The sequence below is a fragment of the Aquila chrysaetos genome, chromosome 3, assembly GCF_900496995.4.
Source record: "Aquila chrysaetos chrysaetos chromosome 3, bAquChr1.4, whole genome shotgun sequence".
NCBI lineage: Eukaryota > Metazoa > Chordata > Aves > Accipitriformes > Accipitridae > Aquila > Aquila chrysaetos.
This window is the reverse complement of record NC_044006.1, coordinates 75,278,167-75,557,599: the sequence shown is the minus strand read 5'-3', so window position 1 is coordinate 75,557,599 and position 279,433 is coordinate 75,278,167. Positions and strand designations below refer to the sequence as shown.

At 42.5% G+C, this 279,433-nt stretch overlaps 1 protein-coding gene across 1 annotated transcript; it reads right to left on the bottom strand.

Annotated features, from left to right (window-relative positions):
- Positions 1 to 37,994: 37,994 nt before the first annotated feature.
- LOC115339543 (vasoactive intestinal polypeptide receptor) lies at positions 37,995 to 160,183 on the bottom strand. The gene is made up of 13 exons (XM_030009683.1): positions 160,051 to 160,183; positions 120,181 to 120,277; positions 100,736 to 100,843; positions 85,104 to 85,207; positions 80,539 to 80,639; positions 78,479 to 78,611; positions 60,599 to 60,752; positions 58,458 to 58,518; positions 55,981 to 56,050; positions 52,872 to 52,963; positions 47,824 to 47,953; positions 46,384 to 46,425; positions 37,995 to 44,858 (listed from the first exon to the last, which is right to left on the bottom strand). Exons 1-13 carry the CDS (start codon positions 160,105 to 160,107, stop codon positions 44,667 to 44,669), a joined length of 1,341 nt encoding a protein of 446 aa, XP_029865543.1. The 5' UTR covers positions 160,108 to 160,183; the 3' UTR covers positions 37,995 to 44,666.
- Between the last annotated feature and the right edge of the window lie 119,250 nt (positions 160,184 to 279,433).

The following is a 279,433-nucleotide window of genomic DNA, read 5'->3' as shown; positions in this document are numbered from 1 at the left end:
GTGAAGCAAGGAAAGAGGTTAAGACAACTCACACTGGCACAAGCCAAGAACACATCGATTAACTCTGGACTGATAACTTGTTCCATAACTTGTCACCCTTTAAAACATTGTATTTATATTCATGCTGATATATTGCCAGCTGCATTAAAAATAGACCAAGTGTGTAGCTTTTAGTCCTCCAGAAGGAGAGTTTTCATACATTTAAATCTTCACCATGACTAATTCCTTGCTTGGCTTTTAAGTGCCCCTAGGCAGCATGTTTTGCCAGAGGTGTCCAGTACACCCTGAAAGTATCCTCTATGAAATAAGAGAGAGATGCACTGTTCATCAAAGCCCCATGAAATGCAGACCCCCTTCAGCCAAGCGAGTCTCGGGGGGTGGAAAGTAGGTTGTTAAGATATTGGCAGCCCGATGGGGATGCTGGGGAGCTTTGGGGACAGCAAGACCACCATGGGCTGCTCCGTTGGGTCTGCGTGGGTGGCACAGGCTGGCAGGAGGCGAGTGCAAGGGATTGCACAGAGTCCTCCTCCCACTTAGCAGCTTGAGCGGTTGGACTTGATGTGGTGCCTGCTGTGGAGGGTTAGGCTGGGAAAAAGATGATTTTCAGCCTCCTTTGGATCCCATTTGTCAGGAAACTTTTGACAAAGAAGGGGAGCAGGAGGCTGCTGAAATGCACCTGCTCTGGAGAAGACTTTAGTCTTCATTAGTTTCATTAGTCTTTCTTCTGCATCCAGGCAGGAGAGGGAAGAGCTGTCTGATGGGAGAAGACTTTACTGAGCATAGATTCTAAAGTTAAGTCTGTGATGTTTCATTAAAACAAAAACAAACACAAAAAAAGTCAGTTAGAAAATCAGTAAGATACTCATACTCCTAAGCTGAGGCAGTCCAAATAGCCTGTATAACAGGACCGTCCTTTTCTCTGCCCATCCTATCTTTCCTACTGAAACAGTAGGGGGAAAATACATTTCATCTAATGTCAGATGTTTAAAAGATAGCTGCTAATTTTCAATTAGTCATCCAGGCTCTTTCTATATCAGTCAAGAGAAGCAGATACTTCCAGAGGGTAGTTCAGTCTCTGATGATGTTTTTTAGGCAGTTGGGTGTGATTCAGCCACATACCAGCAAGTTTATGACCTTCAGATAAAATTTAGAGGTTGGACCCATGGATGACACATGTTTTACAGGTCTCTGGCAAGGTACTCTACAATCCTTATCTTTTCGTTTTCTCTTTCTTTTTCTTTTTTCTTTTTTTTTTTTTTCCAAGCAGCAATAACTGCTTGCACCTCTGCTCCTGAGATTGCTGGTTCAGTTCCCTCCTTCATCAGTCAGGAGGACATTTGTCACCTGTGCCCTGCTAAAATGTGCTCTGATGTATTGCATGAGCTAATTCCCCTGATTCTGCCTCACAAATCTCTGTTTGTCTTGTTCATTAACATAATTACTTCCCTGCATTACTTGATGCCTGTAATAAAAGTCTCTGTTCCTCCTGTTGAAAGCTGTAGAGGTCGATAGCATGGTAATAAAAAAGTCAACAATATGGGTGACTTAACAAATGACTTTCCCTTCAACTATTTGGCTGGTTTAGCAGAGCTCCCTTTCCCCAGTGCCCTTGGCATCAAGGGAACTCAGGAGTCCATGTGCTAACAGTTTTGCTCAATGTAGAAGGCACTAAAAACTCCTTCAGTTTTGCTCACCTTGATTATTTGCCTCGTGATAGCTAAGAGCAGATGTGAGGTAAGGGGAAACTCTTTGCATTGTATGGACCAAGATTCATTCCTGAATGCAAGAATGACATTCAGTGCTAGGAATGATGGTGTGAGGAAATGGAAATTGGTTTTTAAGAAGACTTTATTGTACACTTGCAATTCTGAGTCCTGTGAATTACATGCATTGAATGGGAATTAATTCTCTTTAAGAACCAGTTTCCATTCAAAGATTATTTTTGCCCCACTTTGGCTATTTCCGCCACTCATGGAAATTATTTCAGAACTGGAAAATAGGTCTTACAGTAAGACCTCACAAACTCTATCATCTACCCTGCTGCAGTCAATAGGGGGATTGATTGCTGTCTTTAAAAGTACATCACTGAGACGGAAATATTGGATGCTAATGGGTTCTTTAATCTAGAGAAGAACACAGCATAGCAAGGAGAAAAATATCAATGGTGAGGGTGATTCACTTACTAGAGCAAACTGCTAAGGGAATTATTGTTTTCTTCATCTTCTGAAGTTTGTGATGAGCTCTATTCAGTTGACTAAACATATGTGTTTAGTGCCTTTTTACATGACCTGGGGTATGTGAGACATCTCTATGAGGCTGGCTGGACCTGCAAGGTACTCAAGGTCTTCTGCAGTGGCAGCTAGACATGCAGTGGGAGAGCCCTGTGGGTCCCAAATGGCACTAGAAGCCTGCTTTCAGGCAACTAAATTATATCCCTAGGCTCCGATTATGGATTTAGGGGAGAAGTTGGTACTTCTAGGGAGCAATATGTTTGACCTGTTTATACGTCCTTTTTAGGATGAGGTGAATTGCCCCCTGGACTGATGTTATATGGGGTGAGGAGCTCAGATAGAGGCATCTATGCCTACTGAGATGGATGCCACCCAGAAAGCCTAAGGGAGGATCTGGAATTGAACCCTGGCTCTCGTGTCCATCTCCATTGCCTGTCTCACAGGAGCAACCTTTATAGAATTGCATGCTCCTTTCACCGTGGTTGGGAAGTCATGGTGACCTGTGTGCCTCAGCTCTGACTTCTAGGCCATTTGATACCTTCCACACTGAGCAGGCAAATTGCCCTGCCTCTGCAATTAGAGTAATTAGGGAAAGTGACGTTTCGAGCTACTGGCAACTCTAAGAATAAAGCACTTCATTTGAATCAAAGTGCTCTGATCAAATGTTGAGCATTAAGATAACAATAGAGCAATTAAGGAAATTTTCAAAATTAAAAGCTTGTGTGGGTCGAAGTAGATTCTTTCAAAAATGTCATCAAAACATCTGAACTCTTTAAGAATGCTTTTCCTTTTGTTTTGAAATTGCTCATTTAGGAGAACAACACAGTAACATGAGTGTATCATAGGTTGGTATCATCTGTTCTCCACTTTTCTTCTCCATTCCCTAGAACAAGTGTTCCAAATCCCAGTACAATGTGGGCAGGGCTGTCTCCCAGATGTGGGACTAAGATCAAGATCTGACTGCTGAAATTTCCACCAGCCTACACACAGAAGTGCCTAGAGCACATCTAGGGACAAATGCACACAAAAAGTTGTCGAGCAAAGGTTATTCTCTTTGGCTCTCATTCCTTTCTGAAGATTAAAAAAAAAAATGTGGAAAGGCTCACAGGGGCTGAAAACTTACCTAATGGGCTCCGACAGAGTGTGAATTGTCCCAGTCTGCACTGCCGCTTTGTGAAAGAAAGAACCTGAGGGTGGAAAACAAAGGAAATCAAGCCTGGAAAATAGTACAGATTGCACCTTGCTGCAGGCAGCCAGATATTTACTGTAAGACACCCTGTCTCAGGTTGATCAAAAAGGCTCTGTCTCGCTGACAAGTGAAGTGATTTTCCTGGTACTGGGAAAAGAGATGAACTTTTAGTGAATGCCTCTGAGCATAAACGAATGCAGAGCGCAGGAGTCTCTCTGATTCTGTAATGAGTCCAGCTCGGCCTGAAATCATCTCACTGCACAGAGAGAGATTCGGACTTTCTGCTGTTGTAATTGTGCAGTAGGAAACAGCTCTTCCTTGATTTGGCGTGATTCAGCCAAGATCAGGTTCTTATGCAATTGAGATGATCTTACAAACTTGTTCCTGAGGTGAAGTAGGAAAAAACCCACCCAAGCTCTCTAGGAAACACTGGATTTCATCATACGTTCTGTGAGTGAGGGCTCTGGAGGTAACCTAAACACACATTGCCTCAGCTTGTGAAGTCCCAGTTGCTTTAGTGGAGTGATCCGCTGGGATAATCAGGTTCTGATTTGCCAGGAAGGTCATTTGTTTCTCATTAACCTTCAGTTTGTGCTTCTCTTGCTGTAGCTGAGCACCCACCCGTCCTCGGCACAGAGATGCGGGTTGCCCCAAGTACAGGGAGTGGGAAAGAGTCTGATATTCCCTTCAGAGATGAAGAAGGATGCTACGTCTCCACCCGCCCCAGTCCTGTGGTGTGGGGTCAGAGTCACATGGAAAAGGAGGGTCTGGTCCCTTCATGTGATATGGTGGGGAGGGACAGGGAGGTATCTTTTAATTTTGGGCATCTAAAAGTCAGATGACTGCATCTGAGTTCCTCACGCTGGGGTCCCCCTGTAACCAACAGCCGTGCGTGAGTAATCCCTTCCAAAGGGTCTTGTTCAGACTGACCTTAGGCTCTTTTTTATTTTAGGGCGAGGTGAATTGCCCTCTGGATGTGCCCATTTCCCTCTATTGACTATAGAAGGAGACTGGGGTGAGAAGCTCAGGCTTAAATATCTGCATTTTAGACTTCCTACGTGAGACCTCAAGCTCACAGGTGTGCCTGGGAAGCCTTCCTCCTCCCTCTTCTGCTTTATTAGGTCAAGCTTGGTGGCCAAAATGTCATCACAGTGCCTGTAGCTGTCACCTTGTGGTTTGGCAGATATGAAGTACCACCTGCTTCAGGATGGAGCTAGTGGAGGATCCCCAGCCCAGTCAACCAGACTGCAGGTGAGTTTATGCTGAGAAGATCAGCTTTCTGGCTGATCATCTGAAATACTGAAAATTACATGAATAACACTGAAGAGGATTTTATTTTGTGGTGGAAGGTTGCTTGAATTTGCAACTCCAGGCATTCAACTTGGCAAAGGAAGAGACCCCTCGACTCATCTGGGACTCACCTGACTGGACAGACCCCTCAACCATGGTGTGGTCCACCCCTTCTACACTGCAGCCATGGCAGCCATGCAGCTCAGCCTGTTCTAAAGAGGCATCCAAAATAGGTGAGAAGAACCAGTCATTAAAAGTGCCCACTTGTCTCCACTGACGGGGACCTCCAGTGCTTTGCCCAGCTGGAGATGTCCACACTAGAGATAGAGTGATAGTATCATTTAGGTTGTAAAAGACCCTTAAGAGCATCAAGTCCAACTGTAAACCTAACACTGCTGAGTCCACCAATGTTGGGTGAACTGAATCCCACCTGGTATAACCTATGGAGTGATTCCAGGAAGGCCACACCTAGGAAATAGGGCAGATGGTCTTAAATGCTGACATTGTGATGCTGGGCTTCGTACTGCTCAAATGACATCAGAGGACTGGTATCAGCTGCTGTCTCTTTCCCTCCTCTCACCTGTGAACTCTGAAATTTAGTGATCTGTGGTGCACTGGGTTTTCTTCCTGTGCCTATTTAAGCAAACGATCTCTGTAGCCCCCCTGCTGATCTGGGCCATAGCTTGCTGGTCAAGAAGGGTACATTCCCTCTAGACCCAGCAAGCATTTCTTTGAATTAATTTTGTATTTCAGCTATGTCATGACATAAGTCAATTCCTTTTAGAGCTTCCACTGGCTATTGCCAAAGGTCAATACCAGCAAAACTGCAAAAGCTTTGTTGGTATATATGAGGCATGTTGGAGCACAATTTTGGACAAAGAAGGATCTTGTTCTTAATGTGTCTGCTTAAATGTGGCACTTTGCTCAGGCTGGTTATTATCTAGGCACAGAAGGGTAACTTTTTGAACTTTCACATTTAGCTTGATAAAAGCAAGATACAGTCTTCCATGAATGATGATAAGTGGTTCCTGTGAAAGAGAGAGAGTCTGTCTTGCTCACTTACTTTTCTTCATCATTGATTGTGTACATACACAGTCAACATCCACAAAACATAAAAGTCAAGCAACGAAAACCTAATAAATGCAACAATGAAGGTTGCTTACCCATCCTGGGATGGAGGTTCAAGGTTCATATTCTTTCTGCCCTGTCCTCCTTTTTTCCTTATTTTCCCATTAGTGGAGATAAAATTGGAAAAGGAAAAAGCAAACACCAGAGAGGGGAAACTAAACATCCAAAATGCTGAATAAGCATCAACCAGTTCCCTCCTGAGACCTATAATCAGAAAAGGATTTAAATAGCCTCCATCCAGTCCTCTCCTGCCTGCTATTCAAAGTGCATTTGGCTACATGGTGGAAATTGTGTTTATACCACTGGAGGCACACCTAACAGTGATTCATATCAATCCTAAAACACCTTTCTCTGCTGGGAATACAAGATAGGCTTATCCACCTTAATCAAAATAAATCAAGAGCCTTTGTAATAAAGATTTCCAGACATAGGTCACCAAGTCACCTTGAAGCTGCAACTTGGGAAGAAAAATGTGATTGAATTTCTTGCAGTTTCTGATATGGGGGCATGTGGAAGACTGTTTAAGCCTGTGGAGTTACACATGGCCTCAATAGGTCTTGAGGCATTTTTCTATGTCCCCAGTGGAGACACAATAAAGCTGATTCAGTTACTCCCCTGTTAATTGCATTAGAATTTGGGCCTTGCTGAACCAACGTTATTAACAGTGATCAGAGACTTTTCAGCGGTGGTACCCAGGAGCTACGAAAGCATCTTGTGCTATTTCTTTGATTGCATCAGGCCGAGATGACAGGGAACTCGGGGCGAATAGGGAGCTGAAGGGATGGTAGACATCACAGCTCTGATACATTATTCAGATGTTACGAGAGTGGAGCTGAAGTTACACAGAGAAAATGAGACTTCCTTCTAGTAGGGCATCTGTTTATAGCAGCTGTTTGAGCACCACTAAGAGAAAAATAACAAGCTCCTGTAGGCCACCGTGGAAACTGAGAGCAATCAGGGGAAAGACTCGTGATGTGCTTGCTGGGAAAAAGAGTGTGAGTCTGGCTATCAGTTCTTCACCGAAGAAGCATCTGACTGATACCAATCTAGCTGATACCTAAAGACATCCAGCGATGGAGAGATACTGAAAAACTGGCTGTTCGCTGGTTCTGGGGGAGGTTGAGGAGGTTTTTGAGACTGAAGCTGAAAAGCACGAAGAACCAGGAGGTTTGGGTGTATAGTGGTGCAGATGGGGAGGGGTGAGGACAGCAGTGTTCAGCCTGAGAGGATGGAAGAAGAGGAGAAGTCCCCCCCTTTGCCGAGCATGGGCATACCTGGGAGAGGAAACCATGACAGCAGGGCCTGGTGCCATGCAGGAGTTGTTTCAAAAGCCTTTCAGAAGCTTTCGGCCCCAGTGCTGGTGACCCTGGCAGGCAGCTCCAGAGCACCCTCTGGCAAGGGGTTCCACTCTTCTTTGTGGCTGGAGAACTCTGCTTAAGGACTGTTTTAAAACTACATTTGATCAAACTCAAAAACTTGTACAACAGTCCTGGCTCAAGTCAGTTGTGCCTAGCCTTAACAGGCAGTAGTACTCTTCTTCTTCCTTCCAGCTCATCCCTGGGCAACTAGATGGGACTGAATTCTCCTCAGCATGGTCGGGGTGGAAGAGAAAACCCCCAAAACCCCCTTCTCCCTTACCATAACCTCAACTCGACTTGATAAAGGCTGTCTTGCCTGTAGATGCTCTCCCTCCCTCAAACAGCCAGAAAGGTAAATGTTTCCCCATAAACAGATGGAGCTGCCTGCTCTGCCTCCCTGGTAAGGGAAGAAGAGATAGGGTCCTGGATGGGGACGACCCCATTCAGCCTCTGTGAGGATATTATGGGATCCCACAGTGCAGGATTCACAAATTCAGACTCCTCCAGTTGCCCCAGTGTAGACGTGGCCATGGATTAGATGAGCACCTTTTCATGAACATTAGGAGGGGTCCATGCAGGGTAGTTTGGGATGGGTTCAACACATTTTATTGCTGGCTTAGCATAGTCAGATTAGCATACTTTTGTCACGGCATCCACATGGAAAGTCCTTGCTCCTCAGCAGTTACGCGGCATGGTGGGTGGGTGTCATTGGGAAGAGAACAAAGGCCCCTGAAAAGCATCCCGTCATGGAAGAAGGAGCAGTGCTGTCCTTCAGTACATCATTCCTCCCTCCTACTCATGGGTCCAGCACCATAAATAGTGGAGACAGCTGATTTTCACCCTCTTGGACGAATGTATTTGCATGTATTTTAATTCCAGGACTGATTTGCTGTTTGAATAGCTGTTTTCTGCCTCCCTCACTGTCCAGCACTCGTTTCCTTTGAATTGTGCATTTATCTCACAGAGAGGATTGAGGGTGATGTGTAGATACCAGGCTGAGAAGTGTACTGCAAATTCTGGGGACAGTTACTATGATAAATGCATAAAGCTTCCTCAGATGAAAAGTGCTGTCTGTATAGATACTGTCACGATGATGGATGAGTGCATTGGCTTATTCCCTTTCCCATTTGTTGCTGAGGGCCAGGCCCAGAAAGGATTCCCAGCACAGACAGAATACGCTTCCAATCTCAAGTCTTTGGCTTTGCTATTATTTTTCTGTATCAGCCACCTCTTTTTGTCTAGGTTAGCCACCCTGGAGTCCTTCTAAGTTTTCACACATTTCCAGTAGTCATTAAAAATGAAAACCTCAGTGATTTTGGGAGCGCCTGAAGAATGAAAGCACTCATGAAAACTGAACGTGTTAGCTGATACCAGAGAGGCAACTTGGCATCCTGTCCACCTCCCTGGAAGTTGCCTGTTCAAGAAAATAACACTGTTTAAGCTATTTTATCATTAGGTATTAGGAGAACCCCACAGCTGGAGGAGCATGGACTTTTTGCAACAGCAAGGGTAGGTCATGCTGGGCCAGAGGACAGTCACCAGCCACCTGAGGTGAAGGAGAAAACCATGGGCAGCAGAGCTGAGAGCTCACCTCCCTCTCCCGGGGCGATGTACACACAGCCATTTTGCATTGCATTGGCACATTTACATTTTTCTTCATTTCCACTTGCTTCCAACACGTTGGAGCAACGTAACTGCCTGTGTTTAGCTCAGCTGACCACGGTACTTATAGCTCTTCAGAGTCCACCATGAGATAGTCCAAGGTGGTGGCTTCTCGATTGCTCCAAACTGATCTAAGTGGCTGATTGCAGACTGCACTATAACGTGCTTGAAGAGATAGTGAAACTGCAGCTCGAGTCCAACCATTGCTGTCAAAACCACGAAGGAAGCAGCAGATGCAGCGGTGGATTTTTAAGGCTTCTGGATCTTGCTGTACGCCCCAGACTTGATACAGCAACATAGGGAGTTCAAGCAACCCCCCAGAGAAAAGTCTCTCAAACAAATAGGAAAGAAAGGAATGTTTGCTTAAAATGTTAAATATATCCTAATTAGTAAATAAAGAGTAACTGAAATAATGCACAGAATTCCTACATGGCAGTATTACGCCACTTGTGAAATTTGTATGAGTGGTAGGAGAGAAGAGAAAAACACCAAATAGATGCAAATAGATGCCAAAGGAAATAAAGCTTTAGATTAAAAATGAAGATTTAGATTCAAATCTGTCTTTGAAGATCATTTAGAATCAGCAGAGAACAAATTTTCCTGAACTTACTCAAATTCAGAGACTAAGTTTCCAAAGAGCTGGGGTCTTTGCAGGTAGGAACTTCAGCATGGACACAGGCTCCATGCCGCAGTGACAGCACATTTTATTATCACAAATATAAAATGACATTAATCTATTGAAGACAATTGGATGTTACTAATACTAAGCAATCTTCACCTCTGTAAAGTACATCCATATAACTCTTTATAGCACCAAGTTATCTTATTTTGTATAAGTCAAGCTGTTAATCATTTATTTGATTCCACTTTCTGACCTACGATCAGGGAAAGTCCATGCCTCGGTTTTCACTCCTGAATCTTTTACCCCTTGCTAACCATTTTCTGCCAACATGATTAAAGTCAAGGCGGGGTGTCTATTATCTCTTATGTTTATTCATGCTCTGCTAAGTCGCTGTGTGTGTTGCTATCTGAAGCTATGCTGTACTAATAGATATACTACTAATACTAATATATTCCATGCTGGTTATGGAGGAGAGCATAGCCTTGTGAGATGTCCCCCTCCCCAGGCAGCAGAAAGCCAACCTGTATTTCTCCAGGTAAATTTTTGACCTTCATTGCAGTGGGGAAAATTAGAATCCAGTTGGTTTGTAGAAAGAGGCCATGCTGGAAGACGTGGGGTGTTATGGCTAGAGACAGAGACTGAAGACCTCAAAGGTCTATAGACTGCTGTGGTGGGTTGACCCTGGCTGGAGGTCATGTGCCCACCAAAGCTGCTCTGTCACTCTCCTCCTTGGTTGGACAGGGGAGAGAAAATATAGTGAAAAGCTCCTGGGTTGAGATAAGGACAGGGAGAGATCACTCACCAATTAACATCACAGGCAAAACAGACTCTACTTGGAGAAATTAGTTTAATTTATTACCAAACAAACCAGAGTAGGGTAACGAGAAATAAACCCAAATCTTAAAGCACCTTTCCCCCACCCCTCCCTTCTTCCCGGGCACAGCTTCACTCCCGAATTCTCTACCTCCTCCCTATCAGCAGTGCATGGGGACAGGGAATGGGGGTTGTGGTCAGTTTATCACACGTTGTCTCTGCTGCTTCATCCTCCTCAGGGGCAGGACTCATCACACTCTTCCCCTGCTCCAGTGTGGGGTCCCTCCCACAGGAGATAGTTCTCCACAAACTTCTCCAACGTGGGCCCTTCCCATGGGCTGCAGTTCTTCACAAACTGCTCCAGCGTGGGTCCCTTCCCAGGGCTGCAGTCCTTCAGGCACAGCCTGCTCCAGTGCGGGTCCCCCATGGGGTCACAAGTCCTGCCAGAAAACCTGCTCCAGCGTGGGCTCTTCTCTCCACGGGGCCACAGGTCCTGCCAGGAGCCTGCTCCAGCGTGGGCTTCCCACGGGGTCACAGCCTCCTTCGGGCATCCCCCTGCTCCGGCGTGGGGTCCTCCCCAGGCTGCAGGTGGAGATCTGCTCCCCCGTGGACCTCCCTGGGCTGCAGGGGGACAGCCTGCCTCACCATGGTCTTCATCACCACGGGCTGCAGGGGAATCTCTGCTCCGGCGCCTGGAGCATCTCCTCCTGCTCCTTCTGCACTGACCTGGGGGTCTGCAGGGCTGGTGCTCTCACGTGTTCTCAGTCCTCTCCCCGGCTGCAGTTTCTGTTGTGAAGGTGGGTTTTTTCCCCTTCTTACGTATATTATCCCAGAGACGCTACCACCGTCACTGATGGGCTCAGCCTTGGCCAGCGGCGGGTCCGTCTTGGAGCCGGCTGGCATCGGCTCTGTGGGACATGGGAGAAGCTTCTAGCAGCTTCTCACAGAAGCCACCCCTGTAGCCCCCCCGCTACCAAAACCTTGCCACACAAACCCAATAAAACTGCTTATACCCATGGATTGCCAGATGTGGCGGGGACTTCTGAAGCTTTCTTCCACACCTATCATTTTCAACCTACATATAATAAATTGCTTTGTTCTGACATCATTCTATCAACGTGGCGTTTGTTTAGTGGCACACAACGTGAGCTAGCACAGACTTTGGAGGATATTAGAAGCTTTACAAGACAGGCAGTACACAAGTGACGAGCGCATCTCCACTTGGATTTGCGTAGCAGCTGGACAGTATAGCTGGGAAAAGCCTCCAGGTGTAATTTAGGTCACCTCTTCTTCCCAGGGGGTCACGGGTATCTCAGGTGATGCTCAAGGCTGGGTGGTGAACGCTTTGTGCAGGTGGCAGGCTCGGGTGGGAAGGGCTTGAAGGGAAGCAGAGCACTGAACAAGCAACAGGGGCTTCTAAATTAACTTCTCCCACATCATTTTCAGAGATTTTTCTCCTACTGTTTCTGACACTGAAAAAGTCTTTCCACTTTGGACTCCACATCTTATAGCTTTATTATTTATGAGTCTCTATCAGCTGAAGAGAAGCAGATCATGTTTTATTGATGTTCTTCTTTCAGATTAATCACAGGCTATATGGCATTTGGAATATTTCCATCTCTCTGCTTTGTCAGGGATTGCAAGGCTTGTAACAGCCCTCCCCATGGCAAAAAATGCTGTAGATTTCCAAAGGGGTTTAGTTGGGAGATACTATCAAGACATTTTCTTTTTAAGGAAAAAAGCAAAGACTTTTTTTTCCTCTTTTTTTCGATAGTTATCATGACCCAGAAGAAATAGATACACACACACACAACAAAAAAAAAAAAAAAAAAAAAAAAAGGGGAAGGAAAAAAAAAGGAAGAAAATAAGCGAACTCACTTTGTTACAGATCCCTTTCCTCCCCAATGTGTGTGCATGTGCTGCCGTACTGCACGTGATCTTTGATTTTATATGTCTAATGGGATACTCCCCTGCCTTTAATCAAGTGCGCAATTGGCAGGATCAGGGAAAAATGGCACTGGGAGGTGCCTGGGGCATTCTGGGATTTAAGAGTATTTTGTAAAAGCAGCCATAAACTTAGGCTTGCCTTGTACCTGGTCCTCATAAAAGTGGGGCTGCTGCCCTGGCTGTATTAGGTAATAAATGGTGAAGTGTGTAAGAAAACACAGCTCTATATTCAAAGTGCTTCAGTTTCTTAGAGACTGCTGCATGTCCAACACACAGAGTTATATGCATATTATATGCATATGTATCATGCTTATTAACATGCGGAAAGCAACAGCTTATGCTTTTTTCTCTAGAGTCGTGTTCTTAAAAAATGGCAAACTGCACTTGACTGCAGTGGGTAGCTCCAGGCACCCAACTTGTATGGGCAAGAGCAGCATGATCTGGTGGCACACGGGGTATTTCTGTGTTGCAGCCGGTGTCCTCGGGTACAGGCACTGCCTGCAAACCCACAGCCATAAGAGAGAAATAAGTCCAGCTCATTTTCCTGGGAAATTAGCAACGCCAGGAACTGCCTTTTTGATATTTCTTTGCAGACTGACAGCAGAAGTTAGGCACACAGCTAACGTGCCTGTAGCTGCCCTAGTTTTCGGCAGCATCACAAAAATCTGGACAAGAGAGGGGCAGCAGTCTGCTGTGCCTCGTCTCAACCCTGCTTTTTACCTAGGAGAGGTGGATGGGGTTGAGGGTGGGTTTGCTTACCATCCTTTGAGCTGTAGTGAGGGTCCTTGCAGTCCTTCCAGGCGTGTGGCATGGTTAAGAGGTTTCTGCTCAAGGTAACTCATGGGGGAAGGTGCCAAATTCACGGCAGGTCCTCTCAGCCTTTAACAGCTGCTGGGCTGTAGGTCAGCATTGGAAGGTGAGTGGAGAGGCGGTGGAGAGGCGGTGGTAGCTGCAAGGAGCCCTGGTGGGATGGGTACAGCCAGACATCAAACCTTCTCGCTGAGGCTCTGCCTGACCTGATAACATCAGTTTTGACCACTGCTGTTGCAAAGCAGATAAAGAAGGTCTCCATCCAAACCCTGGCCGTGAGTTCTAGGGCACTGCTGCAGCAGAAAAAAGCTGTCCTGAGAGCTGGGAACATCTTTCATGAGGGCTGGTATATCTAATCTTAGGTTGCCCCTCTTTTCTCCTGCAGGACAAAACTTTCTGGCCCCTTCTGCTCCAGCCAGCAGCGATGTCTAACAAGGCTCTCCAATGCTCACCGCTGATTTGTGCCGATCCTTGCCGGCCTGTCGCGTCTCACACGTTGAATGTGAGCTGACTCTGCACCAACCCATAACGAGGGTGGTACCTCATGGTTGCCCCTTCCCTGGTCCCTGGCCCGTGAGCCGTACGCAGCTGAGCTGCATCTGCTGCCAGAGGTGCTGGGGGGACACGGAGGGGCTCGAGAAGGCAGGACTGAAGCTGTGGCATGGTACATCCCAAATAGACCATTTGAAAGATATAGCCCATTCGAGTTGTGGTGGGGGGATCTTCGCATCTCAGGTCAGAAGCAATGTGAGGAGTCTGGAGGGTTTCAGTGCTATTCACTGCTGAGAAACTAGGTCTGCCTGAGCTGCCTCCTGGTCTGAGATTAGGAAAATAACCAACCTGAACAACTCCCAAACTATTTCTGTGGTTCTTTAGGCTCTGTGTGCCTGGAGCTGGTCCCCTTACAGAAGGACTTTGCGGTTCTGACCCAACACCTCTTTCCACTCCCCAGTTCAGGGAAGGTTGTTTCTCCTGGCTATGAGCCTGCCTTTGTACCGAGCTGTGGGTAAAAACCCGGTGGATCCTTTGCTTTGTTAAAAGGGGGACTGTGTATGAAGCGAACCCGGCTCTGGGATTTTCCCAAATACACCCAGCATCCACTCGGACTTTGATCAGCAAAGGGTAGTCATCTCAGGAGAGTGTTTATTTATTTTATTTTGGGTTAGGGCTGGAATGTCTTTGGTGGGCATCTTCAAAAGCTGCACTAGCCCCAACTGCTGTGCAGATAATGATGAGTTGCTCTTTGAAGTTGGGATCTGTGTGTCTGGTGTGTCAAGCCTTCGTAGCATTGAAGATCCTTGCTTTGGGATCAAGGGTTCCTCTGCCTCCGTTAAATTGTATGCCAGGCACGAAGCTGCATCCCTCTTAAACTGGAAACAATAAAGACTGCAACAATCCTGCTGAACAGCTTGGACAAGACAAGTGCACGAAACTAAAGAGGAAAGTGGGGCTGATTATTATGTAGGTCACACTCTTGTCTGGCCAAAAGCATTATCTTGAAGAATAAAAGGGGGAATCCCATTAATGACTTTTTGCATGAGTTGCTTTGCTGTCTCCTTGGGATGGGATAAATGGCCAAGCTTCCCAACTGAAAGATTTTAAGGTTCTTTAAGCTATTACCAGGAGCAGATACCATCTCCTTCTCTGCATTTCCTTTCAAAAGATGTCTGGTTCTCTGGAGCCCTTTTCACACACTTGTTTTTTCTACACAAATGGAGCTCAAGAAAAAGCATCTCATGGAAACCCTTTATTCAGGATTGTACAGACCATCTCCTTCTCCTTGCTGAACTCATCCAACCCATCCTGTAGTAGTATTGCAGCAGAGAAAGTCAGTGGGGTAGCACCATGTAGGATTTTTATCTGAGTTCTTATGGATCCTTTGTATCTAGAAAGAAGGAAAAGTGTCAACATCGTGTGACTAGCCATGTTTTCAAGCATGGCCAACAGAAATGTCCATCATCCCAATCTGAAAATGCTCCAGCTCTGAAAATCCAGCTCCAAACCCCTGCAGACATAAACTAGCACAACTCTACAGGCTTTGGCAGGGCAACACCAGCTGCAGGCACTGCTTTTCACTAATAAGGATATTAGCTTGCAGAGGAAATGCATCCATTTATACCAGTGAAGACCCAAGGTGACTTCTATCTAGCTACTCTGACATATTCTGCTGTGACATTGGTGTGTGCAGAGCTGTCTTATCTCAGGATCTGGCCTTTCATGCTGCTGCACCCTTCCCAGCTTGCCACGGTGTACTTAACCAGTTGCTGCCAGCAGGTGAGAGGATTCACATCCTTCAGACTGTGTAAGTGCTCACACTGCAGCCCAGCACGTTGTCGACATGAACTGCCAGCACTAGTTAGGTTTACTGTGGTTATTTTGATGGTCTCTGTGCTAAGTAGAGGCAACACTGCAAATACCTTACTGCAAAAATGTGAAGATCTTAATGATGCCACCATATGTTCACTAAAGGAGACGTTCCAATTTCAGTTTTGGAGAAGATGACGGGTGTGAAGAGTGGATGCATGTGGCAGAGGAAAGGCATGCTACCTGTATGAAGTTAATAACAAATTTGTGATCTTTCAGCCTGCTGGTTTTTCTATAAGGGCAAAATGATTTTTCTATCAGTCAGATATTGCAAGCTTTTGTAAAAATCCTCATAAATCTTTAACGCTAGTAAAGAGCTCTAGTCAAGCATCCTTAAAGCAGTCGAGCTGCAAGTAACTGTGTTGGGTCCTCCTTTACTGTGAAATTCTCCAGTCTTCCTCCAACAGAGCTGCAGGCAAAACCACAATGCTTTGGTTATTCTGAGCATCTGTGCGTTTGACCCAATTACTGTACAGTATCTGTCAGTTGAGAGCAGCATATAATACAGACATGCCTGATGCTGGAAGCTAATTAGTGTTTCTTTTGTAACTTACTTAGGAGGGGGATGAGAAGGACGTGGGAAGAGGAGGATATGTTGAAGAAGGTGTTTCAGGAGCTTCCAGTAGTTTTAATTTCAAGTGTGACTGGGGTCATTTCTGCCTGCAGTTTGATGCTGAACTTAAAACAAAATGTATCTATCTATCGATCTATCTACACACATGTGGGTGCATATAAAAAGATAGAAATATATCTGGAAAATCTGTGAAGTTTGGAGTGACAGCATATAATTAAAGAAACAATCAATCTGTAGCATAATAGACTAAGCTGCTCTTACTGTCAGTGACGAGAGCTATTTAACCTTTTCTGGACCAGAAAAGTAACAGTGGTGGAAATCTTCACTGTCTAGCCGATATGCACTAGTTAGGGAATGACTTTTAACCCCAGGCTTAAGAAACTAGTTCTGGGAAGAGTTAACATCTGGGAGTTCCCATAATTTCAGTGTCAATTCCACGCACAGCTGGTTTGGTAGCCTGGAGGGTATGGAGCACCCTTTACACCCTTGGTACTCCAACTCCTGCTGACCAAGGGTGTCTTAACCCTGATGAATCCCCAAGACCAGGGGTGCACCGCGAAGTAGCATTTGTAGATCTGCTGCGTGGGCAGCTCTGAAAACAGGAGGGGTAAGAGATTGTATATCAACCCCTTTGGCTCTATACCGCAGAACTGATTTGCACGTGCCCAGTGTTGTACAATTTGGTATACTGCTTACATAGAACTTGTTTAGCATAACTTGCTTAGCATTAGTAGCTAAATTTGCTGAAGCCTTAGGCCGCAAGCTGTCAACTTTCACCTAGATACGTTGAATTTTTACCTAGTCAAGTAAAAGAAGGTCTCAGAGCTGGTTCAAGCCAGAAGATAAGGAAGATGCATTCATTAACTGAAGCTGCAACCTTAGAGATAAGAAACGGCCCACCTGGCGACAATGAAAGGACCCAATGAAGAACGGGAAGACCTCAGACCCTAATGTTTCTACTGGTCCGAACTGTCGCATGAAGGGTCGGGAATTTAGATTGTAAAGGTATATTTGCCGAGGGATTTCTTTGTTCGAGGTCCCTCTTCGGAGGCACCCAGCTCGAGCTGTAGTGCTATTAATAAAAAGAACTTTATAGAAAGAATCTCTTTTCAGCTTATTGATTCAGCAGAACCCTAGAGTCGAACCCTGTTATGGTGGCTGGCATGCATAATTTCCGTAACACCAGCAAACACAGCATGCCCTGGAGGACCAGACTCATTCTTCAAGTCAGATGGATCATACACTGCGTGGGTAATGAATCCAACAAGTCCAGGATACACGGGACTTACCATGCATATGGTATAGACACAACATATATGTGCTAAAGGGTCATTTATCCAGGATTTCTCTCCAGCTTGGGTCCATGGGTGACCCGTGATGGAGGAGCTGGTAGGTCTGTGTTTGCAGGGGAGGTGTTAAGTAAGAGGTGGTCTCCCTGGAGTGATCAAAAAAGACCCAACACAGTGCGAGGGAGCACAGGCTAGGAGAAACGCTGCCTCTCAGACCAGGCATCAGTCCAGAGCTTTGATGTCTAATGGCCATTAAAATGAAAAAAACACTTCTCAGAAGGATAACGGCCATTTGGCTGAATTCTCACTCAGGTAATTACACTAAGGACCACTACAGTCTTGACATGGACTTCTGGCTGCTCTAACATTTGCTGCTGTTTTGAAATTCTCTCTGCTAAATATTGCAATATTGCAAACACCTTATTGTGGAAATGTCAAGATTTTAGTGATACCACTATATATTTCTTTGAAGTATATTTGTGATTCATTTCCAGTTCTGAATCATCCTGTTTGCTCAGAAAAGCTCTTCTCCTGTAGTTCTGGATGCTGTATGGTTAGCAAACGGTGTCTTCTCTGAAAATATTTCTAGTCAAGGAACAGTGTAGTGAAAAAACGGACAACATTTTATGGCTAAAACTTTTTTTCCAGGGGAGACATTCAGATTTAGAGGCACCAGAATGCTAATTGCTGGTATTGTCAATTTATTTGTGTAAAAATCAGACAAATAGCAATTTTGAAAAGCACTTAAATTTTCCCTTTTCCTGCTTTTCAGAATTAAATCTTTCAGCTTTTTGATTTGAATGGAATTTTGAATTTTTACGGTGTCATTTAAGCAAAAAGCCCTTGACTAAAGAATCCCCAAAAGAAAACACTTGAAGCTGAGACTGAAAGTGTTATTTACCTCCAAACAATGCTTTTGAACCATTGATTACCTTTAATTTTTTTAACAAAAATTTGTTTTATCTTGAAATGATTTCTTTTTCTGTCAGAATTATGCGCAAGCTGAGAAAGCAATGCTCTCGGAGCTCTATTAATAAGTGTTATGAAAAGCTGTGGCTGCAGTTGATGAAAAGCTACTGTATAAGTAAAACTTCATATTATTCTGTATACTTATGAAATATAAGTATTTTTTCCGCTCTTTGACTTGTGCATTTATATGGGAAAGTGGCATATTTTGCATTAGGTGCTAGAAACTTCTATTTGAAGATGCAACTATAAACTTGCTTTTTCCTGCTGTTGAAATTAGGAGGAAAAAAATTCTGTGGGTTTTTTTGCCTGTCCAGGCAGGTCTGCCTGGCTTGCCAGAGATATATGCAAACCTTTTCTGGGGTTTTGTATTCCCTGGAGTCTCCAGACTGAAGATACTCTAGACCTTAAACTGTAATTTTGCTGACATCACTGGCTGTATTTACAATTGGGTCTGGAATGGGTTTTTAGCCATGATGCCAACACGGACATAGCCCTTGTTCAGGCAGCTGAGTATATTCTTTTTCCAGATGGGCACAAGGGACATCTCTTAGCGAAACAGCAAATGGTCCCTGACCCATGGTGACTCCTAACTGTGCCTGGACGATGACTGGGAAAGTGTTGGCTGGCAAGTTGCCCTGGACCAAAACTGTAACAAGAGCCTTTTTAAAGGTTTAACAATATATGGGTGAGTCTGTGCTAGTGTTTGGTTGCTGGTAAAGGCATTGCCGGAGAGTTTCTCCTGTTTTTTTTTCTCAGGTCAGACTTCTCCAGTGCACCAACCCACTCTGGAGGGTTTATCTTTGTAGCTTGCGAGGAAAGAAGGATTTGCGTCTAGTAACAGCACAGAACACAATCTGGAGAGATCTGATGCTAATACCTACCTTTTTCAAGGTCAACAGTTAATGTAATTGCCAAATTACATCATTAGTCATTCCTTCTGTGAATTATATGAATACTAGTTTTGTTTTCCCATCTTCTTTAAGACCTCCAGAACAGGTATGTGGAGGCATCCAAAGCATCCGTAAGAGGATGGAAGTTATGATGCAGATGCAATGAGAGACCTGTGTCCTTCTGGAGCCATATTTGGAGCCTGGTGAGATACCCTGAAGCATCTCAAATGGCAACAGACACTTCTGTGTGGACCGCTGAACTAAGTCTGTTTCTCAAAAGCGGTGATCGTGTCCGTAACAACGCTGCCTACAGGTGGGATTCGGGTATGAATTAAGATACTTCAAGGTTTTCCAAGGCTTGGAAGGCTGGGCTGTCAAACCATCAGTGGATTAACTCAGTGGATTTTTTTTATATATATGGCTAATTCCCTGAATATAAGAAGCAAGAGATTGCTCTACACCTTTTTATCTGACAAAGAAGTCACTTGCAAAATTCAGCTTAATTCCAGCGCAGCTCAGATGATTTATGATTTCATCACAAGCTAGTCATGACAATGCATAATCATGGACTTGAGTGTATTTACAAATACACAAAAGATGACACCTTTTCCAGTGAATAATAGAGGGCACGGATACATTCAAAATTATTCTGCCTTTCTTTAGATGTGTACTTAAAAGAATCATCTTTATCCCAGCTCCTTTAGCATTCTTTTTTTTCTAGGAGAATCAGGGTTTTGCCCAGGTTGCTTGAATAAAGAGCTGTTTCTAGCATATTGATGCCTACAGCATTGCAAATTTAATGTGTGCACCTCATCTATATGAATCATTTAAGAGCATAGCTCCATAGGGGAACATAGAAAGATTAGCCTCTATATTTGATCCAAATCCTAATGAGGCCAATGGAGAGACTCACGAGGCATTCCTCCTAGACCATTTCTGCCTTATAACTGGAAAGACTACTTATAACTGGCTACTATGGTTGGACTACAGTGCAGAAGGTGCAGTTTTTATTCCTCTCTTTGACCACTGGGTAACCTTTAACTAGTTGTGCTGTTTCTTGATGACTCCAATTTCTCTATCTGATAAAGGAGAGAAATGTTAATGAGTTCCTTGGAAAATGATTTGGGGTGGGTTCCCAGCAGATCAGGTTGGGTAACTTATCCTTAAACTGTGGTCATTAAAATTAATGCTCAGCTGGTGCTAAACTCCTCATGGATATAGTCAGATGCTGTAAAAACCCAAAGCCATTCCAGGCAGAGGTGTTTTAGCTGTCTCATTCAAAATTAACTTTGTTACCTGCAGGACACAGTATTTTGCTGTTGAATCTTGATCCAAATTCCACGAAGAAAGTCTTTGTAAAAGCCCCTGTTCTTCTGCTGATGGCAACATGTACAACCTCACAAGCCAACGTAGCCCTTCTGCATTCGATAAAGTAGGTTTTCAATTATCTCCCATTCTTGCACAGCCTGATTAATTTGGCATGCTGGGAAACCATCTAGTAGCTTGGGGTTCATGTAAATATACACCCAGGAAGGAGGCTGGGCAGTGTCCCTGTGGGTAAACCCCTCACTTAAGCTGTCTGAGGCTAAAAGCTTGATCCCAGTCTAAAACCTGCAGGCAGCAATCTGAATGCCCTCGTGTGGTTTAGCTACCAGGCTTACAGCTGGATGCTTGACAGTTGGATGGAAGTTGATTCATTATTATAAATATTGGAGTAAAAAATATCAAGGGAGATTTTAGGCTTTTTTTGTTTTGAGTGAGCACTTTTGTGTGGTATCTCTTGCTGAGAGCTCACTAATCACCCAAGGAAAAAGTGAGTGCCATTAATTCAATGAATGAAACCATAAATAGAGGAGGAAATGTCAGTGCTAAATTTGGTATCTGTATTATCTTCCAAAGCATGACTTGTGCTAATTGAGCTAGATGAGAGTTCTCATTATCTGAGGACAGCAGCAGAGATAATGTTCTCTGTTGTCCATTCAAGAGGATGAGAAACATTCAGGTACAACACGAGAAGACAGGGTTCACGAAGAGGTGTTGGAATGAGGGGTGCATCCAAGCCCGTAAGCCCACAGAGGACATTGCAGCCCCATGTAGATTGACCAAGATACGCTGAATCGCACTGCTGGCCACGCAGACTAGTTCTCTGTTAATGTTTGAGAGGAGGAACTTGGACTTGGATGGGGAGCTCTACATCTCATTAAGCGAGTCACACCCGACAGATCCATCTGTCTGGTGTGATCTATCTATCCAGACAGAACCGTGGTTAATATTGTGTGACGGGGTTCCCTGTCGTGACCATGCTTGGATCAAAACAAAGCATGAGGAGTCTACTGAGAGCTTTTAAGCTTCCACTTGGCCAAAATGTTCTTTTGAGGTGCCAGTGCCAACATTGCCGAGTTCAGCCAGAGCTCCAATTAGCGCCATGCCTGCAGCTGACCCTCATGAACTGTCTGGTTTGATTAAAAATCATCAAAGATAAGCGATCTGGAAGGCTTCAGATAGCGAAATTACAGGAAAAAGATGCCTGGTATGTAACCATGTAGCCCTGTAATACAGTATTGCCATTGCTACTAAAAGGCCATAAGCTTTGCACTGAATTTGCAAGGCCTCAGGAGTGAGGCTTGTCAGGCTTGCTCTGTCTGAGCTTTTCTTGACCTGTCCGCAGCTTTGTTTTACTTGGTGTAGCTGTGACAGCAATTTCTCTAACTGATCAGGTGTCTATGGCTAATTTATTTTACTTTTGTAATCACAGTTTTATATAGACAGCAGTAGCGAGCAGAAAAACAAACCCAAGAAACATTTAAATAACACCCAATTAAAGATCCTTCTCAGGAAACCAGTGCTTCATTTCCTGAAACCTTGCTGCACAGCTCAGATGCAGGAGCCTGGGAAACAGCTCATAGAAGCATCTTTGGTTTCCTGAACTGTGTCCCACAGGGCTGAATCCTCAGTCTGGGATGCAAATCAAATGGTGCATTCCAGGACTGAATGGAGAAAGGGGAACAGGTTGATGATTTTGGGTGGGATTCATCTATATCTGTTAAATGACCTTGTTGTCTAGCCCAACCTAATTTGCTAGAGCTCTAAGCTCTTGCTAGAGACAATAGACAGAGGTAGAACCCTCTGGAGAACTGTTCAACTATCCCAGCTGAGACCTGGTAGAGTTTATTTTGAGTTGGCAGGTAGGCAGCTCTCTCCTCTGGTCCAGAGGTAGCCTATGAAAAATGTAGAATTAATGTTTTTTAGAGCTATGCATTTAGATGAGATGAATCCCACCTTTCAGGAATTCAACCTCTTGAGCTGGACTTCTTACCTCCTTTTTGCTTGTCCCTGGGGTTGTCATGGATTGAGAGCTAACCGGCGAAATGTAACAGCAAGGTAGGTCATTTCAGCAGCAAAGCAGGCTTTGCTTTGCACCGAGTCTTCTAGAAGAGGTCTGGGACGTGGCTGCACCACTTGGAGGATGGAGTCCCACCAGTGAACGAGCTCCTACGCTGGGGAGCCAGTGCCTGGGCCAGAGATGAGGGTCTAAGCAGGCTGCCACGACTCTCAGCACTTGTAGACATTTGACGCATAAATTTACTAACACAGCAGATGAAGAGAGAGTTTTAACACATTTACTGATGTAAAAGCATTTTACTGAAGCACTGAAGGGTTTTGCAAGGTCTCAGCTCCACACAGAATCAGGTCTGTGCCCAAAAAACCACCTGCTTTCCTTTGGGAAAGAGCACATTTGATTTCCCATTGTCTGTAAAAGCTGCCCTGTGGATAATCTCATTTACATTCCTGCCCTTCATGAAACCCCCATGCCTTGCAACGGATGCGACCGGCTGAAGTAGCAATAAACATTTCCGCTGCTCAAACGGAAGCAAAGAGGGTTTCCAAACTCGGCAATAAAAGCACAATTACCTCAGCTTCAGGTCCGCCCGTGAATGAGTGGTGAAGCTGCAGCTGCTTCAAAATGTTATCAGCAGTGCAGAAAAAAGTCGGCAGTGGTCTTTTTAATGTGCTCAGCACTAGCGGGGAAGAAATCAATGAACAAATCTATCTTTGTGGTAGTCCTTACCCAAAGCAAGGCAGGTATGTCAAAGCTGGGAGATCTCCTGCAGGATGGTCAGGTGGGATTTTGGGATGTTGGCGTTACTCCGTAATCCCTCTGTGTGTGCCTTGGAACTGAAGGAAGCTGCTCTATCCTAAAATAAAATTATCCGGTACAGAAGATAATCTGTTCTTTCATTGAACCCAGCTTGATCTCGTTTAGCACAAGGATAGACTGGAAAGCCAACTTGCCCATGACTTTTCCGAAGAGTAGACTTCTCAGTAGGAATCAGACCAAGAGCTATATCCCAAGTGGTGGAAATAAGCCAGGGGTCCCTAGATCTACCACCAATTTAGTATATAATCTTGGACAATTTTAACTTTTACCAAAAGTGATCCTTCCCAAATACAATGACCTGAAATCCTTCAATGATAGCTCAGATGCCAGATTTGTGAGGTAGCCATGGCAGGTGAGAAGGAGGTAAGCACTGGGTGCTTTCATTGCCCTCGTGGGCTATTTTTCAGTTGCAAACCTGGCACCTAGAGAATTTTTTGACAGGTAGAAGCAGCAAATACATTCTCTGGCTTGGTGCAGGCTGCAGCTTTCCACACTTTTTTGCAGTGCCAAGGCTGCATTTGAGCCTTTGTGCTCAGGGGGATCCACTGAGGTGATCTCCCGACAGATTGCACGGCACATCACCCTTTCTGCATAATAGAAATTAAAAGCACATTGCAAGAGGCATCTCCTCACCACAGACTGGCTCATCTAGAAGCTGTAAGACATTAATATGCAGAAGAGGCTGCTCTCTCCTTGCTGACGAGGTGCAGTGTATTGGCCGAGAGCCCAAAATGAGGAGGAGGGCCTGGCAGCTGTTAGAGGCACTTGAAAAAGAGATCAAAGCATATTAATTCATTGTCCTTCTCTCATTCTCTATTTTCACGGCATTGCAGAATGAAGAAAAAAACTTTCCGCCCTCCCCCGTGAACTATACAGCAAGCAGCTGTTCATAAATGCAGGAATTACTCTTTCACTCGGAGAAGTGAGCCACGACGGAGACACAGCATGATGAACAGGTTTGCACATGATTCAGATGACCCGGAGGGGCTCGTATCTTGCTCTTCTGCTTGTTTGTGAGATGGCCTTTTTCCATGTCTCTGCACAAGCCTCAGTTTCCCTATGTGTAAAAGAAAGGGCTGCAGTCTTGACGTCTCTCAAAGAGCACTTTGCGATTTCTGGCTTGGAAGCCCTGTGCTGCATCTCTGTATTAAACCTGATGAGCATCTTAGCATTGGCAGAGAAGCAACATAGAGTGAATCGAGGACTTTCACTGAAGCCCTGCAGCTCCTTCTCCAAAGCATGTTCTGCTATTCTGGCAAAGAGTTTCCTTTCATCCAAGTACATTTTTCTGGGCTTTTGTGTCCATTTTTCCAGACACATTTACACTGCAAAGACCACAATGGCATTGGTACATTGACCTGTGACCCTGCTACAGTAAAAATGGGTTTGCAGATAGGATTTAACCACCTCCATAGTCCTGCTAACATTTAAGGCTCTGTCTACAAAGTGCCAGGGAACATTCCTAGGCGCTGGAATTGATCATCTATATTGTGAAGGTGTTATGATACTCCTTGGTGTGCCTTGTGTCTGGGCTAAATAGCACTTTCCCAAAGAATTTCTGGGGATGTCTCTGGGGGGAGCTAGTGTGGCTCATTCCTGACGAAGAGTTTACATGAAGCCTCATATTTTGGAAATTAGGAGAGTTTAATAAAATAGCAATGGGCCATTCCAAGCCAGCTGGCCTCTAGTACCAGAAGAAGGATCCTGAACCCATTTCACTTATTGCAGTAGCTGCAGCCTTATTGTTTTTTCCAAGTGCTTTCTGGGCCCCCTTTGCACTGTCAGACCACCCAGGGCATAACGGTATGCAGTGTATTGCTTAGACAGCTGGATGGCATGAACAGCATCCCTGAGCTGTCTTTATGGTGACTGCAGTGCCACAACAAGTCTAACCTTGCATGAAGTAGGGCACCCCTTGCTCTCCGTGGGTTAAGGGTTTTTTTATTCTCTACCCAAACTTTTCAGAAATGGGCAGCAAAATTCATGTATTGTTACATGTAGGATTGATGAACTGACTCCTGGATCTCCTCCTGGTACAGCTCTGAATCTATATGATATTTATATGATTTATTTATTTTTATATTTATACATTTATATTTATACATATGTATTTATATATTTATATTTATATTTATAATCTACTTTTAGCAGTAAATAGTTCACAGACCCAGGGATCCCAGCTTTGTTCAGCCTTGCAGGCAGTGCAGTGACTCATTCCAGTCTTCTGCAATGCCTCCTTTCTTTTAGGCTCTCCTCAAGGCAGAAAAAGCATGTAAATGAATTGGTCTGGTTTGTAGTTTGTTTATTCAGTTTTCACCTCGGAGGCAGCATGAGCAGTCAGATGTGGGAGTATTTGTTCCTTCTTCTTGGGATTGTCAAACTCCCATTTTTTAACTCAGGGTTAAGTCCAGCAAAACAGGCTGGGAAAGAGATGAAATGATTATTCAGGTCCTCCAAGTAATATCCTTTAGGGTGACTCATTTAAGGCCCTTGAGTTTGGAAATACTGGCCTTAGTGCTTTCAAACTCCAGTTTCTCCTCTCCCTGCACCTGCCTGGTTCAGTGCATGGACAGACTGTGCTGCCAACATCGCTGGGCGGCTCCTCAAATATCTATCTCCTTTTCATGCATGCAGATGTGCAGCCCCTGCTCTTCTTCATTGCATATTGGCCCAACAGACAGGTATCCTTCATATTCTGGCATTGCCTAACTTTTGCAGGTTTGACTTTGCAACTTTAAAAGTGGTTTTGAAATGCAATCATTTCAGTGGGTAATAACTTAGCCTATAAAAAGAAGGAGATGGAAAAAACAGAATCGCCATCCTGCAGCATCAATCACCCTTCAGGCTCTAATCCCTCTTCTGCAGCAGGGCTAGGAATCCCTCAAAGAAACAGATTGCAAGATTAAGGAAGAAAAAGCTGCCCTCATTATTGGAACTTGCCCAACCATTCTAGAAACACGTTCTCTCTAAAAACATTAGTCTCAAGAGGAAAACTAGGATTGAAAATAATGGCTAGCCCAAATTGTGAAATTTATGAGCAAAAGAAGAAAACGAGGTGAGCATAGTGTTAAGTAGTGATATCTGTTGTATATTTATCAAAAGATTTGGGACATGTTTGTAGGCTTAAATTTAGGCAGCTTTATGGGGTAACTATGTTAAGAGAAGAGTTTCTTAGCTCCATCTGTATCCAGGAGAGAGAGAGCCATGCCCAGGGCTTCCTGGTACTGTCCCTTTCCTGCTCTCAGCCTGACTTTCATGGCCAAAATGTTTTTTGGCAGGAGGGGAGAAATGGAATAACACACCATGATGGTGAATGTGGCATACTGGGTGCCTAGGGAAAGAGACTGGGAAGGCTTATTTTCTCCTGTGCTTTAAAAACCAGTCAGGCTTGACTGTCTCTACTCCTGCTAAATACTGCTGTGCTCTGTGAATGGATCTGTTGATGAGATTTTCAGGTGGATTAGGTGCTAATCAATAATGAAGTAGCATTAAATTGGCACCATTTAGTTATTTATAATGCCAGCAAATGTTTTTTATGAAACTACATTTCTCTCACGTATATACCTTAAAGCTTGTGTTAGCACCGGAAGACCTTAATCCAGTAGTCAGAGACATAAATGGAAAGACTTGTTTTGACCTCAGGAGGAGGTGTAGAAAGCTGGATGAGGTGAAGCCCAGCACAAACAGAGACAACACTCATACCAGTGTTGCACAAAATGAGAAAGATATTGATGTTTGCTATTGTTGCTGGGGTTTGTAAGTCAGGGAATCCAAGGCTGACTTTGAGGCTAGGTGAGGATGATGGTTATCCAGCCTAGTAAGAAGCTAGAGGCACCATAAAACAAATAGGCATATAAAAAAACCAAATAGTGATCTGTGAATGGCTCTTCACAGCCCCTGTTGCTCTGTTTTTGCTTGGTAGACAAACATCTAACACTCCCAAAAGGTGCTGTGAAAAGGTGCCCTGGGATAAAGGGGAGATAACTGCAGCAAGAGCCCAAAGCAGGGTCAGGGGGCTGAGTGGAAACAGAGGGACGAAAAATGGTGAAACATGGTTGACATTTTATAACTTTGATTGCTTGCTCTGTTCTCGGAGTGTCTTTTAATTCTTTTTTCCTTTAGATTTCAAGGTTAGCACTCCTAGCAGCCACGATTGAGCCACTGCTTGCTACCACTGGGTCAAGCCTTTAACAGCAACACTCTTTGAATTTCTGCATGATCTAGAAGTTGCTCTAAGTGCCACCAGTCACTGGGAAACTGGGAAATATCTAAATCTCAAGTGTCTGACTCCCAGATGGCCTTTTTTGGGGATGTGTTTGTGGAAATGTTCCTGGAAGGCAATATGGAAAATGTAACATTTTTCCTGCAGAATCAGAAAGTTTATCTGTAAGGACACAAGCTGTCCTAGGCCATTTCTCTCAGGGGCAGGGAATGAGCCCTTGACCCTTCTATTTAGTAGCACAAGCACAAACATGCCAACGAGGGCAGCGGTGAGGTTGCACAGTCAGCTTGTCCCTCAGCAGGAACACCTTTCCCCATCTGTGCTTCCCTCCGACATCCCATAGCTTTGTGGATACCATGCGGTTACACCCTGTGATGGTTTTTTTTTTTTTTTTTGGAGTCCAGAGCTGGTTTGGAGAAGCATCATCAGCACTGACATGGGCTGCTGCGAGGAGAAGGGGCAGCAGGGAAAGGCGAAGCAGGGCCACGGTCATTTTTGCTATCTAAAGACATCTGCTGCTTAAGGTGGCTGACCCTTTTGCATACTATGTTCCTAGATGGTATGAGGAACTGAGCCAGGAGAAAAACTCCCAGCGACAAATCCTTCTTCTGTGGCATGCAGTCTTCATCTGGCTTTGGCATTTTGAGTGTGATTGACTCTACTACGCAAGGTCATCATCTCTGAGAACAGCCACTTCTCCCCCTCGCACCGTCTCGTGTGGTTATGGGCAGTGATGTAATGTGCAAGAGTGTTTACATCCTCTTAAGAGTTAACAGTCTATTGAAAATAAAGCATGGGAAAAAATGCAATTCTAGCACTGTCACTTAAGTTCTTTGATAACAATAAGCAAGGAAATAAAATTCATACGTTCGCAGGTTACTCACCAGCTGCAGATATCACAGTTCAACTTGAACTGGGGGGGATGAGAGGGGCTCTGAAAACCACGATGAAAATGCAGGTGGTAGCGGTTAACCGTTCCCTGTACCATCAGGAGCAAGCAGCACTTGTTATTAGTTACCTTTTCCAGACAGTCATTCAGAAGGAGCAGGAAAAAATGATTTGAGCCTTAGTGAAGAAGCTAAAGGCCATACCTTCGTGTCCAGGAAAATGGAGGCAGTGGAGAAGGTGGAGGAAATCAGTAGGAGTGTGAACATCCTAAAAGCCATAGATCTTGGCTAGATCTTGGCTATGGTCCTGTTTCTCCCGCAGTGCCAGCTTTATCCAGAGTTTGAGGTAAGTTTTTTCTCTTTGGGACCTTGGAAACCATAGTGTTGCCCTGGGACTGTACTGACATGGCCCTTGTTACTACCAATAAATTATGATTCAGACTAATATATTCTGCACCCTCAGAAAAAAGACTCCTTGTTATGTAGCATTTACAGTCACAATAAAGCAAGATACCCAACAGTGGGTGAATTGCCCTGGCCTAGCATTAGACACTGCCACAGCTGGCATCTCCAGTTGAGGTAGTCCCAGGAAACCCTTTGTATTCAAAGCAAGAAACAGGCACTTTGGGTGAGATTTTCAGCTGCCTAAACACAGGCTTGAAGAGTCATTGTAGATGCTGTGGGTTTTTTTCCCAGAACAGTTGTCCTTACAAAGCGACGTGTGTGTCCTGTGTTACATCTTCTGTTCCCACGTAGACGTCTACAACACTTTGGGTGTCTCATGTGGCATTAGACACAATGGAGTCCTACTGATGTGTAATTAATCTGATGTAATTTAGCTGTCTGCTTGAAATGAAATGATTATATTGCTGGTACATTGCTTATATTGACCAAATCTCCAGTGACTATAAACAGAGCTTCACTATAAAAGTGCTATCCAGGAAATCAAAACAACATTATTTCAGCTTCAATAGATTAATAGTAAAGTTGAAATTTGGGCCTGAGAAGTTTGCCAGTCTTAGCAAGTTTCACAGACCCTGAGCTACGTTGCTTCAGTTTTTGGTGCCCATGAAATTTGTACATGAAAAAGTGCCCCAATATAACTCTACATTTGAGAACAGAGAGAGTTAGCAGAGAGAAACACACATCTCTTGTCACATGTGCAGAAGAAAAAATGGAACAAGCAAAGGTCTGATTTGTTGTTCCTCCCATCTGGAGGGTAAACCTGACATTTCTGTCTGCCAATAGCAATTTATTGTGAAACAGACCCGTAGGGAAGGTTTCTTCATGCTAAATCAACCAGCAAAAGAAATGAACTTTGTGTTACAACCAAATAAGAAGCTTAATCACAGTCTACATGTCTGGGTGCATAAATAATTTAAACATATGCAGCTGCAATTTCAATACATTAAACCAAAACTTCCCAAACAGCCCCGTGAAAAACAAAAATTAATATTCCGTTAGTAAAGAAACTGAATATATTTAAGTGCAGGTTTGTTCTCATTTGATCTTTGGGGAGAGAAAGAACTGTTTATGACCTACAAGGAAAATTACTGTGTTAATGATCACCTGGTGGTTGTTCTATCCCAGCTAATATCTCTTTACCAGAGTCACGGTTAAATTCACTCTCTGCTGAACCCACGTTGACCAAAAGATTATTCTAAAGAGTACTATCAATGGGCCAAGGTCAGAAGCTTCAGGTATATTACTGGAGGTAGCAAATGTTTTCCCTACTTTTTCGAAAAACTCTGTATTTATATTTTACTGACAAATGGTAACCTTCACTAAGTGTTAATGTAGTAAGGGTAATTATGTTCTTAACAACACTAATGTCCTTTCTGGTCATAAGTATATTTTTATATTACAATACTCAAGGTTTCTGTATGCGGTGGTCACCAAAAGATTCTTATTACAAGAATTTGTATTCAATATTAGAAGCAAACAACAATTATATTTATATTTTTAAGGAAAGAATATTGTGCGCATGCAGGTGTGTGTTTCAAGCAAAACTGTAATTATTGCCACTTTCCTCCTCCAGCTTTGAACTGCAATGAGTTTGTGTAGCATCTTCCTCTTCATCATCATATCGTTTTATTGGTGTTTCCTCCCACAATACACATTTCTGTTCACAAGAGCTTGCTACTGATTTTTGTGTTCACTGATTTGACAGGAACTAGAGTAGCTGTGTCTCAGAAGTTCAAGGACAGCTTTGGTTGCTCATAATCCATCCATTCATTGAACGTCCAGGTTGCCCTTGGCAATGCCTCTGTAGTCATCAGCTCAGACCTTTGCAGAGCAGTTCACATCCATTGGGAATCTCTAAATCCCTTCTTTACAGTTTGCATGCAAAACATTCTGGGAGAAGAGGTCTTTGCATGGTGAACATTTTAGCCCTTTCAAACAGAAGAATTGGTAATTTCGATGTCTGCTCTGTCTTTCAGTTTCCAAAGTTCTAAATTAGACAATCTGGGGTTGTTTGAGTGTGTTATGTCTCTCAGTTGCCTCAATTCATCTGCTGCTCCTCGACAGATGAATTTTCCCCTAAACTGAATTAGCAACATTGACAAGAGCTCCCTAGAAAGGAGTTCAAATGAGTGGCTCTGACATTAACAACTGCATTACAGACACATAAAACTGGGTGAGAGGAATTTCACCCAGAAAGTCAGTACAACAATAACAATTGCTCTTTGCTTTCTGTTTACAAAGCTGACAAAAGTTTTTCACACTCTGGCCCACTTAACAGGGAGAAAACGGTGATGTTCTATGTGCAATGAAATGTAGTTTTTCAACTTCTTGCCTCTGGAGACAGACTGGCTTTATGGAGAGAGACATTGGGTGGAAGGTTTTTCCACATTCGGTGGCTAAATTCAACCTACAGTTGAATGGGATCTATCAGATGCATTCACCTGGCTGATGCTAGGAATTTGTACCTGCCGTGTTAAGATTATATGAAGAAAGCAAACCTATTTAGCTGAAGTGCCTACATCTGAGGGGCTCAGAACAGAGTTAAATGGGAGTTCAGGATAATGGGAATCTTCATTGTCCACCTCCCCAAGTTGCACTGTATTATTTTTAATTTGCTTTTCTTTTGGTTCACAAAAAGAAAAAAACTTTGTTAATGAGTTTTTGCAGCCAGATTCTTTAGTACAATAGCGAGGAATTTGTCATTTATCTTCATTGCCGGAGTGCTTCATACCTCTGTGTCATACTACACTTCACCAGCACTTTGCAAATCCTTTGCTTTTTCAAGTACTTGTTTTTCTTCTGGCAAGAGATATGTTCTAGCTGAGTGTGTGTGATCCACTTGGAACCTGTTTCAAATGCTCCCTAGAAATTTCTCTCTTGCCAGAGTAATTACTACTTTAATCTTTGACTTAATAACACCTAAAAAGCTTTTTCACTGTGATCAGACTGTAGCACTTCAGATAATATTGAACCTGAAGAATTTCACTCTTGTTCAAGGCTTGGGCAACTTCATGAACTGGAATATTGCTATGGATCTGAGCAGCTCTCAAAAGAATGTTCCATTAATTTATATTCTGCAATGTAATTGGATTGGCATTTGCATAATGAGAGTTGCTGAGTATGTATCTTTTGTTGACATTAGGAAAGGTGCCCATTGACTCATATCATTGCTTAGCTCCACAGATGCAACCCTTATGCTTCTAATCTGCCACAAAAATTACGTGTATTATAACTATATACAAATTAATCATCACGTACATAGAAGAAGTGAGCTGATGTAGTAGGATATTGCAGCAACCAGAATGAATTTTGATCACCATTTTGGAAACATTACCCATGTAGAAAGATTATTGTAGATAAACTAACTCTGCTAAGCTTTCCAGTAAATTTAGTTTTACTTACAAGTTGCCACCGTAGACAGTAGATGTTACCTAGATGAAACCTAGGCCATACAATATTCTGAGACGGTGGCCCAGGCTCCAGCTCTTTGGGTTGTGCTATTTTGTATAACATTATGCTTTGTTTCAATATCTTAAGTCTTTCCTAGCTTGAATAAATGTCTAATTTCAGTTGTAAATTAGACAAACCTGCCACGTCCTACACAAGGAAAGAAGACTGTGCATCTAAAAGATGTACCATTTGCAAAATCTACTGAAACAGAGCCCAACTCCCCAGGCTGGTGATTAAAACTGACCAGGCTGGGAAAGGGATTGGAGAACACTACCACGTAAGCCCCAGTTTCTTCCAGTTATAAAAAGTCATAACAATGCCACTAGAAAGAACTGAGGGATTTCCAATTCTTCTGTTGAATACCCTAGTAAATAAATTCGTCTCAATCAACTATGCTCAATGTAAAAGGACTCGTTCTTGAAGAGCCAAGTTGTTGCTCTCACTCTACCTAGTTGCTCTGGCTGTAAGGTGAGTTAGTGGAAGGGAGGAAGTGCTGTCCTGTCTTCTTTTTTTGTGAGCACGTTTGAGTTTATCTTGACTTTTTTTTTCTTCTTTTTTTTTTTTTTATAATTTCAAATAGCAGAAGTGAAATGCTCCATTTCATATCACAGTTGTTTGTTTTTTTTTTTTTCCAAATGATATTTTTATGTTTTTTTTTTCCAGGGGAAAAACCTGTAATATGTCTGTTTTAACATTTTGTCCAAAATAAACCACAGTTGTATTTTTTTTCTTTTTTCAAACAACCATAGGTATTTTTCCTTCCCTTCCCTCCTCAGCAGCCAAACAAATGCAATCAGTTATTCACACAAGTCCCTAATAATCAATCCAGTTGATGAATGCCAAAGCTTTCCTTTGAGATGGGGGAGCTGGTGAGAGCCTGGAATTGAGGCGTAGTCTATAATTTTGATTCCAAGCTTTATCCTTGTCCAGCTCTGGCCAGAATGACAGTAATCCTCTCAGAAACTGCTGGTGCCTGGCCAGTAATGGAAGCAGGAAAGGAGAAAACCGTCCAGTCTTCTTCCCCAGGTCAGATAAATGACTGTGATTATAAATAAACTTCTAATTTACAAACAGATCCTTGGAAATGTGACCGCCATGAACCAAGAAAGGGGTAAATTCAGACTCAACCAAGAGGATAAGGCCAGACAGGCTTTGGCAGCAGGAGGACCAGGCTGGGTAACTTGCATTTGTGCTTATCGCTGTCTCGGGGACACAGGAGCCCTCTGTTTAGACTCCTATCTATGAACTAAATAGGACACAAAGAGAGAGGGCTGGAGTTTTGCAGAGAACTAGATCACACAGGCACTGACTTGGTGGCAAATACGTGATGGGATGCAATGAAAAGCCGCACCCAGTCCAAACCAGAAATCACATTACAAGCATAAATTTATTACATGTAACAAATTCCTTCATCACTGCACACTGAAGCCATGTTTCTATCAGATCCCCATATTTTTTGGCTGGGAGCAGATAGGAGGTAATGAAATATTATGGCTTGTAACAGCTTTATGCCAAAGAGCTCAGAGTTAAGTGGTTGATAAGAAACAGCCATTGATTAGGCATCGCAGTGTAGTAAATCTGTAAGGGTTGGGGGAGGCAGATTCTTGGCAGCAGTGGCCAACTCAGTATTGGGGTCTTGCTGCCGGTATTCTCCTTCTTTTGTAAAATAAGATTCACATGTGGATTTAGGTAAAAAGTGACAATGAGGTGCAACCATTTGTCAGGACCTGCCAAAAGGAAGGGGAAGATAGACAAATATGTGGGTGTTGGTATGACATGGTTCTACCCTGGTTTTCTTCACATCACATATTGGCATCACTGTGCTTTAAAAGCCACTGCCCAGCTCCCACCCACCCCTCCCTGTTTCTAAGAACTTTTGTGTCACCTGCTAGAAAAGTGGAGAACTCTCCAGAGCTAATGATGTGCTTGCAGTGCTCACTCATGTGACATCTTGGCTAGAGACCCTGTTTTGAATCTCCTTTCTCGTTGACTTGGAGCTGCTATTAAGTGACAGCATTCCAGTTTGTCACCCAGGATGTCTAACTATCAAGCTATTGAAGTTTTGAGTTGAAGTAATTGTCCTCTTAATGTATGGAGAACGAAGTGTGCTTTGGAGTGTCTTGGTCTTGGTTCCCCAACAAGCACACCAACCCTCAGGTTTACAAGTCAGATGTTGTTTTCCTTTCTTTCCCTCCCTCTGTCCCAGTCAGTGTGCAATAATTATGTAGAGTTGCTCTGAAAACCAGGAGCAGGCGTGATGTTGACTGGTTTCAGCATGCCAAGTTAGTTCCTGTACTCTTAGGCTGTGTGTGATAAGGGTTCAAGGCTTTGATCTCAACTGGGCGGAGTGGAGATATTTCCAAGGGGAGAGGTTCAATCAGTAGTGTGATGGGCCAGGGATGGACTCTAGGAAAGGGTTCATCACTGAGCACCATAAGGGGGGGTCCTAATGCCACATGCACAAAACTCTTGCCTTCTCTGGTCTTTGGCTGTAAGGCCAGTTTGGTTCTGAGAATACCACTGTGTGGGAAATGGCTATTTTGAGATGACATTTCAACATACCTGGCTTTGTTCACATGATCCAACAGAACGTTAAATGCATGGGGAGTTCTACCAGTAGGAATGATTCCTCTGCGAGCATGTGTCAGCATCGGAAGAGGTTTTAAAGCTTTCAAAGTGTATGGTATTACAGCAGCGATACAGTGCCTAGGCTCATTGTGCCACACTCCCTTGTGAGCCCTGGACAATCCAGAGCCTTTCTGAACTTGTCTGAGGGCAGCTGGACTCTTTCTGCAGATTGTGTTGAGCCACAGTTCTAACTTTACATCCCCAGTGGGAGGGAGCGAATGCAACTGGTTGCATGTGGAGCGAAGATAATTTAACGGCTAAAATTGATTCACTACACGGGAAATTGCTTTAATGTCATGGAGATCACAAAAGTCCTCATCCTGGCATTTTGCCATGGAAACCACAGGGGATCAAAGGAAAAGGATGCCATTGGCCATTTTCAGTCATGGCTCTTTCTTATAGAGAATGATGTTTTTGCAGTCATGAAAAGCAACTTCACCATTGATCTTACACAAAGAAGCTCTAAAAGTCAAGCTCAAAAACTTCCAGACATATGTGATCACATGTTCTATCAAATTCAGAATAATGGTGCGCGTCTAAGAAAAGCAATGCTATGCTCATTGTAAACCTGGAAGGATGGCTCTTGCACAGAGGACACACAGCGGGGACTGAAGATGGTTGGGTTGATTTTTGCCTCAGACTTCTTAGGTGACCTTCATCAAAGCCACTTACACTAATTAATTTCTGCGCAGTGATTGGAGTTCCTCATATGGAAGACATTTTTTTGGCAGTATGTGATTATCATCACCTCTATAGACACAGACTAAATGCAATTGGCTGATCTTCCCTTTCCCCAGCCTTTGTAACCTGTTTTTCTGATTTCTGATTTAATCCACAGAAGGACCTAGTGAAAGTCAGTATGCAACAGCTTTACTTCTCAGAATGGCCCAGAGCATTAGACCCTTTGCTTTTAAATGAAAATGGTTAATCCATGCAGAAAGGAGGGACATATATAGCAAAGACTTGTCATCCATAGTTGTACATTTGGCCTTTATCAGTGGTGTGAACAGTGGGTGCAAATCAGCTTAAAAAGGGGGTGAGCTGTGGAACTGGCCCTATGGACAAGGAAAAGCTCATTGACGTCTCACTGCGATCTATTTTCACTGCCTAATATTCATGTGCATTAAATAATGTGTCTTTTATACAAATAATTACTGTTCACTTGTAGTTGCCTGCTAGGCATTTCTCCAACGCAGAGGAAGGCTCATGCTTTGTTCTGAGCAATAAAGACCTGAAAAGACAGCGCTAATGAACTGGGCACCCAGCAAGGGTGAAACACAGGCACGAGGCAGGGGCAGATGCAGCACCCTTGGGAAAGCTGGAGGAAGCCGCACAGCTAAGGTCACCATACGAGGCTCAGGAGGTATCTGGTCACCTGGCGGGGTGGGAAAACTGCCAGGGATGAGCACACAGTCCCTGCAGGCTGAGCACTTCTGCTGCTCCAGGGACCGGTGTACAAGATGCCAGTGCCTGGCGTGCACAGCGTGTCGAGGAGGCAGAGACAGACCCCAGCTTTGCAGTACCACCAGCTCCATGCAGGGGCAGTGAAAATGGAAAGGAAGAGCGTTAATTCTCATTAGCCTTACGGGGCAATTCTGTGCCTGAAAGGAGTGTTAATTTAAATGGCTTGCTGATGATTTGGAATCAACTAGCAGAGATCTGGAGGCTTGGCAAAAATCCGTGTTCAAACACCAGTCCATTTCTTTCCATGGCAAGAGCTACTTTCAGCCCAGAGAGTATGTGAAGAGATTTAAGTAGACAAATTTGTACTCGCATTGAAAAGATCCAATGAACTCTGCATTTCCAAAAAATCAAGGCATTCCTTTTGAGGTGGATAAACAACATATTCAGAGGACTAACTTAACCTATGTCCCAAAGGCAAACTAAACTAACAACCAACCAGCAGGATGCTTAACCCTAGAGCTGGCTGTTGTGCTTCCCTTTACACCTGCAAGTCGTTAATTACCCACTTGTATAATTATTGCTACGGTCAGATGTACTGTAGTTGTATATGCATAGACAGTACTGAGGTGGATGGGTCGAGGGTCTAGTTGTAAGAGCTGCAGGCAGGATGTTCTCATGATGCTCAGATTATGAATTTACACCACCAGTTGCTGTGGAATCATCTGGTTGTGACAAGCCCAAGTCAAACCACCGCCTTGAACTGCAAACTGCATTGTAAGATGCCCTTGGTCATTATGCATGCCAAACATTGCAGAGAGCACTGGATAGAAGCTCACTTGTGCATCTTATGGGTAAAGCATTTTGGCTTTTTGCAGCGGTGTGGGATTTCCGCAGGTGAAATGGACCCATATGGCAGATGCCATATCTGCTCTCGAAAAGCTGCTCGCAGGTTCTCCTATCATGTGGCCTACATGACTGGCAGTCTGAGTGTGTTCAGCCCAGAAGGGAATGAGAACAAACACGGTTTTTCACATATTTTGGGGTTTTCCTGTTCATGGAGGGTGGTTATGAACTGCTACAGTCTGTGACGTAAAAGACAGACCTTAGTTTTTTCTGTCCAGCCAGGGTACTGGGGCGGATTGTCACGGGGATGAATTTGAACGGCACAGTATAGTGAGACAGTTGGAGGATATTCCAGCATCCAACCCTACACTTGTAACAATCAATACATGTATATGTGTGTGCATGGGTGTACGTACCTACAAATACAGGAATCACTTAACATCTCTTGATCATGGCAAAAGAACCATAGTGTGTTTGTAATTGCATGATTATTACCTCCATGCACGAGTCCTACCTCCAAAAGACATTGGATCCAGCACCTAGCTCATGCAGTGGTGTTACCTTCATCGTGGTGGTTTTGGGGATCACTCATGCTGGGGCTGGTACTGATTCTTCTGCTGGCACAGATGTTCTCAAAGGAGGTCTCCCATTTGGTCTATCTGGCTAACCTTACAAGTATGAGACCATTATGCCTAACTCTAGGCAACCACCTTATCAGCTCGCTACCTCCTTCTTAGCCTTTCCTCCTCTCTCTGTGTCTTTTTCAAGACTGAGAAAAATAAAGTATCAGGTGGAACATCTTAGACGCAATGTCTTCACGATGGTTTTATTGCTTGTTTTCAGCAGTGTCAACCACAGAGAAGAACCTCCTCTGAAGCAAGGAGATGAACCAAATACAAAGGAAAAAAATAGCCAATTCATTGCATATGTACAGAGTCAGAACAAAATAAATAACATTGGGCAAAAGGCCATGAAACAAGGCGGAGACTTCACCTGTGCTGAGCAAGCCGGCCTGTTCTCACTGGCATGAAGAATACATCACAAGCACCTAGGTACATAGAAGTCCACAGAGACAGTGATTCTCTGTTCACAGCCAGTTTTCATCACTCTTTGCTGTCAAAGCCTATTTACAGAAGGGCAGAGCAGAGGTGCTTACAGTTTGAGTGAGAAGAGTCAGTTGGCACCAGCTACTGAACAACAGCTTGAGGTGTTTGCAAAATGCACTTTTGAATTCAAAAGCGCCTCTTCGAACTTAATTTATCATCATCATTGTATCAAAAGTATGTTGGTTTTTGTTTTTGTTTTTTTAAATGTGCTGTTCAGATTTATTCTATGTACAAATTTACAATATCCACAAAACTGGGGTATAAAACACTAGTGCTCTGCTGATGCCAATTTGCGTGTCCTAAAGGCCTGGCCCTCAGAACCAAATGGGCATTATTTCCCTTACAGACCTGTTACGTAGTTTCCAGTCCCAATATTTGTCTTCTTCCCTGTGATTTCACACTAGACTAGAAATAACCAGGGTTTCAAACCCAGGGCTCTTCAGTATATAGCACAACACCATGCAAGCAAACAAGGAGTTAGGACGTTCAGACAGTAGGCGGTGGAAGAGACGGTCCATGGGCCCAGGAAACTCCTAATTCCTAAAAGCCATACTTTACAACTGTACGGATCTCCAGGGGAAATAACAAGATCAGTCATTGTAATTATACCTCATCAGCCTGGTATGTAAATACGGGGTTTGGGGAAGGGGTGAAAAGTTGACTGACTGAAAGAAAATGGATTGAAATCCATGCTGTTCCAGATTTTGGGACAGCTGACTCCACGTGCCAGTCGGGGACTTAATCATTTTCCCTATTACACCAGTTTAGTTCCAGAATGATACCAGCAGAGTCATTCCAAATTGATACGGGTATAGATGAGGCCAAGAGCCTCCTGCTCTTCGAGGGTCAACTACAATCAAGAAGCATTACGGTCCTTGCCACCGTAAGCATCGGTGTGGGAAAAGTGCAAAGCTGCATGGCGAGTCAGGGAGCTCAGGACCGCAGTCCTTGTCTCCAAGAGTTTGGCACATTCACTGGTGCAGAGATGCCTTGGGGGGAAGCACCCCAGTGTCAACACGCCAGTCAAGATCATTTCTTCAGCTAAACGCCCTACCTGAAAGCAGAGAGGCTGGGACACAGCGGGGAGGGAACATGTTTTACCTGGGCTTTGGTGTTAAACCCAGATTCATCTTCCAGAGAAGAAAGATTGCTTCTCAGTCTCCTTGCTTCTGATACCACATGGATTTCCATAGGCCATTTATGAAACCAAGCTGAACTTGTGCGGACAGAATAAAATTAGCTTCACAAAGACACATATTGACATTTCCAAGTTTGAGAGGTTCCCTTTTAGTCTGAAAATATTTCATATTTCCTGCAGAAACCCTTGTTTAAAAACACTGTGGTGAAGGTGGAAGGAATGGAGACAAAATAATCCCACCAAACGCCTTTAATCCCTGCCACGGAGCCAAGCGATGTTCACTCCTAAGCTTTGGAACTTCATTTTGCTTTTTAAAAACCACTGGCAGTCTTTTGATAATCAGCAGGTGCATCTCTCTCTGAAAGTGTTTCCATCAGACTGGAGCAGAGATTTGGTTTTAATCCCTTCGCTCACACAGCCCTGTGACACGGACACCACCCCGACTCATTGCTTCTGAGCTGAACGGGAACCAAGCGGGATATTGAGAAAGAAGTAAATCTGCTGATTAGTTAATGTACAAAACATTTTTTCTCCAGTAACACCTTCCTGGAGAAAAAATATAACTGCTTCCTAGGGGAAAAAAAAAAAAAAAAAAAAAAAATCAGGTGTTTTGTCTCCTGGGCTTTTTATGATGCTGCTGCATATATATCTCTGATTTTAACAACTAAGTTCAACTTAATGCCCTGAAATTCTGCAACAGCCTAGAATTTCTTTACTGCTCATTTTTAAACCCTAAACATGGTCATATTCTCATTTATTGCTCCTTATGAGAGGGCCACAGAGCAATATAGGCCCCAGTTGAATAGAAATTATCTACAGTCTAATGTTAGCATTGAACCTTGTACCTCTAGACCTTGAGAAAATAATTTAATTTTAATTGTTCCATACTTACTAATAATTGTTTAATAGTTTAATCACTGAAATAGAGAGTGACTAATTAACAGGAGGGGTTTGATGTCTCAGTGGTATAAAAAGGGTGTAAACAGTTCCAGGCTGAAGATAAAGGAATTATTCTGAAGGCAAATTCCAGTTGTGGTGTAATTCAGGAGTCACTGAAATGAACTGATTGGTGCAAGTGGGATCAGAATTTGGCCTCATTTCTGTATAGAGTTTTGGAATCTAAATTCATGATCCTCAAACGTATCTAAAAGCCTAACACAACCAGGTATGCCTCTTAATCTTATTTTGCAGAAAATTAATGCAGTTGCCTTCACTGGAGTCATTCCTGTCTTACACCAGAGTTAAGGGGGTCAGACTGATGCTTTGCGAGCGACAGCAGCAGTCCTGAGCACTGCATCGTGTATTCTGCACGGATTCAGGACAACGCAGTTTGGGGTTGCAGTGAGGTCCTTGAAGTCTGTTTTATTGATGAGTTGGATGAAAAACAGAGTAGAGGAGGCCAAGTTATTGAGCCAAATTCCTGCACTAAGCCACTTAAATGAGGACCTGATCCGAGTGTCATCGTTCACTTGATTGCTCATATCCCCAGAGTGAAAAGCTCTGATTTCACCACTGACTCCTCTGTTCTCCTGAAATACGAGGCCAACGCAGGTGGGCTGGCAGCTCTGCACTGCCTGCATCGCTGATATTGCCATGCCTGTCACAGCAGGTATATTCAGCAGATTCATTTAATCTCTCAAACACCCTTGACAGCATAATGGCGATGTGGCTGCATGTTCGGTGATGAAATAATTGCAAGTAGGGTGCCTGGGGGCACTGTTCCCGGCATGCTAATGTAGTCAACGTTTTTTGAAGGAGCCCCTCAGTTTCAGTTACATCCTATCTTCAGGCTCCCGTGCAGAATAGTCTGGTGATGCATCTCAAGGGCTGCAGAAGGCCCTGTGGCGTCGGTAAATAATCAGTCAAATTTTTCCCTGTCATGTCTCTAAAAGGCAAGCCCATTCCTGCTGCCTTTGGCATATGGTTGATGCTGGCACAGGTTAGCACAGGGCTGAAATGGAAAAGAAGCTGTAAATGCAAAGCAGAAGGTCCCTCCTGCAGATGGAGTTACAAGCACAGGGAGAGGAAAAGGAAGGTGAAGAACAACAGCGTGAAAATGCACAAGGTTTCTCACTGCTCATGGCTCACAGATATTGACCTTCTGCCCCAGCAAGGCTGTCTAAAACAGATGGGAAAGGTTTCCCTCACACCTCCCAAAGGAGGTTGCTGGCAGTGGTGCTTCACTCGTGCTCACCAACTCTGTGCTCAAACTCCTCCTTTGCTTACCTGGGATATAAGTTCACATATTAGGCACCACAGTGGATGCATTAAGATTAGGCAGTGCTCCTCTGCAGCCCACCCATTTTGTTGGGCATAAATAGCGATGATGACAAATAAAGAGGGTGAATGACTTTGCAGCCTGATGAATCAAATCTTTCCCAGACTGATGTTGCTTCCAAACTCTGAATCAGTGAGAGGAAGCATTTCACGCCAAGGGGAACAACTTGGAAGCTGAGAGCGAGCTTTCCCTTGCTGCTTCTGGGTTTCCTTGCAGCTAGCCATTCACCTGGTGAAATGCAGAGCTAGGTCAAATCCTTGCTTTGAACCAAGCACAGGAGAAGAATTGGTGGTACTGGTGGGAATTCTCCGGCATCTTCTGTGTGAGTCCTAATCCAGGTCTGAAAGCACTCACCAGAGCAGCACCAGCACCAAACACAAAGAGAGTCCTTGCCTCCGAGAACCTCACGGAGATTTCAATGGGAACCTTGCTCCTGGGGTGTCAGGGCGTAAGGGCTTCAGTGCAAGCAACATGGGGAAATTTTAAGCACACTCTTGGTTTCTCTGGATTTGGGGAATTAGAGAGCTGCTAAGAGAGGATTTTGATATTCTTATGGCACATCGGTGTTGGATTCTAACTGCTAATGATATGGTTGCAGTGTAACACAGCCATAACAAAGATGGCTTGCACCTGGCTAGCCTGGGGTCTCATCAGCACTTTAATTCCAGGACCATGGAGCTCATTATGACTATCTTCACAATATCTACCTATCCTCTCAGGTTTTGCAGGCTGGGTAGCCATGGCTACACTGTGACAGCATCTGAGCTAGCTCACTGAAAACCCATGACTGCATGGGTCTACCCTTCACGGCAGTTGTATCAGGGTATCTCATGCCCTTTATTGACTTCAGTCCTCTACGCTTTTCTCAGTCCCCCACGTGGAGAAATACTCTGGAAGCATCGAGCTCAGATGATAACAGGTATAGCTCTGGGGAAGGTTACAGCATGGAACAACTGCCCTCTCAGAACTGAGAAAGGAACTGGATGTCCAGATCTGCAAACTCTCCTCCTGGGCTCAGTGTCATTTGTTTGCAGTGAATCACAGATGCTTAAGGCAAGCAAACAAGCAAGCAAAACAAACCCCAAACCCACCAAGTTAAAGATGCTTCCCTTTCAATGAACTACATTTCATTATGAAGAAAAAGAAGTCCAGGTGCTGTTAGATAAGGTGGATAAGTTTTGATCTCTGAACTCCAAAAGAGGAGCCCACCTTCCTTTCCACGTACATGCATTGGTGACCCAGACTCTCCTTCATGAGGACAGCGCTATGACATGTTATAGTAGGATGACAGCAGCCCAATTACTAAGTGTACACGTGAGCTGGGCAGGGATTTCCCAACCCCAGTGTAAAACTGGTGCAACCCCATTTGACGCAGTTGGGTGGGACACAAACGCGAGCATCCTCATCCTTGTGTTGGCTGTCTTCTGACTGAGTTTGGGATTGCGGGGAAGGTCTCAAACGCAGGGCCTGGGAGCGTGAGCTGCGTGTGATGCTCTGCGAGCCACCAGCCTGCCATGTCTGAGCAGGGTTTGGTTCCACACCTCTCCTTCGCCCCTCCGCCAAGAAAAGGAAAGAAAAGAAATAACTATTCCCTTGATTTTAACAGGATCTATGTGCGTTCATCAAATAGGGATTGCCCCTATATGGAAACTAATAGGCCTTCAGAAAAGAGGTAAAATACACATGCACATCTTAAAGATCTAACAATGCCTTCATCATAGGATGAAAGCTCCTCGCAAAAGCTGAAGAAGAAATCAATTTAATAGCTCCTTCACTCCTTCCTGACTCCTGGAGTGCCAGTTACGTGCTGAGACAACCTTGTTCTGATGAAAGCAATTCTGTTTGCTGCTGTGACGCTAATTTTTTCATCTGGAGAGTGGCTCCTTATGGCAGGTCTGATTCAATTAAGGATTACAGGGTTCTACATCTCCCTTTCCTGGCAGTGTGTGCTAAGCAAGTGCAAATGAATTACAGACCAATTGTTTTCCCCTGATCCCTGATGATCCTGGGTGCGTTAATGCACCAAGATCTATGGGCAAACTCAAAAAGAATGAAAAACACAGCCGTGCTCTGCTTTTGGCATCTGTACCTGGTTTTTATACATGCAAATTGAGTTTCCTGTTCATCGAAAACAACCAAACAAAACACGATGTCATGAACACAGCGCAGAGAAGGGCACTCATGCTGTTCCTTCTCAGTGACCTGCTTTTCCAGAGGGCACCCAAGGGTGCTTGGAAAGCTTTTGTTAACAAGGGGAGTGGGCAATTTAGCAGAACACCCTGCAGCACTGGGGCATCCTCTGAGGGGCCTTCCTGGTGCTGCAGCTTCATCTTCACACGTGTAAAACTCAGAGGCAGGGGCCGTGTGCTGGCCTCTCCCCTTCCCGATCCTCTTCCTCCTGTCCCTTCTCCCCGTGTCCCCAACTCTGTCTTCGGTGCCTTATCACCACCTCTTATTAACGGGACTTTTGGCACATTCATAGGTTTGGCATTTTTTTTTTTTTCCCCCCTGCTACTTGCCTCCCTCTCTCCTTTACTGGCTCATTTTTTAAAAAGTGCAATGTATCTGTTTCAGAGATGCCGGTTCTGGTAAAGCCACCAAGGACTCGGGCCTTCCCCTCCCTTACATCCTACTTCATTATTTATGACACATCAGGATCTCCCAGGCTCTCCTCAAGTGACCAGACCTTTACTCATAGTTATCAACCCCTGAGGGCTTGAAACGTAAGAGTGAAAGGTCTGAAAAGAGGGAGAAGAAAAGTATTTCTCTGCCTCTTGGCTTGTCTGATCTTGTTCTGGATGCCAGCGGCTTTTCCAGTTTTGTGTCCTCTGTTGGCTCATGAGGAGCATGTCATTTCACAAGGATTTGTCATCGTATCGCTGATTCCTGGGGATCCTTCTGTCTCTCAGTTTCTCTCTTGGATGCTCAGTGCTCGGAGAGCATCTCCCCATCACACCAGAGAGAATTCGGCCTGGAAGCCAGAGCACCGGCGTGTCTTTGGTGAGCACTTGGTCAGCATGGAGATCTGGGTGCTGAAGTTGGTGCCGTTGCTGCCTAAGGAAGGGTGGTGATACTTCATGTCCGAGCCCAGGAACCGCTCCAGATGCCACCTCCGCCACTTTCGCTTGAGCTCAGCTTGGACCTAGGAAGAGGAAAGACAAGAAAGTCAGCGGAGAGGAGAATTTTCTATTGTTCTGACTTGATTGTGTGAGCAGCCATAGGTGACCCACCTACCAAGGGGCCAAGAATTATTTTATAAAGGTCACTAAACTCAACCTGGTCAGAACTTTTAGCCACATAGAAGGGAGGTGACACTCCGGACAGTAAACTACTAGAGCAGAAATCCCCGAGCTTCACCAGAAAGGTGAGCACAGGAAATTTCTTATCTGACACTGTGAAGGTGCGAGACTACTTACTCTTAATGGCAACATATTCTATACTTTGTGATTATAATTAAGATTTTTTTTTCCCACTGCCGTGGTTTTGCCCAAATAAAAATGATTTAACTATAGCTTGTTTGTAAAGCTGTCAATACAGTTGTGCTTTTTTGACAGAAGCTACTTGTTCCTGCTCAGGGAATTTACAGACATCATCTGGTTTACACTGTCCAGACTCAAATCCTGAACAAATCTGGCCACCATCCCTGTCCCCTCCTGCAGCCTTCCAGTCCAAATTTTTAGATAACAGTATAAATTAGATAAAACAGCTGTGTCTGAGGGTCTCTGGGATCAGCAAGCACAGGAACAGTACAATACCAGGATGCAAACCCCAGGACTGGAAACGTGGGAAAGGCAAAATCGATGCCTGTAAGGTAGAAACATGTTTACCTGGCACTGGTCTGTGCCTAACAAGTCACGTCAATGCCTGTATCAGTTTTGGTTCATTAATAAGTTTGTGTGGTACTGGCCTGCTCTGTGAAAGCTTACTGGCAAAGGTCTCTGCTGGAGCTGGGCTATCTGCCCTGCATGCCACTGCGTGATGTACACATGGCATCAGCGTGGCTGAAAGCAGCATCAGAGCTGTAAGAGAGCAAATTGTGATTCTGGACACTCTTCCTCTCCCTAAGAAGCTGGAACACAAACCCAGATCACAGCTGCTTCTTTCTTGTCCGTGCTCAGTTTATTGAGCTGAAAGCGCTCCAGCTGACAGCAGCTCCAAGTTTTTAGCTGCTCACACCTACTTGGTAGCCTTCGCGATATGGGTTTAATCAGTCTCTGCTGAATTTCTTACGTGCAGATGGAGCATGGTACAAAAATAACACTGCACTAACGAGCCTCCATCTTGGCAGTGGGCCTGATTCTGCGGAGGATTCATTGAGGCGCTAAGCATGACTAGGGCTTAGAAGATGGGCTTTATCCTTCCCTGCTGAAGGTGGTCCTTTTGGATCAGGGCTTATGCAAGAGTTCTGCTGATGCTGTCTCATGAGTGAAGGACAGACTCAGCAGCAGCAACACTACAGCGTGCACAAAAGTCCTAATAAGTTTATTAATTGTGCTGGAAACTGTCAGGCAAATGGTTGACTTGCTTTTTCTGGAGTGAGTGATTTGACTTGGATGCTTCCCCCCAATATGGTAACATCAGGAATGGGACACTTCTCGATCCACTCTCCACAAGCACTCAATTTGCCTTAGCTGCAAATATTAACCAAACAATACTGTTGATCTTACCTCCCCATTGAGAAAACAGTACAGAACAGCCACCACAAATCCCTAGGGGAAAGGAGAGAACAGGCTTTTAGCACCTCTCAAACTCACTGCAGCCTTGGAGAAAGGGCACACTGCTGGGCGACTGCTAAGGTGCCCTTAGAAACCACTTGATTGAATTTTCCCTACAAAAGGAGCAGGAGAAGACTGGTTAAGGTACCTTGCCGCAGATGTATGGGTGTGAGTTCAAAGATTGCTCCAGGCTGGTGTTTAAAGCCATCAGGAGTCGGGTCAGCTCTAAGAGGGGCACTTGGTCATTCAGACTGGGGCATTAGAGGGAACTGGATGTGATACTAGACCCACCTTTCCTGCTTGGTCTTGTCAGCTGAAACTGGGGAGATCTAAACATGCTCACTGGTACATCATCAAGATCAGAATGATCTTAGACATGGTATAGTGCTAAACTGTTCCTTTCCCATCTCCCCTGCAGTGACACTTCATCTTTGAGAATCTCAGCTTTCACTGAAGAAAAACCCCCAAACTTATCCTAGCCCTTATGGTTGCAAATACTAAAGACATGGAATGACTGTAGATCCATTTATCTCTCAAAGGAGAGATGCCAGATGTGAAGTGATGGTGATGTAGACAGGGACGTTAACTCATTCACCACTGAACAAAGCATGCCACTGACATGTGTATGGTACATGGTGACAGAGAGATCCTGCTTGCAGGCTGTGAGAACACAAAGTGGCTAGAGATGTTTAGTGCATGGATGCAGTGGGATAAAATACATAAATAAATGCTTCTTTTCATGCAAGGGTAGGGCCAAGGTTAACAGCCCAACACTGGAACTGAGTGAAGTGAAGCATGTGGAGGAGTCTAAGAAGCAAACTTCATCAGGGCTTCCTAATGATTAATGCAGAGGACAGCCCCATTATCCATCCTCATGGGGAACGTGCCTCCTGTGCCAGTGAAATGGAATCTAGCTTGAGCAGGATCTACAGGCAGGATTTGGCTTATTAACAGAGGAGAAACTTCATGCAAGTCAACCGGTTGAAGATAGACTAGGCTCCTGTTAATGGCCAGAAAGACACTCCTAAACGTGATTTATCTCATCTCACACCATGTCAATAATACTTAAACTGAACCAAGGTGCTCATTTTTCTCCCTTAAGTACCAAAAAAGCATGGGGCGACTAACTTATAGAGTTACATTTTCTTTTCAGGTACCTAAAATAAGAAGAGACAATCTCTCCTTCTGGAATTCCAGGAGGCAAAACATAAAATTATCTTCCATCTTGGCCAACCTGGATTGAGTAGCTTTTTCCTCAAAGGTATAAGAGCAGTATTGGGCATGTCCAGGAAAAACCCAGCTCACATGTTTGCTTATTCCCTTGCCAAGCTTGTTACACTTCTCCCTGCCGACAGACCTGGTGACTGACCGGTGGCCCAAAGGGTGGCTTACCTGGAACGACCCAACCACGAGCTCAAAGACCAGCTTAACTTCTGCTTTGAAATTGTCGGGGAAGAAAGCAAACATGATGTAGTGAATGCCAAAGAGAGGGATCAGCAGCAAGGTAGACTTGGCCAGCCTCCTGTTGGAAAGACAAACATGAGTCATAAGGGGAGAGGGAAGAGGAGCTAAAGGGTAAGCTGATGAGAAATCCTGCAGCTGAGCCCTATGCAACCCTGAAAGTTTAATTTGCTGCAGTACATATTTGCTGATGACCTGGATCATGATGGTGTAGCCTGTATCATGCATGTTAAGTGCCTTTGTTTGCCCTTAGGAGCTGTGATATAGGCCACTTACCCTGAGGTCCTGGGAACATCCAGCCTTTCAACAGCAGCCTTGAGTGAGGCAGCATCAGGATGCTGCCATTGCCCAGAGGGAAGAAATGTCTGGGGTACAGCGAAACAGAGGGTGTTGAGATAGCTCCTCACAGCCTAACCTCCCCAGGATGCCTCTGACGACCCGGGCTGGGATGCAATGACATGTGGAGGTGGACCCTCAGCTGGGCACAGTCACTGTACGGCAGTTCAGACTAACCAAGGACCATGCTGGGAGCATTTCCACAGGCTTGCTTTCCTCCTCGTTAACAGCTCTCATATAAGTATATACATGCCTCCAGCTAAGGCAGAGTGATCAGCCCTAGATTATTTCTCCTTGGCCCGCAGATTGCAGATGGCTGGTGATTTCAGATGTGGTGACAACATAAAATGTGACATCTTTATTCCTAGTAACTTAATGGAGGTATTTCTTTCTCCCTTCTCTCTTCTTCCCCTCCCACTGGAGATCTTTTTTCATCTCTACAAGCTAAATCATCATCTAGTGCTGTCTTTGTTTGCTTGGGATTTCTGAAAATTACAGCTTCTGGGAGACAAATGGTATGTTTAGCTCAGAATAATGACAGGCTATCGCACAATGAATGTCTCCAAAGGAGGGGGATGAACAGTATTAGTGCTTAATGGCATCAGGCCGGGTAATCAGAGGTCTAATTAGGAAGAGATGAAAATTTATTAAATATAATCATTATTAAAACATAGCTGATGGAAATAAAATGAAATCAAGGGCCTAACAATGCTTATGGGGGTTGTGGCTCCCTTGGTCACCCGCATCCTCCTGTGTCCCTCTCTCCCAGAGGCTTCTGGAGGAATTGAAGCTACGGCTGGGATGTTGGAAATACTTGTTCTTCCATCTGCAAACTCTTCACCTCCAAAGTCTCATCAGGCTCAGTCCCCTCAGACCATCTTCATTTATTTGCCATCTGCATAAGCCCACTGGGAAGTCTAATGTGCCAGCTTCATGCAGCTGATGCTCATCACCGCATCCATCTCCCAGCAGACCTTTCCAGTTTTCCCTGGGCCTGGCCCAAAGACAGCTTGATATTAAGGCTGTGGTTGGAGGCTGCGGTTCCCCAGGGACTACCTACTGAAAGGCAGCTGGGTGGAACTCATTCCAGGCAAAATGAGTGCCTGTAGGAAGCCAAGGAATTATCCAGGAATTTGCCTTTCCCACCACGTGCCTCACTAGCAGATCCAAAATCTGAGTCCTCTTCAATGTCTTGCTCTGCCAGAGGACTGTCACTGTCATTGGTGATCAGCTGAGCACCATGTTCCTCGCTCTTAGAAGCAGGTCTGGCAGTGTGACCCGCACTAGTATGTCCCAGCCCTAATTCCCCCAGCTCCTGACATACAAGCAAGCAACTCATTTTTCTGAGCAGATCACAGTTCAGTAAATATCAATATTGGCTTTGCAGAGATATCTCCTCTCTCCCCAGTCTTTCAGGAACAGTCAACTAGAGGAGATCGATGCGATGCTACCTTTGTGTACCGTATTCGTAGAGACACTGCTTGCAACCTCCAATGGATTCGAAAATTTTAACTTATCATTGCAGACAACGCTGGGGCCTCAGTTATAGCATTTTCCCTGCTGTCTGGACTGTGGCAATGAAAAAGGCATAAATGCCAAACCTTAGGAGCCCCCTCCTCCAGTTTGTACAACACCCCAAACCAGTCTCTTGCTCCCAGCACTGAGCTTCTCCAGAATATTGAGTGATGTTTTAGATCTCGGTTTGGCTTCAAGGCAAAGGCCCAAAGGTCTAGCCCTGTGATATTTAAAAGACACCCCCCCACACACCCCCCAAAACACTGCAATGAGGAAAATCATCTTCCCTTGTCATAGTATAATTTTCCCCAGGTAGCTAAAGCCTGGTTGTGCAGCAGGCAGAAGTGCTTTGGAGATTGTCCAAAGCTGGTTAAAGCTACCTGCTGGAAACCATGGTTTCTCAAAAAACTCATTACTTCCACTCCCAGCACAGGGTGCACTTCTTAGACCTATCCTCTCTGACAGATATACATGGTGACAGGTAATTTAGGGAAAACACATCTCCACTAGCCTGCACTGAACCTACTCCTCTCCTTGGGAATGGATAAGAGTGAACCAACATTTTAGTCATGCTCCTTGAACACATAACGGAAAAGTTACCCAGAAAACTTTGATGATAATATTGATCTATGAACATGTACAGAATAGAAAGAGATTAATTTTGCTCAAGATTTCTGTTGCAGAAAACAACTTCTATTTGCCTGAAATATTGCTGTACCATTCCTGCACATGTCTTTGTCATTTCCAGAAAACTGTTTTGGGAGACTTGTTTTCATAGTTTCCAATACATTAAAGCCCAGTTCACTGTCTGTAGCGTTAATGAGTGAGTCAGCAGCATACCTGAACTTCCAGCCTGCAGCTAAATTGAAACCGGTTGGAATTGAACAATACTGTCAACATGTCAACATGTTACTTTTTTTATAAAATAAACAAGAGAAGGAGGGAGAAATGCAAATGAGAGACCCCTGATGTTGTTAGTTTAAAACATATTTATCTCAGATTTGGCAGGAGGAACCCACACATATCATTAACAGCAGTTTCTTCCTAAGATCTCTTGGGTCCTGCGGGCAAAACCCCTGAAGCTAGCAGCAGCATTTCAGGTAGTAAGAGAATGACATGTAAAAGGATCCAGGTACGTACAATTGCAGATCACGTGCCTAATGGCATTTTAAAAAGGGTCTGGACCCCAGATGTCTCTACAGATAGCTGTCTAAACATTAAAAACTTAGGACCACATGAGAACACCCCTTGGTGGGATCCAGCCTTCAGGTTCGGACACTTAATACTCATTTCCATAGGAAAGTGTGGTGTCTCATGTCCCACTGCAGTCAATACAGTCAATGAAGACTTCCAGATGCCCCAGAGAATCTGTCTGGTGGCCAGCCGCTGCTGTATAAGGGTACAAGTCTCCCATAGGTCCGGGGTCCTACGTGCCAGGTGCAGGCAAGTATCTCAAATGTCCTAAAGCATCTCATATGGCTTGGACGCCTATAAGTGAGCAACTGATTCATGCCCTAATGGAACGGAGATGTTTTTCCAGGTGGAGAAGGAAGGTGAGGAACCGTAGATGTGAAGATCATCTGAACTTCAGCAGTACCTCCTCTTTGGCAGGCCAGCATGGGGAAGTCCGTGTTACTTACTGTCCGGCTATGCTACATTTATTTACAAGGCAAAGAGAGCTTTCCTGGCAGCTCCCACTTCATTGGAAAATGTGAAGTAAAGAGCCCTGAACCGAAAGCTCAGCATGACCTCCGAAGTAATCTCGGCATAACCCTTCCGATGCGTGTTGGCAGCACTTATACTGAGATGAATGTGAGCCAACTGCTCCAGGCTGCTGCTTAGTACTAGAACAAATTTCAATATGCTGATTTAATCTATGTACCTGGCCGAAGCTGTTGCAATCCTGGGGGTACAAAGATACAATGCCCAATTAGAGATACATAAAGGGAGGTGACAGAAAGTACGGGGTCTGGTAATGTTGGTGTGTTGTGATGACAGAAAAAGAGGTAATTGGCTTTGGCTGCAGGGAGAAGTTAAGGTCAAATACTGGAATTTCCTTTCATAAATCTGAAAATTTCTCGAGGCAGATGAATGCATAATTTACCATCACTAGAGAGAAAGACTCAGTGTCATGGCTGGTCAGTATTTAAAGACCATATTGGTATGGTGTTCCATCTTGCAGAAAGATGAACTTAACTCAGATTCTTCAGGGTACCTAAGTGCACAGCTCCCTCTGAAGACAGAGAAGATTTATGAACAGTGACCACGTAGACAGTGGACTTTTTTCTTTTCAGTTCTTTTCTAGGACTGTTTCTAGGAAACATTTAATAAATATCCAGGATATTTGAAACGCTGAGCCAGGACAGTGGCAAGAGTCAAAAATAAGCTGGTCTGAACTTTTATTTTATTTGCACTGAAGCCAAAATAAATCCATGCAGATAGATAGACAGATTTCTTGCACTTTTAAAATACAGCAACTAACATCAGTCTTGGCCACTGAGACAGATGCTGATCTCACTTGTATGTTGTTCACGATAAAAAGCCCCATTAAGGTCAACCTTATATCCCTGGAATAAAAGCATTACGTCAAGCAAAGCTTCTGAGACAGTGCTACTTCTCAACAGTGAAGAGAAATGCATTGAATTAATCCAATCTAGTTTAGGGGTCTGCTTTAGGATAAGGAAAATTTGCCACAGATTCTACTGAATGTACTAATTTTCTAGATCTCTCCTTTGAAAAAGGGAGCTGAGGGTAACTAGTTCAGAAAAAAAGCCCATAGCCTGTGAACAGCTACTCTTTGTTCTCCATCAGGGTCCCTCTGCCTTCAGAATCCAATAAATATTGAATATACAAAGAAAAAGCTTATTTTTTTTCCATGATCATTACTGTTGCTCTCACTTCTTCATCATTAATTCCAGGAGAAGGCCTTCTCACCTGTCTGTTCAAACTGACATAAAACATGCCCAACTGTTTTAGCAAATGCCTCATTACCTGATTTCTGATTGATTGGCTTTAATCAATTAACAAATACTTGATTCTGATCAGAGCAGACAGATGCAATAACGAACTAACAGCCAAACAGGTTTCCCAAAACCCATATGATACAGTTGAAAAAGTCTAGGACTTACGAATACTGGCTGGTTTCATTGTGTCCAATGTCTGGGGAATGCAACTTCTGGACTAAGATACGGATGATGCAAATGAAGAGAATGAAGTTCACCTGTTGGGATGGGGAGAAAGGAAAGAGAGAAAGAAATTAAAAAATTAGTATTTTTCTCTGGTGAAAAGAGCCCATCACTAGAGGGGAATTCCTTTCACTGCAATACTTTTGCCATGGAGCAAGCTGTTGTTAAAAAGCCATGAGCAGAGAACCCCGCTCTGCGAGCACATAGTAAACCGACACAGGATGGCAGCCATCTTGGGCCTGACATCAGCCTGCTTGGGACTTTGTGTCATACATCCCAAGTATGATGATGTCAAACCCATAGAGCACAGCTATGCACGACGTCCTGCTGCGCGGGGGAGTGCCGACGACAGGGTGGGAAAAGAGCCGTGGGAGTTAGCGGAGCGACGGACGTCAAAGCCCTCGGGAGACGGTGACATGGGACCGGCTGCTGAGCATGTCAAAGACTGAGGCGGTGAGCCAAGGAAACCAAAACAAAACACAAAGCAGTATTCACTCAAGCAGGCCTCTACTCAATGCTATTGGGCATGTCTTCTCTGGAGAGAAGCTGGAGACCTTGTATAGCAAGGGATAGACCTCACCGACACAGTGGAAAACATTCTCTCCTAGGACATTAGACCGGAGGAGTCTAGCTAATATCTAGATTTTAGATCGTGCTTTTCACTCAAAAAATCTCAAAGTGCTCCACCAACATACTCAAGCAATGTTAACCTTATTTAATAGCAAAGGTGTAGAGCTAGGAATGGCAATTTCCTAGTGGTGTGCAGTAGATGGCATGAATTGAATGCAAATCTACTTGCTTTTGAGGTCCTATCCATTGAATCATGCTGTTATTCATGCAATGTATACAATAGAAAAGCGATGACAGATTTCTGTGGACTTAGTTTAGTTTTAGTTTGGCACACAACCTCTTTCTTGATCCTGTCATGGTTAGCGAATGCGCAAATGATTCTGATTTTTAGCGACTCAACAGCTGGAAGGGATTGTGTTAACCAGCCAATCTGATTTCCTGCAAAAACAGATTGTAAAATTTCCTCCAGCAATTCCTACATTTATCTCAACAACAGGTGAATAAAGTAGACTGAAGCACATGTCTCAATTAGACACTCACTCTTTTTTCAAAGGCTGTGAGTGATTGGAAATTAATTGTATTTCTTGGTTATGATGCATTACTTAATTCACTTTTTATCTATCCCGTGCCATTTATAATAGTTTCTGTTCATATTTATTTGCTTATAAAAGTGGTTTGCGTCTGACTTGGTGGCAAGTAAAATTTATCAGTTCAAACCAGTATTATCTAGACCAATTACTCTAATGAGCATTGATAGCACACGAGCTGCAGCACTGAAGGTAAGATCAGAGCAGTTAAATACTGACTGTGTTGGCTCATAGTGGTCAAGAGCAAACATGGACACAGGGCAGTGGTGAGTCAGGTGGAGTGTGACTTACAGGCTTAGTACAGCCTTAGCATTGCATGATAGAAGATACGGTTATCAGGCTACTGAAGAAGTTGCTTATTTTTCAACCTAGAGTATAATGAAAGGCACTTGATCTGTTCCCAGTGTTTAATACCTAATATATCTTATATATGTTATATATAAGATATATCTTATATAACTTATGTATCTTATATATATATTTCTTCCTTCTATTGAGATCTATGCTTTATTCCCATGGGTATGGAGGAAATGTTGCATTCCTCCCTGAAGAAACCTGCTGTTCACCAGATAGCGGTTATCATGCCCTTCCTTTGTGACAGATTTTTATGATATCTGCAGAAGGAAAATCAGAAATTGCTGGGTAAATTTTGTCTGGCAATGAGGAAATGATTTATTGGCCAAAAGAAAATACAGACTCATTGATCTGAGGAGAATAGGGTGTATTTCTTGACCAAAAGTTTATCTCGGGAAAGGGAAAATACTATCTATAGCTTTCTATGACGATATAAATATTTTGAGATGTGTCATCTAAGTATTGTATTTCTTTTTCAGTGAGGTGAACAGAGTAAGATGTAATTATTCAAACTGTTTCAGTCTGGAATCCCTGTATGACAAATACTACAGAAAAAAAGTCTTCTTGTAAAGGTCATAATGTACGTGGAATAAGAAGAATGTATGTCTAAGAAAAGATTTATCTTTAAAAGAGATATATTTGGTTTGATTTCTGTTGCATTCTTTTTCTTCCTTTCCCACATACTTGACTTCATTTAAGAAAACTCAAAGCTAAGTTTAACTCAAGTTCATTTGATTTTAACTTTTGGCTTGATACCTGACAGAGAAAACATGTAATATTCAACAAGGCTGGAAGGACTCAAGAGTTCCTCAGAAGCGTCATGGTTTCTGTGGTCAGAATTGATCATATCCAGAGAAGTAAGAAGTCAAGCACTTCTGTTGATTTATCTGGAAAGTAGCCAAGCTTCTCAAGAACTTACTTTAAAAACACACAGCTGGAATCCAACTTTGTGCTGGACGCTATAACAAGAGGCAAATATCTGCGGGAATTCGTCTAACCTCTTCTTACCTAGGTAGAAATTTATGGTAGGACTCATCCCATTTTAATTTATAGTGTTGACATCTACAACTGAACAAGTCATCCTGGGCTCCGCATATGGTCAGCTCAGAGAAACAAAAACATTCACGGCACAATTAATCTGATCTAATTTAGACATCCACTGATTCATTAGACAAGATGAGCCTTTCCTGGATCTCTAACCATGTTCCTCAGCCTCCACCACTGGCTACACACACCCATGGCTACGGCACCAGAGTGCCCAGGGTGACTAGCTGAGATGGAGGTGGTCAAAGTTAAATCAAAGGAGCTCCACCTTGGTTGCTTAGTCAATCAAACTCTTCCCATGGTCAATGCTTAGAGGTGAAGATGCTTATCTGGAGGGTGAACTTCCTCATCCTAAGACAGACATTCAATATACAGTGGGATTTTATCTGTCAGTGCATTTTCCATGGACATTTACAGAACACTTCTCAACACCCCCTCACCCCCACACTTAGTATTAAAGATGGCTTTGCAGCCAGCAGAATGTGCTGATACTTTACCAAAATAGACACCAAAATAGGAGTTTTAATGATCCACCAGAATGGGGATTCCACTACTTCCTCCCAGCACCTAAAAAGAAACAAAACCAGATTTAAAACATCAAGCAAAGTGAGCAAGGAGCTATGTAACCTTCCCAGGTACTTGGTTTCCCTAAGTGCTACAGATAGCTATGCTAGGTTATGTGAAGAGGGCTAAACCTGGTGTGCATGAACTGGGAAGGGCTAAAGACTTGCTTTGCAATGGCTTTGAGCACTGGTAGGCACCAGTTGTCCCAGATATAACACTGAGCTCTTTGCCCCTTGGTAATGGAATGGGCTGGAGGATGTTATGTCAGGGTGAATGCGGGGGAGGATGGTGATTGACTTAATTTCTCCTACACTGAGGTCTGCTACAAGGAAATGCTATCGAAATCACAGATTCATGAAGCCTCCAATGCTATCCACTATCACGGATGAGGGTTTTGTTAAGCACAGAGCAATTGGCACCATCAGAAACAAAACCAACCATGCCCTTCTGAAAAAGATGATAGACAGCCTATGGTGGGATTAGTCCGACTACATCTAGCTAGCTGCATCTGAGCTATGGATCTAGTCAGAAACGTCCATAGGGTCCAGGGTGTGATTTATTTCACCCTGAAGTCAGAATTGTCTGCAAACCACACCACTCACCTAGGTCATCTGGAACTATATTTTAAAGCCAACAAGGAAATGACAGAATAGGAATGATGTGGAAACGAGTAATATTGCTTGGGACACCTTTATCTGGAGACCTCACAAGAGTCAGGTGATAGAAGGTGCATTTTTAGCAGAGCATTAATGAAAACTGGTCTGCATTCATGTAGAAATAGATTAGTGGAACCTACTGTAGGCAATTTCACCTGGATTCAGCTCGTCTAATTAAAAATATTGACAGCGCAGGTAACAGAAGGTGAAGAGAGGCACATTTAGGGCACAGTTCCTGAGACCTATTTTAGGCATCAACTTTAGGATGAAAAGAATTGCACTCCGTGGACTACACTGACTAAATCTCCACTAGCTATAAAAGGAGACTAGAACAAATTGCTCACATACAGATGCTTATGCTTAGTCAGGTGCATGTTGCCCTTTCATTTAGAATTAAAGTGGCCCTAATTATGTCTAGTGTACTTCATTTTTAAAATAAATTCAGGCACTCTGAATGAAGGTCACTTTAATTTGGAGTTAGAATGTTTAAATAGAGGCTTAATGTTGTTTAACCAATCTTACATAATTAGGTTTTATTTAATCTGGATTATTTTCCTGTAATTTTTCTCTGTAGGTAATTTTAGTATGCAAAAAAAAAAAAAAAATTGTGTGTTATTAGCATATCCTGGAAATTCACACTCTGTTTTATTTGGCACAAAAATGTAGAGCTTTAAAGCCTCCAGAAAATGCAAAGAAGTCTGTATTTTTATTAAGAACTGCTGGAGCTGAGTGGGAATATATAGTAAGAAGAATTGGTATTCAGACTGGTTAAATCCTTTGGTCTCTATCTCATTGTAGAGGCTATTTATTAACAGAGTAAATAAGGTCAGTTTTATGCAGATAGAGTGAAACCATAAAAGAAGTCAGTAGCCCTCAGGAAATGTGTTAGCCTGACTATAAATCAAAAAAGCAATGAGAAATCTGAGCTGCTTCTCTTACTGAAATAAGGACAAATCAGGACACAGTTGGAGAGGGAGAATGCATAGGAGAAAATGGAGTTAACCATATGCTGCAAATGCAAGAAGCGAGGGCATGCACAGTGAGGACATAATAAGCACCTGATTCTGTAACTCTCCGGAGTGTTTTCTCATAAAAGCCTTTCCAATTACTATAGTTTGACTGCTTGAGTAAAAGCATGAAGGAGGATTGCAGGATCAGATCCTATTTACTTGCATATATCCTTGGAAAGCTCTGATATTTGCCTCATTTACTTAGCTGTATTCTATCTGCTTCCTACATAAAATATCAAAGGCTGCTGCTAGGTTAAAGAGGATGAAGAACAGATACTAAGATCTGCCTGGGGGGAAAAAAAAAAAAAAGAGTTTTTAGACTTTTTCTGTGGGAGAGCTAATGGGTGTGTTTACTAAGTATCTGCTGCACAAGCATATTTAGGGTCAATTCTGCAGGATGCAAAGCTCTGCTCTGAGCACAGGGCAGCTGCACAGCTGGGATCTTTGTTATACACAGGATCACAGGGCCAAATGCGACCATCAGGGTCTGTTCACCAATTCCCTGCAAATATCCTGACCAAGGGATTGGGAAACAAAGAGGGTGAGTGACCGGCCTACGTTGACATAAACTTTGCGTCTTCAGGGAGACCTTGGAGCATTTCCCGGTTCATGGTGGCAGGGGAAAGCCTCCGCTCTGCTCGGGGGTTAGAGCGGGATGGCTGGGTTACTAAAACTGCAGGGCTTTCTTTGGAGATAAAGGAACGAAGAATTATAAAGGAAAGATAATTGAGTCCACAGGCTTACCCAACATCGAAAAAGTAAATCCTGACAATGGTCCAAGCAGTGATAAACACGGAAGGGGCACCTGACAAGAGAAGAGATGGTGTCACTGTCAGAAATCATTATCAATGTTTTCAGGGCTGTTCTCCCCCACTCTCCATCTCTCCCGAGTGACTGAGGTGATGCCTTCCCTCAAGAGTGGGCAAATCCTTCACGTTTTCAATGCTCAGATGCCAAACAAGCAACACGTTGCCTTTCCCGGTGGCGACGTAAGATGAGTTTCCTGTAACGGCTCCCTAGCAGACTTATCTTCCTGTTGCAGTGCCTACAAAAAAACTTCTGCTGGTGAAAAGCAAGGAATAGGAATCACTTTAGACATCTACAGTGTGGACACCTGTATCTAAGCCAGTCACCACAGGCTCTCTTTAGCATCCATGGGGAGAAATACGTACTTCTAACACACAGGTCATCTGAGCTACTTTAGATGTTTGCTTCAGGACCAGAAATATGCCCTTGGACTCCCATGACTGTGTTGCCTGGGTCTCCACTGACTCTAAGGGGAGCCTGGAGGGACAAATTCACATGTAGATGTCTGTAGTTGGCCAGATGAACCTGCCTCTGCTCCTCACTCCATGATCTTCTGCCTGACTAGGGTGGTCTTGTTCCATCCTTTTGGCACCTCTTTTCTCTGTCTCTTGTCTTTGATTAGATTTACATTGGAAATACTCCACAAAGGACACGTCACTTTGTTCTGCATTAGTCACAGTATTGTGTATTGTTTATTACTAGTGATTAGCAAGTGCAATGGTAATAAAACCAGTAAGAACTGTAATGAGTGCGTCCAAATTATTAATTCCTGCATGATCCATTTCAGATCCACCCCTGATGTTTTTGCAAATGATGGATGACTGAAAGGCCAAAAGATCCTTCAAGCACCTGTCATTTTCTTGAATTGCCCTTCCTCACCCAAGCAACCTCAGAATACATTAAGAGTGCAAGAGATTTCCTTTGATTTAAAATCATTAGCTTCATATGTTTTTCTTTAAAATCTGCCAGCTCTACTGTGCTGAAAAAAGGGTATCATCTATGCACAAGGCAGGTTTAAAGAAGGTCTGACCTGATTAACTGCATCTGAAACAAGGCCTGCTAACATCATCTCTTCTTATGCTTATAGCACGCAGAATTGTCTCTCTTCTGCAGTGTGAACCCAAGCGTAACTCCTGTCACTTTCAATGGAAGTTACTCCATGGCTAACTGATCAAATCCTGAGTCCAGGCATACCCCTGTACATGACACAATTCTATTTTTTTCTTTCCTTTTCAAGATTCTTCCCCGCTCTAATTATTTCTCAGTTTCAGCTATCAAGAGTATGCAATAGAAAGCCATTTTGCTTACTTATACATAAATCTTCAGCTAAATGGCTTAGAGGGGAAAAGAGATCTCTGTTTCCTCTTTGGAGAAAGGAGAGAAGTTGATCTGGTAGGATTAATTTGCATAAGTTAGCAATTCAGCTCTGAGTTACTTTGTGAAGAGTTTAATTCTATCTCCCTTGGCATTTTTCTTATTTTATTTTATTTTATTTTATTTTATTTTATTTTATTTTATTTTATGTGTTTGAGACTAGATTCACATTAAAGCTGGAGAAATCACGAATGCAGTAAGCACAAGGTTATCAGCATTAGCACACAGATGATGGGATCTCAGGAGAGCTAGCTGGCCTGAATTCAGTAAGACAAGGAGAGAGTGACAGACTGCAGTGTCTGGTTCAGTCTAGGAGTCCTGCTTTGCTGGGATCCACCCTTACAGTTTAAGGTCAATGCATGATATCAATTTTGGGATCCCAGTCAGGATCAAAGGACTAAATGACTATAAAGGTGATGAGGAGTTTCAGGCCCACAGCCCTTAAAGACACTGAGGTGCTCAACTATCAATTAACCTAGCACAAACAAAGTTCTTAAATACCTTTGAAGATTTAGGCTAATGCTGTTAAACGCCTCTGGCTATCACTCGATCTTGCTCATGGTTGCACTAACAACTCTTGGCAGCAAGGTAACATGGATACTACATCTCTGCCCTGTCTGAGCCCCCAGGTTTGTGGATTAATTTGCTGTTAAAAATGCCTGTCGGGATCACCTGTTGGCATTCAGTTTTGAGAAGATGCGTACCCCAGCCAATCAAGATGTACCACCAGAAGTACTTCCTCTCTGAAAAGAAGGAGATGACCAACAGCGTGTGAAGATACAACCCCTCCACCAGGAGCCAGAAGAAGTTGGCCATGACGCAGTACTGGAAGAAAACCATCATGGCTTTGCAGCCTACCTGGAAGAGAAGAAACAAACAGTGGTGAACTGCAGCGTGTTTCCATAGTAAACACAATGACTTACCAGTAAACCTTGCTCTGCATGTATCTTTGGGATTGCTTTTTGCAGCACCTGAAGCCCTTACGGAATGAACTCTATGATAAAAAGCTACAAGCCCTACCAACCTTGCTTGGGGTGGACAAGCTTGACACACGTTAACCCCTGCATGGAGAGTGCAGCGTGCATCCTTGAGAAAGCCAGCTCAGGTCTGGATGCCGTTTGACTGTGTGAGCCTGGAGATGCAGCCAAGCTTGGAAACCCTGCTGAGCGGCGACAAACTGATACGCTGGACCGTGATCGCTCCCAGCGTGGTGCTGCTTTCTGTGGGTGTTGGATGTACATCTGTGGGAAGCTGGTTTAGTGGCGGAGAGGGTACCAGAAGGTCCTGCCCTGATGTGCAGTCACCAGCCTCTCCGCTCTGCCAGGCGTGGGTTCGTGGGGCTGAGCTGTGGAGCAAACTGTTGCACTGGTTCAGAAGAACCCTCCAAAAAGGTGCTACTTTGAACTGAGACCAACTCAGCGACTGGTTTCTGGTACGGCCAACGCACATTTGGTTCACCATGACGGAAGTGATCTGCACTGGAGAGTAAACAAGAATGGGTGGGAATTTCTTACGCTATTTTTGGCACTAAAGTCAGCATCCTGAGGAACGATACTCTGAGGGACTTGGGCATCATGGTTCCCCCATCATTCTCTGTGGGACTGCCTGCTAGCATTACCTGGCTCCCTAAACTCAAAGAAATGAAGCCTCTGACTTGAACAAACTGAATCCCCAGGATTAAAAAAAAAAAAAAAGAAAAAAGTCTGTTAATTAGCCCTTGAAAGCAAAGTGCAATTGTAATCACTCCATGGCCTGGTAGATACTGCAAAAACTCAAGGAGTTTGAGACAGGGGTTTGAAGAAAGCCAAGTCTATGAAGAATTGTGAATACTCAGTTAGGAGAAGGACTGGGATATATATTTTTAAAATAAAGAAAAGGATAAGAAGGAGAAGCAGGGTAAACACTAATGAGCATGGACAGATTTGATTGCATTGGAAGAGATTTGAAAAGGGAAGGAGGATTGTTTTTCTTTCGGAAATGAATAATTAAACACAGTAACTTGCTGTGTGAAGATTTCACTGCAGCACAGGTAATGGGAACAGTCACCTTACAAAAGAAAAAAAAAAAGGGAAATTTCTCTCTGACACTTAGGGACCAAGCCCACTGCAAAACACCTGAACATAGAAATCAGCTGCCCAAAGAAGTATGTCAGCTCTGGCCATTGCCCCAGCATGTGATATATCAGGTCCAGCTGCAGCTTTACAGGACATCATTGGTTGCATCATTACACACATCCACGCTGTCTAAGCATCCTTGAGATGTTGATTTGGCAACAGCCTTGCTGGTTTGGTGAGTCTGCTTGGGTAATACCCTGCACTTATTGGGGCAAGGGCATGAGACTCTGGCTGCTAGCCCTCTTTGGTTAGTGGCTCTTCCCTGGTGCTCTGCATGTGCAATATGTTGAATTTAGAGTAATAATTGATTTGCACCAGTGACAAGCTCACACTTCCCCCCCTCCCCACTCCCTTCTCCTGCTGAGAACAGTTGCTATGAAACACACTGGTTAAAAAGAGAAGTGTGGAAAGTGTTTTCTCGATGCCACATGTTTTAGAGAGGGACTTGTGCCCGCCGATCGCTCAAAATTAATTCAACCCTCCCCTAGCACCCGCCAGTATGTCACACTGGGGACCCTCATGGGCTCCTGCTAATCAATTTATATGCACATCAGCTCCCTCCTGTGAGGCAGATGGCATAAGCAGAGACTTGCTGCGGGGTGGTGATGAGGGAAGGTGGAGGCAGTTAACTCCCAGGGAGGGAAGATGACACAGAGCTGAGTTGACAAGGGCTGGGGATGCAGCAGCGTCTTCCCTATGGCATCCCTATGCTCTTTGTTTCTCCCTGCTATTGTGTGCATATGGCTGCGTGACATCGGCACACCTCATTGCTTTTGCCCAAAGCCTGAGTGCCTGCTTGGCGTGGCTGCAGCCAGCCGAGATTTGTTGGCGTGAGTGTACTCAGCCCTGTCGGGGCTACTGAATTTGTCTATGGTTTCACTCTATCAGTATTTGGCCCTAACTCAGCAGCTCACAGGTGAGACGCAAGGTGTAAGGGAGCAGTTTTGGTGCATCTCAACCACGTGCTTTGGATTTGCTTTGGGGATTGAACACTGGGGAATCCTTTCTGGATGGCCGCATTGAAGCTATGGCAGAGGCATGAGGCTGGAGCACATCACAAGGAACTGCAATACTTTACGGCACCAGGAAAGGCTGCTCACAAAAAGCTCGTGAGTTTTCTGCTTAACAGAGGCTCTCAGGCAGGGACCCTCAGCCTGACTTTGCAGAGCTACTGTCGTCACAGAAAGCGAGCCGTGCTGAACTCAGGCTGCGGCAGCAGAAGCCCCAGATCTGGGCGCCCAAATCCATCACCACTTCTCCCAGTATTGGCAACCATTGCTTTTGTGGTCGTCTCTGGCCCTACCTCCTTCCCTAATGTGGTAGTGGCTTGTTACAGACCTGAGGTGGATCATGCACATGGGCAGCAGTAGGGTTTTGGTAACTTCTTCTCTGGGGGACCTGTAGCAGATCAGTTCTTTGTTCCATGCTGAGGGATATTTGGCTATTTGAGCAGGTGCTACCACCCCAGGCATTTTTTGTTTTACCTGGAGAAAGATATTTTTATGCATCATTTTGAGCACCTGGCAATAATGTATTGCAGCCACGGATCCCCTGCGGCATGGGGATGTCCTGCACTGGAACAGATCTGGGTGCACTGTCCTGTCTTACAAATTAAATCATGGTATTTTCTTGCTACCTGGGCTTCTTGATACTGTTGCCTAAGCTGCGTAAGTTTAAAACAGACCAGATACTTCTATGAGAGATGCAGTTTCACTGTTGACTGTGGTGTTGTTCTTCCACTGAATCCTCTTTGACAGCCAACTCGGCAACACGTTTGGAAAACAGCCCTTCCTGGCTTTTGAGAGAGCTTAGTACATGGCAGCACTTGGTAATGGGTCTCTACCTTCCTGATCGATTGGATTCAGCCTCAGAATGGCTGTTATAATGCTGGGAAATAAAAACCACATTTATATAAGATGCTTTACCCTTTAGATGACAGACACTAGGCAGAGATGAGCTATTACGTCTCACAGAAGACTTTTTTCATAAAGAGCAGACCTCATGATGTGTCAGTGTTGAAAGACTAACACCGGCTATGTTTAGAAAAGACATTTTCAGCAGGAAACACAGCATTACAGCACTGCTTTTTTCTATTCTCTCCCCTTCCACTATCTCATTTACAACAGTTTATTTCCCTCTCTTTCTTCAGGGATCTTGCCCTGCTCATGTCCACATGAGGTGTTGCAGTGACATGGTCTTCCTTGGCTTTGCAGATGGCACATCTACCCAAGTAGCTCCTCTCTGCTTCCCCTCTTTGGGACTGCATTAGACATGGGCCGTTTACTTTTCCAATGAAGGTCTCCCCCCTTTCCACAAGCTCTGCCAGTGACTCACCACTGAGACGGATTCTGCCTCCAGCCAATGAAGCATAGAAACCTCTTCAACCCCAGCAAACACTTTTGTGCTTCACTTTAAATTCCTCATAATCAATAAGAAAATTTAATCTTGATTATTGTAGAAGTTCACTTGAGGATGAGACGAGGCATGTCTTAGACCTACTGTATGGGCCAACCCTTCCTTGCCTTAGTGTGCCCAACCGTCTATGCTGTACACATCCACATTTACAACTGTTTAACTGTGGACTATCTGAAAAGGAGACACTGTGCAAGAGTCAGATGCTTAAAAGTAGACTACTAGTCTCATTTTAGGCACTGCCAAGTATTGTGTTGGGCTTCCAGCTGTTGCTCCAGAAGCATAGGGATTTCCTGTGCAGACCTTTGGGATATTCGCAGAGATTTTAAGGGGTATGAGATGCCCATGTTCAGATGGCAGAAGTCTGTCCTTTATGGAGAATCCTTGCTGAAATAAGCACTCATGGAAAAAAAGTACATATTGCACTGTACTACTGCCCTGAAAGGCTGGTTTCCTCAAATGTAAACAAAGCTTTGAAATAATTCCTGTTAATTTGTATTTTAGATGGATATTCACACCTGTATGAAGTGCATGCAAAATACTGTCTTGCTGGTCATGGAGTGTTTAGCATCCCCTGAACACGTGTGAATGCCTACCTTCTGGACAGGAACCAGGCCTATGGCTCTCAAAGAAATGACTTCATTTCCAAATGAGCAGCATTTATTGCCCTCTGAGACAGAGCTGCCCTGAGCATACACCTATTTATTGCCTAACAAGGCAATAGAGAAGGGCAGAAGACACCGCATTTGCTTTGAAAGAGAAGGGTACTTCCTGCAGTCATTTTAGGGCAAATATTTAATGAGCTGTTGATACTTAGGAATGTACACTGTCCTTTCAATAAGGAGATGGATGAGTAGGAACAAAGCACGTTGTTGGTTAGAAAGCTGGTGTGGTGTTGAAATGTGCTTAGCTGAGAAGCTGGGCAAGAATTTTAGGGTGTCAATAGTGGGTCAAGTTCAGAGCTTTATGGAATGGTGGGAAAAGCAACAGAGCTACCCACAGCCACCATGCAGCACAGCATACGTGTGCTACTGCTGCTGTGAAAAACACAGCCCACTTTGTCAGATCATAGGAAGAATGCACTCAAGATGCAACCAGACTTTCTGAGAAAGAGGCAAAGAGAAGGGACATAAGGGTGGGACAAACGAGACTGAGCAATAATCCTACCAGGTTTCTTCCCTGTGCCTAGTAGCACTTTATATTTTCAAATAATGTTAGCCCAACAAAAACATCTTTCTCCTAAAACTGATGTAGTGACTAGCTGACCTGCCCAGAAAAATGCAGTTCAGGTGCTGGAGGCAGTAATTAACTCAGAGGTGAATCTGTCATTATATTAAATACACATACGTCATACTCCTCAGTGATAATAACTCGGCTCAAGGTATCCCTGCTCATTAATAACTGCTAAGGATTGTCAGTCTTGACGAGCTGCTGAATTTCTCTAGCTCAATATAAGCAGCTTAGATGGACAGGAGTTGGTCTGAGGTTTTGAGGGAGGTAGACACACATAACCAACACACGTGCATGTATCAGCCTCCTGTAAATGCAACAAAACTCTAAAAAAAATTTTAAATAACTCCACAGTAACACTGCAGTGCATCATAGAGCGTCGCTGCACTAACACAAGTCTCTCTTGCCCTCTTTATTGGGGATATGGCGAGTGTTACATGTTTAGGACTTGGGTCAAAGAAGGATTTAGATCAAAAAGTATAAAGGGGCACTTGAGTGATTGATCATATTCCCACCCGACCCACCATAGCTGGCCTGGGAATACATTGCGATGTAAACAGGCTGCCTGAGTCTCCTCGCCCCAGTCAAGGGAAACCCAATCACGAGACCCCTGACCTGTCCCTCCCCGTGTATGACTGCTCCTGTACATGGATGTGACCCCTGTGTAGATCCTGCATTCTCCCCTTGTACCCTTAAACTCTGCGGCTTCCTGTGGTGTGGAAGGTTTGCGGTAGGGCACCAAGACATAATTACGTCATCTTAAAGATATATTTAAGACATCACATGCAATCCTGGGCAATGCTGCAGCTCCTGGTATTATTGATGAAGTTGCGACAGTGCCTTCAGCCCAGTCCCCAGTGCCTTCGGCAAATGCGTGGGCTCAGATTTGCCACAATCAAGCATGAAACCTGGAGGCCTCAAAATCCCCTTTATGGTACTTAGGTCCTTTTACCTGGGCTACCACCATGGATGCAGGAAGAAGAGATTTACACAGAGATTTCTGCAGGCCTCTTCAACAGAAGAGAGATGAAAACTCAGTTTCTCAGTGACAGGTTTATCCAGCACTTTTCTTTTATGTTGCCCAGAAGACATGACCTATCTGAAGGGCTGGTGGCTGAGTGACTCATGCTGAATTTGCCCACAGAAACAGCTGCTCTTCTCCCCAGCCTGGTCAAGGAGGCTTCCTTGATCTTATTTAAAAGCTTTTGATAGATCCCACTCATAATCCTGTTGCTGGGGCACACCTGGAAGATGGGGTAGCACTGAGCAAGCACCGCCTGCTTTGGAGATGCTGAAATTAAGATCTTCAAGCACAGGGACTGGCCTAAACCTACATCTCCGTAACTACAGTGCCATTTTAGACACTCATTTCATAATTGTAACTAAATTCAGGAGTCTCGATCTTGAGCTGATTCCCACCCCACAAGCCTAAATCAGATCGAATCCCATCCCAGCTCTTCTTCTGTTGAAATGTCCACCTTAGCCAAAGCATAATATAATCTGTACTGATGACACAACAACCAAATAATTGCTCTGCTTGTAAGATTACAAGGTACAATTAATTCCCCATCTCACTATCATGGCACTGGAATTCATACAACTGACAAATTCCCAATCATTTTAAAACCTAAATAATGTACAGCACTGTTCATAGCTATGCATTGTCCATTAACTTCTGTGCATGTTGCATGGAGATGTCAGGATAGACTTAGTTTCCAAATACGTGTTTTTGTTTTTCATGGGGTATTTCTGCTTTGAACTTTACATTTATTTTATAGAATCATACAAGCATTTAGGTTGGAAAAGACCTTTAAGATCACTGAGTCCAACCGTAAACCTAAAACTGCCAAGTCCACCACTAAACCATGTCCCTAAGTGCCACATCTACATGTCTTTTAAATACCTCCAGGGATGGTGACTCAAACAATTCCCTGGGCAGCCTGTTCCAATGCTTAATAACCCTTTTGGTGAAGAATTTTTTCCTAATTTTCCAATCTAAACCTCCCCTGGCACAACTTGAGGCCATTTCCTCTTGTTGTATCACTTGGTACTTGGGAAAAGAGACCGACCCCCACCTCGCTACAACCTCCTTTCAGGCAGTTGTAGAGAGCTTTAAGGTCTCCCCTCAGCCTCCTTTTCTCCAGACTAAACAGCCCCAGCTCCCTCAGCCGCTCCTCAGAAGACTTGTGCTCCAGGCCCTTCACCAGCTTTGTTGCTCTTCATTGGACATGCTCTAGCACCTCAATGTCTTCCTTAAGACTTATTCTTATAAGGAGTAAGACTTATTTCTTATAAGGTTGGTTAATCTCTGAGAGAAAAAAATGTTGATGGGAGGAGTGGATATACTGTACTGGCCTAGGTATTACTGCCTTCGTTAAGAAAGGAAGGGTGAGGATATTCAATGAGCTTTGCCCTAGGAAGTTGTTGCCCAAGCCAGTATTGTTTACTGAGAACGAAAAGAAAAATTCTCTTGCCCACTCAAGAGGGGATCTCTGTTCCAACTAGAGGCTAGAGCAACCTTCTTTTACAAGGTGCCTTCATAGAGAGAAGAGAGGTGGTTTTTCAGTAGTGACTGCTGATACTGGCTTGGACCTCTCCTGAGGAGGTGGCCAAGATATAATGTTGTATTTTTATAGCCTCAGGCTATTTCTTGTCTCATTCCCATGCTCAAGACTATTGGCTTTTACATATATATCATCTTTTCACTACTTTAGTTGGCTTTGACAGAAGAGGGAAAAGCATGTCACATCCATGCTCCTGCAAGGGAAACTGTTGTAAAGAAGACATTTCCAGAAGTTGACTTGGCAAACTGAAAATGGGAATATCAGTTTGTTATCTCAGCTTTCTGCTACTGTGCTTAGTCTTCTGCAGAGACAATTTGGCTACACAGGGTAATGGTTTGACCCTACAGAGGCCAACAGCAAAACCCCTGCTGACTTCAACAGGGCTTCGTGCTGGAGGCCTAATTTGCAGAAATTCGTCATGATGCCAATGGAAATTGTTGACAGAAATAAAAAAGCTTCTTACTGGTTGATTCTGTTCCTCCAAAAATGAGCCCTTAGGTCAAACCAATCTGCTGAGCCACAGGAAAAAAAAAAAAAAAAAGAAAAGAAAAGGAAAAGATAAAGAAAAAAGTCTTAACTTACTCTTAGTGTTAACTTACTCTTAGCACACTCAACCTTTTGTGTAACAACAGAAAAAAACAAATTAAAAACAAACAAACAAGACTGCCTGGCAAAATGCTATCACTTTCATTTCTTCCCTCAATTTAATTGCAGTTGTAGACTAAATTCAAACAAGTTAGCAATAAAAAAGCCACACAAGATTTATGTTCTAACATAAAGGGGAATTGAGGTCTATTCAAACAAGAAATCTCCTCCTAAATCAGCTGGGTGCCTTTGACTCCTTCCTTCCTTCCCTATCATGGAGTCTGACAAGCAAGTAATTTTAAATGATAAATTGCTACACTGGTGGGTGGCTCTGCAAATTTTCCTGGAAGATGCATGGAAATATTGGGTGTTGAGGACTTAAGACTATCTGTGAATAAAGAAATTTGACTAAACAAATTCTTAAAATGCCACCTTGATAGAAACAAAGTGGCTTATGATTGAGGTACGTAGCCTTCAGTTTGTGACGGCCTAAGTTGTCAAGTTCAAAGCTTCGGTTAAAGCAATTTCTCATCTATGAATTATAACAAAGAAAAGACCTTCATGGGAATAATAATCTTATGTCTTGATGATGGACCCTTCAGCTTCTGCTGCCCTTAGTGGCTTCAACTGTAAGTCAACCCTATAAAAAGCACGGCAGATAGATCAACGTAACTGAATTCACGGTCACCATCTATCTCGGGAACAGGGATAAGAGGCCTTAAACACACATTTTCCCTGTTAACATGCTGCTCTGCATCAATGGTGACCCAGAAACATTATGCAAGAGTGCTCTTAAGCCTTGGCAATAGCAAATTAATTCAATTTATTTTAACCCCCTTTACTCCAGGTCACAATACATTACATTTTCATGCACCCATCATTGCCTAAGAGCACACACTGGAATACTTACTCCATGACAGCTGTCATTAGGCAATTTATTAAACCATTATAACCTGGATTTGTGTCTAAGCTTGTTGATTAGTTACCGCTTTCATAAAGCAGAATTGTTATTTCTAGGCTGATGAGCTGTGCTGTGCAGCCACACACATGCGCACGCACACTACTTCAGCAAGCTAAGTCTGGCCTACTCCCATCAAGGCTGTGGAAGGATGGAGACATTAGGAAGAAGCTACTGGGCTCACTCTCCATCTCTCTTTCCTGTGCCACCACTTCCACTTGCATCAAGGCTGGACCACTACCGAACCTGGATAGAGTATTATTTCTCTGGTTAGAGTATCATTTCTCTAGCAATAGCTCAGCCCATATGGACCCCAAAGTCCCATGAGATAACCTTGGCCTTTCTTTGTGCTTTCACCTCTTAATGCCAGCTGAAAGCTAGTTGAAAATGGCAAGGCATTTAAAAGTCTGTCTTTGCTAATATGGAGGTTACATGAGACAATCTTTATTTTATGTGCTTGCAACACAGCACAGCATGGCAGGGTCAGACCCTGCACTTGCAGAAACCTTGAAAACTCTTATTAAAATAAATGGAGCTGTACCAGTTTACACAAAAAAAAAAAAAAAGTGGTCTACATGACTGCACTTTACGCCTTGACCACTACCCACGCAGGCTTCCTCAAATATGCTATCTGTCAAATTCAGTAGGAAGCTCTTATGTCTGCTTTTCCTCATATAAGAAGCAAGTTTAAGCCCCATGACTGTGATCCTCAAGGCTATTTAAGCATTTCTCTTCAGGTGATTTTAACAGGGGCTATGTAACTGTCAGTCATTGAGGGACTCGGCCTTTCTATTTTGTCTCTTAGGAATACTCGTTTGATTTTTGGGGGCAGTCTTGTGAGTATTTCTAAGATGGTGATTAGCTCTAGCTGGTCCAGTCTCTGCATGAGATGACTCATAGTTGAGTTTAGACATAAAAATAGAATTATCTTGGTAAATGGGGTAAATATCCCTATTTCATGCTCATCAATCGCAGAATAATGGCACTTCTAAACACATCTTCAGTAATAAGGCAAGTCAACCACAAGGCAGCAACTAAAGAGAGAAGGTGATCAGACTTTTAATAATGCCCTTCCCCACACTTATCACATTTTCTCTCATTATTGGCAATGATGCATTGCTTTAAGGTGCCAACCGGTGACTGGGGCACCGCTGTGTCAGGAATGATAGAGTCACTTAGGCAAAGAAAGTTCCTGCTCCAGAGCTCTTCCACAGTCTAACTTTCAGCCTTCACTCCTGGGTTATTTCCAGGAGCAAAGGAGAAGGCAAGGAGATAACTCATCCAAGCAAAACTGTCTAAAAGCATGTTAGAGCTTGGTCTCCATGGTCTAGACCCTCTCAAGGGTTGCCTGATATGAGCAGTCTAAGGAGCAGGAGGGGCATAACCCAGAATCTGATACTTTCTCCTTGGAGGAATGGATCACTTCACCCATTCTCTGGGGGCCTGACCTGTGGCCAGCTGTCAGGGAGGGAGCCCGGCCAGAGCTCCCATCGAGCTCTCCCTCCGTTGCTTTCTGTTGATTCTGTTGTGGGACTAGTTGGTGAATATCCTGTTTCTCTTCTGTGTAGGGATGCCCATGTTGGCCAACTGATAGCTGAAATATGGCCCTTTCCCCCTGCTTCTCCCACCTTCTGTTACAAACCCCATCTCTGTAAAGCAGAATCCCAATCCCGTGGCACAAACTTTCCCCACTTCCTAGCCTGGCATGCTTCCAGCACCACACACCAAGTGCCTATCTTCATCCCCAGGGCCATTCATTGCCTCTCATTCTCAGAATGATGATGTTTCACCTTTAGCTTCTCTGACACTCAAGGTTTCCTTCACTCTCCATCACTGCATGTTCCTTTCTTCCCCAGCTCAGACCTGAAGCCCACGTGTCCTAGTTTCAGCTGGGATAGAGTTAATTGTCTTCCTAGTAGCTGGTACAGTGCTATGTTTTGAGTTCAGTATGCGAAGAATGTTGATAACACACTGATGTTTTCAGTTGTTGCTAAGTCGTGTTTCTACTAAGTCAAGGATTTTTCAGCTTCTCATGCCCAGCCAGCAAGAAGGCTGGAGAGGGACAAGCAGTTGGCACAGGACACAGCCAGGGCACCTGACCCAAACTGGCCAACAGGGTATTCCATACCATGGGACGTCCCATCCAGTATAGGAACTGGGAAGTGGGGGTGGGGAATCGCCGCTCAGGGACTAGCAGGGTGCCGGTCGGCGGGTGGCGAGCAATTGCACTGCGCATCATTTGTACATTCCAATCCTTTCATTAGTGCTGTTGTCATTTTATTAGTGTTATCATTATCATTATTAGTTTCTTCTTTTCTGTTCTATTAAACCGTTCTTATCTCAACCCACGAGTTTTACTTCTTTTCCCGATTTTCTCCCCCATCCCACTGGGTGGGGGGGAGTGAGTGAGCGGCTGCGTGGTGCTTAGTTGCTGGCTGGGGTTAAACCACGACACCACGTTTCCTTCTTATCCCACATCCTTTTAAGAGAGTTTCAGCTCCAAACTCCACAACTCTTCTACCCAATCCTTTTTATTCTTTACTTGCTACTGCCAGCCCCAATTGTGGTTGAGTCACTGTGCAGGATACGGTGCAGCAACCAAGGCTTCAAGCGTGGCAGCCGAAAACTGCTGTCTCACCAATACAGAAGGAAGTTACTGTTTGCCATAACCTCCGTAGCAATTACCTGTGCTCAGGCCCTCTCCCCACGGCATGTCCGGGATGACTTAGGCCTACTTCATAAATGTCAGTGAGGGCTTAGGCAGGTAGAGACCTGTCCTAGAAGAGACGATGAGATAACGTGTTCCTGGATGGGGAATCTCTGAACAATTTCAAAATCCAAACAAGAACGTTAAAACAGTCTAGGTGCCATTTCCCATGCTCGTGGCTGCTACTGGCCATGGGCAGTTAACATCCCAAATGTCTTATTTGTAGCTTCTCAGTACTTCACACACCCTTCACTCACTGAACTTGCTGCTAAATCCTTAATTTAACTCTAGCACTGATTTTTGGAAACATAGCTGAGGCAATATTTTTTTATTATTATTTTTTACTTTTGGGTAATATTTTCACTGTTAGGGCCTCCGCTAAGGAATGTAGCTGTAGCCTCTTTGTCTCTTGTTATCTCCCCATCTCCTCTCCATTTTCTGGTTCTTTCTAGAAGTGTCTCAATACCTTTGGTGAAGTGAACCTTAAAGCACTGGTGTGATATTTGAAAGAGAATTGGCAAACATACAATGCCTCCATTCCTTCCCTCTGCTTTCTTTCTGTTGTTTTTACTTCTTTGTATCATTTACAGGAGCTTTCTCTAGTTTTGGGGGGGAGGGGTTTTATTCCCCTCTGTCATTTGTTTTGCTGTAAAACTCAGATTGTAGCAGTGATTGGCAGATATGGAGATATCAGCAGATATGAGTATATCAGCAGATACGGGAATAATATTGCACAGAAGTTGTTTGGCTGGTGCAAATCCCTTTATCTAACCTTATGGTAAAAATGTAGACCAAGGAGATGGGTGTGTTAGGTTTGTGTTGTGACAGCAACATCATAGAGATCTTCGGAAGAATCCTAAGTAGAAACCAAATGCTGTCAAAAAGCTCAGAAAGAAGAACTGAAGCCAGTCCATTGCAACACCCATCTCCTGAAGCCAACAGGAACCATTTGGCCGGTTTTCACAGGAATTTATGGACAGGGTGAGGTGGTTCAGGTCAGACATGAGTGGAAGAGCACAGTGAGAAACTTATACTTCATATAAGCAGTGACTTTTCCTTTGCTACTTGTGCTGCTCCTTGGGGTGAAAACCAAATGTGGCTGCTACCTATTATGTGGGAAGAGTGAGGGTCTCCTTCACTCTACACAGCCGAGCAAAACAAGGTGAACCTCATTTCACATTGGGCTTTATTTCCACGGCAAGACAGACTGTAAAGCACTTCCTTATCTCAGGCAGCACCTTTGTGCTTGGCTGGTCCCGTTGAATTCAGTGGAAGGGGTATAATTCTGCAGGAATGGGCTGAGCTACTGAAAAAGTGTCAGCTGATGTATTTACACATTTTGGGGACTGACCCAACTCCAATTAAAGTCAAGGGAAAGATTCACATTGTCTTCAGACAGAGTTCTGCCAGGTTCTTCCCCCCAAGCCAGTCAGCCAAAGTTCAGCAGATGCTGGTCTGTGCTGCTAAGAAGAGCTCATCCCTCCTCTGTGTAGGAGTGGAGTAGATGTCTTCCCCAGAGGATGTAAACCAATGAAAGGGCTAAGTCTCTAATATTCATTTCACTTTTATACAAGTGCATAAAAAGGCTTCTACTCTTCCAGTTCTCCAACAGCCTGCATATCGGGGCACTCCCACATGAGGCAGAGAATATGGACTTTAGTAGCCTCAGAGGGGGTGCACCAGAAAAGAAAATGTGTCTGTCTTCAAATTCCATATATAAAGTTCATTTAGGGGCCTGTAGCTGTTATCAATTTGGCCTGAGGAAGTTCACGTGAAAAAACCCGATTTTTCACACTGAAAATATGAGATATGTGTATATGTTCACAATTGCTGAAAGTCCCACCCTACTTTGCAAAGAAGAATTTTTTGTTGGAATTTGATTGTCTTACTGGAAAGCAAAAGGAAAAAAGATAAATGATCTAGTCTCCCTTGGCTGAATCCTCAGCAAAGGCAAATTTGCAGAGCTCAGAAAAAGTCAGCCTGAATTCAATCTGTAGAACCTGATCTTTGTTTATATCAAACTGTCAGCTTCTTTGTCTTCAGCGAGGCTGGAAAGGTTAAGTGGTTCATCATTATGCTATCCAGATATTACAGTAATGAAACTATATCAAAACCTATCCATAAACCCACAAAAAATCAAATGAAATGACAATTGAAGTGTTCAGTTCAATCCTTCTACCAGGTTTGCTGCTTTGGCTACTGTGTTTCACAAGGTCTTCTCCAGGGAGAGAAGGAAAGGGGAAGACAAAGCGTGGGAATGCCAAGACAGAAGATCACTAGGCCTAAGAAAACTAATGTGAAAAACTAAAACTTGTAAGGAGGCCTCTTGAGTTTGGCAGTGAAAAAAAAACCCAGAAGAATGCAAGCAAAAACAGGCTGGAAAGTGGCGCAATTTTTCATGCAGTATGAGTAATCGTTGGATGCAATAAAGCCATGTGTGGCAAGTTTTCCATCAGAAATGACCTAGTACTGAGACAGAACATATTCTGAACGAATCAAAACGAATAGTTATTGAAGAAGTCGGAGTAGGTGATTTCACAGACCCCTCCTAGCCTGACCATCTCTACATCTCAGTGCTTAAAGCCCAGACTGACTAATGCACTTGAGGATATGCCTATTTTTAAGAAATTTAAGACAACAGGATGATTCAGTTACACATAATTACCGACATACTTTATGACTGAAGGCACGACAGAGAGAGAGAAAGTGGTTTTGGTCTGCTAAGGACTGTTGGTACCTTGGGCAATATGCCGTGTGTATATGTGGCCATCAGCTTCCTCTGCTGTTTCTACCCCTCTAGAAAATTCAAGATCCCTGCAGTGCTTTGCTTCCCACTGGAAAATCCCACAGCGGGCTTTTGGAGGGCCAGCTTTCTCTGAAGGTCAGTCTACATGCTTCTACATGAGCCGAGGGATCCCCATTGTGCCTAAGAACAAGCCTAATTAATTAATTTGGGCAGCTGGGGAGAGGAGAAGGTGTGAGGGACATTTGTAAAGCTACTGCTGCTGAGTTTCCTTGGTGCAGGACAAAGGGCCTGGGCCACCTTGCGCAGGTCCTGGGATCAATGAAAATTTAAGCCTGTTACATTTAGTTTTGAAAACAAGCCTCACTTGCCAACTCAGGGTTTCTGCCCCATGAAAACAGGTTGAATTTTTCACGCAAGCAGCAAGACTTTTCTTTCCCCCCAGGAGTGGGTTTATCAAGAAAGAAGGGCCAAGGAATTCAAGGAGGCTACGGGTGCCACACATCACTCTGTAAACATCACCCAGTGCATGGTGCATGTTCTGGCTCACATGATGGCTTCCTTGATGCTCATCACATGTATTTTGGCTGCATTGGCCCCAAAATGCTTACTGCTGCATTCTCAGGCTCTGTGGCCCATAGAAATGCCCAACAAATTTTTCAGGGTGGTCATGCTGAACCCAATGGTAATCCAAAACTATTTGAGTTTAAAATGGCATAGAGTTAACACCGTAAGTGAGGTTTCCCACACTAGGTAAAATGAAGTAAAAATGCTATTGCGGCAAAGCCTATAAACAAGTTTTTTTTTCGATTACATATACACCTACATGTATTGGAGTTCCTACTTGATTGGAGCACTGACACATTTGTTGGTGGAGAGCTTAAAATATTTTTGTGTGGCTGGTGCATAAAACGTAATTTTAAGTCTTCTTACTGCAACAGGTAATGCCAAATTCAGGAATTTGGTCCCTTCATCAGAAATGCTGGGAGAGGTCTCTGTTAATTTGTTTTTTATAGCCCTGAATCTGTTGTAGAAGAGGGGTGCCTTTATCCTTTTTCCCTTAAAGGAACTAAGTGCAGTACTTTCTCTTCTAATAACTGTTATTGCTTTGGTTTTGCCCTCTTTTAAGACAGAATGGTGGTAGGACCATTCAGTAAATTGAACTGTTTGTTCAAATCTCTCCTCGGACTGAATGAGCTGAAGGCCCTATCTAGCCATTATACACAAAACCCTCAGTAAATTGTGTATTAGGCCCTGGGTATATGAACTAGAACCCACGTCTCCCAAGTCAAAACTTTATCTTGCAAGTTCAAAGAACAAACAAACCAATTATTTAACCTAACTCAAGCCAACCTAACCCAACCAAACCCACATAAACACAATGGATTTTATAACTATTTCTGCAAACAGATGAATATTAGGAGGGGCATTTTGACTGCATTTCATGTACGTATTTTTTCCCTACGACCTAAAAGGTTGTCCAAAATGTTGGGTCAAGACAGGTGCAGATTTTGCGAGGGGTATGCTCAGCCTAGTGTGGTGGAGACAGATTTGTTCCACATATTTTTATAACCCTTGTGTATCATCCAGCCATTCACCCTGAGCTGGCATTTAACATGAAAATCCTCTGATGGGGAGAAACACACACAATGGTGGTAGCCATGGGTCTGCCTGAAAGCACACTGGCTTCCAGGAGCTGCGGATTCTGCAGGACAAAGTCCTGTATTTATACACAGAAGTATTTCTGGATGGACGGTTGAAGCAAACACTTCTCACACAGCTTTCTGCAGTCTTGCCTCAGTCACGACCCAGTGCAAAGCCCCACAGGGTGAGAGGTTAGTTCAAACTCCATGGCTCATTGGGTTCTTGGCTCCTCTGCCAATTAGCATGGGCAGTTATCTGTGGCAGCAGACACCGGGCAATTGTTTATTCCAGTTTATATGTCATTCTAACCATTCACGGACCTTCACAATAAAACCCCATTGCTAAAGAATACAGATCCCAGTGAACCACAGAGGAGGAAAAAAAACCCAGAGGGTCACTGCAATGGGAACATGTCGTGCTGCAGACAGTTCTCGGGGAAAAGCTGGGAGCAGGCTGCTCTTTGGTATCAACTGAGAGGTGCTCAAGCAGAAAGGTCATTATAACAGCAGGGACAGGACTCAGGGTAAGGATACAGAAAAGCCAGAAGGCAAGGAAGAAACTGGGTGAATGGAAGAGGAAAGAGAATCTTTTTCTGGTGCTGTATGACATAGAAAAACAAGTCCAGAAGGGATCTGCTGGCCTGCTGTGCCCAGTCCCCTGCTATTAGCAGCGAGCAGCTCATCTAATGTTATGAATTTATTATGAAGGGTTCCTTTTTTTTTTTTTTTTTTGGATGACTTCTGATCACATCTCTTTATTTTGGTGATTTCAATTTCCTGCCTAAATTTATTCATGACTACTGTCCTCTTACGTCAATATGGCCTTTAGATAAACAGCTCTTCTCCCTCCTTAATGTGTGCTCCAGCTGACAACACTGATTTTGAAAGTGAAAAAAATATCCCAACTCCTTTATTCTCCCCATTTATCATCCCAGTGGGGAAATCTCACGGTTGCAGACAGCTAGTGTGGCTACAGATCCAGATGAAAAATAGACAAGGATGTCTACACACACAGATTTCCTGCCTAAACTCCTGCAGAGACCTGGTCACTGCAATCAGTGGAGCTCAGAGAGCTATCCAAATGCAGATGCCTTCTTCAGAGAGAGGTGAACAGCTCTCCAGACTCCAGTAAGTATATTAATTAGAGCTCAACTGACGATGGTTGCACTTTACACACGTAGCTCATGTATAGGTACTTACCTGTAGATACCTGAAGTTAGTTATCTGAATCTGGATCTGACTCCCACCCTCACTGAAGGGAAAGGATTTATTGAATCCCTAAACACAGGACTGCAAGTCTCCTTTGACCAGGATATCCAAGAAACTAGCATGGGACTGGGAGATGGACACTGGACTGACAGGAGCCCCAAAATCTTGTAGAGACGCAGTTGGGGGTTTGACCTCAGAAGGGACCAAATGCATATAAACTTTTGACCCTCCTAATTTATTTTATGCCTTTTCCATACAAATTAACCTGCAGCAATCATGTTTTTGTTTCTTTCAAGCAAGAAAAAAAATTTGAAGTCTTCCCAAAATACTGTCTCATGCATTTTGCAAGGTAATTTTTGGTGCATTGTTTAAGGGGGCAATAGAATAAGGTGGAAACTTCAATGTGCATGACTACTTACTGAACTCACAAAGCAGTGTTCAGATTCTCCACTTTCAAATAGGATGACATCTTTTATGAAGACTGCGATAGCTCTCATTATGAAGGACATGAAGAGGTGCATATGAATATAATTTCGAGTACAGTGTAGTTTTCTGTTGGGAAGAGATGAAACAACATTTCTTAATAGCAAGGCTTCTCAAAAGCATTATTTATCTATTTACATATTTCTTCTGCTGAGACACAGACTTACAATTAAACATTAGAAACCCTCAGACAGACTATGTTCTGATGTAAATCACTGCAAATCCACTTAAGCCTTTTTAAATCCACAAAACATGTGGCAATCCATACATCTGCAGCAGTGTAGCAACAGCTTTTCCAATTCTCAGAACAAAAGGTCAAAATACAGAATGACAGACAACAGGTCCACCACACTGCTCTCCACTGGAAAAGAAATGGTTTTGACTGAGCAAACTGCGCTCATGATAAAGGTCTGTTTTCTACAGAATGTTTGTACTGCAATAATTCTTTTCAAAGTGAAATGTTCCTTCAGGAAGATAAATTCTTAGCAGCTGCTGCCAAAATTAACACATATTACAGGCTTTCTGGAGCAACATGAACTATATTTTCACTTTAAAATGGCTAGTTATTAATGATATTGAGAATAACATCAGGGTTTTTCTGTCCCTTGCCCACTAATAATTTTAAGAAGAATTCTGATCAAGTGGGTCTTTTTTTTCAAGTGAGACTTTACATCAGCTAAAGTGAAAGGCCTAATACTCTGGAAATGGGTACTTTGTACAGTCATCAGAACCACAACAGACCTCACTCAGCAACATGATCAAATTACCACCGCTCAGTGAGTCACTGTGCATTGGCAGAGTTTATGCTCTTAATCTCTGATGATGGCAAGATAATGTGACCAAGCCGAGTCCTCTGTACTTGCAGGTGAGGGCAAGTCAAATTACGCTGTTTCCCACAAATGAAGAGTGTTAATCCCGACAGTTTCACCAGCTTGGCTGGCACCTTGTGCCTTGTTGAGGTGAGATAATTTGCATGAGTGTCTGATTCACTCTTCCCTCGTAAGCGGAGTGGAGAGAGCATGTGTGCTGAGAAGTGCAAAGATCTTGAAGGGTGAGGCCAGTCTTGGTATGAGCGTGAGAATTACCCTAGAAGGTATGCTGTTTCCTACAGCTTTCTTTGGGGGTGATGTCTGGACCAGACTGTCATAAATTGGACAACCATATCACGCATTTCAGGGAAGCCATTAGAGTGGCATGAGGAGATGGAATCACATCTAGAAGGTTCTTCCATCTCACAGAGTTCTGCTTTTTGCTGTTCTCCCTATACACAAACAACATTATAATAGATTACCTTATATACAGACTTCCTTCATTGGAGGCACCCAAATTTAGATGCCTGAATCTGTTATAAACAACAGAGACCGAGGATTAATTCATTTGCTGCAATCTAGGCATCTAATGACATTTGATATGCTGTAGAGTACCTGCCCATCAATCCATATGGGCTTGGGTCTCCTGAAGGTCCTGTATTGTATCTGCTACCCTTGTACACATCTCAGAGGCTCCAGCATGTCTAAAATGGCTCTGGGTGTCTATGTCTTCCCATAGAGCTATAGCAGGAAGCGCTTCTGCAATAGACTCTGGGAGGTAGTTTTGGGGTGTGATTCACTTGTACCATTTTAAATACCTACTTTAGTAGAAATGCATCACTCCATAGTATCCGTATATACCATACCGACTAGGTCTCTGTGGACTATAACAACATTATGGAATAATGGCCTGCAATACAGAGATCCATCACGTAACAATGTACATTTAGTGAGATGAATCCCACCTAAATAATTGGATTGGGGTTATAACTCTCACACAAAGGCCACAAATCATACACCAGAAAACAGTGGTACCGAAAGATGGAGGAACTTTCCTCCCCTGTCCCCTTCTGACTTGGCCGAAGTCTTTTCCATCCACCTGTAACGCTCATAGCCTGTAACTTAAACAGCCACTATGTCCTTTGAGTCAGCCCCTTACCTATGCCTTTTTTTGCTCATGGACTTACCTGAAGAGACATAAAATGATCATAGCAGCCGTGAGAGCAATGAGCGATAAAGTATGTCCAATGGTGTAGCCAGTCTTGACTGTGCCATAGAACGCCGTTTGCTAATGTGAAGGAAAGAAACAAAACAGGTCTTTCAAAGAGCTGCCAACACGCATTCCTAAATACACTGTCACTGAGCTTTTACTGACTTTCTTGGTGAGACAAGGAAATTATCTACTCCATTCTCTTAAAAAACCTCCAGCTCCTTCACCCTTTAAAATCACATCCAGTAGAGTACATGACTCAAATACCACCGGTGTGAACAAGAAGAACATGTCTGGTTGCAGTAGAGCTTGGATCACTCCAAAACCAGGTTACAGTTACACAAGGGAAAAGTTCATGCAGGAAGGAGTCTGATTTGACACTTGCAGAGACAGCTACATGGTTATAATCTTGTGGAACAAGAATGACTAATGTTCAGTTAAACAGCACACTGACACGTCGTCTCTGAGGTGGTGAGTATGACGAGCTTCATCTTATTAAGGAAGTTTGTGCACAGAACTGGTCTGGAAATTGGTTTGCTTTTGTGGAAGCTAGACATTGTGTTTCAGCAAGTAAAAACAAAATGTTCTCACTGAAATCACAGATATGTTAATTCAGAAATATATGTTATGTTGGAAATTGGTTCAGGGCTTTTCTCTTTGACAGCACACAGAGGGAATCTCTGAGCATGAGGCACCACGGGACTTAAATCCAACAGGGAATCCTGGTCTAAATAAAATGGGGAAGTAAGGCAACAAAACTCCAGCTCTCCTAAGGCTCTGTAGAAACTCTCTAAATCAATATATTTTGATTTTCAGCTTAAAAAAAGGACAAAAGATCAGTTGGTATTTGGACATTTGTTTTATCGATGAAAAATCCAAGTTTTTATGAGAGTCTAACTCAGTTTGTGGAAAATCTTATTTTTCCAGCCCTTGATTGACCCTCCTCTGCCCTCCTTGTCACCATTTTCTATAAAAAACCCAAACAACCAAAACCACAAAGAGCAGTTTAGACAGAAAATCTAACCCCAACCTTGTCTGGGAAAACACTCTTTAATAACAGCACGGGTTGACATTTTTATATGCTATTTTCATAGTCCTTGACAAGTACTAGGTACTTTACAGAACCAGTGAGGCTGAGACAAATAGTAATCCTCTAGCATTTGCACAAGCCAACTTGGAGTTAAAACAAGACGGAGCTTTCAGGGAGTGCAAAGGTTACACTGGTCGTATCTATATTGCTTCTCAGACCACAGATCTCAGAGATGGCTAAAAGCATGGTGTCTTCACAGCCCCATTCAATGAATCCACCTCACTAAGAGCTTTGGGTCAGTAACTCTGAATACATAATTCATAGCAAGGGTTTCAGGCAAATTTATTTACCTGATCTCGCCCATATGACGCCAGGAGGCTGCTATGGTGATGGAGTCACCCAGTATGGTATGGTCATGCCTAAGCTTCGCTCATCTGCACTGCATGGAGGGACTTGTACCGCAGTAAGGAACAGCAGAGGTTCCACCTTTCTACCCCACTGTCTTGCAGATTCCACCCAAAGCTAACTAAATATAGCCTTGTTTCCAGTCTTGTTTGAGTTTGGACTCCCAAAGGCAGCTGAGACTTTCCCAATAAAAGCAGTCAACTTCCTTCATGTTGATTTCATCTTTGTCTCATCATCTAGTTTCCTTCTTGATGGCACCAGAGCAGAAGAGTTCCAACAAAGACCTGGCCAGCAGAAGGAGGGAGCTTGTGGTAGGGGACTGAGTCTGAGGAAGAGGTTGTCCCACACTATATTTAGGAGAGCAGAGAAATGGGAGAAAGGAAATTAAGAGATATCATAGAAGATGTCAGTAGTGGGGTGGTGGATGGAAACTCTCCAGTGTGAATACAGGTATAAGCCTTTCGCTTCTTAGTTATTCACAGGAGCAACTTATGCACAGAAAGTTCTTGGTATTCAACAAACAATTCCCTGCCCTTGTATTTTACAATGACCAATCTTTCTTCTGTACAGAGAGATGGCTCTGTATTCAGCTTTAATGTAGCATGTGGGGTCATCTCTGTTCTGGAAACAGCACATAATGACTTCTCACTCTTCATTTGTACTTGCTTATGACAATCGCTTCCTATTTTACAGATATCAAAGCAGAGAATTTGACCCCAGATCATAAATAGAATTGGAATTTCACTCAGAGCTCAGATTATTAAAATATTCTTATTAGGAAAAAGAGGGATTTAGAGAAGTGAAGGAAATGCATTCCAGGATGCCTGGGTTCTAGCTAGACTGATTTACAGAGTGAAATTAGGCAATTTCATCATTGTCTCTAACTTCTAAAAGCCTCTGCTTAATTTCACAGGAACATTATAAGAACAATTAGTTAAGGTAAATGCTAAACTGAGATTAACTGAAAATTAGCTTCCTCGGTTTCTGTTCAGTAACCATATATTTGTCCCTTGGTAACTGAGATTAGAATGTGAAACATTTACATTTGTAAGAGAAAAAGAACAGAAATACTGATACCAAGTCTTCCAGTAGCCCCGCATCCAAACATATTTTGGGTTCATGTCACCTAGCCTAAAGTCATCTGGGGTCCCCCCAGTGTAAATGCAAATAGGTCCCTTTGGAGAGAAATGCGGGGTGAGCTGACCTCTGGAGATGTCTATTTTCTTCACCATCTTCAGACAGAGCCTATAGGGATGCCTGGGGCGGCCCCTCTCTGACCAGATGGAGGCACACAAGGGACAAGTTGTGCATCACGTCTGACAACGGGACAGCAAAACACCCCACCCCACCCCCATTTGCTAATATGTGTTTTTTAAAGGTCAGGTTGGAGAAGGAATCATTATCACTACAAAGATCATAAGTGCACTACTTTGTTGCCTACATCATCTGCTTCTTAGGGACTGTCAGAATTCACAACTAAAATCTTACACATAGCCCTTATTTATTTTTCATATTTTTCGTGTTGTTTCTGACTTGAGACCAGCAGGCATTAAAAGTGCATGAAGTGTTTTAAGCGTGGAAGGTTATCAGTCTGTTCTGGACCTCATGTCCCATACAGCCTGCTGTTCTTTTTTTCTATTCCCTTTACTTCTTCCTCCCCAAACTGACAGCCAATTCAACAACAACAAAAATCTATTCTTCTTCACAGGCTAGTACTGCATGTTCACCCCCCTCAGCCACCTTTCACACAAATTAGACTTAAACAGCATGACAAAACCGCGGAAATCGAGAGAAAATAATTAAGAGAGAATTAAAAGAACACAATACATGTTCTCTTGGTAACGAGGCACTCTGGCAACGCTGCAATCCATTGCGTCGCCAAAGCATGTCCCAGGAATTCCCAAATCCCCTTTGCAGCTGGAACATAAACCAGAGCTCTCAATGGAGGACCTTCCCAGAGCAGACCCGTAACAATGGCTTTCGCAATGCGCAACTGGTGCCACATAGCTCAATCTGAGAAATGGGACACTTGAGGGTCTGAAGTCACGGCTGACCTAAAAGGCAGACTAAGGCTCTCTCTAGTAGAGCCCTGAAATCCTTTGTGCAACTTTCCCTTTGCTATTTTCTGTCTTCTTTCACTGTTAAGGCTGGCTCAGTTCTGTTCAGATTCTCCGTTAAGTCTCTGAGGGCCGTGGTAACGTGTGACCTTACACAAAGACCTCTCACCATATGTAGTTATTCATTATTGAGATTCCTATGTCCAACATTCACAAACACTGACATACATCATACAACAGAAAAAAAGCATGGGCATAGGTTTAACATAAAGATACGGCTGCAGTGAAATACAATTCTTTTCTAGCACAAACTTTTTCTTGTTGACTATGGGACAGCTATATGTGACTAGTTTACATGAGATGTTGAACTTTTACTTAGGTGAGGTGAATCCTGCCCCTAACAACATTTGTTACCTTCTTTAGACTTTACCCTTCATGTCTCAGCACGCAGCAAACCAATAACAAACTCCTTCCTGTGTACTGACAATACTCCATAAAGCTAATTATACCTAGGTCAGTGATTACTCATTTACACACAGGCAGTATTACACACAGAGCTTGTGGATTTCTTTACGAAATTCAGTAGCATTCTATGAAAATTTTTTGTTTTCCCTACAGTTTTCTAGATCTTTAGCTGTTGAGCAGCACTGATGGCAAGTGAGTTATAACCTTTTATGCCTTTTGATCTTTTGGTGCTTATGTTGGCCTAGAAATACTGGAATCACCGTATCTACTTAAGGATAAATATAAATGTGGAGGGCTTGTTTCAAAGTTGAACATGGAAAGCCAAGCACCTGAAGTTATCTTTGGGCATCACAAAGACACTGGTCTGATCTTCTCAGTTGCTGATTTCCTGCTAACCCCCTGGAAATCAAAGGATGATCGTCTCTTTGACCAGACATTTGATCTCTGCTTCCAGGGATCCTCAAGAGGATCCTTCCTTCTTGAGGAATCAGAGTGGGAATGGAAAAAACTGGGCACGGGAAGATCATGTGACTCTGGTATCGATCCCTGGTAAATCTTGATGTCTATCCATCCAGGTTTACAAACCTCTTCCCCTGGAGTGCTGTTGGAATCATATCCACAAGCTACGGCATACGGTGCAGGGTACACGTCCGTCCAGCCCTGGCTTGTACAATTCCTGGTCACGTTCCCTGGAAGAAAAGAGAAGAAGATGACTTAAAAAGAAACATTCAGCTTGCTGTTAAACAAATGTCTGCCTTTTGTTGATTCAAATGCCAGAGCACATTTCTCGTAACACTGAAGAGTAAAATTCTCATACTTTTTCTCTGTTACAAAGTGTTCATATTACAGAGAACAGACAAATGGGAGGGACCCATTGGGTCATGAAGTTCAGACCTCAAAAACAAGTACATTCTAATACTGAGGTGCCCACAAAACATCTCCTCTAATGGTACCATAATGCCAGTTGTACCCAGACATTTGGTTGTTGGCACTGCACCAATATTGTTTGAATGTGTTATTGTCATATTGCCTTTGTTCCTGGAAAATTTTTCATCTAAACAGAGCAGCGAAGTATTTACGTCTTTCACTTTGCTTGCGAGAAGCCAAGACAAGGATAGATGAAGTGCTCATTTCACATTATGCAGGTAAGGTCAGAGGTCCGGGAACTGAATGCAGTCCTCAAACCCCAGACCTTGCCTACAAGATGAGCCCTCATCAAATGTGATTCCTGGAAAATCTACTGCACTCTTATTTGAGAACCAAACACTTCAAAATTTGGCTATGAGGGGAGAAAAACCAGATACTGACAACCTGTGTTGCCTGTTTTAACATGTATACTAAAAGGCAGGAAGATTTCCTGGACTCTTAAGCAAGTTGAGTGTCTAGGGCCTCCAACCAGCTAAAGAGTGCCTTAATTAACATAAGAACGTTTCTCTCTTTTGGCCAAAACTGACAGAACTGTGAAGTTCGCATGCCTCTCTGGTACTCTGCGCTTCCTGGTCCATCCAGGATTGTAAGGGGGCTGTGCAGTGCAAAAGCATTTCTCATTTTGTAAGACATCTCTGGTTCCTGCCCCAGCCGGACCTCAAACCCACATTGGCTAGGGGCTGTACAGACATTAATCAAGCAAAAGAAGGAGAGACCAACAATCTGATTAGGATAGGCCTTACCCTAAAACATTCATAGTCTAAAAGGCCAAGATAGATGTTTGTCAGACAGAAATAACATAGCAGCAATACCTCCAACAGTACATTACAAATTCCCTCAGCACCCACCCTGCCCACTGGTCCCTACCCTGTCCATCTCATGAGAATCACATCACTGTGGCATTCCTTCAGCGTCATTTATCACACAAAACTGCCTGCCATCCCTGGCTGGAAAGCTGGTACAATAAACCAGAATGAACAAACAGTAGCCAAAACTTGCTTCTTAGATGAACAACTACATCAGTGAAACTCAAGAGCTTTGCAAACATTTCCAACAATGGGGTTCTTTGCACACAGGAATAATAAAACTTCTGCAAACAGGAGCAAATCAATTATGCAGCTATGAGTCATGAAAATATTCAGTCGTCACCTCCAGGAATTTCTGACAATTGAGTCAGCCGAACATCTTCCTAACCATAGACCTGTCTTGCACTGAAATCAGCAGCAGCCTATGCCCTGGCTTAACTCACTTCTTGAATCCCTGTGACAGGTGGATTTTGACACTGAAACTTGCCCCTGTAATTTGTCTTTACAATAGATCTAAACTCTGGTGCCTTTGTTCATTTTAACAGCTGCTCCAAAAGAAGTTAACTTTATCCCATTTTGGTGGGTTGCTGTTCCCCAGGCTTTTTCTGCCCGTCGTTGTTTGCATTTCTTTTTACCAGGGTTCATATTGGGATCATAAGAGATCTTGTGCAAACAAATCAAGGACATGAATGTTCAGTACTTTCTTTTTTTTTTTTTTTTTTTTTTTGAGGTGTTACGTAATTTCTGTTATTTCTTCTTCATTACAATGGATGCCATTATATGAAATTTTCTGCTTCCTATTTCCTGCTCAAAACTCCTCCTCTCTGTCTGGGGATGCCTTTAGCTTTCACTGTGGTTTTGATTCTTTGCTTCTTATTCTCAGTGAAATAAAGGGTGCTTCTTTTAGCTTAATTTTCTCAAGTTTCTCTTATTTCTTCTTTTTAAGTGCACTTCCTCACAATTGTTCAATTCTTTTGTAATTCTTCTCACTGCTCTCAAGAATGCTTTCAAAAGTTGTCTTAATGCTTCAGCAGATGTGGAAACTAAGGTAGAGGGAAGCACAATGATACAGCATTGCTGGTATTAAAAAATAATAATGTCCCTGATTTTAGGGAAACTCATTTTGCAGAGAAGTTTTTCTACCACACTTTGCTGCTCATGTCACTTTTTGATGCGCAAATTCATACACACGGTGTGATACAACAAACCTTTCTAATAACTCATGTTCCCTACTAGATGTCTGGGAGGTGCAAAAAGTACAAAGCAGATACAGATTTTACCACATGACAATTTTGGCTGAAGTGATGGATGATATCTCCGCTCAGAGCAAACAACTTTTCTAATTACTGCTACTTACCAGATTACTTTCTACACTGAAAATGAACATAAAATTTGGAAAAGCACCTCACAAGCTTAGTTCTTACTCTGAGGTTCACAGGCAGCAAACTTTAGACTGAAGTATTAAACTGAGATTTTTATGTTATAAGCTCTGCCACAAAGGTCCAGTAAAACTGCAGCCAGTTCTTGTGATCTCCCTGGGTCTCAGTTTCCCCACCAATAGAAGGACTTTGGCAATAAAGTCCGATCTTCTGCCAATGGGAAGGCAAAGTGTTCAAAGCACCAGACGTTTTATATGCTGTTTTCCAGAACTATTTCCCATTAACTTGTGTTTCTCACTGCTTTGTGTAACACACATTCTCCCTAGAATGATGGACTAAAGAATTACATTGAAGCTGCAAAACCTGAGTGGCAGTATCAGAAAAGGCAGAGCTTCTGGACTTGGAAATGGTGTCTCCACCCTTCGAATGTTCACAAGGTTTCCAAAACTTTCCCATTTCCTATCAGACTGAAGCTAAATGTTTTTAAACTGTATTCCTGGAGAATTAATGAGAAAGGAGACCAGGGCTTTATAACTCGGTAACAAGTAATTAGCAATGCACAGTGGAAGACATTCACTGGAAAGCATCCTACTGCCAGTAGGTTTGTGCTCCAGGCTCTCCTCTATGTTGTGGAAAAAGGAGGTTCAAGTCCCTGGTGTGAACAGTGTCCCCTCGATAGGGTAGTATTAGTTAACAGCCATGAAATAATCTGTCTTTTGTGGGGCTTGTATTTCATTTTGATCAGAAAAGTTACAACTGTCAAACCAGTGCATCTACTCCTAAAAGCCACATCCATTTCGATGAGATGAGGTTTTTCCATTTTAAAAATATAAACGAAAAGTTTCATTTGAAAAAGGCACAACTAACTCTTATTTACAATAACAATAACCTCATAACATGTCTTACCAGACCTTAGCTTTCTGCTTTCACTGAATCTCAGGCTGATTGAGGTTGAAAGGCACCTCTGGAGGTCATCCGATCCAAACCCCCTGCTCAAGCACGACCACCTACAGCTGGTTGCTCAGGGGCATGTCCGGATGCCTTTTGGATATCCTTGGAAACCTCCAAGGATGGAGACTGCACAGCCTCTCTGGGCAACCTGCTCCAGTGCTTGGTCACCCTCACAGTAAAAAAGTTTCCTTATGTTCAGACGGAGCCTCCTGTGTTTCAGTTTGGCCATGGTTAGAAAATGCAAAGGCGATGAGAAAGTTGAAGAGGGTCTCATTACTTCAGAAATGCATTTATGAATGGGAGCCTTGAGTGTAACAGAAGTTCTCTTCTGGGTGCCGTCAGGAGCACAGAACAAAATCCCCGGTTCCCATTTCAGGGTTGCACAATCTCTGCAGAAGCACCAGGCGTATGGTCCCATGAGGATGGGATATTGGTTATGAGATGCGGCTACTGATGCTGCAGTGACATACTGCTCTCCAGCTCATCCCCAGCAACTCTGTGTGCGGCAAGAGGAAGTAAGGCAACTAGGCTAAACTGTTTTCATTGTAGTGTAAATTAAGTGAAATCTCTCCACAGCTGCCAAAAGTGTAAATCATGCATGTTGGGAGTATCCTGGCTCGGCAGACGCACGGTAATTGCTAAGGTGCAATAACTCGATTGTGTATCTGAGTCCTGAGCAAAGCATCACCCGGAGACAATCAGAGGGATCTCAGCACCCCAGCTCTTTCACTGCTGTCTTCTCTCTTTGCAGATATCAGGACAAAGGAGTTTAAAGATGAGGTTTTAAAGGAAACAAAGTGAAGATCTTGTCATAAGGCTCCCTCCCAGCTAGGGGGGGAATGGATGTACAAAGGGAGCGAAATAACAGTGCAGAAATGAAAGAAAAAAAAAAAAGTTCGTTCTCTAGATGTGGCAAATATAATGTGCAGAGCTAATCCTTACACAAGCTAAAGAAACTATAGCTTCTGCTGGAGAACCAGGATGTGAAACTAAGCAGTCAGCTTTCCAAAAGTATGCTGTGGTATAAAAGCCACTGCTTACAGAACAGAATTACAAGTGTAAATACGAGGCTAGACCTTTGGCTCATTTATATCAGTGTTTATGACAGTCAGTGCATAAAACACTATTGAAAGGCAAAGGGTGAAGCCGCAGGCCCGAATAACCAGTTTTCGGGAAGTTTTGCTGCAACAGTGCCTTGAAGGCTCATGCGTAGCATGACGGGCCACAATTGTTTTAATCAAATCACCACATTTCTTAGTCCAGGCCAAGACATGAGCTCTGCCTCTTCTTTGCAGATGTATTGACCACAGAACTACAAACGTGTTAGTGGCTTCAGGTCAAGCCCCAGTGAGATGGGCAGGGTATCTCCCAAGCTCAACACCAGCCGGTCTACAGCACGCGAAACACTACCCAACTGCAAAGTTAAGCAGGCAGGACGGGCCATCCAAGTCAATATAAAATGCCGTATACATTAATATAAGTATGTATAATAAAATACATCTCTTCCTCGCGCGCTACCTCTGCCTGTATTCCTTGAAAATCTGCTTGCAGTGTGCCACAGTGATTAACGATCACGTACACGAAGCACGAGGAGAGATTGCACTTCCTCTGTACGCTTTTGCATCCTTCTAGTATCGTGTCTGCTGCAGGACACGACTTCGCCATCTGGCTCAGCAGCTGCTCCTGGTTTAAGCAAATGCTTCTTTAATGTTCACAAAGCCCTCTCTAATTTCCTAATCTGTATGGTTTGATGGCATGCCTATTATGGAAATGGAATTGATGGTTGTAAGCAATTATCTGAATGATCCCATCTTTCCTTCTGATTAGCTTGTGTGGTTGTACAAAATCTGGTAGATGGCTCGCACCTATCCTAAGCGGCTTTTTCTCACTTGCAGGGCGATTCAGAAGCTCTCTGCTCTGGGTAACAAAGACAGAGGGAAGGAAATTCCTCTCAATGACAACAAGCAGCACTGGCTAAATTCTGAGAGAAGTTTTGGTTAAAAATCCCCACATGTTTCTTTTTAGCATTAAAAAACCCCAGTAAAATAAAAAAAACAAACACCTGTAAACTCATGATGGAAATGTCCAAGTATTCATGGTTTTTATTCAGTTTTTGGATGTTCAGATTTTACTAATTGTTTTAATTCAATTTCTTCTGAGGAAAGAAGAATTCTCCTCCCCTTTTCCTATCCCACACCACTCTTACCTTTTTTAGTCGGATTGATAAATAACACTGAATTGACAGTACTGATACTGATCAGGAGACAAGGAGGACGTTTTTGTCTTTATCCCCTGCCTTTTTTTTTCCCCAATCAGGTGAAGAACTGTTGAACTTCCTAGGAAGCAGAGCAGGTTAAGCAGCTAAATGACTTTATGGCTTTCCATCTTGCATATCCTGGTGATGGTGGAAATATCTTCTCATCTCCCTCAAATGGAGGTTGCCTATGAGCTAGTGTTCCACACACCTAACCACTGAATTTATCTTATTTGTATACCCTGAATTTTTCTTACGTCTTTCTAATAATTCTGATAGCTCTTTATACTTTTGGCTTTCACTTGTACCTTCCAGGTCCATCAGCCCTACGATTTCTTTATATGTTGTGTGAAAACATACCTCCATATGGTTATTTTAGACCTGCTGATGGACAATTTCATTTAGTACCCCTTCTCTCATACACCACAAAAGAATTATTCCCCAGCTGCTTTCTCCACAACGTTCACGACTGTATTTACCTCTGACTTACGCCCTTTCAATCCACATGTTTCTAGATGGAAGAGCATTAATCTAGCTACTCTACTTGTACAGTGCCTGTCCATACCTTTATTCACACACTGTTCCAATGACAGTGGCCCTATTCTCCTTTGGACGTGAACCTCCCACTATCACCTGATGGACCTGCTCAGCTGCAGCTTTCATGAGGTCTTCTGGCCTTGATCTTGGTCCCTCCGCTGCCAACACAAATAGCCCACAGGGCTGACTCCAAGTCTTCTTCCTCTGCCTCCAGGATCCTCAGAGCCCTATACCTCAGACCCCCTATAGAGGGGTCTAACTCTGCTCTGCAGTGAATAATTTTCATCAGTGTTGCTTGGGAAAAATGGAGAGACGTTGTTCTACAGCAAAACACCGCACACACAATTTATTAACTGGGACAAACTTTCTGGAACAGGAGCAAACGCACGCAAAACTTCTAATTCAATTTCCTGATTTATAAATGTATTTGGGAATGATGTGGAAGAGATATGAATCAAAATGACTTTGCAGACTGGGTTATACCAACCAGTAAAGGGCCTGGTAGAGGAATGACATGATTTATTCATGACATATTGGAAGAGAAGTGAGGAGTTAGTGGAACCAAGATAAAACCAGAACATTTTCTTTATAAAAGGTGTTTGATCTGGGTAGGAGTTAAACACTGAACAGGTGAACTGAATAAATGCAGAGAGATAACTGTATGCCAAGCAATTTGTTGCCTATGTCTAGCTCTTAAGGTTTTTTTTCTTTCTTAATTTCTTTTTGCCTCTCATCTGTTTCAAATACACACTTCAGACTCAGAAACATGTCTGAAAGTTTCTGTCATAGGTGAGGTTTTAGCTCTTTGATCTTAGTGGAAGAAAACCTCTTATTGGCTTTTAATGGGAGCCTGAATTCATACAAAGAGACGTAAGGTCAGTCATTGCTAAGGGGTGTTTGCTTTTGTCTCCCTCTTGCTCCTCTTGCCCTTTTCTGTAATAGCTTCTAAAGGAGAGGGGAAGGTCTGCTCTGAGTAGCAATCTGTCCTGCTTCTCTGTCATCATATTCCATGTTCAGAAATTGATTTTTTCAAGCAGAAGCTATTAAAGCAATAGCAGTTCTTATCATTTACTCTTCTTGAGATGCTGCTGAGCCCACTGGAACACCTCTAGTTCCATTTTTATTATTGATCTGTCCTACTGTTACTGGGAAACATCTGAGACTTTCAGAGAGCTATAGCTTGCACTAAACTGGATGCTGAAGTGGTTAGATCTGGAAGAAACTTGTGGGGTAAGTCGTGACAAGATATTTTCCAAACTTGCTTTATCTGCCTCGGTCATGATATCACAAGATCATTCTTTCAGTACAATTTCTGCTTAGTGTTTCATACTATTTCATATTTTCAGTATTTCATAATTTAATGCCATAGTACAACCTGTGGCACAGTGTCAGCACGTCACACAACAGACACAGCCTTCAGTTTCTTCATTTGGTCTTTTTCACATCACTTGGCCTGCAGTTATTACTGCCGCATCTCCGGTGCTCTGAAGCTTACTGCACCCTGGATTTTGGGAAAACCTCCTTTTTCCCTTATCGTCCTTTCCCCTTCCTGTACATTACATTTCTAAGTGTGAAGATCTCAATCCTTAATAAATACAGATAATTCCTCCCTTCTTAACATCGCATGTTCCCCTTAATTAGGTACTTTCTGTAAACTGTTTGTTTTCTCACACTAAAAGCAGAACTGCCAAACTCTAGCACAAATTTCTCATTGGATATCTTGATATTGCAATCATAGTATACCAGGAAATATTTACAAGAAAAAGATGCACATTTCTGGGTGAGTAGAGCTATAGCAACCCTACAAGCCACGGACTGGTAATGGGCTTTCAACCTAAGGACCTCAACACAGCGTGCACTGGTATCACTGGACATACATGACCTGGGGTTCTCTGTAGGATGCTCGAGAGGTTCAGCTACTGCTCACAAAACCTTCTCAGCACCAATCCTTCAGAGGACTGGGGCACATGCATTGTGACACCTCAGTTGCAAATAAATCTCAAAGGTCTAAAGCAAAACCAAGCTTTAAATACGCCATATATCCGGAAAGCCACCTGCCTCTATTTACACCCACGCACATTGCTGGAGCTGGCTAACACTAAAGCTGCGCTCTTAAACGCAAATGTAAAATCAATACTGATCTGTGGAAATGGGGTCATTCAGCACTGACTTCTGCCTTGGACCTTCTGTTGTCCATGACAGATGAGAAAAATGAACATCAAACAGGGCTGGAGGCTGCCCTGATGGGCACAGTGAGCAGCAGCGTTGGCTGACTTGTCCCCTTTGCTGTGACTTCAGGGTGGGCTGTGCAAATAATTGGCACAATTCCACAAAAATGAGGAGCTTTCCTGGCAATTCTGCCTTTGTGATATGAAGGCACATTTGGACAGCAGAGCACCTGAGCAGATCGAGGGCTCTCGGTGAACAAACCTCCATAACAGTGGCTCTCAACTGTTTCTTTCCTTTTAAATGAGCATTGTAGTAAATATATAGTGGGTCTGGTTGCTTTTTGGGTTCTCGATGGTAGTGATAATGTCTTCTGCTTATCTGCTGCTATCTGCTCATCCCTTTCCTCATTTTATTCAGTTTTCATTCCAGTTTCAAAAGCAATATAGAATAAAGGAGAAAAAAAAAATTGAGGAAAAGAATGCTGGCGAGAGAGAGAGAGAGAGACTAAGTTGTTTTTGAAGTAAATGAGAATCATTTTTGGAAGGGGTGGAATAAATGCAATTCTTCATTTTTGTTTGTTTTCATCTACTCATTATAGATCTCTTTTGCATGAGCAAAAGGTTGGGATTCATTTCATCTAACTTTTGCCATGGAAATGCAGGGAATCTAGTCTAAAGTAGACTATCAGGTTCCCTGATCCAAAGGTCATCTCATCCCTTCCTAAGAAATGTCATGGGATAACCCACGTCCTGAAAGTGCTGGAGGGAGAAATTAGACAAGGAGTTTAGATTAGAAGCTTAATGTTAGGTGCCTGTGGTTCAGTGGAAGAAGTCTTATCCATATGTTTAACTAAACAAAAAGAAAAGCAGCAGAATACCAGCTCCCAGGAGTCCCTATCCATGTCTTACAAATTTCATTTGACTATCCCGGGACTTGGCTATACTCTGCTCCAAGACTCACTCTGAGCCAACAGGGACTCACATGTTTTTGGAGGGCTCTTCAAGCTTGCAGGTGGCATCAGTGGAACTACCTGCAGTAATCTATTTAACCACTTGCTTGAATGCAGGGCTCATTCTCATGTTATTTTGTGGGGAGCTCTTCCATTTGCTCCGTGCAGTTGTGTAGAGCTGCGTGTGTGTGCCAGAACTGGAAGGGGTGGGGAGCGGTGAGAGTTGGGTATTGCTTCAGCCTGAACCATTAGGACCCGGATGTTAACAGTAAATGACATACATCCAATGAATTTGACTTGATTGCCTCTGTCCTAGTGAAGTTGGATAATGCTACAAAGGATTAGGCAATGTCTTTCAAAGTGAGGGCATGGAGAGAGGGTGTCATTTCCAAATCTCTCTACAGATGAATCAGGAAAAAAAATGAGATGACAGAATTAGACTTTTGCTGTCCATCATACTAAATTTGCCAAAAGGCCATCAGTCAGAGGCCAGGAATGCTATGAACCACGTTTTGTGTGTAAGTGCTCACAACAACTGAGATGTATGTAGGATCAAACAGCAGTTAAAATAACTTTGGGCACAATATTAAAAAAGAGAATGACAAAAGACAGCAAAAAAGCTCTTGATTTATATTTGTTGAATTGAAATGTACCACAGAGAAAAAGATACCTCTTAAATTCAAATAAAAAAGCTATCTGACAGAAGAGTATGAATGTGCAAGTTTAAAATGATAACAGGGCATCAAATAAATAAATAAATAAACAAACAAACAAACAAATGTAATCTTCGTCATGGATTATGATTGAAAATATCCACAACATAATAAGATCCATGATTTCTCAGGTAAGTCTTGAGGTTCCACTTATGCAGAAAAGGGCTTGTTTAATTACTTTAGGTCAGATTCTGAATGCTAATGCTCGTATAAACTTCAGTTACTCCAGGTTTAAAAGGCTGTAAACCCAGTGAAGAATTTGTCTTCAAGTTCTTTAGATATAAGACAATATTTGCATACAACTTGCAATGTTACTAAACACATAAGTGATTTAGATACATCTGAAAATTTTATCTATATGTCTGCGGATGAGCAGATTTGGTCCACCTAGAGCTGAGATCCTGAGTGTCTGTTCTGAATTACTCCATAGACTTCCCTCCATGAACAGTGGGGAAATCACAGGATGGTTCAAACCCCGGAGAAACACCGCCAGGACATGTGTGATGTGCCTCTCTGTTTACTGCAGGAGAAACCCCATATATCTGGCTAGATTTAATGTTGAGCTTTCAGGCAGCTAACATTAGATGATACTGACCCTGATGACCTGCACCATGTAGACAGAAAGGAGCAAGGCTGAAATCAGTAGAAAACCCAACTTGATTAACATATGGTCTTGTTTAAATTAAGGAGTTTATAAATCCCTTGACCGGATTGAATCATCTTTCTCATGCAGCCTAGAACTTTTCCCAACCGCCTTGTAGAAGAAGAAAAGCTTGCTGTTTTCATGTATCAGTGCTGATCAATACCCCTGTCATTTCAAAATTCCTACTTAGGGGAAAAGATTGCAAACCTAAACACTCAGTGTTGCTCTGCACAAGTATGTATCTTAGAGGTGACACACAACACAACTGCCAATTTTTGTAGCTGGTGTTAGTCACGGGAGTCTGGTTACATGACTCCCATCCCACCCTAATTCTTGTCTGAAGAACTGCACAAAAACTTCTGAATGACCACCATGGAAATCAGGTTAACAAACTGAGTGCATGTAAAAGCTGTCAACAATAAGCACAGACAGCTTCGTGCTCCTTCTAAGACTCCAGGTTGCCAGTAAAAGCATTGCTTCCATGGATATCCAAAGCCAGATATGACTTGGAGGATTTGCTTCTCAGCATGTAGGATTTGGGACTGCTAAAAAGGACAAAGAGCAGCAGCTTGAAGCCAGGAAATACCCTGAGCCAGACGGACAGCATTCTTAGCAATGACAATCAAAGGATGGGGCATAATTTTGCTGAGACAACTCCAGATTCACCTGAGACCAATATTTAAAGTCTTGGCTTGTGTTTATAGCTCATAATGCACTAATCATATCTGAATATTCAGTGAACCGGTGCAGAACTGAGTCCCTCACCTTCCTGGCAGTCAGTGAGTGACACGGTCCGGTCTCTTTCCCTCTCTCTATCTTTGGCTCACGGCATATGAAATGCCACGGGTCCGTCAGAAGAACACGCAGAAGCAGCCCAGTAGATGTTGTGGATCCTTAATATCATCTAATCACTTTAAAAGCTCATCAAAGCTATCTCCCAAGTTAACCTTTACTTCCCACCGGAACCTTCCTCCAGTTTCTACTGTGACTCTATTCATGGCAGTTTGCACATTCTGCTTTTGTTGAATATTGGCTTAAACTACTCTTTTCCCTCCTTGATTTCACTCTTGCAATGGGGACTCTCACCTTCTCAGAGGTGGGAAGATACGGCTGAAGCTGCAGTGATATCTGATAACAGTGCTGGTATTGTTTCAATGCATTTGACCAATATTGAAGGATTTTGAGTTGAACTACGCAAACGCACGCACGTATTGGTGTGCTTAGCTCCCCACAGGGAAGCTGCCATGCCTGGGTGACTCCAGAAGCGGCACTACAGGATCCGGATAGCTCTGTTCTAGATGGCTTGAAAATAGGAATATACCAGAATTAATGATGAATTGCAGTCCTCGCAGTCAGTAGGCCCACTAAGCACGAGGAAGGGAAGTGGAGCAGGAAAGAGAAGTAAAAGGCATTTATGAGGGAGGGGAAAGGAGAGCAGAAGTAAATTTAGAGCATCAGAATAAAAAAGGAGTTTGGCAAGCCCGAAACTCAGAAGGAGCTCACCTCGTTGAGTGGGATTCCAGAGCTTGGTTATTCCCAACCCCACCCCCTTAAATCAATTAATCTCATAGTTGAAGCTTGAAAACTGTCAGTGCTAATTTTTACTGTTTAACATGTGCACAATGGACAATTTGCTTTTGGAGCAACTGTGGGAAACAAATCTCTATTACAAATGTTATCTTCCATGTATTGAAAGAAAGCTGGAACGCTCTGGTCAAGGGATAGCAAGTAATGGACTTTAATAACAAAAGGTGACAAAAATATTTTAATCTATCATCTTCTTCACATGGTACTGATGAATGTCATGAAATAATGAAAATCTTCTGGATTTGTGAATGGCATAAAAACTTAATGTCAAATGACATCAGGACTATGCTAGGCATTTTAAGGTTTCTAAATGCCACAAGATATTTTATCTTTTATTTACCATGAGACAGGATATTAGTCATTTGAAGAGCATATTCTCCATTAGGCAGGAAAATCACATTAACTCTTTTTTTCCCAGTATTTCACCCTTTTCCTGCTATAAATATAAAAAAGATTTTCTCTTGCTCACAACTTGGTATAAGCTTTCATGTTCCTGCAAAGGGATCAAAGAGTAAGACATAAACATTAACCAGATGATTGATTTCCTTGAAAGCTATTCAATGATACTCACTACTACACAGGAAGAACTGCTTCACAAACTTTAATGGCATTAATTTTGCAATAAATCCTGCAACACAAGTGGCAATCTTACCCTCCCTTTATTTAAGACCATATCTGCTTTCCACATTTGTATATGATTGTACAAAGTGCATAGCTCAGAGAAAATCAAAGCTTTTGTTTCTGCTTTGGAAACGGCATCAGTTTCTCTGTTTACAGAAGAAGATGCTAGCATGTATGCTCTGCAAAGGTGGGATTCACTCATATCGTAAGACATTCACATCTGCCAGAGCCACTCTACAATCAATTGATTATAAATGAAGAGAAATATGTGGTTTATCAATGTTATTCAATTCATCCTGAAGTTGAAATCTGAAAGTCAGCTGAATTGCACCTCTAAGGAGCCTATTTCTCATCACTTACTGTAAAACAAGCTCAGAGAGAGGTTTACATATGGAAAACTCTAAATGCCATTCCAGGTTAGAAATTATTTTCCTAAATACAGGTATCTTAGCACCGGTTGAGGAATCCTCACGGATTTCTTAGATCCCCCAGAGTATCTCAGATGGCACCAGATGCTTGTGTTTAGGAAACTGAATGAAGCCCTCATGCAAGCTTACCTGTGAGTTTAGAGCCGGCATTTCTACTACACTCAACAGAAAATTTATTAATGCAGCAAATGACATCTAAAGAGCTGTTCAGGTTCCTACGTATAGTTGTCTGTTGGCTGCACTGACTAGATTACTGTTGACATTAATGGGATCCTAGACACCTCTCTCATACAGACACACCTGCATTAGAAACAGCAAAAATAAAGAGCTCTGAATCCGCTTTCTCCAACAAAGCAAGTCACTCTGTGCTTTACTACACTAAGTGAGGAGAAATAAGTATTTTCATGGTGCTGTTCATCTGATCTCCTTAAGTGGCTAATTTATGATGAGATGAATCATACCCTAGCCATCACTGACCCAACCAGCCAGCTTTCCAGTGACTGGAATCCTTGGATGACAGTCAGATGCAAAAAACTACACTTAACTCGAGGGAACTCATCCAAATCAATGTGAAATCCCCCTAGAAGGCTGCTGACATTGCCAGCTGCAAGGCTAGATGACATTTGCTGAGCTCACTGCTCACGGAACAGCACAAATGCCAGCAGCCACGCTACAACATGGGTATGCTGGGAAGGGTCACGGGTTGGCTTGTGTTTGAGGCTCTTTCTTGGCCTGGCACGTTGAGATAAGTGCACAGAGAGCCCAAGTGATGCCGATTGCTCTCGGTGAAGTCTGGACTTCTTCCAGAATAGGAACCATTCACTCGCCTAAGCATAGTTTTTTTGAGATACCCTTAAGTACCTGAGAGATCCAATGACACATGAACTATTGGAGAACTGCACCATTCTGCAGGGGAACCTGGAGACCAGGATGCCCTAGGACACCTTGGAAAGCAGTAGTTGCCCTGAATGGGCAAGTTTATTAAGTCCCATAAGCCCATCCTACCGCACGATTAAAGGTGTCCCATTTTCATTAGCTTAAGTTCAACACAGCCACAATGACACATATATATGATCAAACATACATAATACTTTCCTCATTGCTCTGCCCTGGTGGGATGAAGTATTAGAAAAACTTCTTAAAGAGTTTTTTCTTCCTGTTTCACTAACTCTGCTGGGTCTTTAAAACCCAGTGAGCGAACGTTGTGCTCAGGAGAGGATAGGGCACAAAGCATCAACAGCAGGCAATTATTCCACATGGCTGAACCAGTGCGCAGGGGTCTTGTCCTGCAAAATGTTAAATTACAGCAGCTTCTGCCTGCTTCCCTTGGGTGTTGACACAGCAATGATGAACTACTGGGGAGTTTTGGAAACAGGGAGGTTAAAGCACTAGCATAGGACTCTGGGGATTTTGAATTTCTGCAAAGACTTTTGGTGTGGCCTGGGCCAAGTCATGTAATCAGCGTGTGCTGGTTAATCAGTGTTGTGCCCTGGCCTGTTAAACAGGGGTGGTATTGTATCCTTACTCCCATTCAAAATCTATCATCATATGTGTTTGGACTGTAAGGCTGTAAAAGTGGACACTTATCAGCTTGGTGCATAATCTCCAGTGCAAAAGAGCATAATTCTCTGTGGAGGTCTGCAGGGCTACTATAATAAAAATGGTAAATAATGACTATAAACTACCCGGAGACAGAGTCCTCTTGTTGTTGCATGGCCCTTGAGATCTGAGTTTTAAATAAAAGCTTCCCAGAACACCCTGAAGAGTGAGTTAAGCTACTTTCTCCATTAACCTTCCCTGCCCATTATTCGTCAGGTTAATTTCTTGGCCTGTGGCCAAATTTGCCATTTCAGCAGAAAAATACTTTATTATGTACAGTTTCAGCTTGTTTATTTTATGTCAGAGACTTAATTAATTATAGTGCTAAACTGTTCATTTTGTACAACAAACATGCTATTACACAAGGTGATTCATTTTTCACTGCACAACATCCATATTATTGGATTTCACCAGGAGCCATGTTTGCATCCCTATCATCCAGAGTAGTACGTGGTGCTGCAAAAAGGATAGGGAGGACGCTCTAATGGTTTGGGCATTCATGTATGGCTTGGAAACCTCCTTTATCTTGTGTAAAGAGCTTGTTTCTCCCTCTGATTATACCAAGAACCTTCCCCTGTGATACGACGTGAAACCCCACAGGCAGTGAAGCCATAAAACCCATTTCAGTGAGATGAGCCGTCTGGTTTCGCTTACCGAGAAAGGTGGTGAGGAATCTGAAGTACTTCGGGCACGGCCGTACCACAACCTCTCCCACCTCCGCTTCAGGCCAGCACGTGATGTTGTCCCACTGCCTTCTGCAACCTGGGGAAAAGAGAAAAGCAGCTGGTGGAACAAGCATGAGTGGTATCTGCTGGATGGAGCGGAGGAACCGGGGCAGAGCAGAGCAGCTGTGCAAAGGCCTGTGGAGCCTATCACCGTGGTGCAGGCACCTTTTGGGAGGAAAGGCACAGAAATATTTTCTTTAAAGAGGTCGCTTTCAGCTCTCCCAGTCCCTGAAATTGAGCACTGGTGGTGTCTGTAATTTTCCAGAAATTGGTACAGAAAGAACAGCAGATCAGTGCAAGAACCGGGCGAATCGGAGTTAATAGAGAACAGTGCCTTTTTTTAGATGAAAAAGGCAGAAATGCCTAATTAAATCTCTCTCTCTGATGCATTAAAACACCTGGTCTGAACATGTGAGACATGCTCCCCTTCCTTCTCTGCTTCCCCCAAACTTCTGTCACCAGCTTTTTCTTCCCCTTGAAATGAGATGATTGTGCAGGGGATGTGCTCAGGAGGAAGGGGATGCTGATGACAATCGAGGGATCAGGAGCCAAATCCCTTCCCCAGATGCAGTTTTTCTCTTTAAAAAGGGAGAAGGCACAAAACACTCCTGGAGGCTGAGGAGGGACAGTGCTGTCAGGAGATGCTCTCCATGGAAGGGTGGTGCAAGGTGGTACGCTCCCAGCTATCCAAGCTCGGAATGAAGGTATAACCACCAATGGAGCTAACTTCAGGGAGAAAACATAGGATTTTGTTAAAATTCAGCATTTCTGAAGATTTTCTGGATAGAATAAAAACTTTCTTGGAGAAAAATAATTGCATGTCCTTCCTACAGAGTTATAATATGTTGTTCTGATTTTGTCCTTTTATTTCTGCTTTCTCAAAAGACATTAATGATATCACAGACATGCTGCACTGTTGAGTAATGTAACGTTAGCACTGAAGCCAAAAGGAGTTGGCAGACCTGAATTAAAAAAAAAAAAAAAAACAGACGTGTGTTTGCCTCAACATCTTACATATTTTAGAGTTCTTACTAGAATTTTGAAAACACTTTTTTTCCCCTTGAAATTTCCAACAGACAGGCATTTCAGTTGCTGCCTAGTTTAGATAGATGGGTTATCAACAGATCCCACTTTTTTATAGCACCTCTGCTCTCGGTTATTTGTCATGCCCCATTGGATTGCAACACTTCCCCAAATGTCATTAGCATGTTGCTGTTAAGGTCAACAGCCTAACAAGAGAAACTAGAATATGAAGAAGAAAACTTTGAGAAAATACTTTTCACGTGCAAGCAAAGGGAACTATGAAAACCACTGTCAAGCTGCATTTCTTGGTAATTATATCCCGATCTGAAATTCCTCCTTTAATTCATCTTTTACTACTTGAGCTAAGAAAAAGGCTGGTGTCATCACCAGTCTGTTCAGACAGAGGCAGCACGCTGTCTCAGATCAATAAAGAGAGCACACAAAAATGCTTTGAAGCTGAAAAAGAACCCTCAGTTCTCTTTCAAAGTTATTTTACGGGTTTTTCCTTCCTTCTTTCATGAGCAAACAGAACTTTTCAACTGAAGTCCTGAGGTGAGTTTATTGGAGCCTGAAAAATGAATAACTGACGGTATCTTCTTCATGCATGCTCTTCTGTAGCATTCATTAAAATTCAGTTTTCAGGTTTCTAATATCAGGTGCAAAGCTCAGTTTCCACAGCGTCATACTTATCTGCCACCAGCCAGCAGCTCCAAAAGTGCTAAGATATTAGATATTCTGCCTATGGAAAACAGAGGATTTCATGAGAGGATCTTTCATGTTCTACAATCTTTTCCTTCATCATCCTCAATAAATTCTAATGCACCCATTACCTCAGGACAGGTTATAATGCAAAATAAAATACAAGGTGATAGAATCAGATGGCTTTTTAAATGTCCTGAATTACGTGCTTTGAGAATTTTTGTGATATGTATCTTTTTCTGTGTTAGCATTTTTCACCACCACCTGTGATGCATTAAAAAAGCTTTTAGGTGCTCACTTTTGCAACAAAAGTTCTTTGATTAAAATAAAGTGAAGACATACAAGACTGGCCTTGTAAGACACACAAAGCGGATCTTTAAAAATTATTGCCCCTGTAAAGACCTCTCAGATCTGCCTATTAGCTCTTCCAACACCATTCTTCCTTATTGACCGCCCCAGACGTGCTGACAATATTTGTGCAGTTGCCTGGAAAGGTCCAGGTTTTAAAGGTGGGTTTCATATACCGAAATCTATGCATCTCAATGCCAGACCTGTAAACCTAAAGAAGCCAATGGAAACCAGAGCTCTGGCTGGCAATTCATGTTGCTGTAGGATGGTTATCTAAAGTTCAGAAAATGAATCATTCTTTGGAGCTGTCCTCTTCTCTCCAATGACTAGAGGAGGATGTGCATGAGTAACTTGAGTTTAATGCATTGGAATGATACAAAGATTGATACCTCCAAGATGCTTTGCATTTGCAGTCCAACACTTGCTGCTCACCCTGTGGTCATCCCATTACAACACAAGGCAAAAGTTTATGCCTGTCCATCCAAACCAGGACACGGACAACCTTTATCAGCTAACCTTCCAAAAAATGGTTGTCTTTCTCCAAATCTGATAGACCTTACCCTGGCAAACTGCTGGGATCAGGGGGTTGCCAGGCAATATTCAGTCATTTCAGCATGACAGATCAATACCTAAGAAAACTATTTGAGGGCAGAAACAGCTGCAATGTGCCTTTGAAAAAGGAAATCCCTCTCTTCCCTGTGGCATCACTTGGTCTTCATGGATGTCATAAAGATGACAAATTGTTTTGCCTGATCAAATCATATTTGGTGATTGCTAAATGCTTCTCCATTAATTAATTATAAATGTTGTCTTCTCCCTTGCACTCAGTATCTGCAGGAAGATAGGTAAAGGTATTTATCAATCCTTACCCAAGGCAGCAGGTGCAAATGAGCCATGAATACACCTACCCTTCAAGTCCATTTCAATTAAAAGTGCTGCTCTGCTCATTTGTTTGTTATTGAATGCCAAGGAATACGCACTGCCAAGGGCTGTGCTTTGCTTTGGAAAGGATTACAAGGGAGTCTGGAGAAGCAGTGTAAAAATAAGCGTGTGACTTTTTCAAGAAAGTAGCATTTACCACATCCCTGGGTAATCAGGTACGCTATTTAAACTCTTGTCATTATAAGTGTTTGTATACATATATATATATATATATATGAAAGAGAGTCTTTTCCTTTTCAATTATTTTAACTGTGACTTCCAGACACTCAGCTTTGTCCTGCAGGTGCCTGGTAGATCGTGAAGTGCTCTCTGGAGCCAAATATCTTCTTCTGGAGGGCTGCAAGGAGAAATCCTTCACGAGTCTAAAGAAGCTGCCTTTTAACCTTCCTTCAGATAAGCAGATCAAACTGCTCATCATTGCACTATAAGCCATGCAATTAGTGTAATTACTAGCAGCCACCTCTCTCCCTCTTGAAGTGGGCTCCTAAAGTCTTGCTCAAGGAATGGGCTGGAGGCTGTCGGCCACACGCAGGAGCTCAAATCTTTACATCCAGCAGCTCAGCCTCCCTTTTGGCAAGCCAAACGCCCCAAGTGCAACCCACGGGCTGCATCAGCCTCAGCTGGACTTTGGAGAGCCCTCCTCTAAGAGGTTCCGACTCAGAAGAAGTGGCCGCAGACCACTGACACAGTCCTGGCTGCAGTGGGTTAGGAAATCCCACCACAGCTGCAGAAGGTGGTAACCTTTTCCACTGTCTCCGCTAAATGTGAATCAAAGCTCAGGCCCTCATTTCCTCTCCCTTTAAAAGGTTAATAAACAGAAAACAGGTCAATCATCATGAGGCACAGGTATACAGTGGTTTGCAGAACTGGCAGAATAGAGCGCAAAAAACATTTATTTGAGTCCTATCTACACTTAGAGCAAATACATGGTCAAAGCTTATCTAGGAAGCAGCAGAGAATAACTTTCCTTCATGAATAAACATGACTTCCAGAGCGCTGGCATGGCTGTGAGGTGTGACTAGGTTTGGCTGAGGGAAGAAGTGAATGGCAGTAGGCTGGCACCAGGCACTCCCTTAACCCAGGAGAACTCCCAATTCAGAAAAAAAACCCCTTTCAGCACATCTGTCATTCACACCAAATTCTCCCTAAGGAATGGGGTCACTCCTGGTCTCTCCTGAAGGACATTCACACACAGGACTTTTGCTCTTTGAATCCACGTTCAGATGCAAAGATACCCTTTTGATGCCTGGGGTATCTCAGGATCGCTGCATGCCTCTCACTACCCACAGGTAGGTAACAGCGAGGTGAAAGCGCAGCTTGATTAAGCCAAGCTGAAATATCACTGGGTACCATCACAGGCTGGCGTGCTTGCAATGAAAACGCATTTTCACTCCAGTTTGCTATCAGCAGGCAGTTTCCAACCTCTCTGGAGTCAGGACTGTAAATAGCTATTGGGTGACATTCATTCTCCCACTGACAAGCTCATGCAGAAGTGCAGCCTAGGTGCTCACCCCTGGTTTGCCCAGTTTGGTCTCGTTACAACCAATTATCATTGCATCAACTTTCTTGTCCCAGTTGAGCACTAAGCTTTTGCCTGACTGAAGAAAACAGAGCCCAAAAGATGGTCCCTGCAACAATCTACTAGCTCAATTCCAGACAGGCAGCTTGAATTCAGTCACAGTAGAGGCTAGGAAAACCCATCATGAGCCTTGGGTTACTACTACTGCCCCAGACTCCAATGAGCAGAGACCTCCTGAATCAGGGATAATCTTCTATTTAAATCTTAAAAGTTGCACGGAATAATAAAAAATACCTTAGATAGATCCTTTTTCTTCCATAAATCTTTTAAATTAAATGAAATTTGATTTTGCTTCTGAATTCATGGAAATTTTTAAAATTCACAACCTCCTGGGCCAAGGATTTGCACAGTTTAAGTGTCCACTGAAAGAAAAAATACATCCTTTTCTGTATTCACTTTGAAACTGCTCATTGCTGATTTCATTAGGAATTGCCTAGTTCTTTTACGAAGACAGAAATATTCCTAACCTAACCACAATATCCCTTTCCCTGGGGAGAAAAACCATAAAATCCTCTTTCATATCCCTCCTCAGGCATCTCTTTTTCAAGCTGATGTGTCCTAGCCCATTTAGTTGCTTCTAGCATGGAAGAAGTTCCCTATCATTTCTCCCCAGTATCTTTTGTGTTTTTAATTCTACCCCATCCTGCCCTGCCCTGGACTTGCAGAATAAGGTTTTACCTTATTTTCCTGTGACAGACTGGGTTTGACTGGGGCTAGCTTGGCTCCAAGCTTTCACTAAATGAATCCTTCCACCCTTCCCTGCAAAATTCAACCCTTTCCCTCCCGTATTCGCTGCTCTGCCCTCCTCCCCACCAGCTCCACTCATACACTCAAGCGTCCTGCGGGCATCTCTCCTCCCCCAGCTCCATCTCATCACCTTTTTATTTTTATCAACACTGACAGTCTGCTCTGAAGCAAAGCCGTCCCCTCAGAGCTCCCCTTTCAACTTTCCATGGCTTTGTATTTAATGTGGGTATTTTTTACCTGTCATGCTGCCTGCTATCACTCCAGCACTGTAGGCAGGCTGTGACAGAAAAACCACTTTTAGCTGAAAGAAAACTACAAGCCTGCCAGGGCATGCAAACCCTTGACACTGCAGCATTTCCTTCCCACCACTGATGTGCTCTTTGTGGCTCACTGATGCTCCTTTATTCATCCCTCAGTGAGGGATCTGAAGTCCCAATTCAGCAGAAAATGGACTTGGACAATCACAGAAAGCAAAAAAGGATCCCCAGGTTGAGGGTAAGTGAAAAGAGTTTACCTTGGACTTTGCCTCAATACCTGTGGCAAGACAGATATTGATTTCATTTCTCCCACTCTGTGTACAAGCTGGAGAGTAACAAGAACACCGCTACTTGCTATAAATTCTGGTTTGCACTTCTGCAGTGGCTTCCAGTAGAAACTGTCCAAGCATTCAACAGAAAGTGTTAAAAGATATCTTTCTTCCTAAATGTTTGCAGAAATTTGACTCAAAGATGTATGAAGGAAACCTCACCTTAAGCCCCCAGACCGAGTCATTCTAAACAATGTGAAAGAAATCACCAGAGACTATTTCTGGAGGATTATTTTTAAGCACGAAAATCCCATGAGTTTTTCCATCATCAACATCTACTAGGAAACAAGTTTAAAAAAAAAAAAAAAAAGTTTCTAATCTTTCAGCCTTTCTTTAACTGGCAAACTAAATAAACACTTGACTTTTTTCATCCCTCCAGATCACTCTTTATAAATGAAATTTGTAAGCTGAGCCCTTCTGCCTGATTCCAGAACATATAAACTGAGACAAAAGATCCAAACCAAAGATTTACAAAGGGGGTTGCCAAAACCGTAACTTATCTCCTCACCAGCATCTTCACAGGATTGAGAGGTGGGCCTGTGCAAATATCATGAAGTTCAACAAGGCCAAGTGCAAGGTCCTGCACATGGGCCGGGGCAATCCCAAGCACAAACACAGGCTGGTCAGAGAATGGACTGAGAGCAGCCCTGCAGAGAAGGACTCGGGGGTGTTGGTTGACGAGAAGGTCAATGTGAGCCGGCAATGTGCACTTGCAGCCCAGAAAGCCAACCGTATCCTGGGCTGCATCAAAAGAAGTGTGACCAGCAGGTCAAAGGAGGTGATTCTCCCCCTCTACTCCACTCTCATGAGACCCCCCCTGCAGTACTGCGTCCAGCTCTGGGGTCCCCAGCATAAGAAGGACGTGGACCTGTTGGAGCGAGTCCAGAGGATGATCAGAAGGCTGGAGCACCTCTCCTATGAAGACAGGCTGAGACAGTTGGGGTTGTTCAGCCTGGAGAAGAGAAGGCTCTGGGGGATACCTTAAAGCAGCCTGCCAGTACCTAAAGGGGGACTACAAGAAAGCCAGAGAGAGACTTTTTACAAGGGCATGTAGTGATAGGGCAAGGGGTAATGGCTTTAAACTGAAAGAGGGTAGATTTAGATCAGATGTAAGGAAGAAGTTCTTCACTGTGAGGGTGGTGAGGCACTGGAACAGGTTTCCCTGAGAGGTTGTGGTTGCCCCATCCCTGGAAGTGTTCAAGGCCAGGTTGGATGGGGCTTTGGGCAACCTGGTCTAGTGGAAGGTGTCCCTGCCCATGGCAGGGGGGTTGGAACTAGATGATCTTTAAGGTCCCTTCCAACCCAAACCATTCTATGATTCTATGGTCTAAACAAGAGAGAGATCTCTAGTTCTCTGACATGAAGCATGCTTAAAGGATTATTCCAGGGCTTCCTCATTCCTCGCTCAAATACCCCTGCTCTTCCGGAAGTTGTAGAGAACTGGATTTATAGAGAATCAGACTTTGAATTTAAGTACCTGCTCTTCCTGTGTGGCTTTTCCCATGTTGGCACCTTCAGATAGCAATTTGTAGTGAAGATGACTAGGCTCAACCTCTAGCAATGCTTTTTTGACTGTTGGGGAGGCAAGAGTGACTACGCTGATAATATAAATCTAAAATGGGACTCAGACAGGCTGTAGCTCCTCCATACCTCACTGTCTTGCCTACCAGAAGGGATGTTGCGAGGAGGAAAGCATTAGAGATTTTGTGGGTCTTCCTAATAGAACAGGCCAAGCAAGGACAGGACGTGAGTGCAGCAGCTCACAATGATGGTTCAAGTGCTGTGAGAGTCAGGAGAATTTTCCTAAACTTTCCAACAATTAGTCCGATCTGCATGAATTCCCTGACTTGCTTAAATGTATATGGCGACTTGAATGGTAGCATAAAGATGAGAGCTCTGGAGACCTGGCCGCTTCAATGAAGTGCAAACCCTCCCACTGACCAACTCAGCTTGACTTGCTCTTTGCAGGCAAACAGGCAAGTGAGAGCCCCCCTTGGCAATGTGCTTACAGTTTACCAATCCGGAATAAGCTGTGGAGAGGTCTCTCCTACAGCAATTATGGCATTATTAAGAGGAATCTTATCCTGTTGCTACTTGGAAGGATCATCCTGTACCTTCAAGACCAAATGATGTGCTTTGCAATGGAGGAGATTTTCAGCCAATGCTGTGTTGCTCTTCTTCACGGTAAATATTGGACTAAAATATGACACCCCACTGAAAAAAGGAAGGGTAAAATGGAAGTTTCCTCTACAAACTGTAAGCCACAGACTGCCTGTCCTGCTACTAGAAAAATACTGCAGTCCTTACGCAAAGCTGGAGAGAGCTTCACCATGTAAAATCTTCATGATCTGGCTCTTGCTTATTAAATGTGCTGGAGTTTGTGCTGGAAATGTGCTTCTTGTCCATAAATATAGAGGGGCATCCGCAGAAGCAGGAAAGGCTATGTGGAAGTCCTGTACCTGAGCTCTGTAGGAAGGGACAAGAGGGACCAGAAAGCTTTGGTTTCACATGGAGTCATATTTAATGGTTAGAAGGCAAGAAAAAAGAAAAGCTAAACTTGTGAGACACCGATAATTTAAAAGCTTTCCATAATAGAAACCCTACCTCAGCCTGGTGGATGTAAAGCGTGGTATCTCTGACCTTAGATTCTCATGTTCTCCACAATTTTACTTTCTTATGTTAAAAGGTCTGGATATCAAGAAATAAAGGCACCTAGATTACAGAAAGTCCAGTGCATAGTAAAATTAGCAGAAAAATCTCCACCTACTGCAGCAGGTTTTAGATCTCGGCCATATATTTTAACAGGAGTTTGACGTAACTTATGGAATAAGCAACATTTTCCAACATACTTATCATATGTGAAAAGAGTGGATACCATCATGAAAGTGCTCTGATACAGTCAGCAGGAAAAGAAAAATAAAAAAGTTGAGGAAGGAGAGAGTTCTTAACCAGAAATCTGAGGATGTGAGGGGGACAAATACAAGCCGTTGTCAGAAACAAAACCTCTGCATAGACGGGTTTCATCTGAGGAATTATCCAGAGCTTTGAAAATGCTTTGAATTTGCTTTCCATTGGTCTGCAGCAATAGCATTTTCTCCTATTTTTATAACCTTTGCGTAACTAAGGCTGTGTGCATTTATATATTATGCTAAAAAAACCCAAAACAGTAACCAAAACTCTGATGGCATTTAAAAATGTTACATATTCTCCAAACTAAAATGCCTTTTTCAGTGCAAGACTTAAGTCCGCTAAATGGCTGTTAATCTCGACAAGCCACAAGACAGCTGTTCCCAAGTCAAACAAACACTGCTGTTTGCTAGAAAGCTTGCAGACAGGACATGTCAGCAACAGGAAAAACAAAAGCAAAGCCTCCACCCCTATAGATTATTAAGGCAGAAAACAGATGTTGTAACGTCTTGTCTCACGATTGTGTCTGTAGGAAGGTGAGGTCAAGGCAAAAATCAGCTCTTAGCTCTACAGGGAAGAGTGATGAGCTGCTGTGTAGATCTGTGTTTGAATTTCATCCTGTCGCTGGTAGGTGTCTGGACTTCAGGTGATAGGGTAGGCTCAGACAGTGGCAAGCAACTGCGGAGGTACCACTATACAACTGGGAATTAGCAGTCCCCAGTGGAGACACAAAAGTCTGGGGGCTGCTCACATCTAAGGGTTGAACCTGGGTTTACCACCGTGGCACCATGTGCTTCCTTCTCGCGTTTCAGATGCCAGCTTTCCTAGCGTGATCAAGGGAAGGTTATCCTCTCAAAAATACAGGGCAGATTTCTTTCTTTTGAATTTCCAGAGAGCAGGCTCCACCTCTGTAAGAGCTGCAACATGAAGTGTTGGTGGCTGGGAAGAGTCCCAGAGCAGATGAGAAAAGCGTTAATGAAGGCAGACCATTTGGAGGTACCATGCAGTGGCCTGTCCCAAATGAGTATCATGGCCACTGTCCAATAACTGGAAGAAAAATTTCAGTTAAATAAAAGGGACCTCGACTCTGGTACTGATCCTCTAAGAGAGATAAATGAGTTTGGGTTTTAAGGTCTTGATGTCACCAGCTGAATTTTCTGCTGTTGTAGGAGAGGTCACATTGTCCAGGAATGCAGAGGACTGATGTCATATCTGGAAGTTGCCTGATGCCGCTAGTCAGAGCAAGACTGAAACCAAGAGGCCCTTTGTATCACCTACATCAGAGTAATAAAGAACAGTTAATGAAAAACTAAGGAAAGATAACATTGAAAGAAGTCCTGCAGGTCCCTTTGCCGTTAAAAGAGATCATTGAGATCAAATGTAGGTATCTATTTCAGACTGAACTAAATTGTTCTCCAGGCTTCATTGAATATATTGACTAGATTTGATTTAGCTGACCAGCAGTAGTCGTTCAATGCCATTCCTGATGTCCCAGGATACATGAGATTTTTGGAGGGGCTGGTGGATATGGCACAAGACTTACGAGAGCCCTACACAACCTGAAATGACAACTGGAGGCCACACTGGTTATGTGTGGCTAAGGGCTCACAAGAGTCAACCCCTGTCCAAGGGTCTGACTATTTTTCTTGATTTTTTTCTTTGACTGCTCTGAACCACAGGGACTAACCTGTCTGCTTCCCCTGCAAGCAAAGCCTCTCTGCAGACCTTCTCAGTCTCGGGACAGGTCTCTCCTCTGGCTGCACCAGTGCCATCTTACATTATTACCTGGAGTCCCCCTCGGACATCTGCCAAGATTTATATTTCCCCTGGAAGCTACCACCCTTCAAATCTGCAAGTCTGGTGGCTCACCTGAAATCTCCCTCTGCTACTGAGTTTAAAACAGTGTTTTTTTGTTAACGAAACCATCCATCTTCACGTATGCCAAGGTGTAAGGAGCACTTGGCAGGTCTCAGGGACCACCACCCCGATGCAGCCAGAAAACGCAGCATCTCCCCAGCCTGGGGTGAGCGGTCCATCCACCCCCTTCTCCACCCTGCCGTGTGCACTACCTCGAGTGCCTGAGCTGCCGTCAGCCACGTAGCGCCTGCTCTAGCCATGGAGCACCTGGAAAGCCGCTGATAACCGGACTGTCGTACAAATCCGACCAACACATCATCTATCCCAGGAGGTCTTATGCAACTGGAAGGTGAGAATTCACTTGAACTTTTGCAAGCAAGGAACTATTAATTATTTCTTATCTTACTGCACTATAAACAGATGGTGATGAATAAACAGACTCCTAATTTAAACTTCATTAACGTTTTTCCAGCTTGACTTTTAATTTCCATATGTTCACTGCTTCTTCTGCCATCAAACACGCCTTGACTTCTTCAAGGGAGACTGACAAAGAACCCCAAGCTCCAAATTTGGCTTTTCAAGCCAGCCTCCGCTCTAGGCCTGTGGAACAGCAAAAGCAGTATTCAGAGTTTACACATGGGCCATCTCCCACCTGGATTTCTTTGCATGTGACAACGCTGATGATAGGCTTGCAGGACTCGGCTTTATTGCCCATAACAAGTGTGAAGCATGTACAAGTTAAGCAGATGTGAACAGGCATTGGGAGGGGGATTGGCCCTATATTCTTTCATGTTTTCCACTTTTCTGACTTTTTGATTTAGTTTCAAATCTTGCTTGCAAGACAGACAGGTCTAGATTGCAAATATAAAGTGCAGTGCTGAAGTACTCAAGGTATCAGAAGCAGCTCAACTGTAGCAGCTCCTTGATGGCTATTGGCAATTTTCAGTGACACTTAGAAAATCATCTCAGCTATCTCCACATTACTGAACTGTGGGGAACGGACAGACAAAATGCTGCTCTGACTCTATGAGATGCTGACAGCCTCCAGCTGTGCAGTTTTTAGCTCGTTTCACTTGCACTTAACTTCAAGAATTTAGGATCCAAATCAAGCCGAAGGTCTTCCCTTTTGGAGAAAAAAAAAAAAGTCCTGAAAAAACATAAAGTGATGGAAGTTCAACAAAGGGAAATGCAAAGTCCTGCACTTGGGAAGCAATAAAGCCATGCACCTGTATGGGCTGGAGAGCAGGTCTGCAGAGAAGGACCTGGGGTCCTGGTGGACACCAAGTTAACAAGAGCCAGCAATGTGCCCTAGCCACAAAGAAGGTGAATGCTATCCTGGGCTGAATTAGGAGAAGTGTTGCCAGCAGGTCAAGGGAGGTGATCCTTCCCCTCTGCTCAGCACTGGTGAGACTCATCTGGGATGCTGGGTCCAGGTCTGGGCTCCCCAGTACATGAGAGACAGGGACATACTGGAGAGAGTCCAGCAAAGGGCTGCCAAGAAGATTAAGGAACTGGAGCATCTCACGTATGAGGAAAGGCTGAGAGAGCTGGGGCTGTTTGGTCTAGACAAGAGAAGGCTCGGGTGGGATCTTATCAATGTGTATAAATATCCAATGGTATTCAGGGGAAAGCAAAGAAAATAGAGTGGCAATGGGCACAAACTGAAAAACAGGAAATTCCATTTAAACATAAGATTTTTTTTCCCCTGTTAACATACTTAAACACTGGAACAGGTTGTCTAGAGAGGTTTGGAGTCTCTATACCTGGAGATATATCCAAAACCCAACTAGACATGGCCCTGAGCAACCTGATTTGGTTGACTGTGCTTTTATCAGGGGTTTGGACTAGATAACATCAAGAGGTCCCTGCCAACCTCAGTGATTTTGTGATACTAAGCCAAGGAACTATGTTAATGCAGAAAACCGCATTCCCACCTGCTCAGGTCACCAGGCTCTGCTGTCAGGAGTCTTCTGTGGTTTAAAGGTCTCCCCTCTCTGTTCTAGAACATTTTCCCTCATACTCAAACTTCCATGCCATTAAAGTAAACTCCAAAACTGGGCCAGGATTCCAGGATACCAGTGCTGCCTGGTATTCCCACCAATCTCCACGAAGGCTGTTTACCGTTCGATGCTGTGCTTCCTGCACAGTGGCATGCTCTCCAGAGCTGCTCATCCCACCCAGACACAACTCACAGTACCTTGTTCAACTGCCATCCCTAAATGACTCTCCTGCTTCTGAAAGTGTATCTGATTGCAGAGCAAATTGATTAGCAATAATGGGATAAACAGATAATGAGCCGAGCCAGCCGACCTAGACCTGATTGCTTTTCTTGGCTTTTTAACAAAAAAGAGGGGGTTGCTTTTTTTTTTTTTTTTTTTTTAAATTTTATTTGGGTGCTTCAGGTTAAGCTAAACTCTTTGTAAACTATAGCCACGGAGAGGTGAAGCTTTCTTAAAAATAAAAACAACCCCCCCTCTCTGTGCTCCAGGATCATTACGTAAAAAAAGCAAGTGGAAGTCAGCAAGAAGCAACGCAGTGATGAGACCTGCCTTGCAGCAAGCCTTTAGGAGCTCAGCCACACTTCACATAGAGAGAGATTTGCCACCATCTGTGAGTCTGGAAAGCAAAACCCCCTCCAGCCATCCTCTCCTCCTAACCCTTGGGAGAGCTTCCCTACTGCTGTTAACTGTATTATCAGCTAAGCAGTCACTGTATTGCATACAGATGTCCTGGCTGAAAATGTATCTGGAGTAAAAGCCTGGTTTTCAGTGGGGCTGGGATTGCATCCTTTACTTTTGAAGTATGTTTGTAAGCATTTTCAAAATAATGCAGAGGACTGAGGAACTCTATTTATTACAAGCTCCTAAAACTACTAAGTGCCTTGGAGAACCCTAGGCTGTGGAATTGCCTTATTTGTTTGTTTTACATTGCAGTGGTGGGAGATGCCACCAGAGAAGCAGCCCTGTACAGCCAGAGAGCTAAGAGAAAGGGAAAGAAGATTGCCCAGGCAGCTACCGGGCAGCTCGCAGCCTGCTATCAGCCTGCTGGCAGCATGGAAACCGCTTTCTGCAAAGCAATTCTTAAAAACTTCTCATCACACTTGTCCAGCGGGGTGGCAGAGAGAGTTCTCACTGAACGCATTCCAGTCCTGGGACTGACTTGGCTGAACTGATGCTGCAGTTGCCCAGGCAGGACTCCCACAGGCACTGTTGAACATTTTGATATGACCTAGGAACCCTTTGAATGATGCAGCTGAACCCCCAAACCCCACCTGCTACCAACTGCTTACACTACACTGAGCTTGCAGAAAGCAGTGCTGCAGGGCTGCTGGTGGTATAACTGCACTGACATGCTGCTGAGCTAAATGTCTGGGCTGTTCTGGATGCTGGAGCACCGTCAGAACTTTAGCTCCTGCCTCTGCATACCCGTTACAGCACTGCATTGCTTGGCACTGGCATATAGGGCAACGTGGCTTTGTATATGTTAGACACAACTTGGGCATTCCCAAGGAACTCCCTAAGCAGCTGCTGGGAAAACATCATCCACAAAAATCTGCACCCGCAGCCATTGCAGATTGATGTATGGTACTATGTACAGATTTATTTGGGAGAAGAGGTGTGGAGAAAGAGAAGAGGCAACCTAACCTGGATGACATGAATTTTCTGTTTTGGGGTGTTATTTCTCCCCAGATACATAGTAGCTTCCTGTGAATTTTAATTGTGGGTGCTGCTAAAATACTGCATTTCCTATTCCTCTGTCTACCCACAGGGTTTTTACAGGTTCCAATCACAAAATAGCTGGACACTTTTCAATCTGTCCTTACCTTACCACTGTTAGATAGGAAAATATTAATATTTCTATTTTAAAGGAGGAAAAATAAGGCCAGGAGACCTAGGCGTCAACTTAACTGCAGCAACAGTGCTACTGTAGTTGCAATCATCTGTGGATATCAAGTAAGGCAAAGACTGCAGGGAGAGCAACCGTGAGACTAGCATTGAGTGGGATTAAAACATTCTTAGGGTGGGAAATTAAGGCATCCACAGCTGATGATTCACATTTGCATGACATCATTACAAGCAGACATGATCTGTGTCATTCATGGTATTTTATCTAGTGCATCCCACCCATGCCTGCCACGAGAATGGCCTGTTTCTGGCAAGGAAAGCCAGACACCTCACACATAACAAAACTCCAAATTTCACTAGTCCAACACCCAGGTACATCTGTGTGTGATGCAGTCCAGCAGCACTTTCTCTTTAGCTGTGTGATAAAGTGAGGAATAACCAAAACTCCCTTTCCAACATGTCAAAACCCAGCAAAAAAGTCTTCTACATAACTTCATAGAAATGGTGCAGGTGATCTCACTGAGTTGAGTTTTAGGTCCTTTAGAACACAGTCTGCACTGAGATTGAGAGGAGGCATTTTGTACATCTTCAGTCCTGCATTGAGCAGGGAAGAATCCTGCCACTTGCACAGTAACAGGTGTTTCAAAAGATTTTTTTTAATAATGCCTCAAATTATATTGTGACCACTCTTTGGGGGCCAAAGGGCTAGAAAGATCATCTAACAAATACCCAAGTGAAAGTTTAGCTTCCTGAAATGCAATTCTGTATGTGAACAAACAGATTCATCACTCCTAATGATGGAACTGGGACTTCACCTCATTTGGCCAAATCCCCTCCAAGCCAGTGAACACCAGGGCAGGAATCACCTGCGATGTGTGGTTATTTCCAACACAGCTGAGCTGGTCGCTAAGAATCTCCTCACAGTAAACGAAGATCTCGTCAACAGGCAAGACAATCCGAACTTGATTCATCACATCCTAAAAGAGATGCCTATGCTTGGCCAGAATACACTAGAGCTACCTAAAATCAAGTGAAAGAAATCCCTCCCCAAAAGTCATTCCCATGCAATGGCTATTTGCCCATGTGAAACAAACCGGTCTCAGTCTACTTAGTCTTGACCTTAACGGTAAAGAATCCACTTCTGTATTGAATCACAATTGTCGCTTTACATCTTCACTAGTTATTTCAGCATGGAGGTGAAAGGATAACAGGGCAGAGGACGGCAAGGGCAGTCCTGCTCATGAAATCCATCCTGTGCGGCAATACACAACTGCATCCTACACACCCTTTCATAAACTGGGCAAGCTCTGCCATGAAGTCAATAAAACACTCCTTCCTGCAGACCTCCAGAAAGGCTTTTCAGTATCCTCTGATGGTTATAAACTTCCTTTAAAGTCCAGACTTTGATCTCACAGCCGTTTTATTCTCCTGTGTACACACTGCCAGCTTAAACTGATCTTCCCCGCTGTTTTCTCCTTAAGCTGCATCTTCTGCAGCCCTTCCCGTGCTGAAAAGCTAACCTCTTCTCATCAGAGGTGGTCATGCTTTTGTGACCCCTGTGTCTCTCCTGTGTCCCTGCTAAAGTCTCCTCAAATGTGGGTAACTTCACAGATACTAAATCACACTCCTAATAGGGAATAGGGACTCCCATCCTGCTAATAATAAACAGCAGTCCTGTGGTCCAGGACTGCTGACACCAGGAACAGCAGTTGGCACCTACTAGCAGCACTGAAAACACAGAGGTTTAATTTGAAAAGAAAGCATCGATTTCACCCATGCGCACACACCCACTATAAGGAATGGATGTTCGAAGACAAAATAGTGTTAAGACAGACATTTTTGTTTATCAGTGGAGATCTACCTGCTTACCCTGAGCCAGTGATCAATCTCAGCACTACCACCACGTGTTCTTAATAAGTGACCGATCTATCTGACAAATCAAATTACATCTGTGATTAAGCCCCTCTGATCAATACAATTGATAATGGCTTCCAAACAAAGCTTTATTTCCAGACTCTACTGAAAAGATGTGTTTCCTTATTTCCACTCATTTAATTAGAAAGGATAACAAATCGGTTGTTAAACCTCAAGCGATTTCCTTTTTGCTGAAAGGATGTTGAATGTGCAGATGGCAACACACCTACCTGGCCATAAATCAAGGTATTACATTACAGGTGGCAGGGAATCTCAATTGCTTTCCATTCCCATTCTCTGGGGGACTGAACTGTGTTAAAGTTGCATTTTTCCTGGGAGTTTTACCAGGATTTTTTCTTTCTAGCAACACTCAGGCTAAACAGTCATCACCTTCCTATGATCTCATATCATCACCTTCATAAGATTTCTTCCCAGCAAACTTCCCCCTCACCCCCAACCATCAAAGTTCAAAGTTTCATTTTGCAGCTGTACTCAGCTATGTTCATTGAGTTCTGGAGCCCCACTCCAGAAAAACATCTTTTTTGTCCCATTTGTGCTCACACGCTATGCCTTAAACACTCCAAGGGGGAACCACATCCCATTTAGGCACTTTGAAGTTACCTGTCCGCACCACTTTCAAAGCAGACTTCTCCATAAGATGATTCACCCATAGTCACCCATTTGAGAGCCAACACTTTAGAGCTGCTGGTTTCTTTCCGTTGGTTGCAAGGGCAGCCGTGAGTGTTTAGATAAGAGTCAGGTATCGAGCTCTTCAATACCTGCTGATGTTTTGGGGCAAATGGATGCCAACTGCTTTCCACACAGTTTGTTTGCATTGTAAAATTTGGTTGGATACATGCTGTGTCCCTATACACACTTGATGCACGCTGATGTCATCAATGACCATTTCTACCCAGGACATGCAGACAGACACAAATGGCATCTGACATTAACTCAGGATTAGCAGGTACTGTCTCCATGGACAAAAAACGTTTTATAGTACTCACAGCTGCAATTTCTGGATCAGTCCCATTTAGTGACCGTAGGTAGAAATGACTGGTGGAAATGCAGAATTATCCCAGTCCAATATTTCAGCATTCCATTATGAAAAACAAAGTCCAAAGGATTTTTATATACTTGCTACTGCTTGGGCATTAAGGGCTTGTGAAATGACTGAGTGTGTTTCTACATTAGAATCAGGAAAAATGTTTCCGGAAGTTTAATTCAGCGGAGAGGAAAAAAAAAACCTGGTTTGGATTAAAATTTCCAATGAGAAAAATCATTTTGAAAAAGCAGAAAAAAATATTAACACTTGAAGTATTTATTCTTCTATTTTGAACGTACTGTATTTAATTGAATTTCTTTAAATATCCATGAAAATGAAATGAAGCACTTAGTTGGCTTTCAGATGAATGTTTTTAACTACCCTGACTTTTCCCTTTACTGGATTCCAGAAGAACATTTCTTCAAACAGCTGCGTTTAACTGTACAGGGACACTTGAAATAGTTTCCGAATTAAAGAAAACTGTATCTTAGTAGATAAAAGCCGGGGCCAAAAGCCATCCTTGCATTCAGTAGAGCTCCTGCAGGGACCAGCTTGTCCCCAGGATGCTATTCTATCATTAAGTAGCGTTGTGCAGAACTGTCCTTCAGTCTGTAGCCTAACTGCAAGCAATGCCAAGGGAGAGAGGATGAGAAGACATCCTCTTCCACTTTTTCCTCTTTCAGGAGGTGGGATGCAAACATCAAGCACGATGCGCATCTTCCCACCCCTTCCCCCAGCAATGTGATACCTTGTGTTCGGAGCCTGACAGCCTACCGCCGGTCCCTACACCTCCTTTATTCCCCAAACCAGGACCTGCAATTTGAGAGAGGCACTTGGAGGGGGAGAGGTCCAACTCAATGCCTCAACTTGGGGCTTTGACACCACTGCTGTGGGATGGGATGGGACGGGGTGGGATGGGACAGCACCAACCCCAAAAGCTTTCTTTCTCTGCCACGCTGATCTCTACGATTTAAGACAGCACGGGTGGCTGTGTCAAAATTTCCCAAGCTCTCTGCAGGCTGCCCACTGGGGAATTGTGTTAGCATAGACCCTTTCAACATCACACACCCGTGTCCTGTCTCGCACGTTGGTCTGCAGCTCCTGTGCTCTCTCGCAGCCTCTCTCCTGCTCTGAAACCCCACGTGCCCAATGCGCGGTGTGCCATGCCTGCTCCTCAAGGGAGGCACAGCTCCGTGGTTGCTGCCTGAGACCGGGATGGAGAAATCTTGGGAGGCTAAAAGAGGAAAGGTGGCATCACCGACCTCTCTCTCCTCTCCTGATCGCTGAAGCAGGGAGTGTGTGAAGGGGACTGGAGAGCCTTCCAGAAGGACTGCCCAATGTGGTGTGTGCTCCATGTCATGAGAACAAGGAGATTATCTCAACTGTCTGGCCCAACTTCATAGATACCTTGCAGCCTTGGAGCACACCCTTCCTTCCTCTGCTTCGACACCAGGACAGGAGCAGCTTTGGCATGGGGATGGGAGAGCAGTTCATTGGAAGAAGGTCGCCATGACTTCCCTTGAAGCACACCAAGGCCTATGAGAACTTCAGGCTTTCAGATCCCACAGAAAAATTGGTTAAGGCACTTCCAGTTCAGAGAGATGGATGACTAACTGTGATTAAACACACTGAGACACCTAAGCTAGGCTTACCCAGCTGGGAGGCAGCGAGTGATCCCCAGCGAGCAATTCAAACTCTTGGTTGATTGAATCGTACTTTGGAAGTACCTATTCCTCTCCCTCCTAATGTAAGAGCTCAACATCAGCTGGAGTGACTGCCCTGCTCCAGCAGCAGAAGGGGTGAGAAATGGCATCGGCGAGGCAGATGTGAGGCCGGGTGATGTTGGTTTGCAGGCCAGGGAGAGAAGAAAGCGTCCCCATACCTGACGTCTGGTTATCCCCAATAAGTTCTGCCAAGCACTGGCTGCGCTCCTCTTCGATCTCCTGCATGATGCTGCACTCTGGACGTGTGCTGGATGCCTGCAGAAAGGGCAGAGAAGAAGAGAGTGAGCAAAACCCATCTGTCCTCAGAGATGCGTTCCTGGGGATTCATGGCCGTCTGAGCTCTCCTGGGCCACCGCACAATGGGGATATACATCCAGCCTTATTTTATGTTTGCTTGAGAGAAGGGAGTGTAACCCAAAGAAGGGAGTGTAACCCAGAGTTTGCTGAAAAACAGCATTTCCCTCCATGACTTCCTTAAAAAACAGCATTTCCCTCCATGCCTTCCTTAAAAAAAAAAACCTTATTTTTTTCTGATGATCAGGAGCAATTCTGCTTCTTTATGCTCCGGGAACCCTGCCTGACTAACCTAACACTAACAGCTATCTAGGGCAGGAAGATGGCAGTTTTAATATTCATGCCCAGAGCAGTGGGATCTGTGCTTACATGGTTTATTCCCTCCGTTCTCACGTGGCCTGCCTCCTGGCTCATGCTAATTCAAAGCAAAACAAAAACCAAATCAAATAAGAACGAAATCTCTGATGCAGATTAGGAGATCAAGGAGCTAAAAAGCAGGAAATTCCCAATGACAAGACTTTTTCCCCCAAGCGGTTTCTCCTCAGTCAGACCTAATTATATTGTGTTTGTAATACAACAGTGGCTATAAATGTTCAGGTAATTAATCGTGGACTCCTTACAACATGTAATTCATGAACTGCCTCAATCATAAAATGTGCTAATGACAATTTGCACGCCAAAAAAGGAACCAGGAGCTGGACGACGGGTCACGTAACACAGTGTCCCCTTGCCACCAACATGCTCTCAACTTGGATGGAACACTTTGCTTCATTGCTATGGCAATTGCAAGCAGAAATTGAGGTTCCATTACGCACGGCGCTGCACAAACCCCCATCTCTTTCAAAGAGATTGGAAATTGCATTCAGCAGGGAGAAACCTATTCAGAAACTCGGCTGCAAAGAGACGGTGAGAGGGGAGTGATGTGAAGAGAGCAGAAGTCTCGGCTTCAGTTTATACCATCACTGTTAAATGCGATGCAGAAAGAACCATGAGTCGGGTAAGCTTCAGGGACAGATTTTGAGGACAGGGGATGAGCCTTTGCCTGTAGGAAGTCTTTGATTCAGTGTTCACTCTTGCTGGATTTTGGAAAAAGCATGTATTTTCATCAGCAATAGGCAGAGAAAGGAAAAAAAAAAAGATCTTTTCATGCCTCATTTCAATATATTTGCCAGACAAGTTTGCAAGACAGAAGGCCCAGAAATCCTTTGAAGGAACAATTGTTTGATGTAAATTGCCCTTTGGATTAAAATTATAAAATAATTTAGCACATTATATTTATTCTCACCATTTCTTATTAACCCAAACCAGCTCTCTTCTCTGTTTCACCCTATGTTTTGTTCAGACTGTAATTTCCTTTAGGTTGGGAATGGGCCTTGATTAGTAGTGTATAAACAATTAATTATGTGGTTTTCTAGTCAAATTAAAAATAAAAAAAAAAACAAACATGAGAAGGAGGGGAATTATTTGGAGTTGTCTTGGTACTCAATTTTTTTTTTCCCAAAGGGAAACAGATCTTAGGAAATTTTATCTTGGCTCATCTAAAATACCATAGATTCATTTTTGTTTTGATTTACAGTGCTTCTTGCCTTTTTATTTTAACCTTAAAAAAGCATGAGGGGAAGCGTGAGAGATTTGCAGAACACTTGCTGTAAAAATAAAGACTGAAATATTTTCACAACATTCTGACTTTTTCAAAGGAAAGTTTTAACTCTCTGGACTTAAACTATTGCCAAATTCATCTCACATTTATAAATAACTCAAGTTTTCACTTTATAAATTAATTCTTACAGCTTTAACTTTGATCAGGGCTGGCAAAGCGCTCTGTACATCTGCAATGGATTTTTTAAATTTTTTTATGCAGTAAATTTTCTACCAAGCCCATTAGCAAGTACTTCACTGCTGCATCTTTCCTTCACTAAAAATGCATGCCTAAATTGGTTGGTTGCATATTTACCTCAACGGCCCGATAGCTACTTTTGAGTAAATGTTTTATCACCTTTTGAAAAAAAAAAAAAAGAGGCCAATTCATTGTTAGTATTCTGCAAAATGGGCTCATGATACATTTGGGTAAACTTGATTATGGATGTAATTTTAAAAATCTTTTTTTTTTTTCATCCAGTCCAAGAGGAAAGACATCTATGTTAGGCAAACCACTGGAAAAAGAGTGTCAACCAGCTAAAACAAACACCAGGTGATCTTGGCTTTTTCAGTGTTGGTGTTGACTTGCTGTAAGTTTTTAAGCAAGGTGGCTCCATTGACTGAGGGAGTATTTAGGTGCCCAGTCCCTACTGATTTCAAGCAGAGCCAGACACTGAGGTGGGATTTAGTCTCCCGAATCGAGGCATCTAGCCTCAGCTGAGATGTCCTAGGGTACCGCTCTTGGGGGGCATGGGCCCATGTAAATTGTATGTTGGATCTGCCAACCCCAAGACAGCTACCTCATATATATTAAGCTCTCTAAAACAGTACTAGATACTTAAAAGCAAATGAATTGTAAGTTTGCAGATGACACCAAGCTGGGCAAGAGGATTGATCTGCTCGAGGGTAGGAAGGCTCTACAGAGGGATCTGGACAGGCTGGATCGATGGGCCGAGGCCAACTGTACGAGGTTCAACAAGGCCAAGTGCCGGGTCCTGCGCTTGGGTCACAGCAACCCCATGCAGCGCTACGGGCTTGGGGAAGAGTGGCTGGAGAGCTGCCCAGTGGAAAAGGACCTGGGGGTGCTGGTTGACAGGGAGCTGAACATGACCAGCAGTGTGCCCAGGTGGCCAAGAAGGCCAATGGCATCCTGGCTTGTGTCAGAAATAGTGTGGCCAGCAGGAGCAGGGAGGTGATCGTCCCCCTGTACTCGACACTGGTGAGGCCGCACCTTGAGTCCTGTGTTCAGTTTTGGGCCCCTCGCTACAGGACAGACATGGAGGTGCTGGAGCGTGTCCAGAGAAGGGCAACGAAGCTGGTGAGGGGTCTGGAGCACAAGTCTTATGAGGAGCGGCTGAGGGAACTGGGGCTGTTTAGTCTGGAGAAAAGGAGGCTGAGGGGAGACCTTATCGCTCCCTACAACTACCTGAAAGGAGGTTGTAGCGAGGTGGGGGTCGGTCTCTTCTCCCAAGTAACAAGTGATAGGGCAAGTGAAAATGGCCTCAAGTTGCAGCAGGGGAGGTTTAGATTGGATATTAGGAAAAATTTATTTACTGAAAGGGTTGTCAAGCATTGGAACAGGCTGCCCAGGGAAGTGGTGGAGTCACCACCCCTGGAGGTATTTAAAAGACATGTAGATGTGGCACTTAGGGACGTGGTTCAGTGGTGGACTTGGCAGTGTTAGGTTGATGGTTGGACTCCATGATCTTAAACGTCCTTTCCAACCTAAATGATTCTACGATTCTATAAACAAACAAACAAAGACTGGGACGTATCTCACCTGTTCTCTCAGTGGGACACATCTTCTTTCATTTTAGCTGGGTAAAAACTGTATCTTTAGCCCAAACTGATATTTACCATTCCTTCTAGTCCACAGAGAGCTAGTGAGCATCAGCCCTGAAGGCTTTCATCCCACTTCACTGACAGTAGTTGGACCAATTCAAACTAAAATACCTACTATTCAGCTGGAGAAGGTCAGTGATGTGTGAATTTGATGTCTAAAGACCTTTAACTGAATCATCAAGGTCAACAAACAGATTCACATTGGAGGCCTTCTAGTTTATGGCTCATTTTCCACATTAACTAAACAAGTAAATAAATAACCCAAATCACAGCAACCCTCCTTCTACCTCCCTAGTGATAACACTAATAACGTGTTACACATATCACAGCCATCATTGCTATAGGCTAACAAAGGCAGCTAGAATAAAAAAAAAACCAATCCCAAACCCAAAACCCCCACAGATTTGGGCATCACAAGGAAACAGAAAACTGTGTCTTTTTTTTGTTGGTAGATCATCAGTTCACCCGGCATGATGGTGAGCAGGGCAAGAAGTTCAGCTGCCTTAATTCACCTCCCAGTTGACAAAATGCTCATGGCTGAAAAGACCCCTCAAGAGCCACGAGTCTTGCCTGTCAAGGGCGATCTTCCCTGGGATGAGAGGCTAAATAACTCTCCTTCCTTGGTGTATTCCTTCTAGAAAAGCTTGAAGTAGACTTTATAGACAGCTTGGTACAAACTCACTTTACTTCTTCCCCAGTTATGGGTTTTCTTGCTGTGTTTTTTTTGGTTGGCTTTTCCTGCGGAAAAGGCAGAGATTTGGGACTTTGGCATCCTTCACTGCAGTGGGCAATTGGCCACGCAGAAATGGGACTGAGGACTACACTAATTCACATTTCCCATCCAAAAAGTGTAGATAAAGGAAAAGCATGACCAGCTTTGGTTAGCTCACATTAACATCGGCTAGTGAACAATAATCCAGTTTCCTGGACATCTCCATTGTGGCTGAAGCCGAAACTCAGTAAACCCTCCTTCACTAAGCCCTAGTGGCATGCCCAAGATACCACGTAAAAATTGTGGTGGGTTTGTCAGGGGTCATTTTTTCCTGCGCACACACTGTGAAACCCTGAGCAGAAAGATGAAGGGAATGTTTTTCTGGATGTGATTTCCTGCAGCTCTGAATTCTGCAGCAACTCTCACGTGGAATTATCCCCAAAGTCTTTATTAATGAGAGTTTTCCTTCCCACCGGATCCCAACAATTGTTAGAGGATTACCGCACAGTCTGCTGCTGCAAAGAAAGCCATTGTGTACACTCTTTAATTAAATACAATTCAAAGGATTGTCACAGACTGAAGGAACTGCAGAAATGTTTAGTCTCATCTATGCTGTCTGCCGTTAGCAGGGCCAGGCTAACCACGGGTCAACTCCTTTGCTTACACAGCAACTCCTCAAAGGCTGGTGGGATTCAGAGCGAAGCCAGAGCTGCAGGTAAGCAGGAGTATGGGGCCACAAGAAGTGATGTAAACCTCAGTACCCCCTTTTCTCCTGATCTCAGAGTGTTCCTGGGCTCACCTGGAGGGCACCGTATGGAGACTCCAGCAGAGATGGGGACTGGGGTGACCACAGTGATAATGGGATTTGGAGTTAAACAAGGAAGGAGTAGAATTGAAAAGCCTACAGATGATGAAATCACATCCCTTGCCCATTTCTGTTCATCTCCCAGAGCCTCCACAGTAGTGACACATGGGTACGCTTCTAGTTATCTGAATGAAAATTTCTTATACCATTACTACCTTCCCATAGCTTCTGTGAAGGTAGTAACGGTATAAGACAAGAGCATCAGTTGCCTTCCTATGGTTTCTCTAAGTTGACTTCAGTCACTGGTCTAGGTGGAGATGGAGTTCCTTAACCTTTTTTCATGTGGACAGCAAAAAAAATGAAAGATTTTAGCAGGCAGGTCATATTTCAAGCCTCAGTAGCATAACCTGAAGGAACTAATTCTGGCTAGTTGCCAGAAGAGCCTACCATTAATTTCAGTCCAGGGGCTTTCATTTATACTCGTTATTTGTAGGAACATTTTTATTCCTAAAAACCCTTTGAGCGAGCCAAAAAAATTACCGTGTAGAAGTGCAAGAATGAGCAAAGAGAATGAACCAGAGGAAGACACCAACACAGGATTTTTATCTATACTGATGGGTAACAAATTTCCAACAATAACACCGTGTTTTGGGGTTGTGTGGTGGGGTTTTGGTAGCGGGGCAGGGGGCTGCAGAGGTGGCTCCTGTGAGAAGCTGCTAGAAGCTTCCCCAGCTCCAAGTTGGACCCGCCGCTGGCCAAGGCTGAGCCCATCAGTGACGGCGGTAGCACCTCTGGGAGAACAGATTTAAGAAGGGGAACCTGCAGTGAGTCGGGTTTGGAATGTGAGAGGAACAGCTCTGCGGATACCGAGGTGAGTGCAGGAGAAGGAGGAGGAGGGGATGCCCCTGCAGCCCATGGTGAGACGGCAGGCTGTCCCCCCCCCAGCCCACGGAGGTCCACGGGGGAGCAGATGCCCACCTGCAGCCCGGGGAGAGAGGAGCCCACGCCGGAGCAGGGGGATGGATGCCCCCCAAGATGGCCGGGACTCCATGGGAAAGCCTGCGCTGGAGCAGGCTGTGCCTGAAGGACTGCAGCCCGTGGAAAGGACCCACACCGTAGAAGTTCATGGAGGACTGTCTCCCGTGGGAGGGACACCATGGGGGAGCAGGGGACGAGTGAGGAGTCCTCCCCCTGAGGAGGAAGGAGCAGCAAAGACAAAATGTGCTGAACTGACCCCAACCCCATTCCCCGTCCCCCTGCACCACTCAGGGGGGAGGAGGTGGAGAAAACTGGGAGTGGAGTTGAGCTGGGAATGAGGGAGGGGTGGGAGGAAGGTGTTCTAACATATGGTTTTACTTCCCATTAACCTTGTTTTTATTTGATTGATAGTAAATTAAATGGATTTTGTTTTTTCCCCAAGTTGATTCTGGTGAGTGATCCTTCCCTGTCCTTGTCTCAACCACAAGCTTTTCTTTATATTTTCTCCTCCTCATCCCACTGGGAACAGGAGTTGGAATGAACGAGTGGCCTCGTGGTGCTTTGTTGCCAGCTGGGCTTAAACCACAACACACTGTCAAACTTTAAAAGCTGCAAAAGCTCTGGTGGTCTTGAGGAAAAAAAAAAAAAAGGAAGTATTTACGGAGTATTATAATTATTTGCTCTTCTCATGGACCTTTGTCCAACACCATGTTACAAATATGTCATGACAGCATGGGGAAACAAATGTCAGATATCAGTAATATAGACGTAAACTGAGAGATAAGACCAAGTTCAAAACATACTGAACACCCTGTGTGGCCTTTGTAGGATCAATAAAAAAGGACTTCAAAAACACTGTTTTTTAAGCAGAGGGAAGCTATATTCTGCTATGACCTCTACTCATGTTGTAAATACACTACTCTGCAACCAGCCATCAGTAAGTGACTCTCAGAGCATGGGTAGCAGCATGTGTCCCTAGGAGACTTTTCCAAATAAAAGAGGTCCAGGCAAATACCCAAGTATCCTGACTCTCACTTTGCTGTTCAAACCACTCCATTTTATACTTCTGCCAAATATAATCATGCCAATAACAGATCTATCATTTGACGAGGAAAGCAGATTTTTTTTCTGGCTCATCTAAGCAGGCCCTGTTAAACAAAGGCAACTTGGCCAAATCAATCCAGCAGCTTGGAGGCACGGAGACTTCATTTAGTCTGATTGTCCCCTTTCTGTGTGAGGGGTTGGAAGATCAAGGAAACATGTGCAGAGTGTTTTGCAAAGAGCTTGGAGAACCAGAAGGAAAGGGAAGCTGAGCAGCTGTGTTGCTTAACTCCTTAGCGACAAGCTTGTATATGCCTCTCTCGGAAAGCAGAGCTGAATTAGGGTCTTAAGGAAGAAGTGACACCCTGGCACTGGAGTAATGACACACAGCAATTACGAGAGAGGCAGCACTTGAGTAAATTCTCACAACTGAGTAGGAGAGAGCTCTGATGGCTGGGTAAGCACATTTAGCCTCTTACTTTAAATTATCGTCTGGAGTAGGTAAGTATGAATTTCCTTTCTGGGAAGCTCAGACGAAGGATTTGACTTCGCGTTATGGCAGAAATAGACGGACGCTGCTACACTGAGATTAGTTGTGTTTAGATCTACAATTCAGAATAAAGAGCAAAGTGTCATAATATCTCTCTTATGGTTGAGAAAAAATAAGCAAGGGACAATAGCGATTATCCCGAGTACACAGGGGCAGCAAAGTAAGGAAAGAAGTGGACTCCACTACCCGACTTCTGTAGAAACTGGAGGGCAGCAAAGTTACTTGCAGTTTTCCGTGACCTACTGGTCGTTGCCTGCTTTTAATTTTCTTCTATCTTCGGGTGTAAGGAGCAGCGCCTGGTTGAGGAAAATTCTGTTCCTTTTCTTTAAGATTGTTCAGAAACTTAACTACTAAACTGATCAAAGCTCCTGGAGGAAATTCACCTCCTAAGCTTCTGCTCAGCCAATTACAGGAACGGCAGAAATACAAAGGAAATGCAGATCCAGAACTGCTTGACCCCTGGACTCAGAAACATGATTTGGGGATCCATAGGCAAAAATACGTGTCTGTAATGTAAATGTCTACATCTGTCTACTTCACATTGATCATCACCTGAAGAGAGAAGCAGGCACTTTTAGGGCATGAGTCACTTCAAACTAAAGGAACTGTCTAAAATAGATTAGAGGAAACTTACCCTATACTGCTTCATCCAGGGAGCCTTAGGCAACTGGCTGAGGGGTGGATGTCTACACTGCAAATATCTGAAGTTAAATGAGAGAAAACCCAGAGACCTGGGCTCATCTCTGAACTGAATGATTCCCCTCCAGACAGCCCCATCCTTCCCCAGAGTACTCCAAGAGCAGATGGGAGATGGTACCTGGCAGGATCCCTATAAAGCAGCTGAGTGAAAGACTAGTAAGTGCTCTAATTTGTTTACAGATGGTATTGTATTCAAGATATATCAACTTTGAAATGCTGCTGTCAAAAAAGGTACTTGGCTTCAGGAGAATGTGCAGGTAACCTGTTAATACTGTCCTGAATTGCTGCTCATCAGGCACTGAGTCATCTCCTGAGTAGCCACCTCTTGACTGCTCTGCACAGAAGAAATGGTCCTTAATTCAGTTACAGGCTCAGAAGGGACTAGAAAGCCCTGAGTGGATGTCTCAGCAAAACCTGTGAGGTGCTTGTGCTCATTCCTGTCTCCTCTGTCCTGGGCCAGATCCTAACTCCTGACATCCAGCTCTGATTCTTGCCCTGGGCAACCACAGAGGGGCCCCCCCAGTCCTGATGGCTCTCCACTGCATCTCCAGTTCACTCCAACCGTGGCACCAGAGTCTCGTTTTCCTCCTGAAACCAACCTGGATGTTACCATCCACCAGGTCCACCTGCCACAACACCAAAGATTTGGACTGAACTCAGATCTGCTCACACGGCCCCAGAAAGTTGTGAGGCTTTGGGTGGGGTGTAAAGCTGAAGGGGTTCCCAAATCCAGAGCAATGGAGACCGGCAGTTTGAGCAACGTCCTGGAGAGTCCACGGGCACGTAAGTGGGCAGTTCAGCGCAGGGGCTGTGACAAAATAACATCGATCGAAATCACAGCAAAGTCCCTGTGTTTTCTTCCCTGCCCTTTGCGTTCTCAGTCATCCCCTAGACCTCTCCCACTGCCTGGGAGCTGCCTACACACACCACGTACTCATAACCTTTGGCAAACAGGACCCCACAAGCCTCCTGCGAGGCTGGCTGTTGGATATTATTTATAACCAGAGAGCTGGATAAAGAAAGCTGGATGTTCTCTAATTCTCAGAAATACTGCAGTGGTCTGGTTTGAGGAACAATAATTTTGGTTAGCAACATGGGCGGCTCCTTTTAAGTTTTAGGGGAACTGAAAGGTCTGAAAGGTCTAGAAATCCAGTGTTAATCCAGTGTTACTGCACCATCAATAAAGCAAGGGCTGGAGGGACTGACACCAGGCTTGCCCACCATTCATGCTGGAAACCCCCACAGCTGCAACAAGCAGCAACTTCGCCTGGAGCTCTGGTCTGTTTGGAGAGGACGCGTTTCCCATGCACAGCTTCTCATTTCTTTTTTTCATGCACTCAGGGAAGGACTGTGACCAGCAAAATGGCAATGGTACAGAGCAGTCTAGCAGCCACTGTCCCCAGCATGGCTTTTCCTAGGCAGGGCAGGCACTCTGAAGCTCAGTGGCAGGTAGTAATGTGGATGAAAGAGGGTGTTTGGCATTTACTGGGTGCCCTCTCCTTGCTTTAGCACAGCAGCCTTAGCATTTCCAGCTGAACAGTCAAAACTGGACACATTCAGCATTTGGAGCACTCAGTGCTTGAAACTTTCCTGAGCTCACCAAACAGTAAATGACTTTAGGACATGGATCTTCCAATCTTGTGATCCAGCAACCGTAAGAAAAAGCAAATAGGATCAGAGCACAAGCTTGTCAAGGTCAGTACCACTTCCCCAAAAGCAACCTGGAGGAGATAAAGGAACAAGAAACATAGAAAACATAAGAAAAAAGGCATGCATATAATAATCCCTCCTATGGTGTATGTCTTCCTGCAGTCACCACAGCACCCTTCTATAATACAGTTGCTGATAAGGTTTTAACCTTCTTGGCTATCAATACCTTCAACAGCTTTTATTAAACCAACATTAGGACCAATTCTAGGATTATTTTACTATTCATACATCACTTCCCATCCTGAAAAACTGCCCCTAACAGGGCTTGTTTGTGCCACTATTCAAAGCTTTCTGCTGAAATCCAGGTACACGCCTGAAACAATCTATAAATGCACCTCATTTCAAAGAGTTCACTTCAAATGACTGATTACCTACAAGGGAGAGTACAAAAATTACAAAGATGTTGGCAAAAGATGAGTTTGGTTTATTCAGAGATCAGGAAGAAATTAATCTTCCCTCTTTCAAATGAAGCAACAGTGATTCAGTCAAGAAGGCTTTGGGTGAGGATGTTACGTATGGATTTATAAAGCATCCTTTAAAAAGCATCAGAGCTCTCTATGGAAAGATTCTTCATGGACAGTCTGAAGCATCCAGGCGTGTCTTCCAGGAAGAAGAGCCTACCGGGACAAGCTCCCTACCCAGGCTGTGTTTCAGAACAAAAGATCAAGTCATTGTTCTTAATAATGAGGGAGTCAGGAGTAGCCCAGTGATTTGGAGCTGCTCCAAGCACAAGAGCTGCCATCTTTGACAAATCAGGACAGGGCCATCCTTCCCTTCTTTGGCTGAGGATGGAAGGAAGCAAAAGGGCAAGTCACTTGCTAAAACGTGGGAGGGAGAGCAAGGTTAGGACAACCACAGGGAGCCTTGCTGCCATGAAAAACAAAGATTCACAGGAATGGGGAAAACCATGCAGAGAGTAGCTGAAGAGATCCTTACGTAATAGAGTGTAGGATGGACATATGGACACAGCCTTGATTTAGAAGAACAGAACATGCTGGAGATCACTGTCTGCTTGTCCAGAGCTCTCCTAGAGGAAAGCTGCTAATTACATTTACTTTTGGGAGCTTTTGATTCAGATGTTGTTTTTGATAACCCTCACTGTGCCCAATGGCTAGTCTACACAGAGAACATAGTATACCTGAGCAATTGATAGACAAACATATTCCATCAGGACTTAGTGGACAGAGTACAGATGGAGATTCTAGAAGGGACTTACATTCCTGATGGAGACAGTAAACAAGTAAACAGTATCAACATTCACCCTGCACAGTTTTGAGTGGTCTGTGTGAAGGGCCAGTATAAAAACATGGGAAAAACATTGCAACCAGCTCTGGAGCCCTCAGCGCAGGAAAGACATGGACCTGTTGGAGCAGGTCCAGGGGAGGGCCACAGAAATGATCAGAGGGATGGAACACCTCTGCTGTGAAGACAGGCTGAGAGAGTTGGGGTTGTTCAGCCTGGAGAAGAGAAGGATCCCGGGAGACCTTATTGCAGCCTTCCAGTACTTAAAGGGGGCTTATAAGAAAGATGGGGACAAACTCTTTAGCAGGGCCTGTTGCAACAGGACAAGGGGTAATGGTTTTAAACTGAAAGAGGGTAGATTCAGACTAGACATAAGGAAGACATTTTTTGTACTGACAGTGGTAAAACCCTGGCACAGGTCACCCAGAGAGGTGGTAGATGCCCCATCCCTGGAAACATTCAAGGCCAGGTTGGACGGGGCTCTGAGCAACCTCATCTAGTTGAAGATGTCCCTGCTCATTGCAGGGAGGTTGGACTAATTGACCTTTAAAGGTCCCTTCCAACTCAAACTATTCCATGATTCTATGAATAATTCAAAACGTGGTTCCACTCTTCCTGGCTGAAAGGGACTTAAAGCTACAGGTTAAACAGGTTGTAACATGAGCCTAAGAGCCTTGGGCACGCACGAAAATTTAACAAATATGACATGACACACACTCTACACAGGCTGTCTAAACCAGGCATGCATGCAACACTTCCACCCAAAGAGAGCATTGATGTCTTCCCAGGAGCCTGAGGGTCACATCTAATTTCTCGGACAGCCCCAACCACCCGCCTCTCAACAACACTCAGAAAAGACTCAAGATCCCAGAATGCAAGGATGCCGGGACAGGGCTGCATCTCAGCTATCGTCACTTCTGCTGAGTACACAGCTGAGTGTCAAGTGAAACAGACAATTTCACTGCGAAGTCTCAGATGCTAGAAATACCTGCATTACAAATCAAAGCAACCCGCTAGCAATTTCCGTTTTGAACATGGCGAGGCTTGGCCAGGAAAGAGTTTAACAATGGCTTTAAGGAACCAAGGATCTCACCCTCTTGCTTCCTGCAGGGTCTCATCTCCCAGCTTGGCCGTTAGCTAGAGCTTTGCTTCCCATTAGTCCCCGAAGCAAAGCCGACTTGCAGCTGCCTTCCACTGTGCAACTAGATTGTGATGAACTGGCTGTTCAGGCAGATAATTAATTCTACTCTACTGCGCTGGGCATTTTCTTTTGTCATTCCTTACCTGCTAACAACACAGTTGGGGGAAAAACTTAGAGGGAAGATGTTTCTGCTTTGTCTATTTAAAAGGGAAAATATACAAGGACACAAATGACACAGAAAATGAGTGCTTAGATGGCAAAACCAAATCTTAGTGGTACAGTATCACCAGACCTCTCTCAGGTAATGCCACTGGCTGTAGATCTCAGAATGTTTTACAAAGGTAGTATCTCTAGCCTCTTTTAACAGATGGAGAAACCAAGGCAGAAAGCCCAAGATCATGCAGCAAGTTAGTAGCTAAAAAAAAAAAATCCCAACACACAAAAAACCCCAAGCCACAAAAAAAACCCACAACAAAAATGTCAGGTTGGTCTGGGTGCCTCCCCAAACTCCTTCCTTACACCAAAGATAGACAAAAGCAGTCACGAAAAAAACCCTAAATATTTCACATTCTGTGTTACCAGCATTTGCATGTCTCTAAATGACCTTTCCATATGCCAGTATATGCCAATATCCACCTCTGTCAGAGATGTCCTGCTTTATATGAAATATTTAAATGTTCTCCTCAAAATACTCTGGTCAGGCAGCAAAAAGCCAACAGAGAAAAAGAGAATTTGGATGGAAAAAAGAACGGGAAAGGAGTCAACGCTTGTTACACAGGAACAAGAGAAAGACTTCAAATCTCACTTTAGCAATATTGGATATGAGGAATATAATAGATTAGATCATTAGGAAGATAAAACCTGAGATGGACATTAGGAGTGATCAGAACACCTGGGCAAAGTGGCTGATGGCTCTAGAAAGAAAACCATGTTTAGAGCAGTACAAGGAGCAGCAAACCTCTGAGCTCTGCTAGAAGTCTAGCCTTTACTGTCAGACCAACTCAGCTAAGCAGAAAAAGTCTTTCAGCAATACAAACAAAAAGAGAACAACTGGCAAAAAAAAAGTGAGATTGCTATCCAAAATGCTGAAATTCAAGACAAAACTTAACATAGCCCCAAAATAGGAGAAGTTACATGCAGCCCCACCACCCACTTTTGTTCACTGACTTCTCCAAAGAATTGGAGGTAAAAATATAATTTTACTAATACAAAGTGGAATAATTACACACGGTGAAAATGATTTAGCTTGAATAACTGAGAACAACAACGGGGCTGACTGTGAAGGCAAACAAGGGTACGGAAACTTGTATATGAGGTGAAAGCCACTCAAAAGAGAACAACATGCTCAGATTGGATGGTGGGAGTGGTACCATCTGGCTGAAAGTCAACAAATGCAATGCTTTTTTTATATATAGGAAGGAGGGGGAAAAAAAGATCCAGATAGCTACCAGCAAGTTAATCTGAGAACAAAAATACACAAGACTTTTGAACACCACTTGAAGGAAAGAGTAATTGAAAGCACGGCAGCAAACGGAGATTTGGATAAAATACAAAATGTGGTTTATCAAAAGTAAATCATGGCAATGTAACCAATGGCTTTTTATGATAAGGTTCCTGGGGGTTTTTTTTGGAGAGAGGAAAATCAGTGGATCTGATCTTTCTGAACTTCAGTAAATAGTCTGATGGCACGCCAAAAGGAATGACTGCCTTAACAGTAGATATGGGGATTAACACAACAACTGGAAGGAAACTAAGGAAGTGGTTAGTGCGAAGACTGCAGGTTGCGATGAAGGCAGAAATACAGAGCCACAGGGAGGTCTGCAGTGGTATTAGTTAAGGATCCATTGGCTTTATTAAAGATGGAATGAAATGCATTGATAAAAAGAGAATAGGAAAGAGGGAGCGAGCAACAAAAAGGTCCATGAGAATCTGAAACCTCTGCTGGAAATGACAGAGCAGAAGGACCTGTTAGCTGATTGAACTTAACGGATGCTGGGCCACATAAACCAAAGCTGCCCGACTGAAATATTATAGGCAACTTACTCTTCTCCACATGGTCCCTGTCTCCAGCAAACACCTCTTGGGGCATTTTCTGAACATCCCCATAGAGGGCAATGCTCCTTGGTGACCTCAGCGAGCAGGGTGGTGCAGAATCCGTCACACGTGTGCACTCATGCCTGCAAATGGCCGATGCAGATCTGCCTACAACTAGAGATGGGGGCAAGGACCCTTAAAAAGGGACAGAGAGGGCTAATTTAAAGGATGATGATGGTGCCTCTGGATTAATTAGAATTAATCAGCCCTTTCCAGCCACCTCCTCCATGCCTTAGCAGCCCCTACCTGCCCAGCAACTTCACATCCAGAGCCTGATCTTTCCTGGCTCCTCTCCAGCATCCCTTGATGCCGTATGCTTGGTCACATCAAATCAAGAGACAGCAATGATACCAGACAGCTGCCTCAGAAACTGCAGTCCTGCAGGTTAGCTACAATAATGCCGGAAAGCCGGGAGGAGGAAAAAAAAAAAAAAGAAAAGGAAAGGGAAAAAAAAAAAGAGGAGGAAAAAAGATAGCAACTAAACCCAACTTCAGTTCTGAGGAAGAAAGTATGACACCAAGGCAAAAAACATTTTGCTGACTCCCCAAAATTCCTTCAAGCATGTAAACTGATTTAGTTGAGAGACAGGCAGCAGCATGCTGAGCAGCAAGAGTATCAGTGAGGAGCGCAGGGAACATCTACTTCCACAGCATTCACCTCAGGAAGGGTGAAAGCAGGGAGAAAAGGAAAACTGCTGTGAAAAAAACCAGCCCTACCTATTGCTTATTCATCTTTTGTCTTGTGTGCCTTTCAAACACTGAATATTATATGGGATAACAGAGGAGGAGGCTTTCAGGTGTCCCTTTGATTTCACTGGGATTTCAGTTCTCAAATGACCTCATGAAGCGGGGTGATTCCAGACTGACAACTCAGCTCCTCCGTGCATGCATAAAGAAACATGGCTCTGCACAAAGCCAAAAACAAGAGTGGTCATTTTTTGCTAATTGTTTTGGGGTTGTGTGGTGGGGTTTTGGTAGCGGGGGAGGGAGCTGCAGGGGTGGCTTCTGTGAGAAGCTGCTAGAAGCTTCCCTGGCTCCAAGTTGGACCCACCTCTGGCCAAGGCCGAGCCCGTCAGTGACGGTGGTAACACCTGTGGGAGAACAGATTTAAGAAGGGGAACCTGCAGCAGGGGAGGAGTCTGGAATGTGGGAAGAACAGCTGTGTGGATACCGTGGTCAGTGAGGAAGGTGAGGGAGGAGGGGATGCCCCTACAGCCCTTGGTGAGGCAGCAGGCTGTTCCCCCCCCAGCCCACGGAGGTCCATGGGGGAGCAGATCTCCACCTGCAGCCCGGGGAGAGAGAAGCCCACGCCGGAGCAGGGGGATGGATGCCCCCCAAGATGGCCGGGACTCCATGGGAAAGCCCGCGCTGGAGCAGGCTGTGCCTGAAGGACTGCAGCCCGTGGGAAGGACCCATGCCGGAGCAGTTCATGAAGAACTGTAGCCCATGAGAAGGACTCACATTGGAGAAGTTGGTGGAGGACTGTCTCCCGTGGGAGGGACCCCACAGTGGAGCAGGGGAAGAGTGAGGAGTCCTGCCCTGAGGAGGAAGGAGCGGCAGAGACAAAATGTGAGGAACTGACCCCAACCCCCATTCCCATCAGGAGTGGAGTTGAGCAGGAAAGAAGGGAGGGGTGGGGGAAGTTGTTTTAAGGTTTAGTTTTACTTTCCATTACCCTTGTTTTTATTTGATTGATAGTAAATTAAATGGATTTTGTTTTTTCCCCAAGTTGATTCTGACTTTTTGCCCATGACCATAAGTGGTGAGTGATCCCTCCCTGTCCTTGTCTTGACCCATGAGCGTTTCTTTGTATTTTCTCCTGCCCATCCCACCGGGGGTAGGAGTGAGTGAGGGGCCTCATGGTGCTTTGTTGCCAGCTGGGCTTAAACCATGACACTAATATAGCCTAGGAATCCACTGATATTCTCACAGTGGTACTGAGCAATGATTTCTGATTTTGACAAAACAAATCTGAGACAGTCAGATGCTCTGGCAAACTGAATGCAAGAGCCTGAGCCCCAGAAAAAGCTCAATCCTGGATTAGTGACACTGGTATTATGCCTCCATGTAATAATATAATCATGGCCTGATTAACTAGTTCTCTCCACTTGTAAGGTGGTGGAAGTTCATCAAACAAAACAGCAAAGTAACATAGGTGTGAAGTATCTGTGGCTGCAATTTAAGGTCCAAATTTCTAGTTCTACCCAGACTGGTTATGGAGAACAGATTTTTTTCTCCCGCTTCTCATTTGCAGTAGTTTTTTCACATACTTAAAGACAAGTTGTGATTTCTCCCTTCGGTGTTTTGTTTTCCAGAATAAACATCCCCAGTTCTTTCAATTCTCCCCCCCCCCCAGCATTTTTCAGACCTTTTATCATTCTTCTGGCCCTGCCTGGACTCCAGCTTTTTCAAGGGCTTTTACCCCAACATGGATACATCTGCCCCAGTTAAAAGTCTATCAGGGATCACTTGCCTCTTTTCCTTTAACCAAAACAAAAGTTTGGTTTCAGTTTATTGTTTTTATTACTTGCAGCCTAAAATAATCAGCAGCCAAATGTAAGAGGGGTTGTCTGTGTTTTCAGCCCCTCCTCTGAACCCTTGACGTGGAAAATAGACTAAAACAGGCAAAAAAGACAGAAATTCTGATTTTGCAGGTGGAGAAGAAAAGCTCACAAAGTTGAGGAGGACTAAACGTTTCATCAGGAGCAGAAACCAAAAGTAACTCTTCCAGATCCCTTATCTAAGTCTTAGTAACAAAATCACCTTTCAGCAAATTCCAGTAATATCAGTGCAGCAGGTGAATGACACACTCCAATGAACTTTGTGTTGCAGAGTCGCAGCTGAACAGGAAAAATAAGCTGTAAGCAATAACATCATCCCGCAGGAGAAGCAGAAAAGCTATCAGAAAAGGGCGTCCCCCTTCATGCACTCCAGCTCCCTAAGTGCCACAACAGGTTCCAGTATCCCTTGGATATATACGTTCATGTTGCAACAGGAGGGTAAAAATACAGCTTTGCCCTGCAAAATCAACAGCAATTGATAAAAAAAGGTTTCTTAAAAAAACCAGCATTTCCTCACTTTAGTTCCTCTCCGTTTATACAGCCGAGCGGCTCACATGCACACACGTGAGCCTTGCTGAGATCTCCCCAGACAGGCGGGCTTCACAGCATACCTAGGACTTTCCTTATCATAAATAAGGATTGCACTGCCTTCAAACATCAGGAAGGACGTTGAAGGAATGGAGGTAATCAGGGAAACGATTCTGCAGAGGAAGCATCTTTGTCTGCTGTGGTTTACTTTTTCCCCAGGGTTTGTACAGCTGACCAGGACCGGTCAGCCAACAGACCTTGACATCATCCTCTAAACACAGTCACCCTCGACATCTGAACCTCTCTGTCCCTGAACGCAGCATCTGTCCGAGAGGGACACTTAACGCAGTACATTACTGCTCTTGAAAATGCTGTTTTCCACTCTGACCCGCGTCTGAGATTTCAACATCCCTAAGCATCCATGTGAGCGGTGCAGGTCTCTAGGGAGCTGCGGGCAAAGCAGCGTGAGGTCTCCTTGGAGCCACCACGGTGCATCTACCACCCCAAGGCATTGCACCCCTTGTTCAAACACAGCCGCTCGCCGGGTAGGCGTTAGCTCTGGCCAACGCTCGCGCAGCTGCAACGCTCGCTCTTCCTCCCAGATCGCCGATAGCCTTTCCAAGCGTCCGACTCCAGCTGGGATGGCTGTAGCTCCTCACGCTGTGTCCCTCCTGCCCAGCTGCCTGGGACCTTTTAGTTCATTTGTGATCCATGATGTTCCTTCGCCTTTTGCCTACAACAGCTTCACAGGTTAGCGATGTCTTGCCTGGTACTTTAAAGCAACCGGTGTAAGACCTTCGCCTGCAATCCCCAGCTGACACCACTGTCTTGTTAGGGTATTAATTCAGGGTGCAACTGGAAACAAGATGTCACCTGCTAAGCCATCCATATGCACAATGGATGACTAACAATGAGTCCAGCCAAGTGTATCCATCCAAGGAGGATAAATCTCACGGCTTCAAGAAGCCCTGGCTATATGTAGAGATGAAACTGTACAAGCAGATTTAAAACCCCATTAAAAGTCCCTCTGCAATAGCTCAAGGTGCCATCAAAGTTTCTAGAACCAAAATGCCTTAGGGGAAATAACCACAAAACCCAAGCCATCCTAAAGCAATTAAGGTGGATCACTAAAAAATAAAAATAATAGCAATAAAAAAAAAAAAATATAGTCCCTCTTCCCTCCAAAGTTTTATCTTGAGCAGAGGTTTCTTGGCCATATTACGAACTCCTGGAAGTCACAGGTTTCCCACAGAAGGCATTCACCGCAGTAACGATTCAAGCATGGACACACAACAAATGTATTCCAAGAATTTTCTAAAAAACATTAACTGACAAAACCCAGCCAAGTTTTCAAGCTTGCCATCCAAGTCACATGAATGGCAATATATTCTATAAACACAGACATATCTCTAGAAGCAATGATACCAAACAGGAGATCCCCACTTGCATGTATTCTACTTACTGAAAGCTGAGTTTAATATAAGGCACGTTTCTTTTTCTTCTCTGGCATTATTAATTGTACTAACCATAAAACTGTTAATGAAACAGCACTTAAATTGCTCATAACAATGTTAAAACTATCTCCCCGTGAAATCAATGAAGTTCCCCTCTCAGATTCTCCCTGTGAACTGTGGAAAATTTCATTGCACTGATTATAATGTTTATTAAGAGGTGATTTTTGAGTAAACAACTGTAGCAAAATGATCGCTGCACTTACGTGCTCTTCTCTGTTGATCCTTCATACCTTTTCAGGGAACGTATGCCTACACTTTCAAAATGATGTCATTAAGATGATGTTATCTTTTTCCAACTTCCAACTTCTGATCTATATCTTCCAGAAAGCAATTCCAGCATGTCGTGGTACCCTATTAGGATATCCCCATTGTCCCCCAAACTATGCTTCAGTAATAAAACCTGTCTTCAGTCCTCTTGTGATCCGTGCGTCCTGCCTGCCACGTAACCTTTTCCTGCTGATGGCCGGGCACCAGCTCGATGATGGGGTACCTCCTTCATCACCTGCCCCTGGTTGTCCTATTTGCACACAGTGTTGTGAGACAGGTCATGGTTCTTCTGAAGGACGGGCCAGGCGGCCAAAGAGATAATGATCCGAGCCAAGCATGATTTCCCAATCCAAATGATTAACTTTGAGTAAAAACTAATCTCAGTTCAACTATGAATTAAAAGGGGGAATCGGAAGTGAAAATAAATAAGTAAACCAACAACCCAAACCCAGAAATATTTACTAAACAGAAGAGAACTATAGATGAAGAAGTATAAAAGAAGCTTAGAAGCATTATATGGGAACCTCAAGACATCAGGAAAAATCTGTAGCTGGTAAGAATAAGAGGTTAATGAGAAGCTATTATTTTCAAGGGTTTTTTTGTTTGGTCAGTTTGGGGTTTTGTTTGGTTGGGTTTTCTTTGGTTGGGGTTCTTTGGTGTTTTGGTTTTTTTGTTTGGTTGTTTTTAAACAAAAGCATTACAACAAACAAAATCTTACAGATGGTACAGTCCAGTAGCGGAAAGTTCAATGCGTGATCTAATAGAGGAAAGTTCAACGTGTGATTTTGATCTGTATTAGGAAAGTACCAGGGCAACGTGCATGTCTCTGATGATGATGAAGCTTTTTCCAGTCCATTAGTAACAAAGGCAAATGTTAAACAACATCTACAAGAGATAAACATTTAAAATCAGCAGGCCTGGATAGCTTGCACCTAAGAGCACTTATAATAGCTGGCTGAGAAGGTCTATTTGAATACAGCCAAATGCAAAAGCTGCACTCAAGAAGGAACAGATTCAGCACAGAACTCCAGTACAGCAGCCTGAATTCTGGAAAAGAAGTAATGTTGTGGAGGATTTGAGGATTAAAAGAGGTAAATAAATAATTCAGCGTGAACTCCCAGTACGTGCTGCTGAGAAAAGGCTAACAACTGTTTGCTGTATAAACTGAACAGCAAGGAAGAACAAGAAGGTAATAGTCCTTTTCTACACAATATTGGGAAGGCCTGTGCTGTGACACTAATTTCAGGCATTTTAAAAGGGCAATAAGGACCAAGGGAGGGTGTGGAAAGGAAGCAGAAAAGCAATTAGAGGAGCTTTGCATCCTTGTGGAGCAAGACCTGAATGCCTGCACATAAGGTTATCTCAGTAGACACTGGGCACCTATGTTTAGGCAACTCACTCAGATGTTGAATGTCTTCAGAGGTACTCCACTATAAGGCAATTCAATCTAGCAGAGAAAGGCACAATGGGATGCAAAGTGGAAACCTATGCAAATTCATAAGTCTCTCCAGGGTATCTAGATTAATAGCTAGGGCAAGAGGAAAGAGATGTGCTGAGTTGTCCATCTCAGCTCCTGAAAAGAAGAGTTCAGCAAAGTGCGAGTAATGCTTTATCAGAAACATGTTGTTGGACTCAACTTAATGGGGTAACTGGTGAAAATTAGTTGCTTTCAATAACTAGCCAAATAAAATAATTTACCCTTCCCATCAGGGATTACTCTAATCTTAATATAGCTACAACTGCCCAGACTTCCTGGGTTTCTGATGTCAGATTTTGGCCCAGGCACTGAGACGTTACATTCCACTTGGATTTTCTCAAATAGCTGCTAGCCTTTAATCACAGAAGCCCACTTGCTCTTGCTGCTCTATGTTTGGAAAAAAACACATTCAAATAATGAAGTTTCAATAACCTTCTGAACTTCAAGAGGAGGAAATGCTGCACAGAAGTCCTTATAAACTCCACTTTAGGGGCACTCCTGTTTGATTAACACCTTTTTGTTAGAAAAAGCCTGATCAAGGCCTAAATATCTACGTCATGAAGCAAGAAGAGACAAAGCAAAGTCATATTGATACTGCTGGAGCCACTGGGTGCTGTCAATCCCCAAGGTTTCATCAGGAAACTTGCAGTATTTTCCTTTTGTCCTGGCATGGTTAGTACATCCCAGCCAATGGACGAGCAGCAGCAGCAGGCTTCCAGTCATCTTGATGGCACAGAAAAGAAAGATACCAAACATCTGTAATCCAGGAGGCAAATAAATGAGAAATTCAACTTTTTCATAATTGTTTCATGATTTTTGCTGCTGGTTTTGCTTCTTTAGTTTTTAGGCTTGCCAAAAGTGACTAGCAGCTATTGGTATTTCACCAGTGCAGACTGGTGACGTTGAGCTGGTCTCTGTACACACATGAATAGACACAGACATATCACAACTCAAGGCAGAATTCATTTGTCAAGTTTGCTGCCCAGTCCCACAAGAAATCCTCAAGCAGAGTTGGGACAGCACGTGGGCTGGCTGGTACGAGAACAGGCGTACGGGAGACCTGTGCCCTCTGCACAGGCACCTGGGAGCCCTAAGCTCTCTGAAATGGCCCAAGGCCCTACCTGTGGGCAGTTAAATCAAACCTCAAAGCTCCAGCGACCATAATGAAATGACTAGAGTTAGATGCCTTGATCTGCAAATCAGTCCCACCTTGGGGACGTTTTTACAGGACAAAAGGAGGGTGTGCATCCAGTTCTTACTAACAGATGATGAATGCTGGGAGTCTAGCTGTCCTTTGCATAATGTCTTCCTCTGTTCCAGCATACGGGAGAAGGAAATCCATCTTGAACAAAGGAACTGTCCCGCTGTTCCAGGGAAGAGACACCATTCTTACTTTTCTTTGCTATCTTCTGGTCTTCAAGGCAGGGACATCCATGTCATCAGTTCTGGGTTTGCTAAACTCTACAAGTCCAGGCTTGGAATACTCAGCCAGGGACACGGCGAACTCTGGCTGCATCTGCCAGTTACGAACCATTTGGATGTACTTCACCTAAGGAAAACAACGGGATTGTGCAACTCCTGTGACTGCAGATGTGCCGTGGGACAGCGGTTCAACCCACTTGCTATCTTAGGTGCCCCATCCATATAAAAGAGGGTTGTACTGTACATAGCTTATCAGACTCATCTGGGTGTTAATCTGGGAACACAGACCCAGAACACATCTGCAGTGCCGGGATTTCACAATCCAATTGCTTTACTCTTCCTGTGAAGAGTTTAACCTTTTCCCTGAGGCTCATCTGTGGTCAGAGCTGAAAATGCATCTCAGTGGCACAAGCTCATACTGCCATGCCTAGCTGGTTGCTCCAGCTAGGGAAGATCTTCCAGACAAGGTAGTGCAGGTGATTGTCAACAGGTATCATGTCTGAGGACCGGAGTCTTTAAGAAGCTCTTCCCAACTCCACAGCCTACCAGCTAGACAAGTGAAAAATGAGGATATTCTGTTCAGCAGCCCGTGCCTGCCCACCGCAATGAAATATTGTGTTCACCATCATCTGGTTCTTGCCATTAACTTCCCTTAACTGGGTTTCCTGCCTCAAGGGGTTGCTTCCTGCCCAGAACATCCCATTCCCAGCCCTGCACACATTACCGAGGACTGCTATTTGTAGATGAGAATTTATGGCTCTTTGACATAGCACAAAGCTGGAATGCTTTTAAATCACAGTGAAACTGGCACCGGGATACGGCTCTGCCTCGTTCATTCCTCATAGGTTTATCAGGCGATAAGTATTTCTGAGAAAAAGTGGCTTCTCTAAGTGTGGAAATGCAGCTTTGTCTCTTCGTTTCACTCCTAAATTCCCACGCTCGGGATCTAGGCAATCACACAGAACACACAGCAGTGGCACAGGGTGAGGAAAGAGAAGCAGCAACAAAGCCTAAAATCAAACCTTAATACCTTATTAAGAGGCATCTATTTTAATATAAAGCCTATTATTTCAATAATCATACCTGTATTTACTGTCACTTGTAATTGATGTGCTTTACATGCTCACAAGACCGCAGGCGAGGAGGGAGCGTTCTTCCTCCACGGCTTTCCCAACCTGGGCAAGGAGCCATCCGCTGCTGCGTGCTCCCAGCACGCCTGTCCAGCTACACGTCCAAAACTGAGCCTTGCAAAGTGCTTTAGGAAAATGAAACTCAACGATCCTGCCCCATTTATTTGCAGCGAGAGTCCAGATAATAATTGTGATTATATGGACTGGAAATACTCTTGTGGATGAATAAATGAAATAATAATAATAATAATAATAATAATAATAATAATAATAATAAAAACTTAAAAAAATAAATCTGCAAGAGCTTTGAGAGGTCTGGATGGTGTTGATCACCTTGCTGCATTTTTGGTCCAGTTGCTCTTTTTGTACATCAGCCTTTGGGAAAGATATGTGTCATTCATACCCTTGGTGATCCAAGTTGCTATCAGACAGCTGTTACTAGAGTTATTTGACAGCAGCATCTCATGCCCCAGCTAAACAGCATGACCAGATAAGACTAAAGCAAAGTAAGTGAACAGAAGAACATCTTTTTTTCTTCTAAGTGCACATCCATTTTCTATAAACATTGCTAAATGTCCCTTAGATTTAGCCCAGCATCAGCTCCAGGCTTTGCTCCACAAAATTAAATGCAGCATATGAAAGGGATAGAAAATAGAGTGAAGTGCTTTCCTCAGCATCAGAGTACATCAAAACGTACAGCTCTTCTCTGAAAAGCCATTGTTTAAAAGGCGACAAAGGTCAAGGTTGGCTCCCCGAGTGCAGCAGCTCCATAGGATGGCACAATTAACTCCTTAATATCTGAAGTCAAAACAGGGATATCTTACTGATCCTTCCACTGAGGAGATGGGAGAAAAAAATCCCAACACTTTTTCCAAGGAGTAGGGAAATTACCCCTGACCTGGGATCCAAGCCACTGTGGATTAAAAATCTTTGGAATGAGAAGACCATCATATTTTTTTTTCTCTTTATATCCACAGTAATTTGCCTCTTCAATGGCATAAAAATTAAATCCAGCTGGAATGGCTTTTTAATTAAAATCATACTTTGCTTATCAGAGTGAGAACACTTAACTGATTACAAAAGAAACGTGGAAACCTCTGGCATCCTGTTCCCCATTCTCCAGCCAGCCTGTGCAGCAAACTCACTCTGCTAAACTATGTGTAACCCTTTGGAGGCTGCCCCATGTGAGCTCTCCTCACCCCACTTACGGACCAGAAAAATCTATATAGGACATACAGAGTGTCTATAAAAAGGTATATACAAAAGCTCGCTCTCTCTGGCTGAACCTCCTGGAGTTCACTCTTGTTTTAATTTGCTGACTCCCGGAAATTCCCTATGGAAGCAAAGAATCTCTGTACATTTAATACCAACTCCTTGGCTGTGCTGTTATTTATCTTCACAGACACCTGAAAGGTTTCCCACTGTCTCAAAAGTGCCCTCAGGCCAAAGGCTGAAACCATACGCCTGACCCATTCCTAGCAGATACACCCCATCATCCCACCCCACTGGTTAAGGACCTCTTTTCTCCCCAAGCGCTATCATCCAGGCTCGTTGCCAGAGTCCTCTTATTTTGCCAGAGGCCTCTCCATACGGTGATGACAAAATTCACGGGTCATGATGTGGGCAAGGATGGGTCACACAAGCTGTGCCACCCACCCACCTTGAGGTGTTCCCTGAGGAACATCTCATGTGCCACAGCCTCTGGGTCACAGGGAGGACTGCTGTTGCCTGTGCTGCGTTTGGGTTTCAGCCTTCCAGGGTTGCTCTCGTACCAATTTTCATGAGCATTAAACTCAGATCCTCAGACGGCACGGCACAGCAATGTTAACATCAGCGAAGCTAAGCTGATTTATTCTGGCTGAGGATGGTAACTGCAGGGTAGGATTTTCCCAAGCACAACTATTACTTAAATTCCTAGGGCCGAATGAGTATGTGACCGAGTGTCGGCACGCTTTTATCTTTCTGTTTTCAGTGCCAGCTCCTGCTAGGGAAAGGGACGTTGAGGCAGATGCTAGAACTGAGGTCTTGAACCCATGCTGTTTGCAACGATCCTGTGGGACTTTCCATCAGAATAGCACTGTCACAGGAACTCAGCTGCATTTTTCTTACAGACAGAAAGGAGATCAGATACTACTTCAATTAGGAAAGTTACTCTATTTTTAGCTCCAGTAAGACCATTGCAGCCACAAGGTACTGGATTCCAGAGCCTGAAATAACCATCTCCTGGACAAACCCAAGAACAGACACTTGGTTCTCCAAATGTCTCCCACATAATTAAGAAAATGCAGTTTTACCCTTGCAGTTCCTCCTACCCTCTCCCTCCTGACACTCAGATGTGCTGCTTTCAGTCCCACCATTTAAATGCCACCCTTTTGCAGGAAAACATAACTTGGGGGTACCCCGATATATTCCACAGGAGACACCAAACCCCTGCTCTCAGTGGTCAGGACTTTCTTAGATTCTTAAATACCTTTAAACTCTAGACTTAGTCCAATACTGTATTTCCAGGCCTGGAAATTTTCTTCCCCAATTAAATCTGCTGCTGTTGAAATGTTAGAGATCCCCAGACTCTAAGACTGAATATGCTTCAAACTAATAGTTGTGACCAAACTGCTTTCCAAACTGAAACTTTTCCACTATCTGATCTATGATCTAAAATACAGGTCATTATCCCTTCTCTGAGTGTGTCAGTCTTCCAACCTGCATATCAGGGAAGTGGTATTTCCCTCCTTCCCAGAAATGGCTGTGCCACCATTTAAAGGTGTGGCACATTCTGGCCATTTTCTGGCCTGAAAAAGAAAGTTTAAAAAAAATCCATAAAAAGCAAGGTTTTTTTCTTTATTCACTCTTCTGTCAAGAAAAATAACTCAGAACTTGTGAACATTTCCAGTTTCTTGATGAGAAAAAAAAAAGGGAAAAGTTACTCTATTTTTTCTCCCCCATCAATCAAGAATTAAAATCCCCAAGAATAAATATCTCCCTCACCCCACGCAACTTTACACGCAAAAACCCCAGTTCCTGAAAATATTCCTTAAGTAAAAGGTTAGGGTTTTTGTTAAGGGAAATACATTTGGAAGTCAAACCGTCAGCAAGGTCTAATGTGAAAAGATCAGTGAAGGTTCTTTCTATCTTAAGATCAATTAAATCTCATTTCACAGTAACCACGCACCCCACACTTAGACGTCAGCTGCAGCCACTAACTGGGTGAGCTGTGCAGAAGTATAACGGTTTCCCCACTGTACACCTCACTGTCGGTGTACAGTATCGATTTTAAATTTCTCTCCCTCTCGCACAATCGCTCACCCCTTGTAAGCAGCTCATGTCCCTGGGCATGTGCAGTTGGAGACGGCTGACCGCATCTTTTCTGGAGAGAAGCACCTTTTTTTAAACTTGCGGTTGTTATTTTAGTACGGCGTGAAGAATCTGGGAACTCCCTATTGCTCATATGAGAGCAATCAAAAATATTAATCCCCCTCTCCCTCCCCTCTGAAACGAAAGATTTACGAGAAACAGACCGCATCTGCTCTGTGAAACACCGTGCTGGGACTGTCAACCCAGCCCCTGGCTGAACACCGAGCACATGGCCAGGGTCATCCTGATGAAAACTTCTCCCTGTCTCTGCTCCCTAATAAAACACTTTTTTCCCTTCACGGCCATGATCTCCACGACAGCCTGAATGATGACGCTGTTGGCTGGCACAGGAAGGCCCGAGTCCGCTGTGGAGGGATCCCTTGAAACAAGGAGTAACGGTGGGAGAGAGAAGTGACCGCTGTCACACGCAAGGTCCTCCAGTTGGCTTTGAGTTTCCTGCAACGGGAACGTGTCCTGCTCTGGGCCCAAACGCACTCGCACATGCCTTCCAAAAGAAGAGACCGAGGGGAAGACTGCCAAAAGAGACATCATCCGTGGGACCTGCCCACCGGTGAACTGGCAAAGCTGCAACACTGGGGAGACTATATGAAACCCTAGAGAGACCTTGGCCATCTCTCAACAAACCAGTAGCTTTCCAAGATGATCCGTTTCCATCTGCTCCTCTCACCAGTCTCAAACTCAAACAGGGATGTGTCTCCAAGCCCGGCCAACCTCCTGTTCCTGCACCGACAGGTAGATCCATGCTGCAATAACACCTGGTTCCTTCTAAAGGTGGTTTTGCTAAGTTTTTCCTTAAGCAGGAGGGCGAGCACTGCATTGTGAACAGTATTACACCAATCGCCCTCCTTGCATAGCAGTTGAGTAACATACCCCTCATACAGGAAGGCTCCTTCTGAGGCAGTCCCTGTGACAGACAACACATCCCTTTCAGAAACAGGCCAAGCTCCATCACAAAAGAAGTTGGGTTTCTAGCTCTCAGTGCTGCTCTTGGCAGGCTGTTCTCACATCTCACTCCCCTCACTGCTACAAACCTTCCTACACCCAGCCAAATTCAATCCCGTCGAGCGTACAAACACTCCTGCACCTGCACTAGCCCCTTACTTTAGAAGATGCTTCCATTCTCTGACATTATCACAAGCGCATGTGTACGGGGTAACCACATCATCCCCGTGACATCGATTTGCAAGGCTAATCTAGCCAAACACTAATTGTGAGGTCTTTATGATGTAGGCAGACAACTGTGAAAAGAAGTAAGTAGAAGGCAAGTCAAGGAAGTAGATTTTTCTCATTTCCAGATTGGGTTGTAGGCATTCAGCTGCAAGATCACCCCTGGCAGAAGGTTCCTGTACAGAGCCTGGAACTGACCTAAGAGCTTCTCAGCTTCATCCTGTGCCTGAACCACTGTCCCTGCCCAACTGCAGCTGAATTTATTGGTTCATCTCCTTCTACTCACAGTTACCCCAGTGGACACTGTTCCTTGCCTGTACTTCTCCCCGGGCTAGTCTGCAAGGGAAAAAAGCACTTATTTTTAGGTGCGTTGTGCTCTGACTGGTTGGGGTCTCCTCCCAGGGCTGCAATATATATTTAACACTTTGTTTCCAGAGCTGACAGCGCAGGAAGCTTGAGTGATAAAGTGGCAGAGAAGAAATAATTACCAAGTAGAGGGGCACCAACCTACCAAGCATTTTAATAGCCCTTAAACAGAGACTCGACTTTTCAGCAGTCCCATAGTGGGGAAGAAAGCAAGCCTGAATCAAAGACACAGTTGCCGTTTTATTATGATGATGATTTCAATTGTGTAGTAACAAATCCCGTCAGATCTGCAGCAGAGAGGAACAGGAGGAGAAATACACTATTAGAGCAATATGCAGAGAAAAAAACGTGCTAGAAGAAGGCAGTACAGGAGAGACAACTGCACCTACCTAGGCTGCTCAGCATTCCCAACACGGGCTGTCCCTAACAGCTCTGGGATGCTTCTAGACGGCAGCGATCCCGGTGGGATCAGCCAACCCAGTGACCAAACCGCACAAGAGATTCAGCTCAGTTGTGGGATTGCTCCACAAAGGATCTACCTAAAGGCTGCGGTCCCTAACCCCTCTGCAGCTGGAGCTGATGACTGCTGCCCTCCTGTTTCTCTTGCCTGTTGGTCCCTGCTGCCCTTCCACACAGTACTCTAACCTTCTCCTCTCCCTCGATCCAGTCCTCACCATACCCCCGGGCAAATACCATGCTGGGATCAGGTCCTGGCTGGTCCCTGAGGCTTCCATCACAGCTGGCAACAGCCACTTGGACTCTTTTCCCTTCTGCATCTCTTTTTCCAAAGAGTAAATACAGTGCTGTTGAGCACATTAGGTGTCTCGCCTTTAGAAAACTGCAACCTTTACTCAGCCTTTTACTTAGCTATTCTTCCACAGCTGAATTTAGTGTTTCTGGAAGGTGTGCCTTCAATAAATCCAGGCTCTGTGTTATCTCCCTGTAACAACAATACGTAGCGAAAAAATTTGAACAGACAACCAAAGCTTCAGCTTTATAGCTAGGTTTCAAAATATTTCCAGATGCTTATTGGTCCCTTAAGACATTTCTGAAGCTCAGGTCAAGTAGACCCAAGGCAGCAAGCTCCAACTTTTAATTTCTCTTCCATCTACAAAACCATCAGGGCTTGGCTAACACAGTTTAACCACCAGAGCTGTCTGGCTCAGGGAACAGCTTCCTAGTCAAAGGAGCACAGCAAAAAAAGTGAACTTTAAGAAGTGGAAGGTAAGTAACTGTATGAATACAATAGGAGCCCTACGTTGGCAGAGATCTCAAGGAAACAGAAAGGTTGTTCCTCCCTTATATCCCCAAGCTTGTAAAATCCAAATGAAAACAACGGTCAAGGTGGAAGGCACAAATACATACGCCAACACTAGGAGTCTCTTCCTCATGGCATTTAAATTTAATTATAGGTTAACTCACGTAGTTCCAGCACAATTTCAGCCACTAAGAGACATCCAACCTAGCGTCTCCGAAAGACCTAGGGACCAAGATGAATGGATCTCTGAAAGTAACATCTCACACCGCAGTTTTATTAAGTGCTATTATAGCCATGATTGACTACTGATATATAGGACATAATACTTTTTTATTAGACTGACTACTACAGTTAGAGATAGAAAAAAAGCTTTTGAAGCTCTTTAACTCTGAAACTCAGGAAACTTCATGCTACCCATCGGTGTGAAATAGCTGTTCTGAGTTTAGTAAAGTTTGTTTATTACAGAAAAAAAGAGTAATTAGCACCTGCAGAGCAGACAAATCACTTAGCCAGGGAGGAGCTGGTAGGACCATCAGACCTTGTAGGACTGCAGGGGTAGGCAAAAGTTATCACCTCTGCAACAGCAAGAAACTAACAGGTGGCGAGACATGAAGAAAACTGTGGCATGTCATAAAAGTCAATGTCTCCGCTGAGTTTGAGGTTTTTAATGCCCAGCAGAACCATGAATGTTAATTTGTGGGCTTGGCTTTCGGAGATACGTTGTAGGTCTATAAGACAGAAGGATGGTAGCGATGGGTTTGCAATAAGCCACTATCTCCAACCAGCATGCTTTTCTTTCGTGTTGTCCCACTGATAAACATCTTCAGGCTAAACCCAGAGCAATTGCTACTCAGCTTTGTTTCTTTTTCAGACCTCAGAAAGCATTGCTCTGCCTGAAAGTATATATTTTTATTTTATATTTATAAATATATATAAAAATATATATAAAAGTAGATATATTTCAGTTGTTCCAATACAAGCTGTTATTTCTCTTGACAAACCTTGCCTCATCTGCATTATACACAAACAGCCTGAAGATAAGCCTTTGACATACTGCTTGCTGAAACGTGTATGACTTCCCAGGGGAGGGAGGAAAGAGCGAGGCAAGGAGGAACGAAGTTTAATTTTGCTGCAAATGGTGCTGCAAAAGAAAATGTGCGGAGAGGTTGAAAGAACAAGAATTCCTGCACCCAAAACCACAGCCCATGCCCCAGCTGCAAAGCAAAAAGCTTTGCACAGAGAAACTGTGCAAAAAGGAAACTGTACAACAAGAGTCAGCGAGTGGAGCAAAACAGAAGGGGTGGGAAAATTCTTTGCGAGGAATCATTGCAGCACTGGAATTAAGTGCATGGCATAGCTGAGACCTACACAGCTCTGCAGCCGTGTTTAATGTTATTCCCCAAATGCAAGCAGCTGAGCAGTCGACACTTGAGCACATCAGTAATTCTTCACGTAGCGTTTGGCCTCCTTTCGGTGCCCTGTGAAGCTGGGAACCATCTCAGCAGCAGCCTTTTTCTCTGCCTTTGAGTATGTCAAGCAAAAAGAAAACCTGGTTCTATTGTGAAAAAAGCTGGAAAAGCCTAATTATGCTTAAGAGCCAGGATGCAAATAAAAAATAATCAAATAGATGGATGCAGACACTGCAGGAAACAAGCGGTTTGTTTCAGTGTTGGGTCTTTTGCACCTGCACCTTGCTCTGAAATGACCCTAGGCCAACAGAAAAACCCTGTGACCTCCCCAGAGAAAGGGTCCCCAACCAGCCCAAGGCTGGAAGAGGGGTTCCATCACCCCTCCGTGGAGCTCCCAGCACATGGCAGGACTCAGCAAGGGCAAGAAAGCAGCCATACCTCTTGGCATTCCTTGCTGAAACGTCCCAAATTACTAGCCCCAAATTACAGGGAAAAAAAACCAGCCCAGAATTACCGGGCACAGCTCAGGATTGAGCCCAAACACTGATGGCGAAGAGGACGAAGTGGCTTTAGCAGCAGGATATATGCAACCCCATCAGCTAGCGCTGCTGCAGCTCCACGGCTGAGCAGTTTTCCTTCCAGTGAGGGCTGAACTGTCCTGGGGAGGATTTCATTCACTCCCTCCCTCTGCAAGAAAGCACATCTGCCAGCGCAGTGGGGTTTAATTTCTGCTCAGCAAACTCCTGAGAGTTCTGAAAGGTGATTTTTAAAAAAAAAAAAAAAAAAGCAAGTACATATGTTCCACATTGCCACGAATGGGATGAACTTTCTAAATGGGTTCACCCCTCCCCTGATAAATGGCTAGGGGTCTGTAATGGGAAAGAAGCTATAAAAATAATCACTACATTCACTTAAAGTAGGAGTTGAATTTGGCTACGGCAAAATAAAGGTGGAAGAGGTATAATCTCCAACAGGATTTGGATTCTGGCTGTTTCCAAGCTGAGTGCATAAAAATGCTGAGCGTCAGCATTGAAGCAGCTTTTCATTTTGTTGCAAACGTCCAGAGTTGTTACAGATTTTTTTTGGAGGGGTGGGCATCACATTCAGTATATTTAATTTTGTTTCCTTTTTGCCTTGCAAAGGGATGCGTTCCTTAAAGTTTGAACTGCAGCAGTCTGGCCACTTAGGAAAGATGAAATAAAAGCTGCTTTCCAGTAATGAATAAAGCAGGCTGCAGGGAAAAGCTCAGCATGAGCAGGTTTTCTTCTTTTTTTCATTCTTACACAACACAGGAGAAACCTGGGGAGGGATTCAGCTTGCAGCTTAAGATCTCTAAATGTAGGTGTCTACCTAAGGACTGACCTGCCACTGCAGTCAATGAGGGTTCAAAAAGGTGCACAACGGAGGGATGTGGTGCCATTTGAGATGACTTTAATTTCTGTGTTCCTAGCATCCATGTGGGGCTGGCAGATAACGCAGCACCTGCAGGGGCTACGCTCTCCAAAAAGGGATGACGTGGGACAACGGGATATTTTCCTGCATCTCCAATGGCCTGAGGTGCCTGAACGCCAGCAGCCGATCCGAACCTGACAACGCTGCTGACCACAGCGGGAGCTCAGACCTTCTGGGTCACCCGTAGACACCTACACAGAAATGCCGAAACGTAGGTGTCCTAATCTGCCAGGTGAATCCCACGCCGAGGTCACCTGCAAGGAAGCTCAGAGACCGATTAGCTGTGATAGACAATGACATTTATAAGGGCCCTGGAGACACTCGCTGCTCAGATGTTGGTTGTGATGTTACAGATCACCAGGTATTAATTGAAACATCTGTTAAACACAGAACCAAGGTTGGAGCCTCGAAGAAACATCTTTTTAAAAGACACCCAATAGATTTCAGCTTTACGAAGGAGACACAAAGTATTGATATTTTCCCCTCCAGACAAGAATTGTATTTAAATAGATTTTTTTTTTTTCCCTTCCCTCTTGATGAGATGCAATTTCACAGGGATGAAGATTAAAAAAATGCGGAGCTCATACTCAGCTTCCCAACTGTCAGGAGTAGGAACATCCCTGAGCCTGCTGCAAAAGCAAGAAGGGGATCATGGGGATGGAGGCTCAGCAAACAGAAAGTTGGGGTCTCTGTATTCAGTTCCTTTGGTCTCTTCTCGACTTTAAATCAATGCAAATCAATGAAGCCCAGGTGCAACATCCAGAAGAGTTTAACAAAACGGTATCACTGTGTCTGTTCTCTGGCCCACTAGTGAAATGCATCAAAAAAGAATGTCGATTTGGTTCTGAATCAGAAAATAACACTAACTGAGTTCTAACACTTGAATTTAAAGGCAAACGACAGAAGTGTAAGTCTCCATCTCCCAGCAGTGCAAACAGTGAAATGGATGGTTAGTGACTGCCCTGGGGGTGAGAAAGCCACCTAATGTGACTAATTGAGGAGTTTAAGGCTGTTAACATCCACTGTTTCAGTTGACTGGAAAAGCGACTTTATGTAAAGTACATCAGGGTCTCTCAAATTCAGCTTAGAAGCTAAAATAAGTCTTTAAGTCCTAGAAATAGTATATATATAAAAGTTAGCGCTGTAGATAAAATCTGGCACAATAAACCGCCAGTAAAGCAGCACTAATGTGTGTCTTCCAGCCTTAAGCAACCCACAACACGTATCCCTGCGCACAAAAACGTCCCTAAATTCACTTTATAAACCAACCATCTAAAAATTACTGAACCGAGTTCTGATGTCACCTATGCTAACTTCATACCAGGGATGCACTGACTTCAGGGCACTGCATCTGCCTTGCATCCGCACGACTGACGGATGAGTGGGGAAAAGAATATCGGAGGCAAGGACCGTAACAGCAAAGAAATATTGCACCTGCTTCCGTCTCTTAACCTTACCTGCTTGCTTCCAGCAGGTCAAGCTGTGTTCACATCGGCTATTTATATTTGTGCAGATTGGCAATTAGTAAACATAAGCGCTCTTGCTATTATAGCTCTTCCCTCATTAGGGTTTACGCATGAGGCTAAGCACTTTAAAAGCAATTTGTAGCAAAGCTACTAGGCAGTAGATGCTTCTAATAAAGCTGAAGTTTCAGGACAGAAAATCTTTGTACTTTATTAACAACATCCTTACGAGAAAGAAACTTTGCACTTTTCTTTACATTTCCAGAAGCCTTTAGGTTTTCTAAAAACCCACTGCTGAAGAAGTCTGGTATTCCCCCCCCCATTCAACAACTAAAAGGGCTATATAGTGATGCAAGAAGCATCCAGCAACTAGTGGCATTGGGGATCCCATCTTTTTCTCCAATCTCCCCCAAAGCCCTTTCTGAGTACTGAGGAATGAACTCTCCCTGCGTTACGGGTCTTGTAACGTGAAAGGTGAAGCCCGTGCCTGGAAAAACAAATCATCCCAGAGAAATCCCTGGTGGTCAGGCAGGAAGCCAAGCAAGCTGCAGGTCACTCCAAAAGGGAACAGTAACAAGAAGACCGCTCAGCTGGTGAACAGCCTTCCCCAGCCATGCACGAGACCTCCCTGCCATGGCGTTAGCTGTGTTAGCTCTGGATGGAGGCCAGTCTGATGGCTGGCATCGCTTCACTGCCCCTCTCGTACCTCGAATCAAAGGGTCTGATTTTTCTTCCACTGCAGTCCTCTTGGGATCTCATTTTCAGAGGTAAAGACATCTCCCCTCTTGGCTCGGTTCCTACCCAAACGAAGCCATGAGAGCTCGTGACTTCTGGAAAACATCTGGGAGCGTGGAAGGGAGGGAGCAGTGAAATGGCAAGCGCTCAGCGCTCATTGAGGGAAACCCTGCCCGGCTGCACAGGACAGGAGGACAAATCAGTGCCATGGCACGGGCAGGCTTGGCAAGTCTCACAGACGGAGCAGGAGCTTCTGACCTGCCTGCCTCCCTGTCTGTCTGTCCATGCTCTTCCATCCCACCTGCTTGGCCAGAACTCCAGCTCCCTCCTGCTCTGGGGTCTCCAGGCATCTCCGACCCAGTTTGTCTATGTTTTTGGCCCATGACTGAGGATTTTTCTTGGCTACATTTCCTAGATTTTGGTTCTTACGGAAGATTTTCCTCTTCTTTCCAATACAGAAGAGAGAAAGTTGATGAGGCCAGAGAATGGAGCTATATTTAATCACACCTTTCCCAGGCATTGGAAAACCACATGTCCATTTCGACTGAGCCAGCATGATGCAGCAGCGATCCCATTCGCAGCGGTGAAATGACACTGCCACACTCGTGGCTGACGTGGTCTGAGGGCAGGACGTGACCTACTGTGCTCATGAAAGCAAGCAAAATCCCGCTCCTCATCAAAATTTGGGTAATGGTTTTTATTCTGCACAGATAATTTGACTCCTTTCCTGAATTTGAGCCACAGATGCCATGCAGAGCGTGACAAATACCCTCCAAGCGCGCTCAGGTCTGACTTAAAAAAGAATCATCTCGTCTCGGGTCTCATTGATCTATGCAGTGTCTGGTGCCCTTCCTCAGACTGCCGATAAATGGGACACTTGATGCTGAATGGGGAGAGACCCTTCCTGTCCCTCTTCCTTCTCTTCTTCATCTCCAACAAACATTTGGGTCTACAAGTTAGCCCAAATACCAGGTAACTTCCCAGTCCTACCAGAGTAAGTCAGCATACAATGTGGCAAGTGGAAGATTGATTTTGACAAGACACCAGTCTTTCCAGTTCTTTCTGCTGGAGACCATCTGGTAAAGATAAAAAGCTATCCTTTCCGCCCTGAAAAATAATAGTAACTTTGTACGTTTGCCATTTCCAAGGCAGCCTTGCTGTTGGTGCCTCGGGAGAGCTGAAACACCTCTTTCACGACACGGGTCCCATCACTTACTCATGCCCCACTCGCCCATTTGCAAAATGCGCAGAGCACCTCCCTGCTTTGCATCCATCAACCACCATGACCCCTCCTTGGATATACAAGTGAAAAGAGACAAATACCACTCAGCAAAGTCACGCCACCATGAAACAGTGGAAAGAAGAACAAGATGGCACGGGAGCCTCACAAGTCAGCACCGGACGGAATTAGCACAAAACACAGCACACCCTACTTTGCATTTTTATCTGGTGCAACCCTCTGGCTGTCACACCACTGCTGACATTACAACAGGAAGGAGTTTGAACCAGAGCATTTTTAAAGTGCTAGAAAAAGGGGGAAATACGCGCACACCCCCAAAATCACAAGCCAGGCAGCTTTCTCTGTCCATGGTCCCATCTGCCTCCTGATGCTGAATATTTGGCAACTATCCCTCTCTCTAAAAAACACCCTGGTGGATTCATCTCCTTTTTCGATACATCACGATTCCCCTCCTGTCTGCTTTTCTGGAGTTTGCTTGCTGGAGACAGACCTCTTGGCTGAGGGGAGGGTGTGATAATTGTGGTGCGAACCCCCCTGCTGACATGCTGGTGGGCTGCAGCAATACGCTGTTGGAAACAGCCTTAAATATTCCACACAGGATTTTTTTTCCTCAGATACTGGTTTTTTTGCCTATTTTGCTCTTTTGCCTTGTTATGCCCTAAATAAGAGCTTCTAAAATACATGTACTGCTGAAAATATGTACTCTGAAAACTTTCAACATTATAGAGAGGCAGTGAGACTTTCCCAGCTACCCAGATACAGGGTTGGGCAACTGGTTCTCCTAGGTGGCTTTAAATAAAGTCAGTCATGCATTTATACATGTATAAATTTAATAAATTGTACACCCAGTAACACACTGAGGTTTTGTAGCAAGGCCTTTGTTAAACACAACTTGTCGTTGCTAAAGAATCTTTGTGCTGGATGCAGGAATTAGGCTACAGGATTCTAGTGAGTACCCTGCCTCTTTGTCAAAAACATTGATTATTTTGGTTTAAATGTATTTATCTAACTTCTCAGTCAATGACAGGATGAAAGAGCTGCAGATACGGCTGAAGTGGTTGTCCCGTGAGCTTAAATTTAACTGATCTTTTTACAATGATCCTGTTTCCAGCATTTACACTCAGACTGCTAAAGGATCAGATCCGAGTTTTTTATTCCTTTCCATCATGCATCTACTTCATGGCTGGAACAGAATAAAACTCTGCAGAAAAGCACAGATTACACCAGCTGGACAGATCTGGCTAATTCAACAAGCTTGCAGTCTGAAGGCATGTAGAATCCACCAACCGCTTTGAATTATTCACATCTCATTTACTAGACACACACTGGAAAAAAAAAAAAAAAAAAAAGTCCAACTTGTAGCTCTCCAGGCCAAATTATCTTAGTTACATCCCTAAAGAGGTAAACCAACCCACTAGAACCTAATAGGGATTATTCTGGATTTATACCATGCCCCCCGCCCCCCAACTTCAGCACTTTTCAAATTGTTAAAAGCTGGCCATTGCAGGAGGCAGGTCTCTAGTGAGCATGGTCTGATGAACTACAGCAAATGAGATTTGCCCAATTTCCTTTTTTCCGCATTTGTAGATCATGAGAGGCCGAGGTGAAGTTTATAACAGCAATTAGAAACCACATGGCTGCAACAGTTTTATAGCGCTGAACTTCTTGATCAGCCAATCGTTCTCGTTCAGAGTTTTTCCAAGGACATGCCAATAAAAATTATCACAATGAATTATAAGAAAAAAAAATTCTGCTGAGCCACTGTAGGTCCCAGAGCCAGGTTCTTACAATTGCAGAGTCACTTTTGCTTTAAAAATGAGCACCAAACCCCAGGTTTAAACTGAGAAACAAAACCAACAGGGATTTTCTCTAGCATTGAGGCACTTCAGTATTAGTCACCTTGCAGATGAGAGCTGATAAGGAGCACGTGAATCTCTTTAACCCACTAGTATGAACCAGATCCCAGGAACGTTAACACAATGAAAGAATGAGAAAGCAACCAACAGTTCCACTAAACCAAGGGCAAGGAAGTGAGATAAAGTACAAAACAACGAGATAATAAAAGGGTTGAAAAGGAACCAGTACAGGATTGCACCCAGGCTGTGCCCTGCCGTTGTCCCAAAGCTTTAGGGCTTTGTGCTTATTGAGAGCAACGATCAACCCAAGAGCACCAGTGTAAGGACCTGATCCTGCCACCACTTGCATGTCGAACTTCAGCAGACTACGTGACTTAACTCTCTGCAGGATCTGGCCCCAGAGGACCTCTTCATGCCAACAATGTTCAAAGAAATGGGATTTTTGCCATGGGCTGCAGTGGAAATGAGAGTTGGAGCAGCTCCAGCAGCTGATGGGAGCACTGTCCCCTTCTCGTTTCCCCAGCTCCAGTCCCGGACATGAGCTATTTTGGATCTTCCCTAAAGCAAAGTCTGTAGAATTCCAGGAACTAATTGCCTGGTCATTTTTTTAATACTTTAATCCATTTTCCCAGCCTGTTCTTCCTCAAAGAAAGTCTTTGGTGATGCAGATGCCTGGGTGGCTCACGGTGACAGCCAAAAAATTTGAAATAAGTCCATTTATCTCATTTCTTAAGGGACAAGGGGCAAGAAAGGAGAGACAAGTGATGCAGTGACAAATCTGGGTTACCTTCCACTCTCTGAGGCTCAGCTTGGTTGGTCTGACTCTGCTTGCTGGGGATCAGAGCAGCTTCGAGTGAGCCGCTGTCACCAGCCAAGCAGAGCAAACAGAAACGACTTGCAACCAGGTACCAGTGGCACAACCTAGTTCCTGTGGGCAACCCCACTCAACCCCACAGGATGCTGGCGAGACAACCTCACCTTCCAAAGAGAGAAAACAAGTGTGGGAGAAGATTAGAAGTAAGAGGGGAAACTCAGCCGCAGCCAGCACCCAATCTCTCCCTCCACCCCCCAGCCTGCCGGATAAAAACGGTCTCGCTAGAAATCAGACGCCGCAAGGAAACAAGCTGCAAGAACAAAGCTTCAGTGCAATGTGCAGAACCCCGTGCCTGCGCTGGCTGCGCAGAGAATTAGCTTTTGCATGCACGTGTGCGTGTGTGCGCGCACCCCGACACATCGCCAGGAGAAACAATCCCGTTTGCTAATTCTACGCTGTGCTACGAGCCATCTGCGGCGGGGGAGGAAACAGCACTGCCCCAATCAGGGACCTGCAAGCATGGAAATTATAAGCAGAAAGGACACAGCAGCCAGAAAACACATCCTTTGCTCCCAGCTTCTGCTATTTCCTCAAACAGTGCATCCACATGAGGTTTTAGTGTCAGAGAGCAGCACTTTGCTGAACTCCTCATGGGCAGTTCTTCTTCCACCCGAGCCCCCCTGCCCTGCTGCTGAATCCCCTCTGGGAATTTTCAACCCGTTATCCCTAGGTTGTTTTTTTTTTTTGGGGGGGGAAGCTTTGCACGAAACGATCAAGCTCCCGAAGAGAAACCAAAGCGAACCAAAAGCCAGGCTGCAAACCTGACCGACAACGAAACGAAGAGCCAGTCCCGAAATAAAACGCTGAAAACCCCCAAACCCGAATTCCTCCAGCTCAAGAGCTCCTCGCGCTCAAGAGCTCCTCACGCTCCCGAAGACGGAGCGTACCTCGAACGCAAAGAAAAACCTCGCACGAAAAGGAAAACCTCGCACGAAAAGAAAAAGCTCGCAGGAAAAGAAAAACCTTGCACGAAAAGAAAAACCTTGCACGAAAAGAAAGAAAAACCTTGAACACAAAGTGACTGCCGTTTCCCAGATTATCAGGAAAGGCAAACCACCAAAGATACACCTGCCTTAAACCAAACAGCACTTTCAAAGTTGCCCAAAGTTTGCCCGAGGCTCAACCGATAAACCCCGAGCGCCAAGGACCGGGGAAGGAAAGGAGGAAAACCGCTCCCACGGGCAACACTCACCGCGGAGAGAAGGCAACCGAGCAGCGGCACCACGACTCCCAGCCCCGCGTTCTCCATGCCGCCCGAACCCGACCGGGAGCCGCGAACCACCGGCACCTCCGCGGGCAGCGGGACGCTCCGCTCCCGCCGCCGGCCTGAGCGCATCCAGGGAGGGAGAGGAGAAGAAGGAGGGAGAGAAAGAAGGAAGGAGGGAGGGAGGGAGGCGGCAACACCGGCTCCGCTCCACCGAAGCCGGCCGTCCCCCCCCCCCCCGAGCCGCCTCCCTGTGCGGGGCGGGCCGGCACCGCCTCCCGCCCCCCCCAGGTACCGGGGGGGAGGCTGCGCTTCACGGGGTGGCTTTTCCTTCCTTCCCCGCTTTCTTCTCTCTCGTCTCACCTGGTTTCTCCCCCCGCTTTGCCCCTTCTTTTTTTCCCCCTTTATTAATTTTCCCTTCTCTTCTTCTCCCGGTTTTCCTTCTTTCCCCTTCCTTTCTCCTTTTCTTCCTTCGCCTCTTCCCACCCCCCCCTTTTCATTTTTTCCTTTCTCTTTTTTTTCTTTTTTTTTCTTTCTCTTCCCTTTTTTCTCTTTCCCCTTCTTCCTCTCTTCCCCTTTCTTCCTCTCTTCCCCCTTTCTTCCAACTTTCTCTCCCATTTCCCATGTTTCCTTTTCACCATTTTCCCTTTTCCTCCCACTTCCCTTTTTGTCTTTGTTTCCCTTTTTCCCCTTCTATCCCCTCTTTTCTTTTCTTCTTCCATTTCACCCTTTTTCTCCATTTTCCCCTTTTTGCCCCTCTCCCACTTTTTATACCTCTTCACCCTTACCCTCCCTTTTCTGCTTCCCCCTCCCCCCCCTTTTTTTTCCTTTTTTCTTTCCTTTTTTCTTCCTTTGCTAATCACCTTTTCACTTTTTTTTTTTTTTTTTTTTTTTTTACATTTTTTAAAACATTGCAATGCGGTGGAGAGAAACCAAGGCTGAGGAAATCAGCAAAGCTTGATTTTCCATTTTCACCCCCACAGCCAATGCAGTCACCACGGGATTCCTCCAGCTCCAGAGCAAGAAGCTTGCAGATCCACAGTGCAAAAGCATCTCACCTGGGGCTCCCTGCTGCGTCCAGCCCTGAGAGACACTGAGGAGGGTGATGGGAAATGCTCTTGTTAATAGGGGTGGTAGGTAGATGCACAGGAGATGGCCCAGTATTGCTGTGAGCTCTACAAGTAGGTTGAGTTGTACTGGGAAAGCGACCCAGCACTGCTGGAAAAGGAGAGGAACGGTTGGTTGGGGCGTATGGCTTCCTCTGAAATAGCTGCTTGGTGAGAAGCGGTTAGGAGGACCAAAGCCTGCAAATCCCAACCCGATTCAGTTAATCTGTATGTCCTCTCTCTGTCCTTCTCCCCAGAAAAAGAGAGAAAAGTTCTGTGGTGCGGGTCTGTAACACGACATTTCTGGCTCGCTCATTTTGGAAGAATAGCTCAAGACCAGATTGACCTGCATTTTTGAAACAAACGTGGAAATCCTGCCCCTCTCCAACACAGTGTGGAACATTCATTTAGTATTAAGGGCAATGCTCTTTTCAACTCAAGAGAAACCACAGGTATAGGCTTGCTTTAGCATGAAAACCCAAACAAGTCCTATAAATAAAAGTAACAGTAAGGAAAATATCCTCCTTGCTGTTCTGTTCTCCCCAATCCTGCTAGATTTTCAAGCTCAAACAGATGGACAGATTTGTTGTCTTTTAAACCACCTGCCAAGGAGAGAAAACAAAATCCTTGTGTTTGGGAGGCCCTGGAGACAGCTCCCTAATTCCAGGCTGTTTAACTTACTGACATGACCAGGAAACCTGCCATTTTTAGGGAAAGGGCTTAATGGTTAAAATCCTAAAGTTATATCCAGTCTCTAGCTCTTGTCAACAAATCACTAAACCATTCACTTTTTAAAGATAACATGCAAAGGGTGAGAAAAAACAGTTTAGTATTTCCCCTCTCCCCCCCTTCCTTTACCCTTTACGGAAAGACCTGTGCTTTTGTTGGTATCAGAAAGACCTTTTTCCCTTTTCTCTTGCATTTAATACGAAAAATCCCAGTCCTATCTCCTGCTTTTCATTGTAGGCCTGACAGTGGCTTATAATCACCAGTGTAAAAAGAGGGACAAGATGTTAATTACATCAATTAATTGTACCACAATTTGAGCACGCAACAAAGCTATATAAAGCTCAGTTCGGATCGTAAAATGACAGGGGAATGGCCGATTAGCTAGTCACTGCATCTCGCCGCTAATAATAGCCACTTTGTGTTTGCTTATTTCATTTATTCATGCTGCCTGAATGCTTTCAAGTAGCCTGTCAAAGACAGATTTCTCTGGGAGGGAGAGGCAAAGGTATTGGCAGATGTTGTTCTTCAGCCTCTTTGCAGAGAGTCAATCTGAAGGTTTTGTGTCTCATGACAGTGCTTTTACAGGAAAAGTCTCAACCACTTTCGAATGGTACATTTTGCCCTGTGGACTGCACTGGAAGCGGGTCCGGCTAGTCCGATGTTCTGTAGGCATCAGGCAAACCCCATGGTGCCGGGAGCAGCTTTTGTGTTCGATTTGAACCCACCTCCTGCTCATTTCATCCCATGGCCCCAAACTTACGCTACCAGTACCAGTGAACACGCATTCCCTTCTCCATGTGGCTAAAGATTTTGTATCAGTCCCTCTTTTGCAGGCTGAAAAGCCCCACGCTCTCTCTCCTGGAGCCCATGCCATACCTTTGGCATCCTTTTTGCCCTCTTCTGTACCCGTTCTTGTCCCTGTGTATCCTCTCTGACACAAGGACGGGAGCCAGAAGGATCCAAAACATTGGTGCACTGTGGTTTTATGGAGTGGCATAGTGATGGTCATCATTTAAACCTTCACTTTTTGCCTCAGGTGGATTGGGACAGGAGCATTCCTAAGTATTAAGCTGACTTACTGATGTATTATAATACCAAGATGTATTCCCCCCAAAGGACGGTTCTGTTTTGAGCCTATCTCTGCATAATTCAATTGGCTAAGTTGTGGAAGATTTTGCTTATTATTTGCTTCACTTTCCATTAAACTACACTGAAGTTCAGCTTCTATTCTGCAGCGCTGCTGGTTGGTACTTGCCCCGCTGGGTTTTCATTCGACATAGCTCTGCAAAAGATTTTACTGGGCTTCAGGATTTTGATGTGAGGTTGGGAGGGTAGTAGCTGCTTGGTGTTGGACAGGCTCTGCGCTAATAGATTGAGGTAGCAGACCAGAAGGCACTTTTTTCTCATCTCAGTCATGACCAATTCAAGAAAGTCTTGATCTAATTCCTCTTCACATCAGTAGCAGCACAGTTACTTCAGTGATTACTGTCTTGGGCTCGTGCATCTTCTTGGTGGCTGCCTTACCTCATTACCATGATTTAACCCTCTTCCTTAAAAGTAATTGACATCTGAGCGAGGCATCCATCACAAAATGGCTTATCTTTCTGGATATTGCTTGGGAAAATATGTGAATGTAAGAAATTTTGGTGGAGAGTAATAGTAGAGGTAAATAAAAGCAACCGGGTTGTTTCCTGTCTGTGTTATTTTCCTCTCTGCCCCTGGCAATCAGAAATACAAAGACTATTAACAGTAGTGTCTAGAAGGACAATATTTGAGAGCTGATTCATGCGGCAGTTCACTGAAGGCTGGATTTGCTGTTCTGTGCCCTTGGGGTTATGCTCCCCATTTAGTTTTCTCTCCAAACCCAACACAGTGCATCTGCTCTGCTTTCCACTTTATGACTTTATTTAAATAAAGTAATAGCATCACATTACATAAACAAACTGTGAAATATATTTCTATGTATTATTTGCATTGGGATTAGAGGCAAGAAAACATTTACTGTGTTGTTTTGTAAACACGACAATTACATCCACCTACAGGACTTCATTATTTGCAAAATGTAGCATAAACAATTGGTGGTTTCCTGTGTTTTAAGTCTCCTTATTTACCAATCAGTAGAAGAAGACTTTCAGATTTGCTGGACCTAAGGTGGTTTTTTATTCCAGCTCTCCCCCTGGATTTCTTTTTATAGGTCTCCCCTGATTTATTATGAATGCATTGGACCAGGCCTTGAGCTGGTTTAACCAGCATCGTTCCGCTACTATACAGAGACATCTCTCAATTTACTCCAAATATTTATCCAGTGCAGCCTCCTACTCCAATGTCATAAAGAATATATGAATTTAGCAGCCTTAATTTTCAAAATTATGTTTGTTGATCTGTGTACCCATTTCTGCCAAGAAGTACAGGTGTCCACAGATACGAGTGACTGATCAGATCCAGTAGGACATCTTGTCTGTAAACCTGCTGGGACACTTAGCCGAAGTTACTTTCCAAGTCTTTAATTGCAACAAGAGAGATCTTTCTTACATCAGAGTCTTACATCCAGTCTGCAGAGAAAAACCAGGAATGGAGAATGTGAAATATTTTGTTCTCCAATTTATTAATGAAATTTGGCGGGTGACTTATGTAAATTTAAGCAGCTTCACGAGAAGATGTTAGGTACTAAATGACAATTCAGTAGAAAAAAAAAAGGATAGCATAAGGCAATGGCTGTTAGATGAAAGCAGGAAAATTTGAAAGAGGAATGAGACCTGCAAACCCCTCAAATTAATGGAGGTGATTAATGATCCTAGCGAACTCCACTCTGTTTAGTGTTCTCCATCTCTCTGTGTTTTTGCATAACGACTGGATGCCTTTCAAGGAAGATGGGCTCAGGACAGGGCAGCTGAATGAACTATGATGGCCTGAGAGGAGCAGGAGTATGGGCTTTATCAATCCCTTCTAAGCTTAGCGAATGGATGCAGTTTATTTAATTGTGGATGATTAGAATTTAAGTATTGCCACCTGAGCACATTTTATCTAATCTATTTTGCATCCTTTGGGATGAAGTGACTTGTAGCCTGGACTCTATTGACTACATTGACTAGATCTCCGCTAACTAAAGGGATTCCTTATGACAAGCATGAAATGTAGGTGTTCATAGGTAGACATCTACAGTCACCACTTGAAGTCAGCCTATATCCCTAAAACCTCTTTGCTGAATGATTTTCTTGGCAGATGTAAACAGCTGATGAGGTCTCATTCAGTGTAGCTAGGGCTTCAAACATCCAACCCAGCCAGAATTATCTCTGACCTCACCATTCACAAATCAGATTACTCTGTACCAAGCCCAGCAAAAAGAGTTAAGAATCAAGGCCATGGCACTTCAATAAAAAATATTTCATGTGCGTACGGGGAGATATCATGTTATGGTGAAAAAGCATTCAAAAGTGAAGGAAGATAAACAAGGTGCTAAAACTGAAACGAGCTGTCTAATGTATTTTTATACAGTTGTCAGCTTTATGAACAGTCCATAAAATATATATTGTGAACCCCTTTTATAGCTTACATATAACTATCAAAACCAGAAAAGTTAAAACAACTGAAACACTAACCAGTTGTTTCAGTGAATGAATGATGAGACTGAACATAGAAAAAACACACTTGATTTAATGGTTCCACAAGAGCAATTGCACAAGCCAGAACTACTGGGATAGGCCAGCTGGTGTAAATCAGTTGTATCCTATCCTATCCTATCCTATCCTATCCTATCCCATGGATTTTCTTGGGGTTTTTTTACCATCTGGAGGTCTAATCCTCTGAATATAGATCATACTTACCTTTTATTCAAGCGGTATTGCACTATGAGGTTATTAACAATTACTATTAATTTTTATATCTGTATTTTTTTAGTGCCTGCAGGCTTCAGTTGTAGGTCAGGATCATACTGTGCTGTACTAAAGTTGAAAAAAAAGGTTTTATTCTGTCAAGCTTATGGTATTAGTAAAATACAAGATAGAGAAGGTGGACTCAGTCTCAGTGAGGCAATACTGTCAGTGCGATAGGTTGTAGGTTACAACACTGTTTCCTGGCCTGTTCTTAGTTTTTTCTGGCTGAAGAATATATAAACAGGGTATTGTCCTTTTAAAAGTTATGATCTTTGAGTGGTACTAACCACACTTTGACTAGCAGCACTGTGAGCATAAGCATAGGTGCAACTAAATCCTCTAGTCTGTTGTATAAATGATTATTGAGGTCTTCAACCTGTCACTGTTATTTATACACTTTTTTTTCTGTGAGTAGAGCAAAAGAGATAAACTTTAGGATCTCAGTAAATGAGACTGTTAAGGAAAGGAACACAGAGAAAAATTACAAGCTTTGATTAAGACAGAGGAATCTAATTATCACACAACTTTTAGTTTATGCACAAATCCAGCAAACATCATTTGCCATGCCTGAGTTTGCCCACCAGAAAAAGCTGTTTTTTTGAGAACATGTACTTTCCATTCTCCTACCTTAACTGTGATCCTAATTCTAAATACCTCCTCTGTAAATCATCTTTCCTCCATTTACCTTCCTCTTTGAATTTGCTCCAAGTATAAACACCTTGCTTCTTAAGTAGATGTCATCCACAAAGGCTCCTTAAAGGCAAACCTTCAGCCATGAAGACCGCTGCCCTTGGAGCAGAAATGTTATTCCTGGCTGTGAGGCCAACCATCCAGAGCACTGCTGTGGCATTGCAAATGGTTCAGATAAGAACCGTGAGAGCAAGGGAGCATTGGAAGACTCCTTCCCTCTTGCGATGAATGATGAGCTCCATCTGCTTGGTTTTATGACTAGGAGGTGAATGGAGCCTCAAGTCAATGGAGCCTCAAGAGATACTCAGCAAACCAAATGTCTGTGCAAGATGAGCCGGATTGTTCTCCAGCTCTCCGCTGACTGCTGCGGGACTTTAGACAGCTATGTGTCAACATCGAGATTCAGGTGGCTGGATCTGGAGTTGAATCCCACCCAAGGAGTTTAGTGACTTTGGTTATTCTGAGATTCAGAGGAGCAGTTCTTGATGGTCCGTGTTTGTCTCGTAGCTATGTTCTGTGAAGCACAGAGACTTCTGAGCTAGCTACCCGGTTGGCACAGCAGCACAGTTCAGTGTGGTGTGGCCTTAGGAGGAATCTAAGGCAAGTTGACCACCATCCAGCAGGGCTAAAAGCTCAGACCTTCTTCTCTTTCTGTCCCCAACTGCCCCCAACAGTTACCTAGTGGAGAAGTTCTCCTGTAAATCTCCACCTGTCCAATGACATATTCTCATAAAGCTATGAGAGCAGCAGAGGTAGATACGTCAGAGCAGAACGTGAAACATCTGGAGAGCATGAGTGGAATATTTCAGATAAAAGGATCTACTTGATACAAGCAGACTTGACTCTTGTCTTGGTCTCTGGGGCAAGGGCAAATTATCCGGCTCCTGTTGCTCACCTCACTCTGTAAGCTAAAGATAGTAATAATTACCTACCAAACTCCCAGGAGAGTTAAGGAATAATTGCTTCATAGTACTCACATTTATTTTCACACAATCAATGCCACTGGGAGCAGAAAAATAAGCTTTGCAATTACTATTACATATCCACAGGGGACCATTCACTCATGAAGTACTTGGATGAAACAGTTTTCTTAAAAATAATTAAAAAAAAAAATCTTATTTATGTTTGGGCAGAAAAAGAGAAACTCTTCCGGCTCAGGAAGAACAAACCAAAAAAACCCTATGCAAACGAACAAACAAACAAGCAAGAACTTTCTCTGAACTCAAGATGGCAGTCTGCTGGAACTAGAAGGAATTAAGGTGAGCAGAAACCCATGCATTATTAAAACAGCACTATTTACACTGGGAACATGGTAAAACCGCTCCAGGGTACATGACGTGCTAAAGACAGAAAGGAAACAGGGTGCCTGCCTCTCTCTCCCTACTTTCTCCTTAGAGCTTTGCAGAGCAAAGGAAGAGAGAGGAGGCAATAATAGCAGTGTTACGTGTGCAGAAAGCTGATAAGCAGAATACCTAGCATCACTACAACCATATTTCTTAAGATAAACTGTGTCCAGGGGAGGTAGGTTTCCTCCCAGGTTTGTGGCCGCCGTGAAGAAGCATTTTGCTCTCGCAAAGAAGGGTCTGGCAGCAGAAGCCACATGAAGCAGGGCAACCAACTTATTGATTGACACCAGAGATTATACAAGCTAAGAGCTTGGGCTAAAACACAGCGCTCTAGAGACTGAGATAAAGGCTTCACCTTATCATTAGAGGATGTGACACAGCTGATGTTTTTTGTGGAGGAGGCAGGAAATGGAACATTTTACACCGCTTGGTCAAATGCATCACAAAGCTGCTGTGTACAGAGTATTTGCTGCTGGTGTCCATAGATCAAGCCCCAAACGGTTTCTGACTGGGTGATGAGAACCTCTGTGGCTAATATCATGATCTGTGTTTGAGACCTTACCAGCTGAAGACAGGAATTTCTACCCTGTAACTGATTTCTGTGATAAATGGTGGTTTATGCTGTAAATAAATGTTGTGAGTCATGGTGTAAACTGACAAGTGCAATAGATAGTGAATAATAGATCCAGGACTCTTCTCAAGCTGTCTGCTTATACTGGTTCTCCATGATCCTAGCTTTCACCCACCTCTGGCTTTACCAGCTTGGGACAAAATCTCCAAAACCTCTGAGACTGGGTGTGCCTGAGTTTCCTGGGAGCCTGAAACCAGTTTTGAGAAGTCTGAGCTGCCAAATTCATCTCAGCAAGAACTGAAGTGGAAAAAAGGTAACATTTCAAAAGTCTGCATTGTTTATCGCCTTCATGCTATTAATGAAGATCCGCGTCGTCCATCCAGCTGGTTTGTGCACTGAGTGCTGGAGCCCTGAGGGGTCTGGTAGAGCCCTGGGGGGCAATGGACTCTGATCTATGGCTGGCCAGACCCCGGGAAGGAGGTGGAGTGTGGGAGTCAGTGCCCAGCAGAGCATTTTTGGCCACACCGCAGAGCACTATCCCATTTTTTTATACCTGCTGGGCTGAGTTACCTTTTTCTCTTTTCTACGTCCAACAACCAGCAAAAGGAAAGGTCCAGCTGACATCCAAAGCACTGAACATACACCAGACCACTCACTGGGATTTATCTGTGACAAGAGCTCCTGCAATTTTTTTTTTTTATTTTTTTTTTTTATTTTCCACTCCTCTTCCAAAAATGAACAGCAAAGCCAGCCTGCCTGCATTGCCCTCTTTTGCATGCAAAGAGGGAGCTCTTTCATCTCAGCAGACAACAGCCTCGGTCTTTTCAGCTGTGTTCAAGTCAATTGCTTGCGCAGGAGCGGTACACTTGGTTGGCAGCTGGCCACTCGTCCCGTACGCCCGAGCCACGCAGGCTTATCCCCAGCAGCACTGGGCTGCCTGCAGGCATCGGTCGGGCAAAGGGTGTAGAGATCACAGGGTCTCGCTGGAGCCTGGGGCTTGGGCATGCTGATGGAGAATAGGGAGAGGGAAATACGGCCCCCCCTTTCCCCCAAACTGAGGGGTTTTTTTTTTGGAGCTCGGCAGGAAACCACCTGAGTCTGAAACTTGTTGGCTGGCTATCATACATCTCAGAAATCTGGTTGTTTCCAAAGAAAAAAATTAAATCAGTGACTGAGTGGTTAGCGTGAAAGTATCTGCCTGCTTCAAGGACTCTCCTGTGAGCTCACTGTCTCACACCCTCAACAAACCAATGCCGCTGTCAGTGAAGAAAATTTCTGCAGCCCGCTGATTTTGGCAGTCGATGAACAACCTTTGTAAGACTATTGATTTTTCTTCTGTTTGTTTAGCTGGGATACCCCTTGTTTCCAACTCAAACTTGCTATTCAAAATCCTTGCAGCAAAGAAATGAGAACAGCTCTACTTGTCCCTTTTTGCTTCAGAGTTATAATCTCTTGGAGAGGAAGAGTCCAACCAGGTATTATGATTGGGAACTCTTCCTCCATCCCTTCTTACTATGAATCAGATCTTAAAGAAAGACTTACTGTCTGCTGCAGTTCAGATCCTTGGTTGAGCTGCTGAAAATCACAGTTAAGGGTTTATGCTGCTTGCTTGATTCCCTCATCTGATGCATTTCTTATATATCTGCTGCCTCCAGGATATATTTATGCAAGTAAATTAATCATCCTTACTATATGTTAGCAAAACATTACATCTACTAATGTTCTAAGTCCCTTCAACGCACATGAAAAATAAAACTCAGTTCTGGGGGGAATAAGAAATGACGGTTCATTCTCTTGAATGAATGCTGTCTGGGAAGAATTTGTCTCACATAAATGTAATTTTCCAGACCAACTTCGTGTGGTTTTTTTTTCCAGACAACTCTTCTTTCCTTGTAAGCAGAAAATAGTTTCATGCCCCAAACCTGCCAGACTGACTATACAAAACAGGGAAACCCTGTCCTAATCCAGGGGTATTTGCAGACTAAATCGTGTTAAATTTAACCGGATTGACAACAACAGATTTTCCACAGTCCCTGTCATTTTTTGACAGTGTAAATGCCAATGACATAATGATATCCCAGAAGCAACCATTTCCCCAGAGAGGTCTCGTTCTCATTTTCTGTATCGAGAGATGAATGACAGCAAAGGAGTTAAAGTGTGTGGCATTACTTTGATGCCTGTGAATCGCAACCATCTTCCGGGAGGTTTGGCACTGTTTTTTTCAGGAAAGAAGATTTTTTAACTGTGGCTGCTGCTGTAGCCATGTAGAAAATATCAGGCATATAAAGATGTGCTTCCCATGGAGAGCTAAACATTATCTAAGAAGATGACATAATATATGTTGAGGGAAGTGAAACATCAGGCTCCAGCACTTTTGAGTTAAGATAATAGCATTGAATTTATTAAGCTTTCCTGATGTGTAGGCTCTGTGCTGATGACTCCTGTATTACCTGGTGACTCTGAAAGGGATTTCACAGGGAGGTGACTGGCCTTTCTGAAGGGCAGAAGAGTTTGGTACTGGTTTTGCCTCCAAGGTGCTACATTGCTGTGCCTTGGGCTCACTCCTCATGTATTAAAGGCTTGGCATAGCTCCAAGGTTCACTGGGGTCCAACGAAGTTTTATTTGCTTCAACAAAAAAATATGACCCTTGGCATTTATAACATCAATCTTCTCCCTAAAGGCTACCTTATCTCTCTATTTACACTCAGCCCTCTGTGTTTCTACAGTTTCTTCTTTTCTGTGTCCACCTCTTGGATTGTAAACCCTTCAGAGCAGAGCCGTTTTTCATATTTGTGCTGCATGCTGCGTCACGCACATTTTGGTTTGCAAACAAGTACTTCGGCTAGGAATAGCAAAGAGCAATCACTCATGTGCCGCAATTTCATGCAGGGTGGGAGTGGCATCTATGTACTGGTTCATTGCAGGTTGGAGATAGCCTGAAAACTGGGCCGTATGCGGTTGACAAAGGAACAAATATTCTAGTGCAAACACTGAGGACAACATCGAGCATTCATGGATATGTTTAGGGGAAATTTTGCTTTTAGGTACCCAAGTTTTTGGTCACAGGTAAGACAGGGGACTGACCTTTTTAAAGAAATACGTCTGCTGACCCCACTGAGATCCTACTATTTTCAGGCATTCACAGCAGGCAAGATTCCCAGGAGAAACTGGGGGCGATGGATGTGTTTTGCACATAAAACAACCCATTGACAAGAGCAGCTGGGCTAGAAAACTTCCAATATCTTTTCCCTCTTTAATGCCACTAGTTCTCTGAGGGTGAATTCAAAGGCAGCTGTGCCATATCTCATACTGTTTGGGGAGGTGAGTGGGTTGTACTCACTCTGCAGTGAGTCATCCCCATCTTGTTTAACTGCAGCTTACCAATTTTTGTTTGTTTATATGTGTGTTCCAGGCATATCTGATCGATGATGCATGTGGCTCTGGAAACTTACTGCATCGAGTCTCCACACTTGCCATCAAAGTTTTTCAGCAGTATGGGTGGAGACCACAGGACACAGCATCAGATACGCAGATACGGTTTGCGGTTCTAAAGATGGTCTGATTTACCCATTTATCCACGCTCAGGTCAAACCAAGGGTCTCTGCTACCCTGGATACCAACGATGACTATAAAATGTGAGACTGTAATCAACTCCAAAATGAAATCCAGTCTTCCAATTTGCTTACAAGTGAGAAAATAATCATTTTAAACAATGTAAAACTAACAAGGAATCCGTTAATTGGGGTTTATAATCAGCTAAGGCTTCATTTTAAGAAATTATCCACTGTCAGGGAAAAAAACAAACAAATGTAGACTCATTTTAAATTTCAGTTACTCAAGTCCTATTGAAGCTGGTGGGTTATAGTAAGTGCATAAAGCTAAACATCTATTCAAACTGTTTCCTGTTTGGGGACTTACTCAGGGCTTTCCTGAGCTGGGTCAAAAGTGTCTCAGATCAGATAAATAAGACTGTACATCAGAGCAACCAGGTAGGCCCAGACAAGAGTCAAACATTATGTAAAGAGTTAGATAGCAATAGTGACTGTCTCCCATCATCTCTCTGCTGCCAGTGCATGCCACAGGCTGCAAAACACACTCTGCAAGGGAGATGGCTGGTTATAACTCTTTAGTGCAAGCAGGGTGAAATCTTTTTCACCTCAAGGAAGAGCGACGACATTTATACCTCCTCTGACAAACTCCTTTCCTCTCTGCAGGGACGGTCCTTTTCAAGGCTGTTAAAGCTGAGCCTTTGCTGAGGCAGTCCCCAGCAGGATGAGTTTTACTGCAAGGAAATCTCAGTGCTACTCACCACATTAATTTCCAGGGAGTGTCTCCACAGTGGAGATCTTTGGGGGTGGTCAGGATAGCAAAACTCAGCGTTGTGCATGCTCCACACCATCTGTGCTTTTCATGCTATGCAAGGTTTGGTCTACTCCTGGACAGGAAAAGGACCCTGTAATAAAAGTCAGTATTTACATGTGTTTCTTTAATTGTGGCCACAAAAACAAGCATGCTCCCTGTCAAGAGCCAGCCTGTAAATAGTGAAGTATTATTGCAGATGTTCTGGTTTTGGCTGGGGTAGAGTTAATTTTCTTCATAGTAGCTAGTATGGGGCTGTAGTTTGGATTTGTGCTGGAAACAGTGTCGACAACACAGGGATGTTTTCGTTCCTGCTGAGCAGTGCTTACCCAGAGCCAAGGGCTGTTCTGCTTCTCCCCCCACCCCACCAGCGAGCAGGCTGGGGGGGCACAAGGAGTTGGAGGGGACACAGCCGGGACAGCTGACCCCGACTGACCCAAGGGATATCCCAGACCACAGGACGTCACGCTCAGCAGATAGAGCTGGGGGAAGGAGAAGGAAGGGGGGACGTTGGGAGTGATGGCGTTTGTCTTCCCCAGTCCCCGTTAGGCGCGATGGAGCCCTGCTGTCCTGGAGATGGCTGAACTCCTGCCTGCCCGTGGGGAGTGGGGAATGGATTCCTTGGTCTGCTTTGCTTGTGTGCGCGGCTTTTGCTTTCCCTATTAAACTGTCTTTATCTCAACCCACGAGTTTTCTCACTTTTACCCTTCTGATTCTCTCCCCCATCCCACTGGGGAGGGAGTGAGCGAGTGCCTGTGTGGGGCTTAGTTGCCGGCTGGGGTTAAACCATGACAACAGTGCACCACAGTTTGTGTCTTTAGATAATCTTCCGGCTTTACTGGAGCCACTATGTCTTTTGTACATAAAAAAAGAGCATTGCTCCCTTATACAACCTCTTTGTTGGGCTTTCTGGGTGGAATTTGTTTGCTTAAGCATAGGCAGACAATGTCATCTGAAATGTCCCATCATAGCTGTGCGACTGTGGCAAACACGATACAGGATCTACAGGATTTTCAATACATCTATGCTTTTCTGGATAGGCAGCTAAGGCTGGGCCAGACATGGGTACAGTGTTGGAAGAAGTGTCGCTCTTTCAAACTGTGATTGTAGTTCTTGAGCTATGGAGCATCATGTTACAGGTGTTCATATGTCTCCCCAGGCTTTTAACGATCACTGGGAATTTAATCACTTCGGTCCATGGAAGGACGTAGCTTATCCTGATGCAGACATCTGAAACAAGTCAGACAAATCCCCTTAAAAAAAAAAATTATCTCTGTACTTCAACAGTAATGCAGCTTAGGGTTGACAAGTTCAAGTGTAGAAGCCTAGACTGTAGATGTCTAGAGTTGGGTGACATAAATTTCACTGGGATTCAGGGTTTTGTTGTCTCCAACTGTGATTAGGTTAACAGAAAACACATGTGGGACCCAATTGTCTTGACCACGATCTAGACCCTTCTTCTTGGCAATACTCTCATCTAGGAGTGCTTGGTCATGGCTAGTGATATCTCCTCCAGATGTGCCCTGTGCTCTGCTTTTGGCCATGTAGTAAGTCACTTAAGGCATTAAAATTGTGGACTGAATGGAAATCTTGATGCTGAAATGCTCCCAGACCGTGTGTTGTTGAGGGTTTAATTCAGAGAGACGGCACAGCCGGTGAACAAGGACCCTCAATTCAAATCTGGTACAGTTCTTCAGCTATTTCAGCAAGCTGACACTTCTTTTTATCCCTTCAATTTGGTTAGATTTTAAGTTTATTTGTTCAATCCATAAAGCCGATAAGTGCAATGGTTATACAAACAATAACAAACTGAGCTGAAATTATTTGCTTGGACTGACTTCTGCTTTGAGTTGGGAAACAGGGAAAGAGTGATCTGTGGGCTCCTTCAAAGGATGGTGATCAGGTTGAGATCCACTGCTACAAGCATGATACTTTGGTTTTGGTACATAAATTAAAAATGATAAATTATCTTAAAAACTGTATATGTATTAGTGTAACCCTTTATATTTTATTCATTTCCAAAGCCTGTCAAGATTTCTCCATTTCTCTATTGTTTAAAGAGAAGGAAAAATAGAGGCAGACAGCTAAAAAATCCATGATTTTCATTAGAAGGATTTAAAAAAATTCCTTTTCTTACCTAGCTACAGGTGGACTAATAATCACATTGTGGAAGCAATCTGAAGAATATTTATAGAGGTTAAGCCATAAACCCTTGACATACTATGTACTTACGATCCACTTTCACATGTATTTCATAACAGTGATAATATTTGCATAGATATGCTATGGAGAACTTGGGACAGCTTTTATTTTCAGGGATATGAACTTTGAGTGCACTGCAGGGAGCTCCGTGTGGCAAAATACTTTGACTATGCCCGTGTGACTTCCAGGTCTGCTGCTCAACATTGTCACAAGGTGTGTGTGCTCAGGGCTTGATTTCTGGCTACTGGGTTGATTCACATGGCACGTCAGGGAGTGCCAGGACTCTGCTCTCCCACGCTGGCCAGGTGATCCCACCGGGCTGGGCTCCAGCATTGCAGAAAAGTTTCAAGTCCTTCATATTTGCACAGAAGGTGGTTTAAGAAAAGCACTATCTGGAGTTCAAGAGGTAGCTGGGCTGTCGTGCAGACTTAGCCAGCATTCAAATACTGGGTCTAATCAGCACACTATTTATATCCTCAGGCAATTATTCATGAGTATGTCACATTGATAAGCCAGATCAACAGACAAAAAGATTGATTACAGTAGAGGTACCAGGGAAACCTCACACCAACATGATGAGAAATGAATCCAAAGCAGAACCTAACCTCTAAATCTGGCCAGACTTTAGGGAACACAGCTTACGTCCTCAGAAGTGGGTGTATTTTTGCACAGTGAGCTGAATCAGCTCCTGGAGGATGATCCTGTTTTGATCTGAGTACGGTAGACCATGATATCCCTTGACTGACAAACACCCACAAGGTGGGTCTCTCCTAGGAAGTGCAGCATTCTGTACACTCTCCAAAGCTCCTTTGGGAGGTGGTAAGTAGATCAGGCCTTTACAGTGAAATGAAAACATGAGGGGAAAATGCTGCTCCTATTAATTAATTAAATAATTAATTAACTAATTGGTTGATTAACTTGGGCACATCACCACAAGTTGTGATTACTTTACGACTTATACCTCACCTGGCTGGTCTGCCAATGTTTTGAACATCTCTGTTCAGGGTAGAGGCGTGTTTTGTTGCCATTTCAAAACCGCTACGATAGCTATCTCGTAGTTGTGAGCAGAGGAGGCCATCTGCAAAGTCAGCACTCTAATAGTATGTCAGTGACAATACACTCGAATAGCGATCCGGCATGCTGCAGTATCTTTAGCTGTCGATACATCCAAAGCCACGGGTCCTGTAACTGTGCAGAACCATTTACCGTATGGGTATCTGGAAATTTATGAGGCACCACCAGTCATATTTAATTCACATCAATCTCCAGTGAAGTCATTGGAATCATAAGGGGGATGAATCTCACTCAGACGTGGTACAGAAATGGAATCAATTTCAAAAATATAGCCATTTTTTCATCAAAACCCCTATAAAATCAATCTTCCACTTCAGACTATAGCCCAAAGGCTTGAAACTCACAGAAATTACTCAAATGCAAAAAGAATGTTTAATTACATGCTCATTTGGGAGGAGAAATGTAAGACTGTGTCCCTAGATTCATTTTTCAGGCTAATTTAGTAGTATTAAACATTCTCTTTTGATGCTGGACTTTAAAAAATATCCAACATGGAAATTCGCCTTGTGAAGAAGGCTCCATTTCAGTTATAGCTGTCTAAGTAAAATTTAAATAAGAAGTTACTATACTGGATCAAATCATGTTCTATCTGGTCCCGTAGGCTGCCTTTGATAGTGACAAGCATGTGGCAGACCTTCCAAGTTACTTGAAACCTGATGCAAGATATACACTGAGCTGTATCATGGAGACAGTCAACTTTTCATGTCATGAATATACACATCGAGTCACTCAATGGACGTGGTTTCAGGTCACACAGTAAGGATAAAACCCGTAACAGTAGGCCACTATTGGGAATGAGCTTTTTAATGTCACATTCCTTGCCATGTAGCAAATCACCATGGTCTCCTTAATCCATTGAGACCTCAAGTCCAAGGAACAGTTGGCTGATCTGCTGGTATTGGTGCCTGATGCATGGGATCCTCCAGTGGGAGCAGACCAGCATTGTTGCACTACAATCCCATGACATCCTGGGACAAGGTGAGTGGGTCAAACACACGACATTTAAAAAGTGTGTCTTATGGTTACAGCATAAAATGGGGCAGGTCTGGTTTGGTTGCAGGTGGAAGGAGTTATGAAGCAGTCAGCTCTGGGATAATTTAGCCACATGAGTAGTTTCTTCCTAATCCCCGTTTCTTGGGTTTTTTTATCTCTGAAGCGGAGAATGTAAATCCTTTCCCCAAAACTCTCCAGTATTTTTAAATCATAGTATTTAACTCTGCATATGCTTTTTAAAATCTTGGCTGGCTTCAGTTTCTTGCAGAAATTGGTTATGTTGGCTGACTGTGTGGGAAAGTAGTCCCTTGAATCATCTCGTATTTCAGTGATTTTCATGGATTTAAAGGCCAGATGGGATCATTAGCTCATCCACCCTGGTCTCTTACATAGTATGTGGGATGGGATTCACCTCACCATTATTTAAACAGTGAAGTCAGATATAGACTACCTGCTCTAAAATGAGCTGGTTTCCCTCTGCTCCTTTTACAGTCAATGGAAAAGGATTATGCCCTGCACAGGGTAATTCATTCTTCTCTACAATACCTTTTCAGTCTAGAATATATAAATTACTGAGACTGTGGACTTCTCACAGTGAGTTCACTAGTCTTAGGCTGAGGTATAGCTCCTAGGAAGGTGAGCAGTTTGTGCCTGAAAGTGTCAAGAGATGGAGAATCCACTGCTTTCCTTTCTTGTGCTACTGATTTCTCACCCTTGTTATTAGAAACAGAACGCCAAAGGTATTATTGGCTGCGTTGACACTGGCTACAAAGGGAACATCATGTAAGTAGGTCAAAGGGGGATACAGGCTTTCTAGTATAATGAATCCATCCCCATTCCCTGTTTCTGGCTGCCTCGCCTCCCAAAATATTTAGACAGTGAGAGACCTTCAGAGGTAGGTGATGGCAATGACTGTTGACAGGGAAAGATTTCCACAAGAGGCAGAGGGAAGGTAGGGAGCGAGGAGATGAATGTGAAGAGATCTAATAGAAGAATACAAAATAAGTACCGAGAAAATGTGCATTGAGAAAAATCAGGCACACTTTGATACTAAACCAAGAACACAGATAAAAATGAATGGCCACTAATTTAAAGTTAGTGAGAGGAAGCTTGTTTAATTACAGAGACAATAAATAACCCAAGGAGTTAATTGCCACCAGATAAATTTAAAGCCAGATGCAAGGTTAAGAGGGAGAACACATATTTATGTGGCTTTTATGGATGACCATGTTCCACTGAAAGTCAGTGGATAATAGGAAGTATCTGCAGCAGTGTTAAATAGAATAAATAACTCATGTTTCAGAATACAAACTAATAGCAATGACAGGGTATGAACCAACAGAAAGGTAGGATTTGTACTTTTCGTGGCAGCTGCTTCTGAAATATATAGTATTGGTCAGTGCTTGAGACAGATCTATCTGTAAAACTGATACTCTTCTCTGTCATGTTACCTGAGCATATTACAGTGTGAATGAAGGGGGTTTTTATGACACCTTTGGGGAGTAAGAAATAACTACATGAACAGAGAAAAGCCATGGAAAAGGTAAGGAATACACTCACATGTCCTGATATAGGTACAGGTTAATTCAGATACCACGTCTAACTCTTTTCATTGACTATACAGGCAAATGGAAATAGGAACTGTAAACTTTGAGTCATCTGTTTTGCTCTCTTGAACAAAAAGGCCGTGGGATTTGTAATTAGGATGTTGAGTACCTGTAACAGATGGCCTGATTAGAGCCTTTAAGAATTTGTCTGAAATAATCCAAGTAGTTTGTAAACGGCGATGCATGTAATTCCTCGTTCCTAGCCCTAATCACTGGTCCAAGCTGCCTTTTTGGGTATGGAATACATGCAATACCCAGTCCAGCCTTATGACTTCTATGGGTATGCTTCAGTTAACTCTGATGTTGATACGTCGCCGTCTATATCTGAGCAGCTGCTCTACTAACAGGCCCTGGATGTTACGGTGGACACCAGGCTGAATATAAACCAATGGTGTGCTCCAACTGAGATTAAGGCAAAGCCTATATCAGCATTCATGAAGGTCAGCGTGGCCTGCAGATCAAGTCAAGCTGTTGTCCTTCCCCTGTTGAGCACTGGTGAGGTCACTCCTGAAACCCTGTAGGCAGTTCTGTTCTCCCCCACCCCTTCTAGCTCAAGAGGGATGTGAAGAAACTAAAAGGGATTGATAAAAGGGCTACCAAAATTGTCAGGGGCCCAGAGCATATGTCTTATGCAAACATGCTGAGGGAGACAGCGTAAGACCCAGGCCCCGTTCAGCAGGGCAGCTACCAACCAGACAATTCCCAGCCTGTACTGATCCACGAGATTTTCCCACAGCCACCTGGAGAGCTTTGTACTTCCCCATGTTGACGCACCCTCTTCTGAGGGCGGGGAAAAAAAAGGAAAGAGATTATGGCTATATTCCCAATCAGTTTGTATTGGTTGTATGGTTATATTGAGTTACATGAGTCATATTCAGTATCCTTAGAGTGTGGAATGATGATCTCTGCACAGGTTAAAGAAACATTTCTCAGGCCTGGGCTTGGCTAGCATAGAGAATAAATAGATTAAATGACTTCTTGAGGTCCCTTCTAGGCTTGTTTTGTATTATTCTGCATCCTGAGCACTTGGCTTGACATTTTTGATTTAGCCTGGGTGTATAGGCAGCAATCCTCCAGCTGTCACAGCATGCACTATTGATTTATTAAGCTAAAGTAAATACAATTGAAACATGAAGATTCATTACGAGCGACCATTTCTGCCTGTGGACTCAATATGTTTTCAAAATGACACTCTACAACCTCATTAGAGTCTTGTTCACATTCGTGGATTCACCTGTCGAGTGGCAAGAGAAGAAACGATGAGTGCACAAAATCGATCCTTAGCACTGATGTCTGATTCCTTGGGAATTCAGCATTTGCTTCATCATTCTGGGATGCCAATTTGACACAGGTGAATTCAATGACTGTAGTGAAGCTCTAAAGTAGAAGCACTGATGGGTCAAACACCGAGGAAGGAGATTAAAAGATACAGGATTCCTTCATTCCCCTTCTTAAAAGTTTAGCTGCTAGCTTTGGGTCACTCCTCATATACACTGACTCAGACAAAAACCCTCACCATATTCTGATTATTTGTAATAGTGTTCTGGTCTCTTATGATCCCTTGAATAACCTCCTAGGAATTTTCTAAAAGGTAGTCACAAAGAGATTTTTTTATTCCTTTTAAAGGAATGTATTTGCTTCTGGATACATGACTAATCCTCTCTGATGTTGTCTGCCTTAGATCTCTTTTAGCACTGCAACATGACAAAAAGGTAAATTAAATGTATCCATTTGGATGCTTTTAATTGGCAGCCAACGTCAACGGTTCCAGTGAGAAACTTCGGACCAAATTTAACCAAAGGAAATTGCTAAAAAGTTTATGGAGAGAATTGGTATCTTTATTTAAATGCTTCTTTCTGCTCTTTTCCCGGACAGTGGTTCTAAAAAGTCGGTCAGTCATTTTTGTGTCCACAGCTGCTCTCGCAGTGATGAACCTCTCTGTCTGTTCCCTGTTCTGTGCATTGTGATCTGCCTGTGATCTCCCTCAAATGTGCTTTAACTACAGTCTCCCGAGGACTGAGGTTTTCATTGTTTTGGAGAAAAATGTTCAAATGTGATTAAAGGTGTCAGAGCACAAAGCCATATGGGGGTTACGCTCCCAAACCATCAGGTGCATGTGGGAGCTGACTCCTCTGCATTAGTGAGCGCATAGACACACACACTATCAAGATGTAAACAGACATTTGTATGCTCCTCAGAGTGAGAATGGAGCGTTGGTGAAACAACAGTGGTGCCACAGAGAAGATAAAATGTGGAAATAGTCAGCCTAAAGATGAGATTCATTCCACATAGCTCTAGACACCAATGTCTGACTAGGTTTCCCTAGGGACCCCTTAGGCTGTGGTTCAATTAATCCTGAAATACACCACATGAGTCACACTCCAGTAACATCACACCTTATCTGGCATGAAGGATTTCTCCTGATGACGGTTTCGGATAAGAAGTGAATGGGAGATGTAGTCTAAACAATTTACGAGTTAGGGCCACAGTAAAAAAACTTGAGTTGTTTCCCTTTGAATGACTTGCGAAGTTTTCAGCAGTGCCCAACGCACCATTGTATGTTTTGGGAGGCAGAGAGTGCAGTGCTGTATTTACATAGCAGGGTCCTGTGTACGGCAAACAGATAGTTGCAGGATAGACACGGGCTAGGATAGATGCAATAGCTGTGGGAGAGATGGAAGAGGTGGAGGATGTGGCCTTGTTGGGTCCATGTGGCTTTCCAGAATGGCGTGAAAAAGGCAAGCAGCAGCCCTTCAATCTCTCTTGACTACTCCCACCCAGGGCCAGGTCTGTCCCTGCTGTCTTGGTGGCACTTACGAACGTCTCTGTCCATATGCTTGAGGTGCTCAGGTATTGGAAAAGGCTTCAGCTCAGCTCCTGAACTTCACCCTGAAGTGATTTATGAGAGCTCAGCTCCTGAACTTCACCCTGAAGTGATTTATGAGAGCTCATACACTCATTTCCACCAGCTCAGCTGTGAAGGTAATCCCCAGCAGAGCGACAGAGCAGGCAGTCTGGCTGGTAGCTGCTTGAACCTCAGGTTAGATCTTGGCTGAAGTGATAGTCCTCTCTCTTTTGCAAAGCCTTTTGTGTTCTCCAGAGGAAAGCACAAGGGAGGAGTCAATGATGATGATGACCTGAGTGAGATGTTTTGCAGACACGTATTAATATCAGGGGTGAGGGCTGGCTTGTTGCAAACTGCAGTTAGAGATGCTGTTTGAAGTCTGTGCCAGCTCCCCTCTGGGAAGAAAAAGGAGGACAATGCACGTCAGCGTGTGCCATCTTTACGGAGAAAGGACTCCAAAAAGAGAAGTCCACAGGGTGGAAGGAGGCGCTACCGGCAGAAGAAATTCACATTCTCAACCAGTTGGAAGGGAAAGCAATCTGCTTAATAACCATTTGGAGGAACATATATAGCAACAAACAGAACTAGGATATCGGGAAGCTGTGGGAGAGAGCCAATTGCTTTTTATTAGCTCCAGCGTGTTCTCATCTTGAATGGAAATTTAACCCCCTCCAAAAAACCTAGGCAATGGAATTGCAGGGACACAATACTTGTGTGCTTTAATAAGGGAGCTGGTCATGAAAAGGACTACCCTGGAGGAAGAAGTTCAGGGCTCAGCTGAAGATATTTAGCAGATGGGCAGGATTATTGTAATCCTTATCCAAAATAGCATATATTTTATTTAGCTATAACCAGAGGCCCAAGCAGAATGGCTGGCCTGAAAGTGTAAATGGAAATAGCATTATGATTATGGAAGAGGTGAGAAAAGCTTGGGAGCTGCTGCGTTAGAGATTTTGGATGACAGAAGAGATCCATTGTTCTAGTTGCTGAAAAAGCTATAAACCCTGAGGCTAGTGCCTGCAGAAAGTGCCCTTATTGAGGATATATAACCTTAGGTGAGATGCATCCCAAACAAAAGACTCCTTCTGTGTCTTTAGGGGGAGCAGAGCTGTCTTAGGATTGTAATGGGGCTCTTCTAGAAGTCAACTGGGTTGACTCAGAAAATCTAAAGGTGCATGTCTAGGCTAGTGTTTCTAAAGGGATATTAGAAATATCATTCCCACTGAAATTGGTCACTTAAGTGCCCTTAACATGCTTGAATCTCTTGGGATGAGATTCTTGGGTTTCAGGAAGTCAGAGAAGTCCCACTTACAGTCTACTGGGAACGTTACAAGATGTTGACTACATGAAGCAAGTCTCTTGTTTATACTCTTAGTCCTCTCTTATTCTGAAAGCTGTAGCTTTATGGCTGGAATGCTGCTTCAAGCTATACATTTTTTTAATACCTTTGGCTTTGCATATGCTGAAATGTACTGACTTTGGACACGAGCCAGTTTCCATATGGTTTTGTCTAACACTGGGCATAACCCCCACTAGACCTTAATGCCATTCAGTAGAAGGAAGGATGACTTCAAACTTAGAGGCAGAGGAACTTTTTTTTTGCCTCCTGAAACCAGCTGGGTGAAAGAAATCATCCTCTAAGAAGCTATGGAAGCTCTGAAAGGGCATATAAACCCCATGGATGAAGATACATAGTTTCTCCAGCTCACACTAAAGTGGTATACTTAGTCCAGCAAGCTTAACTATGGTTGTTAGCATGCAACATACATATGCTTCTTAATTATGAGAGTGATATTTTTGGATTATCATGCCCAGCTATGAAAAGTCTGCATTTGTTGCAAAGAAATCTGAGGAGGATGTCAGCCCTGGTGAACAGTAGAGGGAAAAAATGGAACATAAGCTGCATGAAGGCTTTGCTATTGTACAGCTGCTTTTCCCATTAAATTAAACTTGTTTAAAAAAGTTTGCAATCCCCAAACATACAGGGACTGGAGGAAACATAAAAACACAAATCCAGGATAACAGGAAAAAATGGTTTAGTACTCTGAGGGCAGAAAACCTGGAAAATAGAGAGGGAACCTTGGTTAATGGTTATCCTCTGTGTAAAGGTCAGCAGGGTGAGGTTAAAAGGCTGAATGTTTTTCCCTGCTTTTTAATGCCTGCAGTCTGAGATCTAGGTTTTTGGATTGGGCTCAAATCTGATATAAATAAACGATTTTGGAAAGTGAGCTGTGAAATCTCAGCCTATTCAAGCTAGCTTCTTTCAGCTGCACTGTTTCAGAAGTCTTACCCCTTGTTAGAATCCAGCCCATGGAGGAGGTCAAAATACTCTGCTAGCATTTAGTTCAACCCACCTTTATTTTCTTGCATTTTCCGTACAGTCTGAGTCTGGCACCAGCTGTTGGGGCAAGCAGAAAAATATGAGAAGATGGGTAGGTTTAAGTTATTTTTATCTCTGCAGCTGCTGAATCAGAATCTCATTTAGCGTCTCAGTTCTGTGGATAATCTCAATGTAATTGGAAGGTTTAGGTAAAATTCAGATATACACTTAAAATTTTGGTTGTTATTATAATTCTAGAATTAGCACTGGTTACAAGCACACAATTATGCTAGGTGTTGTACAGAACTCATTATGGGAGATAATCCTGGCTTCCATCATATGCAACAGAGCTGAAAAATTTCTTTTTGCACAAATCCTGTTTCACAAAGAATATTTTTTTTTAATTTGTCAATTAAAGCACTGAGAGTGTTCATGTCCAGTTAACAATTAAAAAAAAGAAAAAGCTGATACTTTGAACAGTCTTTCCTTAAAATGTTTCATTTCTAATTTCGAACATGATGTCATTAAAAAAAATATTCTCCTTCAATCTAAAATAAAAGGGTCATTTCGGATTAATGGTCTGGTTGCCACAAAATTATTTTTCCCTTTTTTATTTCATTAAGAAATTAAAGTTTTTGAGGCTAACCGAAAATATTTCTTTTCCTTCTTTTGGGGTTTTTTTTTTGGCACTGAAAAAAACTGAAAATTCAGTGACTTAGCTGCAAACAACGGAGGTTGTATCAACAAGATAACTGACAGGAAACATCTCAGTAGCTGGAGGCAGAAGACAGGACCCCGGTGGTTTCCAGCCCTGTGGTCCACCCACTAGCTTGCCCTGCCTCCATGAGACTTCTTGCGCACCCTACTAAAAGTGTCTGTGGCTTGAAAGACAGATATCTTTCAGTTAATAGAATTTTTTTTTTTCTTTAGGTAGTATAACCATTCCTGCAAAAACTTTGCAGCTCACCAAGTGTGTTGTGCTGTTTCCTGTAAATATGAAGCTTCTTATATTTTTCATTCCAGTTTCCAATCTGAGGGAATTTATAATTGCAAACCGCCTCTGGTAGTTTTTTTCTCCTGTCATTATTTATTTGGAATGACAGAGCTCTTAGGTGGTGTTCTCAGAACCACAAATGATCAGATAGCACACCCTCATTCAAGCAATATTAATAAGCTGTTTTACCCCACACTTCAATCATATATATTTAACCTACCAAGCATGTTCATGTACTCACTTCCCACTCTAGTGCTGCTCTGTGCAGCAAACAAACATTTAAAATAGGTGCACTGAGAAGGTAAAACCTGTAAAAATGCCCTTACGGGATCAGTCCCCAAATCCATCTCTCTCAGTATCCTCTCTTCAGTATGTCCAAAGCAATTGCCCAGGCATGGATATAGGAATATGACAAGTTTCCTTGGTATATTCTCTCAGCCTCCCATAGTATGAGACATGGATATGAGGTGGAGGTTTGGAGAACGTCCTGAGATAAGGTCGTGTGTTTGTGTGTTTTATGGGTTTTCCTTTTCTAAATATCTCCAACTGTTTTTTGAACTCATGCAACTTTTAGCTGCAACCTGCTTCAGAGAGTTTCACAGTTTAACATCTCTTTTTTTGGCATATTCTTTTGTTTCAAAATGGCCACTTGCTAGTTTGTTTTGATGAGGAATAATTATTCCACAAGAAAAGCAGGGAACATTTGCTGCCTTTTCATTTTCTCTGTCAGTGCTCACATCACTCTTGATTTTATAGGTGTCCATCATACCCTCTTCAGTCATCGCACTGCCAGGTTATCTACCAACCTTTTCAGTTGCTCCTCATTCAGATGCCATCCATCGGTGATGGATCATCCCTTTAGTGATGGATCTTCCCAGTATCTTCACCAGACTTACTATAAGGTGACCAGAACTTCACACAATTTTCAATATGCAAGCACATTACCCATCGTGTCATAGCAATGCCTTCCATTTTATCCTTTGTTTCTTTCCTCAGAATTCCTAAAATTTCATTTGCTTTTTTGATTGCTACTTGCTGCTGAAGTGACATTTCCATAAGAGAATTACTACTCCAAGACCTCATTTTTCAGTGATAATCGCTGTGTCAGAGCCTGCCATCATGCAAGAAAGACCTCTTAGTCTTCAAACTGCACTCTGACCCTTCCTGCTGAGAACTCAAAAGAAGTGAAAATCACTACAGCTTCCATCATGCCTCTTTAACTGGGTACGTAGGGGGCTGAGAGGGACAAACAACCCTTCATATGTGACAGAGATAAGGAGCAACATTACCTCATTTTCTGAGTTAGAGATTGTCTTTGCATCCACCAGTACCATTCAGATAGTGTGGAAGTTCAAAGCTGACCTTGTAATCTCCATCTATGATTAATTCTGTGAATGCATTTATGTGAATGCAGGTCCCAGGAGGCCCCAGACTTATATCAGCACCCGCTATGCTACGTGCTGTGCAGATACAGAGCAAAGAGAGCAGTTCCCAGTAAGGGCTTTTACAACATAAATCACAGTTTCTGCAACTCTCTCTGTCGGATATTAAGTGGGGTGTGTGTGGGGTGTGTGGGCACGCATGGTACAACCCTGCTAAGTACACAGGGTGGATGAGAATATTTCTTTGGAGGTGGAGAAGCCTTGTTTAGGAGACCAAAGTTGCCGCAATAGTAAATATTATTGCTGTATGGAATTGTTTCTCCCTTATGACTTTACTATACATTTGTCACAGTACTGGGTAAAGTGAGGGTGGAAGAAGGCTGCCATGGGTTTTTAAAGGAAAAATCATCATTTAAACTAACAGCAAAGTAAGCAGACCTTCAATATAAAAAATATACATCTCACCCACTCACCTTAAAAAATATAACTATTATTCAGTAGAGTCAGCAACAGTTAAATTTTCTTATGTGTAATCTACTGCTGGTTGAAGAGCATAATGTTCTTCAATTCAAAATGTGTTCTCATTAAAAAGAAGATATATTTTGATAAAACCCTTTAAATTGTCCTTAGATTTTTGTTATAAGTAAGCTTCATTCGTCTTGTATACACTGGAAGAACATGAAGCTAAGAGGAAAGAAAACCTCCAATTTCCTGGAATTTCAAAACTTGCACACACTAATGAAAAGAAGTAAAGGCAGAATTCAGTGGAACTCTCTTTTCTTCCTTCTTTAATTCAATTTACATCACAGATGTTACAGGAGACCTCTCTGTTGCCTGCCGATGCCTCAGATTTAGCATGAGGGACATTGACAGCAGTGCTGTTGCGGAGGACGGACAGGCCATATGGGCATGGTGCCAGAGTTTTTACCAAGTTCCTGGGATGGATGAGAACTCAGAAAAGCCCCAGTTTCTGGTTAGTTCAGAAACATTTGCAAAACCAGCTGGAGCACTAGCACAGACAGAAGGGGTGAAACTATGAAGTCCAGCAGTAAACGCTGAGATTTTAAATCCAGGAGTCCCAAGTTTAATCCTAAATCTGGAAAGTCAGTGTTTTGCATTTCATAAACTAAACACTTATATCCTAATTGCAAAACCAAACGAAACCAAAACAAAACTGGCATAGACTAAAATACATGCAACCCTCAGACTTGTGCAATGCAGTTATTAAATTTCGGTCCACGCAATCAGCATTGTTTATATCGCTAAATCACATAAACAATACCCTAATAATAAACACTAAGCCAAACACAAATCATGGGCTTACTGGCAAGAGGCTGGAATGCAGGCGGTGCCTTTGTTGAACACACAGGCTACTGAACGACTCCGTGCTGGGAAAAAACAATCCTATTGTGAAATAGAATTGAGGCTGCATTACCAAAATGAACACCATACACACTGTGCTGTATAGACCTTTTCAATAGTATTGTTGTAAGGGGAATTATTTTTCTCCTGTGTAACACTGATTTAATGCTCTGCTGAGCTGATGGTCAGTTAATATCCTTAAATCATCACAGAAGTCAATGGAGGAATGCCAATTACATCCCATCATGGATCTGGCCTCAGTACTTTTCATTACAGATCCATTTGTTTTTATTAAACAGATGAATAGTCTACTGATCTGGTAGGTATTAGGCATTTACCCTCAGAGGACAGACTTCAAAGCCTCCAGAACATCTGTATTGGGTTTGTGTGGCAAGGTTTTGGTAGTGGAGGGCTACAGGGGTGGCTTCTGTGAGAAGCTGCTAGAAGCTTCCCCCATGTCCCACAGAGCCGATGCCAGCCGGCTCCAAGACGGACCCGCCGCTGGCCAAGGCCGAGCCCATCAGCAATGGTGGTAGTGTCTCTGGGAGAACAGATTTAGAGAGGGGGAAAAAAGTTGCTGCTGAACAGAAACTGCAGCCGGGGAGAGGACTGAGAACACGTGAGAGCCCCAGCCCTGCAGACCCCCAGGTCAGTGCAGAAGGAGCAGGAGGAGATGCTCCAGGCGCCGGAGCAGAGATTCCCCTGCAGCCCGTGGGGAAGACCATGGTGAGGCAGGCTGTCCCCCTGCAGCCCAGGGAGGTCCACGGGGGAGCAGATCTCCACCTGCAGCCCGGGGAGGACCCCACGCCGGAGCAGGGGGATGCCCGAAGGAGGCTGTGACCCCGTGGGAAGCCCACGCTGGAGCAGGCTCCCGGCAGGACCTGCGGATCTGTGGAGAGAGGAGCCCACGCTGGAGCAGGTTTTCTGGCAGGACTTGTGACCCCACGGGGGACCCGCACTGGAGCAGTCTGTGCCTGAAGGACTGCAGCCCGGGGAAGGGACCCACGCTGGAGCAGTTCGTGAAGAACTGCAGCCCATGGGAAGGACCCACGTTGGAGAAGTTTCTGGAGGACTGTCTCCCATGGGAGGGACCCCACGCTGGAGCAGGGGAAGAGTGAGGAGTCCTGCCCTGAGGAGGAAGGAGCAGAAGAGACAACGTGTGATGAATGGACTGTAACCCCCTTTCCCCATCCTCCTGCACCGCTGGTGGGAGGAGAGAGAGAATTCGGGAGTGAAGCTGTGCCCAGGAAGAAGGGAGGGGTGGGGGAAGGTGTTTTTAACATTTGGTTTTATTTCTCATTATCCTACTCTGATTTGTTTGGCAATAAATTAAGTTAATTTTCCCCAAGTCGAGTCTGTTTTGCCTGTGATGTTAATTGGTGAGTGATCTCTCCCTGTCCTTATTTCGATCCAGGAGCCTTTTGTTATATTTTCTCTTCCCCTGTCCAGCTGAGGATGGGAGTGATAGAGGGGCTTTGGTGGACACCTGGCATCGAGCCAGGGTCAACCCACTACAACATCATAGGGAATATGACCTGAAGCTCAACCCATGGTGATGGAGACTCTCACTGTGGTGTAGGCTTTGAATCTTACCCAGAAATGGTGATTTCAGCTCCCTTATTAATTAATCTGGTGACATGACAACAGTGTTAAAGACTTCAGCACACACCCAGGTTAGGAAAAAGATATACCTTAGGATGGATGAGCATTGGCAGAACTGCTAGGCACCTGACAATAGAGTAAAAGAGATATTGAATTCACTGTCTCATTCGGGAATCAGGACTAGAAGACCAGAACAGACACATTGCAGGACTAAGACTTCAATGGCTCAATCAGTAGGGCAGGTGAAGAAGAGGTAAAATATCCATCTTAATGATGCCAGGATCAATTTCATCCAATATCAAATATGTTAGTAACAGCCTTTCCTTCTCCCAGCAATGCTACCAAATTTGAAATTACAGTGCATTTCTTAAATCCATCATTTAATCTAACAAGTTTAGCATGAAGATGTTAACAGCATAGTCATACCTCCTCTTTATCCCTCCACCACTAGTGGCTGTAGTTTTGAGTCTGAGATAGAATAAATGAGGATTGAGACACAAGATGAATAGAGTTTTGAGAAGCAATACCTATCTGCCAGCTTCAGAGATGAGAGAAGGAAAACTGATGCTTTAAGGAAGTCAGAAACTTTACCCACTGTAGTTTAAGTCAGATGGATTAGCTGGAGTAAGAAGATGCAGTAACTGGATTCCTTTTGTGATGGTTACTTGTATTACACTGATATTGTCCGCAGTTGAGTGTTGCGTGTTCCCTCCCTTCTTGGTTCCTGATCAGTGGAAAATGGGTGTAGGGGATTATTAATGGGATTTCAATTTATGTACATCTACACCCCAAAATATCAATGTCCCTCTGTGAACTGAGACCTACCGCAATATGTTCTTCGCTGAAGAGCCGTCAGCCTCCCTGGAAGAACAACAACATTATTTTATGTACTTTGGAGAAAATCAATGGAACTCACAAGTAAAAAGAGATGGCCTTGCAGATCTGGCATTAGAAAGAAATGGGAAGGACCTGCCTTCAGTTCCTCATTTCACTACAAACTTCCAGTACTGTTTTGGGCAAGCTGTGTCAGACCACATCACCAGAGGTGTGTCAGTTCTTCTTACACCCTCAAAACTGCCACTTAGACACCCCTCTTCACCCCAAGTTCAACTCTGTCAGGAAGCTTCTAAATCACCTGGAAATATATTCAGAGAATGTGTGAACATAAAAAATCCTGGTAAAAAAGACCTGGTGCAGCCAGGGTCCCTTGTCTCAGACTGTTTCCAGATTTAATCAGTGGTCCTTACAAGTAAAACTCAAAAATCTACCATTGGAAAAGTGTAGCACCCTGGCCATTACATTGTTGAGGCAGACAGTGAATGGAGTGAGGTGGCACCAACCTTCAGTGGTACCAAAGTCTTTATGAAAACTTTTGCTATTACAGGACATACCAATGACTAGTGAAAAACAGAGAAAAAATTAGCACTATCAATCTGGAATATTAAACTGGAAATGAGTTTAAGAAGGATTATCCAGATCTTACATTCACAGAAGATCTCCTGTGATCTGTCAGGCCAAGATTAAAATGTCACCCCTATTTTGAGAGTTACTGAATTTCCACAGGGCCCAAGCTACTTTATTCTGAAAGTCATAAATCTTTCTAAATAGTATATTAAGGAAGACAAAGGGATATTCAAGGTCTTCCTGGCTGTGAGACTGAATCTGGTGAATTTTTTCTTTGTATGGAACAAAGCAGAGGCTTTGAACAATCATTGTTCTAGTTTTGTTTTAAATTAATTTCTATAATGTCTTTTCACATGGTAGAACAATGATAGTTTAAAACAGATAGATATACAACATTTGAGTGTAAATACACTAGAAAACTTAAGATAGCCTGTATTATTGACATGCAGATCTAGGATAAAAAAGTAAAAAAAAAAAAAAAAAAAAAAATCAAATTAATTGAGGGAAATTCAAATACACATTCTTGTTTTTGAAAAAAAAAAAAAAAAAGACAACACTGTCACCATTGACAGAAAGTATGAAATGTCTAAGCAGAATCCATTAGCTGCTAAGGTGGAGTAGAACATTGAAGCATTCATTACATCCAGAAGCTCAAGGTTTTCTTTCACAAAGACCATGCATTCAGCAAATGTTTATATTAATTCCCCAGATTCTGAATGACTATTGATGGTGATTACTGATTTTGAAAATCTTCTGAGTATAAAAACTGCAAGGAAAGCTAGCCATGAGTACGAGCCTGTGTTCATCTCAGGGTTGTGTAACCCACAATTGATGTGGAATCATTTTCAGAAATTATGGCAAATTTACAACTAAGAAATGCAACTAATTGAACCCCACAGGATAGAAAATGATACATTCCCATTCTAAAATTGTCAGAGGAATTTGCCATTGGACGACTCACAGGGTTAATGAGAAGTGAACAGAAATTATGCACGAAGAAAAAAGGAATTGTAAGAACATCACCAGGCCCGCAGCAAAGGATCAGGATTGACAAGGTCTGAAATAGCGTTTTGAGATGCAAGAAAATCTCTGGACCCAGTTTAAACTGCTAGTTCAATAAATAAACCTAATGCATAAATAGTTGCCTAAAAATAGTCTGGAAAAAGAATGAAGCATAATTCCAGCCAAAGACAGGTTCTTTAAGGGTGAAATGTAAGACAACACAGAAGACTATGATACAAATGTTTGTAAATACATGAAGGAACACAGCCAAACGCTTTTATCAGAACACCTATTGAAAATACTATCTCTCCAAAGCCAGTTGAATTAATTTGACTAATGTATTTTCATTTGTACCTTCAAATTTAATGGAAGGTCCTAAAATAACCTAATAATTGTGGTTATTTTCTCAAGGGTTGAACAGTAATGTGCTGTGACACATAAGCCTTGTAAATTCATTACTGAGGAGCCTTCAATGACTTTGCAATGAAAATTAGTTCCCTTTTCAAAGAGATCAAAACAAAGGGAAAAAAAAAATCTTCAAAATCAGTCATCTTTAAACAAATCTACATGTATCCCATAATCAGAGGCAACTCCTTGTCACTCACAAGCAGTGTTCCAGCTTGAACTTTTTGACCATATTATACTGCTGTGACCATATTATACTTCTGTGCTTGAAACAGCAGAAAAAAACCCATGAAGTTAAACTGGGTGAAGTGTTGGAAAATGGTTATGCTTATGTAACTGTTAGTGAAGTAGTAGCTGATTTAATTGTTGCAGTTTTCATTTAAAAAAATAAATTTAAATTAATACAAAAGCATTGAATAAATGCTAAATGAAACAGTGTTTCATTATGGTTTGATGAAAATAATTTGGGGTGGGCAAGAGCCATGTGGAAGAAAGAAGGCTGCTCCTCTCACTGATATTTTAATTTCAACATTTCTTATTTCTTCTTCTCTTGCTCTTTTCCTTTTAGGTGTGAGGAGTGGAATTGGTTATTAAATAAAAAAACCACAGCCATGGCCGTCTCTAGTTGTACTAATTCCATCACTCAACTAGCATAGTACTTTTTAGGTGCTAACCAAAACACCTTACACAAAAGGAAATAAACAAACAGCCCCCCCTAGAATATCACTAAACTGTAATTAAGGAATTTTTTATTTCTTTTGTATGCGTCAATCTTTATGAGGTCTGTCATATACCCACCTTACCCTTTATATACTTGACTCTGGTCATTTGGCAGCTGACTTGCATCTGCTATACTTGTCAGGATATATGCGTACATGAGAATTAATTATCTTGGAAAAAGATCATCAACTGGAATAAGATGACTACATGAGATATCACCAAGCACTGACATGGCTATCTTTTGCAGAACTGCCATTTGGTGCACATAGATAGGCATAAACTAAAACAACAATGCAGAAATTTATTTACTACAGAAGTTTCAGAAAACTGGGACCACTTTTATCTTAAGTTATGTGAGATTTGTGAAATAGATGGCATACGCACAGACTTCTTTGAGTCATATTTAATACTAGTTCTGAATATGTTCAGCATTGCATTTCTTAAATAGCAGTGTAAATTATTAGGCTTTTTGACTTTATTGTGTGCTCATTTGGTCCTAATGATCTCCTCTGGTAGAACCAATGAATGCACTCAGGCAGGACATTATCAGGCAGCTAAACTGAGGTGCCTAAGATAATCAGATCAAACAAATGGACCGTAAATACAGCCAAAGCCAAAGGGAAAGAAAAGGAAGGGAGTGAGTAATTTTAGACATTGGCTTTCCATGCATGTTTAATTTTTAACATAAATTGAACATTACTTGTTATCTAACTTCTAATATCATCGTAGAGGGCTATGCACTGTCTTTAGGAAGACACTATCCAACTGAGTCCCAGTGTGGCACTAGATGTTCAAGATACCCAGGGAAAAGCAGAGAAGAATGTTAATTAGAAGAGATGTTATTGAAATAAGATTTTCTTCTGTTTATTAACAGCCTAGAGGCTTAGGGGAGGAATATGCAGCAGACCTTTAATTAATCTCTATACTTTTGAAGGGAATTTGCTAGAATTCATCATGGTTGGATATGTGTTACTGAGAAAATAAAATAGCAAGAGTGGCAAATGTCTGCTTTGTTGAGAGTCAGAGGAGGAAAAAAACCATAGTCCCAGTTGTAATATGATTTTGGGATTTGCATTTGACAACACAATATTTGGGAAATTACTTCAGGGTCGTTAGAGAGCAACAAGAGGCATTCCTGTAGAGATATAAGAAGCTAAGCAGATGAATGTTTAAAAAGAAAACTAGCAAGACCAAGCCTGGCACATGAGTAGCTTGCATGGGCGCATGGGTCGATGGCAGAGTCATCCACAGAAGACATATTTGGCAAGCAACAGAAATGCTAACAAAAGCAGCAACCTTCTCTCTTATTGCTTGGCTAATTGACTTCATCCTTTTTGTAAGGGTGGGGGTGATTCATCTCACCTATTTAGAAAACTATTTTAAGATTGCCCTCTGAATATGCCCATCTCTCTTCACTGAGTTCAGAAGGAGCCTGAAATAATGCAAGTCTGAACAGGTATGTGATTTACAGTTTCAGTGCTGGAGAAGATGAATCCTATCTTGAGCAACAGAGATTATCTTAAGTTGGATTGTTTTAATGTGGGCTGGTTTTGAATGGATTGGAATTATCTTCATGTAACTTTAGATAACTTCAGTATAAACAGCAGTATAAACAGCCTGTTTTATAAACAAAAGAAAGAAACAGTTATTTTAAATCACTCTCTATCTGACCTATTCAGACATCTTGTTTAGCACTGAATTAATTCTGTCCTGGACTCTACTGACTAGAGGTCTGCTGTCTGTAAAGGGAACCTTCATCACTCTAGATGTTAAGGTTAGACCAGAAGAATTCCTCCCTGGGGTGATTACAGTGACTCTTACACTCACAGCCATAGAGGACGGCCGGGATGTTGATGTATAAAAGCCCTTTAGAGATGAGTGCTTGCCAAAGCAAATGCAATTCATAATCACTTGTGCTGGCACTGCCGTTAATAAAAAGCACCAGAAATCTGCTGAAAACCTTTTTTGTCAGTACATTGGCGGAGAAGGCGCCGGAGGTCCCGAGCGGACACTAGAACTAGCACCATGGACAGAGGCAGCCGCTCCCTTCCTGCCCCTCCCGGCCAGCTTCCACTTCCAATTAATATGCAAATCTTGCCTTACTTTAGAGTCAAGGGGTCCTTTGCATTTATTTCACTCTTTTTTTTTTTTGTTGTTGTTGTTGTTGGAAGATCTGAATGGCAATTAGAAATATTTGTTGTGACGTATATGTTTTCTTACCAGGAAAAACAATATAATCCCTGTTTTGCGTGAGAAGAAAAAGGCATAGGAAGACTGCCCTTTTCAAAAAACAAATTATAATAAGGCATAATTAATCAGTAACACACAGAAAAATTAGAAGAGTGTTCCTTCATATATTTTATCCTTTAAGTTATACCATTTTTGCCTTATCTTGTTGCTCTTATGCTATGAACAATGTCAGGAAATAGAATTTGGGGGCAATTCTTAGGCTGCTGTTCACATCATGACTCGATTAAGTTATAAGGTCATAGGAGGAGACCAAAGCTAATAAGGTGAGCAAACTCAGGTGACTTGACAACTGCCAACTGAATTGTTTCATTATTTTGATTAACAAATGCCTCAGGAGTCATATAGTATTTACAGAGAAAATGAGAAAATGCCACTGTCACCTGCTTATTTTCAGAACTGCCTGCCCATCCTGACTGCTAGATTATGAGTTTTCTTCCTCCTCATGCTGTTAATCATCAATTTGCTCAACTTTAATTTCTACAGAAGAGCAACCACATTTTGCTAAGAAACAATGACAAGCAAATGGAGATGTCTGCCCACTTCTGTTTTCTGAATAGAGGAAATAATTTCTGTGCCTCTGCACCTCTGAGCACTATCAGGACAATGAGTCCCTTATCTCCAGCCCAGTGTCTTTTTTTGTTTTTTTTTTTTTTTTTTTTTTTTTTATATATATATCTCATAATGCATCCAAATTCTTTACAATGATCTGCACGCACAAATTCACTTCTCTCAATGCTAATGACATTCATTATGTGGTGACTGGTCTAAATAACTTTAGGCTATTTAAGATAATGTAGGTTTCATAGGCCTGCTAGATGATAAAGTTTCCTTATTACTGCAAAGTTTATTGCCTTTGCATTTTCTACTGACATTTTAAGAGGAAAGGGGTGAATTTTAGAGGTTACTCTGAGAGCTTTCACAAGTAATTACATTTCCAAGACTTCATGAGTCACCACAGAGTCACCACCTTTTATCCTATCGCAAATAATAAGTAAAATACTGGGCCTGTATATCCCCACAACCTCCGCAAGGCCAGAAGGGAGCAATTTCCCCAGAGTAACAGGGCAATCAGTGCTGTTTTCACCCATTTCTGGGTCTAACATCCCTGACAGAAGGGTAGTTGGTGAAAACAGACACACCTACCTGCCTGGCAGGGACATGTGCTCTACAGCTATGCCTGGATGCCTCAGCATCCACTGCACCTTTCTACCATCCTCAGGCTGTGAAGGATGCAGTGCATCTCTTATTGGGAGGCAGAGAGAATAACTGTTCAGGTTGCTCTCTCATTTTCTGAATCCTCAGGTTATGGATATACTTCCAGGGGAAATACCTGTGATACAAGCACCACCACTTAAACAAGTGTTGCTTTATTAAACCGATAGAGGCCTGGCAGTCTTTTTGATAGTGAATCCTTGGGTTATATGTTGCTCCTCAGGCCAGAGTCAGCACATGGGGCATTACTGTAGCTTAATTACCACCTTCTTTCCAAGGAGGTGCAGGACCATCAGGACCACCTGCCTCATGAGAGAAACCTTGCAACACATCATCAGTCTCCTATCTGGCAGGTGGTACTCCAGGAGACACCAGTAGACAGCAGACATAGTGGCAGAAGAGCTGATTAGCATCCCAGTGTCCAGCAGGTCTTGTGGTGGGAAACTGAGATTTAGCAATATGGACAGGGAGATAACGGACCACAGCTGGAGAGAGTGGGGGAGCTGGAGTAGGAGGCCACCCACCTTCCACGGTGTTCTTGGAGTGCTAGAAGCGAATCAATTTATCTCCATACTGGCAAAGCTAATATAACTGTACATGTTTTGCATGGAGAAATTAAAAGATGTGTTTAATAAAAAGATACAGGAATCTGCAGGTTAGTGCCTTTATATTTAGATCCTGGTGTTTTGTGATGCAGGTTCTTAGACTGCTGGACTGCTATTGACCTGTTGATGTCTGGATTCCTCTCTTCTAGCCCCATGAATGTGGCATCACTATTGTGGAAAAAGCATCCTCAGCCACATATTTTCTCCCTCTTTTTCCTTATCTGTGCTTTGTTAGGGCAGTGTCTTGTCAGGTGGGTGCTACAGGCTTAAAATGTGTTAGACTGTGTTCTGAGCAGCAGGATATTACATCAAAAGCAGGTCTAACACCCCTACTGTGGTCAAAAGGACAGTACCTCTGCTTGTTACAAGGCACCAGTCAGGGGTCTAAATAGAGTAGTTTGGCTCTGAACTAGCCTAGCAGATTGGGGTCAACCTGCTGCTCTGTGGCGGTGTGCTCCCCCCACCCCAAGCTGACCTGTGTTTCCCATAACCCTGCTCAGGCGATAACCCCCAGCCGTGGTTGTAATGGATGCGTCTGGTCGTGACGGCTGCATTCGGCTCAAAGTGGATTTGGGGGAGACAGATAACAACACCATAGCCAAGGGCTAATTTGAGCAATGCGCCCACCTAACCACGGTGATGGTCAATGTCCCACTCAAGCCAAATTTGGAAGAAGCGAACACCTGTAGTCGGTATGCAAATATGACTATGAGTCAATTATCTTGCTCCATAAATAGTGGACAGCCCAGGGCCCGTTGAGCTCCGCTGCATGGCAGCGGGCTGCACGGAAGAGTCTCCCCTTGAGTAGGGACGTCTCTCAAGGTTACTCCTCGAGGCTGAGAGATTCCTTGCTGCAACAGATTCTTGGTAAGTGATTAATAGCATGCTAAACTTTGAAATCTTAGCTAAGTGATATAAAGGATTGATTGTGCATATATAATCCTTTAGGCATAAACTGTTGACCAAGCCTGGGACTAGGAGAGGATCCAGCTGCACCTAGACTCCCCTCTGAGAAGGAGTTCAGAAAGCAAGAGGGTCCTTTCTGAACCTCCTGACTCAACGGGAGGATCTCCCTGACAGTTTGTCTGACCCTGTCCTCTATGCAGTAAATAGTCAAGTGTACCTTGCCATCGAACCTTGTTAAACCACTGTCGCATTTACTATCAAACTTTGTTAAATCACTGTTTTATATCAATAAACATATTGTTACTTCTCTCTTATGAGTGAAGTGCATCACTCCATCCATGACATGCTCTAGCTAGTGTTAGGACTCCAGTGGTGTATAAAAATGTGTGTTTGTCTCTTAGTTAATCAAACCAGTCCAGTTGAGGGCATGAGAGGCACTGCAGGTGTCTAGAAAGCTTTCAGGGGAAAAGGGATGGTACTGGGGGAGTTTAAGTGTCTTCGAGTTTAGATGACTCCTGAGAGTTATGTTGGATGTCAGTATTGACACCTGTTTGGTTTCCCATTTTAAGTGCAAATTGGTTCATGTAGAAGGGCTGGGTACCCCTTTATGCCAATAGGGGTTATGAAAGAAAGGAGGCCATGAAGAAAGTATTTGGTACCATTTTACTTCTTTTACCTGTTGTTTTGGGTTTTTTTATATAACAGTGAGCAGCTTGTCATTGCATTGCCTGTCTATTATCTTCCTTCCAAGACATGGAGACTTTACTTCATATTTTGCTTGAGATACTGAGGCACAGGTTCAAATATTATTGTCCTGTTTCTTTCTGAGTGCTTTAAGGGTCTTCACAATGTTCTGGCTTTACACAATGGCATATATAAAACTTCCAGCTGCTAACACAAAGCATTTAAATGTCCCTTCAGGCCACATGTGAACCTTTAGAGCTCAGGTCAGCTGTGATATTAATTGCTAATAACAGCACATTTGTCTGCTTGCATAGTGAAACTATGACATTAATTACCAGTGAGGTCATGGGTCAGGCTCAGAACCAAGATGTAAACCTAAAGTAATTGACCCCTGTTTTTGATAAAGCTCAAAGTCTTCTCCTTACTGACTCAGTTAACATTAAATTCAACTGTTCACCTTTTTAGCTGGACCTCTTTTTCCTCTGCATAATAAAGGGTAGCAAAATATAGCCCAATATTATAGGAACAGAACAAGACATACCTTAGAGTTTACAGCTGGGAAGACAAATAAGAAGGATTAAAAAATAAAATTAAAAACCCCCACCAAAACCAAAGTCCTGCAACCAAAAAACTCTCAAATATAGCTACCCCCCCCCCCCCCCCCCCCCCCCATTTATCCTAGAGTCAGGAACTCCAAGCTCTTTGCACAGTCAGTCATTTTTTCACTGTGGTTCTGCTCAAAAGGGGCAGTTGCAGCTTGAAGAGATGATGGGTACATATCACTGTTGGGTAAGGATGTCTGTACATGAGCAAGTATGTGAGAAAGGGAGCTTGTTTGCTGGAATATATTTCCCCAAATCACCACATTTTTAAAAATTTCAGTCAATAAAATGGCCTTTCACATTTCCAGATGCAAACATACTGAACTGCCTGCTCCTCTCACTGCATCTTTCATCCCATTTTTAACCAGCAGCATGGGAGTATCTGGGAGGAGGTGGGAAAGGAAAAGAAAATTTACAAACAGCTAAACAGATGTTGTACTTTACCACACTACCTTTCGAGTACATACATGTGTGTATAAATATAACTATGTATGTATATACATGTATATATGTATGTATGTATTTGTGCTACACGGTTGGCTAGAACATGGCTTCTTTTTGTGTGTGCCACCAAAATTATTGCAGGCACAAGCCTGTAATTTTTTTTTTTTTTAATTTTTTACAGATTTTTATGCAAATAAGTCAATGTAGCAGCCACTTTAACAGCAGCATTAATAAAGACCCACTGAAGATGAAGGCTTACTGTCTTACTCAATACTAACTCCTTAAGCTGCTGAAAGACTGCTTATATGTTGCTGGAATGTGTTTGCATTTCCTAATGGTGTCATTTTCTGCTATATAGCCTGCAGTATATATTAGAATATCCAGTTTAAATGGGACTGTTTCACCTCTGCTGTAGGTTCCATTTAGTATTTTGGTTTTTCTTCTCTTCCTGCTTCACAAATACATCTTCAAAAGGCTCAGAGACTCAGCTGGGTTATTACTGCTAAGAGGAGTGCCCTTATTGCTATTTTGTAGGTAACAACGTGAAGGCTGTCAAAGGAGAAACAGTTTCTTCAGCGTCACATAGTGTGTCATGGTTTTTTGAAAAACTCTCACTCTCCAAAGGCAAAGCTTCTAAATTACATTGATGCAGTGTTTTGCAAACAGCTGAAGCCACGTGAGTCAGGAAGCTTTGAATGCCGTAGCCTTTACAGAGATGAGAAACCCCTCTCGTAAGTTTACCTCTGCTTTTACTATCAGGTGCAGACATAAACTGTCGTAATGGGGTTGGAGGAGTTTTGGATCTGGAGTGCAGACAATACTCAGGAGGAAGACTACAAAGATGGTTTAAAAATACTTCATACCTGCAGTTATAGGAAATTGTAAGAGCTGGAAAAGTAAATACTCATATAGACTTTTTCCATAGCAGGAAGCAAACAATCATTCTGAGCTCAATCCCTGCTCTTAATACATAATCCACAAACATTTCCGGTGTCATTAAGAGTTGCAATAAAATGATATTCCTTAATAGCCAGGCATAGAAATTCAGTTAGACCAAAAAAAACCCCAAACAACAACAAAAAACCCCCCAAACAAACAAAAAAAACCCCCAAACAAACAAAAAAAAAAGTCAGGTACATAAAATTGCTAAGACAATAAACAGTTACACTTATGTGGCTAAAGTCCGAAATACGGAAGGTGTTATATGTGTTAGGTTCTTCACTGTCGAGTGGTAGATATACATGTTTTTATGACCAAGAGGGTTTTTTTGTTTGTTTGTTTGTTTTGCAGGCTTCTGTATAATAAAGTCCAGGAAATTTTACATGCTGATTCTTGAAGAAAGACCAAACCCACATGCTCACCAAACAGTTCAGCAATGCTGACTGCCTTGTTTCTCTTACTTTTTTCCTCTATTTCAAGAGCTCCCAGCTTGAAGCAAAGGAAGAAAAGGCAGGGACTAAGTACAGTCATGTTTATTCTTACTGCAGGGTACATTTCATGTCAAATCCCATTATCCCCATCCTGTCACACAAGGCGCTCTCTGCTTTTATTTCATAGTGCTGTTACTAGCCAGCTGTTACATACCTTTTCCCATGTAAGACTGTCAGCAAATCTGGTACATCTACAAAGATCGTCTGAACTCCATCTTGAAATTACAATTATAAAAGGCTAGGCTAGGATTTGGTTGCCCAAACAGTCATCTAATGCCATGTGAGATGCTATCGGATAACACCCAGACGCCAGCTGCCAAATCAGATGAGCACTGGTCTTCTGTGGGTTCCACATCACATCTGTGAGCCAAGTTCAGGAGTCTCAGATGTGCTGTGGCCACAGAAGGCACTAACCAGCTATGTTCAGGCAACTGAATCCTGTCCTTTTGCAGGGTGGATTTGAGCTAGTTGGTTAAGACATATAAATTTAGGTATCTATGCAGAATTCCTGCAGGATGGAAAAAAAACCAAAAAGAAGATGAGAAGACTTGTGGATCAATATAATGACAGTTTAATAGGGAAAGAAAAAGCTGCACGCACAAGTAGAGCAAAAAGAGGAAATTTTTCACCACTTCCCATCGGCAGGCAGATTCCAGCCTCTTGCTGGAGAGCAGAGCCTCTGCATGTGCATTTGTTACTTGAGACAGTAAGTGCCATAACTACCAACATTCCTCTTCCTTCTCCTTTCCTCAAGGTTTTATTGGAGAGCACAACATCATATGATGTGTGAATGAAAGAAAAGGACAGAAAAGGAGCAGTGGAAAATGCAGAAATTAGGAAAAAAAGGATGCAAATATACTAGATAGGCCGTTGTGTTCAGAGGCATTAACCTAAATTTGTTAAAATCATACTGACAACTTCTGATTTAACCTGAGTGACAGTAATTATGCTATAGAACCAGTACATGCTTAGAGGACCTGGAGGTCAGAGCTGCCACTCTATGCCTTTCACAAAATGTTTGACCCATTACTCAAGGGGGTTGCACCAAATTACATCCAGAGGTTCCTTCCAGCCCAAATTATTCTATGACTCAAATTACCCTCCAAGGTAAGCCAGTCTGTATTTAAAACAGAGGCTCATACCTTGACAAGAGATGGCTTCCAGGCAAGTTATATCTCCAGCTAACACTGGTGAAGATGATTCCTGGAAACCAGGCAATGTAGCTGGATTTTCCACCCAAGATTCCCGTTATGTTGACCTCCGTTAAGCTTAATCTGGATAACCACGTTCTGCAAACAGTAATCTGGCAGCAATTGTTCTGTTGAGGGACATTGAGCCTGAAGTGCTTGATGAGCTGAAGAAGGAGTAGCCAGTGAATCTGGCTGGGGATATCACGTGTGCCAGGTATAGGAGGCTGTTTGAGCAGTTATCAGCTGGCAACAGCAAAATGTGTCTCTCTCCTAGTTCCCTCCTGTTCAGTCGTAGCTCTCGGTTCCTACTAACCATCATTCTATACGCCCTATCCTAAACTTGTCCATATGCTAATTCCTGAATTTCAGCTTGGTCTCTTCTAACAATTTCAAATTACTTTCCTTGATTAAGGTCTAGCTCCTCACCTTTGCATGCCTTGACCACAGTGCCCTGCCCCTTGCTCATCAGTCCATTCTGCTGGTAATTATTGCACGTGGCTGCTCACAAGCTCACAACTTCCTTGTCTCCCTGACAGACTAGCTAGGTTAAAATATACCAGCAGTTTTGTTCCTTTGTGTTACCGCTAATAGGCAATTCTTTTCCACTCTTTTTTTCCTTTTTTTCTTTCCTGAAGCTTTTCAGAATAGATGTGACTGACTACATCAATGACAACAATTTAAATATGGTATAGGAGAAGCTCATTAATTTCTGTGGGAAATGTATTCATTTCACCATTAGTTTTTACTAAACGCTTTAGAAAATGTTATCTGCAAAGTCTTTTCAATATATGGTTGAGATTCAATGAATTACAATAACTTATCTTCAAATGAAAATCTTGCAAACATAAGATCCAGCTCACTAACGTTCAACACAAACCCCCTTATTACAGTGGAAAACTGGCTTCCCAGCTAGTTAAAATTCTGTTTCTCTTTTTGATGGGTTGAAAGGTAATTAGTATGGGGTGGGAGAAGCCGAATTCAGGCATAGTATGCATTCTGAAACCACCTCCAAATATCATGTAGATGCCTGTTTCTGTTAGTTTCATTACTTATTGAAAGCCTTGCAAAGTTGTCTTTTAAAGCAACGTAGGGAAGCAGCAGCCTGAAGTATCTGTTGTGATTAACTCAGGATATTTCTACAGTTTCAAATCATCTATCCTCAAACTCAGCCTTGGGTCAGATTCAGAAAGATTTTTCTTTTTCCTTTCATAAGGGCAAAGATGCTAAATTTAAAATGAACTAAAACCTTACACAAGCAAAAACAAAAGGAAAAAAGATTATTTTATTTTCTTCTTTCAAATAACAGTAACTTAAGTGTTTAAGAGGCATTTGGACAGTGCCCTTAATAACATGCTTTAACTTTTGGTCAGCCCTAAATTGGTCAGGCAGTTGGACTAGAGGATCCTTGTAGGTCTCTTCCAACTGAAATAGTCTATTCCTATTCTACTCTACTCTACTCTACTCTGCTCTACTCTACTCTACTCTATTCTATTCTATTCTATTCTATTCTATTCTATTCTATTCTATTCTTTATATCTTATTCCTGCCTGGTTAGCATTCACCTCTAGCAATGTAACCTATAAAATAAAGGCAGGTGTTTGCTGACCTAATGTATGTGTCTGTGTGTGTGTGTAGTATGAAAGGTGGGATATAGGGTAAAAATTCAAGTCCATAGAAAGTCCTGGCATAAAGTCAAGTCTTGGTCACTAATGTGATGCCATGCAATCTTTTCTCTATCCTAAAAGTAGGCAGAAAGTGACAACCACTGTTTATCAATTCAGCTAGTCCCCTGCTTTCCAGAAAGCGCTACTCTAGCCTAATATCAATCATTTCTCTAAAAAGCAGAGCAAAGTTTATACCAGGGTATGGAAAAGTCACTCTGATGTCAGTACTGATGGTTAAAGGAAGAATAACCAATAAAACATTTTTAGCTAGTTGGGTAAATCGTTAAAAATTCTGGATAGAGAAAAGAGTGACCATATGAGACAACTTCAATGGAGTTACGCCATTCACAGCATTTCTATTTTGTTCTGAACAATTGGATGATGGATGTGTTCAAAATAGATATTTTTCATGCTTTTTTGCTCATGTCTCAATATAAGGTGTGGAGTCATTGTAATGGGACAAAACTCTCGTGGGAATTCCCCAGAGCGGAGAACAAAAGAGAAAAGTTGGAGCTGTGTACACAAGGGTAGTGCCTTTCCAAAGACGATGAAATGGGCCATTTTGATGTATGAGGAATGGACTCAAACTTCTATACACCCTGCAACACAAGGAAGTTCAAGCTTTCAGACAATGAAATATTCCAGCAAATGTATAATGTCCCCAGGTGCGTTACAGGAGAGATGTGGAATTGTAAAAGGAACTGATCAAGTTGATGGGAGTAAGGCTGGTTGTGGTCTAGCCTTGATAGAGTGCCACTGGGGTCCATCCAACCACCTCTACACTTGCTAGGCATTCTGCAGGAAGAATAAGCATGTTTCTGGGCAGAGTGAGATTAAAGAGAAGAGAAGGAAATGGTGGAGACCTGTTCAAATAATGATTCCAGTCTCCTTTTATCACACACAACCACAGATCTTTCATAAGCTGATCCAGCTCCATCCTGAAAGTAGTTTACACTTTCCCCATAAACTTTACTACTTCTATCAATGTGCTGTCCCTGGACTTCGTCACTTCCAGGTGCTTAAGATCCATTTGACCTTGACTGAATAACAGACAAAAAGTAGAAAAACCAGTAAAGTTCATTCTTGTTGGAAGAACGGAGGATCTGAAACAGCAACCTAAATGCTTGTTGTAGTTGTTACTCACAATTTGGAGTAGTGGCTGTCCTTTACTTCAAGAGATTCAGAGGCATGCATTGAAATCCATCTTATATCCTAAAGATTTAAATGTGTGGGAGTTGTTTGTCTCCTTTTGTAAGAAAGCACTGCTTATATGTCACAGCTTTCTCTTTCTGTTGTGCTCATTTTTCTAATGAAGAGGGAAACAATGGAACAGACTGCGTATTTTAGCTTAGACTTTTCTGTGCAGAGTACATTAATTCAAGTGTGCTGTAATGCAAAACCCCATTCAAATCACAGCACTTCCTCATTTTAACTTGCTGACGTATCCTGTAGGTCATGGTGCTTAATTTTGTTTCTTAGGACTGTGAACATTTAAAATAAAATGTTTCACAATAGCACCTCAGCCTTTGCATTGTAATACGAACATTGTGTTGTGAGTACATGAAAGATCATGTTCATGCCTTTCATACTGCAGTGCACACGGCGTATTGAAACTGAAGGCTAAAGCTATCTGTTGAGCACTAAGCGTACAAGTCAATGACTAGAAAAAGGAATGTAATAACCTTCACCCACTTTCAGTATAAAACCAGGCAGCTAAAACTCAGAGGTATGCAAAGGAACTAAGTTTGATGGGTTATAGCTCAGTCTTTATGAAAGTATTATTTCTAAAGCAAAGGAGGCTTTCAGACTTCTCTGCCTAATCTGTGGAAGGCATCATAGCATCAGAAAGTACATAGCCTGCAATCAGGAGACATAGGACCAATATCACCGTGCCCATTTGTGTCTATTTGCAAGGTCAAGCAGCAATACTTGAACTAGTCCCACTGACCCAAAGGCAGCACTAAGCATCCTGGCATCCTTCAAGCCAGTATTCAATGCCCTGCAGAATGTGTCCCTTAAGCCTTAGTCTGCTTTCTGTGTGATAAAAAAAAATCCCAACAGTTCCCCCTTGTAATTTTGAGGAATGCAATGAGCACGGGGCTGTGCCAGTTTGAATGTGGCCTAATTTTCTATTTAAATATATGTGGATATACACAAAAACACTTCCAGTTTCCCTCAGTACATCATATTTTCATCTTCTTTTCCACTAAGTGCTGTGGACTGTGCTGTCTTTTCAGAATCCCCTTCTCTCTTTCTTTGAATAAAATCCAATGAATACAAAATTAAGTTACAAAAGGCTGGTTGGAGTCTTCCCTAAGCATTTGTGAAGAATTTTCTGCCTGTTGGATCTCATTTATGGCTGAGGCTTCAGTTCACAGAGCTGAAGCTATTTAGCATTGCTGAGCTTTGCTGTTGACTTTTATTTCCCTGGTGATTTTGGCCAGGATGCCAGGAGAAAAATGAAAGAGGAAAAATGATCTCAGAGTTATAGGAATCAAATCTGAGGTCATGTTTGCACCTATATGCATGGTTCCCCTTCAGCTGAAATCAAGGATGCAATATTTAACTCCAGTTTGCAGAAATACAGCAAAGAGCTAATAGCTTTGGAGTTGAATGATCTGAATGCTTGTTCCCACCTCTGCAACTTACTTCCCAGCTGGCATCTGGAACATCGCTATACCACAGTGCTTAGAATTGTCATTGGGCACCTTGATCCATACATGGGCACCTAGATCACGAATGTCTGCGAGCATCAAGTTCCCAGCAGATCTTGAGCACAGCACGCTGTGATATAGTTAGCTAAAATGATGTACCCAAGCTTGTAGTGAAAGCAATTCACAAAGTGCCGTCATGGACTATGAATTGCAAAGAAAGAGGAAAGAAAAATAAAATGTTTCCCGATGTTCAGTTTCAGGAAACTGTGTTTCAGTTTGTGCCCATCATGTCTGGTTCTGTCACTGGGCGCCACTGAAATGAGCCTGGCTCTGTTCACTTTGCACCCTCCCTTCAGGTATTTATGCATATTGATAAGATCCTCTTTGAGCCTTCTTTCTCTAGGGACTCCCAGCTCTCTCAGCCTTTCCTCTTAGGAAAGATGCTCCAGTCCCTTAATCACCTTCATGGCCCTGCACTGGACTCTCTCCAGTATGTTTCTCATGTACTGAGGAGCCCAGAACTGGACCCATTGCTCCAGGGCTGAATAAAAGGGAGGGATCACCTCCCTCAACCTGCTGGCAATCCATTGCCTAGTGCAGCCCAGGATACCATTCGCCTTCTTTGCAGCAAGGGCACATTGCTGGCTTACGTTCAACCTGGTGTCCACCAGGACCTCCAAGTCCTTTTCTGCAAAGTTGTTTTTCAGTTGGGTAGCCCCGTTTTGTTACCTACTTTTTGTTTCTGTTTTGTTTTCTTTTTCTTTTCTTTTTGTTACCTTTTTATTATATTCTTGCTTGGCTTAGCTGAATGCAAGTCATCAACCCCCACTATGGAAAAGGAAATTTTAAATCCAGGGATAATGGGGGATATCGAGGGTTGGACTAGATGACCTTTAAAGGTCCCTTCCAGCCTATACCATTCTATGATTCTATGATATCCACAAGGTAACATTTTCCCCAAGAACTCCATCTGACCACAAACGTTATCCTGAATGTTAGAATAAAAATCAGCTAAATTTGCTTTTCTGTCAAGCTTCATTTCTCTCTATTGCTGCTGATTATTTGGACCTAGCTAAGGTCGGTAAATATTAGGATGTGGGCAAACATAGCCAAGGGAGACATATTTTGCCTTTCCTGCTGCTCTGTGGCATTTGGAGTAAAACTGAACACAGCCCAGGAATAAACTGCTTTTCAGGGTCAGCAGCAATGCTGTCTGTATAACTCAGATGTGATCCCTTGAATAATATCTGAACCAGCTTAGAAATTTGAATATGGAAAGCCTGGGCAACCTGTGGCCATATTTCCACAGCAGATCCCTGGGCTGAGGACAGAATGATCTCCATGCACTAATGACCTCTTCCTGCGTGACCACACTTGCTCCTGGGACCACACCAGGCACCTCCAACCAGAAGAGGATTTCTGTCAAGTGGAGACGCACCAACCTCCTGATCCAGTACCCTGAAGAAGGGATGGAGAACAACTGAGTTCAAAGAAAGCAAGTCTGTAAAGCAAGGACGGTCTTCTTTCATTATACGATTGGTCTCCTGCCTTACTATATATGTCTTTTCTCTGTCCACCTCTGTTTCATGAGCAACTTTGACTTTATTCTTTCCTCTGTGCTGCAGACAGAGCTTCAGTCTGTCCAGAAGGAACTACAGATCAGGCTCTTCTGGACGCATTTGACAGTACTGGTTACTCTATCCTGAAAAGGATTTGCAGAATATAAATGAATCAGAGAAGGATACAAGTGATGCTCAAAGATTGGTGGGAGGGAGAGTGGGAGAATGTAACCAGAAAAGCAAAATTCTGGGAAAAGACTGGTAGCTTCACAAAGAGTAAGAGAATGATGGTTAAGCAGTAAAAATACAGCACAGGATAGAGAATGCAACTAATAGTGTTTTCTTTTTCATAAAGCCAGGTACAGAAGGGGACAGAACAAAATTAAAGAAAGGGCATTCTTTTTTTCATTCAACACATTATTAGACTGTTGATCTCACCACCTACATTGTACTGGCAGATTAAATAGCTCCTTAAAACCTTTGGTTGGTGGCACTGGAATACAATCTTCTGCACTGTTAAATTTTGGTTGAGCTAGCCCTCTCTAGCGTAGGTGAGGACCTAGTATAGGTCAGGGACTATTTCAATAAGTATTTCATAAGCGGTCACATTATTTTGGTGGCTGAGAGAGTTCAGTAATATACATGGGTGATTCTGCAGCAGCTGGACTCAGAACCCTGGGACATTCTTCAGCAAATTCAACATCCTCATATAGATATAGTTATGGTGGCAGGGAGTTTTCAAGATTAAGTATATAACAAGTTTCCTGAAAGGATTGAATAGTTATATGCTGTCAAGAATGAGAGAAAAATGATATTAATGACAGAAGTCTCCTGATTTAGAGTTTACAACTGTTCATAATGATCAGACATGAGGAAGAAATCTCACGTTGGAATAAATTGCAGACACAGGGTAACATTTCTTAATATCTTTGCTTAGCATATGGCTAAGGTTGCTTTCTTAGTGAAGGGGATATTTGATACTGTCTGGCAAGTGGTATGACCTTGTACTCCTCCATGAAGAATTAAAATGCTGAGATGAGAAAGAAGAATATGGTTAAGAATGAATAAAAAAGAAGATAAAAACAGCCAAGCCCTTTTAGCACAACTGATTTGATTTTACTTTACATTGGCATAGGTTTTCCTTGAAGAAGGAGGAGATGGGAACATTCACTAGTAATATATCTCTCTGGAAGAGCCGTCCATTATGCTTTGAATGAAAATTGGCTGAATGGTAACAAGATTCGAGGCCTTTATTTATTCCAACCACACGGGCGCATGGATCAGACTTGAAGGCCTGTGATGGTTTTATTTGTAGATGATTTTGCCTAATGCTAGTTATCTTTGACAGCATTTGCTTTGAGTTTATTCCTCTTGATGTGATTACACATATGATACGTGCATCGGGCGAAAGGGCACCGCTAATGCCATTGCCGTTAAATCTTGTCGTCCTTGCGTCATGCAAAATCCCTGTTCCAGCTCCGAGCCATATAAATCTATTGGGTTTAATCAATCAGGACCACGTTTAATGCAGTCACTAAACAGTCACATCGGTGGCTTCACTGTTGTAGTCAGTGAAAAATAACGCAAACAGATTGCCACCAAGCATGACCTAGGCAGCCCTGCAGCTCAAAGTCTGCAATGAGCTTCTGGGCAACATTCTTCTCTGTTACACTCCAAAATCTCGAACAACTTTATTGGCCTCTATCGATTCACTTCAGATTAGCACCTGTGCTAGTGGAGACCTTGGATCCATGCGAGGACTTTGCTCCACATGAGACAGCAGATTAGAAAGCACTTCTTGCTTTTCTATTCCACGCATAGTGTATAAAAGCCTTTCAAAAGAAAACCATCAACAAATTTAGTTTTCTTTTAATGCTGCACTACAGACTTCCATGGTTCAGCTCCTGATTTTCAAGGGATGTAGCTGTCTGCGAGTGAGGTCCATGCAGACCCGTGGAGGTAGTGACCACTTTGCCATGCTCTCCCATTCCCACTGTGACTCACAAACCTGAAAACAGAGTTTGGCTCCAGGTGTCTAAGCTGAGCCTGTTGAATTGGTCTCTGAGACACTTATTGGTGTCTTTAACTTCAAGGAATCATATTAGCAGGAAGACTCAGAGTTAGAGTCATACACAGGGGCTTAGAGCTCATGTGTGTGTCAGGTTTTGAGCTCAGCAAGATAAATGTACTTTCTTCACCTGTGAATTCTCTTAGGTCCAGATTGACTGATGTGTTTAACTTAATTCTCACGTGGAGGAACCTTCGATTAATTTGGCTATGCAGTGCGTAATTTATTTCTTCTCAAAGTGAGGCAGGTTGCCTTGCACTCTCTTTTACTCTGAACTAAAGGTATGCTTGCAAAGACTGCTCCAAAATAACCAGTGTGCATGGATTTTCAGCTTCCTTTACTACACACCAAACCCCTAACAGGAAAAGGTGTTAGACCGTTAACAGTGTTTTCTTAGGTTCCAAGCTTACTTTTCAGTAATTATTGACATTCCTGAGACTTCTGCTCAGCTGCCAGCTAACACTATCAGTGCCTAAAGATCCCAATGGTAAACAACCTCGAGTATTTCTGCTGGTGCCTATTGCAGATATCTGGCCTTTTAAAGCTCAGACTGAAATTCGGTACCACTGGAGCATCCTGATTCAGAATTATTAGATGGGCAATCGCTAAATGAAAGGCAGATATGAAAGAACTGCTGGTCTTCTTGCCTTTTTTGCTCCCTGACCTGTTCCCTTGCATAGCTGTGAGCTTATCTGTTAAGTTACAGACTAATCATTATAAGGCTCTATACTGTTTCCATGTGAAAGGTGACAAAAAGAGACTATTTATGAATGCAAACACTAAAACTCCAGTTCTTCCCATCTCCTACAAGCCTGGCTTCCCACTCCAAGGAGCACAGAGAAGCAAAGGGGGCAGCTGTTTGGGGTGGAAAAGAGTCTTGAGTCTCTCCTCACACAGAGGTACCTCCAGGCACACCCTGTACCCCCAGAACAACAGAATAACCTGAACCATGGCCTGATGGTTCGTTTGGTGTTATTGGATCCACACTGCAAGTGCATGAAATGAATCAGGTCTTGTTTAATCCACTCCACACACCTCTTTCCCTTCTTGCTCCCCTCAAGGTTACAAGAAGCTCCTAACACCGTTACAGCCCTAAGCCCTATAACGAAAGACCAAAGTTCTGTAGTGAGTAACAGAAAGAGAGCAGAAGAGATCCCGGCATTGTAGGGCTCTGCTCTACCAGTGAATTTATTTGAGGTGAATGGTTAAATAGATTTATTTCCTCTTCTAGAATTCCTTTGCAAGAACCTCATTCTGTCCAGACCTTGTGTAGGAAAACCTGGGCTCAGACTGATGGTGGAGAATACCCAGCTGTATTCTTTTGTACCCAAAATACAATGTTTGAATGATGAGGAGGTGTGATGACTAAGTGTTTCTTATGAAGCAGCTCTTCATAGGTACTATCTAAGCAATCTGTACAGTTCTGGGGTGTTTTTCTTAGCACCACTTTTATTTCTGCTTTTCTGTTGTTTGGATCGTTCATTGTTTATAAAGCCTGATCGACTGTATTGTGTTATTGCATACCGCACAACCGTCGTGCACACTGAATAGTATATTACAACACCCCTTATGGCTTGCTGGAAAAAATGTCAATGTGTGGCAAGACTTTCTGAACCATCTTTGACGGGAAGATCTGTGCCATTTGTAGACCATTGCTCACTTTTGAGATGGTGAACTGAGGCATACAGAAGAAATCATTGCCCAAATGACCATGATCCTATGTCACTCAACCCACTGAAATTCTCAACACACTTCTCCCTGAGCTGCTGTCTATTTTACTGAGCTCCCCTACAGACTGTTCTTTTTCCTTTTCTGCATTAAAATGAATTTCACACTAGCCAGGTTTCATTACCTTGTTTATCCTTTCAAAATACTTGTGTATGTCAACTCACAAAACATATCTGATTTTGTTTGCAGATGATTTTTACCTCCCATGAAATAACTAAGAGAACATTCAGTTTGATTGCGTTCATTTATTTCCCTATTAGTCTGTTTGTAGCTATAATAAGAAAGCAAATGATTCCACTGTATATTTTATTTATGTGATTTGTCTGAATAGTAAACTGCAGAGCCCGATTCAAATGCTAAAAATTATGGAGTCATGGCATCCAAAGTCCTAATTGGAAGCATTATACGGAGGATTTACAAGCTGCAGAGCTTGCATGCAGACTCAGATGCAGAATCTAAATTTCCTTCTCCTCCTCCCACTGCGTTTAAAGTTTGGGATTGCTCAGTTCCATGCAGAACACCTTTATTCACCCTAACTCCTTTTCAACCAAAAAGCAGTTAGGATCCATCAGAAATAGACTACCTTTATGTTGTTCACTGGTGTCTTTGAGTACTTAATTTTGCTGTCTCCAGTGGGGTGATGCCACCTTATAGTTCATTGGTTTCTGAACCACCCTTGTTGTACGTGATCTGAAGTGGGAGTAGTGGCAAAGACCTCCAGCTTAAAAATCCTGTGATTTGATAACCAGGTATTTGACCTATGTCATGTTACACTCTTTAACGCAGCATCAATTTCAAGAACAGCCTCTCTCTCCTTGGAGGTTTTCAGACCAGCTAGTAAAGCGTAATTAAGTTTTTCCATTTATTGTGATTAATGGCATGTAGCAGGTTTTGCAATTATTTTAGCTCTAGTATTTTTGAAGCGGAAAGGCCAGGTTTCCCCTCCTGTGTTACAGGCTTGTAAGGCACACACGGCTGTTACATTTGTAGCCTATATCGTGGGAATACATTACGGAGGAGTTTTTAGGAACAGGTTATATCCTGCCAGAGCTGAAAAAAAATGAGTCTGGGTTGTTATTTTTGAAGCAGTGTTCTTTTTATGAGTGTTCCTAAGGATGTGGACATCAGATCCATTTCATAATTGTTTCTGTGTCCTGCTGCGTGCAAAGAACTTTAAAAGGTACTTTATTAGTATAAATGAGGGGAAAATCCTGGCTCAAAGTTCACTAAAACCCCTGTCTTGATGAGTCAGTATATTTCTACTTCTTTCCACCTCCAAGCAATTATTCTGATCTATGGAACAGCACTGATGAATCAGATGGCTTCTATTAGTTATACAGACATAATTTGCAAAGTTTTAGTGGAAACAAATTACTTAGATCTGAATTTCTTATTAAATAGAGAAAAAGAATCAGAAACATAGCATGACTGCCAGCTCGGAAGGTGAATCCAGACAAAGTAGGAATAAGACAGACAGCAGTCCTTAAAGTGAGGGTACTTAGTGTGTGAAACAGGTTATCAAAATTCTGGTAAACATTGCATGGCATGAAGTACTCAGGCCCAAACGAGATGTTTTTATTTCACTCTCCAAACCTATCCCCCTCCACCCTCTGAAGTTAAATCGAAGTTAATGCAAATGAAAATTGAAGTCAAACTACCTAGACATCTGGTGGCACAGTGACAAGAAATACCTAATCTGAATATTAAAAAGTTATCGATGAAATTAAACTGCTTTCTGGGAGGATTTGTCAGGATCTCTGCTGTGGATTAAAGTGTTAGACTATGTACTATGCTTGGGAACAAATCGTGCTCACCTTAGACACAGGTATTAATAGCTTGTATCAGAATTTGAGGGCAGACACTTTTGGACTCATTTATAGTGGAAATTATTTTTTTTCCCACACACTTTGTTTTCAGGGCCAGCTTTTTGTTTGTGTTTCCCTTGGTGGGAGACCTCTGAGCTTAGACACCTTCCATGCAGATGTCTCTTTCTGAGCTGGAGGGCTCAAAAAAAAGGGTTAAACAAAAAAAAAAAACCAGCCTTCCATGGCAAAATGCACTCCCTCAGTCTATTTTAGACACTTATTTTAGGACCTGTAATGTCCTGCACTCCTCTGAATATCCTGATTAGATTTTGTCTACCTGAAAAGCAGCCTAGGAGACAATCTACATTTATTTTTAGGCAGATCAATCCCATGCTCTTGTTGCTTCCTGTTTTGTAGTCTTTTATTTGTTATTAATTGTCATATAATTCTGTTTTTTTCTAAGTTGTGAGGTGGAAACAAACCTTTGGGTTCTGGGTTTGCACAGCACTTGAGTACCAAAATAATAATCACAGCAAACCTCTGAGTCTGGAGTCCATAGTTTGGAGGCAGTTGTGCCTCTTTGGATTCAGACTGGTTAATCGAGGGTAAAGTCTCATCTTGCTTTATTTCGTTAACGCCTCAGTGAAAGCTTTAACTAAAGGTCACAAAAACTCCCGTGCTGAGCTCCATGTCACTGAGGTTGTGCCGTTACTGGTATCCTCTTATACCTTGGACTGGCGTGTAGATAAATCTTGCAACACGTGGCACTATCTGGTGGAGAGACTGGCCTCGGCATTCAGGTGGAAGTGAAGAGAGGAACCTGCGCTGGGCATCGTTCACCCGTAACACATTTCATTAAGCCCTTGCCTTTTGCACAGTGTAAACTGTGCTTTCACAGTAAGAAGAGCAGAATGCAAAATGAACAGAGAAGGCTGTACCTGCTCTTCTCCCCAGAATAGCCACAAAAGTGTGTCAGAGAGGAAAATTGCTGCCTCATTTTCCAGACAGATGATTTCTAGTCTGAAAATTCTCTCCCAGGTGCAACGTATTACTGACAAAGCAATAAATAAAAATAATAAAGAAAGAAAAATCCTGAAGCTCAAGGTCTTTTTGGCTGTGTGTTTGCATTCGCTCCTTGTACAATCAAGAGATAATTAGCCATTTCATTTGCCGGCAGGTCTACAGCTCATCTTCGGACAGTGTGGAGTATGTCTCCTAGCCCAGTGCTCCACCAGTGACATCTACTGGCTAACACCACCCTCGGCATCCCACACCGTGGTGGGACCAGGTGGTGGGACCAGACATGGTCCAAGACCAGGGTGGCATGGAAAGGCAGACACCGGAGAACTGTCACTGCTGAGAAGATGAGCCATGTGAAGGTTTTGCTCAGTTATGAAACCCTCAAAATTCTTTCGACCAGCACCATCCCTGGATCATGGCTGAGTTATGAGACTTTTCATTACTGGTTAATATTCAAATTACTTGTGCCTGCAGGCACAAGTGTTTTGATGAATGTCCAATACATCTGATTTAGTGCTGTAGTGCCTCTTGAGGAAGTGAAGTTTTGGGATCAGCCCCATCTTTAGTTCCTTTGTCTTGCTCTTATCTGTTCTCTGAGTAAAAAATACTGTGGAAGTTGGTATTATTATGATTCTTGCAAAAGGGAAAACTTTTGGCTACTAGTTTCAGCCAGTGATAACCAGGTGACCATTGAATGAAAATATGGTCCACTATTCAATCAGCTGTCACGCAGTTTCCAAAAATATTCCCATTGTCTAACCTCTAGGGAGTGAATTTTAAGTCATGGCTATGAGATTGGTAAACATCTACAGAAAACACAAAGACTTGCCTTGAAAAGAGGAATTTCTGAATGTTTGCGTACAATGATGTTTTATATTTGGTCTCTGGTACATAACATCTGTGAGTTAAAGTTGTTATTCTTAAACTTCAGTATGTCATCAATCATCATCAGTATTTGGTTGAGTCCCTCCTCCAAAACAAATACAAGATAAATGACAAACATCAAGCTGAATTCTAAAGTTCAACCATCTTTGTGCCCTTTAGTATTCACTATTTGCAAACATTACTCAACATCCAGTCCTTGTTAGAGATGAACTGCCGGTTGTTTATTTGAAGCCATTGAACCATGTAAGGCAGGCAACACTTTGTAGCCTAGCAGCAAGCCAAAAATAAAACATGCTGTGTGTAACACTGACAAGCAATGGTTTTCTACCTTTTATTTTTTAACAGCCTGTGTCTTGGCCAAATAGAAGTGGTGTTTAAGCAACTGGTAAAAGACACCTTTTTGCAAAACACCTTTTTGCAAAACTATTCCACTGCCCAAACCCCAAAGTTTGGTTTCTGTTTGTGTAAAAGAGACACTTGTTCTGTTTGTTTTAAATAAGAATTATTAGTTTTCTAAATGAGGCTACTGACTTTCCACATGCACTGAAAAGACACGTTTCTGCATCTTTTTTTGCTATGAAAAAACCCAAAGGAACAGACTTCAGCTGTTCCCACTGTGGGAGGCCTTCTTACTACTGTTATTTCACCTTAGTGATTTCGTTGGCACAAAGTCACAGTGAAAAGCTAGTAGATAAGATCTATTTCTGCTGAACAGCAGACATCACTGTGGTCATTACAATGACCACATACCCCCCCATCTCACTTCTGGACATGCAATACATTTCCTTAGTTTCATGCTATAAAAACATTTACCTTGTGGGCTGTGACACAACCTTCACATTGTATCAGACACTTTTAGTTGGAAAAATATCCAAAAGCTTTTAAAAATGATAATTATTTCCTAGAGCCACAGGAGCACTCTACAGAGCCCAGAGAAGACATGGATGAAATGATATGTCAGGTGGGTACAACACTGTGCTTTAGAGATGGCTAATCTTAAACAGGATGGACATGAGCTACACTTTATCATTTGGGCTGGGACCAGGGAAGTCTCCCTGCAGTGAAAGCATCCAGCAGTGCAGATATGGCTTAAGGCTTTCTAGCCTGTATCTTAAGGCGCTTTCAGTGAGAACTGTGGGAGTTCACCTAACGATCATTTTAACATTTGCTTTGGAATAGTCTGATGTGCTACAGACCTGCTGTCCTGGTTTTGGCTGGGATAGAGTTAATTTTCTTCCTAGTAACTGCAATAATACTGCATTTTGGATTTAGTATGAGAATAATGTTGATAACACACTGATGTTTTCAGTTGTTGCTAAGCAGTGTGTATATTAAGTCAAGGATTTTGCAGCTTCTCATGCCCAGCCAGCAAGAAGGCTGGAGGGGCACAAGGAGTTGGGAGGGGACACAGCCAGGGCAGCTGACCCAAACTGGCCAAAGGGGTATTCCATACCATGTGATGTCATGTCCAGTATATAAACTGGGGGGAGTTGGCCTGGGGGAGCCAGATCACTGCTTGGGAACTAAACGGGCATCAGTTGGCAAGTGGTGAGCAATTGCATTGTGCATCACTTGTTTTGTATATTCCAATTCTTTTATTATTACTATTATTGCCATTTTATTATTATTATTATAATTAACATTATTATTTTCTTTCTGTCCCATTAAACTGTCTTTATCTCAGCCCACGAGTTTTACTTTTTTTTTTCTGATTCTCTCCCTCATCCCACTGTGATGGGGTTAAACCATGGCAACTGCTTTAAATCTGAATATGATCACAGGCTAAATTCTCTTGCTACCACTTGGACATTTCTCAGTCAGTGGGCTTACAAGATACTATTACTTGTTGAGCTCCTATAATTCTGTAGTTGGCAGGCAACTCTTCTATATTTTGGGTTAGTTTGGAGAATGAGAGAATTGCTGATTTGTTTTCCCAAGCAGAGAATGGAATAGAAAAATCGGTTCTACCAAGCGACAGTAATTTCACTGGACTGTAGCTGACTACAACTGAGTTAGTCATAGTGCAGACCCTTGTAATAATCAGTGGAGACAGAAAAAAGAGAATTTGGGCCAGGATTGTCTGAGATACTCTGATGGCTACTTGAGGAGGAATTACCGTCTGAAAGGGCTTGTTTCTTTCTGTTGACTGAAGGCAAATAGTTCAGATTTGGATGTCTGTATCATAAATGTCTATATTTTTTCTGTATACCATGATTCCTCATTTCCACATTGTGAGATTCTTGAGGAAGAGGTTAATCTGCTCTGAACAACATACGCGGCCAGCTCCTCTATATAGTGACAAAATTCCTAACCTGCTTTTACATACACATATTTATATTGCAGAAATCTCGGTAGCATGCTTCTTTTCTTACCTCATTTGGCTTTATTGGATTTGAATCAGGTTTAACCAACCCATTGTTTCCTGCTAATGGTGGATCATGCAAAATGTGGGATTCACAGGAATGTAGAACACAAGGTAAAACTGAAGGCTTGCAAATTGCAGTTTAATTAAAGAAGCTGGACACTATCCAATGTGCCACATTAGAAAGAGGTTTAAGGGCTTAGACGTAGAATTTAACTGGAAGAGGCAGCCAATATTGCCCTTTGTAATTAGTTAAATTCTGAACTCCTCACCTAATAGTTATTCTAGAGAACATAAAACAAAACAACACAAAAACCTTCCTTAGATTAGTGGAAAATTTAGCTGAATTGAGAGCTATTAGAAAAGGAGATAAATATGACCTACTTTAATTTGAAATCTTTGAAAGTCTCTGGCAAATCTTCAAAATCTTTGAAATATCATGCAAATGTCAGTGTTTGGTTGTACATAAGTAAGACAGGTTCCTTCTCCAGCTTGTAGTCCTCAGTTCCCATTTATTTTCTCTCAAGTAAGGACTTTAGGACTGAATGCAAAGCTTTCCCTGTTCAAAGCTCAAGGACACTGAGGGTAGATTTTGGCAATATTTTAACCATGGTCCAGTTGATTCCCTTTACATTGGGCCATAAACATCCTTAGGCTTGTCCTTAAAACATTCTTCCATTCTCCTCAAAACATTGAAAATTTACTACAGAATCAGGCTGACATCTGAAAGATGAATTACATTCCTGATGTGAGCAGGGTAACTATCACATTACACAATGTATTAAAGTAAGAGAAAATGGTTCATGGCTCTCTAGGGTGGAAATAATATTTATGAGAAAAAATAAAAGATGAAACTTAGAAATACAGGCTCTGCTAAACAGCTCTATAAATAAAGAAGAACACATCAGGAGAGCTAAACAGGTGTGGAAACGACCATAAATCTTGTCTTGAAGAAGGTGGTGACTTGTAATGATAGAACATTAAGATCATCATTCAAATGGACTGTCTCTGAAAGGTGTTTCTTGTTGTCTACTTTATGGCACGCTAACCTCCTGCTTGATGAATGCTTAAGGAAAAAAAAGACACAATTCCTTTAGAGGAGGAATTGCTGCCTATGAGATGTAACATTTAGAACAACATTTCTAGATGATTACAGAATATTTATAACTTGTGCACAGTCTCACACTTCACAAAACCAGAAGAGTGGGGTTCGGGCAACTCAAGTGGTGATTCATATCTCATTATTTTAGATGTCTAAATGTTAAGTGTGCAGCTCTAAGCTGCTCTAAGCTTAAGAAAGCTGTCTTTATAGAAAATAGAAAGAAAAAGTTGCCTCCAGAAAGAGGTTTATTTGGTGACCATTTTATGACTGTGTTAGACCGACATGAATTGCCCTCTGGAAGTGTTGGTTTCTCTCCACTATTGCTAAAGGGAATCCACACTGACCAGTTCAGATTTAGACATTTGAAAATCATAGTTTGAAGACAGGTTGTTTGAATCATATCAAAGTGATGATATTATGTTCCAAATTTATTTAGTGGAAAACGAGGCCAGAGAATTGGTAAACTGTGGAAAAACTGCAAGTACCACATTTACCAAATAAATCAGCAGTTATACCACCACCATTAAAATCAAATTCTATTTTAACTCATTGAATAGGCATACGGAAATAGGAAGATAATTTCTTAAACCGAGGATTCTCAAGGCTTTCTTTTCATAATTATTCATTTCTGGGCTTACAACTCAAGTCATCCCTAATTTGAGAACTAAGTCCATTTTTGCTTATTGCATTCTTCATCCTCCATCAGTGATCAGCCTACTGTCATTGGGATCTCCAGGGTTGTTTTTGTCAGCTATTTCTGTCTACTGTTAGTATAGATGTTATTGGCATTTTACTGATTTCTCGAAGCCACCTGGGCTGATATGAGCCTGGCAAAATGGCTGCCCCATGCAGTCTGCTGGATCTCAGTCACATTCAGCTGTGATTTAAATGACATAGATAACGCATTTCTATTTCAAGTGATCTAAGTTTTATTTTTCTCCCATGTTTTCTGAGTGAAACTAGTTCTGCTACAAGGAACTCTGAAAATAAAGAAAAAACATCAGCTTTAATACACTTATACATGCCCAGTAAGTTTGAAACTTGTTGAGAATTTTGCGTGCATTTTTCTTGGCATAACCTCCCATCCAAAAATGCTTGACAGGAAAGATTAAGGAGTGATCATACAGCTGTCACACGAGGAGAAGGAAGGCATTTGGAATGCTGGCCAACTACAATCTGAACAGGAAGAACCACAGTGTCTGAAAACCTGGGCACCATCCTCAGTCCTCACCGTAGGAATTCAAATCTGCAGACAATGTGTTCTTGCAAACCAGAAGAGTTGGGGGACTCCAGCCGTGTTCCTGTAGTAAGTGTGGGAGGGAGGATGGTGAGGAGAGAGCTGGCTGTGCGTAGTGGGTACCACCTCCCTTACAGCTTGAGCTTTGACACCGTGATGTTGCAACAAACCTGACTGATAAATAGGCTTTCTTTGCAAGGCTGAGCAGGAAAATGAATCAGCTTTCTGGTCCTCCTTCCATTCTGTGGGCAGAAAAAGGGTTTGATCTGCTGCAATGACTCCCTGGGGTTAATTTAATGGAACATGCTTTTTCAGATGCTGTCCATCCCCTCACAAACTCAGGAAGAATCTGTTATGGTCCTGCTCTGGGGTTTAACATGACCAATATGATGAGGTGGGGTCTTTCTGGCAGAGACTAATGGCCAAGAAAAACCAGACACAACTTTGAGGGTAGAAATTCGATGGGGATGAGCGTGATTTTTGATGGGTACTGCGGTATGTCAACCCCAAGACTCAAACCCACATGAATGCCTGTCACTACCAGGATAGCACACCAGCTCTCAAGAAGGTACAGTGTTTTATCTTAATCAGGTTTCTAAGCCACTCAATATATTCAAAATCCCAATGGAAAGCTGCATCTGCCTTCTTGCACATTTCTGCCTTCAGGAAAGTTTTCTCTCAGCTTAATTTGTTTTATCAAAGTGAAACACACACACACATATATACACAGGTAATTCATATGGAAGGGCATTAGAATTTTTTCTTCCAGGGTCATTTGCATTGAAATGGTGCTTCTGCTTTGAAAGCCAGCGTACAATGAACAAATTCTTCTACAGGATGTTCTCCATATACATTTATTCAAGTCGCATTTGTTTACAACAGAAATAACCTGGAGTCTTTCATGCTTCTTTTGGTACTACAGAACCACAGAAAAGTAGTCTGGATTACTTGGCTGTCATGATTAATGCATTTTAAAACACAAAATCAGAATGATTTGCTTAAAAATAAGTGGAACTGAACTATTACATATTTTCATTTTTTCCATATTTTTAAGATGAACGATTCAACAAAGACTAAGAAAATTAATGAAGACAGCAGTTCTCATTCTGTATTTTCGACATATGAAAATATAAAACTACAGTAACCCAGGCTGGAGAATAATAGAAAAGTAAACTGTAAAATGCATCTAAACCTTGCCTGGCTCAAAGCAGGATAATTCCTGTATGACAATCCGTATAGGATTCCTAAAAAAACAGTATCTAGCCTGTCTTTAAAACACTGTATTGATGGATACTCCACACCTCCCCTAGACTGTGTCTCAATATTCTCATTATAGGAAAATACCTAAATTCTGAATTTTCCTTCCTGTGATTTAAGCCCACGTCTTCTTGTCCTATCCATCAGGGATACAGAGAAGACTACTCACTTTCTCCCTGCAAGAAACTTTCAGACTCTCTATTATGTTCCTTCCCAGTTTCCTCTTCCTTAGGCTAAACAAATATAATTTGTGCCATCTCTTTCCACTGCATTTTCCTGAGCCCTGGTTGTTTAAATTTGTGTCTTTTGGACTCTGCTGAGTGGCTCTTCCTTTTTCCTGGACATCACGCTCTTGTCAAGTTCTTAGCACTGGTGAATAGTTTGGCAAGATAATTCAGGCTATTTTTCCTACATCCAGGTCTGGTTCTGAGTACCATTTGGCAGGCCCCCTCTCTGGAGTACCAACACAAGCTTCTCCTTTATGAGCATCTCTGGGTCATGGTGATGCCATTGAAGGCAGCTCACTATTCAGTTTAATGGTATATAAGCATGTAAGTATGCTTACATGAGTAAATTTACATTAACATCATATCCTTGGATTGCAGATTACACATAGAATCATAGAACGGTTTGGGTTGGAAGAGACCTTTAAAGATCACCTAATTCCAACCCCCCCAGCCTTGGGCAGGGACACCTTCCACTAGACCAGGTTGCTCAAAGCCCTGAACCCTGAACACTTCCAGGGCTGGGGAATCCACAACTTCTCTGGGCAAGTTCTCTGACCTGTTTCTGTGTCTCAACAACCGCATAGGACACATGCACATAACCTGACCAACAATGTCTCCTTTCTTGAGACCGTACAACTCCTTATGGTAACTACCTTTTTAGCAAGCACAAGCCATCACTGACTCTTGTTCATCCATTTCAAGCCCTTTTCCTGAAAAGTTGTCTCACTTGCTAATTCCCACCCTGTCCATGTATAGTCAGTTATTACCGATAAAGGGAACTACATTACACTTGTTCCTATTGCAATTTTCCCTTCTTCCAGATGATTTTTTTCTGTGTTGTGACATTTAGGAATGTGAATCCTGTCCTCCAGTGTTCTTGCAGTCCCTCCCTGCTTTGTGTATGCCAATTTAATGAACATACTCTCTTTTTGATCATTCAGGTCATTGGAAAAGCATCAAATGCAGAACAGAACCCTATAGAATCTATGTGAGGTATATTTGCATTTTGACATTACACTCCTGATAACTACTCTTTGGAAATATTATAGAGTGGCATTATTCCCGGTCTGTAATAATTTCACTAAGACCAGATTTTCCCTAATTGCTCATGAAACTGTCATGAGAAATAGTGTTAGAAGCCCTACCGATGCCATAGTAAATCTCATCATATTTTTTTCTTTCTTGTTGACAAAGTGCACAAGAAAAATAAGACTTTGCTAACATGATTTCCACTTGACAAATCCGCACTTGTCTGTTACTCATCTTTTTTGCAATTATGATGAGAGAGTTTTAATTGTCATGTTTTATTCCAAAGGGATCTGAGCCCCTAAGGAGCACATATTGTATTTTCAAAAGCTACTTAGTCACTTAAGAATGGAAATCCTTTTGGCTTTCAGTGAGACATGTGCCCCATGATCAAAGTGCCATGTGGATGAATTCTGAACACACATCAGGAGTGGGAAGATGTGGGAAGTATATGGGAGTGGGGGCAATGTTAAGCCTTGGTATCCAACAAACTTTTCACTCTTGGAATAGTTACTGTGTGGAGCCACAGAGTTCCTCCTGCACTGTTTGGTTTCCTGGGCATTAATAACTTTAAATGTCCAGCTCTTTTGGAAAACAAGACTAAAGCTATGTTGGCAGTGCAATTCAAAGGTGGTCTTGCAGCAAGTGTATGTATTTCCAAGGCAGCATTAAAATAGCTGGCAGGGGTATCAGTGCGGTAGCTGAGATATGTATTATTCAGGACTTTCGGAAGGGTTTTGCAAGTTTTAATGGAAACTATTGGCCTTGAGTCATGAAAGAGACTGGTGTTAGAGAAAACTGCTTTAGTATTATACCGGACATGTTTAAGGAGCTATTATCATGCCCTTGGACTGCGGTGTAGAAATAGTCTAAATCATCATTCTTCACTCGTGTCCTTCTTACTTTAGAGAGAAAGACCAAGTATTTTCCCTCCATACTTTCTCAGCTATACAATAGAAATCTGCAGTTACATCCCAATCTCCTTGTCATGTCCCAAAGATGGCATGGCAGACCAGCCTGAAGTATATTTAAGCCCAGAGCAACGATAACAAACTAACTTGGACAAAAGGATCAGAAGCTTCAGTATAAGTGTACAAAAGAGTTCTGGTTCTACTTTCATCCTTTTTGTCAGGGTTGTAGGCTACCTAGCCTGCAGATTTTATCAGGTTCTTACTTATGGACACTACTGTTATTTGGTCTTTTTACTTATTTGTTTTTCTCACCACTGAATATTCCATACAAAGGAAAGACAGTGTCAGGCATCTTTTACTGTAATCAGACAAAATGATTCCTTGCAGGTAAATACAGCTAGAGAAAGGATACCCATCCTTGGATAAAATGGGTATAGGTCTCCAGAGTCATTGCGCTGATCTTGTATTGTATACTTGTTTGGTTTCTGGTTTTTGGGAGGGATTGGTTGTTTGCATTTTTTTCTTCTGGTTTTTTTTGTTTGTTTGTTTGTTTGTTTGTTTTGTTTGTATCTCTAAAGCCTGAAAAGGAATGTTTGAAATGGGAACAAAGCAGCTAACCTTAAGCAATGTTGTGCATCTTGTCCCTAAACACACTCTGCAGTCATGATGGACCAAGTACCCAATGAGATTAAAAGGGCCAGGTGAATTTCCCATCCAGGACTCTGTGACCAAGGTGAATTTGGGCACCATGCTACAGGCTGGAAGATCTCTTGGGTTGTCAGTGTTGTCACATGTCAACTTTGAGCTATCCACAAGTTTAATGTCCAGCTGAAGGCAGCTTTCTCTGCTTCATGCGAAATAATATCAGTGAAATGGGCACCTATGGAGAGCAGTTCACATCATCCTATATAGACTCTAATGTATTTCTTTCTACTGATTATTGAGGGAATCTCATTCCACATCTAGTCTTCTGCTACTGAAACAATTGTATTTATCAGTTAATCAAACTCTATCTTATAATTAACTAGACTGGTTGCCCTCTCCAACCTGGCGAGGTATGGAATCTATTCTGTGGTAAAAAATACCTAACAAAATACAGCCTTAATTTGTTTGAGACCAGTTTAAATCCATTTGTTCATGTACCAGAAATGTCATTCTTGTCTTTTCCCAATAATTAGGAAAAATTACTAACGCAGTCAATCATTCTCAAGCTGAGAAATGGGACGACATAAAAGCACAAAGAAATAACTGAATGGAGTGTATGTGTGCTAGGAAAGTCGATTTTTTGCCTTGAGATTTTCTTTTATTATGCCGAAGTCAATAATCAGGTCATGAAAGGCAGAGCTAATCTTCCCTACTCCTTTGAAATTGTATCTTTAGGTTACGTTTTCCTTTCTCTAGGGGAAGATTTTCAGAGACTATGACTTTGTTTTATTCTGTTAGCTCACATTTGAATGTTTGTCATTCCACACATGGAATAGTTTCTTCTATGAATTACACAGATTCATAGTGGTTACCTTAACAGCACTTACATAAATCTGTTAGAAGGATTTAAAGAAGCAAGTGTCATCTTCTTTCCTTATTCTGATGCTTCCACATTAATGCAGTGACAGAGAAAGTTAATTAAAGATGAAGAATGGTGGTGTATCTTACATCTTGCTGCAGTGAACAATTTACAGGCCTAGATTTTCAGCTGATTTAAATTGTTGTAGCTCTCCTGAATAAGGAGATATGATAATGTGGGTCAGCAGGACTCTAGGGACAGAATCTGCCTTTCAGCTTGTTACAGAATGTACAGTAATTAGTGTCCACGAGAAAAGAATAAAATATGTGTGCAAAGAATGATAACATTTGGTATCAGTATCGAGGAGTCATAGAAAAACTCCTTCTCTATTCTTTGCCATTTTCAGAGTGATGTGCTGAGATTATATTGAAACATCCTAATTCCTCTTATATATTAGGGTGTAGGGGAGAAAAAGCCACTGTAGAAATTACAAACTTTAAGGCCTGATTTTGACAGAAGTCACATTTATTCTGAAGTAAGATATACTCCATGCTTGGCATATTTCATCATTTACAGACAGAGACCTAGTCTAAGCTGACCACTGGACAAAAGTATTTGCGGTGTATATGAGACAGGGAAAAAGGTATCCAGCCATTTGAGATTATTTAATTTACCCTGTTAAACTTTGTCTTTCCTTTGGAGCTTGTTATTTTCAAAGTTTCCATCAGACACTAATTAGGGATTGTCAATCATTTAGACTCCTGGAAGAATCTAAACAAGACTAAAAGAAATAGTTGGAGTTTTTAAAAATAAACATACACAGCTCGAACTCACAAAGCATGACTTCTGTTGTGGTGCAACAGGACTTGACTTTGCCCATCAGCGTTCCTTCCAAAAGATTTGCCTACTGACATTTATGTGATGAGGTGGCATTTGCTTTTGGGAGATATATTTGGTGTCATGTATTCTTTGCAGTAACTCTTTTCTGATGGCACGTAAAGGTCATTTCAGCAGAGCAGGGTGCATTTGTAAACTTCCCGAGAAAATGATTCTGGGCATAAGGCATCCACTGAATAGTAAGTATGCTTCTTGTCTGGAAACTGCTGCTTCCCCCTTGCCCCCGGCCTCCCCCCCCGCCTTTTTTTCTTATTTTGGTGTCTTTTTCTATGAAGCTTGCAGGGATAAAATGATACGAAAGAAAGTGTTTCTGCATTGAGGTACTGCAGTGTTTCTTAAAAAAAAAAAAAAAAAAAAAAAGCAAATATATCTTAACTGGAAAATGGTAAGTTAATTTTAGTTGTGAAAAGCCCATGATTTCGTTGGTTTGATTACTTCCACTACCGATGAAGCACTCTGCCTTAATGAGATGGTGTTTTCTAGTACACAGTGCATATGCTTAATGATGAGTGTTCACCAAGGTTGAACCGAATGGGTCACTCCTGCACTCTACAGATATTTTCCCATAGGATATGAAGGTTGGCTTTGAGCCTTTAGGCTTTGAATCAGCAGGTGAACTGGCCAGCCACTGTTATGTTCACATCCAGAGGCACTGGGAGGCAGGAGCTAACACTCCCAGCTGAACCCTTGCACCAAAGTCCTCTGTTCCTGGGAGCAAGCATTAGTTTGCAACTCTGTCCTATTATAAGCATGAGGAATGGAGAGGAGGAGGAGGAACAGAGATAGCAAGATTTTGAAACATCTATGACTTGATTCAGTTGCCCTGTATAGGCATCCAATGCCATTATAGATATCCCTGAGCTTCCCATCTGGCTCCAGCTGTCAGTCTAAAAGGTTGCAGGTCCTGTGTTATGACTGTCAGCTCTTCTGGATGCTTCAGAAACCCTATGGCATTTCAAATGGCCCTATGAAACTTTGTTTTATAGACAACTAAATTGAATTGCTTCATTTATGCTTTTTAATTCTGGTTATCTTGGTATGAGTTAGGTATATAAAACCATGTTGCTACCAACAGACTATATAATAAATGGTCAATACAGAAGGTCAGTAGCATCAATAGATGATGGAAAGTTATTCAGTTCATCTGAAAGCATCAACTTGTTTGTGAATTGAATCATGCTGTAAGCCCCACTGATTATATTGACTGAGTTTTTAATGACTGTCATGGGAATCTAAATGCCTAACTTACATGTAGGTATCTGCATCTATTGCCTAAATTTAGATATCTGAATCTTGAGCTGAATCTCCACCAAGGTGTCTTTCTCCTTTCTTCCTCTCTGTTCCTAGATAAAGGAATAACCTGAGCCATGGCAACTACTTGATTAAATTCACATTGCAATGGCTCCTTAAGTAGGATTTGCCTTGCCAGGCTCATCTTATAAGGGGCTTTGCCCTCTGATGGCTGGTGCGTGGAAGGTCCGAGCTGAGAATTACAAAAATACCCCTAAAGTTCTGACTTAGAACATACCTGGAAAAACATCAAAATATTCCTGGCATACAGATAAAAAAGACTAAAAACAATGAAATATTTATTCACTTACATGTTTGGTTGTATTTCCAAAGAAATAATAGAGCAAAGGACAGTGTCATGGTTTAACCCCAGCCAGCAGCTAAGCACCACGCAGCCGCTCACTCACTCCCCTCCCACCCAGTGGGATGGGGGAGAGAATCGGGGGAAAAAAGTAAAACTCATGGGTTGAGGTAAAAACAGTTTAATAGGAAAAGAAGAAAGGAAGAAAATAATAGTGATAATAATGATAATAATAATATGACAAATATAATCATAAAAGAATTGGAATATACAAAACAAGTGATGCACAATGTAATTGCTCACCACTTGCTGACTGATGCCCAGTTAGTTCCCCAGCAGTGATCGGCCCGCCCTGGCCAACTGCCCCCAGTTTATATACTGGTCATGATGTCACCTGGTATGGAATACCCCTCTGGCCAGTTGGGGTCAGCTGCCCTGGCTGCGTTCCCTCCCAACTCCTTGTGCCCCTCCAGCCTTCTTGCTGGCTGGGCATGAGAAGCTGCAAAATCCTTGACTTAATATACACACTGCTTAGCAACAACTGAAAACATCGGTGTGTTATCAACATTCTTCTCACACTGAACCCAAAACATAGCACTGTACCAGCTACTAGAAACAAAACTAACTCTATCCCAGCTGAAACCAGGACAGACAGTCAGCCAGTTTTCTTAGTACAGTTTGTTTCACATATATACCTGCTGGCCACAGACAGAAAGGACAGTAACCACAGCTCTTCTGGGGTATTAGTATCTCAGGTCATGAACACCTTGGAAGAGATGATGGAAATATTACTCCTGATTGGTACAGTCCTGTACAGCTAGTATCAAGAATATAAAGTGTGTACAACTCTACATCACCCAAAGGTGCACATTTCTTTGTCAATCTTATGAACTTGTCTTTTGGGAGACTCCAGAAAATCAGGTACTACAGTTGTCAGGCAGTAGGAAAAAGCACCACTTAGTAACAGACTAATTCTATATAACTTTTACTCGTTGCGACCTGACTGTGGAGAAGGAGATTACATGTCCATGAGTAAAGCTGAAACTAGCTGCTCATTGTGCTAGAAAATCATTCTTGCCCAGAGAAAGCATACTAAATAAGGACTCCACAAATATGTTGCTTGATCCTTAGATAAGTATTCTGTACCACAGCCATTATCTCCCAGCTTCTACACAACAAAACTGAAAGGTATGAAACTTTGCATGCTAGATCTTACACATCATTCTTGGCATATTAGGGATGAGCTGCTTAAGATGTCTTAAAGATTCCAAAATGTCTGCTTGAATTGGTTGGGTTTTTTGGGTTTTTTTTTTTTTTTTTGGACATGTAAGCCAGCTGAGAGTGACCATTCAAGTATCTGTTCTAGGAGGGTTCATATGGATCAGGTAGCAGTAATCTAATTGCACTCTTTCCTGTGCTCAAACTGGCTTGCTCACAAGTAATCTATATTCTTTCTAATCTTTATTTTTTATGCTTTTTTACATTGTGTCTAGAGATGCAACGTAATTAACAGCAGGTACTTATCTGACATCAGAACATCTGCAGTTTTGCCTGAAAGGCATCATTTAGGAGGCATCAGAACTTCTGTAAACTACGTTTAAGTTGAAGTTAAATTATTTAGCAGCTGATGAACAGAAAAAAGAAATAAACAGAAGAACCAGGTAATGAATTTACAGCAATAAAGTTTATTCATCTGTGGAATGAAATATAAACAGGCCGCGTGACTCGGAGGGAAGGTCATTTTAAAAGGCTTAAATGTGAAATCAATCCATTCTTAGACTGAACTATTCTCAACCTGTTTTTTTAGCATTAGTCAGTTTTGCCAAGTCATTTAAAAAAATAAAATTTGAAACCTTCCAACAACAATTTCTTCAAATTATTTCTGTTGCTGCTGCCTTGGAAACACCATTACAGATACCCTAATCTTGTAGGATTTATATAGGGATTTTTTTTCTTTCCTTATTTCCATTGTGAAACCAGAAACATAGAAGCAGAAGAGATGTTTAAGTTACAGCAAGTAATCAAAGATGTCAGAAAGTGCTTTTAGAAGGTGGATTGAATTTGTTATAATATGTGAGCATACCCCAAAGTTGTACTTACGATATCAAAAAATGTCAATCTTCTAAAATCAGGTCATTATGAAAAATGAGTTGTCTCTGATTCTCTTTTCCCTTCAAGATAGTACTGGTTAGTAAAAAGAATCTTCTCTACCTAGACCCTAAGGACAACGCTATCCATCCACGCATCGGGGTATATATCAATACAGGTCTCAAAACCAATTATGCTGCGCTTCCCATGCACATGCTCTTGGGGTGAGGGGAGTCACGTTTCTAGAGAGCAGCTATCATCCCCACATGTGAACCCTCTGAAATCTTAGTTGGGAAATCTTTATGGAAAAATCCTTGCAATCACTTGGCACAGCAGAGAGAATGAATGGTTTTCACTACCCGGTTTGCCTCCCATGGCCTTGGTTGCTGCACTATCTCAGCGTCGATTTACAGCAGAGTAACCGAAGCATGGAAAATATTGTAGGTAAAGTCAGGTAAAACCCTCTGTTGTGGTTACAGGGGAAGGATGCATGAGCTGCTCAATTACATCTATCAGCTGAGCGAGTATAGCTGAATGCATTCAATTTGAAATGTTACCGCTTTCAGCTGCTTTTTCCGTATGATTGGTGAGGAACACCGATCCCACGAAGCATCACCACACCAGAATGTCTCATCTGCTCCAGCACAAGGTCTGATACAGCTTTTTTTGTTCTCTTTGATCAGTTTACATGTTCCTTTTCCCCAACTGCTCTGCGGCAGCGATGGCCTCTGGCAACATCACGTAAGTGGAACAACACCTGGAAATGTTCCAACCATTGGGTGAAGTCATGCGGGTCAACACCCAAGGAGCGCTCGTGCTGTTAGTTAATAAGCTTCAGCTGACAGCTGGTAACTCATTACACAGCTGGCACTTGATTGTGGGTTTTACATTGAAGCAAGAATGTGTAGCAACTGGGGAAGATGAATCCTATGCAAATATAAACCATACACAAACCTCACACATGAGGAAGTCTGAAGTTTGAAATGGTGAACGGCAGGAGAGTCTTGTGGGCGGAGATGTTAACTGGGATTACCATGAAGTGTGGAAACTAAAGCAGAATAAATATTTGTGATCAATACTGTACAGAAATGCTTCTATAAAGGCATAGCTTGGAAAAAAAGCCCTCCTGTGTAAAAGCATTTCATGTTTTCAATATTTTCACATTAAAAAAATGTGATGAACAGGCACTTCTAATTTTAAGCTGCAACGAAACATGAGCAGGTATTGATGTGACTAGCTCAAACCACATGTGTTATGTCAGATCTGAACTTGCACACATCAGGTGCAGCTGAGACCAGTTTATACAAATTGCGGATGCAGGCAAGAGAGTTTAACAGAGATGGAAAGAGCAGCTACCCTTAGCCATTAGTTGTTAATCTATGCTATAAACCTTCAGACTTAGCTACAGACAGCCTTTCTCTAGGATTGGTGCTTATTTTCCTCAAAAAGCTGAGCATCTAATCGCACAACAAGGATGTCGATCATATTCTAAGGAAAAAAAAAAAATCACAGAAATTCCCAGAATCTCTCAGATCACAGTAAGAGACAGCTCCTGAGTGAGCAAGCTTGCACCACAGGTGATTAGGAGAAGGAAAAGAGAGAAATGAGAGAGGTGTGCTGAATTATGTATGAAGCGTAGAAGTCAAAGTTTCTATATTGCATGTTACCACTGGGAATCAACCTGAAGTCTCCTTGAGCCCAAGCGCAATGACCTATCCGCTATGTCTCTACCGCAAGTCCAGGTGTTCCTGTTATAGCCTACTAAACTCCCCAGGGAGGCCAATAGTGGTTGCAGCAGTTAATAAGGAGGTAAAAGAACCCAAAGAGATCAGAAATGTGGCAAAAGATGCTATTTGGCCGTAATGTGATCTCAGCAGGATTTTTGCCTTTGACCTCAGTAGGAGCAAGAATTACCCCAGATCCTGCTAGATTATTTACACTGTTTGTGGAGCTCTAACGTGCCTATACCACAAAGAGATGAGGGAAAAATAAATGATGCTGGTGGAACGTAAAGGGAAAAGAAAGAAGTGATGAAAGACTGCAATTTCCTAAACTGGAAAAAGGGAGATTTTGTGTAGATAATAGTTTTATCTTATTACTTATTTCAAAAGTGATGGTACTACATTAGTTAGTTATTGATCGATCAGACTACAAAAATTAAGCTCACTTCCCTAAAGGAGAGCTGGTTTCACTGCTAAGATAAGTTTTTGTTTGTTAAATCCTTGTGTAGATTAACTGCACTCTGAGTAAAACATAAGTATACTGCAACAAGAAATGTCCTGGGTGCCCAAAAGTATTATTTGCATTAAATTCTAGTTCTTTATTGCAACAGCTCCACAAAATTATATCCACTGCTGCTCAAAATAAGGCCTTAAAAAAACCCCATAAACCAGATCTTCTATTTCTTGATTGCTGATTTTGTTTGCTGGGCTTTACTGGAGGTCTAGGTTTGGAGAGGTTTACCTCCCTTTCTGCTTTTCATTTATAAACAGGAGACATTTGTGGTTCATGTTGCTGTGTCATTGCTCTCACAATCCTTTTCTCTTGCTATAATAGTTATACAGAAAGACTGTTGCAGGTTTCACTGTGGTGCCAATAAAAGGATTGAAAGAAGATATCTGTAAAACTCCATATGAATAAGATCTGAAACACACTAGAAAAAGAATCAGCATCCTCTCTCTTCTCAGCATCCCCTTGAATATCTTCTGCTGTTTCTTTCTTTGTTCTTTTGCTTTTTCCCACACACACTTTTCAAAGCTGTCTTAAAAGATAATTGCACTTAGGGCTTGATAATGTGATTTCATATAATTTCATTCCTTTCCCCCCCCGAATTACCTTGGTTCTTTCCTTCCCTTTCCTTCTTTATCACTCTTTCAGAAGGCTAGATTAAGCTGTGATTTTATTTGTAGTCTTACTTATACCCAGTAATTTCCTTATTTTATCATCTTTGCCACAAGGATTGAAAGGGAGCATTTGCTATTATTTAATGTCAGCTAATCTGAACACGTTAATGGCTCTTTTTACCTTTAGGCACATAATTTTCAATATTTACCACACATGCAAATTGTTCATTCTTGGGAAACAAGGGAGGAAAAAGTAATTAACAAAAAAAGTAAATGGTAACAATATCGAGAAGGAAATTGAACACAATGACATGTCCAAAACAGAAGCCATGGAAACCAAAATTGATAGTGTATGTAAAGAAAGGCATTTAAAATTAGTACAATAAAAATCTCAGACTTTTTCTACTTATAACTTTGCTTGAAGACATGATCTTAGTTTCAAAAACACTTTCTTAAAAGGTAATGCATTTCATCTAATCCCTCATGGTCTAGGCTTTCTTTGACTTTCTCTGTGGTCATTGGGGAGAAGTAGGTGTCTTCAACCATTATCATTTAGCTCTCCTCTCATCTCCTGAAGTAAAAAAAACCAAACCAAACCAAAACCATTTTTCAGTTTGGCCTAGGTTAAATTTTGAAATGGCTAGCCTCGGCAAAGTCTTATCATGAAGAATATCCTAACCTGCTTTTTGGAAAGAAATAAGATGATGTTCCATCAGAATGAGTCTCAAATCCACCAAAGCAAACAAACAAATGCAAAGAAAGCAACACATAAGATGGAACAGAGCAAGGAGGAAAAGCAAACCTTCCTACACCATTATTTAAAATACGGATGCATGAGTAATCAGGTAAGGCTATCTTTCATAGGAGAGGAATATGTAATTCAGCCTTTTTATTGGGAGAACATGTCCTCTGTGGAGAAAATAACAAGACAGAAAACATAAAATGAACAGTTAGATGCAGAGCAAGGAGAAACAAATACAAAATTTAAGAAGGGAAAATTCAACTATGATTTTCTCTTTTGTTTCTCATGTTTATTTCTCATCACTTCAATGAGTTAGATGGAAATGCATTGGAAGGTCAGGTGTCAGCAACAAGGGCAAGGACGTAGCAAACAATTTCAGATAGTGGATTTGGGCAGAGGGAAAGCCAGTTAAGAGGAAATTGGCTGGCCTAAGAATTGAAAATTATGAGTTCTCTCCTGCATACTTGCAAAATGTTTTATAGGATGTTAACCAAAATATGCCTACATATGATTATTGACATGTATGTACCAGCGATTGCTCATTTTTCTATAGGTTCACCAAAATCAGCATGTCAAACAGTGCGTAAGTGCTTACTACAGTGCAGTTTAAAAGATTTGCAAAATATGAGGTTTAGAAAATCCCATACTATGTTGTGGTGTAGTCAAAGCTTTTGTTCCCCATGCTGTCACAGAAGCATCGGAGGAATTTTTCAAGACCATTGCAAATTTAGTTGCAAACTTCCCAAAACTTTAAAACAAGGACTGGGAGCCCGACATGAAGTCAATCAATCATTTTATGTACAGTCTCCTTGAGACAGAGTCCCCTCCCCTTAGTTCTATTAATTTCGCTTCAATTTAATATCTACCTATTTCTTCAGCATACAAACTGATCCATCTCTTTTAACAGTAGATCTACAGACTTCTGAAGGCAAGTGAGAGAGAGGCACATTCAGGTTTTGAAACATAGTCAAGATTTTGATAATTAAATATTTGTCACACTTGGATTAATAATTCACTTCTGGTGTAATGGGTACAGACTGCCTCTCATTAAAAACAAATATGATCAGCATATAATTGCTCTAGTATTCCAGCAAAACTGGCTCTGAAGTACATTCCTGTGTATAACAATCTATGACGTGAACATTTTTATTGGTAAAATGCAAACTATATTAGAAATGAGGACCCAGCTCTCATGGGAAGAAGACCAATTCAATTAAAAAGCTTGCATTTTGGACAGAATTGCCTATAATTTTTTTTTTTTCCCAAAGGCTTCAGCTGGCTTTGGACTAAGATATGTGATTATTTGTCTATATTGCTGTCAAGGCCTGGAAATTGAATAGACAGTATATGCTAGTAGAATGAACCTGAATTAACTTATGCAAGTAATAATACAAAAAAAGTATTTTATTAATATGACATAAGATGAGAGAAAAAAAAAGATATGGTTTTGTTGTTTGCCTCCTGTAGCTCTTTAAAGTCACAGCTAGTCCCTGACAATCATGCCAGATTTTTGCTGATATTGCATTCTCTTAATATTTGGTGATTGTTTTAAAAAATGTCTTATCTTCTGAAAATGAATAAAGCTCAGCAGATCTTCAGTTTCATGGTTCCCAGTTTACGGCAGAAAAAGTGAAAGACAATATAAAAGAAAAGAAAAAAAGAAGTCAAACCATGTTTAGTTCTCCTGGCTACAATGAAAAGCTTGAAAATGTGATCAGGGAGCAATTTTAAAGAAAAAAAAAATTGACAAAAAGATATTGCTTGTTTATTGTAGCAAAGGAAGGCAGGTGGGAGATGAACATCGCAAGGTGAATACCATGAAGGAGAAGACTGCTCTGGCCAGAGGGAGTAATAGCAGAGAAACACATGAACATTAACTGCAACTTAGAAGAAAATTTCTAGTCATCAAAACACTGGTTTCCTGAAAAGACTCGTCTGGGACCCTTGCAGGTAAAAAAAGTTGTGTGGTTTTGAGGAAGGAAGACATGTGAGAACAATTACACTGCAAGCTGGGTCCTGATGCTGGACACTGAGATGTCGTAGAGCCCATGCCTATGCTCCAGGCTGGTGCTCCTAAGGCAAAAATTTTTATTTTTTTTTTTAATTGGCAAAACTGAATGCGTGTTTAGTCATAGGATTAAAGCTGCTTTTACTGTATTTCTTAGCTGAACAAAGAAACTATTCAGATAAGGAACTTCAGAATAGTGAATTCTTTCAGTGGTAACCACTTGTACTTTTAAGGACGTACGCTCTCTTTCTGCATGTGTATCCTATTCTGCTGACTCCAGGAAATGATGAGGGGCGTGAAGAATATAGAGGCAGGATCTACTCCGAGGCCCACAGTGACAAGATGAAAGGCAGCATGTGGAAATCGTGGTGAAGGAAAAACACTGACATATTTGGAAAAAAAATTTCACCATGCAGCTAGTTCAGAGGACTGGGAAACAGAGAGGCTGCGAAATCTCCATCCTTGGAGATATTTGAGAACAAACTGGACGTGGCCCTGAGCAATCTGAACTAAGTTGGCCCTGCTTTGAGCAGAGCATTGGACCAGGTCATCTCTAGAGGTCCATTCCAAACTGTGTTATTCTATCAAACTATGATTATATGTATACATTTTATGAGCAATTTAAATTCTTAATTGGAATTTAAAGGCTATTTGGGCCCTTTTGTGAAACTTACACAAGTGTCCAAAAAAAAAGGTTATATAAAAGGCTACACAGTGACACTCTCACACTGATGCTACATGGCCACTTGTGAACTTAATGCACCTTACTAATTGCTTTAATTTCTAGTACTAAGGCAAGGTTACCTGTCAGGCCACACCAGTACAAATACAAGACCAGGGAGACTGCTTCCTCCAGAAAACATTACCAACAAGTGTTTGTTCAACATTTGTTCGACTAATCTTTGTACCATGTTGTAAATGTCTCAGATCGTGTAGCTTAGAACTCTATGACGTAGACGAATCTCCTTAGAGATCCCGTGTAATTCCTCCCTATCACATCTGACAGATAAGTAGGTGGGAGCAGAGCAGCTACTTGGGCTAATGGCCCCTAATTTGGCAGACTGCCATGCTGTGAAAAAGAAAATAAAAGAACAACTAGAACATAGTTTTCCTCACAGAAGCAAAAATAGTGGTTGCTAGCCTCAGTCCATAAATCTTAACTTTTTGTTTTATTAATTTCTCTTTCAAACCATTGGGGGAAAATTTGGTAGTAGTCTAAATGGCAGCATAAGGAATATGGAAGATTGTCTCTGTGTAACCAGGCATATGGGTAATTTGCTACTATCAGGAAATATGTTGTGCCCCTACTCCCTAGCTACTGGCAAACACATCCCACAGGGTCTATAGCTCATCACTTTTGGACAGCAGCAGCCTGAGGAATGGACTGGTAGGGCTTGTTTTAAGCTAAGACTGTAACAAAACCCCAATGAATTAAGCCACTTGCAGTTGATGTATGTGCTACTTAATTTAAAAAAGTCATAATAATAAAACCTGCCTGTTATCTAAAGTTGGGTTATATTTGATAATATGAGATTTATTCTAATGAAGGTACTTATGCAGCCTTTGAATATGTTAAAGTTTTGGAGACGTTCATAATTTTTGAGATACCTGTCCTCAGGCCAAGAATTTAGATGACTTGTCCAAAGTTCCACAGCAAGTCTGAAGCAGTGACTTCAACACCAGATCTTTGACGGCATTGAATACACACATGAATTTTCCTGCAAAAGCCGATATTCTGTCCAGGTCTTACTATTGGTTGTCTAATTCAAATGCGACGTGCTTATTTTCAGAAGGAGACCTTATTAATCGGTAGACCTTGCCATGTGTTTAGGCAACAGAGCATGCTTTGTCCGTGAGAGGTTGGGATGATCCACGTGGTATGTGCTCCAACCACTGTTGTCTCCTTGGCGTTAATACAAGAAAACGGTGGTTGGTTGTACTAAGTAATTTGGAACAGTTTTAATTAGAAACATGTGAAAGTTATCCAACACAGTCAGTTTGGTTTAAAAGCAATGTGGATTTGCCAAAAGGGAAATTGTTCTAAACAAAGTGTCAAGCCTGGCAAAGCTCCATCTTCACAAAACTTTCACACTTCTGAAATTCTTCAAATGCATTGCCTGATATTTTCCAACAGGAAAACAAAAACCCTTTTATTTGATTTGAAATTATTTTTTACTTATAGATAGAAAGTTTAAAATGCTTTAAAAGTCAGAACTTCTGATACGATATTAAAAAGAAAATTCTATGATTGGTAGAGAATGAATGATTTTGGAGTGGGCGGGAGATGCTGGTGGTATATGACATTTAAATTAAGACATCTAAGAGACAAGACAAACATGGAAATCTGAACCCATGAAGTTGTTTTTTTTTTTCTCAAAGGGCCCCAAAGGGCTCTGTTCTTAAGCTTATGCAATAAATCACATCTGTTTCTAGGAAACATACTGTAGCGGCCAATGTTTCATTACACTCTATTCCCCCTGCTAAGGCACTGAAGATCCTTGGTGAGGAACTGTGTCCCTACCTTTACCAATACCAGCATGGCCATATAGAAAGAGATATGTTTTAAGGACACCACATCTGGCGGTCAGGCTGGCAAAATGGGCAGTTTTCATGAACAGAACTCTGAAAAGCTGGAGGAACTTCTATTCTGTTCTTTGTTATGTTTTCAGGCGTGACTATGAGCGATACTTCCCTTCTCTTCCTCCCGATTTCCCTTCGCACTCTGGCTGGTTAGACTATAAACTCTCAAGGAGAAGATTGTCTCATTTATAAGAAAATTTGATGAAATATTCTGTTATTTAGTAGGATTTCACTTGCAACTATGAATGAGCTACATATTAGGATCAAAGCATCCACACATGAAAGTTGTTTCGGGAAAAAAAAACCTCTAACAACAATAAATAAAGTCACTGAATTGTTTTTAGCAGTTTCCCAAAGCACTTCCCAGTAACATGCACTTTCAAGAGATTTTGCACTTAATTTTTATGATTTTTTATATATTATTTTCCTTTTTGCTTCCTTCACTGTCAGATTTTTAATCTCCAAGATGAACAATAGTCTTTGAACATGACATTTTGTGCTATGACCCCAAGATGTTTCATTTCAATAGGATGCCTCATTTTTTAATTTTCTACTGAGCTCAAGGTCTTTACCTTCACCTTGATCCCAAAGGATCACCACTTTTTAGTTTTCTGTTACTGTGTATAGCTTGGACTGTGAACATTATTCATCTCTGAAGATGTGGTACTGGCCACTGACACCCCAGTTAATGATTATTTTCATTGTGTGAGTAATAGTAGCATTGCCTTGTGCTCTAAAAGGTACTACATGCTCCTGTAATCAGAGTAGGATAAAAATCTGGAAAATATCTCACAGTTTCGCATGCTCTTGTTTAAATATTTCAAAATCATTCTAAGAACTGAAAAAAAAGTATAATTTATGAAATAAACTTGAACAGGATTTACACAGAAAGAGCATAATGCCAAAAAGGCTCTAAATTGGTTTCAGCATTTTCTCTAACATGTTTGGAACACAGTGGTTTCTCAGTAAATGAAGAAATTATATCCAGATGGCCCAGAACACAGCAGTTCCACAAAGAGGCTGACATTAGCCCATTTACCCTTTCTTTTACAAGACTTGGTAATTACTGAATAAAGGTTGCTTTTGCAGCTAGTCAACACGTACAACTACTGGCTGATGTTTGTGGAGTTTTCAGATGTGGGTACTTCTGTGAGTCCTGATGGAGAAAAAAATGTAATTTGTGCAGAGTTTACCTTTCAAAGAAGATGCGCAGTCACCGCCTCACCTAAGCTTTTGGAGTGGGATTCATCTGAAGAACTGAGGAGCTTTACGTTCAGGCTCATCATCTTGGTCTTTCACTCCAGTCTACAGAGACATACTCAATGCATCCAGTTCATTAAAGTGGAAATTAATCTTGAAAGCACGTGCTCAAAATAAGTTAGAGAATTGCAGTGGGAAGAGGCAATTTCTTTCTTCTGATTAACAGCTAGTGTGCCCTCAGTGGTACCAATCACCTGTTTTATATGCACTTATGTAGAGGCTAAATTAAGGGACTGGAGCATGTCTTCTACGAGGAAAGGCGGAGAGAGCTGGGACAGTTCAGCCTGGAGAAGAGAAGGCTCCAGGGGCATCTTTTTAATGTATATAAATACCTGAAGGGAGGATGCAAAGAGGACAGAGCCAAACTCTTTTCAGCAGTGCCCAGTGACAGGACCGGAGGCAATGGGCACAAATCGAAATGCAAGAGGTTCCGTCTGAAAATCAGGAAACACTTTTTCACTGTGGGGGTGACTGAGCATTGGCACAGGTTGCCCAGGGAGGTTGTGGAGTGTCATTCCCTGAGATATTCAAAAGCTGTCTGGACATGATCCTGGGCAACTGGCTCTAGGTGGCCCTGGTTGAGCAGAGGGGTTGGACCAGATGACCTCCAGTGGTTCCTTCCAACCTCAACCATCCTGTGATTCTGTGAACAATATCCTGTTACTCACTTACCTTGTAGAATGGGTAAGGTGAGTGGCAGAGGAATAAAAAGAACATAAAGTAAGATAAGGATCTGCAACAGACTTTTTCTCAGCATACAACAGTTGCTAAAGAATAAAGAACACACAGTTATTCAGAGGTGAGAATTGCACATGCTTATGTAAAGAATGAGATTTTATAAAGTATATAAACAGCTTTTACAGTGTGAATTCACTTTCATCACAAAAACAATGTCACTTCATCCCTACCACAGGGGCTGACTATGGACTGCAGCTGAATAATTTTTGCATCAGGAAAATGAACTCTTAAAGTTTGTCATAAATCTCCAAATTTCAGCCTATTGCCAGGCTAGGAGTCCTTGTAATTTAACAAGTCTCCTCTTTAGTTTTCAAGAGGAGAGTTTGATGGAATGATTCAGACCAACAATTACTTTACTATTGCTTAACTAGTTACTCTTGGTCAGATGAGCTGCAGTAAGAGACTAGGTACAACAATGTAGCTGCAGGAAAGACCTAACACTCCTGTTAAGGCTTAACAAACTCATACCTTTATGCCTTCTGACAACTCAAATTTGCTACTTTTCATTTGGCAAAGTAACCTTTAAATTGTTTAAAGCCTTTCAAAAGACCATAACTCTGGTGGAGGAAGGGGATGTCTGTCTCTACAGCCCCTACCATAAGCCCAACTTCGTGAAGTCCAGGATATACCTACCTACCCATATTATGAATCACAATTGTATAGCATTAGCTTCTAGATGCAAAGGGTTAACAAACACAAACAACAAGAGTTTTCTATCAAACCTCTGCTTCCTTTCATGTGGACTGGCTTTTACATAGATTTCTTTTCCTCTTGGCCACAGATCCTCTTCTTTCAGCTTGTCCTCATCAGCACAAAAGGAAGTTGCTTGATGAAAACCTTAAGGATGCTCTCATGCTTATTTACAACATCTTCTAAAACCTTTGTGTGACACTGAAAAAGGCTGGAGACAGTCATCTCTGAGAAACAGAAGAAAACAAAAAATATGCTGTCTTGAGGCATCTGGGTACATAGTGAGAAGTGAACAGATACTTTTGGTTTGATTTTTGCTGATAGGTGGTTAAGCCAGAAAACCACCTTAATATTTGACAACACAGATCTTTCTTTTCCTTCAGAAAGCACTTCTCTCACTCATTGTTTCCAGTCTATTTTCCAGACTACTTCAAGTTTTTCACTGAATGGACTATAACTATTCCCATCGTTTTAATCCCATACATTTAATTGCTTTGTACTTTGCAATGATGTAAGGCATATGGGGAAGCAGTTTGCAGGGCAGACAAGTGCTACTTTGGGTTATTTCAACAGTAGTCCTAATGGAGTTCCAAACACAATAATTAGAGGTAGTAGGGTTTTGCAGAACAAACAGCAATACTGCAGATGAATGGGTTTTACTACTTCTAGTGAAAGTAGTTCCCTCTTTTCCACATTGCTTTCCCAAAGATAAAATGAACTGTCCTACGTATGGATGTCAGTGGGGAATTAGTTTACTGTTAGGTATATAGCAGAGGTATCAGATGGCCAATAGAGAGGAAATGAAAAAAATCTTATTATAGGGAGAAAAAAGGAAAGTTATTACTTGAAATGGTCGAAATTCATTCTTCCAGAAGCTATCAGCAATTTTCCTGAATATCTACAGCCCATCAGGGTCTAATTTTCTCCAAACATGTGCAAAGTCTAGTTGTCCAGGCTCTCTCATGTTTGCTGTGCTTCATTAACTATGTGCTGGTAGTAGTGATGTTATTGCAACTTTAGCTTTCCTCCTCTCCCCATTTAATCTTCTCTTTAAGACATTACGGTGACCGTAAGTGTGGAGTAGTTGCAGACAGAAGCTGGTGAAACCCTTGGTAATAGTTATTCAGACTTTAACACCCATTTCTCTCCTCCAAAAATACATTCAGGTGGTCCAAGAATTTTACTAAGATTACTGAATTCATCAGGGGGAAAAAAAAGGAAAAAAAAACCCCTTGAAACCTACAGAACTTGATGTGTTTGTATAAAACAAAGCCATATTCAACTCTCAGTGCAAAGTGGCTTTTCTTTCTGGAATTTAATGTATTTTTATGAAAAAATAAAAGACCTGACAAAATGGAATATTTTGTTTCCAGTCCAAACAAAACATTTTATTCAGTTTCAAGAGCTTTTGTAAGTTTTCAGTTGGTTTGGAAATGTGAATACATTTTCTTATTCCAAATGCACTGGAAAAAGTTATTTAATCATACAACTCTAGTTTTGGCACACAAAAAGATCAATTATTTCCTAGAGATTTGCAGGCTTTATGGACAGGTAGGTCTTCAAATAGGTCTGAAAGAAAATAATGCTGTGTGTACGTGCAGACTCCTATAGGTAATACCAATATAGGTAAAGAAAATGCTGGGATCATTTCTTTATTTTGTATGCTCCTTAACATGGTGGTTTGCGGGTCCTAACCCAGCACAACAGATTTTAGTATTCTCACAGGACTAAAACATGTAGTGAATATGATGGGGCTGAGACAGACTGTTCCCCATTGGTATACAAGAGAGATGTGAGGCCACGGTGAACTCTGGAGGATCTAATTCAGAGTATCTTAGAAAGTTACCATTCTCATATGTAAACTCCTGCAGCGGAGTCAGCAGAGTAAAACATGAACACTTGGAATTCAAGTCAGTCCAAAGTCCTGTAGCTTAGCTCCAATCCATCTTCGTCAGCAGCTTTAAAACTAATTTCCAGATTTTCAGCTATCTCCTGGTATAGGAGCAGTAAGCTTTGGTTACAGTTCCCACATCACAAAAGTTTGGGCAAAGGCGGGCAGAGACATCCTGAACAGCTGTAGCCATTTCTGTTTTGAATCCCTGTTCATAACTCTATTGTAAAGCCACGGAAAGGATGTAGGAGAGGACCACAAAAGGGACTTACGTCCCTTCCGGAACATGAAAGGCAGGATTTCGTGATTACTTGGGTAGTGATTCAAGACCTGTGCAGACCCTTAGCATGTTGGTGAAACTCACTCATATGCCTAAGTGACTACGTAGACTTGACTTTGGGTGCGCCAAAATGTTCAGGAGGAAGACTTCAGATAAATATGGACCTGGGCATCACACTTTTGATGGGCCCTGGGACCCTCCCCACTCAATATGTAAGCATCTTTAAACCTGAATCTAAGAGGCTTGTGTCCCCATGTGGTATAAATGTCACCTAATGATAGCCTTTGGATTCTTCTATAGAAAGGAATTACTCTTTACTCTATCTTCTAAAGTGCTAATAGGTACCTTGAGAAAAATTAGTTGCTCATATGTATATGATTAGTGTTGTTTATTCCTGGGTATTCAAGATGGATACATGAGGATGGCAAGTATCATACAGGACCTACAGGAGATCCACACCCTTTTGGGGAGGAAGTTGGAAGTCAGGTAAAATTCACCATTATTTCCAGAATAAAACCTTGTGTCTCTATTTAATTCTATCCCAGATCTCCACTGGCAATGAGCGGCTTTAGACATCTCCGAGACCTATCTTAACCTATCTTCAGATATGTCAGATATCTGGATCTGAAGGCACTGTAAAGTGCTTCTGAAGTGTGAACTTCAATCTCATTTTCAGTTCTTCAGAACATTAAAAAATGCATTGATTTTTAGTATATCAGCAGTTACAGTGGTATCTGTGAAGTTTTTTTTGTCATAAATTATTAAACGTGGTATATACATCAGGTTTTAACGTGATGTGCCTTAGATTTTGAATTACATTTAATAGTCACAATTGTTGTCACTTCATTCCCTTGTTTGTTTCAACCATTCATCACCTTGTTTAGATTAGCAGTAGCTTTCGGCAAAATTTTCCTGAATGTTTTGAGCTGAGGCTGGGAATTGAAGTGCTACTACCTTTTTTGTCTCCGTGCCCAAGACTGAGAACAACACTTAAATACTACGTAAGATCTAGCCAATGACTTTGGAAACGGAATCACACACTGATTTATGTGAATTTCCTTTACAGTAGCATAGAAATGATATGGGCTAGAACAGAAGGAAACAGTTACCCAGAAGAACTTCAAAATTATTCTTTGATCTTGCAATTGCTTAAACACCGTTTCTCCTGCAGAGCAACGCTTCAGAAATAGGATGAAAAGAGTATTTTAATAGGAAGAGGATAAAGAAAGTTATTACAAATGGATCGTTTTGCCCTTCCAACCTGACACACATATTTCTGATGATGAACGGTGGTTGTCTGCCTTCACAGGTAGAAGATACTGGGTGCCAAAATCCTTTTTATAGACGTGTGGAGACACATAGCAGGAAAAAATGGCTGTGAGTTAAAAAAAAAAACAAAACAGACCCAAAGATTTACCACTCCTCTACGTAATTGTACCTGAGGATTATTAGAACAACCTGCCAGAGCATAAGCTGCATTTACCACCCTGTGACGTTTATAAAAGCAAGATAAGGAACGCTCCTAGAAGTTATGATTCAGCCAAACACGAAGTAGACTTTAATCAGAGAAGTGTTACTGCCTCATTTCAGTGGCTGGAAAGCAGCTGGACTTCTGCCTTTAAAGACGATGCAGCTTCTACTCCTGCGTGAGGGTCAGAGCACTTCAACCCACCCAGGAACGTACCGTGCACTGGTGGCATTTGAGGCTGAGCTGGGAGGTGGTTTTCAACCCATAAATATTTCTCAGCATCTTTACGGAAACAGATTGGGGTATTTTGAAGAGTTGCGCCTCTGCACTGGTATGTTCACAGCTGGATGCCCATTGCCAGGTTTCCCTGAGCGGTGATCTGATCTGGTCCTGACCGTTTCATAGCCTCAGGGAATTGCTAACACCATGCAGTTATTATAGCTGAGAGCGAGCGCTAGTATTCAAGGCTTGTGCTCCTTACACAATATTCAAATAGTACAAATCAATTTTCTCAGAAGGTAAATTTTGCAGTCTGGAGCAGAGTCAGCCCAGTGGTGTATTTCCTATTCTGCGGATGTGCCTCCTTGCCCACAGCTGGGTACAAATGAGGAGAATGCACTCTGCTAGGATTAGAAGGAGCTGAGATAGATGGGCAGGATGCTAAATCCTGCAGCCCACACACTGAAAAACTCCCAAGGTCGGTGCTCAGAAAATACAGTTCTCCCTGTCCTTAAAATTCAAGTGAAAATATTTCTATCATTAAAGCTTCTTAAATCATGAAGCTTGGAAAACCTTGAGCAGGTAGGAGAGATGGGGAGCTCGATCACCATGGAGTGACAGCTGACAGCAACTAAAGCACGGTCCAATATTAATGCAGCTGTTTTATCACATGTTGTGTTTGAACTTCTTTCTCAAGCTCTGAAATGAGCTGAATGCAGCCTACCTCAGCTTTTCAAAGATCAAGGACACCCACAACAAAACCTTTGTGGGAACACAGTCATCCACACCTGGCGCGGAGGCAACTGGCAATTGTTAAACTTCTTTTTTCTCCCACTCGGAGATCCTCCTCCCAAAAGAACAGGACTCCTCCATACCCCTCTGATCCCATGGATGTGGTCCCCCTCTGGACTAACTACTGGCCGGGTGACCACCACGAGGCATTGCTGTGCATGAAGAAGAGGATGGGACACATGCCCACCTTACAAGGGGATGCAATGTAATCGTTGAATTTAGGCTTCAGGAAACAGTGAAATGCAAATATTGTATTCCTTCACCTACAACCTGTAACCCTTTAGAAAAAGCCCAGAATACCTGCTCCCAGGATGGTTTTGGTATGTAATGAATTTATTTTTGTGCACAAAACTCTTTTCCTTAGGTGTGTGCTCTGAGATGATGGGGGAAGGCATGGCTCTGGGCTCCTGAGCAACACTTACAAGCGGCCTCTTTACAGCCCTGAATTATGGCTTAGGCTGTTCTGCAAATAGCCCCCTACAAAAACTGAGTGATTGCGAACAGCGGGAAAATGTCAAAATCACCTAGTTTAATCAAACCAGAATCAGTTTCCTTTGGAACAAGGGATATGTTTCACAAGGGCTATTCCTAAGCCAGAATTTTCAGCTTTCAGCATCTACCTCTGTTACCATTTGAGTCTCTAAAAGAACACAATGAACATGATTTGGGTTTGTTTTGTGTGCTCTACAAAAGAGCACACAAAAGCAGACAAAAGAAAGGAAAAGGTTTAATTTTGCTCAAGCCTAGTTGAAAAAAACAAATGAACACAAAGGAATAAGAAAACAACGAAAAGTAAAATGAAGTTTAGATTGAGTCTGAATCAGGAGCAAAAACGGACAAAGTTAGGAATAACTAAAACTTGAAACTTATAATGGAAATTTTTCTTCGAATTTCTATAAAGGTATATCTGCTTTGAATAGAGTATGAGTTTATTAAGCAATACATTGAAAGTTATAATGGAAATTTTTCTTCAAATTTCTGCAAAGGTATATCTGCCTTGAATGGAGTATGAGTTTATTAAGCAATAATTGGGTGAAATGTAGCTCTGTAGGGAAAATCTGTGATATTTTCAGATTTATAGCCCTATACAAAACAGATTAGTTGTTTTGATTTTTTTTTTTTTTTTTTTCCCCTTCTGACTTGTCCAGGATATGTTCTCAAAGGTTAATCTCATTCCATTGGAAATTTTCTAATGACCTTCAGTTGGTTTTGGAGCAATTGTGGGAAGGTGAGAAAACCCCATTCAGTGACTTATTTATTTTCAAAGTCTTCTGTTCATTGAAATCTCTCCAGTTTTAGAAAAGATTCTGCTCCCACAGCACACAAGTAGTTCTATAAGATTAAATTCTGCTATAGTAAAGCAAAAACATGGGAGCAGTCTCACAACATTTCACCCTCATTTTGTTAAAAAACAGCTCCAGGAATACAAAATGAATGAAAATTGGATGAAGACAGTACATGCCTGTCCTGGTTTCGGCTGGGATAGAGTTAATTTTCTCCCTAGTAGCTGATATAATGTTGTGTTTTGGATTCAGTATGAGAAGAATGTTGATAACACACTGATGTTTTCAGTTTTTGCTAAGTCGTGTTTACTCTAAAGTCAAGGATTTTTCAGCTTCTCGTGCCCAGCCAGTGAGAAGGCTGGAGGGGCACATGAAGTTGGGAGGTGACACAGCCAGGACAGCTGACCCAAACTGGCCAACGGGGTATTCCATACCAGGTGACGTCATGCCCAGTATAAACTGGGGAGAGTTGGCCGGGAGGTGTGGATCGCTGCTCAGGGACTGGCTGAACATCAGTCAGTGGGTGGTGAACAAGAGCATTGTGCATCACTTGTCTTTCCTGGGTTTATTTCACTCTCTTTTTGTTGCTTCCTTTTCATTACTATCATTACTATTATTATTAATTATTATTTTTTTAAAATAATTTCAATTAAACTGTTCTTATCCCTCCCCACGAGTTTTACTTGTTTTCGATTCTCCTTCCCATCCCACCAGGGTGGGGGGAGGAGTGAGCAAGTGGCTGAACGGTGCTTAGATGCTGGCTGAGGTTAAATCACAACTATTTCCTAAAGAGTGGGAGCATTAGAGACGTCATCACAGTAATTAATTGTTCACATATGCAGCCATCCTTTTTAGAAAAACCTCAGCTAGAATAAATCAGCGCAGTTCTTAGTGATTTCAGCTATTTCAGATAACTTCTAGAGGGGGTGGCGTGGGGTAGGTCCTACCTGGGCAATAAGAGTGAATGACTCCATGTATAACCTGTAATCCTCTACAAAAAGACTCCCTAATAGCAGCTCCCAGTGTAGTTTTGCTGTGTAACAAATTCACCACTGCAAGGTAATTTTTGCAAGGTAGCACGGTAACATTATTAATTCCTTGTCTTTATCTTGCTAATCCAGGAACAAGTTATCCTCATAGTGAATGTTGATGTGAGGAGGTGTCAAGGGTGCTTATAGCAGATTCTCCAAGTAAGTGAAACTGCGTAGTAAAGTACATGGTACTTGAAAGACTCTTTGTGCCTCGCAGCACATGGAAACATGGCAGTGTTCCAGGGGAAACTGAGGCAGAAGAGCAAAGGCTTTTTCTGTATCTTTTATAAAATGTTGAGCTTTCTTAAGGAGAGCTTGAAAACAATTTGAAGATTGCAAACAAAGGGCCAGAAGTGCTGATGCAAAACTCATTGTAGAAGAGGAGTAAATCTGTTTAAATAACTGAGATGCTGTTGTTCCTTTATAGCACTCAGATATACAGGAAAAACTATCCTTTAAACTTGGAAATAAGTACTGGCATACAACTGATATAGTATATATTGCAGGAATTTGTTGCTGTTTGTGATAATGCTCCGAGTTTCTTTTTCTGTAGCTGCAGATGGAAAATATGTCTGGTAGGGAAACACATAATTGAAACACCTGAATATGCTAAGCCTTTTCTACAGAAATTCCTAAAAAGACTATTTCCTCCATTTTCTGGACCCCATATATCAAGATGTCTTCAGCTGTAATTACATTTTTGCACAGTGCAGAAATAAAAAGCAGAGTTCAGGTTACTCTGGTGACTGCCACTTCTGTAATCTAGCATTTGGATTTTTTCTTAGAAATAATTTCCTACACTAAGATTTAATTTTTGTTTTATAGTAGAACTTCAAAGAAAGCTGTATATTGGAAGTAACTATTAAGTCTTTGCTCTTGTAAGTCTGTACCATGCAAATATTTTGGTTGAAAATAACCCATTTTTTCATCTGGGAAAATGGGTCCAGACGCATGCTAGGTAAAACTGGTGGCTTAATTGAAATGGCTAAGCTAACAGCCTGCTCCCCAAATCATCCCTCTCCAATTAAATGGACAATCAAATGCTTCTTTCAGTTGTATACAGGTGTGTGCTCTTTTCCTTAGGTGTGTGCTCTGAGATTACAGTGGAAGGCACGGTTGTGAGCTCCTGAGCAGCACTTACAAGCAGTAAAATGTTTAGAGACAGAGCAATAGTTTTCTTACCTAAATATTTCTGATACGTGTTTCAAGGGTAAAACCTGGCCAATATATACGCATAACATTTTGTCTTCTGGGTAGATGAAGAAGAAATTGAAGCTGAAAAATGTTAATTTCCTTTCCACAGGCAATCCAGTATTTTCAAAAGAAAAGCTTTTATTGATCTTTTCTCAACATGCAAAGCTGCCATGCACAAAGGCCATGCTGTGTGAGGCTCTGTATATACACAATGTGAAACATTGTCCCCGATCAATTTTGGGCACTCTTTGTAAGAGCACAGCTTATCTGCCATGCCATGAAAAGTGGTACCATGAAATATCAATGCCACGAAATTTAGTTATGGGGTTGAAAAATATAAGATTAATGAGCAGTGTAACTATACAGATGTGTTTCAAGTCATAGATTTGACTCACATTTAGATGTCTACTTGTGAGGCTCTGCCTGCAAGCCAGGTGTCCCAGATCTCATTACAGCTAGTGGAAATCTAACCAGTGAAATGAGAGAAGCCTCCAGATATAGAAGGCTGAATGTAACAGCTTATTTGAGATGCCCTGGAATATCTTTTCTGGCCTCCATCTTACTTTCAAGTGGATTTAGCTCTCCCTTATCTCCCACGGGCTCATCTTGAATACCCCAGGTCATCTTAAGACACATTATGTGTATCTTCCTTAGCATGAGCTGAATTGCTGTCTGGGCTCTACTGTCTATATTGACTACTCCAACAGATATAATGCAAGCTTAAACCAGCTCAGATTGCACAAAGAATCCCAACTTTGGTTTATTCCTTCAGTATTCAGGTCTGACACCAGATGTCCATAAATTTGTGGAGCACAATGGTCAAGATCAAACTTTAGTCAATGCTCCACATGTCATGGCAATAAGTGGATCTCTGTCTCCAAGGAAGGAGTGGGCTGCAAATATTTAGTCCACACTCCATGGTTAATAATACTCATGGAATGAATTAGGCTAAGAAACAAATGTATTCATTTCCAGAATGCCTTACCTCCAAGAAACAAGGGACCAAACAACAAAACACGGATGCCCCCCAAATGAGAAGAGCAGAATCTCATACAGTCCTCTATGGCAGCACTTATTTTTAGTCAGGCCCAAATCTGCCTCTGTTTGAGTGTATCAAAGCTTCAGCCAGGCTGCTTTACTTCTCATTGAAATGGTCCTTGAGTGCTCTTATGGTCAGTTCCTGCATCTCTGCCAGAGAGTGTTGATCTTCTAAGTCTTTAACTATATCCCCATCCCACTTTTTTTATATTTTGCATAACTGCAACATGCGTAGTGTACTGCTGAACAGTTGCACCCAAAAAAGCCTCTTTGGATTTGGATGCAAGTCACCACAAGTGCTTAGAGTTAGGTTTTTTTTTTCTTTTTCAGCAACTTTTAATTTCATATTTGTATCCTGCTTACATAGTGAGTAGGCAGAGAGACTTCGCCTTGTTTAAACTGCATCCTACCTAATGTCAAAAGACATTTTGAGGGCAGCAGTCAGAGCACATTCAGAGACTCAGAAGGGTGAGGATAGCAAATCTCACCTTCAGAGGTACAACTACTAGCCCATTCCAGACAAACAGCAGCCTGACAGCCCTGAAACAAGGGATATAGGTGGGTTGAAATTACATCTCTGAAGACTAAGATGCACAAAATAATTCCCTGTCCATATTTTGTGTCCAGACTACTGTTTGTTTAGATGGGTAAAACAGTTGGCTTGTTCAGATGGGTAAAGAGGTTGGCTGGCAATGAAGAGAATCTGTTCCTAGATTCCTGCTTGGAGGCAGATTCTTTTTGTACCGGCAAACAAATTATTTTATCCCTTTGCTTTCTTTGAACTACCTCCCAATTATTTCATGAGGGTATTTTGAAGCTCCTTCGCTTGGTTCTGTGTAGTCATCAACTACAATTCACCATGACTTCGCTCCAGGGAAACATTGGCCTTTTGTTTCCAAAGCACTCTAGGAACCTGGCTCACAATGTTTCAAAATACTAAATAAATAATGAATCCCCCATCTAAATCATTACAAAACTGATCATCCAGTGAATCATTCTGCTTTTATCTGAGAGAGATCATGTTGAAAAATGTGTCATATCAGTATTTATTATGACCTCTGCAAAAGTAATTCAACCCCAAAACTTCAGAAAATTCATAAGCAACAAATGAAATTAAGCAGGTTTAGGTTTATTACAACCGTGATATTATTACAGCGATAGTATTGATAGCTGGTTTTATTTAAAATCCTGTATATGTATTACGGAAGACCCCAATCTTTACCTTGGTAAGCCCTACAAAACAAATTTGGAGACATAATATGGGACAGGAAAGAAAGAAATAGTTTCAGAGTTGGGGAGAGATGAACATTGCTAAAGCATTGCTTGCTCTGTCAGTAATAATCCTCTCTTCTCCCCTTTGCTGTCAAGGATCCAAATATAATTGGGACAATCCAGGGGAGACTAAAGTATGGCTTCCTCAGTGCATACAGGAATCCACACATTTATATTGTCTAGGGTGCTGCGAGACAGTTTTCTTGCATTTCTGGAGCTCAGAACTGACTTTTTGATGTTTCATTTTCTTAGTTTTACCAACAGTCAGCTGGTGTGATGGACCTGAATGAAGTGTCAAATCAATGTTTATTCAAAACTCTGCACTATTAGAATCCTCTTAGAGCATTATTAAACAAACCTCAGTTACAAGTGCATCCATTACAAATTGCTGAGGCCAAAAGAATTGTTGGAGTTGGCATGGGACAGACTAAACAACCTAATTTTACTTACATTCACCTTTGTTTCATTGGAAGATCACCTAATACATATCAGGCATGATCAGTGAATAGGAACACTGAGGTCTGCAGTGCTCACAAGACAGGTATCTCTTGGAACAAGTAGATTTTCGAGTCTCAGCAGCAGGAATCAATTGTCTATAAAACAAATAGCGAGTCCAGACAATGTGACTTTTGGGCTGTACTTTAACCAACAGTTAGTTGATCTAATCACAGCAGCTGGAGATTTTAATTTGCTCCTGCATCGACGAGTATGACACATAATGTTTACCAGTGCATATGATGCCACCATTTCAGAGAGATTTCAGCGGCTTCCACCAAGAGGTTGAGTTTTCCATGCTTGCATTTTCAGTCACTCAAAGGGAAAATATTCATTATAATGCCACTGTTGGAAGAGCTGCACTGATTTATCATACGTAAGGCGCTAGCCTTGACTCTGCTGCCTCTCTTCTGCTACACTAGTGTTTTACTTGAAAGTGACTCAGTGTGAATGGGGTGATGACTTTTGCTCACGAGGTCATGCATAGCACCTTGGGAAAGATATTTTTTCACCAGTAAGCCTCATGTTCCAACTGATAAGCAGTTCTCTGCTTATTTTGTGTACCACAGATTTCTGGGAAACCTTGATTACCTTCAAACCTTAGGTAGGTAGGTTTGAAGAACAACTACAGGATTTTCAAGGAAAATGGCTGTAGACTGCTGGGTTTCAGAATGGCTTGTTTGCCGCTGAATTGCTGTGAAAACATTAACCTCAGTGGTAACATGGTTGCAAATGTATGGTACTGGAGATCCCGGTCTGTGCTGTGATCCTTGTGTTATGGTAGCCCTTCATCAAGGTTATCTTTCATAACCTTTCTACTAACAGAGGGACATGCAAGTGTCACAGATGAGAAGAGTCTAGGGTCTTTTTTGATTTTTACTTCCTAGGCACCTGCCTCTTATTTTTAATGTAGCTATACAGATCAAAAAAACAATGCAATTATTTTGTGACAAGCCCATTAGGACCAACACAACATTACCTCTGAAGAACTGTGTAGGGCCAGCTGACTTTGACCTATGATACTTGTGCTGATTTAATCAGGATCTTTGGTTTGTGCTTATTGTTTACCACGTAATATTCCTTCAGAAGTATGGGAGGAACTTGTTCTCAAAGTCCAATACTAGACATGACTGGCAATCACAAAAATGCCTAGAAGTTCTCTCCTCCCTAACTTTGTTTCCACCCTTTCCTCCAGGTTTATTTGGTTTAGAGGGATAACTTCTCCGTTAAGAAGTAGTGTGAGTACAAAGAAAGACAACGAGGTAAAGATTTGTCATAGTTCAATCTGAAGCTGCAGTTAACAGAGATCCTAAGAAGTAAGCAGAAGATTTTTTTTTTTTCTGGGTCTTTGGTTTTGCAATACTTGTAGAGCAAAATGATAATCTCAGAAATGTCTGGGCTACCAGACCTTCTGGTTAGAGACACCGAAGCCATTTTTTTGTCTCCACAAGATGGATTTCTTTTCTATAGCAAATGCCTATATTCATTGCCTACTACATGAGGTGTTAGCACTTGTAAATCTGTGACATGGTACTGGTACAGCACAGTCCCAGCTCCCCAAAGTTGAATCAAAGCACACATGGTTTCTCACTCCTCTTTTTATACAGATGTCGGAACAAGTCTGTAAGATTACACTTTCACCCTCATCCAGATGTTCATATCCCATCTCTGTCACAGGATGCTGTGCCACCTCGGTCAATAGTTATTTCCCAGCAAGTCTACAACAGGTTTTTAGTGACTACAGCAGTGCAAACACTAAAGCCTTAGATGGACTTGGCAGACCAAAGCTAATCAAGGTCAAGGTTTGCCATACCAGGCCAACTAGTCACTAGTTAAAGGCCTGATATTAGTTTCTTCAAACACACCTAAAGTTAATATAATTCAAATTTATAGCATTATTTTTTCTGTGGAGTTCCTAAAAGTATTAAAAAACCTGTTTTGAGTATACAAGTTATTTAAATTACCTTAATAAGTGAGAGCTAAGTGACCTGTTTGTGTACTGTCAATGACAGTGAAGAGATTACACTTCTAGGCATTTGCTCTAGCCTTTCCTCTTTAAACTATAAAATATATATCGCCCATTAGTTTGTCTGTGTTTTATTCCTGTTTCTTTTATGAAATTCAGTAACAATTGGAAGACATAAATACATCAATGCAACCTAAGCATTCAACTCCACACAACAATCAATAATCAGTTCTTCATGTATTATTATTGACAAATACTTTTGAGGACTGAAAGTTTTGACCTTTTTGATTTAATGCAAATCTATGAAACTCAAGTCAACCTACTACATCAAAGCTTTCAACAAGAAATATTATTTCCACTGCAAGTGAATAAAACAATATCTTTGAGGTGTCTCTAGGTAGGAAATTTATTTTTTTTAATTATAGATTTTTACGGTTAAAGATCATAGAAAATCCCTAGCATTAGAATCAGTGTTCATATTTACTGTATGAAGTGGAACACAGAACTAAAAGTGTTATTCCAGAACATAGTGAAAAGATCTCTGTAAAAGCACTCCATTCTTCTGACCCTCCTAATAGATTTGAATCCTGCTCAGCAAATATCCTTCTCTTAGATGTCTCCAAAAGGTTAGCAATGTGAAGAAGGTACTAAGACCTCTGTCTATCATTTTGTCTGGTGTGGGCTCTTCTGTTTCTTTTCAATCTCTCTTTCTCTTGTATCCCCTGGAAGGGTTAAGTTTCCAAAAGAAGCATTTGCCTTTTGTTCTTTGTTCATGTCATATTTAGCACAAAAGGCCCGTATAGTACTTCAGCATTGCCACCTTTGATTACAATAAGCTTTGGAAAAATTCCCTAGAGGGAAGTGCAATTAGAGTGATAGAAGGACACAGTGACTTGGAACACATTGTTTTGAGTTGGCAGGAGAAGGACGCCGTGATGGAACTGTGAGATGCATTAGCTATGGCGGTAGCAGTGAAGTGAGAGGAGAGGCAGACTCCCCAAAGAATATATCCCACTTGGCCTCCAGAAGTGCATGGGTTCCTCTTAGGTCATTTCACACTCACATATCTGCTGTACACGCGCACTACTTAACCACATTAAATTAGCACTGCATGCCTATCTTTTAACAACGGAATTCTCCCCCACTTTACACCCAAATCAAGTCTATTGACATTGACTATTACAAATTACCTGAACACTGCACTGTACTGAAAAGAGTGGGAAGCAGCACTAGTGTAGATCTCTGAGGCTGCAGGAAGGTTTTTAAAATGAGGATCCCAAGCCCAATTGGAGCACTGTGACCATCCTGAGGCTCAAGCAGAAAGCTGGAGTTCCCAAAGGATCTGTTCTACATATAGCTTTTTAAAGAGTTTACCAACAGATCTCCTGGGAGGTGAGAAAGAGGAGAACCGCTACTCACTTTCTTGTTTTCTCTTCTGTTTTCAGAACTTTTTGATAGCCTTGAAAAGAGCCAAATCCTCTCACGTCCTGGGCCCATGCGAGAGCTGCCTGGGCAGTAAGTCCTGATGGTTGGATGGATGTGGAAGCTGTCACACCTGAGAGGCTGCTCTGGGAGGACACGTCTAGGACTTTGTCCTTTGCTTGTTAATAGATTTTTGAATCAGTTCTTCCTATGATTCTCTTTGACTGAACACTTCAGAAGTATGTATTGAAAGACATAGTGCAGATAAGTACCCAAATGGCAGTTCATAGCTAATCATAACACATAGCAGCTGTGTAGGATGCAGGAAAAAGAGCAGATGAATCACTTTGTTGAGGAGGATCTTCTTGACATTTGGTGTTGTTTTATCATCTAGAAAGTGTGGCTACTTTTGAAAACACAGATGAGATCATGCGCTTCTCCCTCATTAATCCTGTTATACTGCTGACTCTCCTTCTGCTACAGTCTTGATTACATTTCTGTTTATATGCTGTGCCAGTAGTTGGGAGCCATTGCCCACCAGAGACAGCAGCCTAGCAAGGCTCGGTGTATCCATGCACCTATCCCGGCCAACAGTCTCAAATGGTCTCAAAATACCTACTAATAATCTTGCCTCTCAGACAGCAAAAACTTGACTTATTAAACTTCTTGCACTAATTTGAGTTTGAGTAATGCTTGTCTATTGAGATGCTCCTAAAGGGGATGCCATTCTTGTGATCTCAGCTTGTAAAGCAATTTCAGAAAGAAAGAAACAGGCAGCTCTGCAGCCAGAGAAACAGTGCAGTACTTGAGCCTTCGGTTAAGCAGTCAGATAGTGAAAGACCATTGCAAGATGAAGGGAAGGGAAGGGAAGGGAAGGGAAGGGAAAAAACCTGTTTAAAGTGCCCTTCTTTTTTCATTGGAGATAAACATAACTGAAATGATATTTTTTCATTGGAGATAAACATAAATGAAAAACACCAGGAACTATGGAATGTTCAACATCCCACAGTGACTTCTACCTGTCCTTGGAACTAAAAAACACTTAATTACCCTATTTCAAGTAGTCATTTTCTGTAGAACAGGAAACACAGAGCTCCTGGGTGACCCTGGGAGCGATGTGAAGACCTTTGTTGAGCACAGCTGCAGTAAAGGATAAAGTGCTTAAAAACATCAGGGTCAAATGAATAACAAAGAAGAGGATAATCACAGGCAAGCATCTGAAATATTTAATTGCATGCTGAACTTCCATTTATTTAGAGAGAATGTAGATATGTTTCACTGAACTTTGTGCAAATTGCCACGGTGTCTTTCTAATGCTCATTTGGCCTGAGTTCAGCAACATGATGGATAGTTCAATTTACTGAGTAAGCAAAGAGCTCTCCTTGAATGTTAGACACTAATCTTCTGATTGGACTCAATTGCCAGGGAGATCTGCCCTACGAAGTTTACTAATAAGAATTGATCCAGCTATTGATAAGGATTTAAAAGGTTGATGCACGGGATATTAGCAAAGTATTGAATTTAACTGCTCCCCAGCTACTCTTACAAAAAAAGTGTAGGGCTGTTTCATACTTATAAAAATTAATAAATATCATCTCTATATCAAGGGACATTTGCAACATTTCATTAATGTTAGGGCACTCATTCTTCATGTTAGCAGGCTACCCTGAATATTTGAGATGTGGCAGAAGAATAAAAAGTACACGCCACCAATGTGCATGTTGAATCACACATTCTACCCCATTATCCTTCTGAAGGTTTTAAAATTGAAGACTAAAGTTTTGAAAATTTTGAAGAAAGGAATAGCTTGAAGGTACACTACCTAAGGGGCTTAGAGAAGATAACAGATTGAACCCAGCTGTAATCTTTCAGTGTTATCATGGTTTAAATTACTGTAGGTGGTCCTAGTGCCCTCAATGCCATAACGAGTTTTTTCTTGATTTGGACCCTTCCTTACTGAGCTCCTGCAAAAAGAGAAATCCATCAACCAGCTTTCCTTGGCACTGTGGTAAGTCAAACACAGGCATTAGAACTTGAGTGTTTATGCCAAGAGATGTAATGGGGCAAATTGTGGCCAGATCTATTGTTCTCAGCAGCCTTCCAAAGAGGTCTGAAGGGAGCTAGAATACTTTCTTTGCACCTTTAAATCCCTAATTTGCAAGCAAAATATCCTAGTTTTCCAAAAGCTTGAACAATTTCATGTCCCCTTTGGGTACTCAGTTTGTGGAAACACCTCTGGATTTGTCAGAAGCTGGTTTGTGGAGTGTAGGTCACTATCTGCCCCCCCCCCCCCCCCCCTTTTTTTTTTTTTGACTGGAAAACTTTGGTGACTGGAGAAAAACCCTTTTACTCCTAACATCAAAAATTCAGTACAAGCCAATAGAAATAGTGGGGTTTTACAGGTAATTACTTGTATGTTGACCTGTGATACCAGCTCCTCCTGGAAGTAAGTCTAGCATGCTCTAATAATAAAGCTCATCTCATGAATCCAGGCAATTTAGTTATTAGTCTTTTGGGACAGTGGCAAAAAACACTGCTAATAATTAATTAAGCAGATAGTATTAGTCGACCTATTTAAAATCTATCATCTCCATTTTTATGAGCTTTTTCCTGGCAATACTCAAGCATTGAAGGTGCCACAGGGCAAATAAATTAGCCTGTTACATCAGTGGTCCTTATGAGAAGGATATTAACACACAAGTTGTTTATGACTGTTGGACTGGTAGTTGTCAACCGAGAGCATCCTGCTTTGTTCCTGTGTCTGACAGACTTCCTTTTGTTGCTGTATACTGAAATAATTCTGGCTCTCAACACTACTTAATACAAACAGGAGTTGAAAGAGGAGAATTTAAAGAAGCAATTACTGCAATAGAAAGAGATAAGAGAAAGCCGTGGTGTTTCTTACTATCCTTAGCAAAATTTATGCATAAGGTCTGAGTTAGTCTAAAGAATTTTGCAGGCTGAGGTAATTTCAATTTCTTCACCTCATTCCTGCCTGTGCCCCATAACTCATCTACTCCTTCAGAAGGGTAGTACCTGATAGCTTTAGCATGTTATATTGATATCAGTGCTACCAATATGAGCTATTATTTTACACAGTATTACCAAGTAATTGTCATAAAATAATTGGCTATATGCAAGCTCTTCACTTTGTGCCAAATGCTGTAACTTAATAGAAATGAGGGTTGGACAGGCATGGCCATTAATGCTTGGGGCGATGAGACCCTTTTTTAATATATAATCCAGCTCATAGATTAAGATGCTGAAATTTTGGTGTTGGCATGTGAGACAGATGCCTAACCACTACTATAATCAATCTAGCCAATAGATGTCTCCAGATGAGCAGATGTGTAGTCTCCCATTATAGTCTACTGAAAGCTAGTCAGTGCAGTTAGCGGAGCCTAGAGTGTAATTTAGCTCATCCTGAGTAGATTCCTAGGGTTTGATTGACTTGACTGAAGATAAACATTTGGTGACATTTGGGGAGCTTGAGGCTATTTTGCCTTGCCTCCAGCTGCTCCAGAAGAGGGGGGGCCCTTAAATCTTGGATCACCTCTGCCAACATTGTGCAGATGTCTGGGGCATCCTAGAGATTTTAGATGGTACTATAAATCTATGTTTGGTAATTGAATCCCATCCCTGCATTTTGTTAACAAAGTAGGTTTCTACATACCTAGATCTTTAGTGAACGTACAAACTTAAACACTCAACTCATGTGAAAACATCTATATGAAATATATCTTCACCTTGAACTGAAATACAGGCAAGACATCTTGCAGCCTAGGAGAATTCAGTAACACTTTCTATTTCTTATTTGCTTATTACTCCTAAAACAGCTGCGGAAGGGGAACTGAAGAAGAGACACAGGAAAAACCAAAGCACCTGTCTCTTGCTGAAAATCAAGACAATTCAGATGTCAGGCTAGTATTACTGAATTTTAAGAGCTTCCTTAATTAGAAGGCAGTAATTAACATGTGTGTGCGAGTGAGTACTAGTCACTTCATCAAAAATCTGTTTGGATTAAATTAAATGTACACATCTACCATTTTTCTAAATCCAAAAGTATTTTGAAGCTGTGGGTGGGCCTTCCTATCCCTAAATTACAAGCTGAGAAACTGGCACTTAGACCTATAGCAAGATTTGCTAATCTGATGGACTGCTGCAGTAGCACAGTCAACACTTATATTCCAGAGTTCCTTGATACTTGTCCCACGTAAAGCGAGTCTGACATTCATCCAGTAGTTCTGGACCCAGCCAAAACAAAGCTGGTCTGAGCACCCAAAAGATCTCAAGGGATGTATATGAGTTTCTGTAACATGTCCACTGTCCTCCACTGACTGGGCAATTCCATCTACAGTGCACTTGCCTTCCTCTTTTCACTGGCTCACTGACTTCCATCACCCTTTCATAGCAAAGAAACCTCATCTAAAGATCTCCAGGGGTGGGAAGTGGGGCAGTAACTGCAATCGCCCCCATCTTTATTCTAGATTATTGTTTGTATTCAGGTAGTGCCAACAGCTCCGGTCAAAAGCTCAGGTCTCCATTGGGGTAAAAGAGGATAACAAGATGATGCTGGGAATGCTAAGGAATTTAAAAGCAAAAGATCAACTAACACACTGGGCAGCAACTGAGCAAGCTTCCAAAATTTCTTTGTATTGTAAGAAGCAAAGTGGCTCCAGAAATAATCCTTTAAGAAAATATCAACACGTAACCGACTTCTGTTTGTCATGTGAATCGCTAGACATTCAGAGCATGATGACTTTTATCCTTATCCTTTATTCAAGGGACCTGTAAAGGCCAGTGTTCTGGAAGAGTCACAGCAAACAACATTTACTTTGGCAAATATTAAATTGGATACACTGAGATGAAAAAATAGTCAATTAAGGCTAAACAATCATATCTATCAGTGCAATACAATGAAATAACGCTGAAGAATGTGCCTCATCATCACTGAGATTTATGGATAGGGTGGTAATAGATTTTCCCCGAAAATTCAAGTTACAGCACTAACTAATATACAGAGGAGTGATCAGAACATGCAGGATAATACCAAGATATACTAAATAAAATTAATAGATCAGGAGCCTTTTTTTTGCTTTTGGTTTTGTTTTTTTTGTTTGCCAAAGTACAGTGCTGTATTTTTGGTTCAAGACACATTTCTGAGGGCTCGTTCTGCAGCAAACCCAAGAGACCAGGTTACCAGGGTCAGCTTGGCTTCTCTGTATTTATGGTACCTGACACCTGTAAAACTTTGCAAGTACCCAAATAAGAAGTTCGGCCCAGGTTGTGTTCTGCATTCTCTCATAGCAAGAGAGATGAGATGTTGCTTCTGTAGAGTCCTGTTCCCTTTACTTATCAGAGTGAAAAACTGGTCAGAGGAGAAAAGATGAAGATCTTCCTAGCTTTCTCAATAAATCCATGAAGGTTTCTTAACATAGAAGGTCAAAAATGGACTAAAACCTTGTAGACATTTGCTTATTGGCTCTTCAGTCTCTACCAAAACAGAACTGCAAAATTAATGGTTTGGGATACAGGTTCTTTCACATGGACGTCAGTGTTTCTAAGATTAATTTACTTGCAGTGCTTGAGCTAGTTACATCAAAATCTGTCACTTGTCCCTGTAAGCAGGACTGATATCAATGAGTAGACATACCCTAAATCTATCATTATCCGAACACTTTACATGAGGAACAGTCCCCAACTCTGTCCCTGTCAACAAACATCTTTGTGAGTACATGTGTTTGTACATAATGACTCGGCCCAAGGAATTGACCTAGCTAAAAAATCAACCCACCAAGAGAGATAGGGGGGGAAAAAGATACTTTCAGCCAGATCGGTACCTTAATCTAGTTCACAGCTTAATTGCACATAGCAGCAGTACAAAGGGAGGTCAAGTCACAGGATGTGGCTGAGATCGGGAGGTGATAGGTTTGGTCCTACTGCCCAGAGGCGATATCTATGCGAGGGTGGTCGGTATAACATTGTGCTAAATTGAATTGGTACAGCAGTGAGTGAGAAATCTTCTGAGAGTTTGGCTGGGGTTTGTAATAAAGCATCTTTCAAGCTGTTTATGTTTATCCAAGAAAGCTATTTATTGCATGGAAGTTACCCACAAACTGGCTGTATTACATATGGTGACTGACACAAAGCACCCCAGTTTCTAGATTCCCTAATTCCAGACATGAAAGACTGGTAAGCACTGCGCAGAACCCTTTTATCTTATCTAATTTCAACTGGACTAGACATGGGTGGAGAGCAATAATAAATGCCAGAAGAGGCATCTCAGGATAGGCAAGCCCACTGAAGGCACTATGAGCAGAGAATTTTTTTTTTTATAAATTTTATTTCATTTTGTCAAGAAATAGAAGCTTTGTGTTTGAAGTCTGTCCTAACAATCATTGCAGGTTTAAGGAAGCTGTACAGAACATAGTTTGCCTAGCCATAAATTTCCTTTTGGATAGCCCAGACATAGCATAGGTAGTATCATGAGATGTCCAAGTTTTGAATGGCAATTCAAGTCATCTCTCCATTTTGATTGAAAGCCTACAATATGAGCTAGGACTTAGAGACAAAAAGCCCTTTATGTAGTCATAAAATCTGCTTTGATGCACCTGGTATCACCTTACTGGCCATCCTGGTAGTAACTCATTTCTTCTTTATCTTACACCTTGTACCACATACCAACTGGAAGTGGTCTTGTGATAGAAGCTTTAACGTGATGAACTGCCAATGCTTAAAAAAATAATTATGGTAGCAGTTCTTGAGAGAAGTGACCTCAAATCTCAGAAAGCCTGACCCTGTCCTGTGTTTTTATAATCTTATCTCTGGGAGATATTTTCAGGGAGAAAGGGAAAAAGAAAAAATCAAAAGAACTATGCATCTTTTATTCCTCAGCAGCAAAGTAAAATTTCAAGGTTAATGCTGCACTTCAAAACCCCGCTGAGCAGGAAAAATGGCATTTGCCACACATCTCTGACATAACGTTCCCTTCTGTTGCTTTACATCTTTTGTTTTTCGATCTTTCCAGGTTTTTTTGCTCCTTTCATTGATGATTTGTACACATCTTTTGGTCTGAAAGGCAGGTCAGACAAGATTAAGGCGAAGGGAGCCGTGAAAGAACCTGTGGGACAATTTTTCCACATCTACATTGCATAAAAATGTGCCCTCTAGGTGACACAGGGCAGACTATCACACAAGCTATCCCCTTTTTTAGGACTGTCATGCAGTTTCTTCCCGTGAAGCAGTGGCACTGCTCTGCTGTCACAATATGCTCCAGTAAAAGATAACCACAGTGGTTTTTATTTATACCTGTGTTTAAAACTGTTTCAGAAAAAACCCAAACCAAAACAAAGCAAACTATTGCAGATCTGCAATAACCAGGCATTTTTATGCTCCGTCTTTGAGTGACATACGTAAGAAGAGAAATTAAGGTGTTTGGGAAAGGGTAAAGTGAGGGGAAAGCTTCAGAAGATGGCTGAGATAGTTTTTTTCTGAAAAATTTTGTGTTCTTGGTCTCTTGGGATTTTTCCAAATCCTTCTCTTTGAAACATGAAATCCATGGAAAAAAAGGGATTTCCCTTCTTATACACTGTCACACTTACTTCTGAGTATGACTGCACCTTTCCTTATCGGTAAAAAGCTAACTGTGTAAGGGGCTGAATTTATTTGACCGTAGTCTATGGAGAATTCAACCCATCATGCTGCAGTTGGCAGCAGAGTTAGGGCATGGGGTTGGGTCTTAACATTTAAGTCTTGTTTATGCAACATACTGGCTATGTGTCATTGAAAAACCTCACGTAAAGATTCATTGCCCAAACTGTTTTGTGGATTTGACTGCACAGCACCTGGCATAAAGGTGCCTTGTGTTTTGAAAAAGCCTTAGGAACAATCAAACCCACGTCTTCGTTTTCATCGTGTGTTCATTTTTGTCGTGATTCCATAGGCCTTGAAGACGAGATGGAAGGAGAAGACGGAAGACTGATTTTTCAAAGATTACTGAGATCTGTTGTGGCGAAACCTCATATTGCACAATTTTACGTGTAAGCCAATCTGCTACTTCTGCAGGTGCATTGTCCTTTCCTTGCTCTGGGACAAAAAGCCTCTGCTTTCCCTTCTTCTAACACTTCTCTGCCCTGTATTTGTAACTAGCTAAGAGCACACTTGCCCCAGACTTTCACAGGTGTGTTCATGTTAATCTATAAAATCAGAAAAAAATAGGGTAATGGTACTTCCTACCAGCACAAGGACAAATCCTTTGGCAACAGTGAGATGTTGAGGAGCTTTGTGTGGGTTGCAAGTGTGTAGGGCAGAGTTGGGGTGGGCAGGAAGACTATGCTCCCCATCCAGGTGCCACTTTTCTTGTTCACCTGCAACAAGGGCACCTCTGGGAATGATCACCAATTGTTCTGACTCCATGTCCCCATCAAAGGCCGTTCCACTGAATTGCTTTCAAGCAGCAACAAACCTAAAGCATTAAAAGACTGGTTAAGGATAAGGTGGCAAGCAATAGTTCCCTTAGCAAAATGGTGAAACCAAAGGGGAATAACACTTTCTTGTTAGAGTTCACTTCTGTAGCTGCAACGACCAGAACATGAGACCTTGTTTGCGTTCAGCACAGCCCTAATGCTTGTAAAGAAAAACCAGCTCACTACATTTTGCTGTGTCTGGGTTCTCACTGCCCTCTTTCTTGGGTGAGTAAAACTGTTGCTACTCCCGTCCACACCTTTTGCCAGGGAAGGCTTTAATGCACCAGGCGGATCCCAGGATGGTGAACCTTTAATGTAATGTCACAGATCAACAGCTTTCCACTGGGAAGTTTTTATTTTGAGGTTGCAAATCAAGCTGAACCTGTTGGGCCCATGTTTGCTTAATCCAGCTGCTACCGGAATGGTGACTAGGGGCAAGGCAGGAGAGGACTAGTTAACGACGATGAAATGGAGATGAGGCTGCTGTGTTGAGGAATGGTTTCTCAAAACAGAGGTTTAATAGGCTACGTGTTCATCTGAAGAAATGGAGAAAGTGCCTACTTTTCAGAGCTCTGGAAACAGGGTACAGATGAGACCCACTCACGGGTTTCTTTAAAGGAACTGGCTGCCCTGGATTTCTTAGATGGTAGATTGTGTGAGGCAGCATGTTTTACATCAGGCTGAATCTCTGGCTTTGCTGAAGTCCAATTGTGATTTTACAGCTTTCAGTAACAGCAATGGTTGTAAGTCCAAGTTGGTCATGTCCAGTGCTTCTAACATGGTGTGTCAAATAAAATCAGGAACTTCTGGAGTATGTGAAATTGAGAGAGGGATGAATGATTGAGATATCTGGGGTATGATTCAACTGCAAAAGCATAGATGTCTGTGACAGAGGTGGTATATTTCAGCTGTTTCTCTGGGGCTCCCCTGGGGCTCCCTAGTGCTGTGGATGGAGTCTAGAGCACAATTCATCCCATCCTAAAATGGACATCCAAACCAGACCCACTGAGCTGCAGCCTAGAGGTTTATATTCCTTTCCACTGACTGACTGCAGGGGAGGCTGGAGTGACTGCTTCATGGGTAAATGTCGATTACAACTGGTGAATGATATGTGAGTTGAATCCAACCAGTATCAGGGATGCTTTAAGTAATCAAAGGAGACGAATAAGCACATCATCTGAATAGATTATCTGGATATGACCTTTACTTCTCCATTCAGTGTACAAGAAAACCAGGCTCTGACAAGTGTGGATAGCAGACAGCTTAAAACACTTGTTGTCTTGAACTTTGATGTCACTACAAGTGCGTGAATACCTCTTGGGTATCACAGTAAGAGGTGTGATTACTGACTGCTGATCTGATGACAGAAAGCAGAAAGTTTACTTTGGTTCAGACAGTGTAGGAAAAGGAGTCCTGCAGAGAATATCGTTATGAGCTATGGCTCTGTGACTGAAGTTCAGAAGTTGTCAAAGGTACGTGCTTTTATAATTTGAAAACAAATTTATACTGCAGAACATCATAAAAATACATACCCTCGGTAACTTCTTGCTCATGTGAACGACTGATCAATCAAAATGGACAGTCATGTCCTCAGTCAAAGGCCATGAACAGCCTGTGCCCTTCTTTGTAGTCCAGAACAAAAAAAGGGTAATTCAACATTTAAGTAAGAACCTTCCTGTTTCAGAACAAATATTAAGTTAAGGAATGGATGCTCCTCAGAGATTGTTTTTAATTAGTCTGCTTTCTCTCTCTCTCTCTAGGCTTTTTTTTTTTAGTTACCAAACATCTTGAATAAGTCTGGTCTGACAGGAAAAGAGCCTGTTGAAATGACAGAGGGACAGTGTGTGGAGATGGAGGGGAAAAAATATAATCCCCCAACCTGGTTTTAATGAAGCAAAACATTCCTTTAATGCCAGCTGGCTAATTAGTAACAGGGACAATTTCTCCCGTGCAGCATAATTGTCAGAAACAAGGCCAGAGGGCACCGCACATATCCCATAAAAATAAATATTCCCTCCATATCACAGAAAAGGTTGCCAGGTAGAGAAACTGGAAGGATAATCATGATTGTCAGCTCTTGTGTGCAGAATGGCTCTATATTGAAGGACATATTTCCCACACTCGGGGGGGAATATCTCCCACAGCAGGACTTGAACAGCAGCAACTAATCTGGCAGGAGATGTCTGAAAGTGGTCCTGGAGCTGCATATCCATGAGCATCCCGAGATGCATTGGATGCTTGGTTTCCAAATTACCTGCTGCCTCTGCCAACACCGATCACTCAGATGGACTGGGCTGGTTGCAGACTGGGGTTGCAGCCCACAAACTGTCAACGAAGCCGGCATCTGCTACGTGTCGTAGTTAACGCCCAACCATCGTCACCCATTAGGGTCTTGCTTTGACCTTTAAAATAGCACTTTTCGGAATAAACATTTAATGTGATAAATGTGTTTCTTCTCTGTGCACCAAGAGCACAGAACCTAACAAACTTTTGAGGTTTCCTGCCAAGATTCAGTGTGGCAGATCGGGCTCAAAATCAGTGTACAAAATCTTTCTCTCCTGATTCAGCTGTACTTTCACTGTTAGCTGTATCCTATCAGGAATACATTTTGTGTAATATTTGTACAGTAGCACATGCTCAGTCAAAAAAACCCCCAACTTTTAGCAATATGATGCAAAGCCTATCTGGGCATATATATCCCAAACATGTTGGGATATATTTTGATCCAACTTAATCAACAAGCATTTTTCCAATGCCTTCAAAGGGAGATGAAAAAGCTTGAACTCATCAAAAAGTGTACTTCCTAAATGAAGATTAACATTACTGACACTGGAAAGATATTTGTTAGGTTTTTTCCAGCATTTATTTTTGAGGAATAAAAAAATCTAATGGTTAGTTTTAATTTTTTTTTTTTTTACTGGAGTTAACTAGAGTTATAGGTATCCTTTTTTCCCCCAAAACTTCATTTCATTTCTAAAGAGCTAATTTTAATTTTTATTTTTTAAGAAGCTGGAGTTAAAACTACATTCTTGAATGCTGAAATAGAGCTGTTTTTCACAATTTCTGATTCACTGCAGATGGTGAAAATTTGTGTTCTAACTTGAAATCAGAAAACAGTTTTCAAAACCTTCAGTGTAGCAACAGAATCTGTCTCAGAATCTACTTCCAAGTTCTTGTCACCTCAGTAACTGAGAACTGCACAAACATGAAAGGAATTCTTTTTCACAGCTATGGTGAGGTGAGGTGCTACACTGATGTCCGCTTTCAGGTAGGAAACTGAGACACAGAGAATTTAAGATTAATAAAAAATAAGTGAATTCAGTGCTTGATCTGATAGGCAAAATGTTAGATTGACTACTGGTAGCTGTAACCAGTGATGCTAAAGACATCATTAGCTGAGCAGGTCACCCTGGACTCCTTTCTCTCCTTGGAGAGGAATAGGCCTTTGAAAAGATGACTCTTCTGACTTATTTTAGATGTTGAGTTTTGGACATCCTGACTTGCAATATGTTCCCCTGTCTCTCTATGCCGTACATCTCCATTGACTCTAAAAATGTTTTGGGTTTTTTTTTATGTTCACTTTTTCAGATATATAGATTTATAGAGAAATTGCCAACATCTGTTCAGATTAATGCAGCTCAATGGAGGTAAAAAGCATCCCAGAGAACAGTCCATATGCCTGTACAATCCTGTTTTACCCTCAGTGTGGTCCTGAATATGTTCAAACCCAGAGCCTAAGACTTTGTCAGCTCCTCAGCTGAGGATTCAGTTGAGTCAGACTGTCTTATCACCCTACATTCTTCTCCAGGTTAATTTAAAGTCTTTGATGAAGGGGGAAGACTGCAGTTTCCTAATCCAGAGACTAATTACAGTCTGGTGCCTAGAGCACTTTTTTAGAAGATGTGTATTTGAGACCATGAAAATGAGAAGGACCTGGGATCCCAGTGCCTTATTTTGTAAGTGCATGTTCTAAGTATGAGGCTATCGTATACGAGGTGGGTTCCAGCATGGTTGGCTTGACCTTTCCTGGCTGTGCTCAGAAAGTGTGGTTGTCACTGCCTCTTCTGAGAAAAAGATTCCCAGCTCGGGACACCACAGTGTCAAAATTGCTTGCTTACAGCATTGTGTGAAGTGCTGAAGAGTTTAAACTATGTCCCTCTTCCACCTCCGGTCTACTTTGTCTTATTAGCTGGCTCATTACAGCTCTTAAAGTGCACAGAGGCATTTTAGTCTCCATTCTGAGGTACCAAATTTTCCTTAGATATTATATATGGAGTTTTCATGTCCAGCAGCAAATCTGGACTGTGTTACAGGAAGCTGTAGCTCAGGTCTGTACAGAGATTTAGGCAGGACAGGTTCTAATTGCAGTGGTTGAAATGTTCCCTCTGCAGCCAGCAATGCTAAGGAGGGGGATTTAGTCTTCCTGTCTTTCTCTCTAATTCTGTTCCTGGTTTTAGACCTGATGAAGATGATCAGCATAAAGTGCCCAGCCCAAGTTCACATGGCTTTCCTAGGAGTCAAGTTCTGTATTTCCTATTAGGATCCGCATTAGTCATTTATTTGAGAGGTTCAACCAGCCAACAAGGGCATAGGAAAAGGCAGATGTTCCTACAGGTAGGTGCTGACATGTGTCCTAAGACTGGCATCCTGAAAGCATATCTCAGAAGCAGAAATCAGCTTTTCATATTTGGTGGCCTTAACCTAGATCTACAGCAATATTTAGGGTTCATCCTAAGAGTCATCCTCAACCATTCCTCACCACCGGCGCTGTTTTACCCTCAACTTCACATTAATTCAGAGTGCCAATCCCTTGGTGGTGTAAAACATCTTCTGGATAGCTGTCTTGTCTGTCCTTCCATATTTTCCTCTGCCTATGGGCAGCTGACATGGCTGGTAAGTTGCAGAAAGACTGGAAGTCAGGAACAGGGAACTGTGGGATTGCTGAGGAGGTTTTATAGTGCTAGAATCCCTCAGGCTCAGATATGGCCACGGATGGCTGCCAGAAGTGAGCGATATGCAATTACAGCGCAAATGGCGTGTAAATTCAGGCTTGAGATAGTGCTCAAGTTTGAGTTGTTTGTATAAATTGAGTGTATTTCTATAAATAATTGTATAAATTCATTACCACCACTGGTATAGCAACCTTCTGGTTAATGAATTCTGGTTACATCTCTCCCTTGGAAGAGGGAGACTTAGCTCCAGCAGTTACTTTTTAGTGCATGCTAAAAATCCATCTGAAAACACATATAAATTTACGGGCCTCCAGAGCTACTGTCTTCTTTACTGCTTGGTACAGAACCAAGCTCTTCCCTGCATAGTGTCTCTCTGGGCTCCTGAACCTTGCACTCCTGCCTGCATGTCCACACCACATTTAAAAGCTGATGGTTCCAGAAACACTGCCCTGAACCCCTCCGGGAGGACAAGTTTCCAAATTCCTGGTGGACAGCACTGAGCCTAGGCTATTTCACAGAATTTAGCCACCACTATGTTTCTGATAAAACTTACTGTGTGGTTATGTGAAACCCTTTTTTTGTGACTTTTAACTGCATAAAAATCACTGTCGTGCTTTGTCGCTGTCATGCCTGAGGTTTATTCCCCCATGAACCAGTTTATGGCCTTTCCTTGACCTCTGGCATCTTCTGCTAGCACTATGTTATTCCATCAATTGATCTCTGGCTCACTGGGTGATGGAGCCAGCAAATTCATCACACTCCTTTTCCGTGCCTGAGGTCAAATGGATCCTTATAATTACATGTTATTTACCTGATAAACATTTACAGCCCCAAATGTTAGTTATTAACACAGGAGGTGGTTGGTATTTGTACTAGAGCACTAATTAAATGCTCATTTCCAGTACAGTTATGTGTATTACCCAGAGCACAGAATGAATTATGGAAGTTACACATTTCAGAGAGCAGAAATATTTGCTGGAGGAATATTTCTTCTGAGACTTCTTCTTCCTATTCCCTTTATGGCAAAACACCCCTGGTTTTTAATAGAGAATCATCTTGTTTATTGCTCTATGTTTAAAATCATAAAGAATATTTGTTTCTGAAACGTAATTGCTTGGAACACTAACACAAAAGCCATTTCAAGGCAGAATGGTTTTGATGGGGTGCGGTCTATTTGTTTTTTCGTAATGTAACTGGGAGCTAAAAATGTGCCAAGGGAGAAAAAAAAAAGGGGGGGGGAGAAAACCCATAAAAAATGGAAATACAAGCACACGTGTATTTTTTTTCTGTAATAGAAGCTGCGGAGAAGCAAATATTTATCACAGCAGAAGAGAAGAGGTCAAAATCATCTGTTCTGTTGGCTAGTTACCCAGGCGTGTGTTTTTACAGGATGATTACTCATGGAGTAAATCTGGATCACGCTTACCATTCATTATTTGATTTCCCTCCTCACTTTGAAATATTTTGAGTGCATGTATTTATCCAACTACGCTGACTCTTAGGGGCATTGCTCTGAAAAGGCTTTAATGGTGTATCTCCTAGCAGATATCTGGAGGATGGTCTATGCTGGACATACATGTGGACCAAACAGCAGGGACTGCAATCTTCTCACCCTTTATTAGGTTCCGTGGACACTCAGAGTCTTAGAATGTAATGCGGTGTGGTTAGTCACCTTGGAAAAGTACTGTAGGAGGACAAGTTCACATCTGACCTGAAAGCTGAATCAATCCTTGCAGGCTGACGAAATCTTGCTGAAGAGGTGCAATATGAGCTGCTGGTTACGATGAATTCTGCTCTGTTTGCATTGTCAACATCTTTTTTGGCAGCAGTACAATGCGTGTTTTCATTAACTTTCTATTTCTAAACAAAAGGCATTGCTTAACCCACATCTCTTGCAGTATTTGCAGGAGTGGTGGAGTATGTACCTTTTGTCGTTGGGGTTTTTTTGACATTCCAGAGCACACCTTGCAAACTAGAAACTGATGAAGCTTTCCGTAAGCTAGAAACAAGCATTAAAATTTGCAACACCAAGTTAAAGGCGTGACAACCTTGGGAGTTAAAAACAAGTACTATATTGGACATTCAAACCCCCAGAAGTAGGCAAGAGCTTTCAGCATTTCTTGGGGAAAACACTGTAAGTATTCTAATCATTTAATGTTTACAGAGAAAAAGTGAAAAGCACTGTATCATCTTGAAAAAATCAAGGATTTAGGAAAGTAAATTATAGTCATCTATTTTAGAGTCAAATCAGAGTCCTTCGGTTCCTGCTCTTATTCGCGCAAAAAGTATGCTGAAAATTTTTACTCTCAGAAGTGTGGAAGCTCTCAATATTATTTCATTGTACAGATAAAGGTATTTCAAGCAGATATTATTTCCAGGATGAGATTCAAATCCCAACTCATTTTTTTTCTGGGAGAGGGAATTCACATTTCACACTGCTTGTGTGGGTTAAACATTTCCCCACATCAGCAGTTAGTAAGTACCCGAGAAGTGGAGAAAAAGATCTTGAGTACATGGGCTGGCACCATCTGAGGACAACAGAAGGAAACACAAAGGTACCAGGTTGTGAATTCTGACCTGCTCCCGAAATGCCTATCCAAGAAAAGACGTGTTTTCATGGTCAGTGGAGGTCTGTGCAAATATGATACTCTGCTCAAAGGTTTCCAAAGGGGCCTATTTAAATGAGGCAGTTGGGTCTCATTAGCAGCTGGGTACCACCTGTGCATAGCAAAATTCCTTCTGCATACAGAGCCAGAGAAAACCTTACTGTATGTATTCCCCTCTGCCATGATGTCTCAGTGCAGTTAAGTGCAGCCTATCTTGTAAAACAAAGAGATTAATTACTGACCTTCAGCAATTAATTATAATCCAGAAAAGGAATAGTTTATATATTGGCTGTAGTGAAAAAAAAAATAATAATGCTGTTTTCAATAAGCATAGTCAAATAAAGAAATGCCATTTCCTTAGAACCATGTTATGATACCGGACTGCATTTCTTAATTATATCTATTTGAAAGAACACCTAACCTCTGACCAAGAGATGCCAGGGACAGTGTTCTATGTCTTGGTGATTGAATGTGTTTGTGCAAGGAAAGCGAAAGTGGGGGAGGTGAACTTACTTAACATTAACATGAGTAAATAAAACGTTCCTGGTTTATATACCTCATTTTATTTTATAATCAGGACTAAAATTAGGTATCAAAAGCTTGCAGCCAAGTCTATACTTTGCCTTGCTTGAAAACTGTGTAGGAATAGGTCTGTTATTTTGGTTTTGCATTTACATTTCTTTTGCAAGAGACTCACAGGTCCCTCCGTGGATACTAAAACAGGTAGGTGTGCAATAGTGAGGAAGACAGACCATGGTGATGAGATTTACAGGTCTTGCCAAGAAGTTGAATTCCTCCTCAAAACGGAGAAAACTAGAAGAAAGGCATTTTGTTTTACAGAGGCTAGCTGGTGGCTAAGATGAAGATGAAGCCATAACAGTGTAATCAGCGTGGACATTCCTGTTCCTTAAGTATCTCAGGGTTGATCTGATTCATTGTGGCACCACCATCCCTTTTCTCTTGCAACATTCATGATGATTTTTCAATTTACTTCTTTGTGCCTTTTTTTTTTCTCTTCTTGTGCTTCTTTTAGATAGATTAGTCTATCTCTTCATCTGTGCTGACTCAGCAACACGGCAGCCTTTCTGAAATGCTGAACTGGATTGAAATCGTTATCAAAACCAAGATTTTTAGGACTGGGGAACTGCCTGCTGAGTCATCACATTGAAAGCACTGATCCGTGGAACAATAGCTGGTTGGAAATAGTGAGCCCATAATAATGTCATGGACTATTCATTAGACTACAGGGAGGATAAGAAAATAGGCCTGGAGGACTGTGCAATAAACATTAGTATAAGCAAACGCCAGCTGCTGCGAGGAGGGAACCAGCACTGCCGTGGAAAATGGTAACATTGCAAATGTCATTTTAAGAACTGCAAACCTGATAGAAGGACAAATCATGCCAAAAAAGTAATGAAGCTTAAGTAATCCATTATTTATGTGTGCTGGAAGGGAATATCCTGAATGTCCTTAAAGAAATACAAAAGCCTGCTTTTTTTTAGTGTGGTTTTTTCATACTAAACACCCCTCCAGGGCTCTGTGCAACCATACTTTTATGAAGCAATGAATGAGGTATATTCTCCTTTCTTATTTTTGTTACTTGTTATGTTTGCTGTAACAGTTAAACACCTCGGACAATCCAATGCTTTTCTTCCTGTTTCCACTAAGGTAAGAGGAATTATTTCCTCTAATTCCACTAGGCAATCTGTACCAATTAAGGTTTCTCCAGTTGCATCCGTTAATGGGAAAAGTTGTATTAACCTTTATGGCAACTGGATTCGGGCCTTCAACAGGTAAGTGTCTCTTCCTCTCTGCTCCTTGTAGAACAACTTTGCACTGAGCTAACCACTCAAAACGTAACTTACCCAAAGACAATGATTTGTTTTGTGATAGCATAAGATTTGCCAGGCATGGTCCCTACCATCCCTTAAGTCCTTCTCTGCCAAACTTAACTTGAGTTGCTGACGGTTGGTAATTTTAAAAGAAATCCTTTCAGGCTTTGTCTTATCTTTTCTTAGCGTTGTCAGCTTCTGCCAAAATGTGTATGTGTTAAACCTGGCCTGGATATGTAAGCTAATACTGAAAATGAGGTCAAACCGTTTAGATTACTTATAATGATAACAATAGTAATTAATATGTGGTTTTTTAATATCGTAATTGATAGGCTTAAAGGTTGGTGTTGCCATGGAGGGAATCTTGACCTTATTTCCCAAGCAGCAATGAACTTCTCTTGAACATGAGAGGTGAATTCAATCACTGCACCTCAATCAACAGCAGCAAGAGCCTGATGAGCTCAGAACATTGGTGATCTGTATTGAATAACCCATCAACCTGCAGTCACTCACAGTAAGACAAATATCTAGTCATCCCCATCACGTCTCAAACTGATAAAGAAAATGTGTAGGCTTATGAAAGAGTCACTTTCTAGTAAAATGTTCCTTAGTATTTTCATTTCCAGTCTTGGCAATACCAGCTTTTATTCTTGTTATTTGTCTTCTGAATGAGCTGCAAATAAAAATCAATCAATCAGTCAGTCAAAGACAAGAAGTTTGAAGACATTAAGGCCTTTGAACCCTTAGGTTTTAAGGCTAGTCTTGCAAGGATCTGTAGTTGTTTTGTCATGCAAATATGTGAGAAACTCATCTTGTGGTCTCACTTGACTGTTTTTGTCTAAAGAAATTCCCTGTGCTCTCTTGGTCACAGACAAAAAGGCAAAAAGGATGCACCGTGAGCCCTGAAGACGAGAAGGTAAGTAAAACAGATTAAAATATTCCTGTTCTAAAATTTCCTTATTCTTAATCCAGCTTCATGGTTTTGAAGACCTGGCTTCAGTGCTTAGATCTAGCAATAACACACAATTTTAATTTGAAGATTAGAACCAAATAAAGGGATCCTGACCCACTGTCTGCAGAGTTTTTACCTTTTGGGGAGGGGTCTTAAAAGGCCTAAATCTATATAACTCTGCATATTTGCTTAGTTGCTCTCCAGGGGATTATAAAGGTTTTATTGTGTAAATTCAAAATAAAAATCAAGATATGATAAACCTAGAGGGAAATGGAGAATTTTCTGCCCCTCACCTTTACTTTCCTCTCATTTATTTTTTTCTCTTTCTCTCCCCGTTCCTTTCCCCCTCTATCCCCCATGTTCCCACTCAAAGTTTATCATTATCTTGGTATTTTCTTTTGCACTGCAGTTAGCACTTCCTATATGCCAGGTTTCATATTCCTTAACAGTGAAGTGAAATGAATGAATGAATAAATAAATAAAAATCCTTCATGAGAGGAGGAAACTCAAGAACCTCATTCTCACTTAAATTAAATTTGGCTCAGAGGAAAATGAAACTTCACAAAGCCCCCAAAAGTTTAAATACACTTTTTATTTGGAGGGTTAAAGATGATGCACAGCACACATCTGCTAGGCTAGATTTCTTCTCTGTCAAAAGGGGCAGGAGGCAACACCTAGAGTTATTTCTGCAGAGAGAGCTTTCATTACTTATAATTGCGCCCACTGAAGAAAAAAAAATCATGCTTGCAGCCTTGTTCTTAACTGATTGTTACATGATCTGGGACATCAAGTAGATTGAAGTGATTTAACTTGGCACCAGCCTTTACAGATGTGAACTGAAAAAAGTCTAATTGAGCATTATCGCTGCAACGTTAAATAGCATAAACTTAATCTTCTCTGAGCTGACATTCTTGTGGATCTGGCAAAAAGAAAAGGAAGGAAATTCAGGCACTAATTATGGAATAATAGTTCTAATACAAAACAGCATGATTTTGTCATTAGTAGCAGAACATCCAATCTAAATACAGCCCTCTGAAAGCCAGGTATTTAGTGTAAGGCAATTTTTAGGGCAGAGTTCAGTCTCAGATTAAGACTTCTGTATTTGTGCAACAACATGTAGATGTCTACATGTAAACTGGGTGACCATTTTCCCACCACAGTAAATCTAAGCTAACATATCCCCATGGGGCTAGCAGATATTACACAAGACATGTGAGATACTCGCCTGCACATCTGGTGTTGTAGGTGGAAGCCAGATGGGTACCCCACAGTGTCTAAAATGACATTGTATGCTTCTGTTTGGCAATGGAAGCCCATCTCTGCTGAATGATCATCTCCACCGACCAGGTTCAGTAGATGTTCACTGACCGTACATGTAGCTGATACAACTATCTCACACAGAGAAACCTGCATTTAGAGTCCTAAATTTGGATACCTTAATCTTGAGCTGACTCTCATTCTTAGCGCACAGAGATTTGGCACAGGACCTGTAGGAGACCCATGCAGCAGCTGGAATCCAAGAGGGATACCTATGGCATTTCAGGGGTCACTAGACACCTATATGGGGCACCTAAGTCTTCTGTATCAAAGAAGGGAGATGTACACTTCAAGGAGACACTTCAGCCTGGCTTAAAACGCACTTTTAACATGGGTTCAGTCTACTTTCAGGTAGTGTATGGAGCCACCGCTCTCTCCCCACTGGCCCTTTACAGAGGTGAATGGCTAGCTTGTATTAATTTGTTGGAGGAGATTAATTCCACCACTGCTGTCTTCCTGCTACAGAATCAAGGTCATCTGGGTTCTGCTTCTGTTCTTACTGTGCTATCATGGGACCTCTCTTGCCATATGACCCCCTTGTCTATTGAGTTTGCAGAACGTTTGTGGTAGAGGCTTTGTGGTAGAGGCTTTCAATGGTAATTGTGAAAAATTTCAGGCAATCTTTATTATTGTCGTGCTGGGATGGAAGTTAGCAAGATCATCATGACCACAGTTTTATACATTTTCTCTAATAATAGATTTGGCTTAGAGAGAGTAGAAATACGGGACATGTATCCATGTATCCATTCAGTTCTATGAGCAAGGATCCATGTTTGTGTACTGAGCTCCCTTAGCAAGCCCACATCTCTATGCATCGTAGAACGGTGCTTTTCAGGAATACTTGTGTCCCAGAAGCAATAAAGCTGCGTGAGAGTGGTACTCAAGGACTGAATACGTATCTGCATTTTCTCCTATGTCCATTGTCGTGATGCACAGATGACTCTTACCAAGAGGGAAAAAAAAATCTCATCAGGATTGTGTGCATCATGTTTATAGTCCTTTTCTCTCTCCTCCACTCCTGCAAGCGGCCTGGTCTCTGCTTCCCTGTCTTTCTGACAAAAGCCATTTTGGAGCAAAACAGAAGGGCACTGAAGATTAGTTAAAGAGCTTTAGAAAAGGTGAAAAGAACAAACAAATTGAAGTTGAAGTGGGTGGAAAGTCATGGCAGGATAAATTTAACAGGGCAACAGCTACACAGTTTAGGTACTGTAAGGCTTGGAAAAAGAGGAGGGAGATAGAGGGAATGAGACTGCATGAAAATAATTAAATAACATTTGGAACAAACCTTCAAACTATCAATAAAAACAGCTCTTGCAGAAGACCAGATCACTCATTACTTTTGTAAAAGCAGGTCACAAGCAGGAATTAAAAGAATGAGTTGGAAAATCACCAGGCAATAAAAATAGATAACTACACCATTCCGGGAAACAAACAAATGAATAACCTAAAATCCTCTCCCATTTATTAAAATCTGCCTTCTGAACTCTTGGCAGTCTTCAGGGTTTCTTGTGGATGCCAAATTAGTTTAGCTTCATCTTGTATAATGATCTAGGGGGAAGAAGTGTAGTCTTAGGCAAGCAATTAAGAACTGTACCTTTTAGAGGCTGGCTAATTCTGTGAATATTTAGACAGAGTTACAGGCAGAGAGATGTCTGGTTGTATTGCAAGCATAAATGATTGTTAGATGAGACTCAACCGGAACAGCGAAACTCCAGCATACAATGACAGAGCCATGAATATCAAGTGGACCAGACACATTTGCCGCTGTTGTAGCGCAACTGGTGTCTTGTCACAACAGACATGTCCATCTTCTTACAAGGACAGTTATTGTTTTCTGGTTTAAACGAGTGCTTGAAAATATGGTATACATCTCTTGAAGGAAGCTTCAACTTACAAAATAATGAGGCTCATCCTAATTTGATTTAAGCTACTGCAGGTCCTAGTTGTCTGCTTCGTGCCTGTGGCAAATGGTTTTGTGCTCAGGGTGGAGGCACTGGGATGGGATGCATCTCTAGCATTGATTTGTGGTTTTGTTTATGAGCTGGGCTATGAAATGCAGTGGCTAAAAGAACAGACCTGCCTTCCACTCTGCCACGTCTCTCTGAAGACTTTAGAAGAAGAGCAGGGTGGACATGGACATCTTGGGCTTCCTTCTCCTCGTGGAAAAGTAGAGTCAGAACATGTTATTAACAATAAGGATATACTGATTTGCTTCTTCCCATCTCCTTGAGTGTAATTCCATTACCAGGGGTATCATACGATATAAGGTTTACTTCTAGTCTTCTCTGATAATCCCTCTGTTTCTAATATTTGATAGTTTATCCCTTTATTTTGATTTTTCTTCCCCTGGTACTTTCTTTGATTTTTAAATAATCAAGCTCACAATTTTTAAGATAAACCTTTCATACCACTGTTAATATCTCAAGCCCAAGCATGATACATGTTTCTTTTACCTTTTCCAGTTAAATATTATGGTGTTGCCCATGACCAGCACTGTTGTTCAGATTCATCCCTCAAGGGCAATCTTTTAGGGAAGATGGTAGAAGGACATTTCAAGGTTACAGCACAAACCGTCCCATCAGAAGCTGGGCTTCATCTCAGACAATGTCTGGTGTCTAAGAGCTGGTGTTTGACATAAATTGGTTACTGAGTTTCTCCTACAGTCAGTGATAGATAAGGGTCCTTCCAAAAGGTCATTTTGCATCTAAAATGGGGATATAAGATGGACGCTGAAAATCACACTCGTTAGTTATCTCTCTCTCCCCCACCATTCCTCCAGTCATTGACTTGCAGGGTGGGATTTATCTAATTAGATATCTGAAACCTGCACCCTAATAGGGACATGGTTTAGTGGTGGGCTTGGCAGTGTTATGTTTATGGTTGGCCTTGATGATCTTAAAGGTCTTTTCCAACCTATATGATTCTATGATTCTATCATACTATCAAGAGTTCAGTTGGAAGGGACCTACAACGATCGTCTGGTCCAACTGCCTGACCACTAATCTTCCATTTGCAGAGAGAAGTGGGTAATTTTAGGTGGCTAGCCCAAGTTTTAAGCCTAAACTTTTAATGGACTACAGTCCGTAAAGACTCATTCCTCCTTAGTTGTCCTGGTTCATATTTATTTGAATGAATATGAACTAGTATGCTTCCATTATTCTCAATTAAACAATCTATGAAATCTGAACAGCTAAGGAAAGAGGAACAGTGCTATTGGGGTTAAGAAACATGAACAGTTTATTTTGCTAATATATAGCTTATTGCATTCATATTTTAGTTTAAGGCACAAATGTATTCTGAAGTTACTTTAACGTTCACTTGCTTAGACGCTTGAGAACAGTAGTGAAATAAACTAATTAAAAAGCTGATATAACTGACAGGTCCCTGTTAACTCAGCCCTCCCAAACCTATGCAAAAACAATTACAGTATGCAAATGCTGATGATCCACCTTAATGCTACTCCCTATGAAATGTCAGAGAATGAAAAATGCATTGGATTATCATAGTTTCCTTATTCATATGACAATGCTCTAAAGATATATCAAAATGTCACTTTTCTGAGCTAGCTTATGGACAAAGCAATTAACCTACTTCATCATTGCAGGTAAACCAGAGTCTGTTTCTCTGGTCAGTCACGGACAAGGACATTAATTATTTAATTATTTTATTAAGTATTTCAGAAATTTTCTGAAATTTTCTTGTCTTCTCTTGCATTTATAAAGAGAGAGGAGAACAAAAGTTTCAAGACTGAAATGTTTAAACTCTGAGCATTTTTCATTTTACTGTGAACTGAGATTTGCCTCAGTATTGCAAAGGACAATATGTGTGAATATTATTATACTGTATTGTGCTGGGTTGACCCTGGCTGGATGCCAGGTGCCGACCAAAGCCGCTCTATCACTCCCCTCCTCAGCTGGACAGGGGAAAGAAAACATAATTAAAGGCTCCTGGTTTGAGATAAGGACAGGGAGAGATCACTGTCCTGGTTTGGGCTGGGATAGAGTTAATTTTCTTTCCAGTAGCTGGTACAGTGTTATGTTTTGGGTTCAGTGTGAGAAGAATGTTGATAACACACTGATGTTTTCAGTTGTTGCTAGGTAGTGTTTAGACTAAGTCAAGGATTTGTCAGCTTCTGATGCCCAGACAGCAAGAAGGCTGGAGGGGCACAAGGAGTTGGGAGGGGACACAGCCAGGACAGCTGACCCAAACTGGCCAAAGGGGTATTCCATACCATGTGACGTCATGGCCAGGGTATAAACTGGGGGGAGTTGGCTGGGGCAGGGCCAGATGGCTGCTGGGGAACTAACTGGGCATCAGTCAGCGAGTGGTGAGCAATTGCATTGTGCATCACTTGTTTTGTATATTCCAATTCTTTTATCATTATTATTGTCATTATTGTTGTTATCATCATTATTAGTTTCCTCCTTTCTGTTCTATTAAACTGTTCTTGTCTCAACCATTGAGTTTTACTTTTTTTCCTTCCGATTCTCTCCCCCATCCCACTGGGACCGTGCGTGTGACTGAGCGGCTGCGTGGTGCTT

What these genes read in the sequence shown, in the direction of transcription:
- LOC115339543 (XM_030009683.1), bottom strand. Translation starts at nt 160,107, where the DNA reads ATGGAGAACGCGGGGCTGGGAGTCGTGGTGCCGCTGCTCGGTTGCCTT. An exon ending in TGGGGATAACCAGACGTCAG is followed by an intron (nt 100,844 to 120,180) that starts GTATGGGGACGC and finishes TCTTTTCCCCAG; the next exon opens with GTTGCAGAAGGCAGTGGGAC. An exon ending in AACACTGCTTTGTGAGTTCA is followed by an intron (nt 60,753 to 78,478) that starts GTAAGTAGTCAT and finishes CTTCTCTTCCAG; the next exon opens with GTAGGCTGCAAAGCCATGAT.